This window comes from Dunckerocampus dactyliophorus, chromosome 12 (genome assembly GCF_027744805.1).
Source record: "Dunckerocampus dactyliophorus isolate RoL2022-P2 chromosome 12, RoL_Ddac_1.1, whole genome shotgun sequence".
NCBI classification, from domain to species: domain Eukaryota; kingdom Metazoa; phylum Chordata; class Actinopteri; order Syngnathiformes; family Syngnathidae; genus Dunckerocampus; species Dunckerocampus dactyliophorus.
Genome location: NC_072830.1, coordinates 14567623 through 14815567, shown reverse-complemented (window position 1 = coordinate 14815567; position 247945 = coordinate 14567623). Strand labels below are relative to the sequence as shown.

General features: G+C 40.0%; 8 protein-coding genes and 2 non-coding genes across 16 annotated transcripts; 7 read left to right on the top strand and 3 right to left on the bottom strand.

The window, feature by feature from the left end:
- The first annotated feature begins 48491 nt into the window (after nucleotides 1-48491).
- LOC129191045 (CD166 antigen homolog) lies at nucleotides 48492-123276 on the top strand. 2 transcript variants are annotated; one of them, XM_054794000.1, is made up of 16 exons: nucleotides 48493-48864; nucleotides 97327-97433; nucleotides 97681-97894; nucleotides 97973-98037; nucleotides 99288-99375; nucleotides 104890-105063; nucleotides 106769-106893; nucleotides 106976-107108; nucleotides 107389-107501; nucleotides 107579-107705; nucleotides 112526-112647; nucleotides 117452-117584; nucleotides 119673-119702; nucleotides 119986-120097; nucleotides 122028-122171; nucleotides 122259-123275. In XM_054794000.1, exons 1-15 carry the CDS (start codon nucleotides 48798-48800, stop codon nucleotides 122128-122130), a joined length of 1713 nt encoding a protein of 570 aa, XP_054649975.1. In that variant the 5' UTR covers nucleotides 48493-48797; the 3' UTR covers nucleotides 122131-122171; nucleotides 122259-123275. The 2 variants fall into 2 exon arrangements, with proteins under 2 accessions (XP_054649976.1, XP_054649975.1); XM_054794001.1 differs by lacking the exon at nucleotides 119673-119702 and having other exon boundaries at nucleotides 48492-48864; nucleotides 122259-123276.
- Nucleotides 123277-132058: 8782 nt separating this feature from the next.
- dyrk1ab (dual-specificity tyrosine-(Y)-phosphorylation regulated kinase 1A, b) lies at nucleotides 132059-142064 on the top strand. Its single transcript, XM_054794870.1, has 12 exons — nucleotides 132059-132923; nucleotides 134420-134481; nucleotides 135838-136034; nucleotides 136173-136265; nucleotides 136364-136552; nucleotides 136686-136833; nucleotides 136925-137211; nucleotides 137335-137481; nucleotides 137561-137701; nucleotides 137780-138083; nucleotides 138170-138294; nucleotides 138409-142064. The coding sequence occupies exons 2-12, from the start codon at nucleotides 134454-134456 to the stop codon at nucleotides 138994-138996; spliced, it is 2247 nt and encodes a 748-aa protein (XP_054650845.1). The 5' UTR covers nucleotides 132059-132923; nucleotides 134420-134453; the 3' UTR covers nucleotides 138997-142064.
- Nucleotides 142065-142265: 201 nt separating this feature from the next.
- trnap-cgg (transfer RNA proline (anticodon CGG)) lies at nucleotides 142266-142337 on the top strand. The gene has a single exon. It is a non-coding gene; the product is annotated as a tRNA-Pro (tRNA).
- Nucleotides 142338-142548: 211 nt separating this feature from the next.
- On the bottom strand, nucleotides 142549-142620 carry trnap-agg (transfer RNA proline (anticodon AGG)). The gene has a single exon. It is a non-coding gene; the product is annotated as a tRNA-Pro (tRNA).
- Nucleotides 142621-142967: 347 nt separating this feature from the next.
- thap12b (THAP domain containing 12b) lies at nucleotides 142968-150134 on the top strand. The gene is made up of 5 exons (XM_054794741.1): nucleotides 142968-143282; nucleotides 144392-144512; nucleotides 144597-144704; nucleotides 144793-144829; nucleotides 147597-150134. The coding sequence occupies exons 1-5, from the start codon at nucleotides 143194-143196 to the stop codon at nucleotides 149492-149494; spliced, it is 2253 nt and encodes a 750-aa protein (XP_054650716.1). The 5' UTR covers nucleotides 142968-143193; the 3' UTR covers nucleotides 149495-150134.
- A 263-nt stretch (nucleotides 150135-150397) lies between these two features.
- Nucleotides 150398-163904, top strand: map6b (microtubule-associated protein 6b). Of its 2 annotated transcripts, XM_054794743.1 has the most exons (4): nucleotides 150398-151258; nucleotides 154054-154267; nucleotides 156612-156660; nucleotides 160461-160594. In XM_054794743.1, the coding sequence occupies exons 1-3, from the start codon at nucleotides 150576-150578 to the stop codon at nucleotides 156654-156656; spliced, it is 942 nt and encodes a 313-aa protein (XP_054650718.1). In that variant the 5' UTR covers nucleotides 150398-150575; the 3' UTR covers nucleotides 156657-156660; nucleotides 160461-160594. The 2 variants fall into 2 exon arrangements, with proteins under 2 accessions (XP_054650718.1, XP_054650717.1); XM_054794742.1 differs by lacking the exon at nucleotides 156612-156660 and having other exon boundaries at nucleotides 150418-151258; nucleotides 160461-163904.
- Nucleotides 163905-164610: 706 nt separating this feature from the next.
- On the top strand, nucleotides 164611-173937 carry zgc:112083 (uncharacterized protein LOC550461 homolog). The gene is made up of 9 exons (XM_054794848.1): nucleotides 164611-165132; nucleotides 165883-166109; nucleotides 166182-166293; nucleotides 167877-168029; nucleotides 168105-168179; nucleotides 168308-168428; nucleotides 170919-171057; nucleotides 171136-171260; nucleotides 173318-173937. Exons 1-9 carry the CDS (start codon nucleotides 164985-164987, stop codon nucleotides 173736-173738), a joined length of 1521 nt encoding a protein of 506 aa, XP_054650823.1. The 5' UTR covers nucleotides 164611-164984; the 3' UTR covers nucleotides 173739-173937.
- On the bottom strand, nucleotides 166404-182221 carry LOC129191469 (uncharacterized). The gene is made up of 6 exons (XM_054794849.1): nucleotides 182193-182221; nucleotides 177553-177673; nucleotides 177409-177465; nucleotides 176595-176663; nucleotides 174702-174776; nucleotides 166404-174633 (listed from the first exon to the last, which is right to left on the bottom strand). Exons 4-6 carry the CDS (start codon nucleotides 176650-176652, stop codon nucleotides 174143-174145), a joined length of 624 nt encoding a protein of 207 aa, XP_054650824.1. The 5' UTR covers nucleotides 176653-176663; nucleotides 177409-177465; nucleotides 177553-177673; nucleotides 182193-182221; the 3' UTR covers nucleotides 166404-174142.
- Nucleotides 182222-185710: 3489 nt separating this feature from the next.
- LOC129191051 (mediator of RNA polymerase II transcription subunit 13-like) lies at nucleotides 185711-213841 on the bottom strand. The gene is made up of 30 exons (XM_054794011.1): nucleotides 212946-213841; nucleotides 212156-212390; nucleotides 211393-211561; nucleotides 202929-203074; nucleotides 202470-202667; nucleotides 202181-202375; nucleotides 201931-202087; nucleotides 201750-201857; nucleotides 199253-199972; nucleotides 198943-199159; nucleotides 197501-197531; nucleotides 197294-197415; nucleotides 197100-197190; nucleotides 196818-197014; nucleotides 196531-196718; nucleotides 193361-194250; nucleotides 193116-193283; nucleotides 192784-193007; nucleotides 192493-192688; nucleotides 192067-192412; nucleotides 191721-191937; nucleotides 190894-191085; nucleotides 190597-190820; nucleotides 189200-189342; nucleotides 188978-189136; nucleotides 188731-188913; nucleotides 188515-188654; nucleotides 186821-186985; nucleotides 186636-186736; nucleotides 185711-186552 (listed from the first exon to the last, which is right to left on the bottom strand). Exons 1-30 carry the CDS (start codon nucleotides 213009-213011, stop codon nucleotides 186420-186422), a joined length of 6321 nt encoding a protein of 2106 aa, XP_054649986.1. The 5' UTR covers nucleotides 213012-213841; the 3' UTR covers nucleotides 185711-186419.
- Nucleotides 213842-214564: 723 nt separating this feature from the next.
- c18h3orf33 (c18h3orf33 homolog (H. sapiens)) lies at nucleotides 214565-222898 on the top strand. Of its 5 annotated transcripts, none has more exons than XM_054794015.1 (6): nucleotides 214565-214776; nucleotides 219232-219291; nucleotides 219436-219595; nucleotides 220420-220522; nucleotides 221416-221576; nucleotides 221668-222898. In XM_054794015.1, the coding sequence occupies exons 1-6, from the start codon at nucleotides 214654-214656 to the stop codon at nucleotides 221808-221810; spliced, it is 750 nt and encodes a 249-aa protein (XP_054649990.1). In that variant the 5' UTR covers nucleotides 214565-214653; the 3' UTR covers nucleotides 221811-222898. The 5 variants fall into 5 exon arrangements, with proteins under 5 accessions (XP_054649990.1, XP_054649989.1, XP_054649988.1 ...); XM_054794014.1 differs by having other exon boundaries at nucleotides 221665-222898; XM_054794013.1 differs by lacking the exon at nucleotides 220420-220522.
- Nucleotides 222899-247945: the final 25047 nt, after the last annotated feature.

Here is a 247945-nt window from a genome sequence, read left to right as displayed (position 1 = left end):
ATATGAAAAGAAATTTTACAAAAATTATTTAGAAGAAAGTTGAAATATTTGGAAAATTAAAAGAAACAGCAGAAATGAGAAAAAAAGAGCAAAGAGCGAAGTTGATACTAATAATAGTTTTTTTCACCGATATCACAAAGCTGAGATGCAGTTTTTTCTTGAAATATGTACAGTATAACTTCTTAGCATATCTACATGTGTTGCTTTACAAAATATCAAAGTGGCAAAATTGCATCCTTTCATTTTTCACTATGTGGCCCTCGCTGGAAAAAGTATGGACATGCCTGGTCTGCAGCTTCACATGCATGCAACAACTCAAGCTACAACGAATTAGAATTACAAATTCTCCCCTCCAAAACGCTCACCATAGCTGAGAGCTACTGTCTAGGTGGGGTCAGCTTGCTTTAACGTTCGCATGCACCTGTTTCTCCAGAGGGTGTCAGTCAGCTTGTGCCCCGCAGCCTAGCACAACACCAGCCGCAGTTAATTGGTCTTCCTGTCAAATGCAAAGTCTGCGCTCAGCCACTTTAACTCTCCCCCTTGGTTTGCATGAGTGAAAACCCCATAGAAGTCCCACCACCACTTTCATAATGTCATAAAATGTAAATGAGACAGGGAAGGGTTCATGTGTCCCCGCTCAACTTTCCTTATTAGAGGTCAAATTGGACTTAGTGATATTTTAATGAGCAATGGGTTGAATCATGTGCCTCTTTCATCAATTATCAATCAGCACCATTCCCACAGATGTCCTGTCAGATCACATCATACCTGCCAACCTTCCTGTATATTGCCCTTCTTTCCTGTTGCTCCTGCTGTTTACATAGCTTGCCATAAATTTTCCGTCTTTTAGGAGGGGGGGACTAAGCTACATCTGTGAAAAAGTCTACTTTTTATGGGTTGAAATATGTGCAGTTGACTCATCTCAAGCTGAGATGAAAGTGGACAGTGATTAATTACTCGGGATGCGTAATGGACTTGAACACAAGGACATCACTGTTGCATGTGAGGCCCGTAGAAACCCACAATTGAACACCCTGTCAGGATTCAGGGAAGGCTAGGGACAGCCGACCTCTGACCCTGTACGGAATGTTTGCAAGGGTGCCTCCTTTAGATGCTAAGCCGTGCCAGAAGACATTACAGCAGAGCGGCTTGTCAAGATGTGATAATACGACATGACATGCAGGAAAATTACATTTTGTCCAAACCTGTCTTATTCTATCCAAACGGGGTACAATAAATTGGTAATCATTTGTCACCGCTGTTTTTGTGTGCTGGAACCGTCTCATGCCACTTTTCCACTGTACGGTCTCGGCTTAGCTCGGTTTTCCATTACAAAAGCAGCAAGAGAAACTGTAAAAAGCCTGCATCAATCAGGAGACAATAACAGTGGAGGAGTTCAGAGGAATAACAGTGAAATTTTATTCAAGTAGAGATGGAAGGCAGCAAGAAAACATACCACTGCAGCAAAGTGGAGATTGCAGGCAGCAGCGATTAGAGCAGGGGTGTCCAAAGTGAGGCCCGATGGCCATTCCATAACTACTATTAAAGAAAATAATTTACAGCAAAAATTAGCAAGAATTTTACAAGAATAAAGAGAAAATATTAAGAGTAAAGTCATAATATTGAGAGAAAAAATGTGTGAGAAGAAAGTTGAAATATTCGTTTAAAAAAAAGTCAATTAAAGAACAGCAAAAAAGTGTAATGTCTCTCCATCCATCCATCTTCTATGTCGCTTATCCTCACTAGAGTTATGCTGGAGCCTATCCCAGCTGACTTTGAGCGAGAGGCGGGGTACACCCTGCACTGGTCGCCCCTCAATCGCAGTCAATCAGTGTAATAAAAGAAGAAAAATTCAAATCAATAATACGCTTTGTCACTGATAACACAAAGCTGAAATGCAGGCTCTTTCTTTATTTAAGTATAAAAAACGTCTCTGCATATTTACCTGGGTTCGCTTAAAACACAGGCGTCAAACACAGATGGAAAAAAATTGGTCACTCCTGGATTAGTGAAGGCACGATAGTGTGTGTTTACAGCAGAGCCTGAAATGTTCGGATAATGCAGTGATGCAAAATCTGCCCAACCAATGAGTGACCAGCATGGTTTACACCACCCACATGGTATCTACTCAGCACACTTGGGCTGACTCGGTCCTAGAAATTGTACCTAGTAACACCTTCATGTGCCTGCTTTGGTCAGTGGAAATGCACAAACCAGTAGAGCTGTGCTTGGTTCCACACCCGACCGTGATAAGTGAATTTCCGCGACTTACCATTCCTTATTTAGAAATGGAATATTTTTGGATTTGGAGCATAGAAAACCTGTTTACGACCTTCTAAGTAAGTTTGTTTTAAACATTATTAGAGCCCTCTAGACATGAAATAATACCCCTAGAGTCACCTTTACACACCTATTACCTAATATAGGAGATGTAGTAAGACAAAATGAGACATTTAAGACATAAATAAGACTCATGCCCGTGTGTGTTGGCGGACAGGAAGTGACGTCAAAGGTCCAGTGAGTTTTAGCTTGGCGAGGGTTATGGCATGTTAGGGATTGTTGAGCCTGTTGTGATAATTCAAACCTGCAACCAAGTCTGGTGCTTGTGTGTCTCCCAAACATTACAGTAACATTACTGACACCTAGTGACCAGTGGAAAATACTACATATCTTTGAATGTGTCTTTTGAATGCCTGATATTTGTACTTTGGTTCATTTAGCCATTTTTATGCTTCAAAATGTTTAATTTAGGCAAAAATACATACAGTTTGCTTAAACTTGCATATTTTTGACTGATAATGGGCCGTACTCCACCAGGAAACAGCATGATTTATGAATGAATATAGTTTTGAAAAACCATCTAATGTGGAACTATCGTATTTAGCGATGTCTGATCATATTGGCCGACCGATACTGGCATAAAGATGAGATATCGGTTCATATCGGTATTGTTAATTTCTGCCGACAATGATGTTGTTACGTATGACATGCTCAGGCATCTTCTTTTAATGCTTCCAATCTAATGTGTTTTGTTCATGCTGCGTTTGTGCGGAATGAGCCCAGTTTATCATTTGACTGACTTTATTAGTCCGCCCTGCGATTGGCTGGCGACCAGTCCAGGGTGTACCCTGCCTGTCGCCCAAAGTCAGCTGGGACCGGCTCCAGCATACCCCCGTGACCCTAATGAGGAGCAGCGGCATAGAAAATGGATGGATGGATGTATTAGTCCAGAGTTTGATACTTTGTTTTTATAGGGACGTTTGTGCCACATAGAAATGTGCAGCTTTCCAAATTGTAGCGTTGCCAGCATTACTTAATTGGATTCTTATTTGGGAATTTATTAAGACTAATTTGTCTTATTTATTGATAGTAGGGCAACATGTTATTTTAGTTGACTATTGGTCATTATTTTTTAATGACATTTATTGAAATAAAATGTTTAAAGTAAATGTAGGTCGCTTTCTATAGCACACATTGCATATTTCAGTATTTGCCTTATTTTGCCTTATTTGTGAAATGCATCCAGTGGCGTCACAGTAAAAGAAGCATTCAATACACGACATGGGGTGTGATGTTAGTTTGAGGGAAGAGCTGCTGCCAATATTGATATTGGTAACGACGTGCGAGATAATAGCCGTTTATCAGATATGGGTAACAAAGCCCGTATTAGGCACCTCTGGTTATATTTAATTTTTAGTATGAGCGGGCTGACAAAATTGCACTCATCGATAACTACTTTAATCCAACATATCTGCGACTAACATCTAAAAAAAAACAAAACTAGAAGATGCCCCGAGGAATGCATTTAGCTTGTTTTAATTAAAAGGCAACAGCGCTGCAAAGAGAGTCTGTTGTGTGGGACAAGCAACACGATCCATGAGGTCAAGAATGCCAAAATTAAGCAAAACAAATGAAAAAGGAGAGCAAAAAAACCCGAAACACCTCTCCTCTCCCCACTGTGACTGTGTGCGAGCAGGTATAAAGCTCAAATAAGCTTTCGCAAGTGTTCGAAACACATTTTTCCAAGTGTTTGTTTTGAAACTAGGGCAGCTGCACTGAGCTAATTTGCATAAGACGATAATAAATACGTTTATTAATTTGCGGCACTCAAGGAAAGCCTCGTGCATCAGTCGTTGTTATCCAAACATTCTAGTTAACAAGTGCAAGCCGTCGCCGGATTCAGCGTTTAGACATGCAAACATCAAAAGAGCCCCCCTTTCTGCTGAAGTACCACATCCTTAAACTTTAATCAAAGAATCTGCGTATAAAAGCATTTCTCGCAGTGTTTAAAGTGTGATTTTTTGGGGGGGGGGTTAAATTTAGTCACCCATAACGTTCAGTTAGAGGTAGAGACGCACTGTGGCTTGGTTGTCATGGTTACGGCGTTAACAGGAACTGATAACCGACAGCGGTCCCCACAATTCCACAGCCAAGTATTTTTTCTTTTCAAGTCGAGTAAAATGGCAACGGAAATGAGAGGGTGTTATGTCACAAACAGGCTTGGCTGCACTTTTGTTAGGTTTTCTTAGACTTTGGTGTCTGGAAACAAAAGAACATGTCTCAGTGCAAACTTGTGATTCCAGGATGAGAGACCCTTAATTGGATCTCCTCACTGAGGAGGATGTGGGAGGTGCTATGTTGGAGGTATACACACTTTCTTGTCGGGAATACAGCTCAGAAAAAGGCTGAGGCGCTACCTCATGTCAAAGGTAAATTTACAGTTATATACACTCCTGATCAAGATGTTAAGACCAGTTGAAAAATGGCATGAAATTTAGCAATTTTGCACTGTTGGATCTTAAGGAGTTTTGTAGTTCAAAATGCAAAAGGAAGAAATGAGAGTGAGACAAAAAAAAAAATCAATGAGTAAGCAATTTGTTGCAAACAAGTATTAAAGTGAAATAGGCTGTTCATCAGTTGATCAAAAGTTTAAGACCATCATTAAAAAAAACAAACAAAACCCCCCTAAATTTCAACTTGTACTGTATATTAATGACATCTGTAAAGTGACGTAAGACCTAAAGGTAGTCTAATTTGCAGAGGATACTACTGCTTTTTGTTGGGGGGAAAGCACACAAGAGCTAATTTAAAAAGTCCAAGAGGAAATAGATGATCCTTAAACCTAAGTAAAACTAAAATATCGCTATTTGGTAATGGCAGGAAGTACAAATTGACGGTGTGCACATCAAAATTGTGACAGAAAATACATTTCTGGTGATCATAATAGATGAAAATATGAGCTAGAAATCTCACATTAAAAATATACAACATAAGGTTATTGAATAAAACAAAATTTCTCCTTGACTACAAATCACTCCACACTCTTTACTGGTCTTTGGTATTATCATATCTAACTTATTGTGTGGAGATATGGGGTAATAACTACAAAAGTAATCTTAATTGGCAAAATGTACTGCAAAAAAGATCAGTTAGGATAAGCCATAATGCCGCGCATAGAGAACATACATATCTTTTATTTCTAAATTCCAAAATATTAAAATTCACTGACCTAGTAAATTGAAAACAGCTAAAATTATGCATAAACCATAACCTGCTACACAAAAATGTCATACAATACTTTTCAACAAGAGAGGAGAAATGTGATCTCAGGGAAAACACATATATGCAAGAACAATGCTAAACACCCACAGTATTTCAGTATGTGGAATCAAACTACTGTATGGAACGGATTGAGTAAGGAAAAAAACAGTCATTACCAGACAGACGAGGGCCTTCAGTCATGAGGGATGCCCCCTGCAACATCTCCACATAGCCAGCTGCCATTTGACGCCCCTGCACAACCTGAAGCACCATTGTTCCATTGCAGGATCATGGTGACTGTGTGGCCCGCCGTACGCCTCCCTGGTGAGGTGTTCCGGGCATGCCCATCTGAGAAAAGGTCCCAGAGCAGACCTAGGACACGCTGAAGGGATTATGTCTCACAGCTGGCCTGGGAATGCCTTTGGGTCCTGCCTGTGGAACTGGAAGAGGTGGCCGGGGACCGGGAAGTCTGGACTTCCCTACTGAGACTGCTGCCCCCGCGACCCGGACCCCGATATGCAGAAGAAAAACTGAATGGAATGGACCGTGTGGAAAACATCTCAGGTGGGATCTCCTTGTCATGCCAGTAACGTTGGGAGCCATCAGGACCGTCAAGGTTGCATTTTTACTCATCAGAGAATAAAACTTTCTTCCACCTTTCAATATCCCATGTTTGGTGCTCTCCTGCAAATTCCAAACGAGCAATTTTGTGGCCTTGAAGGAGACGAGGCCTTTGTAGACCTTTTTCCTTCTTAAAAGCCTTCTCTGGAAGATGGCGTCTGAAGGTTACTGGACCGCACTCGGCACCAGTAAAAGCCTTCAATTGGGCGGAGGATGATCCCATGTCTTAACGGACAGCCAATGTGATCCTCCGGCTCAGGGCTGGTGACATTTTTTTGGGTCTACCCCTTGACTTCTTTGTTCCATAACCCTCAGGATGTCTTACTGCGTCCAACCTCAGCAGCAATGGTGCGCTGCGAGAGACGTTGCTTAAGCAGCTCAACAATCCCACCGCATTCGAAGAGAGAAAGCTTTTTCGCCTTTAGCATCAAGACATCATGACAGTGTGAATACCTGACACTAAATCACATTCAATCCACATTTTTGCCAAGATTTTTGTTTCTAAAGTAAGTGGTATTAAACTTTTGATCAGCTGATGAACAGCCTATTTCACTTTAATGCTTCTTTTCAATAAACTGCTTCCTCAAATTTTTTTTTATCTGACTCTCATTTCTTCTCTACTTAGAACCGCCTTAAAATCCAACAGTGCAAAATGTAAATTCTTGCAATTTTTCAATTGGTCTTACATGACCAAAATGTTAAGACCAATGTTAATAAGACCAATGTACCTGCGTACACTTGGAAGGAAAGCACAGTTTCTCCGGGGTCTTTGTAAAAGTACACAAGTGAAACACAACTAAAATACAAAAGACATTACACTGTCGACTTGTCTTTATAGCTCTACGACCATAAAGTATCTTACTGGAATAATCTTTGAATGGAGAAACATAAAGGAGTGTACGCAATAAAGATCGGCAGCATCCTATAGTCGGCTTGTCTTAATGATTTAAAACAGCCACAGCATCACTTAATTAGTTCCCCCTGATGACAAATTCAATTCAATTTAGCCTTAACACCTGGGAATAATTGTTTTACAGGCAGAATTAACCAACAAGATAAGATAATGAATGAATGCTATTCAGAGTTGGGAAGTGGGCTTTCCTGCCTGTGAACATTTTACTTTTTTAAGCATAAACGTTGACCTTGCGTTGTTTTTTTATTCCACATTTTCAGTGCAGTTCTGTGTGCCAATGAGTCACATACCATCAGAATTCAGTGACTGGTCATTGAGACACATCAGACACATCGGGCTGAACAGATGAAGTGAAAAAAATGGGACAGAACATTCGGCTATTTGAGGGAGTTACTTTCCGAGACCGCTGGTGAGTGGCAAAAAACGCAAGTAATTGATACGCCCATAAAAATGTCTCTTTTTGACACATGGCTTGCTCCTCCCCCTTCAAACCCTCTTGCTAGCTTTTGATTTTGGATAAACATTTGCAATAAAAGTGACTGTTCTAATTATGACATACAGCTCCAGAACCCTCCCCCAGGGGTGTCCAAAAGAGCAGCCCGGGGGCCATTTGCAAACTTTAATTGGGCTGTGGCACATTCTAAAAATAGAATTTAACAAGAAAACTAAAAACCAAAAAAAACAGCAAAAATTAAAAAAAAAATGCAGTAATTTTACAAGAATAAAGTCAAAATATTGAGAGAAAATAGTTGTAATCTAAAAAGAACAAATTTGCAAGAATAGCATTGTAATTTGAGGAAAAATAACGTCATTTAGCATATAGTTTAAATATTAAAGAGAAATATGTTTTATGTTTTTTTATGTTTTAAGTCATAATATTATGAATAAAGCTGTAATGTTTGTAAAATTAGGTTGTAATGTTTATAATGTTACTAGAATAAAGTCAATATAGTTTGGGAATAAAGTCATAATTACGAGGAGAAAGTTGAAATTGTTGGAAAATAAAAAATAAAATAAAAAACAACAGCAGAAATGGGACAAAAAAGCAGCTGTAATTTCATGATAATAAAGTCAAAATATTAGGAGAAATAAGTTGTAATCTGATGGAAAAAAAAAAGTCGCAATTTTACGAGAGGCGGGGTACACCCTGGACTGGTCGCCAGCCAATCGCAGGGCACATATAGACAAACAACCATTCACACTCACATTCATACCTATGGACAATTTAGAGTCTCCAATTAACCTAACATGCATGTTTTTAGAATGTGGGCTGCACGGTGGCCTAGTGGTTAGCATGTCGGCCACACAGTCAGGAGAAGATCTGGGTTCGTATCTCCGTTTGGGAATGTCTGTGAGTAGTTTGTATGTTCTCCTTGTTTCAAAAATATGCATGGAGACTCTAAATTGTCCATCGGTATCAGTGTGAGTGTAAATGGTTATTTGTCCATGTGTTTCTCTCACCCAAAGTCAGCTGGGATCGGATCGTTTGCGGAGATACGAACACAGATCTTCCAGATTTCCTGACTATGTGGCCAACATGCTAACCAAAATGTAATTTAATTACAATTTCATAAAAAAAAATACATGTATTTTTTTGACCAAAAATCTGTGAATTTGCACGAATGCTGAATTGCCACTGGTTTCTAAATGAAAGTCCACAAAGAGCTATTTCTCAGAAATAGCATAAGACTGAAAGTGTTTCAGATGAATGGTTTATTGTGGCCCTGTGACAGTTACCAAGGTTGAGAAAAATGAAAGCAATGTGATTCCTTTGGCCAGCAAAAAAGGGACACCAGGGCGCACAAGGAGGAGAGACTGAAAGAGGTTGTCTAATTAGAGCTTGACACGGGCAGGACGCCTCATTATCAGTCGGCGCAGACACGCGGCGTGAAAATGGGGCATGATGTCGATGAGTAATTGTGTAACCCCTCACCTTTATCACACGTGCAATGCACTGCACAATTCTCCACACAGCGGAGGAACATAAAACAAATCGCTTGAATGTGATTAAAATACTTCTTACGGGCCATGCGGCGTTCTTCGTGCTTAATTTTGATTTGTGTGCACAATTGTCCATCGCGGTGCCAGTTTATCTTTTATGGAAATAAAATACTTGAGAGTTGTGAATGGGAAAAGCACACACACAGTACTTGACTAGCACGTGGCATTGAATTGGACAGCCTGACATCTGTGGCAGAGCAAAGGACACTGAGGAGGCTCCTTTCCATCATGGACAACCAGCATCATCCAATGCACAGCAGCATCTCCCAACAAAAGAGCAGTTTCAGTAGCAGATTACTATCACTCCCCTGGTCCACCGAAAGACTAAGCAGATCATTCCTCCTCGACGCCATGCGGCTTTTCAATACAACAGAGGGGGAGCGGTAAAAACATACACAGGACTGGACTTACAGTATTAAATTATGATGTATTACAATTATGTTGTATTATTATCCTGATGTTATTGTTATTATCTATCTATCTATCTATCTATCTATCTATCTATCTATCTATCTATCTATCTATCTAGTGTGCCCAATATAGACAAAAGTATTTGGCCACATGATTATGGCACCTACAAGAAGTGAAAATGTAGATATAAAGATATCTAAATATCCAAATTTTCTAGTAATACTTTATACAAGATGTTCCTTGGACTTTCCCATTGTTCTGAGCATTGGTCACACCAATGAGTGCTGCCAGTGAGAAACTACCAGATGCAGTCAGTCAAGATCAGCCGGGGAGGCAGTGAGGAACAACCTCATCATGAAAAATTACCAAAAATAATAACATAATGAAATAAATTTGTCCTTTTAACTGTATTATGCATGTATTTTCTGTATGATTTCAATCATTTTTAAAGGGATAGTTGGGATTTTTTGACATGAAGTTGTATGACATCCCCATCAGCAGTGAAGTGCATCAACAGTGACTTACCCCCCTCAAATGGTCCCATGAGTCCAGTTCTTGTCGGAGATCGGTGAGGAGGAACGTAGTTCCGCTTAGTTGTTGGGGTCATTTAAGTAAAGAGTTTGGCTTCTCAAAACAATACGTGTTCCAAATAGTAATACATTTGCATCACAAAAATGCCTCGTCAAAAAAATCAGACCTCACAAATCGCTCGGCGTTATATTTGTCTTCTGCCGTATCCCTGCGCACTGTCGCCTGTGTGTTCATGTGTATGTAATGAAGACGCTCGCATCTTCTTCCGTTGTGGAACACACACGTAAACAAGATAACCGCGCCGCTCTGTCGCATTTTCTGAAGTAAAACTCGAAACTTGACCGACCTTGAGAAGCTCAGCAATATGCCAGACTTTTTTTTGTTTCATCTTTGATTTTGTCTTAAAAATGGCTCTTGAAAAATAAGTGTTGTCTCCAGTGATGTGCCTTTTGGGGATGACGAAAAATTTTAAAAACAAATACAGTCGTCCCTTGTTTATCGCTGTTAATTGGTTCCAGACCCTACCAGATAAATACATTTCCGCAAAGTACCATTCAATATTAATACATGGAATCATTTCAAAGTTTGAGAACAGAAAACCTGTTTATAACCTTCCAAATACGCTTTTTATTATTTTTATTATTAGAGCCCCTGAAATAACCCCCCCAATCGTCTCCTTTATACTCATATTACCTAATATAGTAGACATGATAAGCAATAATAAGACATAATAACTCACATTATGCACCACTGCTGGCTTTATCCACACCATGTTGCACAAATCTTACCTGCAGGCTACGGGATATCTGCAGGGACACAAGAGACGGCTGCCGCGTGAAGCACAGCAAGATACCGATCTAGCTTGTTAGCCTTCAACTGATTTATTCAACTGTGGGGAGGAAGGACAAATTAAGAAGCCAAAAACGTACCACTTCCACACGTAATGGGAGGACAAATTTTTTTTCACTATGCCATGTCGGACTCTGTATCCATGGCTGACTCAGTGTGCAGTGCAAGGTAATGTAAAATAATGTCTCATCAATACTACATGTGACTTGTCTTGCAATCTTTTTTGACTAATAATAAGCCATATTCAACCACAACAGCGATCATTTATTAATTAAAGAATTTTTGAAAACCGTGAGGGAGTGAGGTTTGAACCACAAGGGATAACTGTAATGATAAGATCAAATAAATATTCATATTTGTCAATTGAACTGTATTATAAATGTATTTCCTGTGTGATTCCAATTGTTTCTGTTTTCTTAAGTAAAATTTGCTGAATTTGCACATTTCCTGATCAAATCAAGGGCAGAAATCTACGACGGGGCTGCCGCAAGCGTCTCTTCTCGTCGCTTTTTGTGCAAATCTTTCAGTGAATGCATTAATTTGGAAGTTGTCAGCATGCGGCCAATAATATAATTTAATGTATAATACACCATGACTTTCTACAGCCAGTGTAATGTCCTTCATGTAAGGGTGACATGATTATTCTTGCTAATCGGGCAATAAAATACACAGAAATGTCATACGCAGAGGTGCTGCAGTATTGTCCTTATCCTGAAGGGGTTGGGACATGCATGAGCTAGAAGGGGATTGTCACTGCAGTCCTTCCATAGAGATGAAAAGCAATTGAAGGAGGACGCCTTACTTTCCCGTCGCATAACCAGTAGCTAAACTTGGGGCCAGTGTGTGTATCACAGGCTATGATTTATCAAATTGCCATCCTGAGCCCGAATGGATGTCTGCAGGAGCACTGCTAACACGCGTGGCGTTCAATACGGTGGCTCACATGTTCGGAGGCGGGGCCATTTTCACAGTGGGCCTTAAATGAGGCCGCTAAGCATGCGCGTCACTCGAGACGACTAATCTTGTTTTATTTTCCAAATCCATTTTACTTGGGCGTATTTGCAGGCGCGGACTGAATCTTAAGTGGATCAAAATACACATTTGAGTGATTGTTTGTGATGTTTTTGAACCCTGATGAATTTGAGGGTTAATCTGGTTAAATGAGACACCGCTGAATGTAATTAGGAAAATGTGGTTATCGCCAAAGCAGGGCAGAGAAAAGCATTTTTGACAGATATGCCTCAGTTTTTGTTGTTGTTTTTTTTTAATGGAACTGCTGAGGCTTTTTTGGAGCCCAACCGTTTGATTAGTGATATTTGTACGGTTGACTCCAACACTAAAAGTGTCTCTGGAGTCTGTGATAAAGTGCACTTCCTGATTCAGGCTGACAGCAGCCGGGCAAGCTAATAATGGTTTTCCCACACTTCTGCCTTTACCTTAAACATTTTGCATTTCACTAAGGTGAGTAGACTGAAACCTTTTTTTTCCTCTAGTCTGTCACACTGTCATACTTCTCAGACTCAGTGAGAAAATACTTTGACACTCCTGAAAGGGCTATTTTTATCTTGGCTGTGCTCATAAAATGCCTGAATGACGTGAGAGTAGCCAAGATTGCGACAATTTTTTGTCTTTGTCTTCATCCTTCTTCGTGCTTTTGCTTAGATCTAAGCATCCATCGAGTTACAGTAAGTAGGAGCAAGCTTTTGGAGAATAGTTTGCTGGGAAAAAGCACAAATGGAAATAAAGATTCACCTCATCAGAATGAGTAGGATTCTGCACAAACTTGCACTGAAAATACAGTCGTCCCTCACAATATTGTGGTTCGATTATCACTCCCTCGCTATGTCGCGTTTTTTCAGAAATTAATTCATTAGTAAATGATGGCTGGTTCATGGTAGACTATGGTCTATTATTAGCCAAAACATATTGAAATACAAGTGATATGTGGTATTCTGGTCACTAGGCGGCAGGAATGACACAAAACATTGAGACATTAGCTTACATTACAGAAAAAGTTCTCCTCCAATTCCGTGTGGAAGTGGTAAGATTTTTGTTTCTTAAGTTTAAAAGAGGTAAATTTGAGGCTCACTGGTTTGCTAGCTAGCGGCTGTCTCGAGTCCCTGCAGCATAAGAGTTCCGCAATGTGATGTATGAATGAATAATAGGAGTGTAAAAGTACTAGGACAATTGGGGTGTTATTTCACGTCAACAGGGCTCTAATAATGTTAGAAAACATATTTAGAAAGTCACAAACAGGTTTTCTATGCTCTAACTACGAAAACATTCCATTTATTAACATTGAATCCCTATATCACGGAAATTCATTTATCGCGGTCAGGTCCGGAACCAATTAACTGCTATAAACGAGGGACGACTGTTATAGAAATCTGACATTTTTCTGGGTTATTTGAAAAAGCTTCTTCCTAATTCTAATTATGTATGGAAAAGGGAAGGCAAGGAAAAAATGTTTTGTCTTCGTACGACGTTTGTGGAGTTTGGTGGGACAACATCAGAGCGAAATGTTTTTCCCTGACTTTTGGGGATTTCAGGATCTCAGTATTTTTCACCAACTGACCTTGAAAACAGAACCGAAAACAAGTCAAAGTATATGATGAATAGCTCACATATGCACAAGGGAATACCTGAGTTTGCATATATTCTTCCATTGTTCTTTCCAGGGCGCTAGACTAACCTTTTTTTTACAAGGAGCGCAGTGGGCCCCTAACTTAAAATAGGAACCCAAGCAGAAAATATAGGGGTGCCCCCTGAAATCGACTTGCAAAGTAAATACTAACTATTTACTCTCAGTTACACTCAGTAAAAGCTGGTCACAGAGCCGTTTTCATTGGGTCGCGGGTCTTTGCCTGGGAAAAAAAAACATTTAAATAATGGCACCTCACGTTCTTGTCTGCTCTATTCGCTTACTACGGCGCTGCGAGGTGCACGCCATGTTTCTGGGTGACTGCCAAGCTTGAGTGGGAGAGAAAGGACATCGAGTGGAGACTTAACATGGTGTCCGTCCGACACACAGCTACAGATATCTGCTGGAGAAGAGAGTAAGAGCGTTGCGTTGAAAACAATCCCTTAAAATATAACATACATATGAGAAGTTTGAGTTGAAAAATTCCCGCAATTTGGGTCACCACCTCTTAATGAGGAGTGATGTTGGGTCCTGCAGCCAAACCAGTTGAGAAACAGTGCTGTAGACAAGCAGACATATTCCACAGGTCACTGTGTTTGCTCAAAGTGTCGCGTTGAAATTTTGTAGTGCCAGCATTGTCGGCGAATTTTGTGTTCCTCGCATGTTGTGGGTATGGACAGCAGAATTTTCAGTTCATTCAGTACGTTTACATGCACTAAATTAAAGTCAGATTACTGATATACTTTGGTTTCTCCATTTTTCACACCTCAGTGTTTATATGCACTATCTAACCTGCGATTATTGGCCATGCGCCGTGCGCCTCCCAAAACGCCTGTAGGCGCTCATACTTCTTCAGTTGGCTTTTCCGGTTCACCTTTTACGTCACATATAAACAAAGCATCTCAGCCAGCGTTGCCAGATTCGCCTACGACCAGTGACTTTGGGCTTGTTTGTTGTAAATCGCGTGCAAATTCCCGAGCCGCCTGTTGTTTTGGGCTTGTTTTCAGAGAGCTTGTTTCTCTTGCTAGACCTGGCAACCCTGTCTCAGTGTCGTGATTGCAAATGTGCATGAGAAGGAATTCTACGAGCCACATTGCGCTGTCAACTACAGTCGTCCCTCGTTTATCGCGGTTCATTGGTTCCAGATGCAAACCGCGATACACCAGCGTACTTCCTGCGGTGGCAACTGTCTCATCATGTGTTGTAATATGGTAGTAATGGTCATGGTGAAGGTTTGAGTTTCACAAAAGCAGTAGGAAAAAGCAAAGTTTATGTCACACCCTGCAGTGACACCTGTTGGCTGCTTCAGGTGAGCTGCCTATTAGTTCTTTTTGGTTGCTTTTGGTTTAGTGTTCCTTCTTTGCTTGTGGTTCCGTGTTCTCGTTTCAGACCCTGGGCTGTCCTGATGGGAGGAGCTACCCAACTAGCCACAGGTGTTTCTTATCAATGCTACACCTTTTTAGGCACACCTGTGGTGGCAGGAGGGCGTCGCTTGATTTCTCCACATTCTACATGCTTAGAGGATTTAATCCTTTGCTACTCTGCGCCTTCCTGCCAGGCCAGGTAGCTTCTCCCCGTATGTAGCCGGTTAGTTTCTACCTTGTTCAGTTTAGTTTGCTAGTTTTTTCATGGTGCCTTTTGTTGTATTTATTTTTTTTTTTGCACCACAGCTCTCTGTTGATGCCCTTTTAACTTCTTGGCTGCTGTATGCTGTGGGAATGACCAATTAAAGACTCTTTCTGTTCACCTCTACCTGCTCTACTGCATCATTTGGGATCCAACTTACCTTGAAGCGTGACAGCTTATTTAATCCTACCCTCCATCTGTTTCACATATGTTGCTGTACATTTATTCACGTCCTCTATTTCATATATGATTTTTTGTGATAAGGTAATGTAACAATATACAGTTGTAATATAATTGTCAAGGTTTTTCCACAATCATAATAATAAATAAAATAGCTTTACACTCGTATTACCTCATATGGTAGACATAAGAAGAGTAAATAAGCCATTTAAGACACAAACAAATAAAATAATGTGTTCCAAAGGGGACCTTTGTTGCGGGCAGAAGTGATGTCAGAGGTTCAGAGTTGAGTTTTAGCTTGTCGTGGGTTATGGCTCCCAAAAGTAGCCGGTGTTATTATGATTATTACATTATTATTGTGCCTGTTGTGAGATAATTAAAGCATGTTGACGTGGATGGCTACCAATTTGCACAGAAATAATACAGTGTGATGGCTTGCTCCATTCAAATGTAATGTGCTTTATGTCTTTCATCGCCATTAACAATAGATACAGTGGTGTGTTGTTCTTCACATTCATGCGCTCCCGGGCAACAATTTAGATTGTAGCTAAAGTTTCATCCACCAAACATTGACACATATTAGCTTGAATAGCTTCTAGCAATGTGCATACAGTGAACATTGTTGCAATTTTCACACAATCATGACACCATTTGGCCACAAATAATTCCGGGTTACATCCCGCCATTGAGACTGGTGCGTGGGCAGAATGCCGGATCTGCTCCAGTAGCACACACAAGAGAGAGAACTACTTTCCAACTGCATAATCTAGGTATGACGTGAGATTGACAGGCGGATTGGTGCGGCGTCTGTAGAGGTGCAGACTCTGCATCGGTCCGTTGTGGTGAAGAGGGAGCTGATCCGAAAGGCAAAGCTCTCAATTTACCGGTCCATCTACGTTCCTACCCTCACCTATGGTCATGAACATTGGGTAGTGACCGAAAGGACAAGCTCACGGGTACAAGCGGCCGAAATTTGTTTTCTCCTTAGGGTGGCTGGGTTCTCCCTTAGAGATAAGGTGAGGAGCACTCTCATCTGGGAGAAACTTGTAGTCGAAGCGTTGCTCCTCTGCATTGAGCGGAGCCAGATGACGTGGCTCGGGCATCTGGTCAGGATGCCTCCCAGACGCCTCCCTGGGGAAGTCTTCAGAGCACATCTGACTGGTAGGGAAGACCAAGGATACATTGGAGAGACTATGTCTCTCAACTGGCCTGGGAATGCCTCAGGTTCTGCCGGGAAGAGGTGGACAAAGTAGCTAGGAAGAGGGAAGTCTGGGCTTCCCTGCTTAGGCTGCTACTGCAACCCGACCTTGGATAAGCGGAAGAAGATGGATAATGTAGGTATGATAATCTGACTTTTAAAAATAATTAACTGGTCGCAAATGCGCGAGTCGATGAAAAATCCACTCGCAATGTTGCAAATTTTAGTGGCATCCTGGTGGCAAGTCTACTCTCATTTGCTTGCAATGATTAGGCCAACATGTTGCACCTTGTAAGTATGAACATTGCACTGCTGTAGCACAGCTTTTTGATTCTCTACTAAATTCCCACAAGCATGCATTACAGTAGACTTAATACGTCCATGTGGCCCATGCTGCATTATTAAATGAATAATTCAGACACGGTTCGCACACCATGTGCTGTCTGCTGCTTATCCGATGATATGTCCATTAGTCCTTGATGGAGCAGAATGGCAAACATTCATTCATTCATTTAGCAAAAATGAGTCAAAGAGTCAGCACTTTGAACATTGTTCAATAGCTCCTTGCTGTTGCTTAAAAACTGTTAACATATGTGTAATCAGTCTTTGCTTATTAAATGGAATGTAGTCTCATTTACATTTTGAATGCTGCTTAAACTAGCTGCTTTGAATTTACAGACCCTCATCCTAACCCTGATTGAATGTTTTCAATAATAAAACAAGATTTGTGCGCGGATTCCTGCTGGTCCCTTGTTTAGCTTTACAAAAGGTTATTTAGAGTCAGTCAGCCTCTGTACTATGAAGTCATAAAATGGAAAGTGCAAGGTTTTGGGTTTGAATGGCACGGTCAGCTCATCTGCATGTCAACTGCGGGCTGCAAAAGGGGAAAACGAGCAGCAAAGAATCATTTCAAGAATGCGCGACGGATGAGTCTGGGCCGCTCTAAATGTCCAGAAAGTTCAGCTTTCAAACGCTAGTTGTCCTTGAAGAGGGAAAAAACACTTTTGCATTGGATTCAAGTTAAACCCACTGTTGTACAATGGAAAGGAGGGGTCTTTATAGGGGGGTTCTTAACAGTTGATTGCTGCTCTTAAAGACTATAAAATGCTAAATGAAAAACAACCATGTCAAGGCGCTTTTTCGCCCACTTTCCGTCTATGACGAGCCATTTGTGGTGTAGTGGTTTGCATAGTTGACTGTCAATTTACACTGAATCACACTGTCCGTGGTGTAGTCTGCTTATTACCCTCAGTCAGCTGGGGTGGGGACCAACCCCTGCCGTGATCCTAAACAGGATAAGCCGTATAAAAAAAATGGATCGTTATAAGTCCTAAAGTGTACCAAGGACAATCAGTCAACACCCTGCCACTTCTGTTGGGGTACCAATAATTGGTTGACAGACATCATCATTTCTCATCATTACCTGCGTCCTAATTCAGGGAGGCACCTCAAAAACAGTGACAGCCTTTGCTAAATGGGATGGTCCAGCCTTTGTGTAATTTCCTGGTTGTGGCCCATGTTCCCACCCTTAATCTGGGCATAGCCCTAAGACAGGGGTGTCTAAAGTGTGGCCCGGGTGCCATTTGTGGCCCGTGGATGTTTTTTTTTTTTTTTTATTGTCCCGGGGCACATTTAAAAAATATAATTCAACAATAAAACTTGTTCAATTATATATATTTTTAAAAACAACAGCAAAAATGGAAAAAAATCAGCAGAAATTTTACAAGAATAAAGTCAAAATATTTTGGGAAAAAAATTATCTGACAAGAAAAAGTTTTATGAAAATAATGTTATAATATTATGAGGAAAAATAATATCATTTTGGTCGCATAAAGTCTCCCCTTGCGTGCGTGGGTTTTCTCCGGGTACTCCGGTTTCCTCCCACATTCCAAAAACATGCATTTTAGGTTGAACTATTAAAGAAAAAAGACCTTATTTTTTAAGTCGTAATATTATGAGAAACAAACTGTAATCTTTGGAAAATTTGGTTGCTGAAAATGTTTTCATGTTGTGAGAAAAAAGTGAAAATATCGGGGGAATAAACTCATAATCGCAAGAAGAAAGTTTAAACAGTTGGAAAATTTAAAATAAACAGCTGTAATTTTATGAGAATAAAGTCAAAATATTATAAAAATAAAATAATAGTCAGAGTCTAACAAGAAAAAAAACTTAAAAGTTAAAGAAAAAATATGTTGTTTTTGTAAAAGTCTCAAAATTATAACAAACAAACTAAACAACCAATAAAGTTGTAATTTTTAGAAAATTAGGTTGAGGAAACAAGTGATAATATTATGGGAAAAAAGTCATAATACTATGAGAAGTTAATTTACAAAGATTATTTAAGAAAAAAGGTAAAAATATTTAGAAAATAAAGAAAAACTTGATACTAATAATAGGCTTTTTCACAAAGCTAATATGCAGTTTTTTCTTGAAATGTATATAACTTCTTAGCATATCTACATGTGTTGCTTTACAAAATATCAAAGTGGCAAAGTTGCATCCTTTTTTCATTATGCAGTCCTCGCTGGAAAAAGTTTGGACACCCCTGCCCTAAGCTATAAGTGCTCACACAATATGGACCAAGTGAGAAAACCATTCATGGTCCTCCATCCATGAATGGCAGAATAATAGGCCCTAGGATCTCGTCACGGTGTCTCTGTGTTTGTTGTCTATAACATATAGCTGCCCATACCATAACCCCAATGCCACCACGGGCCATTCCATCCACAACATGACATCAGCAAAGGACGCCAGACACGCTGTATGCCGTCGGCCACGTATAGTGAACATCGGGATTCATCCATGAAGAGAACACCTCCCCAAAGTGCCATCGAATTAAAGAATTTGTCCACTCAAGTCGGTTACACCAAACTGCAGTCAGGTCGATACATGCTTGTCGCTTGAGGACGACAATCATGCAGATGAGCTTCCCTGAGAACATTTGTGACAATTTGTGCATACATTTTTGCAGAAATTCATCTTGAAGGTGAAGATGCTGGTGTGGTGGTCTGTGGTTGTGAGGCAGGTTGGATGTACCGCCAAATTCTCTAAAACGCTGCAGACAGGTTATGGTGGACATTCCTGCAATCAGCATGCCTATCGCACGTTCCGTCAACACTTGCTGCATGTGTGATAAAACTGCACATTGTGGAGTGGCCTTTTATTGTGGCCAGTCTAAGCACACCTGTGAGGTGGATGGACTATCTTGTTAAAGGAGAAGTGCTCCCTAACACAGATTTAGACAGATTTGTGAACAACATTAGAGAGAAATGGGCCTTTTTGTGTACATTGAAAAACCTCTCGATCTTTGAGTTCAGCTCACGATCGATGGAAACAAAAACAAGAGTGGTGCAATTATACATTTTCTTGAGTGTACAGTCGTCCCTCGCCACATCGCAGTTTGAATTTTGTGGCTTCGCTCTATCACAGTTTTTCCAAACTATATTGATTAATGAATCATGCTGTTTCGTGGTTGAATACGACCTCTTATTAGTCAAAACATATGCACATTCAAGCAAATGTTATGCATTTGTTGCCTAAATTAAACTAAATGAACAAACATACAAATATAAGGCATTCAAAAGACGCATTCAAAGACATCGATGCAGTATTCTACACTAGTCAGTAGGTGTGTTACGGTCATTTTCGGTGAGACACACACCCCAGACTTATTTGGTATAAAACTATCTTTGCCAGTTATTTCATGTTTAGAGGTGTATAAAAAACATGTTTAGAAGGCTTCCTACTTTGTGGAAATTCACTTATCACAGTCGGGTGTGGAACCAGTTAACTGCCAAACGAGGGATATATATACGTATATATATCCAAGTTTTACTTCTCTAGTATTGTCCCTTGAGAAGATACAATAAAATGTGTTGCTGAAATGACATGCTGACAAGTTCCATTGTCTCACATTGACATGATGTCACACTATTTACCGTCAGTAGCAGACACAACTATCAACAGTTAACCACACACTCTGCGATGGAAGAGCAAAGGCAGATCAGTGACCTAGATAAATGTACAAAAATGAATGGTGTGGTGACAGACTCTTTTGACAGACAGCCCTCTGTGTCACTGAAAGTGCACCCCAAAGCAAACACATCAGACAAGGCACAACAACCCCAGGCACCTCTCACTTGATTTGAATGCTAACTTAATAATATTGCAAAATACTGACTACGGGTCAGATTTTAGATACTAATTCCTTTTGTGGTCCTTGGCCTCGGGCAGGTTTTGGGGGCCATTTGCATTGCATTAAAAACAGCTGCAGGGTGTAACAATGCCCGCCGCCGTGCCTTCCCTTTGGAGCGAGCGACAGTAGCTGCCATCTCTGCACCGCCCAGCTGTCTCGCCTTGCAGCTCAGGGAGCATTGTCATGGGCACGGCATGAGCTGAGGGGAAAGCTGGGCCGAAACAGAGCTGAGAGACTGTAATGGTAATATTGGTGTTGTTGATGGGTGTGGTTAATTGCTCTGTGCTCTCGAAGGTCAGCGACGTGCATGAACTCTGTGGCTTCGGTGACACAGAGCCTAAGGCTTCTGAGAGATAATGTCAGCCCAGTTTGAAGCAACAAACAAGACAAGAGCTTCAGGGCAAAGATGTTCCGATCCCTCCACATTCCAGAGTCAGGGGGGGTCTTCCCTGTGTCGTACAACAGGCTGTGTTTAAACAGTCTTAATCAGATTTGAGTCTGTTGAGGGCTGGAGCCGCATTGTTGTCCTAAACAATGAGCAGCTTTATGGCCGCGGTGTGAGGTGACACCCGTAAGGTGCCTCTTTCACACCCTGCAAACAAGGTAAGAGGACGGAAGTAAGCAAACTTCATGTGTCGCTAAGTGCTATCTGAACTCGCGTAGCAGAAAATGCAGTAGAGTAACTCGAGAGGCTCGTGACCACTCCTTAACTTTTTGCTTCACTTATACCAGTGGTGTCCAAAGTGCGGTCTGGGGGCCATTTGTGGCCCACGGCACAGTCTAACAATATAATTTAACAAGAAAAAGTCAAAACATAAAAGAGAAAAAAGCTGCAATCTAACAAGAAAAAGTCATAATTTTAAAATTAAATTAAAACAATGCTGTCATATTATGTGGAAAAATAACAATTTTACTTGCATAAAGTTGAAATATTAAAGAAAAGGCTGGCGACCAGTCCAGGGTGTACCCCGCCTGTCGGCCAAAGTCAGCTGGGATAGGCTCCAGCATGCCCCCGCGACCCTAATGAGGAGTAGCGGCATAGAAAATGGATGGATTGACATATTTTGAAAAAGTTGTAATGTTATGATGGAACAAACAAAACAACAAATAAAGTTGTAATTTTTGAGAAATTAGGTTGCGGAAAAAGTTATAATGTCACAAGAATGAACTCATAATATTGGGGAATAAAGTTATAATTATGAGAAAAAAATTTACACAAAGAATGCTGAAATAGTTGGAAAATTTAAAAGGAGAACAACTGTAGAAATGGAAAAATAGCTGTAATTTTATAAAAAAAATAAAGTCAAAATATTATGTTAAAAATGTCATATTCTAAGGAGAAAAAAGTTGTTTAATTATTAAAGAAAAAATATGTACATTTTTCAAAAGTTGTAATATGAGAGATAAACAACTCAAGACAAAGTTGTCATTTTTGGAAATTTAGGTTGGGAAAAAAAGTTATAGTATTGTGATTTGAATTTGAATAAAGTCAAAATATTCTGGGAAGAATATCATACTATTACGAAAACATTTTTACAAAGATTATTTCAGAAAAAAGTTGAAATATTTGGAAAATTTAAACAATAACTGCAAAAATGGGGGAAAAAGGAGCAAAGAGTGAAGTTATACTAACAAAAGGCTTTTCCACCTATATCACAAAGCTGAGATGCATTTTTTCTGGAACTATACAGGGTGTCCAGCATTATGGGGAAAAAAATCGTATTGGTACATGTTTGTGTATTTCTGTATATTTCTGAGGTATACTTTTGGAGTGTCAAGTTGCTGTGTGATGAATTTAGACTTCTCAGTAAGATGACACTGTAAGTCAGACTGTTATGTTGTTATACTATTATATATAGAGACCTCCTGTGATTTTCAATGGGTTGACAAGCTTGTTGTGAGTGCACTGATAGCTCGTAATTGGCACCTGCTAAAGAAAGAGCTACCGTTTCCTCACTGATTTGTGAGTGGCACAGTATTTAAACAATTAATAGTAGTAGGAAATGACACGAGATTAGAATTTAGCCATTCATTAGCCGCACCTCTGTATAAGCCGCAGGGTTCAAAGTTGAAGAAAGAAGTAGCGGCTTATACACTGGAATTTACGGTAATCACATTTTGGACATGTTCACTACTTGCATTGCCAGCTATTTTGAGTGTAACACTGTAATGGGTGTGTGCTGATTTATTTTCAGTGGATGGTAAATCTATACTGTTACACAAGCTGTACACTGACTGCCCTAAGTTATATGCAACTTTCATTCCTATAGGATTGTTCCTTTAGAACAGTGGTCACCAACCTTTTTGAGCCCAAGATACCTGGTCTCGGCCGTGAACCTAGGCAACATCTATGTGCCATTGGTCCAAAGAAGGACCCTTAGCTGCCCTACAAGGTGCCTGGCGTAAAAAACACAAAGACCACCCTGAACAGTGCCTGCATCAATGTCAAAGTATAATTAGGGAATTTATAACAGCAATTGACCGGATAAGTCAGAAAGATCAACTGGTCGATCGCAATCGACAAGTTGGCAACCCCTGCGTTAGAAGATATAATCAAATGCTTACTGAAATGTGAGGGGTGCTCACTTTTGTGAGCTACTGTATTTGTTTTACGAGCACATTTTAAAATCGTACCCCAGCCCAGATGGCTGAAGTAGCTGAGGTCAAATGTCAGGTTCATATTTCAGTTCTAGCAATTTGCAGGAAATCTTCTTCAAACTTTTAGTCATTAAGGACCTGCCCCGTAGCAAAAACATTATTGATTTAAAACTGTTCTGACACAAGATGGCCAGGTCAAAGATCAAATGTGCACATGTTCACTGTAAGCTGCTCTCTCCCTGTCATTTTCAACCGACCTTCAACACACCAGATTTTAAAATGATATCTGACCCAAGATGCCTGAGGGAGTGAAGGTCAAAGGTCGTGAAAGGACACATGTTCTCTCAGTCTGGAAGCTTTGGTACTAAAGTATATTGATCAGTACAAATTCTCCTGCTGATGCATGGAGACTAAAAGGTACAACGTGACCTATGGAAAATACAAACAAACCTGAACAAACATGCTTGAGGCGCCCATGAGTCACATGGTTCAAGCGTGCAACTGCTTTTCTTGCTCATATCATAGTCATCGGAAAAATCGAATGATAATGACGTCGAAATAATGATAGTGTTTATGGTAGTGTTTATGAACTAGCATGTACCTTGTGGGTTTTTTACAACAAATATATGGTAAAGATTTCTGTGTTTTACATCATCGTCTTCCAAAAATAATGGCCTAAATCATGTTTTTGACGATAGTGTTTTTAGTCAGATAGTCAGCTCTTCATAAGGGCACAGAGCTGACTTAGGTTCATTTTTTTGGGTCAAAAAAGGGCATTAAAAATTCAAATTTGGCCTTGGATCTCATACACCACAAGTGTCAAACTCAAGGCCCAGGGGCCAGCTTCGGGCCGCCATATTGTTTTATGCAGCCCACAAAAACCTAGAAATAATCAAATAAAAGACACTTTTTAAAATTGTATTATTTTTAGAATTTAAAAACATTTTTATATATTTAAATTGCATTATTATTATTTGTATGTATTTTTTTTTAAATTATATTAAGAAAAAAATGTTTACAGAAAATTTGTACTGCTTGCAGATGGACTTTCATATTTTTTTGTTGTCAAACCCCATTTAAAATTAATTATATAATAGTTGTATGCTCAAATTTCTGCTTAGCATCTTGACTTCTGATTTCAATTTAACTTTGTTGGCAAAACAATACAAACAAAATGAATATTCTAATAATCCAATGTGTAATATCATGAGATGATGATACATTTACATGGTTTCCAAGCTGAAAGTGGCCCTCTGAGGGTAACCACAACTGCGATGTGGCCCACGGTGAAAACAAGTTGGTCATTACCACACAGACAAGGGCCTTCAGTCACGAGGGATGCCCTCGTAACATTTCCACATAGCCATCTGCCATTTGACGCCCCTGCACAACCACCAGTGTTGAAGGAAAAAGCAGCCCAGATCATGATGGCGCCCCCTCGACTGTGCCGTGTGGAACACATCTCAGGTGGGATCGCCACGTCATGCCACTAAGGTTGGAAGCCATCAGGACCGTCAAGGTTATATTTTTTCTCATGCGGGAATAACGATGAAAATGAGTGACGCCCATGTCACGCTCTCTCGGTTATCCTACAATGTTGCAAGTAAAAAACTGTTTTGGCAGTTTTAAAAGTTGTGGTAACGATGTGGATGGACTGACTGTTGCTTGTTTATTCAGCCATCTTGGATCACACACACAACACCAAATCTCACAATACCCAATACAACGGTATCCTGTAAGGCTCATTCATTTGGCAAAATCAAATGAGAATGAGAAAACTAGTCTGTTTGCTGTGTACTATATCACTGAGCGAATCCAACGCATTGGTGACTCAGTCTTGTCGTGTTATTAATGCACTGTGTGAGTCCAACTGTGCTCCTAAAATTGTTTTTATTACAAAACATGCACGTTCGCATGCTCTCGACTCCCACCCGAAAATTCTCTCATTCTCCTCCAGCGCCATCGCCCCTTTACGATTTCATCAGCGGTTGACTCTGCAGCACTTTGCTCACTAACACAGTTACACCACAAGTCAACACCATAAGGCAAAATAACCCACCATGGAGACAAAGAAAGTTTCAAGTGGCGTTGTTTTGATAAAGAAGTTTTAGCTTGGCATGGGTTACGTCCGCAACAGTAGCCCGTGTTATTATTAGAATTATTATTACTGCGCCTGTTGTGAGATAATTCAAACCAGCAATAAAATACCTGTTGTTCCAGCAATCAAGTCTGGTGCTTGTGTGTTTCACTGAACATTAAAATAACATTACTCACACCTAGTCACCAGTGTAGAATTCTACATATCACATAATACGTCTTCTTGATACTGGGGTGTGCAAACTTTTTCCAGCAAGGGCCACATAGTGAAAAATGAAAGGATGCAACTTTGCCACTTTGATATTTTGTAAAGCAACACATGTAGATGTGCTAAGACGTTATATATATATATTTTTAAAAACTGCATTTCAGCTTTGTGATATATTTGAAAAAGCATATTATTAGTACAGACTTCAGTCTTTTTTTTCATTTTTTGCTGTTGTCTTTTTTTTCATTTTCACAAATTTTCAGCCTTCTTACATAATCTTCATAAATGTTATTTTCGGAATATTATGACTTCCAAACCTAATTTTCCAAAAAATACAACTTTATTTGTTTTGTTTTTTTCTCATAAAATTATGACTTTAAAATTTAACTAAAAATGTTTTTAACTATATGCTACTAAAATGAAATTCTTATTTATCATAATATTACGAGTTTGTTCTCATAAAAAAACTTTTTTCTCAGTAGAATTAAACTTTCTTCTCTAAATACATTTTGACTTCAATCTCATAAAATTACAGCAGTTTTTAAAATTTCTTTACTTTTCCTCAAAATATTACAGCATTATTCTCGTAAAGTTACAACTTCCAAAATTACAACTTTTTTCTTTTAATGTTTGGACTTTATTCTTGTAAAATTACTGATGATTTTTCCATTTTGCCGTTTCTTGTTAAATTATATTTTTAGAATGTGCTGTGGGCCAAAAAAAACTGCTGCAGGCCGCAAAATGGTCCCCGGGCCGCACTTTGGACACCTTTGTCACAATGCCTTATATTTGTATTTTCATTCATTTTTAAGTGTTAAGGTGGTCTGTCTCGCTTCCATTGTTAATTCCCTTTTTTCCTGCCATTTTTGTAGCAACAAATTACAATGCTGTTCAACTGATGCTCACGAGGGTATAGTACCACAGTGTTTTCCGAACACTGTTTTTATGCAGACAGAGGAGGTAGTAAGTACTCCAGAACTTGGAACACCTGTAAGAATTAGTTGCACCAACTGCCTAGGCTTGATCAACCTCCATTTCTGCAGAACTGCTTGAAATTTTGACCCATTTTGTGGTCCCTGAAACAGGCCTTTTTGTACAATTCTGAAATACACATTATTTTTCAGTTTTGGGTAACCTTACCTTTTTTTTTTTAACCTCTGGCCCTTCACCACTTACCTTTGTACCATTTCAAGCTATTCATTAGACTTGGACGACTTGGATTTCAATAAATAACTGGAAAACATTGGGGTGTTCTAAAACCTTTGAGTGGTGGCGTATATTATAAAATCTCAAAATAATATTTTTGAAAAACTGTCATAGAGCGAAATTCAAACAACTGTATGTTAAAAAGCTTTGTGTTAACATTTTGGGCGTCTGGAAAGAATTAATTGGATTTACATTGTTTCACTTTTCGACAGACCCTTTCAAACGAATTAATAACAAAAACCTAGGTTCCACTGTATCTAGTTCCTCTTCTGAATGGCATTCAAAAGGTTGTGCACTATTGAATAACACCAGCCAGGCTCTGCTGCATAAATAGGAAGTGAGACATAGCTATTGTTAGCCATGCTATGTGGCTTACATGCATATTATGTATTGCATTACACACCGCATTAGCCTTGTTAGGCAGCGTGTCCGCACCGGACAAACACAGACGAAGTCAGATGATACACCATCACGTAGAGGTCAGGAGGGCACAGTGTTAATAAATGTGAACACAGTGTTTAATTTGAGCTCTATGATTGCAGCAGTCAATATTGTGCAAGGACAGATGATTGTTTTTGCCAAAAATAGCCCCAACCTTTACAAAACCCTCTACGTTATCGTTTCACTTCTCCTCAGGCAAGTGACATGTGGACAGCTCCTGACAACTACTCGGGACAGCATCAGGTGACGCTTGGTGAAATTGTTTTCTTTCTTTACGGGATCAAAATGTCACAGTCTTAGCCAGCACAGAAATTGGATCACAACTGAACTGGTAGAAACTGTCTGACAACATCAGATGCAGGCTTAACCCCGTCTCCTGAACTCTTGGGTATATCCAGCAGCAAACACGCCCATAAAAAATGATGGAGGCTTGTCTGTGCCGAGCTGCTCCTCGTTTAAAGGGCACATTCACACTGTGCAGGACCCCATTCCCCCTCCTTACCCTTTCCCCCTACTGGGTGGCAATCACACTTCTCTCCAGCCATCATATCATTAGACGCTATATTCCTTTGGTGACTTTCAAGTCGTTCTGTTTATTATGCAGGGCGGCACTTATCATCAGGCTTACTTTTTACAAGAGCACCAATTCAAACAAACTGCACTTAAGGTGTCAAGTGTGCCCAAACACGTTGCGTCTTACCGAGTGCGAGAGTGCCCTAACTGGAATATGACAGTGTGACATTGCCCGGGAAGCAAAATACTGATGAACAGCGAGAAAACTACCTGCAAGTAACATTTGACCTTCACTACCTTGACCATCTTGTGACAGATTTGCGTGGTAGTGTAGTGTTCTTGTCTTGACACGAAGCAATGGGTTCAACGCTCAAAAAGCATCCACTCATGCAGACCTTGTCAAACACGTTTTCACCGTTTTTCATTGTGGGCCACATCGTAACCTCAGAGGTTCCACCTGTAACTCGGAAACCATTTTACTGTAATGTATCATCACCTCATGATGTTAGATATTGGATTATTAGCATTTTTATTTTGTTTGGCCTGGATGGTGGAAGAAAGTTTTGTTTTCTGATGAGTAAAAATGCAACCTTGATGGTCCTGATAGCTTCCAACGCTACTGGCATGACAAGGAGATCCCACCTGAGATGTTTTCTACACGGCACAGTGGAGGGGGCGCCATCATGATCCGGGCTGCTTTTTCCTTCAATGGAACACTGGGGTATGTGCAGGGGCGTCAAACGGTAGCTGGCTATGTGGAGATGTTGCAGGGGGCATTTTTATTTTTTACTTCATATAAAATTTAAAAAATAATGTAAATAAATAAGAATAATACAATTTTAATATATAAGTGTTTTTTTAATTTATAAAAATAATACAATAAAATATAATGTCTTTTATTTTATTATTTCCAGGCTTTCAGGTATTAGATATGGCGGGCCGAATCTGTGCCTTACAGAATAGAGTTGTGTCTCTGATTTTTTATTTGCTTTTCTAACTAACGCAGGACCCTGCCATCAATATGTGAACGACTAGGAATCCTGCTACCAGATAAAAACAGATAAACCCCGTGACGACAACAGTGCCATTGCCTGGCATAACATATACAAAATTTGTCGGGCAGCAGCAATTGCTTTCAACACGACAGGGTGGGAGAAGGTGAGTCTGGGGTATGCATGGGCCGGTTACCGGTTTCAAGGTATACCACGGTATGAAAAAGTCACGGTTTCAAAACCACTTAAATTGTGCGTCATACCGTTCCTGCGGTGTGAGAGAAAGTGGTGGTCCAGCGCGGCCACTACGTGGAAATACTTTGTCACGTCCTGTGTTATTCCTCGCCGTCAGAACTGGGCTGCGATGTGTTGAAACCACAAGCGTTTGCCAAAAGTCGAGCATACATAGCAATGGCGTTAGCTGCCTCGTTAGCAGTGAGCGGTGCCAGTACGGCCGTGCTATTGTTGCGTCGAGGGTCACCAAATGTGGACGTGATTCAGAACGAGACAGGAGTGCAGGATAAGTGGGATAAAGTGTTTACTCTTCATTGAGCAACAAACAACAACCACTTGACGTCTCATTTGCTAACAACAATCACATGACCCGGAAACGAGAGTTTGTGTAAAAGTATGACATGCCACTATCAAATAATAGCGTAATATTACAAGTTTTTAAAAATATACATTTATGTTTTGGCCTTCTTGAGCTGCTTCATTGCATTTATTTGCATTTTGCTTAGTTTTTGTCTTTTTTATAAGAAAATATTGATTGTGTTGTGATTTGAGTTGCAGGATTAGCGACAGTAGACTGCATTGACTGCATTTTATTTATTTAGTTAGTTACTTTATGTTATTTTATTATACACTGTGAAACCGTCAAAGGGTGATATTTTTGCCCAAGGTTATCATACTGTCAGAATCTAATGTGCCTAGTCTGGGTTGTTAAACGTCACACTCCAATCACGGCATTACAGGATACGCTTTCACACAGGCTACCGTTATAGCTGATACTACGTCGGACGTCGGAAAATTCCCCGGTGGACGCCTCACTGTGTGTGAGTGTAACTTCACACAGAAAGAACCTGCGAAAATGCCGGCTCTTATGGGACAACATGAAAGAGGCTTAAAATGGAAGACACAGTATACAGTCAAGAAGATTCACAGGGATTAGAATTACTTAAATTGAATACGTCTAGCAATAGTACAAACTGCTGTGTTATGTTAGCTGTGTTATGGAAGCGTATGCAAAGCTCCAACACAACAGTTGGCTGAGTTCTTCTTCACCCGGTCGTTACTCCCAAAACCCAAATGGCACCATCTGTTTCTCTTGTTGCCGAAGAAAAAGCATTTTGACTTGCTGGAGATTTCGAGGGTTGGGTATTGTTTATATATTATCGGATGTCGGTGCCAAATTGGTACTTTTGAAACGGTGCCGGAACCAGTGTCTTTTCCTTCTTTGGGAATTTTGTCACATGCAAGTTGAACAGAATAGTAATTTAAATCTTTCCAAAACACAACATACATGCAGTATATAATATAACAATTCAATTCAGTACAGTAACGTGCATAATCTGCACAATTCATGTGGAAATTGATCACTGATACACAATTCTGGCGTCGTTCGACTACTGTTACAGCGACGTGCAAGAAGCATGTATTCATGGGGGTAGGGGTGGGTCGGGTGCGTGGCGCAAGCTTTCTATATTCCATAATTGCATCCAGTAACTATATGTAATATACTTGCAGTTCAACGAGCCTAAAACTTTTAAAATGACATGAAACTTAGTTCTTTATATTTATTTACATCTTGTTTTATGTAAAAATGTATGCAGAACAGGCTGTCAATTCATGGAACTGATCAAGCTTCTGAAATAACAAGGCTCAATTCAGGCTGATTAACACTAAAATAAATACAATGAGCATAATAATAAAGAATGAATACAATCAAAATAATATTAATAGACTACTGCAAAGAATAATGGATATATTTCAAAAGCACAACCACTACAAAGCTATATCCAAATTATTTTACAAATGTGAAGGTAACGCAATCATTACTTTCCGTTTATGACTTTTTGAGTCCAACGCTGAAAAACAGTGCTGTATTTTCATCTGCACTCAACTCAATTTCATCGACAGTTGAGTTATTCAAGAATGTTTAATGAGATTAGGCTGAGGGTTGAGTTTGTGACATGTAATTATCCATTAAAAACACAAGGGGGCAGTGTTTTGAGCAACCACAACTCTTGTTGACTAGCTAGTTAGCTTCTGGTGGGGTTGTAGTGAACAATGGGGACTTAAGCGACATCCAGGTCATTAATATAGGCAGGACACGCCCTGTGCATAGGGCCCCACGATTCATGGGGGGCCCATATTTGCAAGACGCATTCTCAGCAAATGCGCAAAGGATGCTCATCGCTGCCGTGTGGCATAGAGCACCCTTTTCAGACAGAGAGCACGGGTTTGATCCCAGCCTTGGGCAGTTTTTTTTTAATTCTGTTAATTTGTTATTTGCCACTAAAACTAATTTACTGAACAATTAGTTTCCCATTTACAATGGTGTGAAAAAGTGCTTGCCTCCTTCCTGAATTCTTATTTTTTTGGCATGTTTGTCACACTTAAATGTTTCTGATCATCAAACAAATTTAAATGTTAGTCAATGGCAACACAACTGAACACAAAATGCAGGTTTTTAAATGAAACCTTTTATTATTAAGGGAGAATAAAAATCCGAACCGACATGGTCCTGTGTGAAAAAGTGATTGCCCTGTAAACCTAATAATAGGTCGGGCCACTCTTAGAAGCAACAACTGCAATCAAACGTTTGCGATAACTTGCAATGAGTCTCTTACAGCGCTGTGCAGAAATTTTGGACCACTCATCTTTGCAGAATTGTTGTAATTCAGCAACATAGTCACAACTGTAACATGCATGTAACTAACTTTGTGCTCAAGTCAAATAATATCAAAATACTGTAGCTTTCAACGGATCGGTTAGTTTAGGTTGACACAGCTGCCCAGGGGGGTCCCAATGTGATTTTTTTCATCGGGCACATTTCGCTGTCACTAACGGTAACTGCAAGAGTAACTAATTAGATTACCTGTGACTGGAGAACAATAACGTCGTTACTCCTCCATCCATCCATCCATCCATCCATCTTCTACCGCTTATTCGAGATGGGATCGTGGGGGCAACAGCCTAAGCAGGAAGGCCCAGATTTTCCTCTCCCCGGCCACTTCGTCCAGCTCCTCCCGGCGGATCCTGAGGCGTGCCCAGGCCAGTTGGGAAACATAGTCTCTCCAACGTGTCCTGGGTCTTCCCCGAGGCCTTCTATCGGTCGGACTTGCCCTGAACACGTCCCCAGGGAGACGCTCAGGGCGTCCTAGTATCCTAGGGTGTCCTGGTGCCAAGTGCACATGTGGACACCCTTATGTTTGAAAATTGTGTTTGTTATCGACAATCTGTGACGAGCACAGAAGTCCAATAACAAAGCACTGCTCGGGTTCAGATCAGGGGGGCCATTCCTCCCAATCACGCCTCTCCAGGTCTCACTGTCGCTGCCAACGTGAGCGTTGAAGTCCCCCAGCAAAACAAGGGAATCGCCTGAGGATACAATCTCCAGTACTTCCTCTAGAGAATCCAAAAAGGGTGCGTATTCTGAACTGCTGTTTGGCGCATAAGCACAAACAACAATCAGGACCCATCCCCCCGCTCAAAGGGGGAGGGAAACTACCTTCTCGTTCAACGGGTTAAACTCCAACATACAGGCCACAAGCCGGGGCGCAACAAGAATTGCCACCCCTACCCGTCGCCTCTCACGCCAGAGTGGAACAAAGTCCATCCCCTCTCAAGAGGACTGGACCAGAGCCCTTGCTGTGCGTTGAGGTGAGTCCGACTATATCTAGCCGGAACTTCTCAACCTCATGCACCAGTTCAGGCTCTTTCCCTACCAGAGAGGTGACATTCCATGTCCCAAGAGCTGGTTTCTGTAGCTGAGGATCGGACCGCCAAGGACCCCGCCTTCGGCTACAACCCAGCTCACTCTGCACCCGACCCTTTTGGCCACTCCCATGAGTTTTTTATCGTCATAGAGGCCGGTTCTAACATTGTCAAATTTCACCTGAGGGGAGAGTTCCAAAATGTCAGACGAAAGTGGAAACACATCCATTCTCTCTTCCTGGGCCTTCTTAGTCCACAAAGCAAGTTTCCTTTTGTCAGCTTGAGCATAAAATATGTTGCTAGTTCTCCCTTGAAGTGAACTGTTCAGCTAGTTAAGCAATGAAAAAATGTCACAGAGGTATCCACAAGTTTAGCTGTGAACTTTATGTTGGAATTGGAATGTGTTTCCCCAGTGAGAAAAGAGAAGCTCTCATTTCGCTCAAGAGTCATCTCACCTGTGATGGAGCACCTGGACATGTTCCGCTTCTGTAGCCTTACAAATCTTAGCAAAACATCTGGCGTTCACGGCATTATTTTTTTAATGAAGTTGATGGTTTTCACACTTACATCCATTAACTATCACGGTGACGTTTGAGAGTGGGAGACCGATCATCTCACTGCACATTTCCACAGCAGTAAGCAAAACCAACTCCTCCGCTAAGATGAATGTTTTTTTACACTGTGCCACTCTTCTGGCTACAAGGTAGGTAGCTTTCAAAACACATTTACAGTTGTCAGTCACACAACAGACCTTTTCTGCTGCTGCAGCCCATTTTCTTTTCTATCGAAGATTTCCACAGGTTCCCCGCAAGCGTTGGATGTTTGGTTTCTAGATGCCACTTCAGTTTTGAAGCACTGAAGCCGTGCCCTTGGCTCTGCTTCATTACCCCCGTTCACAAAATGAAGTCAGGACTATACGTCAGCAAAAATGTTGCCTTTGGCACAGGTTGGCATCGCTTTCGTTATCATTTTTTGCTCGACAAACTTATCCATAACTTCTGCTCCAGACTAGCAGCTGTCTTCTACCGCTTGTCTGAGCTTGAGCGGTCAGATGAGACCAGCTCTGCCAGATGGGAAATGACACATTATTGTGCCAGGAGCTTCAAATTATCGTATTTTGAGGAAAATTATCTTACATACCCGATTTGACATTGCTTAGGACCATCTGTCTGTCCAACGTTTTTGAGCCCAAGATCCCTGGTCTTAGCCCTGAACCTACACAAGTGACTAACTGACCCATTAAAAGCTATTTTGATACTATTTGACTTGAACACAAAATGAGTTGCTGCAAAGATGAGAATATATATATATGTATATATATTTACAACATATATATATTTTTTTATTTTGTATAAAGGTTTTCAAAGTAAAGTAAAAAGTGATACGTATATAAAGACAAAGCTTTGTGTTGTCATTGGTTGTTGGTTTTTCTCATTATGCCTTTTTGTCTATTTGTATCATTTTTGCTATTTTTGAAATTTTATTTGGTTTTGGCAATGATGCAATGACAAATGATCCACGGGCCACACACGGGCTCCACTACTTTTGCAACCTTTGTCGGGTTTGGGTGTGTGGCGTCAGCTCTGTGAACAAACAACAACCATGTTGGGCTTGTTGGCTTTTAGTGTCGCAGGCGAGCGATGGTGGTTGTTACTCAGTGCGTACAAACAGTCAGTCCTAACGATCCGCGGCGATTGCTAGGGCTGCCGATTTCTTTTGGAGGTGCACGCTGGGTGGGGCGAGGCGAGTCTGTGTGGCATATGCTGGCTTCTCCGGCCAGGCTTCGGGCACCGAGCTACAGACTGGGGCTTGAGGGTTGTGTGCCTGGAGAGTAGCGAAGCGTACAGGCGTGTTCAGTGCTCAAAATCTGTGCCTGTTGGTCACTCTCCCGAAGGGGAGGGCAATATTTTATAATACATTTATTCTTCGTAATCAGTGACAAAGTCCCAAAGATTTACTGGTCAATCGTGATTGACATGTTGGCAAACCCTGGTCTATTGTATTGCATGTGATGCAGTTTTACCTTTAAACAACAAATGAACAGCACAGTTGGAAAAAAAGCTACCACTGGCATAACAGTGTCCCGACCTGTATGGTGTGAAGGATAAGCTGCTGCACTGAACATTTTTAACCATCTTCTTAATCATCATGTATCAAGGTCCTGTATCATAAATATTTTGGTTCCTTTATCTGCTAATACTTTAGGAATAAACATCAATAATCCATCAATAATAATATACGTCCTGTGAAAAACATCCAGCGTGACAACAGTTGGCTCTGAAATTAGACGGCGGAACCTATACCTCTTTTTTGCCTCATTTCAGTGCGATTAATTTATAGTAACTATTAATTTAGCACCGAAATGAAGCAGTGATATCTATGTATCTTTTTACCCTAGCTTTTAATTGAGGATGATTTTAATCACTTTTATTCTTTTATGTTTTATCTGCTACATGTTGTCTCTTACTTGATTTTATTTTTGTGGTAGGGATGGAACGGTATCGAGGTCATTTTCTGTTGAACTGATTCGTATGTAAAGCACCTTGTGTTACATGTCTTTTGTATGAAAGGCGCCATAGAAATAAAATCTGATTGACTGATTGATACTTTCCGGTGTGGTTACTACCGTCTACGTCAGCACCAGTGCCATTATGGTATGGACTTTTGGTACTCATCCCTAGATACAGTTGTCCCTCACTACATCGTGGTTCGAACATCGCTCCCTCACTCCATCCTGGTTTTTCATAAATGAATGAAGGAATTAATGATTGCTGTTTTGTGGTTGACTATGGCTTAATATTAGTCAAAAAATATTGAAAGACAGGTCATATGTAGCATTCTGGCCACTAGGTATCAGTAATGTGACATTGATGAGACGTTACCTTACATTAAATTACCTTAACTTGCACTGTATGGAGTCAGCCATGGTCCGACATGACATAGTTCTCCTCCCATTCCGTGTGGAAGTGGTAAGCTTTTGGCTTCTTTATCTTTCTTCCCCAAATTGGAGGCTAACCAGTTAGCTCGGTAGCTTGCTATGCTTAAAGTGCCGGCCGTTTTTTATGTCCCTGCAGAGATCCTGCAGCCTGCACGCCAGACTTGCGCAATGTGGTGTAAACAAAACCAGCTGCAACAACAAGAAACTTTCTTAATGCTAATGTGTGAGTTATTATTTCTTATTATCGCTTATCATGTCCATTTTATAGATATTAGGTAAAACGTAAAAGTATAAATGTGACTATGGGGTGTTATTTAATGTCTACAGGGCTTTAATAATGTTAAAAATGGTATTTAGAAGGTCATGAACAGGTTTTCTATGCTCCAACTACGAAAATATTCAATGTATTAATATTGAATCCTACTTCGCTTATACATGCCTTCACTTATCGCGGTCGGGTCTGGAACCAATTAGCCGCAATAAACGAGAGATTACTGTATTTCTGATGCGCCCTTTTCACTCGGTAGTATAAAATGGTTGTATGTCACTGCTGGAATCAAACTCAGTTTTCTCCACTGGATTGGAGAAACAGACCTTCAATGGCTGAGAAATTATTGCAACAACTTTGCCTTTGAAATAACAGCAGGTTGATGTTTTTTTAATTAAAAGGGTTTGCATCTTTTGTTCAAGTGCTAATTTCATGGAGCATTTAGAAGTCGTGAATAGTTACGAGAGCATGATAGAAGTTTTTCCCAGAAAATCCGCTACCGTATTAAAGAGGGATAACAAGAATTTGTGTGTTTTGTGTTTACTGTTGTTCAAAGCGACAGCCGGCAGCAGGCGGTATTTAAGAGCCGCCGACTCAACCGGCAATGGCCCCGCCATTAACTGACAAGCCAACAAATAGTTTCAGGCTTAGGTGAGAAACAAACAACACTGGCAGCTGACAGATGCTTGTAGCGGACCAGTCAACACAATCAGGACTGAGGTAGCCGCCTTTCATGTTGCCGGGGAATTACATTTATGCAGCCAGGTAATTTAAAAAAAACAGACACACGAGGTAGCGGTGGCGCTGGCGAAGCCTGCCATGCTGAGCATATCAGACAGTAGCAGCTGCATCCCACGCAGAGAATAGGATGCAGACTGACTGAAAGCATTTCACCTGTAGCACATCTGAACTGCCCTTTTGATAATTGACTTTCACCATCTCCACAATACTTTGCTTTTAAAAAAATTTCACATTTGGAGTATTTGGAGGTAATACACTGATAATCGAAAGTGTGAAATTGTCAGGACAATTGAATCGGTTCTGAAAAACAAGGTATTGCAGCAAGCGTTAGTCTGTCTTTGGAGGAACCAATTCTCCAGAAAGGTTCTTGATGGGATCACTTTCTTTCACCGAGCACAATGGATTCGCAGGGAATTTGTCATGGTAAATTTATGCCGACATACACCCTCAATGCAAGGATTACCCTGACTATAAAGCTCACTCGAGGGGACAAAGGCGGTCTGACAATAAACCACAGCGAGTAACAGTTGCATGCTCACGTTAAGTGCCCATGTAATGTAATAGTGGCAATAAGAATGAAAGAATAAAATGTAGAGCAATGACAGAGAATGAAATAAAATGAGATAGGCCTTTGCAGTATGACCAAGAGCTCCCTTTATAGGACATTTCATTGTCCTGTGACAATACAGCTGAGCACATAAAACTATTTCCATCAAACGAGCATATGAGACACTCTTTTAAGATCTATCTTTATGGCTGAATTATTGTACTATTGGCAAAAATAGTCATTTGCAACAAATTGGCTTTTCTCACTATAGTGACAGAAAGGACAAGATCGTGGGTACAAGCGTTAGGATGCTTTCTGGACGCTTCCCTGGGGAGGTGTTCAGTAAGTGGCCTTGAGGAAGACCCAGGATACGTTGGAGAGACTACCGGTACGTTTCTCAACTGGCCTGGGAACACCTCGGGATCCACCAGGAGGAGATGCCCTGCTTAAGCCTGGGCCACAACTGGTCGTACGGGCTGATACGACCGCTCTATGTGCAAAAAAAAGAAGAGAGAGAGCGCCCGTGTGACGTGCTGATTTTTGAGTTGTAGACTGGCCGCCGACTGCCCGCAGAGGTTCTTTGCCATTTCAAACAAACTCTACGGGCGCTAACGTTTTTTTCTGGTTACACATCGTCGTGTGCCTTTTGTACGTTTTGCTGGTGTCAGGTTTGGGCAAAATGTAAACTTTTTGTACATCTTATTTACAAACTATGTTGTGCGCCACACGTACACCCTACTTAGTGCAGGTAACACATGTTCAGATATTTCATACGTCTTCCATGTGTGTCGAGATGTTACTCCTTCATTGTCCCCACAACTATGTTCTCCACACACACACAAAAATGCAGCGATTTGAGGAACATCGAAAATGCCAGGGACAAAAAAATCGTACGTCTGATTGTGACCTAGGCTTTAGCCTGCTGCAGTTAGACCTCACCTCAGATACACAGAAGAAGATGGATGAACGGTTGGATAGATGGGCTTTTCTCACTCTCTCATTGGTAGAACCTCTAAGCGGGAAATGTTTTCAGGTCAAAACGGTAAAATAGTTTATCGTTCCAGCCTGTCATCCACACACGAAAGGCGTTCTGGGTGACCTGAAACTGTATTTTTTGAAAACAGCTTCCAGAGTGGGAAAATCTGAAAACGCCAACTTGGCGCTGCTGTGTATACAAGGCAATACGAGAATGATGACGTCACCCACTCACCGCCACCTCGTTGACGTCACGTGACCAGAAGTGAGCTTTGACGACAAGCCAACATAACATCTGAATATTTTCATAGACATGGCTCACCTCAGTTGAGAGTTTCCTGACATTCTGCTGTCTCACAGAAGTAATTCCACTTCTCGTAAGTGGAAGACAACGGACTTAAATGCATTCATTCTTTCTTCTTCTATGGTTTGGAGTATCACGTGGTTCCGTCTGCGTGCCTGTTCACAGCGCCACACGTTGGTGTGCCTTGTGTATTACATCGTTTTCACTCAGTGATGTCCGCCAAAAAAAAATCCCAAGAACGTTCCCGTGTGAACAAGGCATGAGATTGAATACTTTAGTACAGGTGATCCCCGGCTAACGGTGTTCTGTGTTACTGGGTTTCGTGGTTACGAACGCGCCCCCATGAATGAATGAAAACCTAATCTTGGCCTTTAAAACCAAGACTTGCTGGAGAACTAGTTACAGTGGAACAATACACTATGTGAGGTTCAAGTGCAGACACACTGCTTAACTGTGGTGACCATCATGAAGGATAAAAATGGTATTGTAACGTCTATTCTGACACTGTAAGGATAACGAGGAGGTGGTCGATCATCAATCTCTTTAATGCAAAAGCAAAATGGGCTGCAGGCGGCCGCAAGCACACCAAAACAACATCAGCAAACTCAAATGTCCTCTCTGCACAGAGCTGTCTTTTACTTGTCTGTTTACTTGTGAAATGCATCCAGTGGCATCGCAGTAAAAGAAGCATAATGTGTTCATTCATGACCTGAGATGTGAGATTAGTTTGAGGTAAACTCTGCTGCCAATATCGGTATCCGTTAATGTCGGTATCAGAAATAAAGTGCTGGACAATATCAGTAAAAAGCCAATACGGAGCATCTCTAGCTGAGGCGGAACCAAGTGCTGACTGAGTCGGAACGCAACTGAATGAGTGATCCCAAGAGACACAAAAAGTACTAACTGTGTACAAAAGGCACAGCTGGGAGAGCACAGGGGAATGCAGGGAGCTGATAAGAAGGGACATACAGTAACAGGGGGCGGGGGAATGGGACAATAGAGATATAAAGGAGACAAGGGAATCATTGGAACCGAGTCGGGTCGGCAGATGATGCAGAGCAACAGTATACTGTCCATTTGCAGCATGCTGATAAGGCTGTGGTTTACAAAGATTACACACACACCCTGGCCCTTAAACTCAAAAACCTTTTTCTGTTGTGTAAACAGCCCGTCATTATACAGTAATGTTCAGAGATGTAGTTAAATAGAGTAAGCTAAATATCAGACTCAGTATGATGCAGTGGACGTCTACTGAATCACCGAAAATGCAACCTCTGATTATTCAATTAATAACTTGAAACGCAGCATTAAATTGTAAAGCAGGGGTGTCCAAACTTTTTCCAGCAAGGGCCGCATATTGAAGAATGAAAGGATGCAACTTTGCCACTTTGATATTTTGTAAAGCAACACATGCAGATATGCTAAGAAGGTGTATACATTTTTTTAAAAATGCATCTGCATCTTCCCGTTTTGACTGTTGTTTTTTTTTTATTTTCCAAATATGTCAAAATTCTTCTTAAATAATATTGTAAATTTTCTTTTTGTAATATTATGACTTTATCTCCATAATATTTTGACTTTATTTCCATAACATTAAATCTTTTTTCCATAACCTAATTTTCAAAAACTTGTTTTGTTTTGTTTGTTTCTCATAATATTACGAATTAAAAAACAACATATTTTTTCTTTAATATTTCAATGATACAAAAAAATTTCTCATAATATTATTAGTTTATTCCTGTAAAATGGTGACTTTTTTTCTTGTTAGAATACAACTTTTTTCTCTTCATATTTCGACTTTATTGTGGTAAAATTATAGCTGTTTTTTCCATTTCTGCTGTGGTGCTTTTTGAAAAAATGTCCAACTTCAGCTTTCTTCTTGTAAATTTTGTTCTCATAATTATGACTTTATTCCAATAATATTTTGACTTTGTTCTTGTAAAATTATAGCTGTTTTTTTTTCCATTTCAGCTTTGGTGGGTTTTTTTTATTTTGCCAACTATTTCCACTTTCTTCTTGTAAATTTTCTTCTCATACTATATATATGACTTTATTTCCATAATATTTTTATTTTATTCTTGTAATATTATAACTTTTTCCACAACCTAATTTTCCAAAAGTTAGAGCTTTATTTGCTGTTTTGTTTGTTTCTCATAATATTACGACTTTTAAAAAATAACATATTTCTTCTTTAATATTTCAACTTTATGCTACTAAAATTATATTATATTTCCTCATAATATTATATTATTCTCGTAAAATTACAACTTGTTCTCATTAGATCACAACTTTTTTTTTTCAATTTTTGCTGTTTTTTTTTAGTTTTTATATTTTCAGAATGTGCTGTGGGCCAATTAAAAAACAGCCATGGGCTGCAAATGGCCCCCGAGCCGCACTTTGGACACCGCTGCTGTAAAGTTAGATTTTTTTAAATGTAGCTCATTAAACGGTGCAGGCACACTTAATATTGTGGCTAATGAGTGTATGGGCATTTTTGGGGTTGCAGTTTGTTTCACTGGCGCTAACAAGAAGTGTTCCCTATTGATCGCCTTAGAAATAAGAGCACCATAGATGCAGAAGGGGTGCTCACACAAAGAAATCCATTTACCTTCTCTTGGTGCAAATGGGAGGATTAGTTGAGGGGGAAAAGTTAGGCTCTGAAAGAGAACAATGAAATCAATAAAAGACATACTCTTTGCAGAAAGAGAGGTAACAGTCTGCTACGGCACTCAATCAGATTAACTAATGAAGCAATTATCGACCCAGAGAGGGGCTGTTGGCCAAAGAACAGGAGTGGCCATTAAGTGGATTCTCCCCTCCCTTAGCCACTCTCAAAATGTCAGGGTCACTCTGTTTGCTGCTTGACACAGTTCACCAAAACCTGTTCAGAGCAGTGAGAGGGAGGGACGAATCAAGCAAAGGAGTTGGGGTCGGGGCGACAAGACAACATATTTGCTGCTTCCTTGGGACAACAAGGGAATACTCCTAAATATATGGCTATTTTTACTAACACTGTCAAGAGACTAAATAATTGTGAGATTAATTATCTGTAATTAACTGATGTAATTAATCTTTTTTTTAATCTCACCTAAAAATTGCTGAGAAAAGCCGTCTCCTTGAGATATTTTCATTTCAATTCATGCCATTATTGTGGCAGATCAAAATATTAATATACAGTGGATCCTTGATCAGCGTCATGAATTCCTTCCAGAAGGTCCAACTCAGCCATTTTGTTTAGCTAACTAGTAGGATACTAACAAGGATGTGATTTGTGATTTTAAAAAATACATTAAGAACACAGTTGGACTCACACAGCGTATTAACAACACAACAAGACATATTGTACGTTAACCGGAAAATGCACGCAAACCGAGGCAATATGTGACATACAGTTTTGACGTTAACCAAAAGACACGCTAACTGGGGCGGACGCTAACCGAGGTCCCACTGTACAGTAAAAAAAATTGGCCTCATAAAGGCATTCATTGTTTTTAACAGACTTGAACAGATGCAGTCTGAGCCATTTACATTCCGTTGTACCTGTATTTGAGACTAGTCCCAAGTGCTGCCGACAGCTTTTGGTTTCGAACACCAGTGGGGGATATTGCTGTGCTCGTTTGTCAATACTCAAAAAAAATGCAAAAAATAAAACAGCAGGTCCATATAAAGCGCTGAAGTTTACACATCAAAAAACAGTAAGAATACTTTTTCGAGTAATACTCATAGTAATGAAGTAGTACAGTATTGAACACTGAACCAGCTGTGTTTCGTTGATCTCTGTTATAGCATCACAGTTGAGCAAATCCTCTATCAAAATGTTAAGTTTATTTTTCTTTTTGCCATCCTACATCTGGCTGAATTTGGTTGTCACTGTAGTCCTGCACGATGGCTTGTATGATGGGTCATTGGACACAGTTTGCAACACTTCTGTTAGCCCCTCGTCTTCCACTATGTTTGTGGGCCTGCAGTTCATCGCTATCAACTTGGCAAGACTATCAACCACAGACTTACTCACTAAACTGGGCTCACTGAATTTATAGAGTCAAGAAGAAAGCGACACTGAGATCGACAACGAAAGAGAGAGACCGACAAAGTGTGTGACAAAGGAATTATGAGGCTGTTCAATTCCGACACTGAAGAAGACACAGGAGGAAGATGAAGACAGCGGTGAATGACGTTTCTGGTAGGCTACTGTTTAACTAGCTGTGTTACATGCACTTTTTGAAAAAAACATTTATTGTCATAAATGTTTTTTTAAATAAAAAACAACAACAACATTTGTTTAATTAAAAGTTCAAAAAATCTTTCTGTGTGACATTTTTCTGTGTACTAAATATCACATGTTATGACATGGACACTTGCAGCTTATAGACAGAATACCAAAAATGTATCTTGAAATTTAGTGGGTGCGTCTTATATTCAGGTGGCCTCAATAGTCGGGAATAGTCGGGAAATTATGGTCCTTTGTTTGGACCCAACAGCAAATCAGGAGGGGAGGTTAATGAGCTGTAATCAGCTGACTGATGTCGCTGACTGATGTGACATCTGCAGAGAGAAGCTCACCCGTATCGTTTATGACTTATGAATTAAATGAAATGTTTATTAATGAAAAATAAGGTCCGTTTTACTTCTTTTTACACTTGTATGACAACAAAGAAAAACACTGCCTGTCATACTTCAACTTCTATTAATCCGTATGCGGGAAAAGGTGTGAAAACACAAAGAAATCATGAAATCTTGTGTAATGCATTGTGTGGTTGTATGCTTCTTATGGCTGCAGTTGTTGTTGTACAAGACCTGTTCTTGATGCAGCTACAGCTCTGGTTTCTGAATGCATTACAGCAATGCTGTATGTTGTTATTTCTAAACTTGAAACCCACATACTGTATGGAAATTAGATGTGCAAGATGATCCAACTTGTGTGTGCGTGAGAGAGTGGGGGTTGCATATTTCCCCTCTGAAGGTGCGATCCTTGAATGTCAAAAAATTATGTGCTGTCATTTCTGTCCCCCTCCTGTCCATTGCATTTGTTTGTGTGCCTGTACGTTGTTGGCAGGAGCCATGTCACAAGATGCCTCACAAAGATGTCAAAATAAGAGTGCTCATTCTTTCATCAAATAACAGACAGTCGGAATGGTGGCATTTCCTGCAAGATTACATGACATATTGTAATTCATTATTCCGTCTGTAATCTCTTTGCACAGCAATGGGAACCAACAGCAAAAACAAAAAAAAGCTCTCCTGTGAATACAAAACCAACCTAAGCTGCAGGTGCATTTTATTCCAGAGAGGAGAAAAGACGAGATGTGAAATTTGAACACAAGCTTCTGCCTGATATATTGGAGAGCCTGCCGCAATTAGCTTTGTTTCCTTTTCATATTTAGGGTTTTCTCCTGGATTCTTAATCATGAAAACGATGTCTGGTACACAACACAAGGCTTCAGGCCTCGTCATTAGTAATTCACTTTTACCAACACAAAAAAGAACCAAATACTGTACTTCTCTTTTTTTCCCTCCTCATAGTGCAGCCAGGTGGGAAAAATATTGCTTTGCAGTTAACTTCTAATCAAATTGCATTAGGTTTTCACAGCCGGTGCCCTTACTCTTTTTTCACAAACCATCACGGACCTAGATTAATTTCACAGCCAGAATGAGGAACAACTACTCCCCCTCCCTCCACACACACACACACACGTACATTGTGAACTCGCACAAACACACATCTTGTGACCAGACAAGCATGGTCATGCAGTGGCAGACCAAATCATTCCATCTGCAGCCCTTTCAATGACATTTTACCCAGTTCTCAAATGGAACTGTTTTACTTTAACAGGAAAGTGTCATCAGTTGTTTCATATGGGAACAGTGGCTGGAAACCATGACACCTATAGGCACGTAAGCACAGGAAGGCAGTGATTTCATGCTGGACTCCCTACGGAACTTCTAAAGGTCATACTAATTTTTACAAATCTTGGAGAAAAATATTTCTCCAAAGACAAGCAAAGCTTATTATTATTACTAATAGGCCATATTCAACCACTTATCAGCATGATTTATTAATTTATATTTTTGAAAACCGGTGATAGAGTGAAGTTGTGAAATTCTATTTCACACCCAACGATGGTGAGTACCAATTACAGTCAAACCTCGGTTTTCATACGTGCCAGTTTTTGTATGTTCGGTTTTCGTCAACAATTTTCACAAAAATTTTGCCTCGGTTTTAGTACATTGTCTCGGTTTTCGTAAAAAGCTGGGCGTGCCAGCAGTTTGATAAAGACGGTGAACACTATTGAATTCGATCTCGCCAGGATGTAGGGAAAGTCCACATTAACAATAAGTTCCACCGTGTCACGTTTCAACAAGTCAAAGTTAAGACTTTTTTAAGACCATAATGAATAAAATTCTGCGATTGGCTGGTGACCAGCCCAGGGGGTACCTCGCTTCTTGCCCGAAGTCAGCTGGGATAGGCTCCAGCATAACCCCGGGACCCTAATGACGATAAGCGGCATAGAAAATAGATGGATGGATGAATACAATTCAAGAGCCCATTTCACATCTGGGCTTCAAGTATGTTTCCATCCTTTATCCATGCATTTGATTGTTCGTTCTGAAGCTATACATTGTTGAACTTGCATTTACCCATCTTATACTCAATTTATTGAATTTTAGACATTTTAAGGCATACCCCCTGTGCCATCCACTTCTCATTAACAATTATTTTGCATTGTTTTCTGCATGTACAACTACAATTATTCTCTGTAAAATATATTTTCTGTTAATATTTTTGGGAGACTAAAACAAATTAGTTGGATTCACATTACTGTATTTCCTATGGAAAAAAATTCACCTCAGTTTTTGTACATTTCGGTTTTGGAACAACATAATAACCGAGGTACTACGGTACACAATTCCAACAAAACACCCCATTCCGCTGAAGGTGTGCTGCCTGCTGACAGACATACTGTACAACACCATCAAAAACACCTCCCTATTGCCTCCTCATTTTGGGCTTCTTCAGAAGAAGGAGCAGTTTTACTTCATTTTAGCATTATTATACAATTAACTTCTGTTTATACTTGTATGACAGTTAGGAATGTTACTTATTGACTGAATAAATGTTTTATGAGGGTGATTCCCTAATTATTTTTTATCTTGGAAGTCAACTTGGAAGTCAACCATCGTCTCGGAATGAATTATATTTGACTATGGAGGTTTTATTGTAGATAAAAAGGTGGAAACATGCCTCCGTACCACGCATTAATCCCAACTATTAGTGGTCTTTATATGGATAATAATTACTGTATAGCCATCCTGCATGCTCCAAAAAAAGTAAGAAGATATGACCAGTACGTTCAATTATTAATTAGTGCTGAATTATTAAAATGGAAATGTCTTCATTATGATTAACTTTAGACTCACATCCTATATAGCCTAATTACCATCAACCGTCTGTCAGCAGCCTGTAGGCACCCAACGGCTGTGTGATGCTTCCTCACCCGCTTGTGGGCGTGTGTGTGCGTGTGTGTGCACCAGGTGTTCTGCACATTGTTCACCACCCACACAAATCGCCTACTTTTTGGAGACAAAAGAAAGCCCCTATGACATGATCGAAAACATACACTCACCAGCCACAACATTTGGCGAAACCATATGCAAATCAAGAGTGATATCAAATAGTCTGTGTAATTTTCCAATCGGTTATTCTTGCGGTTCTTCTTGACAATAGTGTACGACTGTACTGCATCAAACTGAGAGTAGTATCTAATATTTTGACCATCTCATCAAAAATGGGCTCTATTTGCTTTTATACTGGCAGATGCAGAAATCTAAAATCACAGAAAAATGACCCACAGAGATGTACTAAAACACTAAAAAAAAAGATGTATCTGTATTCATTAGTTACTAGATATTGCTATTTGGCACAACTACAAATGTAGAAACAGTATATATTTGGTCAAATGTGTTATTTAAAAATGTTTAAGGATGGAAAGAAAGACTGCCGACAGTCAAATGATTTATGAACAAACAGAATCAACACAGGCTTATCGCTGTCATCAGCCATGGTTTTTGTTAACGTTTGATTGGAACATTGTGAGGACAGACGTCGTAAGCTTCAAATGAGATGTTAATGATATTTCTAAGCTGTCTTGAATGCAGTAAGATTGGATCATAAGATAATGTCTAAGGCCCATGGCGTGTCCTATTTTTTTCCACTGTAAATGACATTTGTAGCGCCCCCTATCAGAATACTTTGGAAGACATGCTAGCATACATGTAACACAGATACAGTCGTCCCTCGTTTATCGTGGTTAATTGGTTCCAGACTTTGATGTCAAAGTCCAAGAGATATAGATTGATGATGTTGTCAAGTCAAGTTCAAAGTCATCAAAATTGTGAGTCGAGTCTGACTCACTTTTTACTTACTTACCATTGGTGAAATTAACAAATAAATAACTCTTCCCAAACTTGTCGGAACCCAAAATGGGTTGGGGGGAAGTTTTAATTGGGTCGCCAATTGTCAATGTAAAATTCTGCAAACTTTTACACATTTTTCACACCCGATTTCGTAGTTTGTTGTGGGTTCTTCATCATTAATTCACATATGTTATATGCTGCCGCACTGTGGTCTGGTGGTTAGTATGTTGGCCACACAGTCACAGTCTGGAGATGGGGAAGACCTGGCTCCGTTGGGCATTTCTGTGTAGAGTTTGCATGTTCTCCCCGTGCAAACTACGGTTTCCTCCCACATTCCAAAAACAGGTTAGGTTATTTGGTGATTCTAAATTGTCCATTGGTATGAATGTGAGTGTGAATGATTGTTTGTCTATATGTGCCCTGCGATTGGCTGGCGACCAGTCCAGGCTGTACCCTGCCGGTCGCCCGAAGTCAGCTGGGACAGGCTCCAGCATACCCCCACGACCCTAATGAGGAGAAGCAGTATAGAAAATGGATGGATGGATGGGATGTTATGATGTATGTTGTTTTTTGTGGTAATACATGATACCGTCAAACGGTGATACTGTTTTTGTTGAAAATTTTGCCTCCGTTCTCATACACCGTCTTTGTTATCACAGACTAGGCCGTTTGCCGCATCAACAATAAGTTCCATCCTGGCGAAGAAATAAGAAATCAACTTTTTATTGGTTGTCAATGTCAATGTCAGCTGTCAATGTCAAATTCTGCAAGCTTTTACACACTTTTCACACAGGATTTGTTTGTGATTTCTTGGTTTGTTCTGGGTTCTTTGTCATCACATATGTTATATGGTGATTGCTATGGTAATACATGATACAGTCAAACCATCGTTCTGTTTTTGTCAAAAATGTTGCCTTGGTTCTCGTACACTGTCTCCGTTATCACAAACGAATACGTTTGCCGCATAAACAATAAATTCCATCCTGGCGCAGAAATAAGAAATCAAGGAAGCTAAAGTTGAGAAAGGGGTAAAGGTGTTAACGAAACAGATCACAAATGATAAAAGATGTTGTTTTTGTTGTTTTAAAATTCAGTTAGGTAGTTCAGTTCCTAGAATTATTATTTATAACATGCATTTTTTGTTCATATTTTGGGTGCCTGGAACTGATTAATAGGATTTACTTCACATACTCAGTGTGTCGCTTCTTTTTGGTGAAATTAACAAATAAACAACCTTGATACTAACTTTTACTGACGGTTCTTGCTTCCTTGCACTTATCTTGAAGATGCAGAGTGTTTTTGACATTGAATTGATGAGTGTGTGTTATCCACTTGCCAGTTTGAATGGGGCTTCGACTACTCCTAGTTAAATTTCATACTGTGGCGGTTTAGTTTCCCCCTCGCGGGTGTGTGTGTGTTGCAGATGTTTAAATGGGATAAAGAGAGAAAAAAAAGGGGGGGAATGTTTGAGATAAGTGTAAAGGGGCTGAGAGGAAGGGTAGGAGGGGAACATGATGGGGGTGGCGGTGATGGAGGTTGTAAGATGGTGGGTGGGTGGTGGAGAGCACTTGTTTGAAGGGGGTGAAGCTGGAAGGGTGAGTGTGTGAGAGTGTGAGCTAAAGGGGGGGAGAGTGGGCGTGGCTTCAACGCATTCTCTCCCCCCCCTCCCCACCACATCCCTTCCTCGCTCAGCTCTGCTCTGCTCGCCTTTCTCCACAATTACCTGTTCAACCACAACTGGCGAGCGTGACTTCGTGAGCTACGGAGAAACATCCTCCCGCCAAAAAAAACTAACCTGAACGCCTTTGAGGATCATTTCGAAGCCAACATTTTCATCTGCATCGCCCCACAACGACAACTCTTTTTTGCCACTCGAAGGATCTGCAAAGACTCGATCCACGCCACACAATGCACTTGTTGTCCGCCGGCTGCGTGGGCTCCCTCGTCCTCATCCTCACCACGCTGCTCTGCCAAGGTAAGACAAACGAACAAATATGAGTAAAATAGTGTTCGTAAGTGGCTCCCGTAGACGTGGGCTACTTCCGTGTGCTCCGCACTGGCGGCAGGTGTGGGCACGTCCCGCCTGGCGCGCGTGCAGGTGCCGTCGAAAACTTCCCTACTTTCTTAGGCATTTAAAAACGAATACATTTTTTGATCCTACCAGCATATCCTGCATTCTGCTTTAGTGTATCAGACTTAAATTGTGTTGTTTTCATTCATTCTTTGATGGATCATGTTTTCATTCTGTATCGTGAACAATTAAAAAAATCATTGCACACTCATTATTATTCAGTGTAACTGCTATATACTGTAGATAGATTTTGAATGCAGACATCATGTGACATATTCAATTTGTGGCTGCTTCAACAAAAGTGCTGGTCAGCTCCTGAATCGCCTTGCTTTTTGGGCCAATCCTTGAACTGAAATATGAATCACAGGTTCTGAGGTCGCCATTAGAAAGTCCTCTAGTTGGAAGACTCACGGGAAACACCACAAACTCAGTGATTCTTTTGAAATGGTTCATTGACTCGTTATGCAGACATAATAGATCAGGTGTTTTGATTCACAGACTTGGCTGGTGTCATTTGCGTTGGCAGTGTTTCCACCTTACAACAAGTGACTCAAGTGACCCGGCTCACTTAAGTGATTGAGTCAGAATGACCTTATGAAGCAAATATACCATCACTAGTCATCGCATGTGCTCACGCTATGACATCACCATGGTGTCTTTGTAGTTCCTCTTTTAAGTCTAGCACATCCTGTCTTTGGATTACTGGGATTATGATGTGAGGCTTGCTTTTGATATGTTCACAAAGGTCAGGCCTCCGGTGGCACAGGTTTTAATGGAGTCTGAAAGCAGTATTAACTGGAATGTGGCTACATTTGACTGGAACTTGAAATGAGTGTTCTTGGATGGCTAGTCTTTTTACACCAGTTTCCTTGCCTGCAGGCCAACAGGTAGCAGTCAGACATTAATAAAGCAAAAGCCTGCGCAGAAGCTCGTGGCGCGCACTCGGGAAAGAGGGGAGGTGAGGTTGAACTTGCTTTTTTGACCTCCGCCTCTGTCACGTCACGGTGGTTCCTGCTGTAAATGAACCCCCTCGCAGCATCTATCACTCAGGCTCAGGTAGTTAATTTGAGAGGACATGAATGAATGTTTTTTACACCACTGTGTCGTGCCACTTCATGGTGACCAGTGGAGAGTGCACTGGGTTGAGGTCAGACTTTACGGCCCCGCGTGTGTGTGTTTAGGAGTGATGGTGTAAACATGTGTGTGAGCACACAACAGATGGCCGCCGCGTCAGTCCAGCTTGAGGTTCCTTTTGAATGATCGCAACTCTCCAAAACTGAATTATTGATAGTTGTAATTCAGGGGTGTCTATTGTGCGGCCTGGGGAACATTTGTGGCTTGTTTTTTATTGGCCTGCGACCCAATGTACAAATAAAATTAAACAAAAATTGGACAAAATTAGGCAAAAATACATAATGTGAAGACAAATAGCTGAAATGTTGATACTACAGTAATAGCTGATAATTACACAAAACTTTGTTGTGACATATTTTTAACAAAAAATGTAAGACATTTTTACAAAAAATACATTTGCTTTTAACAAAAACTATTTTTTTTCTACAAAATAAGATTTTTTTCACCAAAAAATATTTTCAAACAAAAAATTATGCCGTTTTTACCAAAAAAATGTTTTTTTTTTTACTATATTAAAACAAATATGTAAAAATATCAAATACCCCTCGCATCTTTAGATTTTTTTTTAGTATGGGGCCCTGGGTGGAAAAAGTTTGGACACCCCTGTTGTAATTAAATAAAAAAAAAAAGCTTGTGTTGCTTGTGTATTGCATGTAGACAAATAAGACCCCTCCCTAGAGATTTTCTACTGAAAACCCCTCCCCCATAAAGCACCCTAAATCTCTAAGAACAAATAGTCTCGAAAGATGCATCTGTTTCTTTTCTTTTTGTTGTTCACTCCATCGGCTCCACCTTACCAGCACAGCACCCCACCCTTCACCCCCCGCTCTCTGAACGCTCGGTGTCACAGCTGGTATTACTTGTCGAGTGAGTGGGGCTCTCCCGCTGCTAATGGACTTTGCTGACTGGGGAGGGCTTGGTGGTTCAGATAGGAGGGGTGCACCCAATTTCACCTGAGATAGATGCCCTCTCCTTTCTTTCTGTCCCGTCCAGACTTGTACGCCAGGATGTTGGAGGAGCAGTTAATTGTAGGCTTCATAGCATGGGAGCCAGCCTGTGGATTTGTGTGCATGCCTCATCTTGTCTGTTCTCCCCACAAGAAAGCTGGTGAACCCCCGCAACCAACCACGCTCCCTCCCTTTTTGCTACCCCCTTACAAACCTTTGTGCGAAATTCTTATACAGTCCTGACATGTTTGCAAGGTCTTTCTACGTATATGTGTACTTCACTTTTTACCATCACGTGTACACATACTGCTGGTAAAATACAGTAGGTCGTTATGTATTTGTATGCCAGTTTGGTGCGTGTCTTCGGAATCGGATTTTTTGCTACAGGGGCTTCGGTTCGGTACAGAGGTGTACGGAAGTCTCACACGATATGCATTAAAAATGAAAGATGTAAAATCAGGGACATTGTTATGGACTACATTGGAGCCATCTTTATTTTCCACACCCATTTGCACACTAGTCGTAGGAATTTTGGCTGTTTTAAGGGAGCTGCTTCTTTTGGTTCGGCTCTCTAGAAAGAGAGCTTTTTGATTTGAATCTTTGTATGGAAACAGGCTCTCTGACGGCTCCAAAGAGTTTCTTGTTGCTTAAATTGATATCTTACCAAAATACGTGTAAAATGAATTTCTAATGTAAAAATATAATTATATCAAATGTTTATTGCAGGATCGTCCAAAGAGCAGCCCGGGGGCCATTTGTGGCACACGGCTGTTCTGTTATCGGCCTGCGGCGCATTAAAAAAAAAAAGAAGAAAACTAAAAAACCAACAACAATGAGAGTGGAAAAATCAGCAGCAATTTTACAAGAATAAAGCCAAAATATTAAGAGAAAATGTAATCTAAACAGAAAAAAGTCATAATTTCGTGGGAATCAAGTGATATTGTATGGTAGCATAAAGTTGAAATATTAAAGAAAAAAGACGTAATAAAAAAAAAAAGTCATAATGTTATGAGAAACAAAACAAAGAATGAATTTGCAGTTTGAGGAATATTAGGTTGCGGAAAAGGTTATAATGTTACAAGAATAAAGTGAAAATTTTATTGGAATAAAGTCATTATTATGTGACGTAAGTTACAAGAAGAAAGTTGAAATAGCTGGAAAATTAAAAAAAAAAACTTTATTTATGCGAATAAAGTTTAAATACAGTATTAAGAGAAAAAAGCCACATTCTAACAAGAAAAAACTCAAAGAAAAACTCAAACAATTTTATGAGAATAAATACGTAATATGAGGAAAATAACATCATGTTTGTAGTATTTCACATATATGAAAAAGCTGAGGTACATTTTTTTTCTTGGACTATATGTATAACATCTTAGCATGCAGTGTATGGCCCTCATAGGAAACATTTTGACACCCCTGGCTTATTGTTTATATGACTTCATTTATATGTTAACATGGATTGCAACAAAAAACTAATTACAGTATTAAACACAAAAACCCAGACAAATTAGGTCCAATCTGATTGTGTACTATAAATTTCCAACTATTTACAGTCAAATAACACAACCAAATCACCCTGCCTTTCGCCTGAAGTCAGCTGGGATAGGCTCCAGCATGCCCCCGCGACCCTAAAGAGGAGAAGTGGTATAGAAAATGGATGGATGGATGGATAACACAACCAAATCCAAATGAAAATGTGAAAAAAACTAGCATCCAGGTGGAGAAAAGCATTCAAAAGCAAAGTGCCTCAGCTTTTGTTTCCTGTTGCTCATTTTCCTCACCTTTCCAGCTTGCTTGTGTGCGTAACCCCTCCCTCCCGCTTCTGTTTAGTGTCGACACACACGGCGCCACACAGTTTGACCAATCACATGCGGCTAGAACAGAAAAAAAGATGAGGGAAAAAAACCCACGGCTCGGCCACTTCAAAGAACCGTCTCCCGTCCTTCACTTCAAAGAGCGACCAATCACTATTGCACACAACACTGTGCATGCGATGGGAGCTGTGCAGGGACATGCAAGACGGCCACCGCTTTAACTGCAATACATCACAAAAGAAAGGAAGTGTTCCTTGCGTCATGCATTTACTCACAAATGAAATGCAAGCGGTCATGAAAGGTGACGCATTCGCCGCAGGAGTGGAGATCCAGATATGCAGGGCACCTCACCAGTCTGGGGAGTATGGGAGTTGGGGTGAAAAGCGTGCAGCCCAGCCCAAGTGATTAGTGGTCATGATTAGTGGTAGTGCCATGGAGACACTCTTCCGTCGTTACGTAAATTCATAAACCAAGGGTGTCCAAAGTGCGGCTCAGGGTCCGTTTGCAGACCGCAGCTTGTCTTTTATGGGCCCGTGGCACATTGCAGAAATAAAACGTTTAATAGAATTTTTTACATTTTTTTTTTACTTTTCTTGTTAAAGTATATTTTTAGAATGTGCTGCAGGCCAATAAAAAAAAAAAAAAAAAAAAAAGCCACGGGCCGCAAATGCCACACTTTGGACACCCCTGCATTAACCAGTATAAACAATATCAGTCAAACACGCTAGCTTTGATAAACGTGTAGAGTTACAGTTGACTCCACTCCATGGTTACCACCTTTCAGCCTGAAATTCTTATTGTTTTTGGGCAAAATGTGATGCAAATCTGTTTTTTGCTGTGTGTCAAATTCTCCGCCAATTAGGCCAAACCTTGTAAATCAGATGCCAAATACATTTTAATTCATCTAAATAACAATGGTCCCATGTATAATATTACACCACACTATAATGGTGGATGTTTTACCTCCATTTGGTAGCCACTATTGTCTCTCAAATCCTCTTTGGGATTGTGTGCCAGTGTGAGTGGATTGCAGGTGTGAAGTGGATTGTTTCCTAGTATCGGCGTATGTGTGATGCTTGGGTTTTTTTTTGTTGTTGATGGATTCCTACTGCAGGGATGTCGGGCGGCAAGCCCAGTTGCGTGAGCGGCTCCATTAACTCGCACCGCAAACACAAAGCCAGTGAAATACAAGAATGAAACTCACTCAGTGGATATTTGCATTCATTGTATGGCTACACTTCCAGAATGCTTATGGAGGATGTGCCGGTTTATGTCAGGAAATACACAGTTGAATGATGTATCAATTCCAGGATTAAGTGTGTTGTTTGGTTATTAGCAGGATTATGTAGTGGACTGAAGTCAGTTCATTTTGCTGTCATCTATGATTTTCCCTGTTTGTTGCATTGAAAGATTTGTTTCAACATCAAAGTAGGATTAAAAAAAAATAATTTTTAGCCTTTGCAAAGGTCTGCCATACTACGAAAGCTCAACATAAGGCCTCAGTGGGAACAGAACATCTGTCTTAAAGCGGCAGCCTCCAGTGTATGCACACTTTATCACATTGCCACCGTCACTCTTTTCAAGATTGACAATGACGTTTTGTGGGCACACATGCTCCACCCCAGACAAGAGCAAAACATTCAGACAGGCTGTAAATTAAATGGAGGGGGCGGGAGACTGGTGACACTTCCCATCAGAGGGTGCAGTTTTTCCACCAGCTACAAAGCCTGCATTTAAGTATCAAGCTTATTTCACATCTCTAGCATTACTGGACAAAAAAAAGGACACTGAAAAAATGTAAACGATGAAATAATAAATGAGGTCAATGCTTAAGCTTGTCATCTCAGAAAGGGTGCGTTTGAATCTTAATGATATACAAAGTTGTGTAAGGATCCATGTAAAACTAGGATTGCTGTGATCTGTAGAGCCCTATGATTTTCGCGGAATTGGCCAATAAAAACAGAATCTACCGTTAAAACACGGAATCTCGCGGAAATTGACATCATGTGAACGAAATGCTGTCATCATGAGGAGATGGAACGTTTGTGTGGGGAACTATTTCCCTGGCGGACCACTCAATCACGGCAGAATCTCCCTGCCGCCTCCCAAACTAAACATGTCCAAACGGCTACCTGAAACACCAGCGAAAGTTGGCAAAAAAATTCCTCTTATGGAGCGTAGATGGAAGCTAGCTGCGTTAGTTTAGGTTAGCAGAACATGCTAGTGTGTGTGAGTGTGTTTACACCGTGTTGCGTTTTACCGCTTGTTAATGTGACCGAGTGTTTTAAGGTGCCCGCTGATGTCAGGCAAGTTCGGAGTGAAATAAGCAAACATTCTCATCACACATCCGGCCTTTAAAATTAGAGCGCTGTTTGCCACATCCTGTCTAATTGTGCAAAGAAAATAAGGGTGTCATAAAAAATATCTCACATCAATAACGGCGGCTACGTCTTCCTTCACCACAAGCACGGACATTAAAGTCTGTTGAGGATTTTGTGGCAATGTGTGCATAAGCAGACATCCCATTAGAAAAGTAAGCCAAGCTACATCCCTTTCTGAATGACTGACTGGGTAAAATTGTCCAACGATTTATTGCATCAATAAATAAAAGGATTTTTGCATTTAATTAACAGATATTTTATTTACTGTCACAAAAGTACACACTTAATGCTGGTAAAAGTAAGCGTAAAAGCGAAAAAACTTAATTCTAAAAAATGAAAACAGAAAAAATTAAATTTGTGAAAAAATAAAATGGAATTCAGAGGGTCCTCGATCTGAGATGCTTGCAGTACGTCAAAGCAAGCATGAGGATATTAATGTTTTGATCCTTTCTGCCACGAATAGGCATTGGGCAGCATGAGATTCTGACGGTATTATAACCTTGGGCAAGAATATCATGGTTTCGCAGTGTTATAATTACAGCTCTAAAATGTGTCTTGCTAGTCCTGCAACTCAAGTCACAACAAAATACATACTTTCTTAGTAAAAAAAAAAACGCCGCATTTGGTGACTCTCGACGTGAGTGATATGTCGACCGATAGTGGCGACAACATCTTGTTGTACCAGCGCCGTACCAGCGCCGCTCAGTGCTAACGAGGCAGCTAACGCCGGTGCTATCTGTTTTGTCAAGACAGCATACGCCTGCGATTTCAACACATCAAAGCCCAGTTCCGACTGCGAGGAATAACACAGGACGTGAAGTATTACCACTTAGGGCCTGTCCACATGGAAACATTCCTGAAATTTTTCTTTTTTTTTTTTTTTTTTTTTTTTTAGTAGGTTGGAAACAATTCAGGTCCACACTGTACTGCATGGGTAAATTGTTACAACTAGACGGGGACGGATCACCGGGTGAAAACGATGTAATACACAAGATTTCGCTTGTCTGCACAGAAACTTCAGACTTTCCCACTCTGGAAGCAAGCCGTTTCGGAAAAATACCGTTTAAGGGCACCCAGAATGCCATTTCCATGTGGATGAAAAGCTGAAATGATAAAATACTTTGCCGGTTTGACCTGAAAACCTTCCCGTGTGGATAGCCCCTTCGTGGCCGCCTCTGGACCTCCACTTTCTCTCATACCGCAGGAACTTTTCATACTGTGGTATACCTTCTATCATACCTTCTATCTAACGATCATGTCTTGTCATGATAGTTTGTCAATTTGAAGAATTACACAAAAACAACTGCATTAATTTATATAATTGTTTGCGGAACGAGGGCCAAGGAAGAGCACATGGATGTTTTTCACACTTTTGTTGGAATGATTCGACAATTGGGAAAATGTAATGCTCAGATGTTTATTTTTTTGAATATTATTTTTAAGGGGATGTTTTGAGCGCCTCTTTTGAACAATGCTGTCTGCAGGAGTTGTCATAGCTCCACTTGTCATAGCTGACATCATGTTGTCTTCTTTGTACTAATTGAGGTTGAATAAACAGTGCCGCTGCTGAGCAGACTCTGCTGGCTGCAGCCACGTAGCACACTAGCCCCAATTTATCCACACAATTGACGCAATTCCTAATGACTATTGAACGCGTATTCATGCCCATCCCTTCTTGTCAATCATTTCCTTGTTGGATATTTTCACGTCTTCATGTATTTTCCGACAGCCTTCATTCTTAATTGTTTTGTGATCACAGTCATTTGCTGGTGTTCAATACTTCAGACAAGCGACCGTCCCCGGTATGACAGCAATCAATTTTGAGGTCTTACTTTGTCACACATCACATGACACACACTCAGTACGGATGTGTGCTCCTGTGACCTTTGTTTGCGAGGTTGAAGTGGCACACTTTTTTTTTTTCCAATTCAGGGACCCCCTCCCACCCCCTCGCACTGAACAGGTGGACGGGTGTTTGTTTTAGGAGCCGTGTCGGGGCCACGAGTGTCTCTTTATGATTCCTGTTTTGTGTGTGCAGTTGTTGGAAGCAAAGCGTTCTGTTGCCATCACTCACAATAAGCGACTCGGCTGGCTCAGGTTTCAACCTTTGTTTATTATTTGATTACGACTGCACCGGCAGCAGTAAAGCCATTTGGGGCATCATTTTTGTTTATTTTTCTTAAAGAAATCTGCTCCATGGGCTGGATGTGGGCTGCAATGTCAGTGCAAGAAGATGTATGAGTAACATTGTCTTGAGAAAATGAAAGTAAATGTTCCAAGGGAATGATTCAATGTGAAAAGGGGCACTTTTGTTCGCCCGCGACAGTTTTACACTCAGGATTATCAGCAACGCAGCAGCAAGTGAATCTTAATTACACTTTGGTGATTGGCTCGACCTGCTTTTAAAGCAGGGCTGCTGGATATATTCACTTTTTTTCTTTTTAATCCTCGCTGAAATAGCCTCTTCAGGCATCCAATTTTGCTTTAATTTGCCAGCCAGGTGAAGATGGGCTGCTTTAACTTGGCACCTGCTTCACTTGGTGAGCTTTTCATACTTGTATGTTTATAGTTGAACTGTGAGCATGTATCCATCGTTTAGGCAAGGGAACATTTGGTAACTTGTTTTGAAATAGGTGCCACGAAAAACCAGTAGACAATTGGCTGGTGACCCGTACAGGGTGTACCCTGCCTCTCACCCAAAAGTCAGCTGGGATAGGCTCCAGCATTCCCCCGCGACCTTAGTGAGGACAAGCGGTATAGAAAATGAATGAATGAAATGAATAAAAGGCAGTAGAACCATGTGATATTTTTTTCCACCCACAAAGTGAAGAAAGTAGGGGTGTCCCAATCCAATATTGACATCAAATAACAGCCAAAAAACAGTATTGATTATAACAGCCTGCATCTAAAATCTCCAATATTGGCACTCCGATACAAGCAGTCCATTCCAGCCCTTCTATTCAGCATGCAGAGCCCACGTGATCACAACAACAGCGTGTGCTGGCGTGTCTAGCAAGGAGTAGGAGTGATTGTTGTTTGTTTGTTAAAGTCCGAAAAAGACACAGCTGAGTACAGGGGCACAGAAGTTTAATACAGCCAGTCTGGATGGATGGAACTTACTGGAAATGCAGACTTCCCGTGGATCCTGCCGAGATCAAATTCAATAGTGTGTCTCCCCTTCTTTATCAAAGTGCTGGCACTCACAACTTTTTTTGGCGGGTTATTGAGCAGTCGCACAACAGTGAGTCAGCAACACTTTGGGTGCTTTTGTTTGGGGACTCGATTTCGCTGAACAATACAATACAGGGCAAACAGACAAGTTTGTGCAATACTGTACGAAACCTGAGACAGTGTACAAAAATTGTTGGAAGATTTTTTGACTAAAAATGGGGTGTACAAAAACTGGGGTTTGACTGTAATTGAAAAGTTAGAATTAAATATAGTATAACAAAAGTATATTTTTCATATTTTTCAATGAATGCCTGCTGAGGGGTTAGCGTCATTGTCAGTCTCCTGTATTGTATTGTTTTACCAAACGGAGTAAGATTACAGCGCTCTTGCTATTCTTCTTATTTTGGCCACAGGCCATTCTCTCAGTTGTGCAAAATAATGGTTTATTTGTTATCTAAGGGGAGGGACTAGAGTTTCATTGTTTCAGACATAAAGGAAGCCTTAACAACAGCAGAGAGTTCCCTCTGCCCTGCAGTAGCTCTGCGTTCTTTATGCAGGAACTCCCCCATTGACATGCATGAAGGTAGACCTGGCTTTTGGTTAAGGACCAAGAAATTGGGCTGTCCTTTTTTAAGGGACAAAAAAGTGAGGTTGGCTCCGTCTTTTGTCATTGCGGCAGCCCCCGAGCTTTCACTGGATTCCTGCGGACTCCTGCCGACTGTATTGTGAAGGCGCCCCTTTTTAACCAAATGAGTGTATGATAGCGACTTCTAGCTCCCACTCCTGTCTTTGTCATTAATATGGAACAGCACACACCCCTCTGAGAGGGCACACAGTCACTGCTGCCTGTCTCTGCACTTCATGTGCAACCTGACTGGAGTTTGGGGGGGGTGGGGGCATCATTCCCCCATTTGAAAAGCTGGCGGCCACACCCATCTTTTAGCCAGATCTTTGTTCAAATTCTCCATTAGAGTCATTGCTCCGCTTTTAATGAATTCTTTAAGAGGGCTCCATTAGCTGCAATGAGAATTGTGCCACCTCAGAGAATGTCTGCGCTCAAAATGGCCTTTGTTTTTTAAATGGCACTTAATAAACGCCTCTTTCTCATTAGAATGTATCATAGATTTAGAAAGGTAAGGCAGTGGCACCACATGGGGGTTGTCGGCAGCAGGGGGCTCCTTTTGACTCATAAAAGGAGGTCAGTGGTGAATCTGTTATATTTATGCATGCACGCCCATAAAGCCATTCATTCTTCCTATTTATTAGAGTCGAATGGGATCTCTATTGTGTCGTTCCTTTATTTGGAGTTTGTCAAGGTTGACGGAAGTCAGTAGAGTTGACACGGCTTTTGTGTTAAAAGTGAACCTTTCACTTAAAGGGACTGTATGCAACTCACTCCAAATTACATTTTGTGACACCACCACCACCACCAACTAGCATGTTTGGTGGTTTGAAAGTTGTTTGAACTTGTTTGAACAAATGTCCAAATTGTTCAAAATTCCAAATTCAAATGCATGATCATCGATGGAAATTTTAGTTCCGCCTGAATAAAATAGCTGGCTTTCATGGCTTTTAGTATTCACCTACATATCCGTAGCACATACACACACACACACTAAAGCAGTCTCAGAAAGGCGACCAACAATTTTAATTCATGCTAGTATTATGATAATCGGTTCCAGACCCGACCGTGATAGTGAATTTCAGTGACTAAGTAGGATTCCTTATTTAAAAATCGAATAGTTTAACAGTTTCAGCATATTAAACCTGTTTACCTTCTAAATACGTTTTTTTTTATCATTATTAAAGCACTCTAGACATGACAACACCACATAGTCACTTTTACACTCCTATACTCAATATAATAGATGTAATAATAGAAAATAAGACATAATAGACTAACATTGGTTAGCATTGGGAGAGTTCCTTGTTATTGTTTTTCCACTTTTTTCCAGTACTTCTTGTGGTCGCTATTCTCTTATCAATGTAACATATTGTAACATAACTGACACCTAGTGAGAAGTGTAGAATACTACATCTCACAACGTGTCTGCGATTTCTGAATGCTTTATACAGTAATCCCTCGTTTATTGGGGTTAACCGACCATGATAAGTGAATTTGCTCAAAGAAGGTTTCCTCAAGCTCAGAGCACGTTCAAATGTTGGCGCCCTTTAGAGCCCAATCTAAAAATATGATATAGATCTGCCTCATTCATAGGAGTAATGATGATAGTCACCCAACCAAAACACTAAGCAGATATCGGTGCCTCGTTTCGGTGTGGTTGTTCTTCACCTCAAAAGATGCAGACGGCCACAAGTGCTTGAAGGTGGTATTGTGCATGTAACGTCTCGTGAGTAATTTAATTGTATGAAATGAATACACAACTCTGGCATGTAGGATTAACCAGCAAACGCCGGTAGTGTAAAATCTTGTGAAATAGACAAAATGTGTATGGTACTGTTCGGGCACTGTTTCAAAAGTACCAATCTGGCATTGGTATTGGATACGTAAACAATAGCCAGTCCGACTCATTCATTTCTCATCCAGATGGGTGTTCTAGGATTGATTATTTTTTTCCCCACTCCTGATGCTCTGCTTCCTGTGCTTGCACAGTCTTGTGGTAGCTGTTGACCTCGCATTCAGCCGTTTTGAAGGCTGCGTCTTTGTCCAGCACCCGACGTTCACCACCCTCCCTCCATTGATGGCCCCAAGCCATCTTCAATGACGTGCCGCTGTGGATGAACTTGTAGGAGACAGCAAAGCTCATTCATGGAGATTCTTTCACAGGGGGAACATATTTCACTGGCGTGGAATTAAAAGCATGCCCATTCAGTTAGTGCCTAAGTGAGAAACAAGATGAAAAGATTTAAAAACAGTCCAAATTTAAAGCATCATCAACCAAGCAATGTTCACAGGAATACCCTTGGACATTGTAACCGTCTAAAAAATTAGTTTTTTTTATACGTGGAAGACTTGTTGAGAATTGCACAGTGGCCTTCATTATTTTTCATTCTCAGAAACCACAATAAATCTGCAGATGCTAGGTGAATAACTGGTGAAGTAGCACACAAACAATGAAATAATATAACCTCTAGGATACATATACACATGCACAGTATGGTATTATTGTAGGCCACCACAATAACTACCATTAGACATCTTCTGTGTTCATGTTTTCCAATAACTACACAAGTGGATGTGGATGTGCACTGTCTAGTGGGAAAGTTGGTAAATTATAGGGTACTATACATACGTTGGTCTAAAATGCAATAAGCAGATAAAATGTCGGCCCATATTTTAAGTATCATCTGTAATTGACTATAATTTGTGTGTATTCACCAACGTTTTTCCTTGTGAGAGCTACTTTTACAAAATGAAAATGGCCAAGAGCTACTCATTTTTGTAACATTTATTTTCAGCGCTTATTTTAAACCCAAACAAAGCGAATATGCTTGTTTTACCAGAACATTAACAAAATGCTGGTGTCCACAACTCACATTTTGTATTTCAGAATGCATTTCTTTCTACTGTTCTTTCATTATTAACTGAAAACCTGAATGAAAAGCAGACTTGCGGGCACCTCATGTGGTCGTGGGGGGCTACCTGGTGCCCGCAGGCACCACGTTGGTGACCCCTGATGTAAAGTGTAAAGTTGAGCAACAAGGAATGAGTGGAATAATCAGACCCTCGAGGACAGAGGTGTCCTAAGTACGGCCCGGGGGCCGTTTGCAACCTTTGCCTTGTTTTTTTTTTGTAGTCACGGCACTTTGTAGTCACGGCACTTTGCACTTTGTAAAATCCACGTGGCCCCCCACATTCTTTAATTTTTCAGTATTGGACACTGCTGGTCTAGGATTTTGTGATCCCAGGCAGTCATCGGTCCAGGCAGAATTCACACAAATTCAATGCAATCTTGTCCAATCCCTGCACATTTTGGCTGATCATCGTCATTTTGGCCAATCAAACGTGTCCCTGCATCACCCACCCACGTCCTCGCTTCCCTGTTTGCATTGACAGCAATGTGGACGTGTGATTTACCAATAAAGTTCACCTCTATAAATCATGCTCAAAGGTTCTTCAATGTTCTGAACGAAATAGGCGCAAGAGTGTTGGAACATAAACAAAGGTTTACGATCGAAATAGGCCATAGAAATCAGTGTACAGTATATGTAAAATATACACGGAGAATGTCTGCAACTTGCAGATGACAGAGCAGACTAACACGGGAACAATAAGGAAACCATTGGTTGTGTTTGTTTTGCAAACTGCACACGTTTGTGTGAATTGGTCACATTTGTAAAAATGGCAGCGAATGGAACACGCTGTAGGTAAAGGTTGGTTAAGAGATGTAGGTAAGTACACTAATCCTAAACATACACTATCACTAAAGAATACATTGCAGTTGGAATTCACTCTATCATGTTTTTTTCAAAAATATATCGTGGTTGAATACGATTAATAGTGAAAACCTATGCATATTTAATAAAATGTTTTTATCCTAAATGAAGCATTTTCAAGTATAAAAGTGAACTAAAATACAAATATAAGACATGAAGAAGATACATTCAAATTGTGATATGCAGTATTGTGCACTGGTCGCTAGGTGCCAGTAGGCGAAACATACAAGCGCCAGACTAGATCGCCGGAACAACAGTCTTTTATTGCAGGTTTGAAAAATCTCACACCAGGCACATTAATAATAACATAATAATCAGAATAACAACACGGACTACTGTTGAGGCCGTAATCCAGCTAAAACCCCAATGTCACGTCCTGTCCACACATCCAACAGTTTATTGCAACACACACGAGCACAAGTTTTATTTGTCTTAATGGCTTATTTTCTCTGATTATGTCCACTATATTGGGTAACACAAATGTAAGGGTGACTATAGGGGTGTTATTTCCTGTCTAGAGGGCTCTTATAATGTTAAAAAGCATATTTAGAAGGTCGTAAACAGGTTTTCTATGCTCTAACTAGAAAAATCTTCAATTTATAAATCATGAATCCGACTTTGCAGAAATTCAGTTATCATGGTCGGGTCTGGAATCAATTAACCATGATAAACGAGGGATTACTGTATATTAAAAATTACCTTAATAGGCATATGTGCATATACAGTATCTCACAAAAGTGAGATTATGTTATTGACTTTGGCATGTTTAGCATATTTGCCACAAAGTCAGGAGATCGTGAAGATCTGGGTTTGAATCTCCGTTTGGGGATCTCTGTGTAGAGTTCTCTCCATGTGTGCGTGGGTTTTCTGCGGGTTTTCGCCCACCATCCAAAAATATGCATTTTAGGTTAATCGGCGGCTGTGAATTTTCCATTGGTATGAATGGTAGTGTGACTGGTTGTTTGTCTGTATGTGCCTTACGAGTGGCTGGCGACCAGTCCAAGGTGTGCCCGCCTCTCGCCCAAAGTAAGCTGGGATAGGGTCCAACATACACTCGTGAACCTAGTGAGGGCAAGCGGCATAGAAAGTGGATGGAGGGATGGACTTTTGCTGCAAAATGACAAAAAAGCCTGTGAAATCCTGGCGGGATGGAATAACGGAGTAGTCAATGTACGGTTGAGAATTCGTGTTCTGTAAAATTGCTTGTTTATTCATTGTTTCTTGACCCAATTAAGGCAAAATGGATACACTGCTTTGCTGCAGCCAGCAGACGCATTTGATTCAACTGCTACTGTTGAAAGAACACAATTTTATTCCATCCATCCATCTTCTATACCGCTTTTCCTCTTTAGGGTCGCAGGGGCATGCTGGAGCCTATCCTCGCTGACTTTGGGCGACAAGCGGGGTACACCTTGGACTGGTCGCCAGCCAATCGCAGGGCACATATAGACAAACAACCATTCACGCTCACATTCATACCTATGGACAATTTAGAGTTTCCAATTAACCTAACATGCATGTTTTTGGAATGTGGGAGGAAACCGGAGTACCCGGAGAAAACCCACACACGCACGGGGAGAACATGCAAACTCCACACAGAAATGCCCAAGGTCTTCGAACCCAGGTCTTCCAGATCTCCAGACTGTTACTGTGTTGGCCAACATGCTAACCACTAGACCACCGTGCGGCCACAATTTTATTCCAAAACTTTTTAATTGTTAAAACAAGTATTTTTTTGCCAATAGGAAATAATATAAAACTACAATGTTTGCCATGATAGACAATGTAGACAGCACTTTAGATGGGAAAGAAAGGTTTTGTATTGTTAGATGTTTTTAGATGTTACAACCTCCTGCTATGTTATCTCTGGAAATGTTTGTTCTTTTACACTGTTCAGAAATCATTAGTTCCCCCCTCATGTGCTAGAGAAAGTGAAAAGTTCTTTCCCCACTGCAGGGCACACATTTCCTAATGTGCATCATCTTGGGGGGTGGGAAAACAAGATAAAGTGTGAAATAATGGACTTATGAATGAACAACATTCGAGTACACAACAACACATTAGCGACAGAAGAAAGTCTGCGTCCTCATTTTTTTTGTTGTTAATTTAAAGAAGTCAAGTGGTGGCTGTTTACGTGGCAATTACTCCCACAAGCAATTCTTTCGTCAGTGCTTAAGCTGTTTTTATGATAATGTGCTTTAGTTTGATGTTAAGTATTCAGCAGCATCACTGGCAGACCTCGCGAGGAAGGTGGAGAGATGCTTGTCTCGTAATTGGGAGCGATACTTAATTCACTAATGGGATGTCTGAAGAGGTCAAGTGGCCCCGGAGTCCCTTTGGTGCAATTTTAATAAAGACTTTTATTCAGATTTATCCTCTTGGTGGAAACAAATCATTGTGTTTGATTTTACTTTGGAAGGACAATTGCCCTTTCTGTGTAGTTTATAGAATGATGTGTTTTTTAAATGAACTTTTGCAGTGCATAATTTTGGGATTGATGATGCCATCGACGACTATGCTCATTTTTAATTTTCATTAAATTTAATTAAATGTAATTTAATCTTGCAGGTCCCCTTGTAAAGTCAGGGTGAAAAACCAACTGCAGTATCTCACAAAAGTCATTCCCACTATTCAAGGGGATTAAGACCTGTAAAAAGACCTAAAATGCCTATTTTCACCCTGAAATATGCATTAAAAAAAAGTTACACATTAAACAACTATTGCAGACATGCAGTATACAGTATAATATAAATGTGCAGTACGTCTTGTCAAGACCTCATCCTGCTGGAAAATCTTGAGTGAATTGACGTTTGAGACAGCGCCCTCTGCTGGATTCATAGCTGTAGCACTTTTTCCCCTTGCAGATAGCGCCATCAAGACGCCATGAAAAAATATCTACAGTATATATTTACAATTTAAAGCAATATCTATATATTTACAATTTAAAGCAGAGAAAAGAAATCCACTTATTTGCGGGGGCGCGAATACGAGAGGATCTACTGTACAACATTTCAGCAACCATCTTCTCAAAGGACAATACTATAGAAGTGAAACTTGGATATAACTTACATTAGTCAGTGTACAGCAGTGTAGATTTACTGTCCTAAATTACTCAATCGGGTTGAGGTCTGCAGGAGACATACTTGGTCACTCCATCGCCTTCACCTTCAGCGTCCTCAGCAGGGCACTTGTTTGGGAGTTGACCATGGAGTTGACCATGCTCTGCTTCAGGATGTAACAGTACATGTTGGAATTCATGTTACTTCAATGAACAGCAGCTACTCTGTGCCAGCAGCACTCATGCAGCCCCACCACCATCACCATGCTTGACTGAAGTATCACTTGTGTTGCCAGCTATTTGAACAATAATGGCTCTATGTGGAGTCATTTTTACTAGATAGTAATCTGTACTGCTGGGTCTCTCAACGTTTTCCACCGAGGGCCACATAGTGAAAAATGAAAGGATGGAAGGTTCACTTTCAGATGTTGTGAAGCAACACGCTAAAAAGTTATACATATTTCTAGAAAAAAAAACTGCATCTCTCACCTCTTGTGATATAGGTGAAAAAGCCTATTATTAGTATCAACTTTGCTCTTTTGCTCACATTTTGCTGTTGTTTTTTCTTTTTTCAATTTTCCCAAAATTTTGTTTTTTATAATATTACGAAAAATTAATAATTCAACTTCATGCCACTAAAATGATATTTTAAAATTTAAGACTTTTTCTTTTTCAATTTTTCTTGTAGTATTTTGACTTTATTCTGTATGCCAAAGAATACATTGTGATATAGGTAGTTATCACAAGAGGCTGCTATATACAGTATATTGCAGAATGGATTTTAGGCCTTATCACTAACTAGCTGATGTTTGCTTTTGGGACTGTATGTGTATGTTACTGATTTTTATGACGCTCCTCGTTGGGGTTTGTCTGTCAATAGTTGGAGTATTTTAGTTTAGAAACAGCAAAGGTATACAGTACCTCTCTAAACATAAGGTGCTTTTGTGTCCTTTTTTTTCTCCTTTTCTTCTGGAGCCTTAGCCTTAAGGCGTCTGTGTTCGTCTGACCTTGCAGTGGAAGATGTCCATTCCTCCTGAGACCTCCTGAGACAATGTTGGCTCAGTTTGCTTGGAGGGAATAATATGTGCAGAATTTTTTTCTCCCCCCCCCCCAAAGCACCCGGGCTACATTGTTGGGTATATTAAGAAAGGGCGGGGGGTGGATGGCACATTGTTGTGTATTGACAGTATGTTTGTTTTTAGTAAAGTGATACAGTCTGTAAATCTCATCACCAGCTCGATCTGCAGGGCTCATGCTTGCAAAAGTATTCTGAATATAGCACACAGGAAAAGCCGCAGCGGTTGAAGCAGAGCTTGATGGTTAAAAGCACTTAGCTTGATGTATGGCTTCCTTTCATGGCCTGATGGAAGAAGAAAATGTAATAGCCACTACTAATTAAATTTATATGCCTTAAAGGACCTTTGGACCCATGACGGCAGTGACATATGCATCAAGTGGAGGATGGTTAGCTCATCCTGCCCAAACAAAAGAAGCCAATGTCAGAATGGGTTTGTTTTGACATTTGTCTGATATTTGTCTGTTATGTGTCATTGGTAAAAACAAGAAAACACAATTATTGCCCACAAGATAAATGGTCTGCGTAATTTGACTTTATGTCACTGAGGGAAATGCATTAATGGGATACAAAAATTGCAGTTCCGTTGAACTTTCCATTGGAAGAGGTTTAATGTGGTAAGCTATAGATTGAGAAAGTATGTACATAATCCTACATATGCATTCTATGCATTCCACGTATACCCCACCCCCCCAGAGAGTGAATTAGGACACACTTTGAAACCGTCATGCCCTCTTAATATCAACCAGACCGTTGGGCTTATTGGCACGGCGAGCACGGAGCACTCTGGTTCTCAGCGAGGGGGTCAGGAGGTCGGCTGTTGCGTCATGAGTGCACAAACACGGTGCACCACTCTGCTAATGTGAAAGTATCAGCCTCGGAACGACAATCACCCAAGAGGAAATCAGCACAAAACCATCTGCCTAGCAAATCAAAACACCTCTTAATAGTTTCTGGTATTCACAGACTAACAAGGCATTAAGCACAGTCGACACAGTACATGAAAATCTGGCACTAATAAAGCTAACACACATATATCCATTCATCAGTCTTTTTGTGTTGTGTTCGTGTGTGTGTGTGTGTGTGTGTGTGTGTGTGTGTGTGTGTGTGTGTGTGTGTGTGTGTGTGTTGGACAGATATGACTTGCTTGCCTAGCTAATGAGGCTCTTTAAGAGCAGTAAGTGGATGCATTGTTGTTTACTCATGGAGTGGTGATGGGCACTCCACTGATTGGTAACTCTGCTTGGGGATGATGGTGGCGCCCACCTGTGTTTGCTATAAAGAGAAAACCTCATTTACATTCAGTAGCTATGGTCACCTGCAAAATATACTCAGAGAGATAATGAAACATATAGGGGACCAGTCAGGTCTTTCCGGCAAGACTTTAATCTGTAGCGGCCAGCTTGGCTAATGTTTGAAATAATATGATTCATATCATAGAAGAATGCTTTTTTGTATTGACTTTCCTTTCTGCTTGTCGCGTGTTACTGACCGCTGCGGTAAGATTATCCTTTTTTTTGGTTTAGCACCAATTTAGTTGTCATCTCAGTGAGAAGATGAGGCTGGAAAAAACAGGATGACAAAGTAATCTATTGTTAAGAGAGGTGAGAACCTTCAACAAAACATGTTTTTATTATTAGCTACAGTGGAAGGAGAAATCAATGAAAATATTCCAGAAAAATATGTCTTGGAATAAACCAGCATGGACAATCTAGTGCTTTATTTGCTTATTCTTCGGCTTTTTACAGCACACGTAAAGAAGGATTTGCATCACATGAGACATTGGCGTATCATCCGAAACCTCAGCATAACTCACAGCAGCTCAGTTCGGCAAGCATCTAAGGAAGTCTGTGTTTTGTTTTTTCTTTGGCTTTTTGTGGCTTCAGCACATATTCCTCGTTAGCCTTGAATTTCTTCTAAACTTGGGATGGGAGGAGAACTTTTTTCACTCTATCATGTTGGACATGCCATGGCGGACTTCATGACTTCATGCAGTGTTCAGGTAATGTCATGTAAGTTTATGTCGTAATGTTTTGTGTCATTACTGCCACCTAGTGACCAGAATACTACTCACTTGTACTTCAATATGTTTCGACTAATAATAGACCATAGTCTACCACGAAACCACGAGCATTGATTAATTCATTTCTGAAAAAACACCATTTAGCGAGGGAGCGATAATCGAAGTATGATATTGCAAGGGACGACGGCGCGCAACTTATGTCAAGTAAGCAGACTCACATTCAAAGCAGTTAGACCACGGGAGGCCAAAGTGTGGCCCGCAGCAGTTTTTTTTTTTTTTTATTGCCCCTCGGCACATTCTAAAAATACAAGAAAACTTGCAAAAATGGAAAAAAGAGCAGTAATTTTACGAGAATAAAGTAATTACATTAAGAGACAAAATTGCATAAAGCTGAAATATTAAAGACTAAAAATGTAATTTATCATAGTCTTGTGAAACAAACAAAATAAAGAAGTTGCAATTTTAGGAAATTTAGCTTGTAGGTAAAAGTTATACAGTTGTTCCTCGCTATATCTTGGTTTGAGTATCGCTTCCTCACTATATCGCAGTTTTTCAAAACATAATAAGTTATTGCGGTTTTGTTGTGACTATGGCCTATTAATAGTCAAAAAATATTGAAAGACATTGGAGGTCAAATGTAATATTGTGGTCAGTAGGCATCAGTAATGTTGTAAAACATGACGTTACATTACTTTACCTTTCACACTGCATGGAGACTGGCTACTGAGCCGGTAGAGCCGAGCCGACATGTCATGGCTGAGTCGGACATGCCATTGCTGAGATCGAATGACCGGTGTGGGAGTGGTAGGTTTTTGGCTTCTTTGACCTTCTTCCCCACTCCATTTGAAACACTTTCTTAAGTTTAGAAAAAGTACATTGGACTTTTATGTCCCTGCAGTGATCCCATAGTCTGCACAATGTGACATAAACAAAGAATAATAGTGTAAAAGTGACTGTTGGGGTGTTATTTCATGTCTACAGTGTTCTAATAATGTTAAAACCCGTATTTCGAAAGTTATAACCAGGTTTTCTATACTGTAACTACAAAAATATTCTATTTATTACTTACTAAAATATATGACAATATATTGCAATCTATTCATTTAATTTTACTATGTTACCTTGAATTGCTCCTCATGAGGCCACACTCTTCTCTGTGTATGCAATCAGCCCTGCCTCAACCCAGACAAAGAGACTGCATGACTGACAAAAGGGCTCACATCCATTCATGCCATTGTTCTGTGGAACAAATGTGACCGATAGTGAAACCGATGCATAGAGTGAAGTCTCTTCCTGCTTGTTTGGAGAAGGGAGACGAGGAAAAAAAGACACACATGCACATGGCAATATACTGAAGTCGGCAAAATTATCAAGGTCATTTTCATTTATTATGTGATTCATTTATTTATTATCGGCCCAGGCCCATTGACCACAAGACATTTTTTTTCTGAACGAGAAATTAACGTTTTAATCTCGGGACATCCTGTGACACGAGATCTTGTGACACCCCTAGTTTAGAGTTGAAAGGATACATTCATTATATCGTGCAACGGAATGGAGCAAAGTTCAGTCATGCTGTTTTCAGTTTACAACAGTTTAAAAGAGAGACATGCAGCAATCCAGTGGACAGTACCCGATTTTTTTTTTTAATATCCAAAATGGACTTTATCATTTCTATATTTTAATAGCCTCCATCACTGTTTGGTACGGTAACTGTACAACACGTGATAGGAAGGCACTCCAGCGGGTGATCAAGACCTCACAGAACATTGTTGGGGCAGCCCTCCCCTCACTGCAAGACATTTATAAAACTAGAGTCCTACGCAGAACACACAACCTCATCAAGGACAGCACACATCCACAACACTCATTATTCACACTGCTACCGTCAGGCAGACGCTACAGGAGTTTGAAGTCCAGGACCACAAGGCTGGCAAACAGCTTTTACCCACAGGCCATCAGGCTTCTCAACGAAGCACTCACACACGCCGCACGCAACACACGCACACACTCATAGCACTTTATTTATTTATTTATTTATGTGTATTATTTATTTGTATTGTCTCTTCTGTTGTTGTTGCTTAATTTATTGATATTAATGTTTCTTATGTTCTTATTCTTTCTTGTGTTTTCTTTCTTTTCTTGGGAGAATGAACCGAATAAGAATTTCATTGCATAGTATAACTACCTGTTTTACTATGTATATGACAATAAAACTCTTGAATCTTGAATCTTGAAAAAGTTCCCCTGAGACAAATAGGACAGACTGATAGATGAAATACAATCCGAGGCTGAAGTTGAATCTTTTTAATTGATTAGCTGCCTTGGGCTTGCCGTACATCGTGTCATTATGTCACAAGCGGAGCCTTTTAGGAGATTAACAGAACTGATTAGGAGAGATGGTCAACGTACCGTCCAGACATGGCAAGGAGTCATCCCTGCTCTGTTTGGCCCGGTTCCCCTAGGGAACTAATGTGATAGCTCTAGAACAGCCACCGTTTTACTGCCATTTGAAACCCTACTTGAGTTGATTAGGCCTCCCTGCAGTCTGTAGTTTTAATTACCCAGACTAAATGTTATACTTTGTAAACAAGTCCGACCCTGCTTGCCTTTGACTGTGCTTCTACCTCTTTTCTGCACTGCTGGCTTGAGACGCATTGCAAGCAAAATCTTATAGATCCACTTAAATCCCCAGAATATGTGGAAGGAACGTGGACCAGGACTGCCAAATGATGTTTTCAACTCTATTGCCTTCCTTTGCACACACGCCTGTGGCAAAATAACAAGGTTTCTTTGCAGAATGCTGAAATGTATTGAGTGCATTCTATCATTGCCCCTGAGTTGTATAATGAGTGGCCAGAGAAAAGTGTTGTGAATGCAAGATACCCAAATGTGGCTCCATAAACTGCAGAAAGAGGTAATTGTACTTCCAATGCAAAGGGCTTACATGTAAGCTACAAACTCAGCAAGGCAGCAATAAAGCCTGCAGGATCCTACCAGGAAACCAGGATGGCTTTTCAGCAGGTGGATGAATTAAATGAATTTTTTACTGCTTTTGTGCAAGAGATACCTTTTTATGGATAGTTTCTGTCTATCCATAAGCAAGGTGTGTTTTGATTGGTGCTTTTAGGTAAAAAATTGAGAGATTATAGACATAACATTTCACCCCACTGCTATTTTTCATCTACTGCTTCCACTTGTGCAGCCGCACGGTGGCCTAGTGGTTAGCATGTTGGCTACACAGTCAGGAGATTTGGAAGATCTGGGTTCGAATCTCTATGGGGCATCTCTGTGTAGAGTTTGCATGTTCTCCACGTGCATGCGTGGGTTTTCTCCAGGTACTCCGGTTTCCTTCCACATTCCAAAAACATGCATGTTAGGCAGTGTGCATGTAAATTGTCCGTAGGTATGAATGTGAGTGTGAATGGTTGTTTGTCTATATGTGCCCTGCGATTGGCTGGCGACCAGTCCAGGGTGTACCCCGCCTCTCGCCCCAAGTCCACAGACTTTTGGTCGCCTCTTCCAAAAGTCAATTTGACTGTCAAAAGGTTTCAAATGCTTGATTTATCTGTTAAAACCCTCCACACATTTATTTGATAGCTCAGAAAGCTCATCATTTCCGCATGTTACCACTCTAAATATAATGAGCTTTTTTATCTGTGATGCAGAGGGAATCGGGATGGCATTGCCCGGTTGTTGCTTTTTAATAGCTGGAAATTATTCACTAATCCCATTTGCCTTGTAAAACCGATGATTGGGTGGCAAGATACATCTATATTCAGGAAATGACTCTGAAGCGAGCATGGTTTAATATCATTGCAGTAAGTTGCCTATGAATTGTTCCTTGAGAAAACACCCAGCGGTGGGACTGTCAGTTCCCACTTGCCCTTGGGTTGACGTCAGAGCTTCCAGAACAGAAGCATGTAAAGTCAAATCCAAAAACACTGGGTTATATCAGGAATGTTTAATTGATTAGAAGGGGGAGGCGGACTTAATGGCTATGCCTGGTTAATGGCCTTCTGTTGCTTTTAATGGCACGTCGTTAATGGGATGTGTTCTTGGCTGTTTTGAGTCATGACTGTGAGCTCTTTCTGTATGATCTAGATTACCTCCACCCCCTCACCCCCTCAAGCCTCTGGCCTGGACCCCTCAAATATATAATTCACGACATAATGGATGTGATTTCTGAGTGCACTCACAGCCGCGACCACTCCAGACAGCTGGTATCCATAAGAGCAGCTCATCTGCTGACACAATTGATGACATTTCTAAAGACGTTTTCAGAGGATGCTTGTGTGGTCGAGTATATGGAGGAAATAATTTCAAAGACTAATGACCGTGCTCACAAGATCAATTTCTCTACCTTATGGCAGATCATTAAAATAGTGATAATCACCCCTTGTAATTTGCTTCTTATCCTCCCCATCAGGAGAACAATGTAGGAAAAATGCCAGTGGGTAAAGGCGGCCGCAAAAACTTTTTACGGAACATTTTCAATTAAATTCAGATCGACTGCTTTGATTGCGCTGCGAGTGCCTTCAGAGCTTCATATCAAGCTGACTTGTTAATCAAACGGGTGAAACGTGAGAGAATCTGGTGCCCATTGTTTGTGTTCTGTAACGCAAGTATGTTTCTTTTCCATCCCGCATCAAAGTTTGAATGTTAGCTAGAAGATTGACGTTGCGATTGTTCTGTGAGCTACAGCATATGAGCGGTGCCACCACAAAGATTTGGCACACACAATGAGGAAAATGGAGGCTGGCTTGTTATTGTGGTGCTGCGTTTCCCTGAGCAGAAACAATCTGATATCACACTGGGTGACAAATAGAACCTTCTGAAACATGTCTGACAGATATTAAGCCTACAAATATTAAGCCTTCAAAATCTTTTTTTCCTCATATAAACCACGGGTGAAAAATGTAAGGAAGAAAGGGCCACTTTGATATGTTGAAAAGCAAAACATGCTCTGAAGTTATATATACAGTATTTAAAAACAAACAAACTACATTTTTGCTTTGTGACATGGTGTAAAAGTGTATTGTTAGTATTAACTTTTTCCCCAAACTAATTTTTCAAAAATTACAACTTTATTTTGTTTTGTTTCTCATCATATTATGACTTTAAAAAATATCATTTTTTAAAAAGGTATCTCAACTACATTATCAACTCAACTCATTATTTTTTCTCCTAATATTACGAGTTTGTTCTTTTTTTCCTCATTACAATAAAACTTTTTTCACTGAATATTTTTTACTTTATTCTTGTAAAATTACAGCTTTTTTTTTTTTTGCTGTTTTTTAAATTTTCCAACTGTTAAACGTTCTTTTTGTGAATTTTTTTTCACAATATCATGACTTTATTCCCATAATATTTTGAGCTTATTCTTATAATATTATAACTCCATCCATCCATTTTCTATGCCGTTTATCCACACTAGGGTCGCGGGGATAGGCTCGAGCCTATCCCAGCTGACTTTGGGAAAGATGTGGGGGTACACGCAGAGCAATAATAATAATATTATCTTTTTTTTTTCTCCGACATCATTTTCCAAAAAAACACACACACAATTATGGCACTTATTAAAACGCAGATCTCCCCGAAGGTAGAGAAATTGTGACATGCAATAATTACTGCCTCCTCGTCAAAATCTTTCATGGAAATTAGCGGTATTGTTTTTCTATTTACAGGAAAAGTAAAAACAATACTCCGTGTTTTCACGCTTTCGCACTTGGTGGTATTGACAAGAAGCGTGTGACAGTAGCTGTGATGGACCCAAATGTAGCACATTCTACAACGTGTTTTGAGAAAATGACTCACTCTTCTTCCTCTGGGCTTATTATTGTTCCCCGCTCAGCTTAGCCAAGTAACGCACAACTGATGCAAAGCGTTTGCACCTGTTCTCTCGGGGTTGTCCAAAGGCATCATGGGAAAAGAAGGAACTCACCATTGTAAAAGACAAACAAGACAAGATGGAATTCCCAGAGAAAGTCATGGTCTCAAATTGCAAAAGAGTGAGACTTCTACAAGATATCGTAACCATATACATTATTTTCTGGAGTTTGAGGCACTTTTTTCATAGTTTGGCTGGTCCAGTAACTTAGTCAGGTGCGACTTACACTGTATATCAAAATATAATGCTGCCTTTAAGTTAAAGTGAGGTGGTGGTTGTTTTTGGCGACACCTAATGACTGCAACAATTTATTGCGTTGAGCTTGTGACGCAGTTTTGCACACAATGGAATGATACAGAGAATACTGGACACTTTTTGTTACAGAATACTTTGTAATACACTGCCTGTGTCTCTAAGTAATGTGCAACTATAATGATATGATGCCTGTGTGGAGGAAGAAATGCGATATTTTAGACATTAGGACAAAAATTATGTCTACTTTGGAGATTGTCGCTGCAAAATAAAATCGCAGCTGCTAACTAACTACACACCTATGATTTTCAGCCTTTTTTCATTCATTTGTGAATACAAAAATGACGTTTTGGTGTTAAAATACGGCTGTTTGATCCGTTTGTACACACCAGGATGCGTCCAGGCGTCATGTCACGTATTAAATGTAAGGAAGCAAGCTACATTTTTTTTAAGCCGATACCTATAGCTTCCTGCTTCTCAAGACCGATTACTTTATTTTTTTAATTTAGATTTAACTGTAGTTTGTGCACAACTGTAAATAAGAACAACTCAAACAAAGTTCGATTTGACAATCTGTACCTCTAGATTTGTCCTTAACCAAATAGATGGATAGATAGATGGTGGCATTTTGAGGTTTGGTGTGTTTTTTTTCCTTGTTACAAAGTGTTTGGGTAGCATTAGCTAGCTAGATAGCTTCAGACACCTTGTGCGCTATGTGTTTACAGCACGTCACATGGAGGAGAAAAGGAGCACTTGATTTGCTCGCTAACACTTACAGCACAACATGGGTAATCTCTCCTCATTGGAGCATTTTTTTGTATTTATCAGAGCTATTTTTTTATGTTATTGGATTTATTGGTATGACATCATAATTCCTCATATTGGCCCGATAATAATCGGTCCGTGCACCCGTACAAATTCAATGATACAGAGGATACCGGACACTTTTTGTTACTTCGTAGAATACTTTGTAATACACTTCTGCCTGTGTCTGTAGGTAATGTGCAAGTGTAATTTTAAGATACCTGTGTGGATTGAGATGCATTGTATATTTTTTTGTTTAATTAGGGCTGGGCAATATATTGATATTTTTTAAATATCAATATTTACTTTAAGCACGATATCAAAACCAAACATATCGTTGCTATCGATGCACACTGGATTTGCGCTGTATGCCCCTCATCCCTGCATGCAGGAGGAGGGGCGGAGAAGAAGTCAGCGTCTGCGGTTGAAGAATTAGTCAGCAAGGAATAAGCGGTAGCTCAGTAATGTGGAGGTACTTCGAATTCAGAGCATAAAAAAAAATTTTCACCACCTTAAAACTTGGCACAAACTCCAATATGAGGAATGTGTGAAGCTGCACGCTATCTGTATGCCGCACTCCTGTTGCGTGAAAGGAAAAGCAAAGTGGTGTGCTGTTATAAAGAGGTGTCCTATCACATTGCTAAGATATGGTCCCCGTTGCAACAGTGGAAAAATGGCTTTAAAAACCTGCAGAAAACGATGGACTCGCGATGTCCGGCAAGCTTTGCAGTCACAATTATTTAGCACGACAAGCTCTACCACAAATGTACAAAGAAGTTAGACAGACAGTTGCTTTTTTTCCTCCTCTTCTTGACACATTTTTTGACTGATGCACTTATAGTCCAGAAAATACGGTAATTATTTTGTCTGTATTGCAATAATAGTCTTAGAAAAGTAGTTAATTTAATACAAAAGTCAAAAACCCTTTAGGACAGTCCAATTTTAAAGTTGCACTGTACCACACGGTGCAGATTAGTTTCCCTGCCCTTGCAACCTACACTAAATAAAGCAGGTTTACGGAAGTAAGCTTTAGGGAAAGAGCAATTATTGAAACGGGCGGCTTCTAACACCCTGAGGCCAAACTAATCTTTTGTTCCGGCTTCGAGCCTGCTGTCTGCAACCTGATTCCCGAGAAGCAGGCCAGCACAGGTACTGAAAGCAAGCAAACAGAACCAGCGTATGCAAAGCAACAATGAAAACCCAAACCCAACAAAACGGATGCATTAGCGAGATTCCCACCTGCTGCCGTCTGTGCATTTCTAGTGGCCACACATGATGCAGCAAATTAAAATTGTGTTCTTTTGCCCACGGGGTGCAATAGCCATCAATTTGTCTCTGTGGAAAACTTCTTATTTCACTCTGGTCATTTAATCATAGCGAGGGAAGCGTACACAGACCTATTCTGTGTTCAATTACAATGAAGCACAGAGAAGCATGAAGAGCTTGTAAAACCTCTCACTTCCTCGTAAAACTTTCGACCCATTTTTTCCAAATGACATGCAGCATTAAAACGCCATGATTGTTTTCTTTTTTTTCTTTTTTTTTAAGCCATTGTCAGCTTGAAAGCACAACGTCCACAAAAAAAAGGAGCCATGTTGCTGGGCGACCGAGGGGGCTATTATGCTCGGTAGACCTTGACCCACGACGCCAAACGTGCATAATTCCTCATTTCTTGTCCATCCTCATCCTCTTTACTTTGTTCAGCCACTCGTGAAAGACTGAGGTAGGTATAAATACCGAAATGACCAGAATAGAAGACAACCTTGAATATGAGACGGCCAGTGACGTGCGGTGAAGCACTGACTCCTATCCTTCTTAGTCCAATTTATTTATTTTTTGTATAATCTAAAAAACATTTGTGGAATTACCTTTTGTATATAAAGTACATGTACCCTATCCTTCTCCAGGAAAAGCTCTGATACTTTGTTGTTTGCTACGTCATCACCTTCTGGTGAGCATGTAGATGCAGTATAATCCTCCATCTTGGCAGTCAAATTCATTCATTCATTCAACAGAGCATCAAAATACTGCTTTGACTCACTGCTGTCAAAATCAAACTCTGACTTTTCCTCTCTATGGAAGGACAGCAGTTACAAGCACCTTCCAGCTCACACACGCCCCCAACCCTTCAGGATGAAGAGAGTACTGCAAGCGCCTCCCCGTATGACATTTATGTATTTTATTGAATAATGATGTCACACGTACATTAATGACGTCATGGTGTATAATACATTTTTCTGCAGCATTATATTTATTGGCCACATGCTGACAAACAGAAACTTGGAGCCAACTCACTGGGTGCACTCAAACAGTAGGCAAACAGTTTTGTCGTATTCTGTTGTATGTGCTGTATAGACTCCTGTACGTACAACCAATGAAAACATGTTTTGTAATAGAATACAATCGAGTAGAATAGGCTTTTTTTTGTCATTGTACCATTTGAGCTGACTTTGGAAATCCATACTTTCTTTTAAGACCACACGTTTGCCATTCGCTGTGCTTGGAAGTCACAACACAGTCAAGAAGAGCTGAATGTTGTAAAACAGTTTTTATTGCTTCTCATAAAAGAAAAACGGAAATGTGACATACAAAGTGGATTCTGCTAAACATTAACAGAAATGTAGTGACTCAGCATGTTAAGGACCTGCATTCCACGGATTTGTTTTTATTTGCAGCTACTACAGGCTGCCGTCCTCTTCCGACGTTTCGCGGTTACGTACTGTATGCACTCCCATAAAGTACAAAAGGAAAAAGAGAACTAGTCACGTTAGTACATGGGTGTCCAAAGTGCTGCCCGGAGGACATTTGCAGCCAACGTTTTTTCATTGGCCTGCAGTGCATTCTAAAAATATAATGTAACAAGAAAACAAAAAAAAAATGTAAAAAGCCGAAAGAGCAGCAAAAATTGACAAATCAGCAGTTATTTTACAAGAATAAAGTCACAATTTAAAAAAACAAACAAACACTTCTTTATATAACCAGAAAAAGTCTGAATTTTAATTTTTCTATTTTAATAAACTTGTATTATGATGAAAATTACGTCATTTTACTAGCATATAGTTGAAATATTAGAGAAAATTTTAAATTTAAAAGTTGTAATATTATGAGAAACAAACAAAAAAGTTGAAATTTTTGGGCAATAGTCATATTTATATGGGAGTAATGTCTAAATATTCTGAGAGTAAAGTCATAATGCGCCGAAAAGAAAATTTATGAAGATTATGTCAGAAGAAAGGTGAAATACATATTTCTTGAAAAAAAAACAACAGCAAAAATTGGAAAAAAGTGCAAAGGGTGAAGTCGATACTAATAATAGGCTTTTTCACGTATCTGACATGGGCATTTTTTTTCTTGAAATATAAATAACTTCTTAGCATATCTAGATGTGTTGCTTTACAAAATATCAAAGTGGTCCTTGCATTCTTTCATTTCTCACTATGTGGCCCTCTCTGGGAAAAAGTTTGGACACTTGGAAACCCATGTGTTAGTAGTTACTAGTTGAGATTTTCTCCTCCTAGTAAGCCTCATGTCTCTCCTTGCAACGCCCCTTCCAGTGTGCAAAACAACCACAGGGATAAAAGTAAGGTGCTGTTCTCTTTTTATATTAGAGTTTTATTTCATTTTTGTATTTAATCTTTTTACAACTGTGTTTTATGTCGGGGCTGCATGGTGGCCTAGTGGTTAACATGTTGGCCACACAGTCAGAATATTGGGAAAATCTGGGTTCGAATCTCTGTTGGGCATCTATGTGTGGAGTTTGCATGTTCTCCCCGTGCATGTGTGGGTTTCCTCCCACTTTCCAAAAACATGCATGTTAGGTTAATTGGCGACTCTAAATTGTCCATAGGTGAATGGTTGTTTGTCTATATGTGCTCTGTGATTGGCTGGCGACCAGTCCAGGGTGTACCCCGCCTTTCGCCCGAAGTCAGCTGGGATAGGCTCCAGCATACCTAGTGAGGATAAGCGGCATAGAAATGGATAGATGGATGTTTTATATGTCCTTCATGTGTTATGTACAGCATGAGTGACGTAGGGGTTAATTTAGTTTAATTGAAGTTCCAATTTATAACCACAAGTAGGAACGGAACGTGCACATCGACCAAGAATCTCCTGTACTCTTAATTAATAAAAAAAAAATTACATTTCGTGACTAATATGAGATTGAAATGTGACGAGATTTTCTGTTCAGAAAAAAACAGTCTCGTGATAATAAATTAATTAATCACATGACAAATGAAAACAGCCTCCATATATTGCCATGTGCATGCGTGCCTGTTTTCCTTGTCTCTCACCTCCATAAAGGCAGGAAGAGAGTACACTCTGTGGTTCAGCACCTCGACGCTTCATAGAACAATGGCGAGTGAGGTCTCTCGGCAGTCATACAGTCGCTTTGTCTCCGTGTGGGAGGAGCAATGCAAGGTAACGTAAAAGAAGTTAGGAGGGAAAATGATGCTTGCAAAGCCAAATGTCACAGCACCTGTGTGGGAATATTAATGAACAAGGTGAGCCTATCAGCACGAACAGGGCACTATGCCGAATTTATTCAAACGTGGTAGAAATATATAAAAGGCAACAAAACGAACCGATCCAGTTTTCGCATCTGGAAAAAACACTACTAATCTGACAGTCAACGCCCACTGAGTCGTTTGGTCGTCAAAGTAAAAAGAAACGAAACAGTGCCAAATAGTGTGAGTTCACAGAAAAGCATCGCAAAAGAAATGTTGGTCTTTAACACACACACAGAAATGCTGCATACGTTTGACAGACAGTACAAAATGCCTGTGAGAAAATACATGACACAGACGGCAATTCCGCAACTTTACAAAGTGAAAGATGACATACAGTATTAAAAGAAATATTACATTACTGTGATAGATTATTTATTGTTATATATTGTTATAACAGTGGCTTATTTGGTCTCCAAAAATGTTGACAATTATTTACATTTCAAAAAGAACCTCTGTTGTTTTGTGACTCAGTTGAATAAAAAAAAGTTTGTTTGTCCAGTCATATTATTTTCATTGTATTTTTCTTTAAATTAATTTTAATATCTTGTCTCCTTCTCGTGGACCCAGTCTCATGCATCGTCTCGCCTCATCTTATGAGTTGGTTGTCTTGTGTCTAGTGACTGACATTAAAAAAGATCTAAATTCTTACATTTAAAGAAGAGAAATGCTGGTTTGTAATTAGGAGACACTTTATTTGTCTAATGAAACTTTCCTGAGGTCCAAACGTAACCATGTTTTGAGTGATGAATTCATTTTAAAGTGTCAGGACCCTGTGGGATAGCTTATGAATATAGTGTGTTGTGGAAGGAAGATAATGTGTCCCAAAGTGTGAGAGAGAAACTAATTTATCACTCCAATATATACATTTTTGCATCGCATGGCTGTGCATCAAGGCAGTGTGTGATACCCACGTCAGACCATATCAGGCTCTTTCCATCATAAAGCTAATAAATCTGTTAGACTTAGACAATATTTCTCATGGAACGTGTAGATAAGAACTGGCTGAGAGGAGATCACTTATTAGAACTCCAAAAAAAAGAGAAAGAATAGAGAGGCTTAGTTCAGCTGGCCTTCAGATAAAGCCTGTAGGGGGAACATCCTCAGAAAATGGAACCTTTGTTTCTCGGCTCTCCACACACAAATGGACCTTTTTTCACACGATTCCAACTTTTAAAAAAAGACCCTTCAGAAGGTCACAGTGTTGCAGGGCATCATCTCTATGACGCCGTGTCAGTCTTTGCCCTAAAACAGATGGTGGAATCCATGCACTGTAGAGTCCATTTCATATGAGCTGCCATTGTTTTAGGGTGAACGACTTTCCAGGACTTAGTTGAGTTGGATACATAGGACAACTATGCCCTATTACTTATTCACCTATTCATTGTGAATATACAGTCACTGGATGTAGGAAATAACTAGAGCAGATTAACCCTCCATCCATTTTTACCGCTTATTTTGATCTGGATTACAACAAAAACTAGTATATATTATTTGACATGTGCTGCCTTTCAGTTAAAGTAGGATGGTGGTTGGTTTTATGGCGGTTGGTTTTTAGTGCAATAATTCATTCATTCATTCATTCATTGAGTTGACGCAGTTAGGCACACAAATTGAATGATACAGAGCGCACCAGACGATTTTTGTTTCTTTCTAATATGCTTCTAAGTTGGAGACAGTGTGTCTGTAAGTAATGTGCAACTATGATAGTGTACCTGTGTGGATTGAGAAATGTGCTATTTTAGACAGCAGTGTTGTTTAATTAGGACACAAATTATGTATTTCTTCAAGAATGTAGCTGCTGCGTCTGCCACTGACTAACTAAATACGCTCGTATGATTTTCAGTCTATTTTCATTCATTTGTGAATAACAAAAATGAAGTTTTGGTGTTAAAATATGGCTATTTGATATGTTTGTACACACCAGGATGTGTCCAGGTGCTTCATGTCACATATTAAAAGTGTCTTCTTCCAGAACATTCTGAAGTTTATGAAACAGTTAAGTTTTTATTGTGTCCATATAGACTTACTTCTACTACCTCTATAGTCTCTATAGTCCTTTTTGGTGTAAACATTGACCCCTCCCTCTGGCTTCGTCATCTTCTCTTGTGAATTTGATGTTATTAGGAGCGGTGCCATGACACTCAATTTAATAAATACGGGTACATGCAGTTTATAGTCCAGTGCGACTTACACAACGGAAACCTGGTTAGCGTCATTAAATCTGTTCCAGAAGGTTCGACTCTAACTGAATCAATTTTTCACATAAGAAATCATGTAAATAAATTAATCTGTTCCAGAGAGTCAAAAATGTCAACGCAAAACACATTTTTTTAGGTTCCATATTATTTTGTAATAATTGTAAAACTATAAAAACGTGTTTTGTGTTAACGTTTTTGAAACTTGTGGCGTAACTGTTAGTTAGCAAAGAGCTACAGTGTCATTCGCTGATGATATCGTAGATATCATAGGTGATGCAGCTGAGTTCCGCTTCCTGTTTCCATGTTGTAGCAAGCTAACAGGCTGCTAGAACTTTTGTTGCTAAAAATACATTAAGAACACAGTTGGACTCATGCAGTGTATATAACACGACAAGGCGTGCGCCATATTGTAAACTATTTTTACAAAATGTACGCAAACTGAGACAAAATTTTGGCATACATTTTCAACCAGAAAACATGACAATGCATCGTTTGTTTTGTTTTTTTACTCTTCGGGACGCATTTTCTGACTGACTGATACTCCAGAGCCACTTATAAAGGTTATAAAGGCTTGGAAAATACGGTACAGTGTTCCTTCGTTTATCACGGGGGATAGGTTTCCAAAATAGCCTGCAATTCATTTTATTGTGATGCAACGATATATTTTTTTTCAAGCCGGTACCGATTCCGACAACTTCCTGCTTCTCAGGACTGATACCGATAGCTTATTAGATCTATGAGTTTTAAAATTTTAATTTAGATGTAGTTTGTACTCACATAGAGGTAAAAAAGACTCAAGTAAAGTTGGATTTGACAAACTGTACCTGTAGATTTGTCCTTACCATCATGATATAGCTATTAGCAAAACATTTTAAAAAAGTACAAACCGTGGCTCCGAGCGATTTGCTAGCTGACAAAAGCTGGTATCTTTAAAGGACTGGTCGTCCAGCACCATAATTTCGACGATGAAATCACAGATCTCTTTAACCCTCGGCTCGTCTCTGCCACTTTTCAAACGTTGCAGAGATAGGAACAAGCCCCGGACGTCATAGCGATGCCGGCATTTCAGTGGCTGATAAGATTTGACTTGTTGAAGCTCCATATTTGTTTGTTTTTTTCTCTCATCGTGGAATGTTTGCAGAACATTTGGTGCCACGAGTATGCGAAATGTCTTCCTCTGAAACAGCGAAGAAATCTCACTCAATAAACGCCATGTTTGTTTACAGGTGACTTTGCACACGTCACAGGCAGGAAAAAAGGAGTGCTTGATTTGCTCACACTAACCCACCTACAGCACAGTAATGTGTAATCCCGCCGCATTGGAGCATTTTTTTAAATTATTGTTATGGGAGCTATTTTTTAATGTAATGTTATTGGGTCGGCCTGATATTTGGCGTGCACCGCTAGATGCAATAATGCAGTAACATTAGCACCTCCGCAAGTGCTAACATGACATGAAAAGTGACCTGGCTGGTCCACAAATATAACAGACCACTAAAGTAGGTGATCAGGAAGTTACCATGACCTTTACAGAAACTCTAGTAATTATAAGCCAGCGTAGAATCCAAATTATTTCAGTGTTATTATGTAAAGGTCAAATTACTACTTATTGCTCCTTTTAAAGCAGATGAGAAATGTGGTTTCTCCCCGGGACCCAAGCTTACTAGAATATATCATGTACGGCCATAACATTGACGTATACATATAAATGTAATAATACAAACACAACAGACTTTAATTTACTACAAGAAACATGAATCAAAAAGCACTGTGCCTGCTGTGCAATCAATAAAGCTAGCTTTCAGCATTTACTCTAACAATTGGACCCCATAAAACCTGACCTGGTCCTGACCTCAAAGCTGCTTTAAACTAAAGTTGCTCGTATGGAGTAAAACTTTGGGAACCTGAGGTAATGTTTTGGATGAATGTTATGGCCACCTTTCCGTCCTTGCACACAGAACAAAATGTATTTGGCAAGTTTGTTATTTATAGCTTTGAAAGCTTGCAAGCCGCTGGCTTAGAACATTAGTGTTTTATTTTCTGGCAGGAAAAATAAAAATAAAAATAAAAATTGGCGGCCATTGACTTGAAAAAGCAAAATTATACCACACACAAAATTGACATTCCAGCCTCGAAATGGACCTGTGAAAGAGATGAAATGTTTGTGTGCTCAGTTGCTATTCAGTGACATGATTGCAGCCCCTTCCCATCGCCAGTTTTAGTTGTTTGTGTAAATCTTTCCAGCCAGGCCACCTGCAACACTTTCCATACAAACTGAGATTATGTACACAGGGCTAAGGCTGTGCACTAATGGAGAGGGCTCATTAAATAGAAGCCACAGGGATGCTTTGGGGGACCCTGATGGTACCATTTTCCGAAACTATGCCACATCCTCCTACATGACAACTCTTTACTTGCATGACAGATAATGAGAACTTCCTGAAATTGCTGATCTCAACTCATGTAAACTCTTCAGCCACAACATTAGGTACAATAGCACAATTTCGTGCAGGGGCGTCAAACTCATTTTCACCGTGGGCCACCCCCAGAGGGTCGCCTGGAACTGTGAAACCATATAAACGTATAATCGTCTCATGATATATTATTTACTTACATTATTTACGTACTTACTTATATTAAAATCTGAAGTCAAGGTGCCAAGCAGTGATTTGAGTATACAAACTACTGTACAGTGGAACTTTTGTTAGCGTCATTTTGTTCCAGAAGGTCCAACTCTAACCAAAACGGACGCTAACTAAATCAATTTTTCCCAAAAGAAATCATGTAAATCAATTAATTCCAAAGAGCCCAAAATGTTAACACAAAACACATTTTTAGAGTTTTACTATACTGTATATAGTTTCACATGCAGAACACAATTCCAAAGCATATAAATACATATAATTGATACATGAAAGGGATAAATGAAAATTTAAGGTTACTTTTACCTTCATTAAAGATCTGATTCTTCATGTGACTGTTCCCAAAGACACCATGTGGCAGCGAGACACCACCGTCCTTTTTTGCCACGAGTTAATTCTTGAATTCAATAGTGTTTCTCACCTCAAAAACCCAAAATGGAGTCAATCTAAGTTGCAAATGTCAGTATTTTGATAAAGAAGGTGAAAATGAAAACACTTTTGCATTGAATTGAATTGAAGAAATAACAAAACAGGATGGTGGTGTCCATGTTGTGTCTTTAAAAGCACTCACATCAAGAATCACATCTTCAATGAAGGTAAAAGTGTCCTTAAAAGTTCATCTCTCCCTTACATTTGTCATTTATATGCATTTGGAATTGCAATAAAAATGTAATTTTGAGAGTCAACCGCCATAGACGGGCTACATAGTTGACTTCAGGATCCAGTTGCTTGCATTTTGTTAGCAAGCTAGCTTTTTTGTTAGAAGCTAGGGAGCATTGTGATTAAAAAATACATTAACACAGTTTGACTCACGCAGTAATTAATACATACATTAATAATACAAGAAGACACGCGTCGTATTGTACGCTAACGGGAAAATGTACGCAAACAGAGGAGAAATTTCGGTGTACATTTTTTGCGTTAACCGAAAAACCATGGCCGACGCTAACCAAGGTTCCACAGTATTGTATATTTCTGTTAAATGGGGTTTGACAACACAAAAATAAGAACCTCCAAGTTGGACTTGTCGAAGTTGACAGAACAAATACATTTAGCCAGAAAGATTATGTGCCTTGCATTTTTGTAAATAATTAAAATAATTTTTTAATGTAATAAAATATATTTATATATGCATATATAACAATTAAACAATAAAAGAAATCAAATAAAATAATAAAATATAATAATACAAATTAAAAAACATTTTGACATGTATAATTTCCAGGCTTTTGCAGGGCCCCATAAAACGTTATGGCGGGACAAATCTGGCCCCTGGGCCTTGAGTTGAACACTTGTGATCTAGTGAGACACATGCAATACGCACGCTGCAACAAAAACTGCCAGTGGATAATAAAGTAATAAAGCAAAGTGCATTCTTCAAGTTCAAACAATCCTAATTTGGATGAGGTTTCTATTTTGAGATTCGTTCATTGTTGAACTGAAGAAAATCCTGGATATTCAGCTGAATGCTGCATGGTTGTACCACAGCAGAGTGCTGCACCGATATAGCCCATGGCTGACATGTCATGTTGATTTTCTTTAGACTGCCATGAAAGCTGTAATTATAGCATGGGCATTTATTTACCTAAACTGCAGAGAGGACGGGACATTAATTGGAAGAAGGCAATAATTGGAGAGAGGCTGTAATTAGCTCATTAAATATAACAAGCTTTTTTTTTTTTAAACTTTAATAAAGAAGAAAACATAGCCTCTGACGACATGGTGATTTATTAAGTATAGGGTGATCCAAAACATTTACATCATTTGAAATATGAACTACTACAAAATAACTGCATATGGAATCCTCTTTATATTTTTTGCGCCATGTCCAAATCAACTTTTGAGTCTGTGTGGGGATTTCTTCTTAATAAAATTTCCTCGAAAGTGCACACTGCACGCTCTTTGTTTTTTTGGGGGTTTTTTGGACTGTGTTCAAGCGTATTCTAACACGAAAACAATGCCTTTTCATTGCTAGAGAATTTTTCAGGAAGAAGTAAAAGCTTTGTACTGTGGAACCTTGCTTATTGTCCACCCCTGTGACCGTGTTTTTCAATTCACGTTGAAAATTTCCGCCACATTCTCCAGTTAGCGAACAATATGGCGTGCGTGTTGTTGTGTTGTTAATACACTGTGTGAGTCCAACTGTGTTCTTAATGTATTTTTAATGACAAAACAGCCTTGATAGTATCCCATTAGCTTTTTTTTTTTTTTTTTTTTTTTTTTTTTTTTTTTTTTGACATGTAGAGTGGATATTTACAACATACGTGAAGAGGTTATAAAAACAATACATAAGACCTAGGACAGGTAACAAAAGGAAGTGGGCTATATACTGATAAAATACTGTTCATCAAATTTGAGAGGAAAAAAAGAATAAAACAATTTTTTAAAAATGAAATAATGACACAAAGTCATGTAGTTGTGCTATACTGGAGAGAGAGAAAAAAATGCACATATGTGTATAATAATAAAAAGAGTAAATTCAAATCAATTACATCAAACAAAAATACTGATTGAAAAATTAATCGGAAAATAATAATACAAATAATTAATATTATGTGTGTTTGCTGATCGGGTGACTGAGAGGCGGAGATTGTTTGCTATTTAACCCTTGGTGAGCCCAGGCAGAGCCCGAGCACCCCCAGCACACAAATCCCCGCCCCACAGCCAAGACCAGAGAAGCCGCCACACATCGCCCCCCACTCCAATCGTAATTCTTATTGTGTCCCCTTTCCCCATGTTTTGTGTTTCATGTTTTGTGTTGTGCATTAAGCATTGCGCTTACCCTCTACTTTCATGTGTTTTTTTCCCCTTATTTCTTTCCCTTCTGTATGCCTGTGCATATGTGATGCATTAAAAAGAGTGACCGAGCGTGTGAGGCGGCGTTGCCGGCCCCAGTGCAGAAGAGGAATGCCAGGAGGGGCACGCGACCCCACAACAGAAGCGGGGCGGGCACACCATAGGGAAACAAAAAAAACAAAAAACAAACAAAAAGGAAAATATGTGTGTATATATGATATATGATATCATCAATCAGAATTACATTAAAAGAAAGGATACTTTCTATCCCATTAGCTTGCCACTACATGGGAAACGGAAGTCAGATGCGTCGCCCGTTTATGACAGCATCAGTGGTTGACTCTCAAAACTTTATCAAGACGCTTTCTTTGGCTCAATTTTTGGTTATGGAGGTGAGAAACACTATTGAATTCAAGAAATAACTCATGGCAAAACAGGAAGGTGGCGTCCGTGTGGTGTTTCGCTGCCACATTGTGGCTTCGGGAACAGTAACATGAATTGCGTCTTCAGTGAAGGCAAAAGTAACCTTAAATGTTCATTTATTCTTTTCATTCATCATTTACATGTGTTTATATGCATTTGGATTTTTTTCTGCATGTAAAACTATAGTTGCAACACTATAAAAATGTTTTTTATTTTAACATTTTTGGCTTCCTGGAACGAATTAGAGTGGAACCTTGGTTAGCGTCCGCCCCGGTTAGCATGTTTTTCAGTTAATGTTGAAAATGTACGCCACAATTTTGCCTCCATCTAAGTACATTTTCAAATTAGCATACGACACAGCGTGTGTATTGTGGTGTTATTAATACGACAACTGTGTTGTTAATGTAATTGTTATTGCAAAAGGTCCTTAGCTTTGTAAAACTATAAAAATGTGTTTTTTGTTAACATGTTTGGCTTTCTGGAACGGATTAATTGGATTTACATTATTTCTTATGGACAAAATGTATTCAGTTAGCAGGGTTTCCGCTACATGTAATTGATCGTGGCGGCCCGCCACTACAAAATAAAAGCCACACCTTCAAAATGAACTTCAAAACAATGTTAAGTAATATATTGTATGAATGTATATACTGCATATGCTATATAGATACATGTATAGCTTATTATTTACACACATATTGACCACAATTAGTTTGAAAACCAATTTAAAATATCATCAAATGTTTCACTGAGCTTTATTTTGAAAAACATGAACCGGAATTGTCTCTCCGCCGTGTCGGCACTTGCTCATGTTGCGCCACTAGTGTCTTGTGTTGACTTTGTTCTTTATAAATAGTCCGTCTGTGCTATCATAACCTTGGACTTTCAATTGATAATCTTTATGCAGGACACATTTCTATAACAAAAATATAAAAATTATTTTATTTTGTTAATTGTGTTATTTTAAACTACAAAATCTATTATTGCACAATTCATTCCCCACGTATTAGTTTTACTCTAAAACAGGCATCAAATTAAATTTAGGTTTGTGTAAAACGTTGTACTTCTGTACTAATAGTCACCTAGTATTTTTGGATTAAATAGTCGGGTCACAAAAAGAGGCTCAACATTTTAAACTCTCACTTAAGTGCTCTCAGCAACTTTGCCATTAAATGAACAGTTTTGCAATGTTCTCCATTTATGTTGTGCTGGTGGTTGAAAAACGTAAAATAAATAAGTTAATAAATGAAGTCATAAAAAATAATTTGTCATAATAAAAAATAAAAAAATACTGCAGACGCAGCAGCGGCACGACACAGCGGCGGCAGTCCCATGCAGCCCACCACCACAGCTCCAGAAAAATCCTAGGGGAAACCCTGAGTTACCAAGGTTCTACTGTAATATCCAATGAACACCTCCTTGAAAATGGAACACCGTTATCTTAAAGGCAGACGTTTTAATACAGCTCTTGTATTGGATCTCATTAGATTGTGCAGGTCGCATCATAGTGACAAGAAGACAAAAAAATTGAATTAAAACCCCAAAAAATAGAGCAGGACATCACTTCAGACTCCTTTGCCAAGCAGTGTTCATTAGAAGCGGCAAGCCTTTTCCCAAGTGGTATTGATCCAACTGAAGTGGTCCTGTCTGCTCCCTCACTGCTGATCCGCTGCTGGAACGAGGCTATTTGCCATCCTGTCTTTGTGGACATGCGCCATGGGACCTACATTCAATGCACAATCCTCATTTTCAATATTTAATAAGTTTGGTCCTGAAAGACGAGCACTCACACAAGTGTTTGGCGAGAGGAGTGGCGGCGCGGCTTAAGATAGCCATGCGGGGATGTGGAGAGCAGTGTGTGTGCGTGGGGAGGTGGCTGATTTCCCTGGTGAGCTTATATCCAAGCTGTCGTCCACCTCGTCTCCTGCCAGTTACAGAGGGACCTTAATCGGGAACATGAAAGCATCTCCTGTGGCGCCGCCTCCTGTCGCTATCACTCACCTGTCGACTGCTTGATTTACCCTCGCAGTGTCTCTGTGTCCACCCTGAACATTCCCACAAGCACAGAGAATTCCCATCCGATTTCAAAGGCCCAATATAAATTATGCTTGATGACACACACAGGAATGTGGTTTGATTTAAACTTGTCATTGCCTTGGAGACAGCTGCTCAGGTCTGCGTGTTTGTGCAAGTGAAGTCCTCCTGTTGTTGCAAAGGGATTACCTTATCGCAGTCGGCAGCAGCAGCACTAGCTTTGTCGTCTCCAACGTGCGATTAGCCATCATTGTGTAACATTGTAATCTACGCAGATAAGGACTTTTTCCCTTAATTCAATCTTCTAAAGTACTCAGAGCAGCTGAACACATCTTCATTTGAATACTCCAAAAATGAAATCCTTTTTATGGAATGTCTGATAGGCTGTAACCTGAATGATGTGAATTTGATTACATTTCCTTGCTAGAACACCGGGAAATTAATGAGTTGTTATTTTTCATAGGATGGGTAAATCTCTCCCTCGGAATCTTCTGAACTCCTGTTTCCATGTGTGTGCTGTATTGAGCAGAATAATGCTATCTGGGGGTCTTCGGACCCACTCTTTTTAGCATGGCGAAGTCCACCCGGAAGGTCAAGTAAGGTTTACAATTTAATTTTAAAAAGGAGTAGATGCAAGCAATTGTAATGCCAGCGCTGGAGAGAACAGTCAGGCCTACCAGCCAAGGTCTAGCGAGGTCCAAGCGGTCTCTAAAGTGAACCGGCATTCCTCTTCCTCACATGCCTATTGTGGAGACAGTCCCAATGATCAGGAAACTTCCTTTTAACTGTTTGTTGGTGTATTGGTCTGATTTGGTTTCAGCCAATCCTTCGCTGGGGAGCTGGGTGCCTCAGGTAGGAGACAGAAACTGTGTGTGTGTGTGCGCGTGTGTGTGTGTGTGTGTGCGTGCGTGTGTGTGTGTGTGTGAAATGAATGAAAAAGAACAGGGTGCCTTTTCTTTGTGTTATCTCTTTCTCTCTCTGCATTACTTATCTAAAACAGAGTGGAAAATATTCCATTCCTAACAGTGCAGCTCAACTTTCCATAGCTGATGTCATGTTTACCTTGAGACCACAAACTGTTGAGTTGAACTGAACTGTTGAATCAACAGCACCTGTTGCAGTAAATGCTCTTATTAAAACCTCAATTCAATTTCCCGCATGGTCAAGAACATTGCAACAAGGCGTTATAGCTGTGGCTGTAGGCAACCTCCTGATGTAGTTATTTATTAAATTTATTAACTTAGCTACTCAGCTGTTGGTGGGAAACTCATGTATGTTACTCTTGCTGTACTGTTTTTTTTACAATGGACTCATCAGCGGTATTAATGGTGGCTGAGCAGTTTGCTCCTATATTATACCTGCCAGTGTTACCACATTGGTTGTATTGCTGCTGTATTGTGCAATATCGTTCATAAATGGCCACTGGTCAAACAGTTAATTTTTTTTCCCCACATTGTCTTGTACTCAAAATCATCATTAAATTTGAAAAAATGAAGTTGTTATATACAGTGAAGTTTTGAAATTTCAGAAATAATTACCTTTCTTAAATTATTGCCTGCTTCCAATCTATATAATATAACTCTGCGTCCTCTTTGCAGTTTAGGTAGATAAACGCCCTGGCTGTTATTAGAGCATGGAGAAATTAGACCTCCACCAAAGCCAGACAATCCTAGTTTGAATGCGTATCCGATTTTCCGGATCTAAATTCATATCATGATCATATCAAATCCAGACACAGTAGAGTGCAACCTCAGTTAGCTTACACTACGGTTAGCATGTTTTTCGGTTAACGTCGAAAATTTGCGCCAAAATGTTGCCTTGGTTTGCTTACATTTTCCGGTTTGTGTACAATATACCGCACATCTTGTTGTGTTATTAATACACTGCATGAGTACAACTGTGCTCTTAGCTTAGCTTGCTAACAGAATGGCGACCGGAACTGGAAGTCAGCTATGTCGCCCGTCTATGATGTCATCAGTGGTAGAACATGTTAACACAAAACACGTTTTTATAGTTTTATAATTATAGTTGCACATGTATAAAACAATTATACATGCATATAAATGATGAATGGAAGGGATAAATAAACATTTATGGTTACTTTTACCTTCACTGAAGACATGACGGTTCCCAAAGACGAGTGACCTGTGGCAACAAGACAACATCACGGACACCACCTGCATGTTTTGTCATGAGTTATTCCTTGACTTCAATAATGTTTTTCACCTTCTTTAGCAAAATGCTGGCACTGGTAACTTTCTTTGGTTCCATTTTGGGTTATTCTGGTGAGAAACACTATTGGATTCAAGGAAAGTGGTGTTCGTGTGGTATGTCTCTCCCCCATCCTGTCTTTGGGAACAGTCACGTCAAGAATCATGTCTTCAATTAAGCTAAAAGTAAACTTAAACTCGTTTATCACGGGAATAAGTTCCCAAAATAGCCCGCAATAAGTGAAATCCGCGAAGTAGCCAACTTAATTTTTTTATGATTATTATATATGTTTTAAGGGTGTAAAACCCCTCACCATACACTTTATAGACTTTTCTCAGACAGGCATTGACATTTTATCACATTCCTCTCTTGCTTAAACACTCTCAAAGAAGTTCAAACCTTTGTTTGAATTTTAATCATCAACCTACAGGAGGGACACAAGAAATTATTCAGTCACTCATGCAGATTTTTTCTCCTGTGACCATACCTTTTCGTCCTGGCGCCGTTCCACTGTACTGTAGCGTTTTTGTATTCTTGTTAAAACATACTGTTTCAGTCCTTCGAACCAAAGATTCATTTACAAGCTAGAAAGCAAGCAAGCTAGCAATGACAAAGGAGATACACAGGGCGGCATGAAGGAGATTGGCTGTAGACCAAAGTCAATCAATCAGGACGCAGAAAACAATGGACAGTGCAGACTGACGAGCAAGGGAAGAGAGACACTCAACTTCCCACAGTGCAATTCTTCTTAAAGGGCCAGGCTCGGCCTGTAACAACGTTCATACGCTGTAATAAAAAAAAAAATGTAAAAAAAGAAGCACTAAAAAAAATTCTGCGAATTCGTGAAAGGTGAACCGCGATAGAGCGAGGGAACGCTGTATATGCATTTCAAATAGTTTTCTGCATGTGGAACTACAATTGTAAAACTGTAAAAACAGGTTTTGGGTTAACATATTTGCCTTTCTTTGTGTAGGCGTATGAGTGCAGTCTCCGATCCAGATAATGGACAGAATAATGAGAAATATAGCAGGGTTACCATTCACATGCAAAACATGTCTTCCTCTTTTTTCCTCTCAGCCCATGAGTGTGCAACTAAAGGTGTCTGCAGCCGCATGCAGTTCATTAGTGTGTACACTGTTAGTTGATAAATTTGGATAAAAAAAACAACAACTCTTTTTTTCCACTCCTGTGCCATCTTGCCCTCTTGGATGAGTTTTTTTGTCCTGTTTTATCTCATATTTTTTTCACCTTCAGAGCAGCCTGCCTTACCGTCATTGTTTGTTTTCCCCACCTTTTTGTCTGCACACCTGTGTCTTATCAGGCTTCACCCCCCTCACCCCAGCCAATTATCTCCCAGTTTTTCCTCACACGCTCCCCAGTGATCACTTCTCTTGTGTTTTGTGCCTTTCTGTCTTTGTTGAGTGGTGGCCTGTTCAGTTTGCTGGCTCATTGTTCAAACTTGTACACTCAGGCTGGTTTCTCTTCCTTTGAGGTTTGTTGTTGTTGGTTGTTTCTACATGACAATTTGCAGAGTTGGCTGTGCTTATTTCACCAGCATCTGCTCTTCACCTGCTCTTTTAATTCCAGCAGACCTAAAATCAAGGTTTTTGGCTCCACATTGCAGCTAGAACAGCAATTTAACCTAAAAAAAAACAATAACATGTTGTTATATAGTCACACCAAAGGAAACCCCATTAAAAAAAAAAAAAAAAATCCGTTGCGGAGTCCAACCAAGGCATGATAACAAGCTTCTCATCCTCATGTTTGAATAATTCTTTTTCCAAAATAACCAACAAGCCGAGATGTGACCATGTTTTTTTTTTTTTTCTGCGTGCGAAAATGTCACCAAGCCTCATTTAAATGCAACTATTGTGCTGCTTAAAGGTTTCTGCGTTGTCTACAATACTTTTTTGCGCTCCATAAAGTTACTCTGAGTCAGTATTTGAAAGATTATTTAGGGCCTCACTAAACAAAAAAAACTATAACACTAACAAGAAAAACAAGTACAAATTGCTTGATGAGAACAAGAGTCTATTATTAGGGCTGTCAATCGATTAAAATATTTGTGATTAATCTAATTTGTCCATCGTTAACTCATAATGAATCCCAATTAATCACAGACCGAAATAAGGATGTGCGCGTCAAAAAAAATGGTGGCGTTAAAGGGATTTCCCGTCAATGCGTTAACTTCGACAGCCCTAATTATTATTACAATACAGTCAAACCTTGTTTTTTTGAAAACCCCACTTTTCGTATGATTCAGTTTGAGACTTGGATCACACACCGAACACCAAATCTCACAGTACTTAGTTTTGAATCAATGATTCATTGATTATTCAATTAATCGACAACTATTTTGTCATTTGATTAATCATATTTTTATTAAAAAATGTAAACAGCCTCTAATTTCAGCCTCTCAAGTGTGAATATTTTTTTATTTTCTTCGTCATCCATGAAAAGCAGACCTAGCCACACATATCAGCTTTGGCTTTGAAAAAACAGTGATCAACATGTTTGCCTCTTTTCTGATATGTTGGAGACCAAACCACTAACTGTGTGTTTGGTTCACGTTGATTTGATCCGTCTAATGCCAACCAATTACTCGATTAATCGAAACAACGAGCTCCAGATTAATCGACTAAGAAAATAATAATTATTTGCAGCCCTACTTAGTTTACACAAAGTTACGGTATCCTAACACGCATTCATCTCAAATGAGAACGTTACACAAACAAGTTTTCCTCATCAACAAGAAGTTCCTTCCAGGCAAATAAATACAAAATCAAGGAAGCTAATACATCTTTAAAGTCCTGGTTGTTGCTGTGACCCCTTTGCAGACAATGGTAACCACAGGAAAAGTATTTGCGTTAGTTCCAACAAGATTCAAATGTGTATCACTTGTCAAGTCTATTGAAGTAGCATAGCGGTTTTATCTGTTTAAAGTCTGCTGGTTTATAACACAGGAAAGGGAAGATTAAAGACTTTGTGGCTCAATATGATGAGACACGACGACTGATGATACCAAGTCTCACTGCAAGGACATTACTTTCTTCCAGAACGTGTTCAGGGACAACTTGGTCCTCTTCACTTTTACTTAAGTGGTGATGAGTGGTGATGAACTGTTTCATATTCCAGTTTCAGCAGTCACAGACAGCCAATCGTGCACTTTCCAAGCTCCAAGACGCCTCATATTTGGTACACATGGAAGAAATCAAAATGAATGGAATGACACCTCATTATCAGTCCATCCATGGAAGCCTCTTCTCCTCTGTAACCTTCTACCTCTCGCCCCGCATTGCATCTCACTCAGACGCTACTCAGCAGCCTCCTCCCCTACAAGCACTTACAGATGGATAATTACTAATACTCTACAAAAAAACATCATCTATTCAGTTGTTTGAAACAAACGAATTGGTATTTGTAAAAGTCTTCCTGTCTTCCTAGACAGGTAGTCAAAACAAAAACTGAAACACAGCCAAGTTCACTGTAACTATTGCAATAGTGAATACAGTCGTCCCTCGCCACTTTGCGCTTCGAATTTCGCCGCTTCACTCTATCACAGTTTTTCAAAATACTTGAATTCATAAATCAGCTCGTTTTTTTGTGATGGGCTAAAGCCTATTATTAGCAAAAGAAATGCATAAGCAAGCATAAAAATTGCTAAATGAACTAAAATACAAATATAAGGCATTCAGAAGATGCATTCAAGCACATTGATATGTAGTATTTACACTCGTCACTAGGTGTCAGTAATGGGACTCTCCAAATGCTAATGTGTGATATTATGTCTTAGTGTCTTTTATGTCTGCTATATTGGGTAATAGGAGTGTAAATGTGACTACAGCAGTATTATTTTATGTCTAGAGTGTACTAGTAATGTTAAAAAAATGTATTTAGATGGTGGTAAACAGGTTTTCTATGCTCTAACTACAACAATTTTTCATTTATAAACAATGAATCCTACTTTGCATAAATTTACTTATCACGGTCCAGTCTGGAACCAGTTAAACACAATAAACGATAAATATGCATTTCAAGTTGTTTTTTATGTAAAACTATAAAAAAGTGTTTTATATTAACATTTTTGGGTGCCTGGAACGGATTAATTGGATTATCTATTATTTATAGTTGCATTATAACAAGGGATGACTGTACTTACAACACAGACTGATAGTAAACAAATGGAGTGCAGTTCCCCAGGTTAGCAAAGTTAGCACAGCAATATGTCGGCTCGCCCGACTTGCTTTCAAATGTTGACAAACTCGCGTTTCTCAACATGAATCATTTGGCCTGAGATACTACTATTACATATATGAATATTGGTATGATTTATCTCTGTGCCTCAAGCTCCTCTGCCTTCCCGTTCTATTGTTCTGCTTCTTTTCTAATTGTGGAAATACAGTACATGCTTTCTTTGTGCTTTTCATCATCTGAAAGTCATACGGGAAAATTAACACAAAAAATATTTTTAATTTTCCTCGTCACTGATCAAGGAAATTCATTCAAATGCTCATCACAGTTTCCACAGTGTTCAGTGAAGCTTTTGTAATGTACTTAAAAATTAAAAAAAATAAAAAAAAGATGCACTGCTTCTGTCTTTCCAGTGAGCGGCTTGGAGACGGTGATGGGCCTCTACGGCGAAACACTTGAGATTCCGTGCAACAAAGGAGCCGTGAAAGCGGAAGAGGTGCTGATGACTAAATGGAAATATGTAAGTCGCCGCAGAGGTCAATGGATTCAAAATGGTGCCATCCGTCTGACACCATCCGTGTGACACCCATTTATCATGTCTGAACCACACCCAGTCTAAGTGCATTTGCTGTTCGTCGGAGCGTGCATCTGTCCCTCAAAATGACTGTGTGTGTGCGTGCGTGTGCGTGTGCGTGTGTGTGTGTGAGATAGTGGTAGTTTGTTCGTCATGTTTCTTTTCACTAAATCCTCTCTGCTCTATTCTCCAGGACAAAGGAGAGGGACTTTCAGGAGACCTCCTAGTCAAGCAGAAAGATCGCAACCTCTCCATTAGCGCCACGGACGAATATAGCGGGCGAATCAACATGGCCGCCAACTTAAGCCTGCTGCTGAATGCCGCCAAGTTGACTGACCAGCGTACTTTCACCTGCATGGTGGTGCTTGGCGACATCAAAGAGTACCCGGTTCAGGTGGTCATCAACAGTGAGTACCGACACTGGAGCTCTTACCGCTGCACCCAAACAACAACACCCACATCATGAACACATGTTGGTATTTCAGAGGCGCCTACGGAAGTGGAGATTTCAGACAAAGCGGAAGAGCTGGAGTTTGGCAAACTTACTAAGGTAATATTGCTTATACTGACGTTATTTTAAGAAGCTAACCATCAAGGGAAGCCCCCCCCCAACTCTCCTCCCCTCCTGAGGCTGTGTTACTACAGTAACGAGCCCTTTGAAGTGATGCTCATGAATTTGTAACGAGCACAATCCCCACTCCTGCAATTAAAACACCCAAGGGAATATGAGAGGCTTTTTAAAAAGTCTTTGGGCATTACATACTGTATTGTGTGCAAAAGTCCTGAAGGCAGGGGTGTCCAAACCTTCTCCAGCGAGGGCCACACAGTGAAAAATGAAAGGATGCAACTTTGCCACTTTGATATTCAACACATTTAGATATGCCAAGAAGCTATATATAGTGTATATATTTTTTAAAAACTACATTTCAACTTTGTGAGATAGGTGAAATAGCCTATTATTAGTATGGACTTGGGACTTTGCTCTTTCTTCTGAAATCTTTGGAAATTTTCTTCTCGTAGTAAGATGACTTTATCCCAATAATATTATAACTTTTTGCCCAACCTAATTTTCTTTTATTTAGTTTTTTTTGTTTGTCATTAATATTACGACTTTAAAAGAATAACATATTTTTTTCTTTAATATTTCAACCATATGCTACTAAAATCACATCATTTTCCTCATAATATTACCAGCTTATTCTCGTATAATTGAAACTTTTTTCTCATTAGACGACTTTTTTCTTTTAATATTTTGACTTTATTCTCGTAAAATTACAGCTGTTTTGTTCATTTCTACTGGTTGTTTTTTTTTTCCAACTAGTTCAACTTTCGTCATGTCAATTTTCATGTCATAGCTATGACTTTATTCCCATAATAGTTGGACTTTATTCTCGTAACATCAGGTTTTCCACCACCTAATTTTAAAAAAATTACAACTTTGTTGTTTAGGTTGTTTCTCATCATATTATGACTTAAAAAAAATAACATAACAATAAAATGACGTTATTTTTCCTGATAATATTTCAGTGTTATTCTTGTAAAATTCTGACTTTTTCTCATTAGATTACAACTTTTTTCTTTTTGACTTTATTCTTGAAAATTTACTGCAGATTTTGTCATTTTTGCTGCTTTTGTTTCTTTTTGTTTTCTGCTGCAGACCAATAAAAAAAACACACACAAACACACTTTGGACACCACTGCCTGAAGGCCTTAAAAGGGGGCTCGGATTTGAAAAATATGTTCCCCCAGTTATTTTATCAAGTGTTTTTTGAGTGATTTACTTGCCACTTTGTTGCACAGCTGGCCACATGTGTTGTACGAGATGCTAACCCGGCGGCCAACATCTTATGGCTAAAGAACAACAAGCCCCTGGTGGATGATGGGAAAGGTATGTTGTCTATTAATACGGTGTGTTGTCCATTTATGCAATGCTAATGACACAGCTGATGACTTGTAACAACAGTACGGCAAATGTAACACGCATCAACACATGAGCAGCCCCACAGACATTTTAACTTATGATACTTTAAACCAGTGGTTCTCAACTGGTTTGGCTGTGGGACCCACCATCGCCGCTCAATTACAAGCGGTGACCCAAATTGCGGATTTTTTTTCAATTCAGACTTCTCAAATATCATCTATTCAAAGGGACGGCGGTGAGACTGCATCCTTTATGGCGCGCCCTTCTCCAGCACATACACTCCTGATCAAAATCTTAAGACCAGTTGAAAAATTGCAAGAATTTGCATTTTGCACATTTGGATCTCAATGAGGTTTTAAGCAGAGCTACAATATGCAAAAGCAAGAAGGGGGAGTGAGACGAAAAGCACTTTCAAAAAGTAATTTATTGAAAAAACAACAATTAAGCTGAAACAGGCTGTTTATCAGCTGATCAAAGTTTAAGACCATCGCTCAAAAAATAACAAAAAACTCTCCAAACCAGAACAAAAAATGTTCTCAGTAGGACTCAGAAATGAAGATGGCTCCATGAAGGGCATCAACTGTCTGGAACTGATGGCCATTTTTTATAAACTTCCCTTGCCATCCATCCCCAAATGTTCTCTATGGGATTTAAATGAGGGGAACATGCAGGATGGTCCAAAAGAGTGATGTTATTCTCCCTGAAGAAGTCCTTGGTCAAGCGAGCATTGTGAACTGCAGCGTCGTCCTGTTGAAAAACCCAGCTGTTACCACACAGACGAGGGCCCTCAGTCATGAGGGATGCCCGCTGCAACATCTGCATCCATTTGACGACCCCGCACCACCTGAAGCTCCAGTTTTCCACTGAATGAAAAAGCACCCCAGACCATGATGTTTTTTAAACCCTTTTTACCTCAGATGCCGTCTGATGGTTATTGCGCTGCAGTCGGCACCAGTAAGGGCCTTAATGTGGGTGGAAGACCACCCTGTGTCTTGATGGACAGCCAATTGGATCCTCTGGCTCAGCGCAGGTGTGATTTTTTATTATTTTTTTGGGTCTACCACTTGACTTTTTTGTTCCATAATGCTCAGGATCTTTCAAAAAATGTATAATGACTGATTTACTGCACCCAACCTCAGCAGCAATGACACGCTGCGAGAGGCCTTGCTTATGCAGCTCGACAATCCGACCACGTTCAAAAAGGGAAAACTTCTTAGCTTTAGCCATCAGGAGGGCATGACAGTGTGAATGCTTGACAGATAATGAACATTTTGAGCAGATTTTGGCTTTTATAGCCTGTGGTCTTAAACTTTTGATCAGCTGATAAACAGCCTATTTCAGTTCAATTGTTTTCAATAAATTACTTTTTCAAAATGCTTTTTGTCTCACTCCCCCTTCTTGTTTTTGCATATTGTAGCTCTACTTAAAACCTCATTAAGATCCAAATGTGCAAAATGCAAATTCTAGCAATTTTTCAACTGGTCTTAAGATTTTGATCAGGAGTGTATCTGCATCCCACCAGCTAAGAATCACCGCTTTAAATGCCCATCCTGTGGAGTTAATAGAACTACATGGGGAGATTCACCACAGCCACTTTTTATTTGTTAATGCCAATACTTTCTGAACCTGGCAGTTATTTGCTTTTGCAGACCAGGCACCCTGCGGATACTTGACCCCACACTATGTCAATCACTACACTATAATGCCCCTTTTCCACTGCATGGAAGCGTCACTGCTTTACATGGCTTGCCATGGCTCTACTTGCTATTAGCGAATCCAGGCTCTACGGTGTTCTATTTCTAGTAGAGTGGAGTAGATCCGTTCCAAAAGGTCAGCCGAAAACCGGAGCTTACGAAAACCGAATCAATCTTTCCCATAAGAAATGCAAACTTCAAACTGTAAAGAGTGGACGGCTAGCACTACTTGAACTTTATTGTAAACTTCAGCAGCAGCACTGGCCCGCCTCACTTTCTGTTACGTGTCTTCTTTAAACCACTCCCCCAGCAACTCTTGTTAAATGGTAATGGTTTAATTTATTTTCAACATGCATACAAATTACATTGGAATACATCACATAGTCCAATTCACAGTTCCACATGTCCAAAAAGGAGTAGGAAGAAGCAAAGCTTATTTAATCCTACCCTTCCTCTGTTTCACATCAATCGCAATACATTTTTTCACTTCCTGTATTCCAAATGTACTCTTTGCCAGTTTAAAATACATAGGAAAATGATAAGACAATATATCAATGTGGTGAAATAGGAGTCAAGGTTGTAGTCACTGTAAATAAATTATATAAAAGCCATGATCAATAATAATAAATATATAATAATAATAACTGATGAAAGGGTTAATAGTTGACAGAAACATAGTTGGATAATGAGTATCGACAATATACAAAAAAAACAGTACAAAAATATACCCAAAAAATAAGAGTTAGTAGTCAGTGTAAGAGTGGTGAAACATAGCATTGTATGTACACAGTGATTCAGGCCTCTTTTTCTTTGTAGCCTACTTTGTAAACATCAACTGCTTGTACTGTTTCTTGAAATCGCTCATTTTAGTGCGTTGAGTTCCTTACTCAATCCGATCCATCCATCCATGAATCTTTTTCGCGTTGTTCTCGCATATAAATGTTTTAAGTTGAATTTTCCCTAAGACCATAATTCTCCTCTCTTGTTGAGAAGAATTGTATAACATTTCTGGGTAGTTGTTGTTTGCTTTATGCAAAATTTTAGCTGTTTGAAAATTTACTAAATTAGCAAATTTTATAATTGTGATTTTAGAAATAAAGGGTTTGTATGTTCTCTATAAGCGGCATTATGGATTGTCCTATCTGATCTTTTTTGTAGTACTTGTAGTGAGTGAAGTGTGCTTTTACAGTTATTTCCTCTTATCTCCTCACAACAATTAAAAGTTCCTATCTTAAATAACAATAGCTGACATAGGAGGGAAGGGCTATATCTCTATATATTATATCTTATTAGTTACATATAGCACTGAAACAACCATAGATAAACTAAACGCCTGGAATGCAGAAGGATATTAAAGAGGGAGACTGGAAGGAAGCCTGTTTAAAGGCACAGAAACAAACTATCAATACAAGGTTTACACTACTACAGTATTAATGACTAATGAGGATATACATTATTCCAGTTGTGCGCAACCATACAGTATGTCAGCAAACATTCCAGAAACATGTTCTAAATGTTTGAATGACAAAGGCACCCTACTTCACTGTATGTGGAAATGTAAAAAAAAAGTAAATGTTCTGGAAAGATGTCTTGAAATGTTTGTCAGGAATGTTGACAATGAATGTACCCCTGAGTGCTAGACTGTGCATTCTTGGAATATACCCAAAGGACTTTATTGATATGTCACATAAAAAACGGATATTGGATTTTGGACTTTTGCAGGCTAGAAGAGCTATTGCACTTTGTTGGATGAGTATGGATGTTCCTACTTTGGGATTGTGGAAGAAAGAACTGTGTAACTGCATTGGACTATATTTTCATATATATATATGTGTGTATATATATATATGTATATTATACATATATTTTCAAGGGTAAAGAGAAAGATTTCTATAAACTCTGGGAGCCATATATGAGAGAGAGAGAGATTTTTTTTTACTACTATTATTATTATTGGGGGTTTGCTTTGTTTTTTTAATCATTTTCTTTTCTTTATCATTTTTATCTGGTGCGATGTATGGGGTTTGTGTTTGTTTTTGGAGAAAAATTTAAAACTTTACAATAAAAATATTTTTTGGGGGAAAAAAAAGGTTACTATCTTTGCACGATAACCCTATTGCTATTGTAACAGACGCTTCCTTCATACTTTACTAAGACTTCTTTCTTGAATTCAATAGCCTTTTTCACCTTCTTTATCAAAATTCTTGCAGCCGTCCTAAACAAAAAAAAAAAAAGCAAAATATTCAGTGGTCTTGAATGCCTCATCAGCACACGGTGCAGTGCTTGAAAGGAGGAAGGAAAGAGACAGATATGAGTTGTTCATCGTTCTGTGTGCGTTCTATGAACAAATACATTAACCCACTCACACACACATATGTAAGATGATTAAAGGATTCCCTGGCCAGAATCTGTCTATCTTGTCCCAACTTAACACCCCCCCCAGAAAAAAAAACACTATCCATTCCTCAGAGTAACCAACTTGTGGATGCTTTGTTTGGGAATTTGACTTGTTTGTTAGGCACACCGTTTGGCCATACAGTAACCCAGACAGTGTACGAAAACTGAGAAATCCACTCCTGATCAAAATTTTAAGATCAGTTGCGGCATTTTTGTTAATCAGCTAAAAAATGGGTTTGGGCATGCTTGATGCCAGTGTTTCCAGGAGTGGCTAGTGGGAATGTTGCTCCAGGTGGTGAAGATGGCTTCATGGAGGGCATCCACTGTCTGGAACTGATGTCCATTTTTGTAAACTTTCCTTGCTATCCATCCCCAAATGTTCTCAGTTAGATTTAGATCAGGGGAACACGCAGGATGGTCTAGAAGAGTGAGCTTATTCCTCTGGAAGAATCAATCAATCAATCAATCAATCAAAGTTTATTTATATAGCGCTTTACAATAGCCCACAGGCTCCCAAAGTGCTTTACAATAAAACGATACATAAGATCACAGCATAAAAACAGAACATAAACACAAAGTAAACACAAAAAGAAAAAAAAAAACTCTATAAGAAAGTGCTTCAGTGCTGCAGAATGCGCCTTTAAAAGTACATAAAATGGGAATCAACAAGAAATAAATATGCATAAAATGAAAATAAATACAAGAAGACGGAAGAAGTCCTTTGTCAGGCGGGCACTGTGTACTGCAGCGTTGTCCTGTTGAAAAAGCCAGTCATCATCACACAGACGAGGGCCTTCAGTCATGAGTCATGCCCCCTGCAACATCTCCACATAGCCAGCTACCGTTTGACGCCGCTGCACAACCTGAAGCTCCATTGTTCCACTGAAGGAAAAAGCAGCCCACATGTTGATGGTGCCCCCTCCAAAATTTTGACCAGGAGTGTCTTTTTAGCAATAATTTTGGTTGAAAACCTGCACGTCCGAGAATCAAGGTTCCACTACCCTTGGTCTGCCAGCTTTCGAAGTAAATGTATTCGTCATTGTAACATCTGAAGATACTCGTCTAGAAATGAGAAGACACGTACTAATGTTAACGTACAGTAATGCTGTTATTCCCAAGGCAGTATTAAACCCGCCAGTCTCTACTTCAGTCTCTTTTCTTTTTTTCCTTTAGAATAAAGTTAGTCTGCTTACCATTCTAAGTTTGGGATGCAAGTGGAAATAAAGAAAGAGTGAACAGAATTTGCCCATAGGGCTGAAATAAGTGGGAAAGGATCATTTCCAAAGTACCATATGTTTCTTCAGTGCACCAGCAGTCTGCCTGGTGATGGAGCAAATGTTTGTTTGAACTCTCTGACAGTTTTGTTATTTGTTATTTGTTATCGGCACAGGCATTTCCATCCAAGCCTCGGTGCAAGTTGACCCCGTGACCAGCCTCTCCACCACCTCCTCCACGCTGGAGTACTCTGCTAACAAGGAGGACACCGACGCGCAGTTCTCCTGCAGCTCTCAGCACGACGTGGGCAAGCAGCTGACATCTCCTCCGCTCACCTTCACCATCACATGTGAGGCACCTGACTTCTCCCTCTTTTTGCATGCGATGAAAGGAATGTTTCTTTCGGTTTCATCATGGCAGACTATGAAATAATCATTCCGACTTGTGTTTACCTCGCCTGACTTTTCTTTGCAGGTTATCTGGAAAAACTCCAAACTTTGTTTTTAAGTGTTGCAGGGATGAGCGTGGAAATAGGATTAATGCAGAAGAAGCATTAAATATTGAAGTTGCTTGCTCGGCGTGGCCTCTAAACGTGCTGGCACACTTTCACTCAAGGGAGTTTGTTGTCAAAGAAGGAGCAGAAACCGAGTTGTGAATTCTGCTGCATATTTTTAAAGATTTTTGTGCTTTGTGTCCATTTGAGGTTGTTTCTGCGTGAATGCTTACAGACACAATGGACTGTCGATGCTTAATAGTAGCACCAATACTCACGTATTCAAGCTCAGTCAAAGACCACAAATGTGCCTTTTGTTTGGAACGATGAGCTGTTACTTTAAGAGAGGCAAACTTGTGCCGCAAAAAGCAGGAAGAGCATAGCACTTACTAAATGTGCAGTTAGAGTGACTGTATGTCATGCCCTTTCAGCCAGTGTTTCCCAACCTTTTATTGAGGCAACATTACAAAAAATCCATCACATAACAAGTAGAATGAATGGCAACAGGTGTACACACCTAGTGGAAGAGCATTTCATTGTTCTGCCTGTCACTGGCATAGATGGATGAACAGAGGTACGTTATTACTGGGGTGTCCAAAGTGCGACCCAGGGGCCATATGTGGCCCGTGGCTGTTTTTCTATTGGTCCGCGGCACATTTTAAAGATATAATTTAACAAGAAGACAAAAAAAAAACAACAGCAGCAGCAAATATGGAAAAATCAGCAGTACTTTTACAAGAATAAAGTCAAAATATTAAGAAAGAAAAATGAGGAAAAAGTCATTTTAGTAGCATAAAGTTGAAATATTAAAGAAAGATGGGGTTTTTTAATCGTAATGTAAAAAACAAACAAAACCACAAATAAAGTTGAATTTTTGGACAAATTAGGTAGCGAAAAAGTTATGTTACAACAATAAAGTCCAAATATTATGGGAATAAAGTCCTAATTACGAGAAGAAAATTTAAGGGAAAAAAGTACTTTTCTAACAAGAAAAGAAGGCACCATTTTACGAGAATAAACTCGTATGAAGAAAAATATTGTAATTTTTAGTAGCATAGAGTTGAAATATTTGTTTTAAAGTTGTACTATTATGAGAAACAAAATAAATAATGAAATAACTCGATTTTATTGGGAGTAAAGCAAAAATATTATGGGTATAAAGTAATATTATGAGAAGAAAATTGATGATTATTTAAGTTTGTTTTTTTTTTAATCAGTAAAAATTGGGGGGAAAAAACAGCAAAGTTGAGACTAATAATAGAGTTTTTCACCTATATGACAAAGCTGAGATGCAGTTCTTGAAATATATAACTTAGGATATCTACATGTGTTGCTTTACAAGTTGCATCCTTTCATTTTTCACTATGTGGCCCTTGCTGGAAAAAGTTTGGACACCCCTGCATTGTTACATTGTCAGACCAGTTTTCCCACAGCACGGTGGTTGGGAATCATTGCTACAGGCATAGTATCTGAGGACTGCTGTGATACGATATGCTGTGCCGTATTACACAATATGAACGTTGACCTTTTTGCCCCGATGTGTCTCGTCTCCACCCTCCAGACTCTACTGAGAACATCGTCCTGCAAGTGATTGCACAGAAGCCTCTGGTAGAAGGGGCCAACGTGATCCTCAAGTGCATGGCGGACGGCAACCCGGCCCCAACCAGCTTTAACTTCCACCTCAAGGTACACACTGAGACACCTGCTCACGCTGTTGTGACTCCGCAGAGCATCCCAAGCTAATCAGCAGCTATTGTACAATCTGCAGGGGGACGTGGTGACTGTGAATAACAACGATACATACACCCTGACTCACGTCTCGCGCGACACCAGCGGTGAATACAAATGCTCCCTAATTGACAACCCCTCCATGATGGCTTCCAAGGACGTCATAGTCAATTGTAAGACATCACGTCCTGTTTCTTGGAGAATTGCTTCCATCATTGCTTCCGTTTTTCTTCCTATTTAGCCTCATATGTTGCTGTCAAGAGTGAAGCTTGTTTGTCGGGGGAGCGGCCCACGACGTTCATACGTCTTGGTCTTCCCAGCTTTGTTGTGTCAGCCGCGCCTCCGCTAATAAGCCGCGGCGGCGCTGCAAGCCGAGTGTAGTTAATAATAGAAATATTTCCTAGCTTGTCAGAGCTCTGAATCGTTGTTTCACCATCTTCTCCTCTCTCTTAGACCTAGACATCAGTTTAAGCCCCTCCGGGAACGTTGTCAAGACAGCCGGGGAGGCTTTGGAGCTAAATTTCCAGATCAACTCTTCAGGGGAATCACAGGTCTCCTGGACGAAGGTAAAAACAGTTGGTGGTGTGTCTCTTCGTGTCTGCCTCAAAGAGTGATCTGTTTTCCATTGTTTTGCTTTCATCAGGACAATGTCAAGCTGCACAAAGAGCCCAAGTTTAACAAGCTGGCGTACTCAGACGCTGGCCACTATGACTGTGAAGTGAAAATGGGAGACCTCAACAAGACTGTTTCTTTTAAACTGGTTGTTGAAGGTAAGGTTCTGAAGATAAATCACTCTGGCTGGATTTACATTTCAGCTCTTATTTCAAGTGACCCCGAGCAGATATTACCGCATGAACATGTACTAAACGCTTGCACACACCACCCAAAACAACAATACGAGTATCAGACATAAACCGCAATACATTAACAATACAATTACAGTGGTAACTCATTTTTCTTTATTCATTTACTCCAAAAGGTCCGATGAAAACCAATTTTTCGCATAGGAAATCATGTCTAGCCATCCCTCGTCACATGGCAGTTTGAATTTCACAGCTTCACTCCATGTTTTTTCAAAAATATATGAATTGATTAATCATGCTGTTTTGTGATTGAATAGGGCCATTTATTAGTCAAAAAATATGCATTTTTGAGCAAATCGTATATATATGTTTTACCTAAATTAAGCATTTTCAAGCATATGAATGGCTAAATGAACTAAAATACAAATTTAAACCATTAAGAAGACAAATTCAAATTGCAGATGCTACGTTGGTCACTAGGTGTCAGTAATTGTTAGATGAGACAAGCACCAGAACTGATCACCGTAACAAGTGTTCCCTCTTTTAGCGCGGGGGATAGTTTCCGAAAATATCCCGTAGTAAGTGAAATCCACAAAGTAACCAACTCTATTTTGTTACAATGATTATAGATGTTTTAAAGATGTAACCCCCCCCACAATACACTTTATACACTTTTCTCAGACATGTTATAACATTTTTGCCATTTCTCTCTTGTTTAAACACTCTCGAAGTTGAAATTTTGTTTGAATTTTAACGATCAATCTACTAGGTTGGACACAACAAGTTATTAAGTGACTATTCACTTTCCTGATTGTGCCTCGTCCTGGCGCCGTTCGCCTGTAGTGTTTTTGTATCCTTGTTAAAACATATTGCTCCTGCCGTCGTCCTGCTTCTCGTCCTACTCCTTGAACCGAAGATTCATTTAGCCGGTTGGCTTCTTCTTTTTCAATTGTTAATGGCGGTTAGCAAGCAGCTCACACAGTTAGCGAGTTTGCTAGCGAATATTGACCACAAAAGGAAACGGCACAAAGGAGATTGATTGATTGACAATGGTCTAGAGCAGGGGTGTCAAACATACGGCCCGCGGGCCGGATCCGGCCCGTCTGGTGGTTTGGTACGGCCCGGGGAAGAAAGCTGCATTGTATAAAAAAAAATATTAATTTTCTTTAAAATTTGTAGTTCTTGTATTATCCGCTAGGGGGCGCAGTGTTTTAGTACGTGCAGACAACATGAAAGCAACACTGCGGCGGAACTAGGACCACCTTAACCTGGTAAAATTGAACGTCTGTACAGCGTCTATTGGCGACAATTGCATTATCTACTTTTCCGTTTGCCTCGCACCCTCATCAGCAAAATGTCTTTGTCAAAAAGGAGAAAAGTAGACACAGAGTGTCGGACTTTTCAAGAAAAATGGACATGTTCTTATATGTTCACGGAGGTGAATGGGAAACCCGTGTGCCTGGTGTGCCAGCAGCAAGTTTCGGTGCTTAAAGAATACAATATTCGGCGCCATTACGAAACTCAGCATGGTGAAAAATACAACAGTTTGCATGGAGAATTGAGAAAACAGAAGGTAAATGAAATGATGGCGCGTCTGAAGAAACAGCAATCTGTTTTCACCCGGAGCCGAGAAGCCAGTGATGCTGCGGTGAAAGCCAGCTACCTAATTGCGAGCCAAATAGCAATGGCATCAAAGCCGTACAGTGATGGAGAGTTCATCAAAAACTGCTTGCTGACGGCTGCTGAAATTGTGTGTCCTGAGAAGCGACATGCTTTCGCCAATATAAGCTTGACAAGAAATACCGTGGCAGACAGGATTTCGGAACTCTCTGCAGATTTGGACCACCAACTAAAACGCAAAGTGGGGTCATTTGTGGCATTTTCTGTTGCGATTGATGAGAGTACTGATATCACGGACGTCGCTCAACTGGCCATATTCATTCGTGGAGTTGACAAGACTTTGAATGTCACAGAGGAGTTTCTCGAGCTGGTGCCGATGATCGACACCACAACAGCTGAGGACATTTTCAGCTCCGTCGTTGGAGCGCTGGACAGAGTCGGAGCGGACTGGTCACGCGCCGTAAGCCTGGCTACTGATGGTGCGCCGTCAATGATCGGTAAAAAGGCAGGTGTTGTAACAAAGTTCAGAGATAAAGTACAAGCCGCAAATGGGGGAGGTAATTTTTGGACATTTCATTGCATTTTGCATCAGGAGGCATTATGCAGCAAATCGCTAAGAATGGATCACGTCATGGAGGTGGTTGTCCGAACTGTTAATTTCATCCGAGCCAGAGGTCTCAATCATCGTCAATTTGACAGCTTTCTCAGTGACTGTAACATTATCCATGGTGTGCCTTATCACACGAACGTACGATGGTTAAGCAGAGGTGCTGTGCTAAAGCGCTTCTTTGATTTACGTGATGAAATCGGACAATTCATGGAGAAAAAAGGTAAACCTGTTAAGGAATTACAGTGCCATCTGTGGCTGCAGGACCTTGCATTTATGGTTGACATCACTGAGCACTTGAATATTCTTAACAAAATGTTGCAGGGACGCAAAAAAATCGTAACACAGTATTATGACAGCATACGTGCATTCAAGTTAAAGCTCGGGTTATGGGAGACGCAGGTGGCAAGCGGTGACCCTGCTCATTTTCCCTGTTTAAAAGATATGTGCGCAGCAAGCGTTAATTCTGACGTGAAACGGTACAAAGAGAAGATTTCAGGGCTGTTGATGGAGTTTGAGAAAAGATTTCAGGTTTTTAGCGAACTCGAAACAGATTTTGCAGTTTTTCGCTCACCATTCACAGTCAAAGCTTCTGATTTGCCCGTTGCCATGCAACTTGAAATCATTGATTTGCAGTGTGATGTAGAACTGAAGGACAGATTTGCCTCTGTAAGCTTGGACACGTTTTACAAGTACCTCCTACCAGGCTATCCCACATTGACAGCACTAGCTGCTAAAACATTGTCCATGTTTGGGACAACCTACCTTTGTGAGCAAGTTTTCTCACTAATGAACATTAATAAAACAAAGCTGCGCTCAAAGCTCACACATAAGCATTTGAATGAGATTCTGAAATTGGCTGCTTCTCAGGACATGATGCCTCATATTGATGCACTTGTGCAGGATAAACGATGTCAAGTTTCAGGGGCAAATTCCAAGCAAGACGAATAATTTCTGTGAAAGTTATTCATTTGTTCAAATTGCTTTCCAGATGTTGAAAAACAGTGTTTTTAAGTTCCACAAGGCTGGTACTAAATGTTTTTGGAACATTGTTACTATTTCTGTGATCAGTTTTATGTACAACACACTTAAATATATGTTTAACTGTGTAAAAGGGTTGTTAAAATTGCACATACTTTATTTATGTTCTTATGTTATTCTCTTGTTCATAATATATTGTTCATAATGTAAAAGGAAAATTCTGTTAATAAACATTTTGATAATTTACTCATTCTTTGCACTAATTATTAGTATTAGTGACTAATACAAAGGAAAAAAGTGGGCTTATTGTTAGTTCTATGTAATTTTGCAATGAGTTTACTGGTCCGGCCCGCTTGATCTCAAATTAAGCTGTATTCGGCCCGCAGACCAAAGGGAGTTTGACACCCCTGGTCTAGAGCCAATCAGGACGCAGAACACAATGGGTGGGTTCTCCCTTAACCCAATAAGGACTGTTGTGGCTCTATATTTAGCCGGCTAGTGTCTACTGTGGGTTCCTAATATGCTTACAGGCAAGTAAACACATACTGAGACTAGGTGGAGCTGCACACTTAGTCAACTCTTACATGAGTATACAACACCCTCTACTGATAGCAGCAGTGAATACAGACACATACAACAGAGCACTGATAATACACCACAAAGATGCAGAACACAATGCGCGTTCATACGCTATTAAAAAAAAAAAGAGCAAAATTTCACTTTAAAAAAATCTCCTTAACAGTGAATCCGCGAAAGGTGAAACACAATGTAGAGAGGGAACACTGTATTGCAGGTTTAAATTGTGTCACAGCAGGCACAAAAATTAGAACATAATAATAATAATAGTCTGTTGCGGTCGTAATACATTAGAAGCTAAAACTCAACTCTGAACACATTTACTGCGACACACACGAGCACACTTTATTTATGTATTAATGGCTTTTTTTCTCTGATTGTATATACCAGGGTTGTCCAAACTACCGCCCGGGGGCTATTTGCGGCTTGGTTAGTGTCGTGAATGTGCGCCGAAATTTTCCAGCTAGCGTACAATATGGTGGGCATCTTGTCGTGTTATTAATACACTGCGTGAGTCCAACTGCTTTAATGTATTTTTATCACAAAGCTAGCATAGTTAGCTATAGAAGTCAGCCGTGAGTATTCCAAAAGACACAATGTGGCAGTGAGACACCATATTCCTGTTTTTGTCATGAGTAATTTTTTTAATTCAATCACGCTTCTCACGAGAAGTGCGGTGTCTTGCTGCCACATCCTGTCATCCCGTCTGGAAACAGTCACATCAAGAATCATGTCTTCAATGAAGGTAAAAGTATAGTGACTGGTTAGGCAACCAGATTAGACTCCACAAAGTTGACAACTCTACATTTGAGAATTGATCAAGCAAATGAAATGAAGTCTTTTTAATTAGTGAGATTCAAATCTATCATTTGTGGGCACCGTTTCCGACAGGTTTGCGACATCCCTCTTAGTTCCGGCTTGTGCTTGAGGTGTTCTTTATATTGTTATATCGTGTATGTGTGCAAAGCAAAAAGAAGATCACAACAACAGCATCCTGTTGCAGGCGCTCCAGTGATCAAGCAGCTGTCCAAAGAGCGCGGTGAAGATGGTCAACATAAAGTCTTGATTTGTGAGGCCGAGGGCTCTCCAAAGCCATCTGTTTCCTGGAGCATCAACGGCACCTCGGTATGCATAGGCACACACACACACACACAGACACACACACACTCTCCCACAACAGCAGCAGCAGCACAGAAAATTGCATTGATTTCTTTCCTCAAGGAAACTTGGACACAAACTTTTCAAGCAATAGCAAAGTGGGTGGGTGTGATCATAAATGTTTTTTTTGGCTTGTTGCAAAAACATTTTTTAATTTTCTTTTTCTTTCCTTTTTTTTTTTTTTTTGAAGAAGCAACTTCACAGCAGCTGCACACGACAGCAATCACCATCACAGCTCTTCTTGGCTCGCGAAACCAACCAATTAGGACGAGTCGATGTGAATTTGTTGCCATTGTTGCCTAGGCTACTCGCTAAGATCTTTCCCCTTTTGATGACCTCTAGCAATGAAGAGATGTTGCAGAAGTTTGCTGGTGTATTTTTAATTGCAGCCAGACAACAAACATTGAACAGCCTGTCAAGTCTTGGCAATTTGTTGTTTTTTTTACCATAGTAGATAGAGACAGGTGGTTGGGTATAAGAAGAAATTAAACACTTGATGATTATTTGTGATGAAATTCTGTTTCACATCCTAAGGATATTGCCGCCACAAGAGCGCCATTCTTAATTTGCTTTGACGCCTTCTGTTCGTTTCAGGCAGGGATTCATTTAGAAAGCTGTACATTGTCGTTTTAACACTCTTGGATTAAAAATAAACACCGCTCACGCTCTCTGTGGACTTGTCATAGATTCGTAGCATTACAAATGTATTTAAAAATAGCATTACATATCGGGCTGCCGAGATGTGGCCGAGTGGTTAGCATGCGCAGTCAGGAGATCGGGAAGACGTGGGTTCGAATCTCCGCTTGGGCATCTCTGTGTGGAGTTTGCGTGTTCTCCTCGTGTGTGCGTGGGTTTTCTCCAGTTTTACTCCAGTTTCCACCCTGGCGACCAGTACAGGGTGTACTCTGCCTCTGTCCCAAAGTCAGGTGGGATATGCTCCAGAATACCCCAGCGATCCTAACGAGGATAAGCGGCATAGAAAATGGATGGATGGCATTGCATATTTGTTATGGTTACATCAGGTGTGTCCAAAGTGTGGCCCGCGGCACATTGTAGAAATATAAGTACGCGAAAATGAGAAAAATACAGTGAAAAAGGAAAAAGGTGATATGTTTGTTCCAATAGAGTGGAACCTCGGTTAGCGTCATTAAACCGTTCGACTCATACCGAAACATACTCTCACCATATCATATTTATAATAAGAAATAATCCAAATCCACCCACAAATATTAACACCAAACACTTTTTAAAATAGTTTTACATACAGAAAACAATGTGAAATGCATATACAGTAATCCCTCGTTTATCACAGGGATAAGTGGATTTCCACCAAGTTAGATTCCTTATTTATAAATGTTATATTTTCATAGTTAAAGCATAGAAAACCTGTTTACAACCTTCTAAATACGAGTTTTAACATTATTAGAGCCCTCTAGACAAGAAATAACACCCCTATAGTCGCCTTTACCCAATATAGTAGACATAATAAGAGGAAATACCTCCTCACTTTCCTCCTCACTTCTTTGTGGCAGTCGATATACTCCCGTGACAACTCAACTCACAGTGACAGTAGATACAAATAACTTTGGTCTTGTTGCGAGAGCCATCTTCCAGGGCTTTGAAGCTAAACTTACCATTCAAAATGCCCTTTTCTTTGTCCATTTCTGCTCAAAGCTACAGTGTGGGCCGAGGGTCAGACAGGACGTGCGCACATTAATCACGCATCAAAAAAAAATCCATTAAAAGAAATTTGCGTAAACGCGACAGCCTAATAAAAATGTTTTAAATTAAGTAAAATACAAATACAGTTTAAGGCAATAGAAGACATAGAAGACTGGCCGCTAGCTTGATTGTCAATGACGGGCTTTTATTATTTTATAATTATCTCACGACAGGCACAATAATAAAATCATCATCTTCATAATATTACGGGCTACTGTTGTAGTCGTGCTCAACTCTGAATCCCCAACGTCACTTTCTGTCCGTACGTCTGGAACATATTTTTTTTAAACACACACAAGCATGAGTCTTATTCATGTCTTAAATGACTTATTTTCTATGATATCTAGTATATTGGGTAATAGGAGTGACTGTAGGGGTGTAATTTCATGCCTAGCAGGCTTTAATAATGGTAGAAATTATAACCTTGATAAATGAGGGATTACTGTAATTTGACTAAATAAAATATATATATTTAAAATACCTAAGGACCATCCTACACCCCCACCCCCCGTATGCCCCTCAGTGGAAAAAGACCTGGCTGAGATGACGGGACAAACCCAACAAACTGAAATTTCAGTCGATGACCCTTTTCCATCCTGCCATTCTGAGGCAGTTGATGAACAAAGAAAGGAAAAAAAAACCTTTTTGTTTCTGCAGTGTACCTGCGTGCACGCCGACAGCACAAACACTCAGCGTGGGCAGAGTGAATTACATACGGGGGGCCTGAGGGGGGTCTATTTGTGCAGGATCCTTTTCAATCCTTCTAGACTGGCCTAAAAAGAAATAACCTTGACACCTTATCGGAACCTGACTGCCATAATAATGAACCCTTTGCAAACAACACACTTTACTGCATCTGGCTAAAAGGTTTATTTTCCTCTTAGCCTTACGTGACACCTTTTCAGAGCGAACTTGAAGACAAGCCTGCCTAATGGCTATTGGTGTACACCATACCCACATCCTCTTGTATACGTGGATGAGCTTGAAAAGGGTGTTGGCAGTTGGTCTTTTGTGTCAGTTTTCCCCCCTCCATGAGGATTGCAAGCGTGCACCTTGAACAGTGAAGAAGCTCACATTGGTGCAACATCGCCACCTAGTGGTGTAAAAGACCACTTGTTTTACTGGGATTTGGCCTGGATTGCAATAGGGAACATATCCAAGTACAGTCATGAGTCACGACTATCACGGTTTTTCAAATATATATTAATGAATAAATCATTCATTTTTGTGGTGGAATGCAGCCTATTATTAGTCAAAATTATGCATATCTAAGCACATCTTAAGTATGTTTGACCACATTAAGCATTTTCAAGCATAAAAGTGGCTCAAATTCAAATATAAGCCATTAAGAAGGCTCATTCAAATTGTGAAGGTTGTATTCGACATCGGTCACTTGGTGTCAGTAGTTGTTCGGTGACACAAGCACCAGACTTGATCACCAAGCTTTTATTGCAGGTTTGAATTATCTCACAACAGGCACCATAATAATATCATCATAATAATAACAACACAGGCTACTGTTACGGCCATAATTCAGCAAAGATTCAACTCTGAACCCCCGACGTCACTTCCTGTCCACTCATCCGGAACACATTTATTGAAACACACACAAGCATGAGTCTTATTTATATCTTAAATGGCCTATTTTCTCCGATTATGTCTACTACAGTATATTGGGTAATATGAATGTAAAGGTGACTATAGGGGTGTTATTTCATGTCTAGAGGGCTCTAATAATGTTAAAAAGTGTATTTAGAAGGTCGTAAACAGGATTTCTATGCTCTAACTCTAACAAAAATATTTGATTTAAAAATGAGCAATCCTACCTCGCAGAAATTCATTTATTGCAGTCGGGTCTGGAACCAATTAGCTGCAATAAAGGATGGATTGCTGTGTGAAATAGACTATAAATTGAGCATTTTCAAGCAAAAAATGGCTAAATGAACTAAAATACAAATATAAACCATTAAGAAGACATTCAAATTGTGAATGCAGTATTCAACATTGGTCATTAGGTGTCAGTAATTGTTTGGTGAGACAAGCACCAGACTTTATCGCTGGAACAACAGGCTTTTTTTGAAGGTTTGAATTTTCTCACAACAGGCACAATAGTGATATCATCATAATGATAACTTGGGCTACCGTTAGGGCCATGACCCAGCAAAAACTCAACTATGAACCCCCGACGTCACTTCCTGTCAACACATCCGGAACATATGTCTACTGTAGGAGTGTAAAGGTGACTATAGGGGTGGTATTTAATGTCTCGAGGGCTGTAATAATGTTAAACGTATTTCAAAGGTTTTCTATGTCCTAACTATGAAAACATTCCAATTAACCACCAAACCAGGGATTCTGTTGCAGCCGTAATCCAGCTGAATCTCAACTCGGAACCCCCGACGTCACTTCCTGTCCACACATTTGGAAGACACTTATTGCAACACACGCGAGCACAAGGCTTATTTATGTTTTACATTTACTCTTGTTATATGTACGACAGTATGTTGGGTAATAGCAGTGTAAAGGTGACTGTACGGGTGTGATTTTGTGTCTAGAGGGCTCTAATGTTAAAAAAACATATTTAGAAGGTCATAAACAGGTGTTCTATGCTCTAACTATAAAAAATATTCCATTTATAAAGAAGGGGTCCTACTTTGAGGTATAAACGAGGGATTAACGTACAGTATATTTCAACATATTCATAATTTTTCTGGTGGCTTTGTTTGACTTCTGTGGAATAAATCCACTCTAGTTTTTTTTTTTTTCCAACTTCTAACTAACTTCTCGCACCTCCAGCGAGCCACACTGTCTTGTTGTTTAGATTTTTTTCCCCCTGTTGAGACAGCAGCACTATCTCAATTTACCCAGAAGGGCAATAAAATAAGTCCTCTATTTGAGGGCGTGGCATCGACAGTATTAGAGCAGAGGCAATCCGTTATTGGTACAAATCTGTTTTCTGGTACTTGTAAATGTTTAAGAATGACGTGTGACATTTGCAAAGGTACATGAACCCTGCTTACCTCACATGTGTTTCTCTCACATGGCCCAGCTTTACGAAAGTCCTTTCATCAACGGGAAGATCACGCACAAAATCACAGTGGTGCCCACGGTCAACCTGACCGTCTCGTGCACCGTGTCCAACGTGTTTGGCACGGACACGTGGGATATCGATGTATCGTCTCGTAAGTACGCCGCAGTGATGTCAGCTATGTTTTTGCCAGCCTTCACCTCTGCTTTCCATTGATCCTGTTCACTAACTGCCTGCATGCTGACTCCACGCCACCCCTCTAACCGCATTCATTCATTGATTCATTCATTCATTTTTATGCACCATTATTTTTGTGTTTAGGGTTTTCAAGCTTTTTATTTTATCATGTGTAGCTGGAAAAGGATGCAAGATAGAACACGCAATTTGGACAAAAGTGTTGGGACAGATGACCACTGCACCGAAAGGCTTTTGATAAGATATTGGAGGACCCGTTGGCTCACCTTCTCTCATCTAGTTCATCCTGAATGTGTCCTAACAAGCCTCTATGCACCAGAGCACACAAAGGGTCTTCCCCAATCTTTTCCCACAAAGTTAGTCTAGTCCACCTACTGATTGATTAAAGCAGGGATGTCCAAACATTTACCAGCGAGGGCCACATAGTGAAAAATGAAAGGATGCAACTTCGCCACTTTGATATTTTGTAAAGCAACACATGTAGACATGCTAAGAAGTTATAAATATTTCAAGAAAATACTGCATCTCAGCTTTGTCATATAGGTGAAAAAGCCTTTTATTAGTATCAAATTTTGCTCTTTGCTCTTTTTCACAAATATTTAAACTTTCTTCTTAAATAATCTTTGTAAAATGTCTTCTTGTAGTATCAAATAACATTTTGACTTTATTTCCATAATATTATAACTTTTTCCCCAACCTAATTTTTTTTTAATTACAACTTTATTTTGTTTTGTCTGTTTCTTATATTACGACTAAAATTATTATTTTTCTTTAATATTTAATTTAGTTATTTTCCTCATATTACAACTTACAAATTAGGTATTAATAATGTCTTTTACATGTTACAACCTTTTTTTCTCATTAGAATATATTTTTTAAACATTTTTCTCTTCATATTTTGACTTTATTCTCATAATGTTTTTTTTAACGAGAATAAAGTTACATTTTTTTTCCATTTCTGCTGTTGTTTACTTTTAATTTTCCAACTTTCTTCATGTAAATTTTGTTGTCGGAGTTATGACTTTATTCCCATAATATTTTGACTTTATTCTCGAAACTTTTTATAACTTTTAACGCAACCTAATTTTCCAAAAATTACAACTTTATTTGATGTTGCATTTATTACGACTTAAAAAAAATAACATTTTTCTTTAATATTTAAACTATTTGCTACTAAAATGACTAAAATTACATTATGTTTCCTCATATTACAAGTTTGTTCTCCTAAAATTGCAACATTTTTCTCATTAGAATATGACTTTTTTTCCTCTTAAAATTTTGACTTGTAAAACTGCAGTAGTTTTTTTTTCATTTCTGCTCTTGCTGGTTTATTTTTTAATTTTCCAACTATTTCAACTTTCTTCTCGTAATTATGACTTTAATCCCGTAATATTTGGACTTCTGGTAACATTGTAAGTTTTTCTGCAAACTAATTTTCCAAAATTTATTTTCATTTATTTATTGTTAGAAATATCCGATTTTAATTTTATGCTGTTAAAATGATGTTATTTGTCCTCATAATATTACGTGACTGTCGTAAAATTCCAACTTTTTCTCGTTAGATTACAACTTTTTCCTATAAATATTTAGACTTATTCTCGTAAAATTGCTGCTGATTTTTCCATTTTTTTCCAAGTTTTCTTGTTATATTTTTTAAATGTGCCGCGGGCCGCACTTTGGACATCCCTGCTTTAATGAATGAATGAATTAAGGGGTGTGTCTCATTGCTTTTGTCCATACAGTCCCTGATGTGACCGCGTGTCCATTAGATAATCAAACACAAATCATGCATGCCGCCGTCTTGTCCTCCTTTTTGCCGTGCCATGTTTCATTTTCTCTTCTTCGCTGAGTTGTTTCTGAGTGTTTGGGACGCTTCGCCTCTCTCTCTCTTGCTCTTTCTCGCCCCCTCAACCAGTGTGCGTATGTTGGGATGCTGGGACTCGATCTGTCCCCTCTTGAACCTCCTGCATGCCACAGTAGTTTAGAAGTAGCGTAGACTTCATTTTTCCTTGGTTGGACGTTAATTTGATTTCATATCTGATTTCAGTATTTGAGGAGGTGAGAGTGGATAAACGAGGTAAGTTATAGAAGTCTTCTTGCTTGTGGTGGAAAGGGAAGGAATTTTAAAGGGAACATAGTGTGCGGCGACGAAAGTACAGATACAAAGGAAGGGATGGCGCCACCAGCATCCTGGCAAACATTACCCATAATGCTTTGCTGGCTGGATGATGAAGAGAGTCATAAACATAGAACTGCTGTCACAATCATGTAGAGTGCTGATGTCTGCATCCCATTGATGCCTTGAGTGGTTTTGCTCACTAGCGTGTGACTTTCAGGTTTGTCTTGTTGTCTTTCCGCAGACCAATCCAAAGACGGCGATCAGACCAAGTTGGTGGTCGGAGTCGTGGTCGGCCTTCTCATCGCCGCCATGGTTATCGGCCTGGCGTACGGAATCTACCAGAAGAAATCCAAGTGAGTCGCCACGCGGCGCATTCGAGCTTTTTGTCCACCGTCTCATTCGTGTTGGGGCGCAACATTTCCCGTCGCAAATCAAGGAAACAGGTTGCCATCATGAAACTTGTATGCCATGCAAGTGTAAAAATAAGTTAACCACTGCTAAGAATGAAATGTAAAAAGGATAAAACACTCATGACATGGCTGGCGACAAGGGTGCAATGCAAAAATGAGCCGCTTCGCAGATGAACCTCGCACATTGTCAAGTGTAAAAAGAAGTGAATTGCTATGCAAACTTAAAAAAAAAAAAATGTCATTGGTTTTGTGTGTTTGGCTTTATACACAAACATACTACTGTAAATTCCGGTGTATAAGCCACACCCACTAAATTTAGAGGAACGTTTCAGTGGCAGATTACTATCACTGCCCTGCTCAAATGAAAGACTGAGCAGCTCATTCCTCCCCCACGCCATGCGGCTTTTCAACACATCAGAGGGGGAGCGATAAAAACACACACAGGATTGGACTCATTACCTTATCATGAATAATTATTATTATGTATTATTATGTATTATTGCACTACAAGTTGGAAGTGAACCGTTCCGTATTATTTATTTATTTGTTCTTACTTTATTTTCTTATCTGTCTCTTCTTATCTTGCCTGTCTTATCTTGATTGTTTATTAGGACTTTGTCATGATTTTTGGAGAGCTGCTTGAAATGTGAATCTATCTATCCATCTATCCGTCCATCCATCCATCCATCCATCTAGCTGTCTGTCTATCCATCCACGTCATAGAGTGGCATATTGTGACGCGCACAGGATCGGCCAGCTCTTTATTTAACAGGAGCCAATCATGATCTAATAATAAACTCACCGCGAGCCTGTCAACCCATTACTCAATATAACAATCTGACAGTTTTCATCTTACAAAACAGTTTTATCTTACAAACAACATTAAACTATTTACACAGCAAATAACACTCAAACGTTACACCTCAGAAATATAGAAACATGTGCCAATACAAGGTTTATATGTGGGAGAAAAAAACGCAACATTTTAAAAGTGTTTCCATAATGCATTTTGGTTGAGAAAACCATTTCATTGGAGGAGAGCATGGAAAGCATACTTGTAGAAAATGGCTGCAATGCTGCTTCTGTCACGTTGGACGTTGGATATTTGGCTCCGTAGCTACAGCGGTAGTTCCCTCTCACTGTGCCCGGACTGCTGTGTCATGGTGTAGGGAGCTCACACGGGAAGTGACGCTCTGACCGTGGTTGCTTATAATAGGGACCGCACAAACACTACTAAACAAGTCGAAACGGCGGCAAAGAACCTTGGAAACTCCTCTGTTAGCGTGAATGGACGCTAGCAGGGTTCGCTTAGTTTAGCTAGTGCAGCTGTGTTTGTGTTTCTTTCATATTTCAATTCTATGATGAGTTCTATGAATTCTATGAATGATGAGTTTTTCTCGTAAAATTGTGACTTTTTTTCTTTTCAAATTTTGACTTTCATTCCAGTAAAATTAAAGATTTTTGTCCCATTTCTGTAAAGGCATGTTGGAATGTCCATTTTAAATGGAATTAGGTGAATTAGTTGCCATGTAAATCGCTAATGCTGATCGCCAGCGTGTGTATGGGGTTTACAATGTAAATTAGCATCCAGCTAGCACATTTGTTTAAATGCATTTGGTTTGTTGAATGTCACAGAAATGATTTGTATCTTGTGCAAACCATAATTGACGTGCTTTATTTCTGTATGTTCAGTTTTGACCTCACGCCCCCGAGTGGGGGTGGGGGCAGAGGGGGACCCCATCCCACTATCTGAGAAGCACTGACTTAGTCAAGCGCCCTGTTCAGCACACCTCAGAGCACCAACTATGCATGCAACAGCGTCATCATATCTTGAGCATATGACAATAATGCCGAAATGTGTCGTATTTGCCAGGCAAGGCAGCTGGAAGACCGGCGAGAAGGAGAACGGCTCCTCTGAGGAGGAGCGAAAGCTGGAGGAGAAAGTGGAGGAGAACAGCCAGAAAGCTGAAGTGTAGAGAAAGAAGAGCAACCAACCATCCTTTTGGGAATGTGAAAGGTACGAGAGGGAAAACACATTGCAAATTGGGAATGAATAATATGTCACTTAAAACCGTCCTCCTACCTCTCATCTCGTCCTTTGCAGCGAGAACATGGAACTTTGCACGTTTCTCCTCCCATCATCTTCTGGGAAAAGACAAAAAAAAAAATAACCGGTGTACATTTCAATGAAGACAGTTTGGATTTGATTTCAGGGAGAATTTGAGTACAAGTCAAATCCAACCTCCTCTGAAAGCCTCCCCACTCAAAAGAACCAATTGGATACTGTACGTGACATGTTTGCTCTACTTGATCCACACGATTCATGTTTGTTCGTAACTTCTAGAGAAGGAACTTTTTGGTTAGTTGCTGCAAGTAAAAGAACTTTTAGACCAGTTTGCCTTTGCTGTAAACATGTGTAGGCCTGCATCATGTCATGTTTTGTTTTTTGTGTTGGCAACTTTCAACGTACATACACGTTCTCCGTTTGTTCATTCATTTGGGCATAAATGACTGAGAAGAAATCGCTGAAAGGGCTAAAGGGGTGTTTGCTTAGTTGTGGTTAACGATTGCAGGAAATAGACCACCTTTTTGTTGTCTGAGAGACAACACGCCACTTTGCTTTTTTTTTTTCCAAATGTACTGTATGTTAGCCATAACCGCCGGGTGACGCATGAGCAGGCAGAACAGGGGTGGGGGGGGGAATGTACCTGCTCGTCTCTTCCGTTGGAACATTTGCTGGATCTGAAAACATGTTGGACCGGGATGTCTTTGTGAAGTACGATTTTTTGTTGTTGTTGTTGTTGTTGTGGTTTCTATTTATGTTGTGCAAGATGAAAGATCCTGGTAGGCAAATTGAAAATGATTTTTCCATCCCACATTTGAAATTGTTGATAAAATTGCTTGCAGACTGGAGACAAATGTAGCTAATTTCTTTTGTTTGCTCCGCGTCGGCTTGAGTTAGCGTCTCAGCATGCGATGACGTCGCCATCAGACCCTGGAGCAACCCGCCTCATGAGAAAACATCCAATTGGAAGAATGACCAAAGAAAGTGAACATTGCCATGCAAGTATTGTAAATATCGCTTTTGTTTTTTTTGTACTTTTGTTTAAAATAAAGTGTACATTTGGAAAAACTACTATCTTTTTCTCTATTGTCCGTTGTTAGTATTTGGATAAACTTTACAGTCAGTGTACAGCTTGTTTGGCAGTATTTACTAGCTACTGAAAATGACTCCACACACACCCAGAACTAGAAGGACCCTTTCGAGCACTGGCCGGGGGAGGAATGGTCTGGTGGATCCCAGGATCGGCAAGCTCTGACCAACCAGCCAAAGCAGAAAACGTGGGTGGGTGAAAGGAGGTCTGGAGGATGGTAAGTGGTCCATCCCGCCCAGGTGTCTGGGCCTTGGGCTGGCGTGGTAATGGCGCAGGGAGGGACTGGACCTTGGTTTCCCGTGGACCCGGAACCAGAGTCGTCCAGACCTTCGGGCATTGTGAAGCAAGAACAGGAGGCGGCGGGACCTTGACATACCTTGGTGTAGGAACAGGAGACAGTCGGACTTTGGCCTGTCTTTGAGCAGAAAGAAGAGACGACCACACTTCAGCCTGCCTTGGAGCAGGAAGAGAAGGCGATTGTATGTATGTATGTATGTATGTATGTATGTATGTATTGTACTTTATTTATCCCACAGCAGGGAAATTCACTTGTTACAGCAGCAAGCAAGATACAAGCAAGATAGTGACACATGGTTCAAGTGGTTCAGGTGTTGTAGAGCCTGACAGCGGTCAGTATGAAGAACCGGCGGAACCTCTCCTTCTTACACCGTGGGTGTAACAGTCTGCTGCTGAAGGAGCTGCCCAGGGAAACAACAGTGTCATGTAGCGGGTGAGAGGTGTTGTCCATGATGGATGTCAGCAAAGCCAACATCCTTCTCTCTCCCACTTCCTCCACGAAGTCCAGAGGACCGTCCAGGACAGAGCTCGCTCTCCTGATCAGTCTATTGATCCTGCTCCTGTCCCTGTCCGTGCTGCCCCCTCTCCAGCAGCCCACAGCATAGAAGATGGCTGAGGCCACCACAGAGTCATAAAAAGTCCGAAAAGGTCCGATTGGATCTTAGCCTGCCTTGGTGCGGGAACAGGAGATGATCATACTTTGGCATGCCTTGGAGTAGAAAGAAGAGGCAATCGGTCCTTGGCCTGCCTTGAAGCGGGAACAGGAGAAAAGCAGATTTTGACTTGCCTTGGAGAGGGAACAAGCGGCAACCGGACCTTGTCCTGCCTTGGGGCAGAAATAAGATGTGACCGGACTTTTGCCTTCCTTGGAGCAGAAACAGGATGCAATTGGACTTTGGCCTACCTTGGAGCGGGACCAGGAGACAATCAGACTCTGGCCTGTCGATCTTGAAGCAAAAGAGGCGATCGGACCTTGGCCTGCCTTGGAGCACAAATAAGAGGCGACTGGACTTTTGCCTGCCTTGGAGCAGAAACAGGACTCAATTGGACCTTAGCCTGCCTTGCAGCGGGAGCAGCAGATGACCAGAAGGTATCCTGCCTTGAAGTGGGACCAGGAAACAATCGAATTTGGCCTGCCTTGAAGCAGAAGAGGCGATCAGACCTTGGCCAGCCTAGGAGTGGCAATAAGTGACAATCGGACTTTGGCCTGCCCTGGAGCAGAAACAAAAGGCGATGGGACCTTGGTCTTTCTTGAAGCGGGAACAGTAGGCAACCGGACCTTGGCCTGCCTTGAAGCAGGAACAGGAGGTGAACAGTAGGGAACAGTGCACGGGAACAAGAGCCGAAGGTCACCTGACAACGCCTTGGGGTGGAGCAGGAGCTAGAAGCGACTGTACTTCTGGCAGCCATGGAGCCTGGACAGGTGTCTGAGCTGTGGCCCTGGAGGTCACAGGATCCACGAAGTGAAACTAACACCACCAGGCCGCCACTTCTGGGAAGCCAAGGCCTCATTTCCTAAGGCCTAAGCTGCTCGCGCCTGGTGGCACCTTTCCAAAATAGGCAAGTTAATGATGACTTTGCGGGGTAACTATTATTTGGCCGGTTACTTCTGCTACATTTTGCTATTATTAGGTTTCATGTTACCCCAGGATGCAAAGACATGGTGGCAGGTCTGATTACATAAACAAAATATCAGCTCTCACAGAGTGGCACAGAACAAAGTCTTTACCGTAAAGTGGAGGACTGACATCACAAGAAGGAGCATAACGGCACAGGAAAAGAGCAACTGGAGGTGCAGCGATGTGCACAGAAAAACTCAGAAAAGTCAAAGGTATGGAAAGGAATGTTTGTGAGTTCAATAGAACCAAAATGTCTCCTCACCGGCAGGTGTGCTCCACAGTTCCCTCTAACAAGAGTAAAGGTGAAGCACTAAACGGAAAACAGATGACACATAATAAAAGCAAATATGGCAGAAACAGTAATGCACTAAACCAAAAGTACAATAAAACCATTATTATGGGAAGAAAATTTACAAGAACAAAGGTGAAATAGTTGTAAAATTAAAAAAAAACAACAAATGGGGAAAAAAAAATGTAATTTGATGAGAATAATCAAAATATAAAGACAAACGAGTTGTATTCTAACAAGAAAAGAAGTCATTTTAAGAGAATAAAGTCAAAATATGAGGAAAAATTTTAGTATCGGAATTGAAATATTAAACAAAAAATACATTGTTTTTTTTCTTAAGTCTTAATATTATGAGAAACAAACAAAACAAAATAAAGTTGTCATTATTGAAAAAGAAGTTGGCGGAAAATATTAAGGGAATAAAGTCGTAATATTAAAAAAGTACAAAGATTATTTAAGAAAAAAGTTGATATAGTTTGAAAAAAAAAACAGTAAAAATGGGAAGATGTCTTACTCCCCTTCTCGCATAACCTTCGCTTTCATTGCATATTAATTGCATATTTACAGTCCAAAGACCAAACTTGGCAATCATTCCACCCTACGGACGTACTGAGCTAGCAAGCCTGTTGCTCTGTGGAGCACGTCATCACTCGCTATTATCGGCAGAAAAAAACGATACCCTTATGCAACTGATATCAGATATGTGCACTATGTAAGTCATTGCAAATGTTGATGTACTCATTCATGCCACTTAATCCTCATTAGGTTCGCGGGGGTATGCTGGAGCCTACCCCACGTGACTTTGTACATACACTCTGTACTGGTCGCGAGCCAATCACAGGGCACATAGACATATAGACAAGCAACCATTCACACTCACATTCATACCAAGACAATTTAGAGTCGCCAATTAACCTAAATTGTTGGGGGGTGGGGGGTTAATGTGGGAGGAAGCCGGAGTACCCGGAGAACACGCAAACATCACACACTGATGTCCAAAGCGATTCGAACTCAGATCTTCCACATCTCCTGACTGTGTGGCCAACATGCTGACCATTACGCCACCATGCGGCCATGATTATATATCTCTTTCTCTATTTTTATATACTGTATATGTATAAAGATCCCGACTCATTGGTAGTAATGAAAACATTAATTGAAAATACACCTACAAGCCACAATATTAGGATGAATGGATGTTTAAAGAAGAGCTCTCACCACTCTAAACTACAACTAAAAGAATACTGTGCCAATCAAAGCAGAACATTTTCATTTATTTGTAAGAGCAGGTTTTTCATTCATTAATATAGTGGCCCCCGCGACCCTAATTAGGATAAGCGGCATAGAAAACGGTTGGATGGATAATAAAGTGGCCTGTGAAATTTAGCTATAGATCAACATGAACCTCTGCTGCCATCTTGTGGTCACATAGGATACTTCACTTTACTGGTGAGAGTGACGCAACACAATAAAAGAGCCAATAAATATTCTTTGTAAGTTCATTGAACAAAACCTTTAATTAAAAAAAAATATTGAAACTATGTTACAATTTCAGTCCACAGCAAAATGCCAGCATTACTCAGCAATGTAATTATAAATTTAATTATAAATTTCCTTGAATCCTGGTGAGTCATTTGAATGAAATTCTTTCAAGCTAATCAGCTTGTGAAGGTACTTTTTTTTCACATTTTCATGTTCATGAAAAGACCTTCAAAAAGCGCCAACAACGCTCCATCTACATATAATGTGACCTGCATATTAACCAAGCTACAGCCACATTGTTATTATTGTTGTCATTAACATTGTTTCGCCCAAGAACTACTTTAAGAGCATAGTGACACCTCGCCACACCACACCGGTAAAGCTACATATTGGAGCTGCTGCCACTGCTGCTGTGTGTTTGTTTTTGAGTTTGGAAAAGTTAACGCTAGGTGTAATGTTACTTTCTGGGTTGCTATGTGAAATCAATGCACCCAGGAAGGAAGTTCGGCTAATGCTTAAAATGACCAAAGTTTGTTTGTAGGTGGCATAGGTGTGTCGCAATATGTGCAGTAATGAGCTGTTTCTTTTTATCGGTTTTGATATCTTTAGAACGCACAGAAAAAATAAAGACTAGTGCATTCGTGTCTTACATAAGGATTGTGGATGATGGGCAAAATTCCCCCCCCCCCCCCCCCCCCCAAAAAAAAGTGCAGTTTTCCTTTAAGCCATGTGCATGCTTGGTTTTGTCAGACGTTCGCTGATGTTTGTTCCTTTCAGCTTGCTTCTCTGTTTCTGTGTTTTTGGTTGGTGAGCTTTATGATGATGATAACAGGTGTGGTGCTGTTATTCCTGCCACACACTGGAATGCATGTATCCATGTTTTTGACGTCCACATCCACCCCCTTTGATGGCAGAAAGTTGCTCTGTCCAAGCAACATCTACAGTACTTGTCCTCCTCCTCTGTTATCAGCTGCCCGAAGGCCTGCGCGTAACCAGGAGCCCAGTCACAATCACATTGTTCATGCGCGTGGACTGTTCCAAATCACCAATCTTCCACACCATTTGCGATATAATGCAATCCTTTTCATCACTTTGCTTCTCTAAAGCATCCACTTTCTCTTCTGGCCCATCCATTTGTTTACAAAGAGATGCAGTATCATTCTTCACTTCGAACTCATTCAATACCAAAGACAGTTACGTTTTTATAAATCCCAACACCTGATCCCAACAACATATTTATACGTATTTTATGGCTTTTTTTGCGCCAAAGGCTATAGAGGTGATGATGCAACTCCTCCCCAATGGATTATGGCTTGAGAGCAATTTTATTGGCCTAAGAACGGCCACTAGGTGGCAGCCGTGCATCATGAGAGGAAGGAAAAACACACACGACAGGAAGAGGAAGGCCTTGCATAAAGGCAGCTGTTACACTGCTGCCACACGAAAAAAATGACCGCATTGTAGGGAAATTTTAACGCATGCACACACGCACATGCACACACATAGTCCAGTTCCAACTCACATAGTTTAGTTCCAAATGGGAAAATTGTAAATAGTTCATGGTGTTATACTTGTAAATCAATGATTTTGATGTAAAAACAAAAACCAAAAAAAAACATTTTGATGTTGTTTATGTTGTGGTATAGTTCTTTAAATATTTGAGCTGTCAAAAAAGCAAAATGTTTGTGTTTTGTTTGTAAAATACTTCATGTCATGATGCTGTTTATCTCTTATTTCATTCTACCTGTCAAACAAATACGTACATTTCAAGCATGACTGTAAAAGTGTACATTCTATGAGACGGATTTCAGGCATAAAAACGTGACAAGTTCTCCCTGACTGTTACAGTTTCAAATCAATTTAACTCAATCTGATGGAAATTCATGAAAACAATTTTAAGCTGAGCTCCAGGCAGGACTCGTGTATATTTTGTTGAATACTACAATGTTTACAGGAAATAAGTGGAAGGGTTTGTGTGGTTAAGAAGACTACGTTGTGGCCTGAATAGATAAAGTGAAAGGAGAAGCAGAATGATTCGAATCACAACATACAGTAACATACTTTCTATTAATCACTGAACTAAATGCAGGGGTGTCCAAACTTTTTCAGCGAGGGCCACATGTTATTGAGTATCAACTTGGTGCTTTGCTTTTTTTTCCCCCCATTTTTCCTGGGTTTTTTTTATACTTCAACTTTCATCTTAAATAATCTTCCTGAACTTTCTTTTTGTAATATTTTCACTTTATTCCCATAATATTGTGACTTTTTCCTAAACCTAATTTTCCAAAAATTACAACTTTATTTTGTTTTGTTTCTCATATTACAAGTTTTTTTTTTTAAATAACGACTTTGTTCTTTAATATTTCAAATCACAAAAAGACATTATTTTTCCCTCATAATATTACAAGTCTATTCTCATAAAATTGCATAGAATACAACTTTTTTCTGTTAATATTTTGACTTTATTCTCGTAAAAATTTGAGCTTTTTTCATTTCTTCTGTTGTTGTTTGTTTTTTTTTACATTTTCCAAGTACTTAAACTTTCTTCTTGTAATTATGACTTTATTGCCAGAACATTTTGGCTTTATTCTCATTCTCATTGCAACCTAATCGCAACTTCATTTTCGAATTTATTGTTCTGATAACATTACGACTTCAAATGAAAGTCTTTTTCTTTCAATATTTTGCCTTTATGCTACTAAAATGACATTATTTTTCCTCATAGTATTATGAGTTTATTTTTGTAAAATTACGAGTTTTTGCCATGAGAGTACGTTTTTTTCTGTGTACATTGTGACTTTATTTTTGTAAAATTATGGTAGATTTTTGCTGGGGTTTTTTTTATTTGTTTTCTTGTTTCATTGTCATTTTTCATCTCCTATTTGTTTATTGATTTTTTTTTTCAACGAAGTGAAAAAAATGGAAATGACAAAATGTAAGCCAACAGAATACTGCATCAACATGTAAAAGTTATGATGTGGGTGGGATTGAATACGCTCCGCTTCTTCCTACTTCTTTCCTGCTCGCAAGCTTTTTGTGAGTAGTTTACGTAAGCATCTGTGTGTAACGATTACCGCTAATGTTAAAATGACGTCATTATCCGCGTCCATGAGCAGATTCTAAAAAATAACGGCCCATTGCGCTATGATGGGGCTTTTAAAAGTGCAACAAGTTGTTGCGATTATTCATCAATTGCATGCTAAGTCCATGGTGTAATAATCAACGCCATTCCTGAACAATACAAGAAAAAGTGCACCATTAACCGTTGAAAATAATATTTTCACACGCAAAACATGGTCATGGTGTCGTTTATTTCAAACGCGCCTGACAAAGTTACATTAAAGAACATCGCATGTTTACACTTGCACTGTTCAACACGTCTGAAAAGGAGTAGGCAGAAGCAGAGCTTATCGAATCCTATGCCCCTTCTGCATGCCTCATCAGTTACTGACAGTTTTTTTTCACTTTCTGAGAAAGAATGTGTATCAGTAAACTTAATAGACAGCGGAAGTCAGGGCCATTTGTGGCCTGCGGCACATTCTAAAAATATAATTCAACAAGAAACCAAAAAAATAAACAACAACAGCAAAAATGGAAAAGTCAGCAGTAATTTTACAAGAATAAAGTCCATATATTTAAAAAAAAAAGTTGCAATCTAATGAAAAAAAGTCAAAACAAGATTATGAAGAAAAATAACCTCATTTTAGTTGCATAGAGTTTAAATAAAACGTCGTAATATTATGGAAACAAATAAAACAAAAATTAGGTTGCGGTAAGACTTGTAATGTTACAAGAATAAAGTCCAAATATCATTGCAAGAAAAAAATTGAAATACTTGGAAAATTACAAAAATAAAATAAAAATAAACAAAAAGTTAAGAAAAAAAAGTTGTATTCTAAGGAGGGTAAAAAAATGCAATTTTACAAGAATAAACGTGTAATCTTACAAAAAAAATAATGTCATTTTAGTAGCATAGAGTTGATTTTTTTTTAAATCATAATAGTATGAGAAACAAACAAAAGAAAATAAAGCTACGGTTTTTGGCAATTTAGGTTGGGGAAAAGTCCTAATATTATGGGAATAGAGTCATACTATTACGAAAAGAAAATTTCAGAAGATTATTTCAGATGAAAATTGAAATATTTGGAAAAAAAAGGGAAATTAAAAAAATAAAGAATGAAGCTGATACTCATAAAAGGCTTTTTCACCTATATGACAAAGCTGAGATGCATTTTTTTCTTGAAATATATATAACGTCTTAGCATAGCTACATGTGTTGCTTTACAAAATATCAAAGTAGCAAAGTTGCATCCTTTCATTTCTGTGGCCCTCGCTGGAAAAAGTTTGGACACCCCTGGCGTACGTAGATGGCTTATTTAGCAATAAAAATAATCAATACAGGAGTAACAGTGACAAAGACATCATATAATGAAGGAAAACACAGGATAATAGAAGATAACAGTGCTCGGTTTCAGTACATGTGTGTACATTAGCAATATGTTTATTGCTGTGGTTGTACTTTGCAGCGGTGCACATCATATTGAGTGGTATTTTTAATATTTTGACACTGTAATTATGTGCAGGTGAACATAATGGGGCCAATGAGTGTTTATTTACAGTATTAATTTGACATAATACAAACTTACCAACATAAACATAAGTAACATGTACATTAAGAAAGTAATTTATTACATTAAAATCTATTTTTTTAAGTGAATGGATTAGGTTACGATTTAAAAATCATATATATTCACTGTATATATATATATATATTTATTTTTTAAATAAAATATTTTTGTATCAGGTGTGAAGTTACAGCATAGAAAATGAGTGCAAATCACTAATTTATAGACCGTCTGATGGGTACAAAGTGTGTGTTCAAATGCAAAGTTACCATTACGGCAGACAACAACCAAAAGAAGTGGGGAACAGACGTGTTTGCTGAGCGGTAGCAACAAGCCAAAGGCGGATAAAAAAAGAGTAGCGTGTGTTCTCGTCTCTGACCACTTACATTTTATTCGTCATTGCTGCATCCGGGGTATTTGGGTTTTTTGATTGACAGTTGCCATGGCAACAAGCTAGAGCATCGCCATTTTGTCAGGAGGGTTTTTTTCCCCCCCAAGCTCAGTCGTTTCAAATGTTCTCCCTTCCCGCCGGAATAATGCTGTCAATGGATATACATTTGACGTTTTTGGATAACGAGACGCGTCTAATGGATCGGGTGAAGATGCTCAAGAGGCCGACATTTTAACGCTGTTTAAATAATTAGGCGGCGCCGCACTTACTCGGTTGTCCGTGTCTCTGGTCTACCGGGCCGGTTCACTGCGCAGGTTTGGACCGCGCGCCATTTTGTGAAAATTGACACAAAATTCCAAAGCCAAATTACCAGAGGACGCGGGTCGTGTTTCGTGTTAAAAATACACGGACTGCGCCCGCGCTACCGAGCGGGTCGTGGAGGTCGACGCCAATTTTACAAAGACTGCGTAAAATCAGTTTGACGTACCTTTTATTTAGCGGCGGCTACGATTGTTAGCTTGAGGCTAGCCTGGGAAGCTAGCGCTAGCCACGACAGATAGCTAACGTTAGCTGCGTTCATTTTGTCAACTAGCTAGCCAATTCGCTAAGGTTAGCTACTGACTTATGCGTGCTAGTTAACGTTAGCATGCTGCTAGTCATCAGCTGATGGTAACGTTACTGTAATGTTGCTCCGATTGTCGACGTCGTTCAACTAAATCTCTATCGAAATGAAGAGTTTATTAGATCTGGCTGGTGAATTATTGTAGTATTTGCCGGTCCGAGGAAGGGGGGGATCGGATTTAACGTTATCAATACTCGCTAACCGTGCAGGGAGGGGAGAATCACCAAGCTGGAGAAGTTTCCTCATCATACAGGTTATTGGACTTTAAATGAAGATCGTGCCATCAGAGGTGAGTAGATACATTCATGTTTGGAGGCAGCGTCTCCATATGTACCGTATTGTGTTTGCATTAGCGTGTTAAATCAAATGGTTAATAATGATGGACGTGAAGTTGCGAACGGTATCTGTGGTATGGCGGCTAGCTAACCATTTGTGGCGGTGCCTAGTGGAGCTGAGAGCGGCGTTAACGTTTGCCTCCAGTCAGTAGGTCAACAAGGGTATTTTGCGGTGTTAAATGTGAGCCGATTGTGTTTTATGGGCAGTGACTGGTTGGCGGAGAGGCATGTTGGCACCACTAACATTAACCCTGCGGTGTTAAGACACTTGTCATTGTGCGATATCGGGATCTTTTGCAACATATCTCCACAGAACCCTTTAAACGCGAGGGGCCTAGATGTGCAGGAAATGGTGTGTTGTGCGCGATCTCGCCCAGCTAATGCTGCTAACGCCTGTGAGCTAATTCGGCGAAGCCTAGCTAATGGTTAACGTTGACTTGTTGACGAACCAGCTGAGAGGGCCTCAGCAGCCCGCTGGCTGGAACACAGCGTCACATAGCTAAAGTTGCCGCTGGATGGGTGAACGACAGATAGCCTCGCTCGTCCCGCAATTTTTCACGGCACCCGTAACGATCGCAGCCCGTTCACGCTTGTCTCGGCCGCTACTTGCACACCAGGAATACGTTTGGACATCTTCAGCGAGGATTTTTATGATGTATTTGCCAGGCGAGGGACTCGAATAACACTGAATATGCTTTCTCATTTCCAACCATGACGAGATTCACCCCACCATCTGTAAGTAACATCGCTAGCCCGACCCGCTGTCTTTTTTTTTTAATATACATGCATACTTAGGCACTTAATGGTGTTGCATTACTGGCTTTTTGATTGAGGTTTGGAAATGGGCGTGAGAAGATGACACATGAGCTTATTATAGAGGTCCTCTGCCAACACTTAAGATATGATAACGGATACGAATAGCAAGCTAGCTGCCGTTATTTTTGCACCATCAAGGCCCGTTTGTGCTGTGAAAGAGTGGAGCCAGGCAAGGAACTGTTCATATGCCAGTTCTGAACGTGAACAATAATCATAAATGAGAGCAAGGAGCCGGCTAATGCTTGATTTTCACAGTCTGGATGGTTAGAAATCCACATTGACCAGCAGTTTAAATATGGTGTTCATAATAACACACATCAAACCAACAGCTGGAATGTACCGTATTCATAACCTTTAGATTAACTACACACAGATAACAGCCGCATCATTTTTCTTACATAATGTTTATTCTGGAAATTGTCGGTATTTTACTTTGGGCCACTTTTAATCCACAAACAGTTGTTTTGCAGATGACTTGAGTATTTCATAAAAACACTTTTGAAAGTTTGGGGACATCTTTTCCTATTTAGGTCACCCCATCCCCCTTCCACACTAAACTTAAAGCAATAAGTAAGAGAATGAGAATTTTCTATAGCGATTATATTGTGTGTTTGTTTTTTTTAATTCTTTGTAGTTGCTTTGCTGCTGGACTCTCCTCCCAGGATGATATGAAATTTTTGCAGAAGATGCATCCAGGTTAGCTGTTGTGTGTGTGTTTTATATATAAAATATCCCCCTCAATCAGCTCTTCTTTTTAATGGGAAGTGGTGAACTTAAGTTCCTCCCCTGTCGTTGTCGTGCCTTTCTCCAAATCTGCATCCAGGCTCGCGCATTTCATCACACTTTTATGTGGGACAAAGTAAGAATTGGCAGTACAAAGTGCTACAATTTAACTTAAGTGATTCATTTCAATGGTTTCTATTGCCAAACAATCAGGAAAATAAAATACAAATAATGTTTTAATAAATATATTTCTAAAAATGCATTTAATATTTCAATGTGCAAAATGTAGTGTTGTATAAATATAGTGGAATTAATATTGTGTTACACCTTATTGGTTCCCTAAAATACAGCCTGTGCCCTGCTCTCTCATCTTACAGTTCCCTTTATTTCTGTCAGTGGCTGTGTATTTTTTCCCTTTCCCAAAGCTGGGTCAGCTTTCTAACGCTCTCATATGGAGTGCAGGTTTCGGGCTCTGCAGCTATTTTGCTGTCAGGCTCTTGTGTTGAAAGCAGCTTCTAAGTGTGCCAAAGTTCAATTTTATTTCTTGTTTATTTCTTGTTTTCTCATTGGAAAATGGGAGCAGCTCTGCCCTGGCAACAAAAGTAGGCTATTTGCATACTGCGTTGTGATTGGTCTGTGCATTGATGGGCTTGCCAAATCACGCTGTATCTCTGTGGTGATAGGCTATGCTAATTAGGTGCTGTTGCTGGGATTCTGAATAGTGGTTACTGTGTAGCGCTGGTGAATTGTGTTGTCTGGTGAGAGATGCTGATAGCTGAACATGCTATTTAATATTTTTTTTATTCCTTCTGGCTTAAAATGAAGGATGATTCACTGTACAGTATGGCGGTGCTTTCTTCTCACCCCCCTTTTTACTGTTGAGCTTGCTGATGTTCAGCCTTTTCCTCAAATGCTGAAATGTTACTGATACAATAAATATGATTACATTGATGTTTAATTGAGGATGATTTATATGTGCTTGATAATGTCATTCAGCAAACACAATGTATTCATATGGAATTTATTGTTATTGTCTCCACATTTTATGACCATATTTGTTTTGTTCTTTTACACAGTTTGATAATTTTAATATACACATTATTAATTTGCATACTGCCTATTTTTGCATATTTCTGCCAGATGCAAGATTTTGGGTTGCAAGGTCAGAAAGCTTATTTTATGCAGAAAAATGTTCTTGTGCATATTTTTTGTGGTAGAAGAAATGCTGCTACTCTGCATTGTGATGATGCAATGGTACGATTAGCCTCTCTACTTTTTAGTGCATATCATGTAAATTACAACTCAAGGCAAGGTGTTAATTTCTTCCAGGAGGAGAGACTTCAGCATGCAAACCTTCGTCTGTCCGGCTTGCGCCCTCTTTTTCTTTACACACTGCTGGTCTTCAGATGGCTGCTCCAATGCCCCATACGCACCAGCAGTACAGTGACCGCCACCAGCCAAGCACTGACCAATCTGTTACGGTCCTACCGTACAGCGACCAGACACCACAGCTCACTGCCAATCAGGTGCGGTAACAGTTGCTACATACATATGCTGCCCTTGAATTCATTTACTTTGAATGTACTTTCCGTTTCACTATAGACAAACATTAGTTGTTTTAACACATTTGTCATTCACTATTATTTGTTACTTTGATACATCAGAGGCACATGCCCCAGTGCTTTCGTGACCCAACTTCAGCTCCCCTGAGGAAGCTCTCCATTGACCTTATCAAAACATATAAACACATCAATGAGGTTAGTGAACTGTTGCAACGCTCAAAAACACTTGACATGAATATTTTGTGCTGTGGCACTTTATTACAACCGTTTTGTTGACATGTTTTTTGTTCTAGGTGTATTATGCAAAAAAGAAGCGACGGCACCAACAGGGTCAGGGCGAAGACTCCAGTCACAAAAAAGAAAGGAAAGTCTTCAATGATGGCTATGACGATGATAACTATGACTACATCGTCAAGAATGGGGAGAAGTGGATGGACCGATATGAGATTGATTCCTTGATAGGAAAAGGATCGTTTGGACAGGTGAGTGCTCGTTAGTCACACATTGGCTTGGCTTTATTAAGATCATTACATTTGGACAAGTCATTACTCATTTGAATATTTCAAGTGTCACAACAGTCCCAATCTGACTGAAGATGTTTGTTGACATTTGTAGGTTGTGAAAGCATACGACCGTGCAGAGCAGGAATGGGTTGCCATTAAGATCATCAAGAACAAGAAAGCTTTCCTCAATCAAGCCCAGATTGAAGTGCGCCTCCTAGAGCTCATGAACAAACATGATACTGAGATGAAATACTACATTGGTAAGTCCCTCTTCAAATGTGTTTCTCGCATAGCGGGACATGAACGCAAGAAACAGGCTTGACCTGGACACAATTTTGGTTCATTTTGCAGTTCACCTAAAGCGTCACTTCATGTTTCGGAACCACCTCTGCCTCGTGTTTGAGATGCTTTCATATAACCTGTACGACCTGCTTCGAAACACCAACTTCCGTGGCGTCTCGCTCAACCTCACCCGGAAGTTCGCCCAGCAGCTATGCACGGCGCTGCTTTTCCTGGCCACGCCCGAGCTCAGCATCATCCACTGTGACCTGAAGCCCGAGAACATCCTCCTATGTAACCCCAAGAGGAGCGCCATCAAAATAGTGGACTTTGGCAGCTCGTGCCAGCTGGGACAAAGGGTATATCTGCTTGCAACTATCCTAGTGGTTTATATTATTATATTAGTTTGCATATATAATGTAGAATTTCCAAACAGAAAATCACAATTCTCTTGCTTTTTTTTTTTTTTTTTTTTTTAATAGATATATCAGTATATCCAGAGTCGCTTCTACCGCTCCCCAGAGGTGCTTCTGGGAATGCCCTACGATCTGGCCATTGACATGTGGTCTTTGGGTTGCATCTTGGTAGAGATGCATACAGGAGAACCTCTCTTCAGTGGAGCCAATGAGGTATATGGACAGCAATCCTCCAATGTGAGATACACGTGCATGTTTTTACGTGCATTGAACTTTGTGGTGACTTACTCAGGTGGACCAGATGAACAAAATAGTGGAGGTTCTCGGCATCCCACCTAATCACATAATGGACCTAGCCCCAAAAGCCAGGAAGTTCTTTGAGAAGCTTTCAGATGGCACATGGAGTGTTAAAAAGACCAAAGATGGCAAAAGGGTAAGCTAACGTAATTATTGCTCTTTTAACTGTGCAGTAATGTGTGGAAGTAATTGTATTTGGCCATTTTCTTTATAGTATAAACCTCCAGCTTCACGGAAGCTCCACTCCATCCTGGGTGTGGAGACAGGGGGGCCGGGTGGGCGGCGGGCAGGGGAGTCTGGCCACGCCGTCGCTGACTACTTGAAGTTCAAGGACCTGATCCTGCGGATGCTGGACTACGACCCCAAGAGCCGCATCCAGCCCTACTATGCCCTGCAGCACAGCTTCTTCAAGAAGACGGCGGACGAGGGGACCAATACAAGCAGCAGCGTGTCAACGAGCCCCGCATTAGAGCAGTCCCAGTCTTCAGGAACCACCTCCAGCACCTCCTCTAGTTCAGGTAAAATTGTGCACGATAGGAATATTTGCTTGGCTTACTTTCCAGTGAGACAGCATCTCAGTAGGTAATACTTGAGTATCTCTTAGGGGGGTCATCTGGAACAAGCACCAGTGGCAGAGCAAGGTCAGACCCTACCCATCACCACTTACATAGTGGAGGACACTTCGGCACAGCCATGCCAGCCATTGATGGGGACAGCCTCTGCCCACAGGTCATACCCTAAATTCTCAACTAAATCTTTAAATACATTTTCTTCCACAAATATGACAATACGACGCACATGTTGGATGAACAGCGCTGAGAGCAGCTTTTGTTTTGTTAACAGGCTCGACAGGCCTATCCACCTCCACTGGTGTGGGGAGGTGGAGTCGGACCAGAGTCGGTCACCGGCGAGACCCACCCAGTCCAGGAGACCACCTTCCACGTTCCCCCTCAGCACCCTAAGGCCCTGCATCCCCACTCACACACTCATCACCACCACGGGCAGATGATGGCAACACGACCACGCCCACGCCACTACACCTCCCCGACACACAGCTCCTCGACGCAGGACTCCATGGAGGTGGTTCACGGCCATCTGTCTATGACCTCCCTGTCTTCCTCTGCTTCCTCTTCCTCTACATCTTCCTCTTCCACTGGGAACCATGGCAACCAGGCCTACCAGCTCCGCCATTTGCCCGCCGGAGCGCTGGACTTTGGTCAGAATGGTGGGCTGAGCATGGGGCTAGGTGCCTTCTCGAACCCACGGCAGGAGACTGGCATGGCAGCGCACCCTGCATTCTCCATGGGCACGAACACGGGGCCTGGTCACTACCTAGCGGAAGGCCACCTGAGCATGAGGCAGGGCATGGACCGGGAGGAGTCTCCAATGACTGGAGTGTGTGTGCAGCAGAGTTCGATGGCCAGCTCGTGACTGCACTGACATTTGGCTGTGTGTTCCCCCCTGTGCGTCATTTTTAAGGTGGTGTTTTTTACTACAAGGTGTGTTGAGAATAAAAGCTGCTCACATCAGAAGGGAGATATCACTGAACCGCTACTACAGAGGGAAAAAACCTTTGTTAAGAAGAAGTATATATGTAATTTTCATCAGTTTTCTTTTGCGACCATTAGGCACAAAATAATACTGCGGAATAACCATAGTGAGATCGAGACATCCATCTTACCATTTCACCAGTTTCATGTAATCCCCATTGGGTATTATGTGGCAAAAAGGAGCATTTCAGAGCAACGTTTGAAGCTGTTATCTCAGATAGCTAGCTGTCAGCGATGATGATGCTTGGCGTCCTCTTTCACGGACCGCCTGACATTACTGTTCCACTGGTTTGTCATTATTTTTGCCCTTTTTTTCCAAGCAAAATCTCACATGGGGAAAAAAAAGCTGCTTGTAAATCCTGTAGCTTGACATGGAGGGGAAGTGTTTGCGGTGATATTTCTTGTCGGTCGGTGTCGTGTAACTGTTCGAGGGGAGCACATAACAGTGGAGTCCCTATAGCGTGTGCTGGCCAGGCGGAGGTGGATACAGACACCCAAGTGGGTCAAAGGAGAGGGAAGCACCACCCCTCAGGCTAAGAGGCCCCAAAAGTCCTGCAAGCTGCAAACGGGCCTGGCACAGACGAGAGCAGCAGCGGTGGGCAGGGAGATGGCAAGGAACCCAGTCCAGCGAAAGGAATACCGTCGGTGGCTGGTTCTAGATAACCTTTTGGCCTTATGACTCATGGACTTGGAATGGGATGGAGTTGGACATTATCATTTGAATTAAGATGGCTTTTCTCTATTTTTCTCTCTAGACAGCCCTTAATTATTTAAGGAAATTAAAACATTTTAGAAAAAGGTAAATAAGAATGGTAATTTGAGGCCTTTCTCGACAAAGATTTCTTCTTCAGCAGGGCCCCACATAACAGGGTCTTTATTGTACACAACAACCTCCTAAACATGACTTCCTTGAAAAATCTTAGTCACTGGTAAAGGATTTTGCAGTGGAAAGAACTATCCCAGAGTCTACCCCTTTTTATGTTTTCTTATCCCCCTCCCCCTCCCCACCCTGCATGTAGTTCCTCATCAGAACCACCTGCACAAGTCTCTCCATCCAAAACATGGAAACTGAAGAAAAAAAAAGAGTTTAGTGACTGCCTTTTTTCTCCTCAAATTATGCTGTGAATTTTACAAGAATTTATTTTCCCTTTGGATATGTTTTTATACCAAAGCAGTTGTTTTATAGCATATAGGTGTCTGTAACCAATAATGTAGCAGTTCACCACTTTTGACGCAAAGTCTATCAAGGTCTTATTTTAACGTCATTACAAACAGCTGCAATATATTTCGTTAGCAAAACTGGAGAGCGTTGTTCAGACCGTTGGCTATTGTGTACTCTGGCCACATTTGTTTGCGACCTTTTACCAAAACTGTTTCCATATTAATTGGTAGATTATTTTGGGAGTCTTTTAAAACTTTGGTATGTTAGAGAATTTGGTAGTTACTCTGCAGGCTCCGGAGTAGCAAGATAGAAGATGATGGGTTCGAGAAAAAAGAAAAAACAAAAAGGAGACTAATGCGTTCTATTTCTGTGTTGTCGTTTTTCTTTTTCTTTGCCCCATCATGCATACTATTTCAAAGGGTTTTTGCTGCCTTTCATACATTTGGTCAACTTGGCTACATGTTTCTGCCGTATAGCAAGGCTGAATGGTTTTGTTCTTATGTGCTAGGGCAGAGATCCCCTAGATTGTTGTCCTGTTCAAAGGGAAAAGGTTGTCTGTCAGCCCACAATCATTTTTTGCCTGGGCAGACATGCATGTCCTCAAAACATTAGTCAGTAACCAGATGTTCATGTCTTCTCCTTTGTTTTGTTTGGGTTTTGTTTTGTTTTTACATCAGGGATTTTGAAGTGCTTTCTTTCTTCTGTTGCTCATTTGACCAGCTTTGAAATTAAGAGGAAATAACCTGCCCACGGCCACCTGTCAAACGGATGACAGGCCACACGTCATGCTGTTGTCATTGAAAGGAGAAACCATACCAAAACCATGCTTGGTCTTTTCCCATAAACACCCAATGTAAAGCTACCTATATTGAGACTGGGGGGTTTTATCTGGATGTCAAGGTTAATTGCAAATTTGCAATCATTTTTTTCCTACCCCGCCGAATTTGAGATATTTAGACATTTGCCGGTGGTTTTTATTGCTGGCACCTCGTACTGGTACTAAACATTCCAAAAATAAAGACTGAAAAAGACAAAAAAATTGACTGCAGTGACTCGTAAGTGTGCGCCTATTTCAGATCATGCTGATTGACCTCTTATTTAGAGCAGTTGTCATGAAATGCAGCCCCTTTTTAATAGTTGAAATAGAATTTATGTATATATTTATATTTTTTTAATAAAGGAAGTATAGAACTCACTACCTTGCTCCTGCTGGTATGTTGATTATGTTTGTCAATTTGGTGACCATTCATTGGGCAGGAACTCCTGTTTTCTTAGTGGCAAAACCTTGCCTTGTGGCAAAGGTACTTGACTACATCAGGACAACACTATGAGGTAGGGTTTGAATCAAACAGGGAAAGCTAGATCTTCAAACCTTAATAATTTTCACAGGGTATATTGTAAGTGCATGTACATCACAAACCTTACTTTTTGGTTCTATGAGAAGCACATGGTTGGAAAAAAAATCTAAAAAGGTTCCATCTTTCATACGCCTGTTCTGTTTGTGGGTTCTACACAAACATGTAATCTTGTTGACATATCTGAACACCCAGCAGAAGTGCAAATCCTCTTACTTAATTTGGATTTCTCCTTTTTTCATTTTATATTTCACTTTTTTTTCACATTTTTTGTACATGCAACATGCACTATAGAATTGAACAGCATGGGGGAAAGGATAAGTCCATGTATCCACAGATTGTAAGATCTAGTCAAGACTTTGCTGTGTTTATGACAATGCCCTTTGTATTATATTAAGACAGTCTTATGTATGATATATAAAAAGAAGTTAATTGAATTGCTCTGTGCGTCTTCTTTGTTCTCAAATTCACTGAGTCATTTGCAAAACGCTGCACTTCTGTCTACCAAAGTTTTTTATACCTCACCAGCTAAAACGAGTTAAAAAGCAAAAATAACCACGCTCGGAATAAGAGGTGGCTAACCGCGTCCGACTGTCATTATATAGGGTAAACGGAAGGATTACGATGGCACTCGGCTCGTTGGTCTAGGGGTATGATTCTCGCTTCGGGTGCGAGAGGTCCCGGGTTCAAATCCCGGACGAGCCCATTTATTTTCTTACTTTATTAAACTTAAAAATATGATTAAATGTAATTTTTCTAGCAAATCTCACGTAAGCTTTTGTTTACATTTCCATTAATTGTCTTGTAGTTCAAGGAAGTCGGTAAAAATTTTGATAACTGTGGTGGTTGCAGGAACACATTGTATTACTGCTATGTTCGAAAACACAACGGACGAAAATTTGTCCGACCAAAAATTGGGCTCGTCCGGGATTTGAACCCGGGACCTCTCGCACCCTAAGCGAGAATCATACCCCTAGACCAACGAGCCACACGGAACATTGACGGCATTTTTCTTTACATCAGCGCTACCCGGGTACCTGGTTGTTTTAAGTTTGTAATTTGATCTATGGCTATGTAATACAACTTTCATCCAGACATTACCGCATCAAACAAAAGCATGCTCTTTATACGTACCGTACGTTGCATTAGTTTGTGGTTCACTTTACTGTCGTCTTTCCATCAAATCGCCGATAGATGACAGCACTGAAAAAGTCTGCTTTCTCAATGACGCACATTTACGTCAACGAGAAGAGGCTTACCTGTGTTTTGATTGGTCGAGTGACAACCCATCTTTGTGCCCTCTAGTGTGTCTCTGTCCAATCAGGATCCCGGTGTCTCGACTGCGTCTGTCGAGCGGAACAGTTCTCTTCGTCGGCTTTGAAATTCAACTGCCGTCAAATTATCGAAGCATTTATTGTAAACACTGTGTTGTGAAACGAAGTCTGACGTTATCGTTTGGCTATGTTGTTGGATGTCCATTTCCGAACAAACGGCTTAAAAGGGTAGCAAACTTTGTCGAGGGAAGTAGTATTAGCTAAGCTAGCGAGCTAGCCAAAGTAACATGCCGAATTTTTGCGCGGCCCCGAACTGCACACGGAAGAGCACGCAGTCGGATTTAGCCTTTTTTCGTTTTCCAAGGGACCCTGAGAGGTAATACCATATGTTCTATTCGTTCTGTTTGTTTCAAATATAAGGGTGTTGCTTTTGTTAAAAAAGCCCAGCTAATGCTGCTGCTTGTTAGGTTAGTAAACACTACGCGCGCCCCCTTCCTGTAGATGTCAAAGCAATAATGTGGAAGTTTGTAAAATCAAGTCTGTGATGAATGCGATCTGAGAAAGCATGACTTCAACTTTAATTTGATACATCATTCACTTCTCTACCCCAAATATTATTCTCTACCCCAAATATTAATGAAGTTATAGCAGATTTTATACCGAAAAATAGTGCCTTTGGTCCCCATTGCTTAAACATTGAGTCAAGACAAAAGCTGTGATCGACCCACAGGCCTTAGCAAGTACAGCGGTACTACAAAATATATAATAACTTTGTGAAAATCTGTTTTAAAAATCAACAGAGTAGCCATTTACATTTTTTGATAAATCGAAAGTCCAGGGAAGAAAGTTAAGTGTCATATTTTCCTGTATATGCCTCGATTGCAGATAGATTTTATAGTAAATTAATATGCCATATACCCTTTATCTTGTCCTATAGCTCCGGTCCATGAGTTTGAAAGGCTAAAAGGTGTACTTAATTTTCCAAGCACTAAGTTGACTAGTTGTAGTCCAACAATCAATACAAATCCGATACGCAATTCAAGATTAAGTCATTTACCTAACAAACATGTATACGAATGAAAATACACACAATATCATATGAAAAAAATGCATTTTAAGGACGTCCGCACGGACTCTCCTTCCAGAGCTCCATTGCTAAAATACGGGTTTTGTAACATTGCTATTCAAAGTCGAAGTCAGTTCTTAAAATTTAGAAATCTTAAATGGTAATTTTACTCTTAACATGATTCAGATCAATTTAATATGCCGATTTTACATCTGTGAGAAGGCCTACATGTTAAAAACAGCTGTTCGTATGATGGAGTGAAGTTCTACCACCACAGTAATACACATATCGTTAAATGACTACTGCCAACAAAACTGCACTATTATGTATTATTGTACATGCTGTGTCTTTTATAAAGCTTATGTCACTGACCGTGTTCAGGTGTATAATTTTTTTTAATGTGTGTGTTGTGCTTTCAGATGTCGAATATGGGTAGAGAACTGCCGCAGGGCAGACCTGGAGGCCAAAACAGTAGATCAGTTAAACAAGCATTATAGATTATGTGCCAAACACTTTGACCCATCACTGGTGTACAGAACAGTGAGTATCTTGCATGAGCGCATGCATCTTCTAAGTTGTTATTCACTGTTCAAAAATAATTTGTGTGACCATTTTTCCCTGAAGAGCCCTTACAGGACAGTGCTGAAGGATACGGCTATTCCCACCATGTTTGATTTGACCATCCGCCCACGGAGTCTACGTGACAAGCATCACAAGCAGATTAAAGAACTTGTGAGGAGGAAAAAAAAATACTCTTTAAGTAGTCTTGTGTTATTTGTGTTACAAATGTTTTATCCTGGACACTTTATTTTGGTTTCAGACGGAGGAGGACTTAAAACGAATTAAGGAAAGGAGATGTAAGTAAATCAGGTATATGTACGCTACGTGTACAAAAATCAACATTGATTATGTGTTTGACTAGACAAGGAGTCGGCAACCCTCGGCTGCGGAGCCACATGCGGCTCTTCAGCCTCCTTGTTGCAGCTCCCTTTGCTGAGCTCTGTGATTTTTTTTTTTAACACCGAAGTAGGGGAAAGTGCATTTTCGAAAATCATTTTGAAATATCCAACTCACCGCAAGCCTGCTCATGAGTGCTGATTGGATGAGCAAGGGAAGGGGAGGTAGGCTAATGTATGCGGTGAGCCTCACTGGAGAGAAAAAGGTTAACGGAGTTTGGAGTTGAGTCTGAAGCAAGTTACTGCACTGTAAAATGAAACTATAGAATTTCCAAGAGCATAGCAAAATGTTTTATAACGAGAAGCGCGCTGTAGCTATGTGTTCGTAGCCTGTGACGCGCTAATCGCCGAGGTAATGAATCTGGGAGAGGCGGATAGTGTGCAACGGCAATATAGCGACGGAGCAATAATCAAACCGTGATATTGCAAGAGACGACTTTTTCATTTATCCCTGACGACCCGCCACATATAAATTTAGACCACCACAAATAGATTTGGCGCTACCCGTTTGCTCTCGTTACAAACACATTATAGCGCACCTTGTCTGCCAGAGAAGAAAAGGAGCAGGGGCGATCACTGTGGCTAACGTTAACTTTTTTGCTATATTTAGCAAGTAATCAGACCTTTCTAGATTTTTTTTGTTTGTTCTATGTTACTAGCAACAAATCTAGTGAAGTGACTTTTGGAGAGTCTGACTTGAAAGCAGTGAGTGTTGTGGATGTGTGCTGTCCTTTGTAGGACTGCAGATTTATAAATGTCTTGCAGTGAGGGGAAGGCTGCCCCAACAATGTTCTGTGAGGTCTTGATCACCCACTGGAGTGCCTTCCTATCTTGTGTTGTACAGTTACCGTACCAAACAATGATAAGAGACGACTTTCGACCTTTTGCACCTATAGAAGTAACTGAGGATTTTGGTGGACCTGCCAAATTTCCTCAGTCTTTTCAGGAAGTACAGTCTTTTTTTAGACTTCTTGATAATTTGTTGGGTATTGTGAGACCAGGTGAGGTCCTCGCTGATGTATGTGCCAAGAAACTTGAAGGTTTTCACCCTCTCCACCTCAGTCTCATCATTAATCAGGGGTTTGTGCGGCTCCTTTTCCCTTGTTCTTGGGTCAATGATCATCTCTTTGGTCTTTTCTGTATTGAGATGAAGATTGTTATCATGACACCAAGTCACCAGGTCTGCCGCCTCTGATCTGTATGACGTTTCAACCCCACCAGTGATCAGGCCCATGACTGTAGTGTCATCCGCAAATTTAATGATGCTGGTGTTGTGCTGGGAGGCCACACAATCATAGGTGAAGAGTGTGTAGAGGAGCGGACTCAGCACACACCCCTGTGGGGTCCCAGTGCTTACAATTCTTGAGCTGGATGTGAGATTGTGGACACAGCACCCAGTTACAGAGGGAGGGTGACAGGCCAAGTGTGAGGAGCTTATCTGTGGGTTTATTGGGGCTAACTATTGAATGCAGAGCTATAGTCTATAAATGGCATTCAAATCAACTGTATTTCACAGGTCCACTACAACTCCTATGACTACGACGACCACATGCCCAGAAGACAAGACAAACTGAATCGAGTAACGTTTAACGTCTTCATCATTAAAAGTGCTATAAAAAAAACACATCCATATAAAGCCTGCCTGGCTTAAGTCCAATGCTTTTATTTCCTAGCATCGATTCAGTCAATTGATTACCTTTTAAACGACGTTAGATCGATATATGTCGTCCAGAATGGCAACTTGTGGAACACAGATCGATGTAGTTGAATCATAGGAATATAAATCGATGCAGTGGATGAATTGTTACACCTCTTAAAATTATCAGACTATTATGGGAATAAAGTCATAATTACAAAAAGAAAATGTACAAGAAGAAAGGTGGAATTGTTGGAAAATTTTAAATAAAAGCAGAAATCTAAAAAAAAAAAACAATTTTACAAGAATAAAATATACATATTCAGAGAAAAAAGGTGTATTCTAATGTGGAAAAAGTTGCAATTTTATGCAAACAAAACAGGTTGTAATTTGTGGAAATTTTGGTTGGGGGGGGGAAAAGTCAAAATATGGGAATCAAGTCATAATATGAAAATAAATTTTACAGAGATCATTCAAGAATAAAGGTGAAAAGTGACAGGCTTTTTCATCCACATCACAAATATGCAGGTTTTTTCTTGAAATATACAGTATGTATCGGTAACTTCTGAGCATATCAACATGTTTTGCTTTACAAACTATCAAAAGTGGCAAAGTTGTCTCCTCTCATTTTCCTCTGTTGCCCTCACTGGAAACATTTTGGACACCAATGCTGTAGGACCTCATTCTGCGTGGGTTCCAAACATGCCGTTTATTATGGAGCCTTTTCATTTTAAAGTCTCCCAAGAAATCTGTAGAATATCTGATTTCATGTTTGGAAGTTTCACGGGGAAACTGAAATGTCAACCCTCTCTGCACCCCTGATTGAAACTGATCATTGCATAAAATGTAGTTGGTTTATGCTGCAAGTTTTTTTTTCACCCTCCTCAAAAATGCAGGTTTTCCTTTATGGACTAACCTGCACAATTCCAGTTTATTCGCATAAATTTGAGTTTTGCATCCTTAAAAATGCTATGCAGTACTGTACGTTTGTTTATTATCCATCATCTCTGCATTCCCTCTTCTTCCCCTCAGTGGCAGCTTCTGCTGCATCCAAAAAAGAAGCTGCCGTTGAGGAAGGCACAAGCGCCAATGGAGGCGAGCCCCAGCTGTCCACAGAGGAGAAGGAGCTTCGCTGTTACCTGAGGTCTTTGTTTGAGGTCATAATCATGCTGGCGAAGCAGAGCATCCCACTGGACACGTCCAAAGTCTCAGCGAGCGAGAACGTGTCCAACAACTTTCAAGCCCTGTTGGATTACCGCATAAACGCTGGAGATGAGGCACTGAGGAAGCGCTTTGGGGGGGCTGCTGTTAACGCGGAGTACCTCTCCTCAACACAGCTGGGCCAACTTCTGGATGTGTGTGAGAACACAGTGAGGGAGGAGATGCTCATGGAGGCAAGGGAGAGTCGTATCTTCTCACTAGTTACAGCCGACCTGGTCGACTTTGGCAACGAGAAGCACCTGCCGCTTTTCCTGCGCTTTGTTAACCAGCAGAATATCCTCCGGGAGGAGTTTTTGGACTTTGTGCCATTCAACGGCGACGAAGTGGCACTGGTGGAGAGGCTGGAGGCGCAGCTGACCGAGCGTTGGGGGCTCAGCATGGAGGATTGCCGCGGTCAGGCCCACAAGGTCACAGGGGCATCTGCCACCAAGATGAAGGCCGTGGCGGTGCTCCTGACGGAGAAGTACCCACTGGCCTTTCACATGCCGTGCTCGCGCATGGCACTCAACATCCACCTGGCCAACAGTCTCCCTTTCCCCAATGTCCAGATCCTCATGGAGACGCTGAGGAGGCTCCGCATCTTCTTCAAAAGACCAGGTGCACACACGCAGCTGGAGAAGGCGATATCCACTCACTATCAGAAGAACGAGGACAAAGCTGCGGTGCTAACACAAGCCTCTTGCAGCGGCTGGACAGAGCAACATAACGTCTTTGACGTATTGCTCGACATCCTGGTACCGCTCATATACTGCATGGATGCCATTCACAACAACGCAGACGACGTATTTGACAGCGCTGTGATAGCCGATGCACTTTCCCTCGCCGAAATCCTTGCCGACTTTGAGATGGTGATGACTGTGATCGTGCTGAAGAATGTCCTCACGTTCACCAGAGCGTTCGGCAGGAATCTCCAAGGCGACACTCAAGATGCATTTTGTGCTGCCAACAGCTTGACTGCGGTCATGCATTCACTGAACGAGGTCAATGATAACATTGACATCTACCATGAGTTCTGGTACGAGGAGGCTGTGAGTGTGGCCACTTCCGTGGAGATTCCGGTGCGTGTCCCGAGGCTTTTTATTCAGAGGCAGCGTGCGGCCGACATGGGAGAGATCCAAACTGAGGCCTACTACAGGGAGTATGTGACGCTCCCCATCATCCACAGCGTCATGCAGGAAGTGGAGGAGATGTTCTCTGAGGTTAATGTCAAAGCCCTCAAATGTCTCTCGCTCGTGCCGGCCATCATGGGCCAGATGAAGTTCAACACCACCGAGGAGAATGACGCCAATGTTTACCACAACGACCTGCCCAATCCCGAGACACTCCCCGCCGAGCTCCACTGCTGGAGGATTAAGTGGAAGCACCGCGGCAAGGAGGTGCGCCTGCCCACCTCCATCCACGAGACGCTGCAGCTGCCCGACATCAAGTTCTTCCCCAACGTCAACGCTTTCCTCAAGGTGCTCTCCACGCTGCCCGTACTGAAGTTGGAGGAGCAGCTGGGCGAGGCGGCAGGCACACGGCTGCAGGCCTACCTGGACAGCGTGCCGGTCGGGCAATGGAACCGAAGCCTCGCCGTACTCCACGTCAACGCCGAAGTCAAGCCTGACTTGGATGTCATGGTGGACAAATACTGCAGACTGTACCCAGAGGATGAGCCTGAACTGGAGGCCGAATCTGAGGTGGTACCTGAGGAGGAAGCCATGAAGTGAAACACAATTCATCCTTTTATTTCCTATAACTGTAATAATCATGGCCAAAATCTTAGCAATGCTGTATAAATTAGGCTGATTTGGTTGTATTCCATACAGGCATGGTCAAAAACACTTTGGCATGCCAATATTTTTGGCCATGACTGTACCTTTAGTGTATTTAAACATCTGACATTTGCTTTTAATGTGTGACGCCAGCAAGGGAACAACATTGTGAATTCTCACATTACATAGGGAGAAGTATTTTTGATACAACTCTTCTCCAGAGAGTGTGGCTCGTGAGTTTATGCAGAGGTATTGATCAGTGACAGAGCTGTTAAATAAATAACACATGTTCTTGACTACCATCGATCTGGAAGTTTAATAACCCCTTTCTGTACGGTTTCATTTTTAAACGCAGTTGTCGTAGGAAGACCACCAGAGGGAGCCACCTCAACAAAAACTAAACTACCAACGTATTAGGTACACCTTGTAAATACAACAGGCATGGTGCAGTTCATACCACATTTTACTGAGTTGTTTGATTTAAACATATTCTGCAGGCAGTGTAACAATACTGATGTTACTGACAGGTATTTATACTTACAACTGTTACTGTGCTTGATTAGTTTGTCCTCTTTCCTGGATTGATATTTGAAAAATACAAGTTTAAATAAAAATGATTTTTTTTTTTTAAACGTATGTTGCTAAGGTTAGTTTTGCGTGCATGTTGTTGCCTTGGACTTGCTGCATGCTCAGTTCACATACGTTATAATGTATTTTTGTATCTTGTAATGTGCTGATGCACTTAATGCTACAGAATATACGCATTGATATTTTTTCCATATTGTTGCACATGAACAGACCATAAAGTCTGTTTTAATGGCAGACAACGCCAGAGATGTATCTTCCTGGTGCGTTCAAACATCTCCCAGCTTCACGCAAAACGTGGGTGGGGTCTTGATGCGCAACCAGGCGGCAATGTGCACTCCACAGCAAAGCCTCCAACCGCCTGCAGGAGGAAGCAGGAAGCTCAAGCATATAGATTGTACCGACTAGCCCTGACATTGATAAAGTGCCAACCATATCCACCAGCACCATCATGGCGTGGCCGTGCATCACGCGTGCTTGCTGCATCAATCGTTTTTGGACCGAGCTGGACAAAGCGGACATCGCAGTGCCTTTGGTTTTCACCAAATACTCTGATGTGGCCGACGTGCACCACCTCCCCCAGCGCAAGCAGCCGAGACGGGTTGCTGAGAGCCAGCCGGAGGTCGCGAAGGCACCACCCTCCTGCGCCGCCGAGCCACTTGCCGCATCGGGCAAGGACGCATCCTCCAATGCGTCCGTCATGCGCCAAGACTTCCAGGCGTGGAAGGTGCGACCGGAGCCTAGCTGCAAGCCCAGAAACGAGTACCAACCCTCGGCCGCACCGTTCATCCCGGAGACCCAGTACCAGAAGGACTACAAAGCGTGGCCCATCCCGAAGAAGCACGACCACCCGTGGATCCCCAAAGCCGGCCTCGCCCCCACTACCGGAGTGGGGAAGGTGGAGCGAGTGGAGGTGGAGACCGGCGTAGAGAAGAGTGAGATAGAGGAGAAGCTACAGGAGAAGGAGGTGAAGGAGCCGGCCAAGAGGGAAAAGTCTACGGAAAGAAACGACGTCGAGAAGAAGGTTGAAGTGCAGGTGTGCTCCGATGGGCAGCAGATAAAGAAAGGCAGGGCGGTCGCAGACGCTCTTAACAGACATATTAAGGAGACCATGTCGACTTCCAGCAGCTACAGGTAACACCAAATTGTGTGTTATGTTCACTGAAAGTACACGCAGGGTGCTGCAAACAACCCCCGTTACACAACATTCTCTAAAACCATTTTATCCCATCTTCCCTGAACGTCACACGGGTCCATCCAGTGATGCTGATCGCGGACTATTCCATTAAGGGATATTACCCTTATGTATAATTTTAGTCAGTGAAATGTCACATCTCCAAAGCCTATTGTTTATGATACACATAATTCGTACTCATAATTTTGATGCTGTAGTTCCTTGGTTGTTTATTTACTCAACTGCAGAGCACCAGACATGTATCAGGTTTAAGGAGTTTTTATATCAATACATTTTTCACAAATATCGATATTTAAATATAATGCAATATGTCTAATAGTAAACAGCATTACAGCCATCATTCACAAATGGCGACAGTGCAGATGCCAGGTCTGCTCTGCGTTAAGACAAATTGTGGTATCATGATACAGCCAATCGACGGCCCGAATTCAGATTTTGGTCTAAAGATTATTTTTTGTTTGTTTTTATAGGCTGTTATCTCCACAACATCTCATTCACCGTAAGTCGGTAGTACATTGTAAATACGTCATAATATAGGTAAAAAGCACAGCATACAGTATATGTACCCAGCCCACAATTTTTACGTTTAAGTGTTTGTGCTTTACTCTATGTTTTTTCACCAAATGTTGCAATGTAGCACTTTGTTGAGCGGTCCGTGAATGCACCATAGAAGCAAAGCAAAAATACGTATGACGGTGGGAAGGGAGCAAGGCATGTGTCAAAAATTTGACATTTCTATGGGCGTCTTAATTACTATTTTTTCAGTGTGCGAAAAACGGGGCTCCACCGTAATCATATAATAAGTAGTCATAGTAAATGTACTTAGAGAAATGTGAGCTGTTAAATCAGGTACGTAGTCTGTTAGTATGAAGCCCACTATTTGAGGAAATCCGTTATTTATCCTGTAGTTACACCCATTTAGCCTTTATTTCAAGGGAACACAATCAAAACGCAGAAAATAAAGTATACGGTGCACACTGTCAGCTGCTAGGTCGTCATGTGTGCACATATTGTCAGGCTGTAGTATGAAGCGAGCTCCTGTTACAACGCTCCAAGAGTGCTATTTCCGTAAAGATAATGCTGTTGTATTGATCCACACCTCCTCCACGTCCGACAGTATAGTCCAGTACTATCCAATCGATATTGTGGCATGTGCATGAATGAAGCCGGCAGAATGACTGTGGAGAATGTACAGTAATCACATTGCAGCTTTAACAAGCCCAGTGCTGTCTGCGTGTATTACAATCATAATGAAGGTGATGTAGGCCAAGTATGAATAATTCAAGCAAGCAATGGGAGGATGATCAGCATGCAGATGGTCTGAGGATATTGTGAAGTCGTATCTTTTAGCATCCACTTCCTCTAATGTTGTATAATAACATAAACGTGTGAGTTTCATGAGTTGTTAAGTTTTATTGAGCGAAAAGACTATTAAAGCCATGCACTGATGCACTTTCATTACACTGTCTCCTCACAAAGCGGACAGTCTGCTTTGTGCTCATTTTAATGATCGCCTCCTAATTACGGTCAATATATGTGTTATGCAGATTTATAGATACATGTTAGGCATTGGCCACAATATCAGATCCAAGTATGAAATATTCTGCCTTTACAAATATATTAATGCTCAGTTTCAATTGGCAATGTAAGAAAATATGACTTGTTTTTAAATATATATATTACAAATTAATAAATATTAATATAAAAATTAATATTAATATAAAATTTAATATAATTAAAATATTTTAAGAAGCAATCATAAACAGGAATCATAATGTAGTGATTGTCTACACCAGGGGGTCAAAAGTGTGGACCAGGAGCATTTTGCGGCCCGCGGCTATTTTTTTATTGGCCCGCGGCACATTCTAAAACTGTAATTTAAGAAGATGAGATGTTTTTTTCAAACACAGAAACAACAAAAAACAGCAAAAAATGAAAAAAAAATGCAGTAATTTTACAAGAATAAAGTCAAAATATGAAGAGAAAAAAGTTGCAATTTCACAAGAATAACGTAATATGAGAAAACATGTCATTTTAGTTGCTTTAAAATTTAAATATTAAATAAAGACCACTTTTAAAGTTTTAATATTATGAAAAACAACAACTAATAAAGTTGTAATTTTTTGAAAATTATTTTCAGAAAAATGTACAATGTTGCAAGAGCTTCAGTTTTGACAGCTTGACAAAGGCTACTCTAATGGATGCCAGCGTGTCTGATGACTCCCTTATTAAAACCTATTGCTGTTCAACTTTTCTCGCATCTTTGTTTACACGCTTTGCCTAGCTGTCACTGGCAGCAGCTAGCTAGCCAGATAGAGTTATCCACCTAGCTTCTCGTCTTCTGACTCCAAATGTGACTTTTTACCGAAGTGACATTTTGTTTTTAAAACAAACAAGCAATGCGGTTAGCTCGGAGCTCGTTTTTGTCCCACCGGGAAGTGGAGATCACGTTCATGGGGTACGTATTAACTTTTTCAAGTGTCACTGAACAACTTTACTATTTTGTTGTTGTCATACTAATGGTGTTTTAATTTGTGTGTGGTTGTTTAGCGAACATAAACACATACTGAAGTGGGTCCAGCCTTATGACGGTGATACTATCACAGAAGTCTCCTATCTCACCAGCTGATTTTATGCATATATACTGTATCTTATATATGAACAAACCAGTTTTTCTCTCTAAATTTAGTGGGTGCAGCTTAAACACTGTCTAAAACCTGCTGTTGTCTCCTAGAACTGAGTTCAAGGCCTACAAGGATGTCAAACCAGTCAAGCCCATCAAGGCTCCATCCCAGTACAAACCTCCAGGGGAGGAGACCAGCCTGGAAACCAGCTACAGTGCCACGTTCAGGGGGGAGCAGGTCAAGGCCCAGCCCACTGACAACAAGCTGATGGAGCGCAGGAGGATACGTAGTCTGTACAGTGAGCCTGGCAAGGAGCCCCCCAAGGTGAGTGCACTCCCAACCCCCACACACAAAAAAAAAACATCTCGTTAAACCACTCTATGTGCTCTAATGTAGTGTATGTTCCTCTGTCATAGGACGAAATGTCTAAATTAGGTATCCCCGTCAGACACGTCATTAGGTACACCTGCACAATCTCATGAGATCCAACAAAAGAACAGCAAAAGAATATTTGCTTCAACTCTCATTAGTTTTTTAATCAATTCAGACTTTATATAATGACAAATGAGCGCACACTAGCATCAAGACAATGGCCACACTGAGTGGAGATGTGCTTGGTAAATACTAAATAGTAGTGTACAATTGAAATGTTGCCAGTCATAAGTAAAACACAAATAGTTGACAGCTCTAATAGTGATAAAAGTTGGACTCCTCCGCAACCTGGACACTCAGTGTATTCTCTTTTAAGTTAAGCAGCACAGATTTATAATATATCTTTTAATAAAGATCTTTGTTTGTATTATTTTATTCCATGAATTTTGTTATTGTGAATTAAAAAATAAATGATTGAATAATTGATTTCCCATGTATTTGTATTACTCCAAAACATGTATCAAACTAAATTCAGGCTTGTGTTAAATAGTACAAAAATCATTTCACAGAAATAAAGGCAAAAAAACCCCAAAAAAACCTATCTGCTCGAAAGTTTATTTTTTAAGACTGGGGCCCTTGGAATTGTCTAACGGCGGCCCTGGCCAATAGCACTCATCATAAATTGAAAAATGTACAGTTAATCCACGTGATTAGTGTTGGTATCGGCCGATCTTACTCATTGATGATTGGAATCAGAAGCATAAAACCCTGATTAGAGCATCCCTTGTAGTTTTGGTATAGAAAACATGTTTCCGACCTTCTAAATATGCTTTTTAACATTACTAGAGCCATCTAGATGTGAAATAACACCCCTATAGTAGACATAATCATTTAAGACAGTTTACCTTGTAGACACCTTGTAGAGGTACCTTGTCGAGGACCAGAATCAGTGGCAGACAGGAAGTGACGTTGGGGGTTCAGAGTTGAGTTTTAGCTTTACCCTTCATCCATTCATTTTCTATGCCGCTCATTAGGGTCGCAGGGGTATGCCAGCTGACATTGGGTGAGAGGCGGGGTACACCCTGGACTGTTCGTCAGCCAATGGCAGGGCACATATAGACAACCATTCACACTCACATTCATACCTATGGACAATTTAGAGTCGCCTATTCCTTTTTTTGGAAAGTGGGAGAAAACGAGAAAACCGACGCACAAGCGCAGATTCGAACCCAGGTCTTCCCAATCTCCTGACTTTGTGGCCAAAATGCTAACCACTCGGCCACCGTGCAGCCCACAACAGTGCCCCGTGTTGTTATTATGATTATGATTATTATGTCATTATTATTGTTCCTGTTGTGAGATCATTTAAACCTGCGATAAAAGCCTGTTGTTCCGCCAATCAAGTCTGGCGCTTGTCTCTCCGAACAATTACTGACACCCAGTGACCAACGTGGAATACTACGGTGGCCTTAATCGTTTAACTGTATTTATTTGTACTATTTACTGATGGAAAAAATTCATACAATTTGTTTAAGAGTGCATGTTTTTTTGCTGTTGACCACGAAACAGCGATCATTTATTAATTAATACATTTTTGAAAACCCGTGACAGAGTGAGGGAGCGATATTGGAGGTATGACTAACACGGCATGATGCATTTTGTTAAAGTGTACTAGTATTATATTATTTTACAATTGTGTTGTCATTATATTATGTAGCCCTACAAAATTCATTTCTCAGGATTGTATTTTTACATAGAAAATAGTGATCACTGGCAACTTTGACATTTTCCCTCATCTGTGATGAAATCATGAATCTGAATGAATCTTTTGCAGGATTTGGGCATCTCTGGGTCTGGATCTTTGTAATCGGTGTTGGATCTCATTTGATTAGGGCAGGGGTCTCCATCGGGTAGCTCGCCACCGAATTTTGTGTCGCTCACCAAAGGGTCAAAGAATATTTGCTTCAAGTCTTAGTATTTAGCGTACTGTATAGTGTTCAATTCAGACACAATGCATATATTTCATGACAGATGACCTCACTGCATGGTAAATAAAGTACAGTTTAAATGTTGCTAGTCACATAAATACGGCAGACCCACCTCTGCTCTAATGGTGATGAAAGCTGGAGACTTAGAGGGTGTACCCAATGCTGTCTTGTTCAAATTGTACTACGTTTTCCGCCCATACCAAAGCAGGCTTTTCATTGAAGCTCCTCCTCCACGTACTGTGTGCGTGCATGTCAACATGGTGCTGATGTGTTCATGCAGCTCCTCCCTACCTTTCTCATTCTCATAGGACGTGTCAAAGGCTGACAGCACCTCTGTGCTAAATCTGCTGTAGTCAGGTGTGTTTCCCTTAGAAAGCATGGAGGCTGACCTCAGACTGATTGCAACGCAAGCGTGCATACAAGCGGTGACTCATATCTTTTCAAGGGACAATACTATACAAATGAAACGTGGACATAACTTCGTAAAGTATATGCAAATGTGATTTATATAGCATTGTCCCATGAGAAGGCATGAGGGGTGTACCCACTTTGGTGAGATACTGTATAATGTATGCACACTACAAGACGGTCACATTCATCACTACCTTATTAAGATCCCGCCCCTTCTTCCTCACTCGTTGCCCACCTCTCTGCCTGCATCACCCATTTCTTTTGAGATCGTCTTCATTGACAACATCGTGGCTACAACATCATGGAGGAGATGACTAAATAGGACCAGTGAAGAATAAACCAGAATCCCACCGGGCATCCTCCATCTGTTTTTTGATATCGCATAAAACTATTCAGCACAACCCTTTAAGGCAGGGGTGTCCAAAGTGCGGCCCGAGGCTGTTTTTTTTTGTTTTTATTGGCTTTCGGCGCTTTCTAAAAATACACTTAACAAAACTAAAAAACAGCAAAAATGGGGAAAAGAACAGTAATTTTACAAGAATGAAGACAACATTTTAAGAGACTAAAGTCTTAATATCAAGAGAAAAAATAGTGTCAAGTTGAAAAATGAAAGGGGAAAAGGTCATAATATGAGAAATAAACAAAACAAAGAATCGCAATTTTTGGAAAATAAATTTGGGAAAAACACTATAATTTACAATTATAAAGTCAAAATATTATGAATGAAGTCATAATGTCATAACATCACAAAAGTATAGTATACAAAATACAAAATTCCTCAAGGCTCTGGATGTTGAGGGACTGTCTTGGCTGACACGTCTCTACAACATTGCGTGGGAGTCGGGAACAGTACCGCTGGATTGGCAGACCGTCCCCCTTTTCAAGAAGGGTGACTGGAGGGTGTGTTCCTACGACAGGGGGATCACACTCCTCGTCCTCCCAGGGAAAGTCTATTCCAGGGTGCTAGAGAGAAGGTACAACTATAAGTCGAACCTCAGCTACAGGTGGTGCAATGTGGTTTTCGGCCCAGTCGTGGAACACTGGACCAGCTCTTCACCCTTGCAAGGGTACTGGAGGGTACTCGGGAGTTTGCCCAACTGGTCTACATGTGCTTTGTGGACTTGGAAAAGGCATTCGACCGTGTCCCTCGTGGTATCCTGTGGGGGGAGCTCCAGGAGTACGCTAATATGTGCCATTAGTTCCTTGGACAACCGGAGGAGGAGCCTATTTTGCATTACCAGCAGTAAGTCGAGCATGTTTTCGGTGAACGTTGGCCTTCACCAAGGCTGCCCTCTGTCACCGATTCTGTTCATAATTTTTATGGCCAGCATTTGTAGACATAGCCAAGGCATCGAGGGGGTCCAGTTTGGGTTCTGATGGCCTCATCAGGCTGTGACCTTCAGTGTTTACTGGGGCGGTTTGCAGCTGAGTGTGAAGCTTCTGGGATGAGATTCATCACCTCCAAATCTGAGGCCATGGTTCCCAGTCGGAAAAGGGTGGATTGCTCCCTCCGGGTTGGGAATGAAGACCTGCTCCAGGTGGAGGAGTTCAAGTATCTCGGGGTCTTTGGTTGGAGCGTGAGATCGACAGATGGCTCAGCGCAGCGTCTGCAGTAAGGCGGCCGCTGTACCAGACCATCGAAGAGAGAGCTGAGCTGGAAGGCAAAGCTCTCAATTTACCGGGCAGTCTATGTTCCCACCCTCACCTATGATGATGAGCTTTGGGTCATGACGGAAAGAACAACATTGCGCGTACAAGCTGCTGAAATGAGTTTCCTTCGTAAGAGATAGGGTGAGGAGCTCTGAGTAGAGCCGCTGCTCCTTCACATCGTGAGGAGCCATCTGAGGTGGCTCGGGCTTCTAGTTTAGATTCCTCCTGGATGCCTCCCTGGTGAGGTGTTCCGGGCATGCCCAGTCAGGAGAAAGCCCCGAGACAGACCTAGGACACGCTGGACGGATTATGTCTCACAGCTGGCCTGGGAACGCCTTGTTGTCCTCCCGGTGGAACTGGAAGAGGAGGCCAGAGACCAGGAAGTCTGGACTTTCCTGAGACTGCTATCCCTGCAACCCGGACCCGGATAAGCATAAGAAGGCGGATGGATGGATGGATGGATGGATGGATGGATGGATGGATGGATGGATGCATGGATGCATGGATGCATGGATGGATGGATGGATATTACGAGATAAAATGTTCAAGAAGAAAGTTGAAATATTCATTCATTTCTGTGGTAAATGTTTTTTAACTTTTATTTTTGTAATGTTCTAGTACAAACAAAGTGAGAGAACAAAGATAAAGTAAAAATAACTAAATCAATCTTTGAAAATAGGCAATTTTTCCTCAGAAAATATGTCATTCACCGTAAGTCAGTAATAATTTATAAATACGTACAGGTACACTGTACCGCGATTTAAGAAAAGCCCACAATTTTTACATGTTTATGTCTTTACACTACACTGATAATGTTTTTTCGTCAAGCATAGAGATTTCACTTTTTGCTCAGCGGTCTTTGAACGCACCGTAGTTGCCATGAGATGCAAACGTGAAACATATATACTGTATGTAAAACTTGTACACTGTGACTCCAGTTCCGTCTGTTCCTATACATTAATTATATTATCATTTATGATTACTACTATAATAACTAATCTATTCATCACAACTGTTAGTCTTATTGCAAATGTTAACCTGAAATCTGATGAAAACGTCAAGCTAGCAGGAGAGTTTGGAGGAGGAGGAGGGAGCTGTGTGTCAAAAATGGACATTCTTATGAGCATGTCAATGACGGGTGTGTGGTGTGTCCAGGTACACGCTGTTATTAGTGGATATTCATTGTTTCATTCTATTTAGGTGCTGCTACCTCTAATTATATGGTAATACTGCTCGAGTGAGCTGTCATACACTAACAAAGATCAATATTGTAAAAGCGGATCATGTCACTTCCTCTTTGTTTTTGCAAGAAAAGGCACAAAGACACACGTTTGTGCCTTTTAGCTGTCATGACACTAACCACCATGAACACCTGTGACACCTGATGGTGCCTCTTGCTTGTTCTAAGTAGGAATAACAAGGTATGCATGCTACACACAACAGCTCAGACATCCCATATACAGAGTCTAGAACAGGGGTGTCCAAAGTGCAGCCCGGGGGCCATGTATGGCCCGCAGCTGTTTTTTGAAATGGTCCTCGGCACAGTCTAAGCGTAAAATTAAACAGGAAATCTCCAAATTTAAGGAGAGAAATTTAGGAAAACACAGAATTTATTTGCACTGATTTCTTATGAACACCAAATTTTAGCAAATTTGTGTTTAGCTACATTTTTGAACGAACTGAATTTCAAAAACACATACATGCATTTTGCTGACAGTTTTTTTTATTCAATTTAATTTTCAGTACAAAATCATGTATAAAAAAGACAAATCAGTTCACAAAATTAATAAAAAAAAAAGCTTTGGTACTCTGGCATGGGTGTCCTAAGTGCGTCCTGGGGGCCATTTGCGGCCGGCAGTTGTTTTTGTTAATGGCCCTCAGCACATTCTAAGCATAAAATTCAACATGAAAAGTAAAGCTTCAGATAGAAGCTGCTTTTTCTTTAAATATATGGCTTTAAAAATGTCTTTGAATATATGACATGGGCTGGTTTACAAAATACGCTGCCCTCTGTGGAAAAAGTTTGGGCACCCCTGCTCTGGAAACTAATCCTTCTCTTATTGTTAACATTTGCATGAACGGTTGTTTTCTTTCAGGCTGACAAACCAGCGTCTCGCACCAGGCCAAAAAAGACAGCGACGACGACAACGAAGGTGGTGAAAAAAGCAAAAGAGAAGCAGCTTAAGAAGAAAGAAGCGGCTGCCGTGGCCTCCTCAGAAACTCCAGCAGATGGAGGCGTCACTAAGAAGAGCAAAGAGATAAGCAATAGACTGGCCGAGGCGAAGCAGTAGAAAAATAGCATCATGTGCTTTATTTGCAAGATTTACTTGGTTCACTGCCTTTTCCTTATTTAGCTGTCCATTATTCCACTATGTGTGTGTAAAAGACTGTGTGTGGGAGCAAAGCTGCTTTTTATTGAGCACATAATTTGCACATTATTTCTAGGAGGCCTCTTTACTCTAAACGTAAGAGCCATCGCTACAGTATGTGTGCTGTACAAAAGGGCGTTTTTTTCCTACAGAATCACATCCAATGATTGTATAAACTCATTTTTAGGTTTTTGTGGGGAGGGAGTGGGTCCATTTCCTATAGTTGCAGTGCCTCTGCTGTTAGGTCCTGGGTGTTGTTTTTCCTCTTCATCCTTTTGGGTGATATCCAGTTTCATTTTGTTGCTAAGAAACCAAATCAATTTACTAGAATTCCCTGCAGCTTTCATATGCAAGCCTCCCCGCCTTTTTTTGGTTGAGTAGTGATACAGTATTCTAGCATTCTCGCTTGTATGAAGCCTTTTAAGGTATACATATATACTATTTGAAATATACATTGCCCTCCGGAAGTGTTGGAAAGGTGAGGTCAATTTCCAGGTATTTGCATCTGGATCGGATGCACAGCTTAGGAGATAGCACCTTTTTTTTGTTTGACACCCCCCCCATCTTTCATGTGAGCACTGTGACTGACAGGTGTGTTTTGTTGCCCAGGTGTGTCCCATTGCATTGCTTATTCAACTAATAAATAGCACTGAATGTCTATGTTCACTTTCAGATTGGGTAGGATAGGTTTTGCCTGTGTAGACTGCATTTAGAGGTGAAAACAACATGAAAACCCTGAGAGCTGTCAATAGAGGGGAAAAAAAAGTAATCGTGAATCTGAGAAAAGATGGAAAGTCAATCAGAACATTGGTAATAGCCACTACATTCATCTGGAATGTCCTGAAGAAGAACGAAACCAGCGGCACAGAGAAGGAACGTCAGGAAGTAGAGCGTGTCAACACCACTGTCGACACACTCGACACTCGACCAAGCGATCCAGTTCCAGAAAGAAGGCTCAACAAACTCAAAAAATATAATTTAACAGGATTTTTTTTAAACATAAAAAATGGAAAAATCTGCAAGAATAAAGTCAAAATATTAACAGGAAAAAGTTGTAATTTTATGAGAATTACATCGTAATATTATGAGGAAAAATATCATTTTAGTAGCATGAAGTTGAAATATCTTTTAAGTTGCAAGCAAAACAACAAAGTTGTCATTTTTTGGAAAATTAGGTTGCGGAAAAAGTTATGTTACAAACAATTAAGGTCAAAATATGGGAATTAATGTCAGAATTCCAAGAAAAAAAAATACCAGAAGGAAGTTGAAATCGTTTGGGGGGGGGGGACTGAGGAAATGAGAATAAAATACAAGAATAAAATCAAAAATATTTGTATTAATATACTCTTCCTGGTGCCAAGATTTGACAGTCATTTTTAATACATGCTCAAAAACAAGCCAGTCTTCCCTTTCCGGAGATTGCTAATGTAGTACCGTTCATGTCCATAAGAGGGCGACATTTAACTAATCGTGGTGTGAATAGTGCTTCAAGTGCTAAAACAGCTACATATAAAACTTAGCTATTTTCAATTCAATACATTATTATAGACAGGAATCCCAATTCCATGTTCCTCACTGACATGACAAAAAACATTAACACTGTTAAAAAAAAAAAGGAAAGCAAAAACATCAACCGACAAACGGAATAGGAATGGAAACGATAAAAAAAAAGTTATTCATGAGATCGCAGAACCACTGACATACATCAGTAACTTATCAATCCAGACTGGTAAATTTCCAAACAAAATGAAAACAGCAAAAGTATACCAATTTTCATAAATGGAAACAAACATCAATTCACAAATTACTGACCAGTTTCCCTATCACCACAGTTTTCTAAGATAATTGAAAAGCTGTTCAATAACAGGTTGGAGAAATGTATTAATAAGAATTAATTACTTGCGGACAGCCAATACGGATACAGAGCTAACATGTCAAATTCCATGGCACTAACCGAAATTACAGAGGAAATTACCAACGCTATAGACCGCAGAAAGTTTGCAGCTGCAGTTTTTATGGATTTAACAAAAGTCTGCAATACAATTAATCACAACATCCTAATTACAAAACTAGAAAGACATGGAATCAGTGGATTCGTCTTGAACTGGGTTAAAAGCTATTTAGCAGACAGGAGAAAATATGTGACGCTTGGAGAATATACATATGCAAGCTTAAATGTTGTGCGGCGTACCCCAGGGGTCAATACTGGGACCAAAACTGTTCAATCTATATATAAGACATCTGTAAAGTCACGAAAAATCTAACGCTAGTATTATTTGCAGACGATACAACCGCATTCTGTTCTGGAGTTGGCACACAAGAGCTAATAAAAAAAATCACAGATGATTTAACCACACTAAAGAGATGGTTTGATAAAAACAGACTGTCCCTGAATCTAAGTGAAACTAAAATAATGCTATTTGGTAAGTGCAAAAAGGATACGCATGCGCAAATACAAATTGACCTGTTTGGATGTTGACAGGGTGAACGAAAATACATTTCTGGGGCTCATAACAGATGATAATATGAGCTGGAAATCTCACATTAAAAATATACAACATAAAGTGGCAAGAAATACCTCAATACTGAATAAAGCAACATTTGTTCTGGACCAAAAATCACTCCATATTCTCTATTGTTCTCTGTGGAGATACGGGGGAAATAATCCATAATGCCGCTTACAGGGAACATACAAACCCTTTATTCCTAAAATCACCATCCATCCATCCATTTTCTATGCCGCGGGGGTATGCTGGAGCCTATCCCAGTTGACTTCAGGCGTGAGACGAGGGTACACCCTGAACTAGTCGCCAGGCAGTCGCAGGCAAACAATAACCTGCTACCCAAAAATGTAAAACAAGAAGGAGAAATATGACCTTAGAGAAAAATTATACTTAAAACACTGACATGTGTACAATGCTAAAAACCTTCAGCATTTCTGTATGTGGAATCAAATTATGGAACAGATTGAGTAAGGAACTCAAACAAATGCACTAAAATGAGCGATTTATTAACCCTTTTTTTTGCTTTCTGTTGGACAACACATACACGCATAAAAAAGATGATGTTCGGAGTTCGGAGTGTTCATGAATGCGCCTCAAGAATGAGCCAAGTGTCGTTCCAAGGAGACATTGTCTCTCACCAGATGGGGTCGCTAATGGGACAAAAAAGATAAATTACTGCGGATGTGTTGCGTTTTTGTTTTTTTTTCCTCAGCATGTTGGGAATGAACTCATATTAAAAAAACAAGTGAACGTCAACGGCATCTTGTGAGTTTTGGAAAATGTATTGTTATTATTGCATTAACATTTTAACAATAATTCACTATGATTAACCAAAAAAACATAAAGCACCTGAATTATCATTCCCACTGAATACACTTGGAGGATGTTATTTTCCATTTTCCTGCGAATCAGTCATCCTGACATAAAGGTGCATAAATATTTCAGGCGTAATGGTTCGTGTGTTTGCAGAGCAGCATGAGCTATTACATAAAATATAAATGACGGAGCATCTTGTTTAAGCCGTTGTTTGCTTCATTGTTGGTAAGGTTATTTAATAACAGCGGTCACCAATGACACTTAACACATAATATGATGTAATATACAGTACCAGCCAAATGTGTGGAGACAGGTTTCCATTCTATTTGACGGATAATATAGTGTAATATAATGGCTCATATTCGTTATGAAATATTAATGCGGGTTTTGGAGCACTTAGCCCGGATTAATTATATTCAAATCGAGTCAATACCCACACCTACAGTATTTCCTTTAGTAAACTGTCAGTTGGAAGTCACCCATCGAGGTCGCTACTGCTGTTGTTGAACATCCAACGAAGAAGAAAACCACTTCCGTTGTAGCCCCGCAACCCGGAAGTAAACAAAACCAGACCAGCAAGAGAAGGGAAGTGGCTCGACATTTGGAATTATTGGTGTCTTTTTTTACGTAAAACCTTCCAAATTATCAGTAACAATAATGTAAAAAATATGTAATCCAAATATGAAGTATCCTCTCCAGTCTGCAGAAGAGGGCAAACGTTGGTATTTTATAAGCGTAATGCATGGGCGCAGTCATAGCTTGTACGTTAGCGAGGATGGTAGCCGAAATTGTAGCTTTTAGGCATCGCTAAGATGTCAAATTAGACACACTAGATGAATGAGAATACTTTATATGCTGGCAAATTATCCGGCATTCATCTTACTTAGTGAAGGTAACGCAACATTGGACTCCTGTGAGACGAGCCATCGTGATGAGCACAAAGAGATTGGGCAACTTTGAGGTGCTGTGTGAGTGGTCTTCGTGCAGCTACAGAGGACAGAGCATGGAGGAGCTGAGTGATCACATGGCTCTTCATTTGAGGGAGTACCTGGGAGACAAGGATACTCTGGAGGAGCTGGGTGAGTGAACATACTTGATTCAAAGTAGAGGGCACTGTGTGTTTATTGTTTGTGAATAACACAATTACAGTATAGCAAGACAACCACAATGTGCAGATGTGATAGCTCCAATGACGTTCAGGGACAAGGTAGTAAAAGAAAAAAATGCTAAAGAAACCTTATATGATAAGATTGAACCCTTTGCATGGAGTCCAGGGTGGTTTTACAATATTTACCTCAATAGCTCACCTTACAAACTGTTTATCTGTCCTCAGTGGGTTGCCTTTTTTCAGGACAACCTCACATGTGTGACTCTAGTTATCTTTTTCATTTTGACATTGTATGAACACGTTGGGACAAAAACCTAAAAATCCAAGTTAATAAACTACGAAAATATTCCATTTATAAATGCGGAATCCTACTTCTCGGAACTTTACTTATCACGGTTGTGTCTGGAACCGATGAACTGCGATAAATGAGGGATTACTGTAGGATGATTATGTCGTGTTTCATTGCCAACTTTACTTTGGTTTTAAGGGGAAACATGATGACACGATCATGGTGAACATTACTGATCATAAATCTGGTTTTACTTGACCGATCTTCACCCGTATGGAGTTTGAGGTGTGGAGTTTGAAAGGGAGCGCCTGCGTAGACCGTGGATAAAAGCTTGTGGACTCCTGAGAGTTAAATATGTTCTATTTAAAATACAGCACACCCGCAGCACTGAAAGCCTCCTTGAGCGAGCCAATTGTAACTTTTCGTATTTAGATGAGTATGCCTGCCTGTGGAAGGGCTGCGAATTCCTCTCCATGGGCAGCCCCGCAGAGCTGGAGGTCCACGCTTACTTCCACAACTACCACGGCAAGCTGAAGTTTGTCGGCTCCCAGCTGCTCAAGTCTCGCCCCGACCTGCCTAGCTGCAACCAAGCCGCGCACAGCAACAACCTGCTACCAGAGGGATCTGACAGGCACGTTTGCCAGTGGGAGAACTGTGATGTAGGTGTCGTCAAATGGAACATCATTCTAACCGTTTGACATTCTAATTCGGAGTGGTCTCTTTGTGCACAGAGTACATTTAATAATCCTGAGTGGTTCTACCGCCATGTGGACAATCATGTTGAAAGTGCCGAACAGCAGTCTGTCTCGCATCAACAGCAGGCTCTCTTCTGCCGCTGGTCAGGTGGGACTGAGTGCATGAAAACTTCCCACTGTGGTCTCTATTATTTTATAAAAATGTACGTAACGATGTTTATCATTTACGAGAAAAGCTGTGTTGCAACACAGGGCATGGCTCTGGCATCCCTAACGGGAATCATAATACACGTAATGAAGAAGTGGTAATGCGTGAGGCAGGATTGGAACTGCGCATTAAGTGGTTTGTGCACACTATAAACCTTGCAATCCAAACGGGTGAGACGTGAGGCTGCTTTGTTTTTCATCGGAGTTGAACAGCTGCTGCGGTGTTAATGTCCAAGCAGAAGCTGTAGTATTTGTACATTTACAGATCAAAACACGATCGCTGCATAAGACTTGCATCAAAGTGCGTGATACTAGCGCCTATTTTGGAAATTCACACCTTTCTGGTTCCGTACTCGGAGCATCATGGGGGTAGTTCTTTTTAGCGTAAACATAAAACTTATCTACTGCAATCTATTTTCCATGTGTCTTTACTAGGGCTTTCAAAATAGCGCGTTAACGGCGTTAAGTAATTTACTTAATTAATAATGTTACAATTTCTAGCGTAATTAACGCATACACATCATGGCAAGCCATGCCTCTCTGTTATGATGACAGTCGGCAGCACGCTGTAGCTCCTCACAGGGTCACACAGTCTGACGCTCTTTTCTAACTTTATTCTGACCGGAACACATCAACAGCAGTGCAATTCCAACACCATATATGTACCTCCAACTCCAAACAAACACGTCTATTCATCATTGCAACGACACTTCCTCATTGTAACTAGACAGACCATGAGATGCATTCACAGACACTCCAAACATCACAATAACGTCTTTATTGTGCATGTATGTGTGGTCTAAACAAACAGAAATCTAAAGAAAAACCATCAGTGGATATTCTTATCGCTCACTTTGTGACTCTTAATGCAGAAGTACAATTTGATGCATTTAAGTGTGCTCGGAAATCCCAGAAAATTCACTCAAAAGATGTGAATTCAACTTAAATGACGTGGTGTCTTTGAACGCAGTTCCTCATTCTTCATAATAACACAGTTAAAGTCTAATTCAAATATTCTGCTATTAAAGAAACCAGTGTTAGGTAAATATAGTATTTTCAGACACATGTGCCATTGATAGGCTCCAGCATGCCCCCGCGACCCTAATGAGGATGAAGCGGTATAGAAAATGGATGGATGGATGGATGGATGGATGTGCCATTGATTTAAATTTTAATTTGATTTAAATTTTCTGTTAATTTGGCGCTGTTAAAACATACAAATATATATAATCCTACCCTGTCATTTATCTTTCAATAAAATACAGTACAAATGGGCACATTTCATACATAGTGTGACATGGTGATTAATCATGATTAATTGATGTGAAATAAAAAATTGTAATCATTTGACAGCCCTCGTCATTACATAACTACACGTCAACAGCAGCTGCAACTGCCGTTCAACAGTTAAAAGCCTACTCATCTAATCATGCTTCGGTCATGCATACAAAGTTCTAAAATGTTTCAAAATGTACCTGTTTTGCGGCTCTAATTTCTACACATTTGTTAAATGTCTTCCGCTAGGCTGTGATGCCTTCTTCAAGATCCGCTATCGTCTGCGGGAACACATGCGCAGCCACACCCAGGAGCGACTGGTGGCCTGTCCCACCTGTGGCAGCATGTTCTCCAGCAACACCAAGCTCTTTGACCACCTCCACAGGCAGGCCGAGCCCATGGGTGAGAGGACGCTTTAAACGAGCATTCCTAGGAGGACGCTGGCTCTGTGAGCATATTAAAGTCCCTTTCTTCCAGAGTCCCTGGTGTGTGAGCACTGTGGCAAAGCCTTTTCCAGTGAGAGACTTTTGAGGGATCACGTGCGTCAGCATGGTAGTCATTTACTATTTACAACATATCCTCCTATCAGACGCCCAGTCGAATGACATTTTGATTGATTGTTGTTCCTGCAGGTAATGAATGTATATTGATTATGCTAGTGTCGCGTACGTGTGTTGCAGTGAATCAGGTCAAGTGTCCTTTCTGTGACATGACTTGCACCACTGTAGCCGCTCTGAAGATCCACATCAGGTTCCGTCACTGTGATGAGCGCCCCTTCCCTTGTGACTTCTGTGATAAAAGGTACTTCAGACTTTGGAATGAGTCTTCTTACAATGTTCACTTACTGTCAAGTGTACTTTTTAACTGATGTATTTGTCCTTTTAACATCAATGTTAGGATCACTACTGAATGACCTACATATACATACAGTACATAGTGTAGATATTGTCGGAGATGAAATTCTTCACAACCTCCTAAAGGTCAAAGGACCACTTTGGAAAATTAATTAGGTAAGCCAATCTCACCTCCCCCTTGCGTGTTTTTCAAACTCCAGTTATGAGAAGGAAGAAAGACTCTCACAACAAATTAGATTTTTTCCAAATGTATTGAAGAATAAGTCAGACATAATAATTGAAAGATAAATCAGACAGGATAGTTTCTGCAGGTACCTGGACCCTGTTTCATTTCACCTGTACCCATCTCCTGGCTGAAAATGAAAGAGCGCTCCCGCCAGATTGTCCCGTAGTCATTTTTATACTTGTTTGCTCAAATCATTGGTGTCAGTCTCTCCAAGGATAACTTTCTCCTGGACGCCAGCAGATGACAGGCTCCCGGCTCCCTCGCTGTCCCGATAACACATAAACAAAACATTCTTTGCTCCAGCCAATGTTTCTGTTTTGACTACACTCTGGGCCGTATCTGCCTGGTAACCTTGGTGTGTAGAAGCTGTGACCAACAGTATTTCTCTTTCATCTTTGACACACTTAAATAGATGTTGATCTACTCCGCAAATTATTTACATTATAAACGCATTATTTCTATAAATTGCTTATATACTTATATACTTGTAATCATTCACTAAGTTATTAGATTAATCGATTAAACAGTTATATCCATACTGTACTTATTTTAAGACACTCAACAATAATTCAATCAATAACCACCAATGCAAACAGTTATTCTAAAATCTACTTGTACTAATTATTTACCCACTCAGTAAATTATTATTTTTTTCTTTTTACAATATATAAAGTGCGCTCTAGATCATCATTTTATGTGGCCCGAAAAGCCTGAAAATAATGCACCTCAAAAAGACACTTATTGTATTATTTTAATATTATTTTTTTAAATATTTGTGTATAGACTGGATGTTATTATTGTTATTGTTTACATTTTTATATGGTTATTTATTTATTATTTTTAATATTGTTGTAAAAATATTTTCATATATTTGTTTTTACTTATTTAAATGTATATTAAGTAAAAATAAAATAAAATAATAAAATTATTTAAATCAAAAGATGATTTTTTGCTTAATGTATGTATATATATATATATATGTATATATATATATATGTATACTGTATATATACTTTTTCAATATAATATTTTTAACGTATACTCAAATTTGCACTTGGCACCTTGACTTCTTTCAATGTAAGTTTGTTGGTGAAACAATACAACATAATCAAATGTGGCGTAATATCCTGAGCCGATTATGGTTGTGGTGGTTATGGTTATATATTAATATGGTTTCACAGTTTTAAACGAGTTTGACGCCCGTGCACTAGAAGTATTGACACTGTGAGATCAATTTCTTTATTTTTGCTGCAGACTGAAATCAAATTTGGGTCATCAAAATATGAATATGAGAGCAGAGAGCAATATTTCAGCTTGTATTTCCAGGTATTTACATCGGGATTGGATGCACAGCTTAGAAGAAAGCACGTTTTTCTTTGAACCCACCCATTTTTCAAGTGAGCAAAAGTATTGGAAGATGTGACTGGCAGGTGTGTCCTATTGCATTGCTTATAGATTCGTGAGGATAGGTTTTGCTTGTGCACACTGCATTTAGAGGTGAACACAAGCAAAGAGATGTCTACGGTTGAAAGACAAGTATCATAAATTCCTGTGTATAAGCCGCACCCACTAAATTTAGAGGAAAAAACAGATCTGTACATATATAAGCCGCACCGGTGTGTAAGCCGCATGTGTCCATGTCACAAAGCCAATCAAGCCAATCAAACTCAGGACGAGCTCGTCAACCCATTGGAAATTGCAGGAGGTTATTACTCAATATAACAGTCTTTCATCTTACAAACATTAAACTCATCACAACAACTTAACACTCAAACGTTATACCTCAGAAATATAGAAACATGTACCAATACGAGTTTAATATGAAAAAATCATTTGAAAGTGTTCCCATAATGCATTTAGTTTGAGAAAAACATTTTATTGGAGGGGCATAGAAAGCATAGAAAATGGTGCTGCCGTGCTGCTTTTGTCCACCAGAGGGAGCCAGAGACCAAAGCCAAGAGGGAAGCTGATGTCAATGCAGGGCCCTATGAATACGTTGCTCAGACGAAATGCCTTATGGGAAAACTTTAACATGTTGGTTTTTTTTAAATTTTAAACTTACCCTGGGACATGTTTGCATATCTGTATATACGCCGTTTGAGTATTAAGTTGCTGTGTGCTGATAAAACCTTTGTCTCAGAATAACCAACCTCTCTCCAATTATGGCCTGATTCCAGTTAACGCCCACACCTTGTCTGCTTTTCCTCTCAGATTTAAGAACCAGCGTGACCTCCAGAAGCACACAGACGTCCACAACGAGGGCTCGGTGTTCCACTGCTCCGTCGAGGGCTGTGACTATTCCTGTCAGACATTCCAAACCATGAACCATCACTTCAAGAGAGTGCATGAGGTCAGTCATCGCGCCGCAATCTGCTTGCCGTTTCACGAGTTAGAAGACAGCGACTGTCTTGGTTCTTCCCTCTCATAGGTTGGGGGGATGTCCAAATATAAATGTCACATATGTGACAAGGTGTTCTCCTGGTGTTATACGCTCACTCTTCATCTGCGAAAGAAGCACGAGCTCAAATGGCCCTCAGGACATTCACGTTTCAGGTTAGTGCCTTCGCCTCTAGAAGCTCCAAGGAAGTGTATTTGTTAGCGTTTTAGACCCGGGGTGTGCAAACTTTTTCCACCGAAGGCCACATACTGAAAGATGCAAGGATGCAGGGGCCACTTTGATATTTTCTATGAATATGCTGAGAAGTTATGGATATTTCAAGAAAAAAATGCATCTCAGCTTTGTGATATACTGTAGGTGCAAAAGCACATTATTACTATCAACTTCACTCTTTGCTTTTTTCCCCCCATTTTTGCTGATGTTTTTTTTCCCCCAAATATTTCAACTTTCTTAATCTTCATAAATTTTCTTCTCGTAATGTTATGACTTTATTCACATATTATTATAACTTTTTCCTCACTTTTGACCCCACTTTATTTTTTTGGTTTCTCATAGGATTACAACCTTTAAAAAATAACTTATTTTTCTTTATTATTTCAACTCTATGCTACTAAAATGACGCTATTTTCACTCATAATATGAGTTTTTTTCTCATAAAATTGAGACTTTTTTTCTCGTAAGAATGACTTTTTTTCTCTTCATATTTTGACTTTATTCTGGGAAAATTGCAGTTGTTTTTTTTTAACATTTCTGCTGATGTTTTTGGTTGTTTTTTTTTTTTATTATTACTATTTCTCCTTCTTCCCGTAAGTATGACTTTATTCCCATAATACTTTGAATTTATTGTCATAACTTTCTCATAGCTTTTTCCACAACCTAATTCTTGAAAAATCTCACTTTATTTTTTGTTTCTCATAATACTTTAAAAAACCATTTTTTTCTTTACTATTTCAACTCTATGCTACTAAAATTACATTTTCCCCTCATAATATTACGAGTTTATTCTCGTAATATTAATTGTAATTGCAACTTTTTTCTCGTTAGAATACAACTTTTTTTCTCTTCATATTTTGACTTGGTAAAATTAATACTTTTTTCCATTTCTGCCATTTTTTTTTTATTTTCAAATTTGTCAACTTTCTTCTTGTAAGTTCAGGAAACAACCAAAACACGCTGGCGTTTGCTAGCCCTGTGCAAAACCAATCACAGTTTATACAGTACTATAACCAAATGTAAAACATTGTTGGATTTGCAATTATTCACTAAACTCAAAGGTGGCAGTTCTTTTGAAGTCCAGAGGCTAAATCCAGCAGAAATAATGGATAATAATCCAGCAATTCCACAAGTGACCCTACGAAAACCTTATGTATGTTAATGTACGTAGCACCACAGGAGTACACGTCATATCCTCTTACGTTCTTCTTCCTCTTCTTGTTCCTAATTGTTCGGGTCGCAACCAACGTTTACAAGCATACCGCCACCTACTGTACCGTAATGTAGACGCGTTGTGTACATTTGCAGTGAAGCCGGTAGTTACAAGCGTCTGTCACACAAAACACACAAAGAACTGGATATAATGCCGCTTTCAAGTTAAGGCAATGGATTTTAGGAAGATGGACGGATGGTCGGCAACGGATTTGGCTGTCAAGACAAGGAAATATGGCTTCTTCGCATAAGACAACTGCCACTGAAGGACACAGCTCACCAAAAGAGAGAGAGCCGATGTTTTAACGGAATTAGGACGCTGTTCAATTCTGGCACGGACTCACCAAGCATTGATTTGTTCAGCCACTAATAGCGAGCGTGAGCTGAGATTAGAGCGTCATGAGACAGGTTAGTTTCACCCTATCGAGGATGCATAGTGTCACGTCTTTCTCTGCACTCAATATCCCATTTGACATGTTTCTATATTTCGGAGGGATAACGTTTGAGTGTTAAGTTGCTGTGTGATGAGTTTAATGTTGTTTGTAAGATGACACCGTGAGTCAGACTGTTATATTTAGTCATGAGCTCCTGCAATTTCCAATGGGTTGGCAAGCTTGTTGTGAGTTTATTCGTAGCTCATGATTGGATCCTGTCAAATACAGTGCTGAATGGTCCTCACGGACTCGTGTGCGCCACAATATGCCACTTTATGACGTGCATATGTGCGGCTTATACACCGGAAATTACGATATGCAAATGACAAATAATGAAGGGTTCCATTTCTCAGATACAGAAAGGATGTGGACGGCTTCCTGAAGCTGAACATGGTGCGTGTGGAGACGGTGGAAGTGACCAAGGAGATCATGAAGAACATGGCGAAGAAACCTCCCAGCCTCCGTAAAAGCCAGAGAACCCGCAGCGAGAGAGCCGCCGCCACGCCCGAGATGGGACACACCTCTCAGACTTCCTCTTCATCCGCCTCATCCTCCGCCTCCTCTTACTCCTCGGAACAGTCCGGCGGCGAGGACCCGTCGGTCAGCCCCCGCAGAGGCGGCGACTCACCCGTCTACTGTGTCATGAGCACCATCCCCCACATCGAGGATGAGGTTGGCGGGGCCGCGCAGGAGGACTGTGACCCCGGGGGCACGTCTGGGGCTGTGCAAGCACTGACGATGGTGGCAAGGGGTCTGGGCATGGACGTGGTGTGACCAACGCAGCAACGCCACTTTATTACAACCAGAACATTCCTTGTGACGAACGTTCCGCCTTCTTTCCCAATCTATGCGACACTACTTAAAACTGACTTTTTAAAGTTTTACATTAATTTTAATGAACTCAATGTTTACTTGAATTGCTATTTTTTAAATAAAACCTGCTTCTGTTGCTTTTATATTTACACTTGGCAGTGATGCTGCTTTAACCCACACACTTTTATACATTATATTATCAAACATTTCCTCCTTTGAAAAGCTGAAACCATATGACTTTTTCATAGAAATTTTGGAATATTTTGTAATTTTAAAAACACATTTTAATAAATGCATCTGACCCTGTATACACACAGCTAAATATGACCTAATACAAACTGATTAAAAATCCAGATTTATGTATTTTAAAAATATATACAGGATGAGGGTGAGTAGAAGAGTTGTAGGTGCTTCTCATCACCTGTAGGTGTCGCCCTGCTGAGGTGCGCTGCCCCGTGAGGCCCCATAATGGTGGGAAGAAGACAGCAAGGCCCAGAGGAGCTTCCAAAACCACCCTGGGGCCATTTGATCATCTTGTGACTGTTTACTAAGTCGTCCAATGGAAGATGCTGAGAATTTAGCTGTTTAAATTCGTTCCTGTGTGGAACGTCTGCATGACAGTACCAGTGAACACCCGTGTGTGGCACTGTCGCGGTCATGGTCTTCATCTTCTTTACCTGGATGAAGGTGTTGTCACTCTCTTGCTGCCATTTCCTGGACGCCATGTGATGCCACCACATTTCTTGGAGCGTTCGGGGAGGTGCGGGCCCCCTGTGGTCATTCCAACTCAGGTCATGTCGCAGCTCCTCTCGCCGACTTCTCTTCTCGGCCACAAGTCCGAATGCAGAAGGGGACTCTAAAAATGGCAAGAATCTTACATTCACGATAGTTCACTCATTTCACTTCGGTTCAATGTGGACTCACCGTCTTGAAGGGGTGGGAGCGAGACAAGCGGTCGTATGACAGGAAACGGGGACGTGGCATCTCCATGGAGGCCATCTTTGGTGCGCTTAACAGATAAGAATGTGAAGTAGTGATGGGAAACTGGAAAGATAGGCTAGTGTATGCCGAGAGTGCCAACCTGGTGATTTTGTCACTAGATCGGAAGACATTTCACCCCTCCCTTGACGACATATTTTCTCAAAAGCGATTAGCGTCAGATCTAGCGCCTTTTTCTGGCGTCTTTGCGGAGTTTTTTGGTATTTGGGGACTCAAAAGTGAAAGCCTGTATTCTGCATTTTATGTTCTCACTGAGCAACAGCGGGTACTGTTGCCAGGTCCGCTCCATCCAAAGACAGGCACAAGCCGGCACAACACCGGCAGTATACAGTCAGCTTCAAGCCGTGATGCCGCGGGGGTGGAGCTCGCCCTGTTTTACATAGCCAGCTCTAAAACGCAAATGTTTCTTATTCGGTAAGCCTGGATAAAAGAGGAGGTGTGTTTATATTTTATTGTTAGTGTATTGCTACTCCTTATTAGTAAAATGAAGTGGATTAGTTTACAATTCTTGGGGTAAATGTCAATAATTGATAAGCCCGCTATATCGCCTTGTTCTCAGTTGCTCTTACATATACTCACCAGAAGAGTGTGCTACTCACGAACCACACTGAGTCATGTTAACGGAATAAACACAGCATAATCTGTTATTCGCTGTTCAATTGTGCTAATTTAAATATAAAGTTCTCAATTGCCGACGTGTGATGGGACAACTTCAGTGGCGCTGGCCGAGATAAAAATATTACAATTATTTTTATTTTGATGAAATTATGGCTAGTAATAAATTAACAAACCAACAATCGAGTTTTTGTACTTTTAAAGGGTAATTAAGGTGTTTTTACTCACTTGTTTGTATACTACGGGGTTGTTTTTTCCTACAGCATTTTACAACATCATATGCAAATTATGTGCAAATTAGACAATGTCATTTAGCGACTTCTAGCCAATAGCTACTTTTCTTACTGAAAAGGTGGCACCAGTGTTTCAGTTGAGTCTGAAGCAAGTTACTGCGCAGTAAATGTATGTAATTAACGAGAGCATAACAACGTGTTTTATAACGAGAAGCGCACAGTAGCTATGTGCTCGGTGCCCGTGACACGCTAATCGCCGAGGTGGTGACTCCGGGAGAGGCAGATAGCGTGTGCCGTGAGGGAGCTGACTGCTGTAAGGTGGGGCGGACATTACAGCAGCAACAGCTTTCACGTTTACGTCTACCAGAAAAATATCCCAGCGACGTGAGTAAAATCCCTTGAATTTGACGCTAGTTGGCTTTGAGAAAATAAGACACCAAGAGGGTTTGGAAAGTCGCCAGATTTAGCGAGAAAATGGCTAAGTTGGCAACACTTGGGCCGCATATGAGATGGGAAGGAGGGGCAAGGCATTCACAGATGGAGAATACATGAAAGAATCCTTCGTAAAAATATCAGAGCATCTAAAAAACAGGAAATGATTGAGAAAATGAAAGAATGCCTCTCTGTAACCACAGTCAAGGACAAAACCAATAGAATGGTTATTGATGACAATTGAGCACAGGCATAAAGAGTATTGACCAAACAACACTCATGCACATATGTGAACTCCGATGGGCTTTTTAAGGTTAAAGTTGGCTACATTTTGTTTTAATTTTACACAAATAATGTGAACCACTCAAAGAGCGGCACACTTCTGTTTGTTGAATTTTGTTGTAACGGGTAACATTTAAAAAAGATTCAAGTTTATAAGCTGCGTAATGTTTTGCGGCTCCAGACAATTTTTTTTAACTGGCAGATGAGGCAATACGGCTCTTTTGATGCTCAAGGTTGCCGACCCCCGTTTCAGTACCTTGAGCTGCTCTTTGTGATGAATCTGCCACGCGATGTGCACGTGCAGTGCGCCCCATCTGATGCCACTCTACGGTAAGAAACACAAACACGTACACATAAAAACAAGAATGACATTTAAAAAAAATCAAGTTACAAAAAAAGAGACACAAACAGATAAAAATTTTAAAAAAATAAAACTTGAAAATTAAAAAAAATCTAAAAGGTAAAAAATGTTGATGAAATGTTTATTTTAGCCTTTTGTTGTTTATTGTGATAATAATGGATTATATTTTATAGCGCTTTTGAAGGCATCCAAAGCGCTTCAAAATGAAGTGAACACATGATTCATTCACTCCTCAGTCACACACTGGTGGTGGTAATCTACATCTGTTACCACAGGCGCCCTGCTCTGTCGTCTGGCAGACATGTGGCTGCCAATTCGCACCTATGGCCCCTCCGACCACCACCAAACATTCATTCCCATTCACACACCAGAGTGGGCAGCACTGGCGGCAAGGTGGGTGAAGTATCTTGCCCAGGGTCACAACAACGGTGACTGAGAAGAGGGAGTAAGGATCGAACCGCCAACCTGCCAGTTTTTGGACAATCTGCTCTACTTCCTGCTATTACCTGGCATATTTGCACCTGTATTTGTTGCAGATGGCCATTAACATGCATTGTCCCTAATAAATAAAATACATTAATTAATTAACTAAATAACTATATTTGGGTGCTTGACTCAACTTCACAATGCAATCATTGAACCAAATGGAGGCCATGCAAATATTTATTTTTAGGATCATTTTCCACACAATCTAAAGTAATGGGCGCACCTTTGACCTTATTGGCCTCTGTGTGGCTGTGTGGAGGGTGTGGGGGATGGGAAGGTGCTGTGGGCATGAAAGACACAAACGTAGAATAATAATGGCATACAGTGACACACAGGACCGTACTTAAAGATGATGTCGTGTCCTTACAGAACTGTGCTGAGTCTTCCTCATGGTTGAAGATGCAGGCGGACCAGCAGAGGGAGGGCTGACGGGTGAGGGGGGGTAAATGTGTGCTAAGGGCGGAGTCAGTGTTTACGTCGGCAGCAACCTGCAAGTCAAACGACATTCGGTACACCTTCACCATATAAATCAGGGGTGTCCAAACTTTTTTCCAGCGAGGGCCACATAGTGAAAAATGAAAGGATGCAACTTTGCCACTTTGATATTTTATAAAGCAACACATGTAGATATGCTAAGAAGTTAGATATATTTCAAGAAAAAAGTACATCTCAACTTTGACATATAGGTGAAAAAGAATATTATTAGTATCAACTTCACTCTTTGCTCTCTTTTCCCATTTTTCCTGTTGTTTTTTTATTTGCCAAATATTTGAACATTCTTATAATTAGATTTTTCTTCTTGTAATATTATGTCTTTATTCCCATAATTTTATCACGTTTTCCCCAAACTAAGTTTCCAAAAATAATATTTCCTTTTTTTTTGTTTCCATAATATCATGACTCAAAAAAAAGTGTTTTTCTTTATTATTTCAACTCTACGTTACTAAAATGACATTATTTTTCCTCATATTATTGTGTTTATTCTCGTAAAATTGTGACTTTTTTCCTCATTAGAACACAACTCTTTTTTTCTCTTAATATTTGGACTTTATTCCTCATAAAATTACATGTGTTTTGTCCATTTCTGCTGTTTTTTCTCCAGCTAGTTCAACTTTCTTCTTGTAAATGTTGTCCTCATAATTCTGACTTTATTTTCCATATTTTGGCTTGATTGTTGTAACATTATAACTTTTTATGCCACCTAATTTTTCTAAAAATTACAACTTTATTTGTCAATTTGTTTTTCATAATAGTACCAATTTTTTTTTTTAAGCCTTACTATCTCAGCTTTATACTACTAAAATGATGTTATTTTTCATCACAATATTGCAAATTATTCTCATAAATTTACAGCTTTTTCTCATTGGAGTGCAACTTTTTTTCTCTTGATATTTTGACTTTATTTTTGTAAAATTAATGCTCATTTTTCAATCTTTGCAGGTTTTTTTCTTGTTAAATGATATTTAATTTTAGATATTAAAAAGAGATTTTTTTTTCTTGAATATATCAACTCTATGGTATTATTTTTCCTCATAATATAACTGTATAATTAAAATGTTCTCGCTGGAATACAACTTTTTTTTTCTTAATCTTGTGACTTTATACTTGTAAAATTACATCTGCTTTTTCCATTTTTTCTGTAGATTTTTTCCCCCAACTATTTCAACTTCTTGTAAATTTTTGCCTCAATCATGTCTTTACTCCTAGAATGTTTTGACTTTGTTCTTGTAACATAACTTTTTCTGCAAACAATTTTGCAAAAGTGAGCTATTGTTTTGTTTGGTTTTCATAGTATTATGACTTTAAAAAAAAACAATGTCTTAATATTTCCACTTGATGCTACTAAAATTACGTTATTTTGCTGATTTTTCCATTGTTGTTGTTTTGTTTTTTTTAATTCAGTTTTCTTGTTAAATTCTATTTTTAGAATGTGCTACGGGCCAATAAAACAACAGCCGCGGGCTCCAAATGGCCTTGTATAATACATATAATATATCCATCCATTCATTTTCTATGCCGCTTGTCCTCACCAGGGTCGTGGGGGTATGCTGGCTGACTTTGGGCGAGAGGCGGGGTTCAAAAATTGAACTCTTATAAGCTATTTCTGGTGTCATTGTTATATTTAACCAAACAAAGGTACCTTTCGTTGTATCAGGCATTAAAATGAACAAGAAACTGAAGAAACAAGGGTGGTCTAACCATGACCATATATAAAGAGAACAGGATAAAGAGAAGAGGAAATAAAGATAAAGAGAATAGGCTCCATGTGTTTGTAATATTTTGTCTACTACAAGAGTCCACTATTAAAAACATTCAAGTGTGCAGGTGTACCAAATGTTGTGGTCAGAGAGTGTCTGACATTCAGCAGTAGACGACATGCAAATTCCAGCATCCTCTCAGATTCCATTAGAGGTGATAATCCAGGTGGGGCTTTGGGTGCACCAATCCAGTTAAGTCATTTGGGATGCAGCCATTGCAAGGACGCATGATTAGGGATGACACCACAACAAGTGCCTGCGATTGACTGGCGACCAGTCCAAGGTGTACCCCGCCTCTCGCCTGAAGTCACCTGAGACCTATCTCAGCATACCCGTGACCCCAGTGAGGATGTCTAGGCATAGAAAATGGATGGATGGACTACAAGTGTTGAATGTATTCACAGCTGCACACATTGCAGTGATTGCATTCATTTCATAAGATGTTTATGAATGTGCTTCATGTCCAGTAGTTTGCAGTGCGATACTTTCACCCTCATAGCAAAATAAGGTCACCAAAATACTGAGAAACCACTGTAAAATAGAACCACAATAATGAACATATTATTGATGAATGAATTCTAAATACTGTTAATTGTGCTGCAGATGTATGCAGACCTGATCAAAATCTTAAGACCAGTTGAAAAATTGCTAGAATTTGCATTTTGGACATTTGGATCTTAATGAGGTTCTAAGTAGAGCTACAATATGCAAAAACAAGAAGGGGGAGTGAGACAAAAAGCACTTTGAACAAGTAATTTATTGAAAACAACAATTAAACTGAAATAGGTTGTTTATCAGCTGATCAAAAGTTTAAAATGATCGCTCAAAAAATAACAAAAAAAAAGGACTCAGTCATGAGTAGCTCCACCGTTCTTGTTAATCACTTCAAAAATTGCTTTAGGCATGCTTGATGGGAGTGTTTCCAGGAGGCTAGTGGGAACATTGCTCCAAGTGGTGAAGATGGCTTCACGAAGGGCATCAACTGTCTGGAACTGATGGCCATTTTTATAAACTTCCCTTGCCATCCATCCCCAAATGTTCTCTATGGGATTTAAATGAGGGGAACATGCAGGATGGTCCAAAAGAGTGATGTTATTCTCCCTGAAGAAGTCCTTGGTCAAGCGAGCATTGTGAACTGCAGCGTTGTCCTGTTGAAAAAGCCAGCTGTTACCACACAGACGAGGGCCCTCAGTCATGAGGGATGCCCGCTGCGACAACTGCACGTAAGCATCCACCGTTTGACGACCCTGCACCACCTGCAGCTCCAGTGTTCCACTGAATGAAAAAGCACCCCAGATCATGATGGACCCCCCTCCACTGTGCCGGGTAGAAAACATCTCAGGTGGGATCTCCTTGTCATGCCAGTACTGTTGGAAGCCATCTGGACCTTCAAGGTTACATTTCTCATCAGAGAATAAAACTTTTTTTCACCTTTCAATGTCCCATGTTTGATGCTCCCTGGCAAAGTCTAAACGGGCGGTTTTGTGGCGTTGAAGGAGACGAGGTCTTTGAATTTGTTTTTTGTTTTTTAAACCCTTTTCCCACAGATACCGTCGGTTATTGCGCTGCAGTCGGCACCAGTTAGGGCCTTAATTTGGGTCGAAGACCGCCCTGTGTCTTGATGGACAGCCAATCGGATCCTCCGGCTAAGTGCAGGTGTGATTTTTTTGGGTCTACCACTTGACTTTTTTTCCCCACAATGCTCAGGATCTTTCAAAAAATGTAGAATGACTGATTTACTGCACCCAACCTCAGCAGCAATGACACGCTGCGAGAGGCCTTGCTTATGCAACTCCACAATCCGACCACGTTCAAAAAGAGAAAGCTTCTTAGCTTTAGCCATCAGGAGGGCATGACAGTGTGAATGTCTGACAGAAAATGAACATTTTGAGCAGATTTTGGCTTTTATAGCCTGTGGTCTTAAACTTTTTATCAGCTGATAAACAACCTATTTCAGTTTTTTGGGGGGGGGTTTAAATTACAAATTCCAAATGTTTTTTGTCTCACTCCCCCTTCTTGGTTTTGCATATTCTAGCTCTACTTAAAACCTCAACCTAAGATCCAAATGTGCAAAATGCTAATTTTAGCAATTTTTCAACTGGCCTTAAGATTTTGATCAGGTCTGTACACTTCCAAAAGTAAATAATAAAAACAACAAATAAATACTTCCATTCATCCGTTTTCTATGCCGTTTGTCCCCTCTAGGGTCACGGGGGTATGCTGGAGCCTATCCCAGCTGACTTTGGGCGGGAGGCAGGGTACACCCTGGACTGGTCGCCAGCCAATCACAGGGCACATATAGTAATTTAAATACTTCAAGGACATAAATCAAATGATAATGAAGTAATACATTCACAAATATGAATTAAAATTCACAACAAATTTGCATAATTTCTATTAAAAAATACTGTAATAATTCAATAATTTAGTGCCACTTTAAGCACACGAATGGGGCACCGATATCTACCTGGTTTTTGGTCTGTCATGTCGGCACGGCGCTAAATGCAGGTGACTCAAGTTGTTCTTATCTAATGTTCATTACTTCTGTGTTAAACTTATAATAATAATAATAATACTGCATGAATTCATTCAGAATAAGAACATATTTGAATTTTGCAGTACCCCTCAGCAGCACATTTTAAAGTTGAACTCTTTTTTAATAAACTAATATTACAAATGTAATATAATTTGTTTTGTCTAATATGTATATGATAATGGTTTTTTTTCATCAACCGTTGACATTTCGCACTTTGTTCTGCAGTCCTTGAATGCGCCATAGTTTTGTGCTGAGTCGGCAATATTGGTTTGCCTACGGAAGCGCTTGCTTCGACCTTCAATCCGGCCTCAAAACCTGCAGCGAGGTGAACACAAGGTAATATAGGACTGTATAGGACGCTGTCAGTGGAAGTAGATGAGATAACATCATTGAAGACGTTTCCTACCTGTGTGAATGCGTCTCCTTTCACAGCCTGTTCCTCGTCATCACCACCGAGTTGGTCCAAGTGTCCTGCGGGTGCATCAGCGGGGACACCTGTTACATACTCTTATCAATTAGTGACCGTTACTTACAACACCAGCAAAGACCATTTACTACTCCTGGTGGCTCACACTGATCCCATCAATCCCCTAAAGCCTGCAAACCACATGAGACATCAGAGACGGGGAAAAAAAAACAACCTTACACACGCTGCTCACAGGGCGCACTCAAATCTAATACATTTGTTTCTACCTTCAGGAAGCCAAACAATAACAAGTTACACAAAACAAAATAAAACAGCTTTTAAATTAAAAAAAAAAACTAAATTGTTTTTACTAGTATTTACCACTTTTATATCGGTTTACCACTGAGAGCCACTCAGACATTACAGTCCAAATCATAATCTACAAAATATGAAAATAGTATGTACTTAATTATTCCTGTAACTTTTGTCATTACAGGGCTTGGATAATGTCAGTGGGCATGGTCTTAGAATGGAAAATTCTATTCATATGTTGAAAATATTATATTTTTTGTGAAATATGTAAGTGTATAATATGTATTTTCAAAGCTAAAAATTTTAAATGCTAAAAAAACTATATATATATATATATATATATATATATATATATATATATAGCTTTCAAAGTAAACATCTTCTTACGACAGTATTAGGGCCACATTGGGGAACAAAATCTGAGATCTCAAGAATAAAGTCGTAAATTTACGAGAAAAAAAGTCGTAATATTACCTTTGCCCACGGCACACATTTCATATTGAGTGTTTTTGGCACTTGCTGGTATCCCGATTGGCCCTTTACTAATTGGGCTGCGCTTTAATTGGATCCAATTAGGTAGAAAATAAGACACTGATTGGATGAGGCTTTGTGATGACATGTTCTCCTCCAGTGGATCCTTGCTTCAGCCTTACTAACGGTCCAAATCCTGTTAGCTTAGTGGACACGGCTGACCCTGTGCCGTGCGCACTGAAGGTGGGCGGATCGATCCAAATACAGTATCGGTATTATCCATAATTGTTTTTCACATTAACTTTACTTTGCTTCAACAATTGTATCTAATAAAAGTGAATAAAGGTGTCTCTTGTCACGTTGGAGTTCGAAGTCCATGTCTTCATACGGTTTTTCAAAAATACATTAATTAATAAATCATGCTATTTCATGATTGAATACTATTTTTAGTCAAAAATGTGCACGTTTAAGCACATTTTTACGTATTTTTTTGCCTAAATTAAGCATTGTCAAATGGCTAAATCAAGTAAAATACAAACATAATGCCTTCAGAAGACACATTCAAAGATGCTGTGAATGATGTGTAGTGTTCTATACTGGTCACTAAGTGTCAGTAATGTTACTGTCATGTTCGGTGAAACACGCCAGACTTTTATTGCAGGTTTCAACTCTCTCACAATAGGCGCAATAATCCCTAATAAAATCACAGGCTACTGTTGAGGCCATAACCCAAGCCAAGCTAAAACTCAACTGTGAACCTCCGATGTCACTTCCTGTCCGCCCGGCACTCAGCTCCCCTAGGGAACACATTTATAGCAAGCACGAGTCTTGTTTATGTTGGCTTATTTATTCCTATTTTGTCTACTATATTTGCCGCCAATATAAGGCGGAGTGACATCCAGGAAAAGTGTGTAAACTAAGATGCAAGAAAAGTTGAACGGGGTCATGTGATTGATAGGCATGTGATCAGACACGCTAGCATCGATTGGTTTAGCCTGTGAGAGTCTGTTGTCAATAGACTCACATTTTCTCTCATTGTATTAGGCGACAAGTTGCATCGTTGTCAACTCAATACGGAACGCGTACTTTTATTTGTAAATATGGGACGATTTCATTATTCAAGGGACGTTTGGCAAAGCTAGTGGTTTCATACGTTGGTGTACTGTATCTTTATGTTTGTTGACCAGCAGGTGTCGCCAGCGTGCAAGTAAACTTCGAGAGGCTAATCCATTTGTTGTCGCATCTGTCTGGAAAGCCTTCGTGCTTTCTTCGTAAGACTCAGAAAAAAAAACACATGTACTAAAATGATTAAATCCTTTAAATGTGGGGACAAGGATAAAAACAAACTTTGAAGCACTGAAGACGACGATCAGTAAGTAGCTAAATGCTGTAGTCAATTAGGCACATAAATATGTTACTAAAAGAGTAAACAAAAAAGGAATTGCATATTGAAGCAAATAAATTAATCATTAAAAAATTACTAAATAAAAATACTTTTTAAAATTGTATTAATTTAGTTAAAGATGATACGATTGGCTAGTGGAGACCTAAGTAGATGGAGAGCTGATTGGTAGAGACCTGCATTGACGTAGATAGACACCGTATCTACTGTATTTGTCCAATGCGGCGATACGTCAAAGTCGCCGCCATATTGGATGTGTCAAGGCCGAGCTGTAAATGGGCACAAGTAAATGTACTTACTTTCATTTAAAAAATGGTGCCTGTTTCCCAAGTATATTAGTACGCGTGTGTAGGTATAAACGAGACGAATTAACTTATATATCTTTGTAGAAAGGCGGTTTATGAAAAATTATTTTTGGTGCCTGTTTCCCCAAGTATATTAGTGCGTGTGTGAATGTATAAACGAGAGGCATTAACTTAAATTTCTTTGTAGAAAGGCCATTTGTGAAAGTAAGTACATTTACTTGTATTCACTTACACCGCAGCCTCGACACATCCAATATGGCGGCGACGTCGACGTACGGCTCAGCTCTCGTTGCCGAGCCCATCTATTTCTATGAAGGCTTGCGTGAAAGAAGACAGCTGATTGGTGAAGACGCGAGAAGCAGGGATACACGCAAGGACCACGACTCACGCTATAAAAACAAAAACCCACCAACAAATTCAGAAGCAAATTCATTGTTATGTACCTGTATATGATTTAGCCTATAAATGTCATGATTATGAACTCAATTTGTATATTTATCAAAAACATCGAGGTAAGAAATATCAACCACTGCTCAGTAGAAATTTCAGTAGCCACCGAATAGTCCTAAGAATTCATCATTTTACTAAGGCTCTTGGTCAAACTAAAACGTAAACACTTTCTTCAATGTACTGTATTGTATACCTGATGCTGCCTCTGACGGAAAAATGTTAGCCAGTCTTATCAACCCAAACCACACAACTGTATTGTGTTGTATTGTTAAAGCTTCTTATGAATTTCATTTTTTAGTCTAATTTCTAACCTTTTAATAATGAAAGACTAAGGAAAATTCTATAGATCTTTGGCAGTAGAAGTAAAATAAAAACAGAAGGCGGCTCAGGTAGACGCACTTTATTCCTAAAACAGAAGCTGCACCATCAGTAGCGGCACACAATTATATGTACACATATACACACGCACGCACGCACACACACGATTACCTAAATCTGTTATATAAAATATATCATCTGACAATGTACCTTTTGAATTCCTCTTCAGAGCTCGTTGAGTTAAACTGTGCGAGAGCTGCTTGTGAGCCGGGCACTGACTTCATCTTTACAGCGTCGTGGCGATAAAAAGGTGTGTACCCTTTCTTTGAAAAAATAAGATTCTAAAAGCCTTCTACAGCGAGTTCACATGGGCACCTTCCTCTCCGTTGTCAGTGAGGAAGTGACACTTTTTTTTTTTTAAGCAGTTCCTTTACAGTACACACCCGCTAGGATTTGTAATATATAAAAGATATTAAGCATTAAAAATTCCACATTTAAAAACTTACAATAAATAATATATGCAGGCATTTCATTAGGATAAAATTTCATCGATTGCAATCTACAGTCATTAAAAACACCATTTATTCTCCTTTACGAAACCTCCCTTGAGCATCCAAAATGCTGAAATGGATTCTTTGCATCGGATTGAACACTTGCGGTGGCTCAGTGTCATTTGACAGATGCCGATAAGAGGAGGCGGCGGTGGCGGAGAAGGGGATGCTTCCTCCTCACTTGCCCTGATGGGAGGGTCCTGTCCTGGACCGGAACAGTCAGGCTCAGAGCATGTTCATGATAAAGTTGTAGATCTGAGTGAGCACCACAAAGTGAACGGGCAGACAGGAGCGTCGGTCCTGAGTGGCAGGATCGCATGTCAGCCAGGAGAGGGCATTGTACTGCTCCAGAACAAATCTGTTGCACAGGAAGAAGGGGAAGAGCAGCTTTCAGGCAAGAGTGGAAATGAAAGCATCATCTCTGCCGTTGTGAAGACTGACCTGAGCACGTCAGAGGTGTGGTTGGAGTCGAGGGGGTGGGAGTGTTTACTGTGCAAGAGCTCATCTGATTGGACAGAGGACACGTGCAGGTGCAGAGAAGCCTGATGGAGACCATGATTACGTCACTAGGGAGATCTTCCACTCATCACGTGAGAAGTCAAGTAAAGCTCCTAATGGATGCCTACCTTGAGGAAGAGAGGGCACTGGTTCTGAGCTTGAGGGCAAGCGGACCAGAACCAGTCGGGCAGCGGGCCTGCCTTGGCCGTGGACACAAAGTAGCCCAGAGCCATGGGCTGCTGCAGGATGTTCAGTGCCTCCTCGTGCGACTCCATGCGATCTGTGCTCTGACCCTGCAAGGATGCCAGCAGGCACATTTAAGTAGGTGTGCAATGGTTCGAGTACCTCGATTCCAAAAAAAAAAAAAAGAGGATTTTTTTTCTGCCTCAAACAATCGCTTACGTAGAGGACAAAGAAGGGAGCGTTGGGCGCGGGATGTTTTACATCAAAATAATTTACTTTAAAATATAACACCATGAACTATTGACAATTTTCACATTTGGAATTTAACTATGTGTATGCACGCATAAAAAAAATGTCCCTACAATGCATAACCTTCTGTACGCTACACTCCTCCACGCTCTCTCACGTCCTCTCTTCCTGTCATGTGTGATTCTTCCATTGAAATGATCATGCCGAGCTCTTATTAAATGCACTTCAGCCACCTTGTGGCTATTTTTATGGCTTAAAAGTGCTCTGAAATGTTAATGCATTAGTGCAGGGTTGCATCATCAACTCTTTTTGCCTTTCACGCAAACCCCCCCCCGCAAAAGACGTATAAATACATTGTTGGGATCGGGCATTCGGGATTATAAAAACGTCTTTGTTATTGAAAGAGTTAATTATGACTGTCGAATGTGTGGCAGTTTATTATGATGGTAACGTGACTACATAAGGGTTAATTCATCTGCAAAAACAGCACTGTGAGTTAAGAAAATGGAAAATAAAAACATTTTAGCTCACTAATTTCTGGCAGACAACACAGTGTAGTGTCTCACTCACTTAGCTGAGAGTAATGTGTTCCACTACAGCTGTCTTCATTTTACTTTGAACACTGCAAAAACTCAATATCTTCAAAAGAATATTTGTCTTATTTCTAGTCAGCCTGTCTAGGTTTAGGATTTATTAATGCACAGCCATCAACATAATGTAATATGTCATTTAGTCTTAGTAAAGTAATTATTTCTCTCCCTTTGCAGTAAATAGTTACTGTCTGGGATGGATAAATTCACTTGTCACTTTGTAGATGTCAGATGACATCAGTCAGCTGACATTAAGCCCCCGTTGTGATTTGCTCTTGGTGCTTCCACAGCAGAGCACGTGGTGAACAGACGTCTACAGCGACCATGCAACTTTCATCATCATCAACATGATGATGATTCCGATAAAGGATGAACTAACTAAGCGGTAAGATGCTTACATCTACAACAAAAAAGTTATCCAATCACTTGTAGAGGATAGTTATGTCGAAAAAAAGTCAATTCCTTGATGGCTGCAGTCTTCGCGTCCTGAACTCCCTGTAGAAATGTGTGTTTTCTACACGTTCGTTTGTGAAATATTACGTAATTGGAAAATGTGCCCATTGCTGAAAACTTAAAGTCAAATGTTACAAAGATCTATCTGCTCAACCAATGAGTAAGCAGCAGTGTTTCATTCAGCCTTGTGGCTCGGTACCTCATAGTATACGCCAGTACCTACTTTTGCCAATAGAGAGCATCAACAGCAAATGGAGAATAGGCACAGTGCAGCGAACTCTACACTACAAACCCAGTAAACTAATGTGTACATTCGTGTTAAATGGTACCATGCCTCCGGTACTGACCTTGCTTCCGTCGCCACCCGGGTGGTAGTGCGAGCCAGGGGAGTGAACAGGTGACGTGGTGGGTGAATTAGGCAGGATGTTGATGAGTTCAGGATCCACCATGTCGTTGTCAAATAGGTCAAATAGGTCATCAGAGCCATCTACAGGGAAGAAAAAGAAGAGGTCAGGGTTGGCTGCCAGCAGGAGTCATGCTACTCTCACGCTGCTTTTGCTCACCAGGGTTTATGGGGTTAAAGTTGATGTCAATGGGTTCCGTCGTGTTGGTGTTGACCTGCACCATGGCAGAGGTAGGAAACACCAGGATGTGTGTGCACGACGTGTCCTGAGGCGTGCTCAGCTGCGACGTCTGCATGTTGAGCGTGGTGCTGCGGCCAAACACAGAGCCCGTCGACACAGAATCTGCCGACACACACAAAATGTAATTAGGACGTTTTCCTGGCTTTAATCCCAGATTGGGGTTTACCTGGCATGACGACAAAGGAACCCTGGGGCTCCATGGCGACGAGACAGGCGCTAAGGATACTGGGAGTGTCAGCAGCAGAGATGCCGCACATTCTACACGTCTCCTTCAGACGCTTACTGAGGGACTGAAGGTTCCTCCTGCTCAGCAGTATACTCCAGTCTGAAACGCAACAGGCGGCATCATAGTGTGTGTTCATACCATCACGTTGTACTGTGTTTGTACCTCTCAGCTCGCCGTGGCCCATCCTCCCCAGTCGCCCTATTACTACCCTCCATGGCAGTGATGTCACCTGCACCAGGCCAAGACACCAATCCCAAAGCTTCTGCAGACCCAGTCGCCGGGCGGAGCCCATTTTCCTACGAGACCTGCACCCGAATGCCACATAGAGTTCAACACTTGCGATTAAAGTAAAAATATTGAGAAAAGTCTTATAATTAATGAGGAAAAAGTCTCAGTTTTATGTAAATCATGTAATATGAGGAAAAATAACATTATCGTAGGGTAGGAGAGGGTAGGGTAAGAGAATTTTGTAGTTGTAATATGAGAAACAAAACAGAAAAAGTTATGCTACAAGAATAAAGTCCAAATATTATGGGAATAAAGACATTATTACGAGACGAAAATTTACAAGAAGAAAGCTAAAATAGCTGAAAAAGGTGACAAAATGCAACAGCAGAAATGGCAAAAAAAACAGCTATAATTTCATGAGAATAAAGGTAAAAATATTAAGAAAGATGGCATATTCTAACGAGAGGAAAAAAAGTTTTACGAGAATAAACTCGTAATATGAGGAAAACTCATGTCATTTTAGTAGCTTTTGAGTTGGAATATAAAGACAAATATTAAAAGAAGAAAAATGTAATACTATGAGAAAACAAAAACTTGTTTTGTTGTTTTTTTTAATTTAGGTTGGGAAAGTTTAAAAAAAAAGGTTAGATTTTTTTTTTTTTTTTTAATGTGGGGGGGAGCAAAGTGAAGTTGATACTAATAGGCTTTTTCAGCTAAATCACAAAGCTGAGATACAGTTTTTTTTCTCTTGAAAAATATAACTTAGCATAGCTACAGTATATGTGTTGCTTTACACAATATCAAAGTGGCCCTTGCTTCCATTTTTTATTTTTTTTATTTTTACCTCACAAAGCACAAGAGCAGTGCGGCCATTACGTTTTTGCAAGCCTTTATCTGTTTGTGTTCAAAATAACTTGAGTTCTGAATGGATTTGGATGTAATTTTCAGGAATTGTCGAAAGTGGGATATGGAAGAACTGATTACATTTTGGTTGTGATCTGGATCACCGTCTGGATCCAGGAATTTTTTTAAGGATTCTTTAACATTGTGAGAGAGCACCATTTTCAGTTTATAACTCCACAAAAATTGTTTGGAGCAAAAATACAGGACAAGTTTCCAACAGTTCTATAAAATATCCAAGACTGATCCAAAAAATGTAGGATCATTATTTTGGTGTGAATGACAATATGGGGAGAACTATGGGGTTTGGTGGAGGTCTGTGCTCTCCGAGTGCTTCTCTAGTATGTGGCCCTTGCTGGAAAAAGTATGGACACCCCTGACTTAAATTGATTATTAATAGATTCATCAACTTCGCTCTTTTGCTGTCTCACCTGTTGGGTACGTCGATGCTGATAATGCAGCTCTCCAGCAACTCGCCGTGCTGGTCTGTGCAGGAAGCCAGCAGCCAGCGCTGGTCATGAGACAGACAGTAGCCCACAAACAGGATGTTGTACTTTTGGGACGCCTCCCCGAACGTCTCGCCCAGCTCGGTCTGCTTATCCTTCACCGGAGCCAGAATGAAAGGCGGCGTGTAGAGGCGCAGACACTCAGGCCTCTGCAAAATAAAAAGAAAAAAAAGGGTTAGTTTAAGTTGAAAATATAGATGCAAGCCTTTCACAGGACACTACCTCTGGGTTTTTGAGCGCCATATCTATGGCGAGGCCGGGCCCGAAGCCCGTCAAAGCCTTGAAGTTGGTGGAGTTGGGCAGGGGCCGCCGACACTGCGTGAAAACAGAGAAGGCGAGCGACTTGAGGTGCTGGCTGTAGAGGTGACGCTCGCCGCTGTGCACTGGCTGCAGGAGATACTGGCACGGAACGATCTGACAGGAAAACAGACACATTAAACAAATTTGTTCCCACCATTGTCAATATTTGCTTTACAACTGCGGTGGATTTTAGATTAAAGGGAAAGCTAAAAACTGGATGTGAATACTACCTCCTCTATAAGGTAATGGTAGGACCAAACAAGCTAACCCGCATCAATTGTGTTGTAATGCACTAAAACAGTTGGTGAGATACATGTTGTTACAAGTCAAGTTACAAGTAACAGTAACTGAAGAGAAAAGGTTTAATTATTACAAAGACAATTTAAAAAAAATATATTGTACCATATGTATGATATTATATTATCAATGATTTCTTCCAATATATCGATAAGCGCACAGTCGCTATCATCACTCCTAATAAAGGTGTTGTACTACATTCATCCATCTTGCTCCAGTGTTGACGGCATTAGCGCCAATTCCTTGGGCACGTTGATGCAACCTTGTGTATGTGTATCACTTTGCTCTGGAACTATCCTGCTAATGAGTCCCTTGTTCATTCTCATCTCCCCCTGCGCGGCTCAAAAGCTCTCCAGTGTCTTGGCGGGATCAGCGCATCAAACCGAATGAGTCCCCCCAAAAATCAAAGCGCACTTTCGTCACAGGTGAAAACTGGCAGGATTTTGTCGCACCTGCACGGAGACTGCATTTCTGATGCGTGCGGGGAGGAACTGGAGCATCTCCATGTAGCAGCGCAGGAGGCCCAGTGTGTAGGCGCTGGAGTGGACCTCGCGGTCGGCATCCATGTAGCTGAAGGGGTCAACAATGTACACCACGATGGCGGGCGGGTAGGATATGCCGTGGGACTCTCCATCTGTCGGCTTGCCTACTTTGTCTCTGTCCATTGTGCTGCGGGATCGTGGCAGACACTTAATGAGCAAGCTTATAAAAAGAATATTTACCGTGTGCAGTGACATGATGTAGCAAAATGGAAAACTATAATTAAATCCAAATCACACTTCAACAGTGATGACTCACCTCTCTGGTGCCTCACTTGAGCTTTGAGCAGCGGCACCATTTTCCGCACCGGGGATCTGCTGGTTCGATTGGGGACCGTTATGTGACGTACTGCCCTGCAACACAGCAGCCCCAAACTGGGGATAGGACCCCGGCTTGGATGACACCATCCCTCCCATGGCCTGGGAGCCTGACGAGGAAGACGGAGGAGCGTTGCTGATCTGAGGGGGCTGGGCAGTGCCAGTAGTGTTGGTGCTTGGTTGTCCGGAGGAGACACCGGATGAGGTGGAGTTCTGACAGGACGCCACTGGAGGGTTGCGCTGGGTGAGTAGTGAGCTGTCCAAAGGCTGTTCTGACAGGTAGGGAGCTTAGGTGGGAGACATGTGGACATTATTGAGTTTAAAAGTCCTCAACAAAGATTGTATAATTCAAGTATGCGTGAACTACCTAGATCATAGCGGCACACTTGAGCAAAGAGCTTGAGTTTATTAAAGGCCTCGTTGTTTGCGTCTCTGGCGGCCATCTTTAGAAACCAGTCACTGAGGGGCTGCTCGGTCATGCTCCGGCCTTCTGTGCTGCCCACCTTCAGGATGCCCTCAGGGTGAGATTTGCAGATGGGCCTGTGCTGCCCAAGCTGGCATGCCTGTCAAAGAGGAAATCAGAGTGAAGCATTTCTTCTGATATTTAACTTTTTTGTAGACATGTCTGCACTTGTCAAAAAGGGGGCAAATCACACACCTCATACATAGCACTCAAATCTTTGAAGAAAGTCTTGGCCCGGCACAGTAGGGTTTCGCTCTCTGGGCAGATGACGACAAAGCCAACATCCCTCTGGGAACCAAAGGGATCCAAGAGCAGCTTTTCCCAGTAGGGCAAGCCAAAAGGGGACAGTACCACAAAATCGTACTCATAGCCGACCAAAAATGTAGGGATGGGCAGTGGCTCCGGTGACTCATCTGTACCTGTGTGGAGAGGAAGACAGGACGTGAGGCTCTGGCAGCAAAGTAAATGCACCTAGAGAAAAAGAAAAAAGAATAAAAAAAAAAAAAAAAAAAAAAGATCAGACATACCATAAGACCCTCTCCCTGCCATTTTGTGGAACTGCTGCCAGGTGAGGGGTCCCTGCACCCCCCAGGAACGCAGACTTCTCTTCTTCTGAATGGCGTCCTGCAAGACAGGCTGGAGGGACAACAACACCCGCAGTACGTCCTGAGAGAACATCTTGTTCATGTCTGCTGCTGCAGGAGGATAAACAGGGAAAAAAATCTTACTGTATGAACTTACAACAGAATACAGCAATGATAAAATCGCTTACATTTGCATTTTGGCCACTGATGAAGACAGGTGCTTTTCACTAGTGTTTCATCCACTTTGCCTCCAGACATGTTGTCCATGAATTGCCTGCCATGCTCCAGTGCCATGTAGCAGTCATTATAACAGTCTCTCTCCTCCACCCTCAGGAAAGAGCTGGGGGCAGAGCTCATTTTGGGGTAGTCAACACCTGCCATGGGGGCAAACGGGTTGGTGCACTGGTCCTGCAGCAGTAGGATGAGCTCATCTGGAGGTTTCTCCTTCAAGCTGCCGGACTTGTGTTTAGCAGGCGCTCGCAGCTCTTCAAAACAGCGCTCTGTGTCCCGGCTGGCATCTGAGCCGCGGCCGACCACGTCAAGCTCGTCCTCCAAGAAGAGGCCAGCGGACTGGCCGAAGCGGCGATTGGCAACGGCGCTGAAGCCACAGGTGCAGGGATATTGGGCTTCGCCGTTATCCTTCAGGTACACGCCCACGTCCGCTCCTCTGATGTTCATGTTGCAGACACACACGCAGCAGCTGTCAAAGTTGCAGTCCTTGAAGAGGTTCATGACAGACTCCGAGAGGATAAGCGTGACGTAGAGGCTGTGAGCCTCCGGGATGGAGGGAACGGTGGCAGGCTCCACAGAGCTCAGTGGTCGGCAGGTAGAAGAAGTGGAGGCGGGGGAGTAGAGGTCAGAGTTATCGTACTTGAGCGAGCCCTGGGCACTGGATGGGCCACGGGGAGTCCGGGGTGTGCGCGGAGTGCGAGGCGTGGGCACAGAGAAACGGGGCGTGGCCGGGGAGGGGAGGATGCCTGTGCCGCTATTGCTGGGAGGGGCACTGCTCGACATGAAGGGAGTGTGGGTCTGAGGGGTGTGGGTCTGGATGTCCTCTGGTTCCACACTTGGGATGTTACTTTGACAAAAAGGAAAACAATGCGGTTAGATCAGGGCTGTCCAAACTTTTTCCATTAAGGGACACAGCGAAAACTGATGCAAACAGATGCAAGGGCCACTTTGATATTTTGTAAAGCAACACATGTAGATATTAGGGTGTCACAAGATTTTAAAATGTGACAAGACTTCTCATTCAGGAAAAAAAAAAGTCTCATGGGCACTGGCATGATAATAAATTAATCCCACAATAAATGAAAATGAACTTGGTAATTCTGCCAGCCTTAATATATTGCCATGTGCATGCATGTCTGCTTTCCTTGTCTCTTGCCTCCAACCAGGCAGGAAGAGGATTCATACTGTGCATTGGTTTCATACAGTCTCTTCGTCTCAGTGGGTAGAGGCGGGGCCGGTGGCATACACACAGGGTGCAGAAGAGTGTAACATAATAGAAAAGTACTTTTCTTAAAAGTCATGTTAAAATCTCATCTCGTACACCCAATCTCATCTATTGTCTCATCTCGTGAACCTCGTGACACCGCTACTAGATATGCTAAGAAGTTGTACATATATTTCAAGAAAAAAATTGCATCTCAGCTTTGTGATATACAGCAGATGAAGAAACCTATGAGTATCAACTTTGCCATTTGCTCTTTTCCCCCTCCATTTTTACTGTTTTTCAAATTTTCTTGCTTCTCAAATCTTTGTACATTTTCTTTTCATAATATTATGACTTTAATATTAATATAAGATTTCCCCCCCCCTAATTTTTGAAAAATTACAATTTTGTTTTGTTTGTCTGTCATCATATAGCATCATTTTTTTCTTTAACATTTCCACTCTACGCTACTAAAATTAAATTTTTCCTCATATACTGTATTACAAGTTTATTCTCGGAAAAGAGACTTATTTCTCTTAAAATTTTCACTTTTTGTAAAATTATAGCTGTCCCCCCCCCAAAACTATTTCAAAATTTCTTGTCAATTTTCTTCTTGTAAATCCTAACTTTATTCCCATAATATTTTGACTTTGTTCTGCAACCAATGTTTCCAAAAATTACCAACTTTATAAAGTTAATAACAACTTGTTACCCAAAAACCTAATAAAGTATTTCTCAATCAGAGAGGAGAAATATGATCTTAGAGGAAAATTAAACCTAAAACATTTGTATGCGAGAACTACGCTGAAAACCCACAGCATTTCCGTGTGTGGAATTAAATTATGGAACGGATTGAGTAAAGAACTCAAACAATGTACAGAGATGAGCAAATTCAAAAAACAATACAAGCAGTTGATGTTTGCTAAATACAAGGCAGAAGAGTCCTGATTGTTCTGTCAGGTTTGTTATTTTATTTATTTTTTATTTTATTTTATTTTTTAATTTATTTTTTTTTTATTTTTTTAAATAATTTTCTTTGTTGTGTTTAAAAAAAAAAAAAAAAGCTTTGTTCTTTTTTTATTTATTTATTTAGTATTGTCATCATCATTATTATTATTATTATTAATGTATGTGTATGTATATACAGTATATATATATATATATATAATTTTTTTTCTTCTTTCTTTTTTTTGGGGGGAGGGCTATCTTACTGTTATCTATAATGCGTTATCCTGACTATCACTGAAAACATGACATGGAATGCAGGAAGTGAATAATATGTACTGTACAAGATGTAGATTGGAAGGGGGGTAGGATTAAATAAGCTTTGCTTCTTCCTACTCCTTTTGGACATGTGGAACTGTCAAAGAATGATTCATGAGATGTATTCCATTGTAACCTTCATGTTCAAATAAACTAAACCAAACCAAACTTTATGCATTGCTTTGTTTTTCCGAATATTGTCTCTTTAATATTTCAACTATATGCTACTAAAATTACATTATTTTCCCTCATAGTATTGCATAGATTAAACTTTCTCTTATATTTAATATTTTTACTTTATTCTTGCAAAATGATTGCTCATTTTTTCCATTTCTGCTGTTGTGTTTTTTTAGTTTTCTTGCTAAATTATAGTTTTAGAATGTGCCGCAGGCCAATATATAAAAAAAAAAAACCCAGGGGCCGCATTTTGGATACCCCTGGGTTAGATTTGCACAACAGCTGAAAATCTTGGAAAAACAACCAATCTGTTCCTTGTTCAGAAACGTGTGTTTTTTGTTTTTTTTAACATTCATGCGGATACAACTGCAGAAAGACAGCTCGATAGGCATACTCGCATATCACTAAATATTTGGTTAAATGCTTCTCCTAAAGTCAGGATATTTCACTGTTAAATAAGTGTTACCATGCTGTACTTCTCACCTGTCTTTGTTCACCACTGGCGGCATCAGATCCATTTTGCCAATGGCCCAGCTGCGCATGTACACACACTTGTGCTCTGGCAGTTTGATAGGCAACAAACACTGGCTGGGCAACGTCTTCAGAGGGGCGTACATGGAACAGCCAATGAATGGCTGACTCGTCTCTGGCTTGTACACAAAAGAAAAGTCCTAGAAGAAATGACATTGTTCAGCAATTAAAAAGGGATAAGGATAAGGATAAGGATACATCAATGTCTAGTTGTTCAGTTTGGCAGGTGTGTCATGTACCTTTACTTCAGATGGCTTTGGGCTGCAAAAACCCTCCTCCACCTCCATCTTGAAGTGGTTGTTTAGCTGGCTGCCATCCAATAGGGTGAGGCCCGTCCCCGCTTCCAGGCTGTCCTTGCTGCCAGAGTTCATGGGCGAGTATCCTTGCTGCTCCAGAGAGGGCGGGGTGGGAAACATCTTGTGCAGGTCTGCCGTACCTGGAGAAGGAAGGGAGAGAGAGTGTTCCTCTTGAGAAAACACATTCACAACTCCAAACAATCTAATGACGCTTAGTGTTCTTACTTATACAAGACAAGGGGTCCAAAGAGGTCAGTTTAGTTTCTTTAGAGACAAATTTGTCGTCCACACCCACTCCTGCTCTTTTGGTTCCGGGCTGTACATGTGGGAAAGACAATGTATTCAAAAAACACCTTTAAAATAAACATTTGTTCATTCATGATTAGCCGGTTCTCATTTGACACAAAATGTGCACGTACCGCCAACTCATCTTCATCCGAATTGAAGATTTTATCCAAGTCACTGTAGGAGACGGCCAAGTCGTTCTCATGGATGAGGCTGGTCGATGCTGTTGGCTTGCTTCCTGATGGACCTTGACCTTCTGCACCACATCCAGACAAAGCACAGTGACAGAGTTTTGTTAATACAAAAATGAAACCCACATTATTGAAATGTTAAAGACTCACCATCAGCTGAATTCCCTGAGCCATCATCCAACTGTTTGTAGGAGGAATAAAGCAGAATTAAATTAGAAACAGTGGCTTCTTCTGCCTGCCAGTCAAACACACAGCAATTCACACACCTTATCCAGATTTTTTCGAACCCTACAGCTGTGGTAAATTACTTATTTAGACGTTACACTTTATCTTAGGGCTGGGCGATATGGACCAAAACTCATATCCCGATATATTTATGTTATGTTGCAATATCGACATATGATACATATACTGATATTTTTTCCGCAAAGTGAGCTTAGACAAAGTCAAAGTCTGAAGTTGTGTGAAGTTATTTCATTAAAATAAAAAAATAGACACTAATATAAAATAGCCCATTCTTTGTGAAATAAATACACAAAAATTAAAATATAATCAATCTTCTTTATAACAAACCTTTAACTATGCTCAAATCCTCAGCTAATAGCAAAAGCACACAAGAACAACATATGAAATAAAGTGTCCTGTTTAAGAGGAACTTTTTAAATGTCAGCAGTAACTCAAAAATACTCTACTTTGAACAGTATTTTTTCAGAAAGCAGAACTTCATAGGAGACAAAAACATGACTCAAAGCACCTTAATTACGCTTCGAACTACAAATAAACTTCATTCTGAGTTTGTTGGCCACCCCTTCATCAAAATAAAATATGAGTATTTTATCTTGGCTAGCGCTTCTCAAAGTCTAGACAGTGTAATAATTACATCCAGAGTCGCCTCCAGCTTCCATTTTTTTATCTTGTAGTTAGGACTTGTTTATTTAACACACATCGTTCTTCCATCACACGTTCTGACACAGGTAAGTGACCGAGTCCAAATGAGTGTAACGAGTAGTCAATTAATGATGATTAACAAACATTTTAGTTCAAGATCCAGCTCTGTAAAACAGGAAGAGGTCCACTCCAGTGACATTGTGCCTCAAGGATTCATGGATCTCCACTGCAACGTGCAGCGGGAGCTTTACTTTCACTTTTATGTTCCCAAATACCAGAAACTCTCCGACGACGTCAGAAAAAGTAGCTAGATTTGTCGCTAGTTACTTTTGAGAAAATATGTCGCCAAGAGGGTTTGGAATGTCGCCGGATCCAACAGGGAGCGTGGAGGGGGCCGAGGCAGCAGCCTTGCTCAGGAGCACTGACACACACAGCACAGACGAGTGAGACAGACCTCCGTGTCAAGATGCAATAGAACAACGCAAAGGCAGTCTATATCGATATGAACGATATTGTGCTTCAAAGAAATACAGATATTTGAAAAATATCGATATATCTCCCAGCCCTACTTTATCTCATAAAAACGTGCAAGCAAGCCAATGATCAAAATTATAACGCACAAGTATACCCATATGTATTACAATTTCAAAGCATCCTTTTATGAGATTTATAGAAACTCCAAGTGGACTGGTTCGGTCACCCACTTTATGTTTCTTGCTCCCATCCCTCTCAGATCCTGGCTTGTCCCTCTTCTCTGTAAAACGGAACTCTTCGTCCCCCTCGTTGAAGGCATAAGGGTCTTGCTCGTCGCTGTGTTCGCCATCTGCAACGGTGCAGGACAGGTAGGTGTTCCGCCGCTGTGCGTAGGTCTTCACCAGATCCTGGGACACTTTCAGAGGCTGCATCGAGTCCCACATCAACCTGAGGAGTGAGAAGAGATCACAAATACAGTATGAGCTATACAACAGAACACTTAAAAATACTGCAGATGAATATGAGCCTGAAATTACTTACTCGGTAACAGACACAACACTCTCTGCTCCTCCTGCACCCCCAGAGTCCTCTCGCACTTTATCTACAGGTAGCTGAGGTGTATAAAAGTTGGACGCCTTCTTTCTTGGAAGGTTGAAATACTTCCAGGGGTTGTGGCCGGAGTCTTCATTAGGGTTAATGGCTGAGCCAATAAAGACCGAGGGCTCCATTGTTTCGTTAAAGGGCGGGGGAAAGGGCAGAGGCATGGGCATGTTTTGCGGCGGTGGTTCCTCAGACGAGCTCTTCTGAGGCAGCAGGCAAGGCTCCACTGAAGGCGGGTAGAAGGGTTGGTGAATGGGCGTGGAGGAGTTCTTCATGCCAACTGGAGTCAGTTCGCCTTCGATGTGGTCGCACGGATGCGGGCTGAGAGGCGGTGGTGGCGGAGATCCCACGAGGTCTGTGGGAGGGCCGTGAGTGTGCAGCGTGGGCGCTTTGGAGGGTGCCGTCGTGTCCACGTGGTGCAGGCTGGGGTAAGAGCCCTCCTCCTGTGCCCGCAGACAAAGCCTCTGGGTCTGAGGCTCCAAGGGCTGCTCGTCGCTCACCGAGTTGCGATGGTGAAAAGGCGTCTGCGGCCTCTTCTGCTGCTTCTCTCCTTTCTCCAGCTTCTCAGCCAGCTTGTGCTTTGGGGCTGCCGGGGTGGGCTGGCCTGATGAAGGCGGATGTCCTGAGGTGTTGCCGGGTCGCTGTTTCTGATTCTTATGTCTGAGGGGAAAAACAACACACTTACATAGACACTTACATAAAAGTCAATTGTTTTTCCCATATAGTGGCCACAGATGTTCATCTACAGTATTGAACTGCAGAGAGTCCCAGACATCTATTTTATTCTATTTGACCTTAATGGGGAGAAACACATTTTTAAATTAAGCAATAGCATATTTTTTCACAAACATACAATACTTTCCAAATTTTCTCTTTCTCTCTTGGAACTTCAGCTTTACAGATGCCATGACTGCTCTGCTTGCGGTATGTGTTGATTGTTTCAAAAACACTGAATTAGTGTGTGTGTGGAAACGAGTAAAACCGAGCTTTCTGGTTTGTGTCATAACAAATGTGCAACATTATTAGGGGTGTCCTGATCCGATATTGGTATCGGGCCGATAGCAGCAAAAAACAAGCATGGGGGATCATATCGGCCTGCTTCTAAAATCTGATATTGGAACTCCGATACAAGGTGTCGATTCCAGACTGTGCCCTTGTGACCACAACAGCGTGTGCTAACATGTTACGCACGGAGTAGGAGTGATGTCGGCAGTGTGTATTGTTAGCCGAGTGCAAAACTTGTCATGCATAAGTCTCCCATGGTGGCACAGAACAGGGAAACTTTAATACGACCAAATTGATCGCGCATTTGAAGCAGCGTTACATGGGAAACTCCCACGGGACGACAAGAAATCATTTAGCTATAACGGAAAAGATGACCAGCCCTTGTCGGTGGTGAGTAAAGTCGGGTTTAAATGCTTCATTGAGCACCTCGCTATATTATGCCCAACCACCACTACATTGTGAATAAAACTATACCCCATATGCATAAAGAAGTAAATGGGTCAGTTTTTCCTCAGATCTAATGTAACCGATTATCGTTCTGAATAATATTACTTGATTGAGCCTCTCTTACCATTCCACACTGCAAAGTAATACAAGTATATGATTCATGCTGATATCTGATTGATAGAGGTATCAGATCGGAAGTGAAAAGGGTGTATCGGGACACCTCTAGACATGATGTGTTTTGAAATGTACCAGAACAAAGTTAAAATAGTTTAAAAGGAAAAAAAAACAGCAGAAATGGAAAAAACAGCTTTCATTTTACAAGAATAAAGTCAATAAAATATTCAGAGAAAAAAGTCATTCTAATGAGTGAGAGTGAGACTGACAAAGGAATTATGAAGCTGTTCAATTGTGATGCTTGTCAAGACGACTTGAGGTTTTAATTCCCAGGAAAAGGACGGAGATGAATGACTTTTCTGGTAGGCTACTGTTTAACTAGCCATGTTACACTCACTGTTAAGCACTATTTAACTAACCATGTTACAACGCACTGTTCGGCATTTATTTACCGGTAATCAAAAGTAAAAATATCTTCATGTGTAACTTCTTTCTGTGTACTAAATATCCCATGTTACGACGTGGACACCTGCGGCTTATAGACAGATGCGGCCTATATATGTACAAATCTTTTTTTTTCCCCCTCTTTAAATTTAATAGGTGTGGCATACATATTGGTGCCCTCTATAATCCGGAAATTACAGTATTACGAAGCAGAGTGACGATGCTATCTGCTGTAACGACAAGCTACACAGACGGTAATGTGTTTGCGAGCAAGGGTGAACAGGTTGCGCCAAATCTATCCACGCCCATTAAAAAAAAAAAAAAAAAAAAAAGATAGCTCCAAATTTATCTGCGGCAGTTCAAACTCATCTACAAATGAATGTATGGGAAACACTGAAAATACTGTAATTACGATATCTGAACATACCTTGAGCAATTGCAATGTGGCCTGTGGACAGGCTCCACAAAATCCCAGAGCCCTGATTTCTCTGACTCCTCCTCACGGGTCCCATTGGTCAAGGTTGTAAACTTCCTCCTATGGTGAAGAGAACATGTGATATTCAACAAGCACTTTTCCTTTCAGATGCAGAGGAAATGCTTTCACATACTTGTTCCCTGTGCGGTTGATGTTATACTCCTGCCAAACGGACTCCACCATCTGGCTAGCAAGCCTGCGAGGGATTTTCCCCCCATGAAGAGTGTTATTAGAGCTGTAGCCATCGGACGCAGTGGAGAGTTTATGCCACCTCTGTGCTGGCTGATAATCTACGACAGGAGGCAAGACAAAAGTGTGGTGTTCAATATCAACAAACATTGTGATGTTCCATTCACATTTGAAGTAAATAAAACAGTCCGTACCAGTCTGAGCTTCCTCCGGTGACGTTGGTGGAGTCAGCGTGACAGAAGACATGGCGGGATCTCTGTGAGCGGCCTGGCCCAGCTGAGCACCACACATGCTTCCTGAGGTGTTGGACGAGCCCTGAGGGACCACTGCGGGTAGGTCCGACAGGGGGAGGAGTACCAGGCAGGAAGGGTAAACCATTCTCACTTCCGCTGGAAGAGGAACACGCACGCACACACAGTCAAACATATGCGAGGAAATTGATCCTGTAACCGTACAAACTGCTTGAAATTTGTGATGCCTCACCGACGAGGACCTCAACAGCTGCCAGGGAGTCGTCCTCCCAGTCGCCGTCCTCCGTCTTGTCCTCCTGGAACTCCTTGGGATTGGGGCTGATGGGATAAAACTGCCTCCATTCTTCAATGAGCTTCTGAGTTGGATGGTCTGACATCTTAAAGCCCTGGCCTGTGAGGGTCCCATTCAAACCGTAGGGGCTCAAGATGACTGAAGAAGAAGCATCAGAAGAAGAATAGTTTGCCATTGTAGGTTACACAAACTAGGAACTTTAGCAGCGTGGTGGTGCAACAAAAGAAAAAAGAAAACTATAAGGGCATGAAAAATAAAAATAAATTAAATGATATAACACAATATAAGATAAATATACTACTGGTGGGCAAACGGGTGACAATGTTAACATAAAAAGATGATCATTAAGAAAACTGTGAAAACATGAGTGTGATTCAAGCAAGCAGAGGTCTTTTCTACCTTGCAAGGGGCTGGACGTCTGCTGGGCGAGGCTCAGGTGCTCCTCACTGAGGCGCTGCAGTGGCTGGTGTTGCGCAATCTCCACGCTTGTGCACACATTGCTGTCGCCGTGCACGAAGAATGTGAATGCGCAGGACAAGTGCTCGCTGCAAGAGAGTGAGTGACACATTTAATATTGCAGCATTAGTCTTAAAATGGGAGAACGACACACTGGAACAAGGCCTCAATCTCCTGCAGGCTAGGCTTAGTTTAAGTACTTTGGCCGAGTTGATGAACATGAACAATGATGCAGGATCATATTCACAATACCTCCCATTGAACAACCTGACAACTGACACTTCAGATACTTTCCAACAACACACACACACACTCAAACCATGGCTCAAATTAAAACGTAAAGAAAACAAAAACAAAAAAGGTCGACTTGATCCTGATTTTCCATTGCTAGAAGTGGCAAAGTGCACTGAAATAGTACTTGTTGACATAGTTGCTGTAAAACCACAATGCACACTCAGCATTCTCCAAAGGCTAACCCTGTTTACTGGCCAGTGAGGGCGAGTGACAACAGGAGGACTCATCTGTATTAGGAGGAACTACAGCCACTAACATTTACTCTTTGGAGCAACAAGGGCATTACTTTTCAAACCAACCTGCATAGAAATCACTTATGTTGCTAATGCTGCAAACATTATATAAAATGGGCGGAAAAAAATTAATTCCATTTCCTTCTTCCGTCACAATTTTTTTTAAGCCTTTCAAGCCTCATTCATCTGCATTTGTTGCCGAGTTTAGAGCAGTGTTGGCCAAAGTGCGGCCCACAGCACATTCTAAAAATATAATGTACAACAGAAAAAAAATACAGCAGCAAAAATGGAAAAATCCACAGTAATTTTAAAAGAATCCAGTGAAAATAAGACAAAAAAGGTGTAATCTAATGAGGAAAAAGCAATAATTTAACACAAGTAATGTAATACTATAAAGAAAAAATGTCATTTTAGTAGCGTAAAGTAAAAAAAAAAAAAACACATTTTAAATTATTATGAGAAACAAAACAATGGATGGATTTTTGGAAAATGAGGCTGCGAAAAAAGTTATGTTACAAGAATGAACTGAAAATATGGGAATAAAGTCATAAGTAGGAAAATAACATTTACAAGAAGAAAGTTTAAATAGTTGGAAAATTACAAATGAACAACAGAAATGGTAAACACAGCTGTAATTTTACAAGAATAAAGTCAAAATACTGACAAAAAAGTCGTATTCTAACTAGGGCTGTCAAAAATAGTGTGTAATTAACTATATTAGTTAATTTAAATTTTTTTGCGTAATTAACGCATCATGGCACGCCACGGCTCTCTGTTATGACGACAGATGGCATCACCGTGTAGCTCCCCACAGAGTCACATTGTGTCTGACGCGCTTTTATAACTTTATTCTGATCCGAGTGAGTATGAATGGTTGTTTGTCTACTGTATATGTGCCCTGCGATTGGCTGGCGACCAGTCCAGGGCGTACCCCGCCTGTCGCCCGAAGTCAGCTGGGATAGGCTCCAGCATGCCCCCGCAATCCTAATGAGGAGAAGCGGTATAGAAAATGGATGAACACACCAACAGCTGTGCAATTCCAACACCATATACAGTTTGTTTCCGCAACTCTAAACAAACACATCTCAAGTCCATTCATCGTTGCAACGACCCTTCCTCATTGTCACTAGACAGACGGCGAGATGCATTTATGTACATTCCGAACATCACAACGTCTTTATTATTATGCGTGTATGCACAAAAAATCAATAAGTGGATATTCTTATCACTCACTTTGTAGCTCTTAATGCGAAAGTACAATTTGCTGCATTTAAGTATGCTCGGAAATCCCAGAAAATTCACTCAAAACATGTGAATTCAACTTAAATGACGCGGTGTCTTTGAACGCAACTCTTCATTGCTCATAAAAACACAGTTAAAGTCTGATTCAAATAATCTGCTATTAAAGAAACCGGTGTTCGGTAAATACATTTTCAAAATTGTGTGCTCTCTCTTAACTGGATTTAAATTTGAAGTTAATTTAGCGCGGTTAATACATAAATATATATATAATCCTGCCCTGTCATTTATCTTTCTTTCAGTAAAATGGGCATATTTCAAATATGGTAATGGAAATGGTTTAATTTATTTTGAACGTGCATATAAGTTACATTGGAATACATCACATTGTACAATCGCAGTTGTTTCCAAAAAGGAGTAGGAAGAAGCAAAGCTTATTTATGTTGATATTGGCTAAGCTGACATCCATCATGGACAACACCTCTCACCCGCTACATGACACGTGGGTTCCCTTAGCAGCTCCTTCAGCAGCAGACTGTTACACCCACGGTGTAAGAAGGAGAGGTTCCGCAGGTCCTTCATACCGACCGCTGTCAGGCTCTACAACACCTGCACCACCTGAACCATGTGTCACTATGTGTTCTTTATTTGCGTATCTTGCTTGCTGCTGTAGCAAGTGAATTTCCCTGCTGTGGGATTAATAAAGTACTATACAATACAATAGAATTAATCCTAACCTCCACCCGTTTCACATAAATCGCAATACATTTTTTCACTTTCTGCATTCTGAAGTCAGAAATGCACTCTTTGCTAGTTTTAAATACAAAGGAAAATTATAAGGTAATACGATAAGGCAATATGAGGTAATGTAACGTGTGAAATGGTGATTAATTCATTTGAAAACTGTGATTTATCTGATTTATATTTTTAATCATTTGACAGCCCCAACTCTATAACGAGGGAAAAAAAGACAATTGTACAAGATTAAACTTGTAATATGAGGAAAAATGTCATTTTAGTAGCAAAGAGTTGGAATACAGTATTGAAGATTTTTTTTGTTTTGTTTTTAAAAGACGTCATAATATGAGAAAACATACCAAAATAAAGTTGCAACTTTCGGAAAATTAGGTTGGGGAAAATGTTATAAATTACAGGAATTGTGTCAAAATATTATGTGAAAAAATTGATATTACAAAAAAATCTTTCCAAAGATTATTTAAAAATAAAGTTGAAAGACTTGGGAAAAATCCCCCAGCAAAAATGGGAGGGGGGAAAGAGCAAAGCCCATATTAATAATAGGCTTTTACACCCGTATGACAAAGCTTAGATATTTTTTTTCTTGAAATAACTTAACATACTAAAATATCAAAAGTGGCCCTTGCATCCTTTCATTTTTTAGTATGTGGCCCTCGCTGCCAAACATTTGGACACCCCTGATATCGAGCATCACTGACCCAGATCCTTTAGACCGAAACAAATGGTAATAACTAGGGCTGTTCAAGAAACACTATAAATAGATGCCATCATGCTGGTGTCCTTTAAATGTAACTTTTTATTAACAATTATCATAAAACACTGCAGGTACTGATTAAAATACTGTGAAAACACAAGTTGCAACTATTCCAACATTATGAACTATGTTCAAATGGAGAATGCAATTAAAGAGTGATCCTATTTCTACTAAAGAAACAAGAGTGAAGCCTCTTCCCTAAAACATACCATCTTTGGCTGAGACTTGCCAAGGGCTTCAAGCCCTTTAACATGACAGGGAAACTAGATTTTGGACCGTCGTTGACTAACTCACCAAGAATTCTTGTCATTAAGCAGCAGCTGTTTCAAACTGCTCCCCGGCACCGTTTGTCATTTTTACAGCAGAAGAGCGACAATTAGGAGAGTAAATTAAAAAGAATGAATGCAAGCTGTGTCGTGATTATTTGCCTCAGATTGAGCGAGATTCCACAAACTCCAAACTCCAGTTTTTCTTCACTAACAAAAATACAATTGCTTATGCAGCAGAATGCATGACGAGTCCAGCTGTGGTAAAGCGGTAACATGTGCACAAAACACATTGGTGCAATAAAAGTGTCTATTTTTGATCGCACTCACACTTTTAATTATGCCTGGACTGGTTCCAATAGAGTTGCTCGGGGCAGTGCAGTCAACATGTTTTGGCAGCAAGACCAGAAACATATTGAGACAGATGACAAGAAGCCCAGCCTTGCTAACTGCTAGGCCAGTCTCCAGACGGCGTGCTATCTTGCATCACACTCTGGAGGTTTGAATTACAGTAGTAGACAATGTGCCGTGTTTAGACAACAGAGTACAAAACAATATATATATATACACTGTATATACAGCCAGGGGTGTTCCCAACTTTTTCCAGCTAGGGCCACATAGTGAAATAAACATTTTTAAATGTAAAAATGTATTTCAGCTTTGTAATACAGGTGCTAAAGTGTAGAAATCGTATCAACTTCGGGTGTTTGCTCTTTTCCCCCCCATTTTTGCTATTTTTTTTTTTTATATTTCAACCTTCTTAAATAATGTTGGTCAATTTTCTTTTCGTAATATTATGACTTAAAAAAACCCAACTTTATTTACATTTTATGACTTAAAAAAACAAATTTTTCTTTAATATTGCAAGTCTGTGCTACTAAAATGACTATTTTCCCTCATAATATTTCAAGTTTGTTGTAAAATTGCGACTCTCCCCCCCCAATACAACCCTTTTCTCTTAATATTTGGACTTTATTCTCTTAAAATTACAGCTGTTTTTTTTTGCATTTGGGCTGTTTGTTTTTTTTCCCCCCAAATATATTTACTTTCCTGTAAATTTTCTTCTGATAATTCTGACTTTAATCCCATAATATTTGACTTTATTTTCCTGACATCACTTTTTCAGCCACCTAATTTTCCAAAAAGTACAACTTTGTTTGTTGCTCATAACTTTTTTTTTTAATAATTGTCTTTTTTCCTTAATATTTCAACTTTGATACAAAAATTACATTTTTCCTCATAATAAATGAGGCTATTCTCAGCAAATTTCAACCTTTTGTCGCTCAATTCCAACTTTCTTCTCTTAATATTTTGACTTTGTTCTTGTAAAATTACTACCGATTTTTCAGTTTTTGCTGTTTTTGAACGTTTTCTTATTAAAAAGAAAAAAAACAAACAAGAAAAACAGATGCGGGTTGCAAACAGCCCCTCGGCCACTTTGGACACGCCTGTGCTATCATGACAGACAGATCTTGGTTTTATGTATTACCGGTATAAAAAAATAAAATTAAATTAAATAAAAAGGGTCATTTTATCTTAAAACGTTACTATCAGTTTTTTAATATTATTAGTTTTCTTGTAAATTATATTTATTTTACCGTAGATGTAATTATTATAGTTATATTTTATGTGCAGCCTGCTTTAAGCAAATGAGTTTGGCTTCACTTGTCACAGCATCAAATTTTCCAAACATCAAACATAACAGTTGTCTGATCAGGCCGTCTCCACAGACCATTTCACACCTTAAAAGCAGAAAAAACGCAAACAGGACAACCGCAAGCTCTCACCGATGCCCGGAAAAACTGACCACCTTTGTACGAAAAACAACATCTGTCCCTTCTGCAGAATACATGCCTACACTCCATCGTCAAACCTTCAATGGTACTTCTGGACGCTCTATGTTTCAAGACAATACAAACAAGGTAAGTACAACCTCACAAGTCTAATTCTCATGAAGCCATACAATTTGACCAAAAATCTGGAAAATACGCCTCTAAAACCAGCAAAACACTTTGCACATGACAGCAGCACACCTCATGAAAGCTCAGTTCAGCAAGCATTACATGCGTGAGGCACAACTGCAACACAGATGATTGCTTATTGTTACACTTGTATGACAGATAAGAACATAAAACAATGCCGGCATATAGTTTATGAAGGTTTTATGAAGGGAGACGGTTTGACTACAGATTATTTCTATTTCCAATAATTGTTCGCAGCGTCCCAGAGCGGCTTGTGTTCAAACTTTATAGTTGCAAAGTATTACAAAGTGAATCCACCTGCTAGACCAGGGGTGTCCAAACTTTTTCCAGTGAGGGTCAAATCAAAGGGTGCAAAATATGAATAGATATCCTAAGATGTTATATATTTAACATAAAAACAGCCTACATCTCAGCGTTGTGATAAAGGTGAAAAAGCCGATTAGCATGAACTTATCCTTTTCCCCCCATTTTTGCTGTTTTTTCAATTTTCCAAATATTTCAACTTTCATCAAATAATCAAAAATGTTCTCCTTACTTTATTCCAATAATAGTGTGACTTTATTCCCATTAAACTATATATTAAAAACACTATAACTATACTTATTACTTAAAACGTTATTTTGTTTTGGCTGGGGGAAAAAATGTTTTTATTTAAGTATTTTTGCCTTAAAATGTAACTTTATGCTACTAAAATGTTATTTTTCCTCATTTTTGCTGTGTTTTTTTTGGTTCTCTTGTTAAATTATATATTTCTAGAATGTGTTGCAGGCCGTGTTTTGGAAAGCCCTGTGCTATACCGACAGACAGACGATTTTATATGAGGAAAAAAAACAGCAAAGTGTGTCATTTAATCTTAAGCAGTTATCAACATTCCAGCTTTTTCTCTTTATATTTTGCCTTTTGCTCTATTTTTTCCCCATGTTTGGTTTGGTCGCAAATGAGTCCTGGGCTGCACTTTGGACACCGCTGTTTTAATAGCACTTCATCGGGGCTTAGCGCGTGACCCGACGTCAATTCTGTGAGCAGCCATAACTACTGTTGACTATTTAGCATGTTTGCTTCCTTGGCAGAGAGAAAACAATGGTAATTAAAGAGAGAAGAGGAGTGTTATTGCAGCTGGAACTAATGGATGCATGACAATAGTCAGTAGACCCAAAATCGGAGAAGGTGTTCGCGTAGGTGGGCTGTCCACCTTTTAAACAAGTGGTACGCACACAGGAAATAATGTACTACAAGTAGGGATGTCCCGATACACATCGGCTTCCGATCCGATTTTTTTTATAGTCTTGCCGATCCGATATCAATTGTTTTTTTTGTTTGTTTTTTTTAATATGCCTTTGTTACAAACATACATTTGTGGAATTTAATATGGTTATGAAAATAGCTCTTCAAAGCATTAAAAATAATGCAACCAAAGTATTGCTGAATTTACTTTTTTTTTTTTTTTTTACTTTTATGACACAGCATCCAATAGAAGATCAAATTGGAAAAAATGGGTGTGCAAAATACTTTTAGGGTAGGACTAATCATTTTACATGGTTATAGATCCAACTGTGGTGTGATTTAGAATATATGACATGATTTTAACAAACTCTCTTCGGGCCCTATGAAATCCGTTTTATTTTTCCCCGAATTCCATTTCATCAGTTTTTATTATTTAGAATTCTTTTTTTTTTTTTTATCGTTTCCACTTATTTTACCAGCGCAGAGTGTGTGCTATTTGGGTTAGTGAATAAAATGCATAAATCCTTACATTTATTGATGCAATACATCATTGGCCCATTTTGTCCAGTTATTTTGAAATGGATGTAGCTTAGCTAACTTTTCTAATGGGATGTCAGCCTCAGCACATACTGCTACAAAATCTTCAACAAACTGCAATGCCCGTGATTGTGATTAAAGAAGATGTAGTCACAGATGTAATTCCAATTGCGTTATTAATGTAAGATATTTTAATGACACCCTTATTCTGTTTACACAATTAGACAAATGTGACAAAGAGCGCTCTTATTTTGAAGGCCAGAATGGGTTGTGTACGTGTGTGTTGAGAATGGCAAATGACGGTTGATACGCGCTGGGTGCAAGAATAAACCTGCCTCGTCTTTTTTCATTCAGAACCTGCACGTCGTCAGTGGGCATTGTAAAATGGTCCTTACATTAAAGCAGTAAAACACAACACGGTGAAAATACACTCATACAGCCTGAGTGCCGCACACACAGATGCACTAGCTAAACTAAGTGAACCCCGCTAGCTTCCATTCACGCTCCATAACAGGAGTTTCCCAGGTTTTTCGCCTCCTTATTATACGCAACCAGCGGTTGGTGCCACACTTCCCATGTGAGATCCCTACACCATGACGCAGCAGTCCGGGCACAGTGAGAGGGAAGTACCGCTGTAGCTACGGAGCTAAATAGCCAACGTCCAACGTGAAACATGTCTACACGTGACATGTCTACATGGTGGTGTTGCGTTTTCTTCTTCTTCCGGGTGGCGTGAGTCGAGTGGCAACCAGCTTTGAGGCGCATTACTGCACCGACCATGTTGGAGTGTGGCTCAGAGTTATGAACGTGATACGACAACCCAATCAGCTCGATCTCGTGGTGGAAGCCGATATTATCCGATCTTCACAAACACAGCGGATCGGCAGCCAATGACGATCCTGAAGATCGGATCAGGACATCCCTAACTACAAGCACACCATTCACATCCTTAACGGTCACCACAGCTCTGAGATTTTTTGGGAGGTGTACGTCACGCTACGCACAAAAACAGGCGAAATGCAACAAAATGCGCACCTGTAGAGTAGCAAAGCATACAATCGTATTCAAGGCTCAAAACGCGTCCCGTGTACAAAAAAAATTCACGCATGTTGGCGACAGTACCTTTTGTTGATGACTTTTTCCTCCTTCTGATAGGGCTTCACGAACCACTTGCCGATGCGCACAAAGCCGCGGTTCATCAGGCAGCGCTCCAGCAGGTTGTGGATGGCTTTGAACAGAAGCGTGCGACACTCGTAGGACAGGCCACTCTCCCACTCGCCGTCCTCCTCGCCTACAGGAAGGCAGAGATGTTAGAAAACCAGAAATGCGTGGTCCAATCATAACGTCAAGACAAACTTTTGAATAAAGTTGAATCTATGGGAGAAATGTCTAACAAACATTGCCTTAATCAAAATTGAGCAATGTCATCTTTACGACAGATACAGCACTTTTTTGTGCCTCTAATGAATCAAGAGATAAACATTAGCAAATATTGTCTTGCACAATGATAATGTGGGAAGCCTGTGCTGCTCATGTGCAATAAAAGAGTTTTAAACCCACCAAATCTTAAATAGATTGAGTTGAATTGCTGAAAATCAAATTCCAAAGCATTTTGAGGAAAGCTGTTACATACCAGCCTGAATCTGTGGTGGCCAAGAGCCAACAGATTCCACAAAGCTTTGGAGACTGACTCACAAACACATCACAAGTTGTATAATCAAAGTTGAAAATCAAATTTACCAGGAAATTGTTTGCAAATTGAACCAAACCTGGCATGCAGCTGTCACTGCATTGGGGTATTTAATGAGTACATGAGTACACAGTGTGTCATGTACACAAATATACAGTATGTTATGCAAACAGAACACCCGTGGCGTGCACTTACTTGAAAGCTCGTTGTGGATGAGCTCGGCGAAACTGGGGTCATCGCCCCACCAGAAGAGCCAGAGCTCCCTGCGACCCGGCGTGTGGTGCCTCCTCCACACGCTCAGCACGTCTGCCGCCATGCACCGGCTGAAGCTACACAAGATCGGGTCCTCCTCGGTCACGGGGAAGAGGATGGGCGACGAGGTGGGTCCTTGCCACACGAAACGCCGCCATTTTATCCCGGTCAAATCAGCCTATATTAAAAAAAAAAAAAAAAAAAAAAAAGATTAGTAAAAATACATTGCTCAGTATCAACCAGTCATAGTCAGTAGTGTGGGGAGTGGGCAAAAAAAAAAAACCCACAAATTCTGTATACTGAAAACTGAGGTTTGTTTGGCATTTTTGTAAAGTTTTTCTATAGTTACATGCACAACCATAATCCATCCTTATAACAACTAAATGGTACACAAGGGACTTGTCTGACATTATGTATGTAGTGCATTCAGTAACAACTGGTCTTGCTTGTAATTCATGTCAATGTAATCTTATTATTTGCAACCAAAGCAGTATATGAGCCATTTTCATAAGCAACTCTCCACAAGGCAAGTGGGCACCACTTGGCCTGCAGTGTGCGTTGCTCCTATTATGGAAGTTGGCTGGATCACGATTTGCAAGTTGCAGGCCCCGATGCCTTGACGCCAGTCTGCAACTGACGTTAGAAAGCTCGGCAGCCTGATTAGCCAAAATGGCTTTCTGTGGCCTCAGCGGCGGAGCTAACAGTAGCTAGCTAGCTCGCTAAAGAGTCTTACCAAGCAGAAGAGGTTAGAGTGGCAGTCCTCCAAGCTGGCCCCGTTTGGTACAAAGCACGAACTCATCCTTTTTCACTTCGTCCTGGCAACGTTTGAATCCATCGTCGGACAAGAACTGCTCGGGTTTAGCTCTTAAGCTGGAGAGTCGCTGTTTTACTTGTAGCTACCCCTCGTTTACTTGCTAGCTGCTACGACTAGCCTCCGCTAGTCGGGCAGACAACTTCCAGCCGGCGCTAGCCAGCAAGCTAAGCCAATGTTAAATAAGCGGCCACAGAGCATCGACTGTAACGATAAGCATCTAGCTATGCGATTCATCAACCAGACTTGAAATGTATTGTCTGATCGGGTTAGCTGGCGGCTACATTACGTTATATGAAATAACACAAGTTAACATGGCCTGGATTGACTAGCGGTTTGACTGATAATCGCAGTCCAAATACGAGCTGTAAAACTAAAAGAAAACTTCACCCCCCAAATGCGTAGACCAGGATACGCTAATGCTAATAGCTGCTAGCCGATCTGAAACAATTTCAAGGCAATGGAACTCTCTCCCCTCCCCCTGATCTCTCTGCTAGCCTGCTAGCAGACAAGCTAACATACCAGAGGTCCAGCGCTAGCCTGCTTACTACATAAAACAATTAGCTACACCGCCCCCCCCAGTTTCACTAAAAGAACCACCATGATGCTCCGACACAATAAAACCACACCGAGAAGGTACGAAATGCCAAATCGGCGAGGCTACTCATCGGCTTCTCTCCCCCCGTGCTTGGGATCCATGGCTTCAGCAGATTTCCATTATTTCAGCTCATGGATGGAATTCTTTAATGGCGGCCAGGAGGACAAGTCTGCCTCTCGGCTCCTATTGGCCAATTTGTGCTAATGGGGGCGTCATCCGGCTTCAAGTAGCTCCATGACTTCACAGTTTACAAGATGAAAGCTCCAGTTGCATCTGTCATACTGTCACTGGTCACTCCTCCATGATGTCTGTTACCAAACACGTTGATCCCTGCAACATATAGATACATATTTATTTTCTTTAAGGCATTTTTGTGCACACCGTTTATACAGTTGGCCATTGTGCAGTCATTTATATAAGCATTTTGATGCTCTACTAGTCCTAATAATCGTCATCATAATAATAACACGTTGGTTTTATATCCTACAGCGTTTTTCTTGATAAGGTATACAGTACTTACCTAACATAATCTATACTTACCTGAGATACTGAAATAAATTGACTTATGTGCACTATATTCACATTTTAAATATGTTATCCATTTACCTGATTTTCATTCGAAGAGTTGCACAAAAATAACAAAAAGTACAAGTATGGAAGAGGTGTAGGAGAAGCTAGTGTTAAGTAGCCTAAAAATAACCACAAACTTGCGTGATATTTAAAAAAAACAATACTTTTTTTACTCTACCTACCCGATATTTAATTCAATTTTTGCACCATTTATGCAAAACATGCATTGTAGGTCACACTTGCGCATGCGTAACCTTGCACTTTGACAGCGATTGATTGTATTCATGCAATACATAATCAATTACGTGATGATGGATATGTGATGCATACGGTGCTCCTTGACGTCACAGTGTTATTTGCAAGTGCCGGGAGGAGACTTTTTGACGCAAGCGCCAATGTCCTTTCTCGGACAAAAAAGAGGGGCGGAGCTTCCTGCGACTCGGCTGCACTCATGTCAACAACATGCCGGAGTCCTGCAGGGAAACACAAACGGAAGGCGGAAGACCACAGCGACAAAACACGCCAGCCCACAACGTCGTGTCTACTTTATCTCAGTTGGCAGATGATCATTTAACTCTTGTGCGGGTAGGAACCTCCTGGAAGCGGTAGTTACGAGGTTGTATGTTTCACTGATACACACATTAGCCACGATTCAAGGCGCGTCTGCGCACTGCATCTGGGATTCAATACAAGAGCTCAATCAAAAATTCTGCCTTTTAATTTGATGTGAGGTTTATTATGGTAGTCTTCAGTGGTGTAGAACTGTATTGCATCATACTAAGAGCAGTGGCAGAGCCAGACATGTTTCATTGGGGCGGCCAAGGTGAGACCATTACTCACATAGGGGTGGCAATAAGTTGATACCTGAAATGTCTACAGTAGATGGCCAGTGGGGTGGCTGGAGAATGACCAGGGGTGGCCACCCACTGTTTCCGCCACTGTGTCCTAATAATTTGCTCCTGTCATGTAGCAAACTAGTACCCTGTAGCTTAAAGTACTGTTAGTTTTCCAACATGTAATGATCTTAAAAGAAAAAAAATTAGACAGTTATTAAAAGAATTTCTGCAGCAGTATAATTGTGTTGTATTGACAACTTTAGACCAGCCTCTACTTGATACTGCGCTTGTGTTTGTGGATTTACTGGAGAACTTTTGATGGAGATTTGTATACGTATTTTTCCACATATACAGTAGCTCACAAAAGTGAGTACACCCTTCTCATTTCGTAAAAATTGTATGATATCTTCCCAAGGGATAATGCGAAAGAAGTGAAAACTGGATATTGGAGTAGTCAGTGTACAGCTTGGAAAACAGTACAGATGCTCTATCCAGTGAAAATAAGCCAACACACAGTCATTTTTGTCTAACTATCTGGCAACACCAGTGAGTACACCTCAGACAGTGAGCATGTCCAAATTGTGTCTAAAATGTGTAGAGCTGCAACAATTAATTGATGGTTAATCGATTACCCAATTAATCAACTATTTTACAGCTATTTTATTAATCGATTATTATTTTATTAATCATTTTTTTAATTTAAATATGTAAATGAGCCTCTCTAATGTGAATATTTTTTAATTTCCTTAGTCATCCATGAAAGCAGACCTACTGTATTAAATTTGTGTTTTAGCCAAAACAAGATATTCACACATATCAGCTTTGACTTTGGAAAACAGTGATGGGCCTTTTTGCTGCTTTTCTGATATGTTGCAGACCCAACCACTAACTGTAGGTGTTTGCTTCATATTAATTTGGACCATCTGTGACCTAAACGTTTACTCCATTAATTGAAACAACAAGCTTCAGATTAATCAATTAAGAAAATGATTATGATTGTATTTTTGTGTACATTTATTGTTTTACTGTAGCTATTCGACAAACATTTTACATTTTTTATTATTTACCATTATTTTTAACAGACTATTGAAAGTGGCAACCTGATGTTTGTGCACTTATTCGCTCTGTTAGTTCAAATATATTTCTGAATAAAGAGGTGGAAATAAAAAATGGGGGTTTTTAAAATCCGATTCATCGATTAATCGGAAAAATAATCGATGGATTAGTCAGTTGTGAAAATCATTGTTAGGTGCAGCCCTAAACATGGGAATATTTAGTGTGAGCACCGTTGTTGTCGAGCATGCTGGCATGCATGGCTGTAGACACCAACCAGGCAATTGTCAGCGACTTAGCCAACAATAAGGTTGGGTATCGTTTACACATTGTCCGATACTGGTGCCAAATCAGTACTTAAAATGGTTCTGATGCTTAAACGGTCTTAAGTATTGCTTAAAACTTAAGTATTTCAGATCATCAAACAAAATTAAATGTCAATTACAACACAGCTGTACACAAAATGCAGTCTTAAATGAAACTTTTTATTATTAAGGCAGAAAAAAAAATCTGTTGGCCACACAGTCAGGAGATCTGGAAAATCTCGGTTCGACTCTCTGTTCGGCATCTCTGTGTGGAGTTTGCATGTTCTCCCCGTGCGTGCGTGGGATTTCTCCGGTTACTCCGGTTTCGTCCCACATTCCAAAAACATGCACATTAGGTTAATTGGAGACTCTAAATTGTCGATAGGTAAGAATGTGTGAATGTTTGTTTGTCTATATGTGCCCTGCGATTGACCAGTCCAGGGTGTACCCCGCCTCTTGCCTTAAGTCAGCTGGGATAAGCTCCAGCATACCTGCGACCCCAGTCAGGATACGTGGAATAGAAGATGGATGGATGGAGAAAAAAAATCCAAACCTACATGGCCCTGTGTGAAAAAGGGATTTCCCCCTTGAAGAAAGTAATTGAGATCTATCAGTCTGGAAATGGTTACACAGCTATTTGTAAAGTTTTGGGACTCCAGTGAACCACAGTGAGAGCCATTATCCACAAATGGAACAGTGGTGAACCTTCCCAGGAGTGGCTGGCCAACCAAAATTACCCCAAGAACGCAGCGACAACTCATCCTTGAGGTTACAAAAGACCCCACAACAACATCCAAAGAACTGCAGGCCTCACTTGCCTCAGTTAAGGTCAGTATTCATGACTCCACCATAAGAAAGACGCTGGGCAAAAACGGCCTGCATGGCAGAGTTCCAAGGCGAAAACTACTGCTGAAGAAAAAGAACATTAAGGCTCTTCTCAATTTTGCCACAAAACATCTTGATGATCCCCAAGACCTTTGGGAAAATACAGTACTCTGTGGGTTTACAAGACAAAAGTTGAACTTTTTGGAAGTGTGTGTCCCATTACATCTGGCGTAAAAGTAACGCTGCATTTCAGAAAAAGAACATCATACAAACAATTAAATATGGTGGTGGTAGTGTGACGGCCTAGTGCTGTTTTGGTGCTTCAGGACCTGGAAGACTTGCTGTGATAAATGGAACCATCAATTCTGTTGTCTACCCAAAAAATCCTGAAGGAGAATGTCTGGCCATCTGTGACCTTAAGCTGAAACCAACTTGGGTTCTGTAGCAGGACAATGATCCAAAACACACCAGCAAGTCCACCTCTGAATGGCTGAAGAAAAACAAAATGAAGACTTTGGAGTGGCCTAGTCAAAGTCCTGACCTGATATTGAGATGCTGTGGCATGACCTTAAAAAGGTGGTTTCATTACAACAATTCTGCAAAGATGAGCGGGCCAAAATTCCTCCACAGCGCTGTAAGAGACTCGATGCAAGTAATCGCAAACGCTCGATTGCAGTTGTTGCTGCTAAGGATGCCCCAATCAGTTATTAGGTTTAGGGGGCCCACTGCATATGCATTTCGAATTCCATCCATCCATTTTCTATACCGCTTCTTCCTCATTAGGGTCGCGGGGGTATGCTGGAGCCTATCCCAGCTGACTTCGGGCGACAGGCGGGGTATACCCTGGACTGGTCGCCAGCAAATCACAGGGCTACATATTAACCTCACCTGCATGTTTTTGGAATGTGGGAGGAAGGCGGAATACCCGGAGAAAACCCACGCGCACACGGGGAGAACATGCAAACTCCACACAGAAATGCCCAGGGGAGAATCGAACCCAGGTCTTCCCGATCTCCAAGCTGTTACTGTGTTGGCCAACGTGCTAACCACTAGACCACCGTGCAGCCGCATTTCGAACTATAATTGTAAAATTATAAAAGCTTGTCTTTCTGGAATAGATTAATTGAATACAATGGGGGAAAATGCATCAGGTTAGCGTCCACTTCAGTTAGAGTCGGCCATTCTGGAATGAATTAATGATGCTAACCAAGGTTCCACTGTAAATACAATTACAACAAAGTAATACATTTCCAAATATGAAATTAAACAAATTGTCAAAATTATCACAACAAAACCAGCAGAAATACAGAACACAGAGAATATGGGAAAAAATGACCTGCTTGTGTTGATATTAAAAAATCCGCTGTTTGTGAATGCACCCTGCTTGCCGTCAGTGTGATTGGTGGATAATGAAGTGTTGTGTTGCTGGTGTGGAAAGCGACGTGTGAAATGCGTACTGCTGTTGGAGTGTTAAGGTCTGTAATTAAAGAGAGTCAGGCTGTTGTGTGCCTCTGTAGGTATGTTACTTACATTACTTACAAGGTGTTACTTGCACAATATCACCTTCAAGCACCTGTTCCAGGTGGCTGTGTCTGCATTCATTAAGCACTGAAATGAGGCACCTATATCTAGTTTTTTCGATTCGGTTACTCCCGTTTACGTCAGCACCGGTGCCATTGTGATGCTGAGTTTCAGACAAGTGGTGCTGCGTTATTTCCTGTCATGCCCCCCATAGGTGACCAAATTCTTTTTACACGCCCCCTCCCCCTGAATTGAAATGCTCTTGAGAACCTGATCATATTTATGTATTTATCTGTACAAACCACTGTATGAGTTGCTGGCACCACCACTCTGCATACAATCACCTGACTATCAAAATAGATTGATAAAATGAGCTGAGATAACATCTGCAACAACTTGAAACAATTTCCAGGTTAAGTTTACTCTTCCGCCCCACTATTTGAGAAGCACTGCTGTATGTCATTTTGTTTCAACTAAACCATCTCTTTTCTCCCATATAGAACATAAGCACCGGGTTGGCTCTTGCTGGTGTAATTGTAATAGCAAGGAGTATCAAACTGGTAAGATTTAAACCTTCAAATAAATGAAGAAGGAAGTCACAGCTTGACATGCCCACCACACTACAATGTTTTATCGATGAGAAGTGTATTCCACGAGAAAGAAAATCTCACGCACGACTCAATTCTTCCACTCTCCTTCGTCAGATCACCAAATTCCAAGCCGTGTCTGAGATTCCCGCTCGTTTTGTGGAGAGGAATGTAAGCCTCCGTGGGAGAGTCCATTCCATCACAGAGGAAGGGCTTGAAGTTGAGCACATCCCGATTTACCTGCCAGTCCTCTCACCTCTGCTTACCAAACACAAAGGCAATTTAGGGTGGGAGGGGGTTACCCACGCAACACTCACTGCACCAATTAAATATATAACAAATACTGGTGATTGGTAAACATGTTAAAAGCACATCAAATCCACATAGGTTTCACCTATTGAGCCTCTCGGCATCATTTTTAATGCAGACTTCCCCCTTTTGAGTCCTCAAATCTCATTGTGACATTTTTAGTGTGCTAGGTTAGGTCATATTCATTTTAAGCACCATAGCTTTGTTATACAATCATGGCTGGCGGAGAATGTGTAGTTGCTCCATCAGCATCGTCCACGTGAAGGACAAACATGAACATGAAAACTGCTGATTGTTCAGATTTGGGTGTCAACTGGGAGAGACGCTGTCCCTGGAAAGACAACGGTATCATACTAGAGGGACAAATATGATGGTGCTCAGTAAATTGTGAGTCGCAACGCCACAGTGACTACTATAATGCTACGTCACAGCATATCTTCTAACACCATTCATATACGTCAAATATGGCCTCTAGTAGTATATGACATGTTCTTCAAACCTGCTGACTAAAAACCTGACAAGGGGGTCACAATTTAAAGCGGTAGTTTGGATTTTTTGACATGAAGTTGTATGCCATCCCCATCAGCAGTGTAGTGCATCAAAGGTGACTTACCCCCCCCACTTGGTCCCGTGAGCCCATTTCTGATTGGATTTCGGTGATGAGAAGCATAGTTCCGGTTAGTTGCTGGGGCCACGTACGTAAAGAGTTTGGGTTCTCAAAAGAATATGCATTCAAAAGAAGCCATTTGCGTCACAAAAATGCTTCTTTCTGTTTATGTATGTGTTCCACAGCGGATGAGCGTCGTAGCCATCTTCATCACATACACAAGAATGGCCGGGCGACAGTGCGCAGTGATACGACGAAAGAGAAAAGTAACACTGAGCAATTTGAGAGGTCTGATTTTTTTCGAGGAGGCAAACTCTTTACTTACGTGGCCCCAGCAATAGCAATATGACTTTTTTTCTTGCAATATTTTGACTTTGTACTCATAAAATTGCTGCTGTTTTTTCCATTTCTGCTTTTCAAAAAATAATTGGACAAATATTCCAACTTTCTTCTTGTAAATTTTCTTCTGGTAGTATTATGACTTATTACCATAATATTTTGACTTTCTTCCGTTTCACCTATATTCCGTTACATTATACATTTTTTGTCAGCCTAATTTTTAGTTTTAATATTTCAATTTTATGCTATTTTTTCCTCTTAATATTATGTCTTTATTCTCTTAATATTTCGTCTTTATTCTTGCAAATTACTGCTATTTTTTCCATTTTTGCTGATTTTTTTAGTTTTCTTGTGAAATTGTATTTTTCTAATGTGCCTAGCGCCAATTTTTTAAAAAATGCAGCGGGCCGTAAATGGCCCCCGGGCCACATTTTGGACACCTAAGCATTAGACAGTTGATAAAAATCAGGCTGGAAAAACAACTGGTGATTGCAACGTCCTCCTAAGAAATGCTGTCACCATACCAAAATACTAGAAAAAAAAAAGAAATTAATTATGGATTGTAACAGCTGTTTCTGGGCAGTAGAAGTAAGGAAATCATTGCAGTCTGATTGCATGCAAAATAGAAGCATCGAGGCAATGCCAGGGTATCAGTGCTTTTCATATGTATCATTGAGACCTTTGACCTTGGCTACCATACACATTGGTGTAGTACTGTAGTTGTACTTACATACTGTAGATAGATGCAGTAAGGAGACAGATGCTTATAATTATTACTGTAGATGTCTTTACATTGTGTAGGTGTATTCACAGTTGCGTCCGGTGTTTTTTCATTTCTCCAGGTGTGTGCAAGTCAAACTTGCTCGTGGACCTTGCAGGTGTGGCTCTGACTCCAGATGGCCTATTATGGCTGCAGGGAAGCCTTCTTTCCTCTCAAACAGTCTGGTTGAAACTCATCAGCCGCCAGGACGACAAGCTGCATTGCTTTGTCACCTCAAGCAAGGTGAAGCTTGACTAAACAGACCTGAAACGCAAGAGAAATACTTGTAAGACAATACCAAGAACCTGCTTGTCCTCCCCTTGTTGTCCAGCAGGGGTCGTCATGGGGCCACTCGATGAACGAGGAGGCGCTCAAACTCGGCCTGGCCCGCAGGGCGCCCATTCCGGGACTCTCACCGGACTCTCGCCTCTACTGGCGGCTGCACAAGCGGCTTCACAGGGCAGAGGTCAAAGCTGAGAAGAAGGGGTGTGGTCTGTGGAAGGAGGAGAGCCAATGGGAGAGAGTCTTGAAGGCTATGAGGGACAATGCATTATTTCGGCTACTCAGGAAGCTCTTTGGGAGAACCTGATCTTCTGTGGGCCACTCTTCGGGTGCCGCAATCAACTGTGGCAAAACTTTAGTTTGATCATTTGTTATTGATTTTGTCAGCTCATTTACATTATAAAACAAATCATTCAATGTCTGCTTGATTGTTTTTGCGCCACAAAATGTTTATTTAAAACCTTGTCCCCTTGCTATGCATATATATGGGACACTCGCTCTACCCACTAAACAAAGGAAGAAGGAGGGGTCTGTTTTCAGTGGAGGGGGTGTCCACTTGCCCTTCTGTGTGATCGTTGTTGCTATAGAACATGGGTGTCCAAACTTTTCCACCAAGGGCCACATACTGAAAAATGAAAGGATGCAAGGGCCACTTGGATATTTTGTTATATACCAAGAAGTTATATCTATAGTTCAAGAAAAAATGCATTTCAGCTTTGTGACATAGTTGAAATGCTGCTAAAATATTTTTTTGCCATAATGTGACTTTATTCTTGGAAGATTGTGACCTTACTTTTTTCCTTTAATGCTTTTACTTCATTCTTGTGAAATTTCAGCTGTTCTTCCCATTTCTGTTCTTGTTTTGTTATTGCTAACAAAAAATGAGAAGACATAATTTATATATCTAAAATATAAGACATATTTAGAGTTATTTCACAGTTTTTTTGTTAAGTCCATAATTCCACATGTGTTCGTTCATAGTTTTGAGAATCTACAATGTAAATAGTCAAGAAAATAAGGAAAACGCATTGAATGAGAAGGCGTGTCCAAACTTTTGGCCTGCACTGTATAACCTTATTCTTTGTTTGTTTATTATATCTTTTAAGAAAAATAACTTCTTTTGTCTTCAATATTTCTACTCTATGCTAGCAAAATGGCATTTTTCCTCATAATATGACGAGTTTATTCTTGGAAAATTGTGAATTTTTTTCTCGTTAGAGTACGACTTTTTTTCCATGATATTTTTACTTTATTGTTGTAACGTTTCTGCTGTTTTTTTTCCATTTCTACAGTTGCTTTTTAAATATAATTTTACAAATATTTCAGCTTACTTCTTGTCAATTTTCTTCACATAATATTATGACTTTATGGCCATCATATTTTGACTTTATTCCCCAGCCAAATTTTTCCTGACAACAACTTTATTCTTTGTCTTGTTTCTCATAATATTGTGTCTTAAAAAAAAACAACATCTTTTGTCTTTAATAACCTAATTTTCCAAAAATTACAACTTCATTCTTAATTTTGTTTTGCAACTTAAAAAATAAAATAACATCTTTTTTCTTTAATGTTTCAGCTACTAAAATGACATTATTTTTCATCATAATTCTATTCTCGTGAAATTATGCCTTTTTTATATATTTTTTGACTTTATTCTCGGAAAATTACTGCTGATTTTTCCATTTTTGTTGTTGTTTTTTTTAAAAATAGTTTTCTTTTTAAATTATATTTTTGTAGAATGAACCGCAGGATGGACACCCCTGCTATAGAACCACCAAATGTGAAATACAAAGCCCACTCGGGCTAAACTCCATATTGGCCTCACTGAAGCCCCATGGGAACCTGCCTGTGTGTGTGTGTGTGTGTGTGTGTGTAAGGTGGTATAAGCACTTAGAGGACCCTAATAGAAGCATTAGAGTATTTAAGTGTTGAAACATGAGAAGAAAATGTCCCTTATATGATGCACAAAACATCATAAATCAGTGTGTGTTGCCTCATGAGTGTTATCACGAATAACCACAACAAATTCCCTGCGTGCCCAGCATTCAGCTCGTGTTTAAATGTGTGTTGCCAACAGCCCAAAATGACACCAAACCGCGCTGTACTTAGCAAATGGGACCAGAGTGTGATGTGTCCCGTGAGGGTGCACAGCATCAGTCAATCCCAATGGGCACACAAGGAGATTAGCAGCAGAGGGGAGGAGGGTCTCCTACGCTGTGTGTAAGGGGGGATTTTTGGTAGCCAGCACAAAAGACGATAGGAGGAGTCACCAGTGCAAGGGAAAGGGGGTGTAGGGGCATGGAGGAGCGGGGGGTGACGGGTGGCGAGGGGCTGATGAATCAGCTAGTGCTTCCTTTGTTGTGCAAATGTTGCAAGTGACTGTTGTAGCTGAGGAGGCCTGTGATTGGCTGTCTGGTTCAAATTGTAAGGTACATTTCTGGGCTGACGGGCTGTTGCTGCCAGACTTTGAACTGTCACACTGGGTGGAGTGGGAGGGAAACCATGGCCAAGGCACAATCGAGGCAGAGGGAAGTTCACAAAGCGCTGAATGTGGGTGGGGGGTGGGGGGTCAGACTCAAGAAACCTTAGTGAGTGGAGTCCTGTGTACATCATACAGAGCAGCGGTGTCCAAAGTGAGGCCCGCGGCTGTGTTTTTTTAATGGCTCGTGACACATTTTAAAATATAATTTAACAAGAATACTTTAAAAAAAGAACATTACAAGAATAAAGTCAAAATACTATGGGAATAAAGTCCTAATTATGAAAAGAAAATTTACAAGAAGAAAGTTGAAATAGTTGGAAAATAAATTTTAAAAAGACAGTAGCAGAAATGGAAAAAATGGCTGTAATGTTACGAGGAGAAAGTAAAAAAATTAAGAGAAAAAAGTTGCATTCTAACGAGAAAAACGTAGCAATTTTATGAGAATAAACTAGTATTATGAGGAATAATTATAATAATGTTATTTTAGTAGCATGGAGTTGAAATATTAAAGACTTTCCTTTTTTTAAGTTGGAATATTATGAGAAACAATCATTTTTGGAAAATTAGATAGGGGAAAACGTTAGTGATAAAGTGACCATATTACAATGGAGAACAAAAATTACCAAGATTATTTAAGAACAAAGTTGAAATATTTGCACAAATAAAATAAAAACAGAAAAAAAATGGAGAAAAGAGCAAAGGCCGAAGTTCATGGTAATAATACGCGTTTTGAAGATGTGTTCAGTGATAGGAATTAAAAAATTTTTTGCTATTTGAAGTTTTTTTTTTCATTTTAACAATGAAGTTCCATGTTCGAAAGTATTTATATTTAATAGAGGAATGTCCAATGTTATACCTTTTGAGTTTATTAGAATGCTCTATGACAGTTGTTTTCAAAGTAAGCTGGTACAGCATCCATCTATCCATCCATTTTCTATACCGCTTCTCCTCTTTAGGGTCGCCGGGGCATGCTGGAGCCTATCCCAGCTGACTTCGGGCGACCCTGGAGTGGTCGCCAGCCAATCGCAGGGCACATATAGACTAACAATCCATTCACACTCACATTCATACCTATGGACAATTTAGAGTTGCCAATTAACCTAACATGCATGTTTTTGGAATGTGGGAGGAAACCGGAGTACCAGGAGAAAACCCACACACACACGGGGAGAACATGCAAACGCCACGCCGAAATGCTTGAGGGAGAATCGAACCCAGGTCTTCCCGATCTCCAGACTGTTACTGTGTTGGCCAACATGCTAACCACTAGACCAGCTGGTTCATCTTGAGAAAAATAAAGGCTTTTTCAAAGGCAAAAGGAATCGATTTTAAGTTCCTATCTTGAGAGAGCAACCAGAATCTGGGTTGAGCAGAGATTCCACAAAATATGCCTCAGAAAATCTGTTTTTCGGGGAGTATGGAAGGCTCACTATATGCCACGCTTGGGGCTCTTTTAGAATCACGCAAAATCCTTAAAATTATCCAATAAGATCAGGGATATGGATGATACTAAAATCTAAATACAATTAAAAATTAACCACATACTGTAGGTAAGGGGTGCCCAAACTTTTTCCAGTGAGGGCCACATAGTGAAAAATGAAAGGATTCAACTTTGTCACTTTGATATTTTGTAAAGCAACACCTGTAGATATGCTAAGAAATTATATATATTTCAAGAAAAAAAGCATCACAGCCTTGTTATATAGGTGAAATAGCCTATCATTGGTATGGTGTTTTTTTTCCAAGTATTTCAACTTTCTTCTTAAATTGTCTTCTTGTAGCAACTTCATTCCCATGAAATTTTGACTTAATTCTCATAACATAATAACTTTTTCCAACAACCTAATTTTTCAAAATTACTACTTTATTCCTTAGATTGTTTGTTTTGCATAATATTACAACTTAAAAAAAAATCGTTCATATTTCAACATTATACTACTAAAATGATGTTATTTTTCCTCATAATATTACGACATTTTTTCTTGTAAAATTATTACTTTTCCTTGTTAGATTATATTTTTGTCTTTAGATTTTTTACTTTATTCTTGTAAAATTTTTTGCTGTTTTGGTTTTTCAAAAATATTATTTTTATTTATTTTAATTAAATTTTAAATTATATTTTAATTAAATATTACATGATTTTATGTATATTTTGTAATATTATGACATTATTCTGGTAATATTTTCTCATAAAATTATTCCTCCTTTTCCATTTTTGCTGTTTTTTTTTTTTTTTTTTTTTTTTTTTACTTTTCTTGTTAAATTATATTTTTAGAAGGTGTTACGTGGGCCAATAAGAAACAGCTGTGGGCCGCAAATGACCACCGGGCTGCATTTCGGACACCGCTGCTCTAGGTGTTTGATTGGGGTTGGAAGGATACAAATCTCTTGGTAAAACGAATAGTTACAATTTTGTGGGAAATACGGGGTTTAATCTGGCCCTAGATTTATGAATTTATTAATTAAGAAGCATGCTTTTGACCCTAAAAAGGTTCTTTGTAAAACTCCACATCAAAAATGTGATTATTATGCAATTATGCAAGAACAGGCCTCGTCCATTTGCAATTCTGCTTTGACTCCACTCCATGTTTTCCAGGTCACTATGGCCCCACACCAGGAGCAGTGTTTGAATAAGGCACCATGCTTGAAGTTGTGGTGGGTGCTGCTTTGCCCACACACCAGTGAGGGTCTTGCTGGGACGCTTGCACGTGACCGGCGGGACCTTCAGTGACTTATATGCAGTATATTTGTGCCTCAAACTACGGATGGATACTTTTTACCTGAAGAAGTAGCCCTCTGCTGAGAGTGTAAGGCAGCTGTCAGCGTCCAAGACCTAAAAGAGCTAAAAGTAAGTGATGCTTCATGTGATGCAGCTTTTCTTATGTTGTTAAAACTCTGCATGATGCTTCATGAATGTGCTTTTTGGATGTGCACATTGTTTCTCTGAGGGCACTGTAAAGAATAACCAAGAAGATGTTTGGCTTGTAGCCTTGTCGTTTTAGTCTGTGTACTACATCAGATTTAAAAAATAAACACAGTAATACAGTATGGCTTATTGTTCCAGTGCTGTTACCAGAGTAACAATCATCATTCTGGTTATGACAGTGTATCACTTTCCTAAACTGTCATCTTTGTTCCCTGATTTGTACTGCACTACTTTTTTGTCTGTATACCAGGGGTGGCCATAGTGCGGCCCGGGGGCCCTTTTTGGCCCACAGCCGTTTTTTTATTGGCTCGCGGCACATTCTAAAAATATAATTTAACAAGAGAACTAAAACAAAAAAAACAACAACAACAGCAAAAAAGGAAAAAATCAGAAGTAATTAAAAAGTAAAAGTCTAAAAATACTAAGAGAAAAATGTTGTAATCTAACAAGAAAAAGTCCTAATTTTATGAGAATAACGTTGTAATGTCATGAGGTACAAATAACGTAATTTTAGTAGCATGTTGAAGTAGCAAGTTGAAATCATTTCAGATAAAAAAAGTTTATTTTTTTTAAAATCATAATATGAGAAACAAAGCGGTTGCGTTTGTTCAAATTTGTTCAGTTTTAATATATATATTAAATAATGTCATATTTAATTTAAATAAAATAATATATAAATAAGTAACCATTTCAATAGGTAATAATTCATATTTTTAAAAACAACACCAGCGAAAACTGAAAAAGAATACAGTCAAAAATATTGTATATAGAGAAAGAAAATTGTAATCTAAAGAGAAAAAGTCGTAATTTTATGAAAAGAATGTCGCAATATTATGAGGAAAAATATTTTAGTAGCTTAAAGTTGAAACATTAAATTAATAATAAATGTTTTTTTCAAAGTCATAATATTAAGGGGAAGAATAATGTAATTTTTGTAGCATAATGTTGAAATGATCCAAAAAAATGTTTTTTTTTTTCCCCAAGCTGTAATATTATGAGAAAAAAACAAAACAACAAAAAATGTTGTAATTTTGGAAAACTAAGGTGTGGAAAAAGGTATAATGTTACAAGAATAAATTCAAAATATTATGGGAATAGAGTCAAAATTTACAAGAAGAAGAATTACGATAAGAAAGTGGAAATATTTTGAAAATTAAAAAAAACAACAACAGCAGAAATGGCAAAAACAGCTGTAAAAAAAGCTGAGAATAACATAAAAATATTAAGAGAAAAAGGCATGTTCAAAGGGAAATGTTTCAATTTTGCGAGCATAAACTCGTAATACCATGAGGAAAAATAATGCCATTTAAGTAGCATAGAGCATATTATGAGAAACAAACAAAACAAAAAAAGTTCTAATTCTTGAAAAATTAGGTTGGGGAAAAGTTATAATATTATGGGAATCAAATCAAGTCAAAATATAGGAATAAAGTTGTATTACGAAAAGATAATTAATGACGATTACTTAAGAAGAAAGCTGAAATATTAAAAAAACAAAACAACAACAGCAAAAATGGGAAAAAGAGCAAAGACCGAAGTTGCTGCTAATAGTAGGCTTTTTCACTTATATCACAAAGCTGAGATACATTTTTTTCTTGAAATATTTATAACTAATATCATAAAATATCAACGTGGCAAAGTTACATCCTTTCATGTTTCACTATGTGGCCCTCGCTGGAAAAAGTTTGGACACCCCTGCTGTATACCTTTCACATGTGGGTGTTTCTTGCCATTGTACCTTACAGCAGGGATGTGATGCACAAGGGCAGCATAACAAAGGCCTTTATTGCACTCAGCCGGTAGCCATCCCACAGAAGAAGAGATGGGCTTGGGAGGGGGTGTTAAACCAAGAGCCAAGAGAGTCCTTGGGGATTTTTTTCAAATTTGATTGGAGTGTCTGTCTGTAGTTGGACGGGCGTGAAAGACAAAGTGATTTAAAGAGACAGAAGGCCAGTTAAGTTTGTAACTAGGTGAGGCTTCAATGGAAACGGACACAAACCTCCAGTCAGTCCGGTGCAGTGCATTTTCCTCTGTTTTGTTTTTTATATGAAATGTCACAATACCAACTCATGCACCATTGTCATGCACCACACATGCACTGTGGAGACTATGCATGCATATTATGTGCATGCGATGGAATGCTTCAACCGTAAAGTGACTCCCTTGTTGTTATGTGACTGAACAATTGTGAGCAGTGTATCAGTTTGCTGGTGTAGCGTTGTAGGAGGGGAAATACGACCCACTGTGGGCGCTCTGATCCCTCATGAATAATTGAAGGAATTGGGGTGAATAGGTTGGGACAGTATGAGTGACGGGATGTGACCTACGTGAATATGAATGATGTGGACAGGTTTCAGCAGGTGTAATAGAGCAAGTGGCATGAAAAAAACAGCAGCTTGTGCAAGAAATATCATTTCACTCTCGTTGCTGAAGATGTTACTGCAATCTCATGTCCCTGACTTGAGCCAGACTTAAAGGAAAACTGCACGTTTTTTTGAATTTTGCCCATCATCCACAATCTATATATATATACGTATATTGCGTATTTTGTTCATTACCAGAACGTCCTTTTTCGACGCATTGATTTCTAGAGATGTTCTGATCCGATCTTCTGGATCAGAATCGGCTGCCTATCCGCTGTATTTTGAAGATCGGATAATATCGGCTTCCACCACGAGATCAGGCCGATGTAGTTGCCGTATGACGTTCATAACTCTGGGTCACACTCCAACATGGTAGGTGCGGTAATGCGCCTCAAAGCTGGTGGCCACTCGACTCCCGCCACCCGCAACAAGAAGGAAACGCAACACCACCATGCAGACATGTCCGCGGTGTACTGTGGTGATGTTAGTTTCACGCTGGATGTTGGATTTTCGGCTCCGTAGCTACAGCGGTAGTTTCCTTTCACTGTGCCCGGACTGCTGTGTCATTGTGCGGGGAGCTCACACGGGAAGTGCTGCTCTAACCGCTGGTTGTTTATACTTTTATACTCCTTTCCATCATGGACAACCAGGATCATCCATTGCACATCTCCCAACAGAAGAGCAGTTTCAGTGGCAGATTACTATCACTGTCCTGCTGAACTGAAAGACTGAGCAGATCATTCCTCCCCCTTTCAACACAACAGAGGGGGAGTGATAAAAACACACACAGGACTGGACTTATTACCTTATCATGAATAAGGATTATTATGTATTATTATTTTTTACAGTATTATTATAAATTATTGCACTACAAATTGGAATTGAACCGTTCTGTATTGTTTATTTATGTATTTATCATTATTCTATTTTCTTATTTTTCTTTTCTTATCTTGCCTGTCTTGCCTTGATTGTTTATTATGACTTTATTATAATTTTTTTTGGAGAGGTGCTCCAAACATGAATTTTTCTTGGAGATTAATCTATCTAGGGACCGTCAATAAATTACTACTGCGTTGAAAAAAGTTTGTTAAATAAAATGTAATATCTTCTAAATCACACCACAAATTGATCTATAACCATGTCAATTAGTCCTACCCTAAAAGTATTTTGCGTGCCAATTTTATCTTTAGTTGCATTGTTTGCATTATTTTTAATGCTTTGTAGAGATATTTTCATCAGCATATTAAATTCCACAAATTAATGTTTGTAACAAAAGCTTATTAAAATAACAAAGGATCGGTACCGGATCAGATCGGCAAGACTATAAAAAAATTCTGATTGGATCGAAAGCCAAAAAATGTGGATCGGCACATCCCTATTGATTTCACATAGCAGCATAGAAATGAACACTTACACCTAGCGTTAACTTAACAAACTCAAAAATAAAAACACAACCCCACTGGCGGCATCTCGAATATGTAGCCTTACCTTTTGGTAGTGGTGTAAGGCGTTGTGAGTGCGGCGCTGACACGCTGCTGGCAAAGCTGTGGTCAAGCTTGTCGCTAGCCGGTTAGTAGCTACTCGGTGTGTTATGGCTAAATGTCAATGCGCCAGTAACGTAGTTCGATCGGCGTAACAATGTTAATAATAATTAAGCAATGTTCTTGTAGCTTGGTTAATATGAACATCACGTTATATGTAAATGGAGTGTTGTTGGCACTTTTTGGAGACTTTTTCAGACGACTTCATAGGCGGAATAAAAGTCTCATATGTGCAGTAATGATCTGTTTCTTTTTATCCGTTTTTACATCTTTCGAACGCACACAAAAGAGAAAGGCATCCGTGTTCATGTCTCACCTAAGAATTTTGGTTGTGGATGATGGGTACAATTCCAAAAAGTGCAGTTTTCCTTTAAGCCATTTAAGTGAGAGTACAAGTACTACTAGATGAATTTATTTTCTTATTCCCCGCTTGAGTCACAACGGAGCCATTTTTACCACCCCCAAATGCAAATGCTTTTCAGTCCTGCCCTAACTAGAATATCTACGAGCCAGCCTGCTAATTACATGTAGACCACGGGTGTCTGAACGTTTTTGAAAGAAAAATTAAATGCAACTTTGCCACTTTGATATTTTGTAAAGCAACACATGAAGATATGCTAAGAAGTTATGTATATTTCACAAAAAAATGCATGTCAGCTTTGTCATATAGGTGAAAAAGCATATTATTAGTATCAACTTCACTCTTTTTCCCATTTTGGCTGTTTTCTTCTGGCTGTTTTCTGAAATAATTGTCATACATTTTCTTCTCATAATATTATGACTTTAACTATAATATCTATCCCACAATATTATCACTTTTTCCCCAACCTACTTTTTCAAAATATTTCAATGCTGTTTTCTTTTGATTGTTTCTCATTATATTACAACTTTTAAAAAATGTTTTAATTTTAATTTTCACATTTTGTCTTTTGTATTTCAACTCTATGCTACTAAAATGAGTCACATGACTAAAACCTTCCTCATAATATTATGAGTTTGTTCTCATAAAATTGACACTTTTTTCTTGTTAGAACATGACTTTTTTCTCTTAATATTTTGACTTTATTCTTGTAAAATTACAGCTCTTTTTTCTATTTCTGCTGTTTAACAAAAAAATCATAATTTTTACTTTATTCACAGAATATTTTGACTATTTCCAGAAAATACAACTTTAGTTTGTTTTGTTTGTTTATCATAACATTATGGCTTTAAAAAACGTTTTTCATTTTAATTTTCACATTTTTTCTTGAATATTTCAACTCTTTGCTCCTAAAATGACTGAATAAAATGGCTAAAATTTTCCTCATAATAAAAAGTTTATTTTCATAAAATTGCACCTTTTTTCTCATTTTGAAGTTTTGCTTCTTTTCATAATTTTACAACTTAAAAAACTTTTTAAAAAAAAATATTACAACTCTGTGCTACTAAAATGACATTATTTTTCCCAATAATATTCCAGTAAAATGTAGACTTTTTTCTAGGTAAAATATTACTTTTTCCTCTTAATATAATGACTATATTCTCGTAAAATTACAGCATTTTTTTCTATTTCTGCTGCTGTTGTTTTTGTTTTTCTCAACTTTCTTCTTTTAAATTTTCTTCTCATAATTCTGACTTTATTCCCACAATATATTCACTTTATTCCCATAAAATTATAATGTTTTCTGCAGCCTAAATTTCCCCCCAAGATAGTATCACAACCTTTTTAAAAAAACATCTTTTTTCTTTAATATTTAAACATTATGCTACTAAAAGTATGTTATTTTTCCTTAAATAAAGTGCCATTTAAATGTTGGCAGTGCTCTCAGCAACTGGGCATTAAATGAACAGTTTTGCAATGTTCTCGGTTCGTGTTCGGCTAGTTGCTGAAAAAAGTTAAATAAATAACAAATGAATAAGTCATAAGAAATTGCTATTTGTCATAAAAAAAAAAAAATTGCAGACGCAGCAGTGGCACGACACAGCAGTGGCACTATGCCGTCCCATGCAGTCCACCACCACAGCTTAAAAAACACCTAGGGGACACCATGTCTATGTGAAAAAAAACACTGAAGGCCCAGGTACAAAACGCCCCCCTCGCCACTGGGCAATGGTAGGTGTCCAATTCTAATGTCATTCTCCATGAACCAGGAAATAGCGCTGCTAGCTAACATACAGACAAACAAACAATTGTGGCCCTTCGTGTTATTTCATTCGTTCTTGTCAGAGCGCCTGCTGATGATTGCAGAAGCTGATACTCACTACAATGGGGTCGAACAAACAAATATGACACTAAATTGCCTGAGGTCTACCATTACTATTCTAGCTTTTTTTTTTTACTTTATGATGTTTAAACATGATAAACTTTAAATAACCGTTGAGTCTTAACTGACCCGAGTGTGAGACTTTGGACGGGACAATCAAACATAAGCCTGACTTTAAATTGACTTTATTCTCCCGCTACTTCCTTGTGACTTGAATTTAACACTTGCTTAGGCTCCTCCCACGTCTGGAGATGCAACAGGAGTGAAAGTTGGAGGTTTGAAATAGATCTGAGAGTTTGACTCATGACCTTACACACCAACCATTTCCCCTGTAAACTCAGACGAGACCACCACCACCAAAACACACATAGACACACAATGTCTATGCATACAGTATTTATAAATGACATTATTTACTCATTATTCCTAAAAGACCGTTGCTCTTCATGCAGTTTTTGGCAATTACATTCAGATATAAAACAGAGACATATTGCTTTTCTTGCACCCTTTCTGGGATTTTATGGCCGCAAGCTCAAGTAGTTTGTCTTGCCTCTCAGTAACACAACTCTTGACCCATCAGTAACCCCAATTCTCCCAGGTTTGCTCTGTTTCCTTATCAGGTCAAAGTGCTCTGGGAAGTAAACTCGGGCCTGACCATTGAAATTCTTTTCTCATTGTGCCTTTGGGAACAGCCGTGTCAAGAATCACGGGTACAGTGGAATCTTGGTTAGCATCATTAATTAGTTCCAGAATTGCCGACTCTAACCAAAACGGACGTTAACCGAATCAATTTCTCACATACAATTAAAGTTTTATATGCTGAAAACAATTCAAAATGCACATAAATACATACTGTATAAATGACGATTGAAATGGATCAATGAACATTTACATTTACTTTTACCTTCATTGAAGACGTGATTCTTGATGTGACTGTTCCCAAAGACGCGGTGTAACAGTGAGATCAACCACCACCACCTTCCTGTTTTGACCTGTGCTGTTTCTTGAATTCAGTAGTGTCCGTGTGGTATCTCGCTGGCCCATTGTGTCTCTGGGAACTGTCACGTCTTCTATGAAAAAGTATCGTTAAATGTTCATTTATCCCTTTTGTTCGTTATTTACAGTGGAACCTAGGTTAGCATGTTTTTCAGTTAACATCGACAATTTACGTCTAAATTTTGCCCCAGTTTATGTACATTTTCCGGTTAGCGTACAATACAGTTTGCATCTTGTTGTGTTATTAATACAGTGTGCGAGTCCAACTGTGTTCTTCATGTATTTTTGGCATAAAACGTCCTTAGCTTCTAACAAAGAAGTTAGCTTACTAAGAAAATGACAACCAGAAATAACCCGTCTATGATATCATCAGCTGCTGACTCTCACAAATGTGAACACAAAACACGTTTTTTTATATTTTTACAAGCATTAAACTATTCTAAATGCATATAAATGATGAATGAAAGGGATGAATGAACATTTAAGGTTACCGTTATCTTCACTGAAGAAGTGATTATTGATGTGACACGATGTGACAGCGAGACACAACATGGACACCACCTTCCTGTTTTGTCATGAGTTATTTCTTGAATTGAATTCCATTCAATAGTGTTTTTCACTATCTTTGTCAAAATGCTGGCACTTGAAACTATGGCTCCAGTTTGGGTTATTGAGGTGAGAAACGCTGTTGACGTCAAGAAATACCTCATGGCCAAACAAGAAGGTGGTGTCTGTGTGGTGTCTTGCTGCCACATCGTGTCTTTGGGAACAGTCATGTCAAGAATCACGTCTAGAAATGAAATGAAATGTTCATTTATCCCTTTCATTCATTATTTATATGTATTTTTCTACTGAAACTTCACACGCTCATTGAGTCAGTCTGTGTAGCCGAAAGCACACACAGACTGTTTGTTCTCTCTTCTGATAACTGTTTAACAAGCAATTACAGGTCACTCATTGACTCTGCCCAACAGCAAGGCTGTCTCAGTAACTATATGTCTCTCCCAATTGACTTGTAGTGGAGGAAGAGGGCGATAGAAGCAGACCCTAGAGCAGGGGTGGGCAAACTTTTTGACTTGAGGGCCGCATTGTGTTAACAAAATTGGCAGAGGGCCCAGACTACTGTATATATTTGATACACACACAATAAGCTTATATCTAACCGTCCACGTTGAATTATTGATCTTATTTTGTCTGTAAAAGTGTCATACAATCTGCTATATGTACATGTGTCTCTTTTTCAGGAGAACTTTAAGAACATCAGACCAAATCAAATAACAAAATATAATTTTTCTGTTTTTTTTTTTTTACTGAATAAGACACCCGGAATATGAACTATGAACGATAAAACATTGACTATTAAAGAGTATTCAAGATTCAAGATTCAAGAGTTTTATTGTCATATGCACAGTAAAACAGGTAGTTCTGTTATGCAATGAAATTCTTGTTCTGTTCATTCTCCCAAAAGAAAGAAAGAAAGAAAAACACAAGAAAATGAATAAGAACAGAAGAAACATTAATACCAATAAATTAAGCAACAACAACAGAAGAGACATTAGCTTTTCCAAAATGGGGACTTGGAACAGCCTTCAAAGCACCTTTCATGTTGCTGTAGACTTGGTCCAGGATGCTATTTGCCCTCGTGGGAAAGCCTACATGCTGATAACATTCGGGGAGAACAGTCCCGAGGCTCTGTGTCCACAAGACGCTGAAGTCCGATCTCCCCGGCAAGCGGGAAATGTCCCCAACCGGACAGCCGAGTCCGGTATATCCTCCGTCCAGCCAGGCCTCCGCGAGCACACAGCACTCGTATGTGAACGTGCCTCCTTTTTTACTTCCCAGACAGTGTAGTAGGCAGGTTAAGTTGTGTGTCACATATTTGTTGACTTGTGTTAGTTTGGCACCATGGGTGAGGTAGTTGTCTGGATCGCTGCATATGAAAAGCTGCTTATTAAACCATCTATTACTTGCAAGTCATATTGCCAGTTTGTATGTTAAAAGTTTAAATTAAATGCTTTGGAAGCAACTGGCGGGCCAAATTCAAATGCTTGGCGGCCATAGTTTTCCCACGCCTGCCCTACAGAGTACTGAGACATTTTTCTGTTAAAAGTACCTACTCAACATGACTGGAGTAGCTATTACCACTTAAGCAAGTACTGCTAGGTACTACTAGATACTGTTGCAAACAGTGGCAGCCGGTGCTTTTGGTACCTGGGCCTTCAGTCGGAACTTCACTTTTGAGCCACAGTCACCCAGGTTAAGTGCTGGCAATATTACCATTGGGTCATGTTGGCAGACAGAATGTGTGGGAACTCAATAAGTGTCTGACACATTGCCGCGATACCAATACTGTATCGCTAACATAGTAATCTAATTGCTAGGGTTGTAAATCTCTTCGTGGTAGACGTTTCAATACGCATCTAGATACATGGGTTAAGATCGGATTTAAAAGCTATATTTAAAATGTATATACTTTTTGACCGTTTTCTTGTGTTTCTTAGTATATTGCTGTTGAACGAAAACCCCCACATCATAGCGTAAGCAAGCGCATTACTCTACCACAATGCTCATTTACACAACAGATTGAACAATTACTTAATGGCAAAACATCTGACAATTGCTGATTTTGTTGTGACAGCTGGTTGCATATATTATCAGCCAGCGGACATTGTGACATGTGTAAGTATGGGTGGGACAGATGCTGCTCCCTTTGTCTCGGCATTTATGAGGTCACTGTTTTACACATGCACATATGAGGGGCCACCAACGTTGTGTATGTGGCATGCAACCTTTTAATGACCATATTGGTGTATTATGCAGACAATGATGACTTCAGACAAGGCAAAGGCACTGACGAGTTCTAACAAGGTCAAGCATCCGCCTAGAGTCTTTGTGATGACATGCAAACATACTGTATATATATATTTTTGTTGTAAACACGCATATAGGGCACATTCTGCTCTTAAAGCTGTCATATGTAATTATTTCCCATTTAAAAAGTCAGCTCTAAAATGATGTTTTTCTACAATGGCTTACAATACAAAAGACAGCATCTCTCCCGTTGCCATGGTGACCTGAGATCGCCTACTTTAGTCGTTTACTGTTGGACCAGCCAGGACGCTTTGTGTTGTGTTTTATGTTAGGATTAGCAGACTTGTGTGCTGTGTTTTTATGATGTGTTTTCACACAAAAATCAATATTTATTTTTTTAAAATGTAATGTATGTAATAACACACAAGTTCCGTTAGCATTTAGCATAGATGTGTGGCCCCGGGGGTTGCGGGTGTTTTTTATTGGCCTATGGCACATTCTAAAAATATAATTGAACAAGTAAACAAAAAAAAAACCCCAACAACAGCAAAAATGAAAAAAAAATCTGCAATCATTTTAAAAGAATGAAGTCAAAATATTATGAAAAAAAAGTTGTTTTTTTTTTGCAATATTATGAGGTATAGTATCGTAAATTTTTGTCATAATATTATGAGCATCATCATTTTAGTAGCATAAAGTTGAAATATTAATAAAGAAAAAAGTTATTTTTTAATGTTATAAGAAACAAAGAAAACGTCGAATAAAGTTGTCATTTTTGGAAAATAAGTTTGTGGAAAAAGTTAGAATGCTTGGAATTTAATGGAATTTTATGAGGATAAAGTAAAAATATTACGATAAAAACTTGGACCCTAATGAGAAAAAGGTTGACAGTTGTCTCTCGCAATATTGTGGTTCGATTATCGCTACCTCGCTATATCGCAGAAATTAATTAATAAATGATTGCGCTTTTGTGGTAGACTATGATCTATTATTAGTGAAAACATATTGAAATACAAGCGATATGTAGTATTCTGGTCACTAGGGAGTAATGAGTGGGAGTAATGACACAAAACATTGAGACATTACATTAACACTGCATGAGGTCACTGGTTAGAAACTGGTTAGCTTGCTAACTTGCTAGCTAGCGGCCGTCTCAAGTCCCTGCAGCATAAGAGTTGCGCAATGTGATGTAAACAATGAATAATAGGAGTGTAAAGGTGACCACAGTCATTGGCCGCCTGCTCCGTCGTCCGTCTATGCCGACATGACTCTGTAGTTTTTTGTTAACTAACACAGTTACGCCACAGGTCTCTGCTTTTCTTACTGAGTACGGCTGCAAAATAACCCACAATGGAGCCAAAGAAAGTTGCAAGTGTCAGCATTTTGATGAAGAAAGCGAGAAACACAATTGATTTAAAAAAATAACTCTAATTTCTGATGGGAAAAATGATTTCGGTTAGAGTGCGTTTGGACCTGGTGAAACAGAGATTCCACCATACTGTACATAATTGGCTTGACTTATTCTGACCACACCTTAAATGATTAGCAAATGCACAATATATGCAGTATGTGCACCTGTCATGGTGGCTTTCACGTACACCACACTTTTAAACCTTACAACTGTAGGGAAAAAGCACAAAAGCTAAGTACATACAAGATAATGTTAATCAGTCATCTATATTGCGGTTTGAGTATGGCTCCCCCACACTATAGCGCTTAAAAAAAATTAATAAGTGATTGCTGTTTTGTGGTTGATTGTGGCATATTATTAGACAAAAATATTGACAGACAAGTTATATGTCGTATTGTGGCCACTAGGCATCAGGAATGTTATGAGACATGACGTTAGATTACATTAACTTTGACACTGCATGGAGACTCTGGCTACTGAGCCAGCAGAACCGAGCCGACATGCCAAGGCTGAGATCAAGTGAAATAAAGGTTCTCCTCTCGTTCATAGGTACGTTTTTGGCTTCTTTGTCTTTCTTCCCCACTCCGTTTGAAACACTCTTAAGTTTAGAATAAGTAAATTGGAGATGCTAGCTAGTTAGCTTGGTAGTTTGCTATGCTAGTGGCGGCCGTCTGTTATGTCCCTGCAGTGACGCCGGAGCCTGTGCCATCTAATGTAAACAAAGAATAACAGAAGTGTAAAAATGACTATTGGGGTGTTATTTCATGTCTACAGACCTGTAATAATGTTAAAACCCGTTTTTAGAAAGTCATTAACAGGCTTTCCCAGAACCAATTACAGTAACCTTGATAAATGAGGGTGCTTTGTAATGATTATTTCTTTCATACTCTTTAAAGTGGATGCTTTTTTTTTTTTTGCAAAAGATTTTGGGGTGACAGTGGTGATTACAGCAGTGTCCCATCAGATTTCTTTATTTATAAGATTAATTCAGACTAGAAGTTGAATGTTCCAAAAGTATTCAAGTGCTTTAAAAACAGACACATGCTAAAAGTCTGCATGTTCCATCCAATTGGAATTGGAATTGGATTGGATTGGAATCTTGACCTGGGGGGCATTCTCAACCTATTTCAGGGTCATTATCAGAGATGGCGTGCATGTGCATTAGGAAGTATGCTGACAAATCTATTCTTAAGCTGTCCTATGAGAGAACAGAGTGGATTCCTTCCAGGTTTGGAACTGCTGATGGATGAGAAGAATCCTCATGTTACACACTCAACATATGCAATTCAATGTAGAATATCACAGCATAGAACTCTATATACTGTATATCAATCCACTGGGATAACACCAGTAGACCAGTGGTCACTAACCGCGAGCTACTGGTCTATCTTTGCCGGTCGATGTTAGTGAGAATGCTAGAAAGAAAAAATGTATTATTACATTAGTGCCCTCCCCTCTCGGAGAAAGACCAACATGCACGCATTTTGACCACTGAACACACCCGTACGCCTCACCGCCCACCTGGCAGCAATCCGCAAGCTCCAGGCAAGAGCACAGTCCCCAAAACCCGGCCGGAGATATTCATACACCGGCTCCCCTTGCCGCTCTAGCAAAGGTTGAGTGAGCAACGTGCAGAAGGGTCGAGGGAGAGGGAGAGGCCGGAGAACGCAATAGTAGTTATTGCACGTTAATATGACTCAAAATCTGCGTCTGCTACCTCAAAGTTAAGGCACAAATATAACTCCATAGACGTGCACCTCCCAAAAAAATGTTTCGAGCTGCAGCTTGTTAGGGCTCGCCGACGACACTGAGCCAACAAGCGCAGCTGTAATTTGCTCATAGAGCCCTCCCCACAAGTCCGACTCGCAAAGTCGGGGTGACCAAATTGCGACTCGGCGGCCATGCACCCTCCCGTGGCTCATTTGTCATTGCATCAATGCAGAAACAAAATAACATTTAAAAAACAGCAAAAATGGTAAAAATGAAACAAAAGGCACAATGAGAAAAAGCAGAAATGTTGAATAGTAACACAAAGCTTTGTATTTAAAGACAAAGCTTTAAATACCTATCAGTTTTTACTTTACTGTCTACACATTAATTGGTGACCACAGACGTGGACAGAGGATGGCCAACATTGATGACTCTGGTGAGGCAGACTTGTCTGGTGGCAACGTGTGAAAGTGAAAGTCCAATTCGTCATTGTAAGAGGCTCAGTTGAGAAATCAACATTGGTCGCATGCCCGGCCCAAGCTGCTGAAACGCAGCAACCATCATGACTGATAAAGATGGTGTCTTTGAACATGTGAAAGGTTGTGCTCCTATGAAATGGACAGTGACAACAGCATAAGCAGTGTAGTAATAAGGCTGTCTCTCGCTCCTAGCAACACCCCCTAGTGTGAAAGACAACCACAGTGCTAAAACTAAGGAATTATACCCTTTTTATTACTGTTTCCTTTCATTCTTGTATTTGTTTTGTATTTTTATGTTTTTTTTTGCGTTCTGCGTACAGTGCAAGCCACTTCGGAGTATGCTCGGTAGGTGTTTCCTGAAACACATTTTCACCTTTTAGCGCTTGTTGTGTAGGGCCCTATGATTTCCGCGTTAACGGAATCACGGATGGAATCTCGGAATTGGCCAATACAAAACAAAACTGTTAAACGCGGAATCTCATGGAAAGTGAAATAATGTGGACGAAATTATGTCATCATAAAAAAACATGTAAAATCCTCTCTTTTACATAGCGTGAATGGAAGCTAGCGGGATTAGCTTTATTTACCACAGCATACTAGTGCCGTTGTGTGTGTTCGACTGTGGCCGGATGGGTGTTTACACCATGTTGTGTTTTAACGCTTTAATGTAAGCGAGCGTTTTACAATACCTGCTAACGACGTGCAGGTTCTGAGTTAAAAAGACAAGAGGCACGTTTATCCTTGCACCCAGCTCATCTTAACAATCAAGACACATTCCCAACACACACAACACACTTCCGGCTTTCAAAATAAGAACACTGTTTTCCGCATTTTGTCTAATAGTGTAAACAAAAAAAGGGCGTCATAAAAATATTTTACATTAATAACACGATTGTAATTACATTGGTGAGTATATCTTAAGCACAAGCACGGGCATTACAGTTTGTTGAAAATTTTGTAGCAATGTGTGCAGGGGTTGACAGAGGTTGACTGCATCCATTTCTCAATTACTATGCAAAATTGGCCAGTGATGTATTGCATCAATAAATGTAAGGATTTTTGCATTTCATTAATGGACACTTTAGTCACTAACCCAAAAAGCACACACTCTATGCTGGTAAAATACGTGTAAAAGGTAAAAAAAACAGAATTTGAAAAGATTTAAACGGAAAAGGCGGAATTTGAGGAAAAAATAAAACGGAATTTGGGAAAAAAATAAAACGGAATTTGAGAAAAAATAAATCAGATTTTATAAGATGTGCAAAGTCAAAGCAGAAACACTGTTGGTTTTGAGTAATAGCTGTTCTGTGGCAGCCAAGATGGCTGAAAACTTGTCTGATTCCAGATCCATTTAGTGTGGTTGTGGTCTTTTTCAATGATTTGCTGTAACTCAGTGGTTATCAACTGGTTTGGCTGGCGGACCTATCATTGCCATTCAGTGACAGATGGTGAGCCAAATTGTGGGAATTTTTCAACTCAAACTTCTCATATATTTTATATTTTAAGGGACTGTTTTCAACACAACGTGAGCTGCAGTGCTGAGATGCTGTCTGTTTATGGCGCACTCTTCTCCAGCAGACATCTGCAACTGTGTGTTGGACGAACGGCATGTTAAGTTTCCACTCGATGTCCTTCCTCTCCCACTCAAGCTTGACAGTCACCCAGAAACATGACATGCACCTCACGGTGGCATAGCAAGTGGGTAGTGCAGACAAGCGCATGAGGTGCATTCAAAGGCATTCATAACATTATTTAAAAAATGTTTTCGCAGGCAAAGACCCGCGACTTTTGGGTTTCCGACTCATCAGTTGAAAACCACCAGATTCGGCCCGCCGCATCATTTTTTGTGGCACGTGAAAGCCTGGAAATAATGTATGTCAAATGTATGTTTTGCTGTTGTGTTGATTTGGGTGGAATCACTGTCATTCCACCCGAAAGACTGTTTGTTGTTGGCTCCACCACAAATGAGTGAAACCAGTCTTGGTTGGGGCTTGCCTCAACGCGAGAGAATAAATGCTTGGATCTCGCATCTTCCCCTCAGATTAGAACTGTTCTACATGGTATTTGAGCATGAACTGATGAAACTTTCTTGGATGAGAGACGAAACGTCTACTAAGACACACCTGAAAAGTCCAGTTGCGCACACATTTCTCCCTTAAAGTTTATCAGCATTGGCACAATATTAACATGTGACCGTTCTGCAGTGCTCACTGGTTTATGTACTTCACTGACTCCTTGCCATTGGTCATGAACTATGCGCCATGAGGCTGCTGTCGTTTGCGTCTGCTCATGCCCAGGTGAGACGGCTTTGTAAAAGCAGACAGCAATTTGGAAAGATGATTCTATAATTAAGCAGGGGGCCTCAGACTGGTTAATAGGTGCCTACGAGGCAGTAAATGACGTTGTGTATGTCAAACCTGAAAGGAGGAGAAAAATAATAACTTAATAAAAATTGTAAAGGTTTTGTCGGATCACAATTCATCCATCTTCTATGCCGCTTATCCTCACTAGGGTCGCGGGTATGCTGGAGCCTATCCCAGCTGACTTGTGTTATATTACTAAAAAAAAAAAAAAAAAAAAAAAAAAAAAGGACACTTAATGATGCATGTCAAAAAGACACATTTTTTTTTTTATTTTTGGGATTTTTTAAATTTATTTAGTTTTTTTAACATGTATTTTATTAGTTTAAATGTTTCAGATATTTCTATTATATTGATAAAAAAATAATAATATCATTTAAAAAAAAGGAAAAGACATTTAATCTTTCGTGCTAAATGTATTTGTTCTATCAATATTGACAGAAAATTTGCAACTGGAGTCTTATCCCTTTTGTTGTCAATTTAATTTTAAATGAAATGTACAAATGTTATATAATTGTTATGTACTTATGATTTCAATCTAAGTTTGTTGGTCAAATTTTACAAAATAAAAAAATCTTAATACAGTAATCTAATGTGTAATAATGTCATGAGGTGATTATATATTTACACCACAGGTGTCAAACTCACGGCCCCGGGGCCAGATTCGACCTGCCTGCAGTTTCATTTTTATGTGGCCTGTTGAAGCCTGGAAATAATGCACGTCAAAAAGACACTTAAAAAAAATTACATTTTCATCATTTGTTTTTATTTTAAAATTGTTTGTGTTAGTTAAAATGTTTCATATATTTATTGTTATATTACTAAAAAATACCAAAATAAAAGGATAAAAACATAAAAAAACAAATACACTTTTAAAAAAATTATCGTATTTTAATAATTTTGTTTAAATTTTTTTGCATGTATTTTATTTAAATGTTTTATATATTTATATTACTTAAAAAATGAAAAAAGACAATCTTGCTATATGCATTTGTTCTGTCAATTTGGACAATTTTTATGAAGTGTCAAATGAGTTTGAATTTGCTGAAGCAAAATATTCACACTTACACACGTACACACACACACACGCACACACACACACACACGCACACACACGTGTACACTGTGCACTCCTTGCAGGTTTCTGCTGAGGTCATTAAGTGGTCAAAGGAAAGCACTTGATCTGTGACCTCTCAGAGCAGACATTTTAGGTCAGTGGGCTCCAGGCGCTAATAACTCAACCATAGACTCCACGCCTTTTTAGACCCGTAGTGGGTGTGTATGCGTGTGTGTGTGTGTAGCCGGAAGAAGTACATCACAGAGGGACAGACAGCCAACAGGTGTGCACGTGAAGTTCTTAGAGGGGTTAAAAAAGAGTGAGGAATGAAAGGCGATCAGGAGGAAGTACAGTGGTGGGAAACTGGGAGTAACCTGAGAGATGACATAAATAAGAACATGTGGTGAGAGTGAAATGTGCAAATTCAGGAGGGTGTCTTAGCTGTCTCTGTCATTCATTTGCGATCACTAGATGGTTATATTAGCTTCAGCGTGTGTTAATACAAGCACAATTGGAGTCCCACATGTTTTGTTGCCATGCGCTAAAGTTTATTCACTCTTTTTCAGAGGTCACCCCAGTTGTTGTTCCGCTTGCTCCTCTCATCATGAGCGCCAGGGTGGTGAGCAGGAAGGGGGAGCCGCAGTACCGCCGCCACTTTCTGACGGACAACCGCGTCTTTCAAGGTAAAAAAGAGACTACGCATGCATGCATGCGGCCCAGTGTGCTCTCATGAAGCATTCAGGGACATTCAGACATTTAATGAATCAAACAAGAGTTTTCACTTCTTGCAGATAGAGTAAAAATACCTTTGTCTATGTATTGTACATTATCTCACTAAAGTGGGTATATGCCCCACATTTCAGCAGTCATTTTCGTTACTGTATATCTTCCTTAGAGACACTACTATAAAAAAGGGGTGTCAAACTCGTTTTCACCGTGGGCCACATTGCAGTTATGGTTGTTATGGTTTAAATGTATAATCATCTCATGATATTATTACACATTTGATTATTTATTTACCTACTTACATTCCAATCAGAAGTCAAGGTGCTGAGCAGAAATTTGAGTTTACGATTTTTATAATTTTTATAATTTATATTGTTTTATAATTCTGTTAAATGGGGTTTGACAACAGCAACAACAAAAATGCACGCAGTGCAAATGAATACATTTAGCCGGAAAGAATAAATAAATAATATATACATATAGCAAACGATAAAAATTAAAATAAAATAAAACGCCGGGCCCCATCTGGCCCCCGGACTCCGAGTTTGAGCTATAGAAATTAAACTTGATATATTTTTTGAGAAGTCCCTGTACACCTTGTACGACAGTGTACATTTACTTTCCAAAGAAAGTAACTCAGTACACCTTGAGCTACTCTGATGAACTCCATGCCCAAGAGGATTAAGGCAGTGGTAGATAACAATGGTGCTCACACTACATATTCACACTTTGGATACAATTTGGACATGTTCACTGTGAGATGTACTCACTTGTGTTGCCAGCTATTTAGACAATAATGGCTGTGTGTTGGCTTATCTTCAGAAGACAGTGGCTATATACACTACTGTTGCACAAGCTGTACACTCACTACTCTAAAGCATATCCACTTTTAATTTCTATACTATCGTCCCTTGAGACGATATTATACAATTAGGGCTGATTACAATTTTGACGTGCACTGGTCTCCTACGACCTGCTTTTGTTGTGTTGATGTTTGGAATTCGGAGTGTCCATGAATGCACTTCGGTGGAGAAAGTATTGTTCCGAGGACGAACGGAGAGATGTGTTTGCAAGTTGGTGTTGTGGTGTTAGAATTTAGCAATGCTGTCAATATGTTAAAGGTGGAATAAAGTTTAAAAAAGTGTGGATGTTCAACTTGCTTGCTTCCGTCTACCGTCATAACAGAGAGGTGTGGCTTGCATTGATGTGTTAATGTTTGTTTGTGTTAATTATGTGAAAAAATGATGCCTTTAACACGTTCTTTTTGACAGCCCTAAATAAAATGCTTGCTAAAATGTTAGTGGTGTACTCACTTTTTTGAGCTACTGTATACTGCAGTGACAACTCTGCGAACACGGCGAGCAGGCAGTAATATATTTTACTAGATTACTTAAAAGTGGTTATTATTTTCATTACTTTCTCAATTGAGAAAACAAAGCTTTTTGTGTCACTAATTTAATTTGAAATCCAATTATGAAGCTACTAGGGCAGGGGTGTCCAAAATGCGGCCCAGGGGCCTTTTGCTGCGAACAGCAGTTTTTTTTTTTATTGGCATTCGGCACATTCTAAAAATATCATTAAACCAGAAAATGAAAAAACAGCAAAAATGAAAAAAAATGCACTAATTTTACAAGAGTAAAGATGAAATATTGAGAGTGCAAAGTCATAATATCAAGAGAAAAATAGTATCATGTTGCAATATGAAAGACTAAACTATGGCATTTAAAAACAATTTTAATATGAGAAACAAACAAAACAAACAAAAAGTTATAATTTTTGCTAAATTAGATTGGATAAAAGCTGTAATGTTACAATAACAAAGTCAAAATATTGTTACAATAAAGACATAATATTATAAGAGAAGAAAGTTCAGATATTTGTAAAAATATTTTTTTTAAAAGGAAAAATTAGCAAAAAAAAGTGTAATGTAAGGAGAAAAAGATCCTACTGATAAAATGCTTTTCTAACACAAAACTGAGATGCAGACTGTTTTTTTTTCTTTAAATATGCGTCTTTGCGTTTCCACATGGGTTTTACATTTTCTAAATGTATAAGCCGCCCCTGCATCCTTTGATTTTTCAGTATGCAGCTTTTTCGGTGGAAAAAGGTTGGACACCACCGTACCAGGGCCTACAAGTCGCTCAGGTCTGTTAGTTTTTGTTTGAAATCCTGCCAATTTGTCCCGAGAGGAAATGAAATGAAGTCCAATGAGAGAGTGCATGTCATGGCAGTGAACAGTAGAGGGAGCCTCCTCTCCACTACGTCTGAACATCTGCGTATTAATGGCAAGTCCAGTCCAGACACATAATAATAGCCATCAGCACCACTTTCATTGTTATTTCTTTGTTAAATTGGGTGGTGTCTCTGTCAAGTGACAGCACTTCAGAGACAAGTCCATGACGAATCTGTGATGCAACTAGAGACTGCTGCAAACAAAGGAAGCAATCATTATACTAATGGTAGCCTGGTAGCCTGTTTTTTTTCCTTCGTGAAGAGCAAGTGAGACAATTGCCTTTACAGAAAGGACATGTTGCAGCGCTCGCACCAATCATCGCTCCTGGTTAACTTTGACCTCTATCTGTCTTTATATTAGCTGCCGCTCCATTCATCTTACTTCTTTTTTCTCGGGGTTGTTCTTCAGTGGAGCCTTGAGTGAAAGACAAATGTGGCACATAAATGTGGGGAAAAGAGGACATGCATGATTCAAGGTGACGAAGTGAGCAGGGGGAGAGGTTTAGGCCTAAATCAAAATGGTCAATTAGTGGAAAGCCAGTGACACACACATACACACGCATGCACCCGCACACGCGCACACACACACACACGCACACACGCACACACACACAGACAGAGTGAACTGAGGGTGACACTAGTGTTCAGGCATCTTTTTTTTAATCTTCTTCCAGACTGTGCTAATCGATTTGGTGCCCTCTGCACCTGACAACAATAAAAAAATCGTATTCTCCTGAACCACTGCACACAAGTGTGACATTTTGTGAAAACATGCATCACTACTGTGTTATCTGTGCTATTATTCGTATTCGTATGTCACATGGTGGTGTTGTCCAAAGTGCGGCACAAGAACCATTTGCGGCCATTTAGTGGCCTGCGGCACATGAAAAAAAATAAATTAAACAAGAAAACAACAATGTGGAAAAAAGAGCAAAAAGGTGGAAAGTAATGATAATAATACACTTGGTCACCTACAGTGTATACAGTGGAACC

Bases quoted from the DNA above. Each gene is read 5' to 3' on its own strand.
- LOC129191045 (XM_054794000.1), top strand. From the start codon at position 48,798: ATGCACTTGTTGTCCGCCGGCTGCGTGGGCTCCCTCGTCCTCATCCTC. The intron at 106,894-106,975 runs GTACACACTGAG...TACAATCTGCAG, and splicing joins GCTTTAACTTCCACCTCAAG to GGGGACGTGGTGACTGTGAA. The intron at 112,648-117,451 runs GTATGCATAGGC...CACATGGCCCAG, and splicing joins GGAGCATCAACGGCACCTCG to CTTTACGAAAGTCCTTTCAT.
- dyrk1ab (XM_054794870.1), top strand. From the start codon at position 134,454: ATGAAATTTTTGCAGAAGATGCATCCAG. The intron at 136,266-136,363 runs GTTAGTGAACTG...TTTTTGTTCTAG, and splicing joins CATATAAACACATCAATGAG to GTGTATTATGCAAAAAAGAA. The intron at 136,834-136,924 runs GTAAGTCCCTCT...TTCATTTTGCAG, and splicing joins TGAGATGAAATACTACATTG to TTCACCTAAAGCGTCACTTC.
- thap12b (XM_054794741.1), top strand. From the start codon at position 143,194: ATGCCGAATTTTTGCGCGGCCCCGAACTGCACACGGAAGAGCACGCAG. The intron at 143,283-144,391 runs GTAATACCATAT...TTGTGCTTTCAG, and splicing joins TTTCCAAGGGACCCTGAGAG to ATGTCGAATATGGGTAGAGA. The intron at 144,830-147,596 runs GTAAGTAAATCA...TCTTCCCCTCAG, and splicing joins ACGAATTAAGGAAAGGAGAT to TGGCAGCTTCTGCTGCATCC.
- map6b (XM_054794742.1), top strand. From the start codon at position 150,576: ATGGCGTGGCCGTGCATCACGCGTGCTTGCTGCATCAATCGTTTTTGG. The intron at 151,259-154,053 runs GTAACACCAAAT...GTTGTCTCCTAG, and splicing joins TCGACTTCCAGCAGCTACAG to AACTGAGTTCAAGGCCTACA. The intron at 154,268-160,460 runs GTGAGTGCACTC...GTTTTCTTTCAG, and splicing joins CTGGCAAGGAGCCCCCCAAG to GCTGACAAACCAGCGTCTCG.
- zgc:112083 (XM_054794848.1), top strand. From the start codon at position 164,985: ATGAGCACAAAGAGATTGGGCAACTTTGAGGTGCTGTGTGAGTGGTCT. The intron at 166,110-166,181 runs GTAGGTGTCGTC...CTTTGTGCACAG, and splicing joins GCCAGTGGGAGAACTGTGAT to AGTACATTTAATAATCCTGA. The intron at 171,261-173,317 runs GTTAGTGCCTTC...TCCATTTCTCAG, and splicing joins TCAGGACATTCACGTTTCAG to ATACAGAAAGGATGTGGACG.
- LOC129191469 (XM_054794849.1), bottom strand. From the start codon at position 176,652: ATGGGGCGCACTGCACGTGCACATCGCGTGGCAGATTCATCACAAAGA. The intron at 174,777-176,594 runs GTACTGAAACGG...AGCGCACCAAAG, and splicing joins ATCACAAAGAGCAGCTCAAG to ATGGCCTCCATGGAGATGCC. The intron at 174,634-174,701 runs GTGAGTCCACAT...TGCCATTTTTAG, and splicing joins GCTCCCACCCCTTCAAGACG to AGTCCCCTTCTGCATTCGGA.
- LOC129191051 (XM_054794011.1), bottom strand. From the start codon at position 213,011: ATGAGTTCGTGCTTTGTACCAAACGGGGCCAGCTTGGAGGACTGCCAC. The intron at 188,914-188,977 runs GTAAACCCCAAT...GTGTGTCGGCAG, and splicing joins TTCCTTTGTCGTCATGCCAG to ATTCTGTGTCGACGGGCTCT. The intron at 186,737-186,820 runs GTAGGCATCCAT...GGTCTCCATCAG, and splicing joins AGTGCCCTCTCTTCCTCAAG to GCTTCTCTGCACCTGCACGT.
- c18h3orf33 (XM_054794012.1), top strand. From the start codon at position 214,654: ATGCCGGAGTCCTGCAGGGAAACACAAACGGAAGGCGGAAGACCACAG. The intron at 219,292-219,435 runs GTAAGATTTAAA...CTCCTTCGTCAG, and splicing joins TAGCAAGGAGTATCAAACTG to ATCACCAAATTCCAAGCCGT. The intron at 221,577-221,664 runs GTGAAGCTTGAC...CTTGTTGTCCAG, and splicing joins GCTTTGTCACCTCAAGCAAG to CAGGGGTCGTCATGGGGCCA.